At 39.7% G+C, this 253,669-nt stretch overlaps 13 protein-coding genes across 17 annotated transcripts; 6 read left to right on the top strand and 7 right to left on the bottom strand.

Moving 5' to 3' along the window:
• The first annotated feature begins 506 nt into the window (after nt 1-506).
• LOC141800888 (tetraspanin-13-like) lies at nt 507-7,334 on the top strand. The gene is made up of 6 exons (XM_074683733.1): nt 507-753; nt 3,664-3,831; nt 4,152-4,232; nt 5,732-5,845; nt 5,929-6,045; nt 6,133-7,334. The coding sequence occupies exons 1-6, from the start codon at nt 691-693 to the stop codon at nt 6,205-6,207; spliced, it is 618 nt and encodes a 205-aa protein (XP_074539834.1). The 5' UTR covers nt 507-690; the 3' UTR covers nt 6,208-7,334.
• A 4,157-nt stretch (nt 7,335-11,491) lies between these two features.
• Nucleotides 11,492-24,023, bottom strand: bag6 (BCL2 associated athanogene 6). 4 transcript variants are annotated; one of them, XM_074683508.1, is made up of 25 exons: nt 23,812-24,023; nt 21,437-21,546; nt 21,227-21,344; nt 20,905-21,119; nt 20,320-20,391; nt 20,119-20,241; nt 19,832-20,034; nt 19,565-19,697; nt 19,225-19,425; nt 18,924-19,146; nt 18,586-18,642; nt 18,044-18,387; nt 17,881-17,953; nt 17,428-17,762; nt 16,832-17,096; nt 16,557-16,726; nt 16,400-16,453; nt 14,951-15,059; nt 14,738-14,862; nt 13,975-14,109; nt 13,628-13,684; nt 13,300-13,524; nt 12,799-12,906; nt 12,566-12,712; nt 11,492-12,040 (listed from the first exon to the last, which is right to left on the bottom strand). In XM_074683508.1, exons 2-25 carry the CDS (start codon nt 21,515-21,517, stop codon nt 11,945-11,947), a joined length of 3,669 nt encoding a protein of 1,222 aa, XP_074539609.1. In that variant the 5' UTR covers nt 21,518-21,546; nt 23,812-24,023; the 3' UTR covers nt 11,492-11,944. The 4 variants fall into 4 exon arrangements, with proteins under 4 accessions (XP_074539609.1, XP_074539610.1, XP_074539608.1 ...); XM_074683509.1 differs by having other exon boundaries at nt 23,888-24,023; XM_074683507.1 differs by having other exon boundaries at nt 23,876-24,022.
• Nucleotides 24,024-24,807: 784 nt separating this feature from the next.
• Nucleotides 24,808-26,488, top strand: glrx3 (glutaredoxin 3). The gene has a single exon (XM_074682667.1). The coding sequence runs from the start codon at nt 24,873-24,875 to the stop codon at nt 25,848-25,850; it is 978 nt and encodes a 325-aa protein (XP_074538768.1). The 5' UTR covers nt 24,808-24,872; the 3' UTR covers nt 25,851-26,488.
• Nucleotides 26,489-28,469: 1,981 nt separating this feature from the next.
• LOC141801230 (uncharacterized) lies at nt 28,470-36,893 on the top strand. Its single transcript, XM_074684206.1, has 6 exons — nt 28,470-28,593; nt 29,031-29,170; nt 30,994-31,064; nt 32,255-32,389; nt 33,845-33,943; nt 36,850-36,893. The coding sequence occupies exons 1-6, from the start codon at nt 28,480-28,482 to the stop codon at nt 36,891-36,893; spliced, it is 603 nt and encodes a 200-aa protein (XP_074540307.1). The 5' UTR covers nt 28,470-28,479.
• Nucleotides 36,894-41,544: 4,651 nt separating this feature from the next.
• lta (lymphotoxin alpha (TNF superfamily, member 1)) lies at nt 41,545-51,785 on the top strand. Its single transcript, XM_074684205.1, has 6 exons — nt 41,545-41,653; nt 44,486-44,609; nt 45,234-45,276; nt 45,386-45,418; nt 45,522-45,552; nt 51,215-51,785. Exons 1-6 carry the CDS (start codon nt 41,565-41,567, stop codon nt 51,600-51,602), a joined length of 708 nt encoding a protein of 235 aa, XP_074540306.1. The 5' UTR covers nt 41,545-41,564; the 3' UTR covers nt 51,603-51,785.
• A 15,260-nt stretch (nt 51,786-67,045) lies between these two features.
• tnfb (tumor necrosis factor b (TNF superfamily, member 2)) lies at nt 67,046-69,224 on the top strand. The gene is made up of 4 exons (XM_074683560.1): nt 67,046-67,948; nt 68,050-68,104; nt 68,311-68,370; nt 68,594-69,224. The coding sequence occupies exons 1-4, from the start codon at nt 67,760-67,762 to the stop codon at nt 69,049-69,051; spliced, it is 762 nt and encodes a 253-aa protein (XP_074539661.1). The 5' UTR covers nt 67,046-67,759; the 3' UTR covers nt 69,052-69,224.
• Nucleotides 69,225-73,674: 4,450 nt separating this feature from the next.
• Nucleotides 73,675-209,043, bottom strand: gabbr1a (gamma-aminobutyric acid (GABA) B receptor, 1a). Its single transcript, XM_074682777.1, has 24 exons — nt 208,680-209,043; nt 202,823-202,909; nt 202,505-202,569; nt 196,697-196,835; nt 185,085-185,270; nt 181,726-181,743; nt 166,617-166,777; nt 155,336-155,470; nt 140,216-140,386; nt 136,933-137,034; nt 136,589-136,654; nt 136,169-136,360; nt 127,330-127,575; nt 123,221-123,284; nt 122,257-122,334; nt 105,566-105,716; nt 98,197-98,329; nt 94,562-94,678; nt 91,955-92,065; nt 86,354-86,447; nt 82,473-82,600; nt 80,294-80,422; nt 79,272-79,415; nt 73,675-75,727 (listed from the first exon to the last, which is right to left on the bottom strand). Exons 2-24 carry the CDS (start codon nt 202,899-202,901, stop codon nt 75,443-75,445), a joined length of 2,994 nt encoding a protein of 997 aa, XP_074538878.1. The 5' UTR covers nt 202,902-202,909; nt 208,680-209,043; the 3' UTR covers nt 73,675-75,442.
• A 599-nt stretch (nt 209,044-209,642) lies between these two features.
• On the bottom strand, nt 209,643-216,811 carry sh3bp5la (SH3-binding domain protein 5-like, a). The gene is made up of 6 exons (XM_074683910.1): nt 216,115-216,811; nt 215,640-215,702; nt 214,541-214,669; nt 213,560-213,724; nt 212,965-213,138; nt 209,643-211,819 (listed from the first exon to the last, which is right to left on the bottom strand). The coding sequence occupies exons 1-6, from the start codon at nt 216,343-216,345 to the stop codon at nt 211,274-211,276; spliced, it is 1,308 nt and encodes a 435-aa protein (XP_074540011.1). The 5' UTR covers nt 216,346-216,811; the 3' UTR covers nt 209,643-211,273.
• Nucleotides 216,812-217,966: 1,155 nt separating this feature from the next.
• On the bottom strand, nt 217,967-221,006 carry mgat1a (alpha-1,3-mannosyl-glycoprotein 2-beta-N-acetylglucosaminyltransferase a). The gene is made up of 3 exons (XM_074682653.1): nt 220,742-221,006; nt 219,444-220,372; nt 217,967-219,252 (listed from the first exon to the last, which is right to left on the bottom strand). Exons 2-3 carry the CDS (start codon nt 220,074-220,076, stop codon nt 218,554-218,556), a joined length of 1,332 nt encoding a protein of 443 aa, XP_074538754.1. The 5' UTR covers nt 220,077-220,372; nt 220,742-221,006; the 3' UTR covers nt 217,967-218,553.
• Nucleotides 221,007-222,821: 1,815 nt separating this feature from the next.
• Nucleotides 222,822-224,905, bottom strand: LOC141801071 (uncharacterized). Its single transcript, XM_074683969.1, has 2 exons — nt 223,988-224,905; nt 222,822-223,892 (listed from the first exon to the last, which is right to left on the bottom strand). The coding sequence occupies exons 1-2, from the start codon at nt 224,708-224,710 to the stop codon at nt 223,821-223,823; spliced, it is 795 nt and encodes a 264-aa protein (XP_074540070.1). The 5' UTR covers nt 224,711-224,905; the 3' UTR covers nt 222,822-223,820.
• Nucleotides 224,906-226,602: 1,697 nt separating this feature from the next.
• On the bottom strand, nt 226,603-228,918 carry rnf183 (ring finger protein 183). Its single transcript, XM_074684109.1, has 2 exons — nt 228,755-228,918; nt 226,603-228,029 (listed from the first exon to the last, which is right to left on the bottom strand). Exon 2 carries the CDS (start codon nt 227,985-227,987, stop codon nt 227,013-227,015), a length of 975 nt encoding a protein of 324 aa, XP_074540210.1. The 5' UTR covers nt 227,988-228,029; nt 228,755-228,918; the 3' UTR covers nt 226,603-227,012.
• A 1,016-nt stretch (nt 228,919-229,934) lies between these two features.
• On the bottom strand, nt 229,935-246,343 carry dhx16 (DEAH (Asp-Glu-Ala-His) box polypeptide 16). 2 transcript variants are annotated; one of them, XM_074683312.1, is made up of 21 exons: nt 246,074-246,343; nt 245,349-245,554; nt 245,023-245,261; nt 244,730-244,892; nt 244,585-244,641; nt 244,254-244,508; nt 243,933-244,166; nt 243,464-243,655; nt 243,123-243,233; nt 242,758-242,873; nt 242,287-242,497; nt 240,568-240,666; nt 240,137-240,289; nt 239,641-239,781; nt 239,272-239,434; nt 239,067-239,185; nt 236,643-236,710; nt 235,288-235,450; nt 234,484-234,645; nt 230,987-231,160; nt 229,935-230,702 (listed from the first exon to the last, which is right to left on the bottom strand). In XM_074683312.1, the coding sequence occupies exons 2-21, from the start codon at nt 245,544-245,546 to the stop codon at nt 230,574-230,576; spliced, it is 3,147 nt and encodes a 1,048-aa protein (XP_074539413.1). In that variant the 5' UTR covers nt 245,547-245,554; nt 246,074-246,343; the 3' UTR covers nt 229,935-230,573. The 2 variants fall into 2 exon arrangements, with proteins under 2 accessions (XP_074539413.1, XP_074539414.1); XM_074683313.1 differs by having other exon boundaries at nt 245,349-245,551.
• A 456-nt stretch (nt 246,344-246,799) lies between these two features.
• Nucleotides 246,800-252,473, top strand: LOC141800645 (lysosomal thioesterase PPT2-like). Its single transcript, XM_074683314.1, has 8 exons — nt 246,800-247,122; nt 248,195-248,348; nt 249,046-249,141; nt 250,828-250,935; nt 251,164-251,247; nt 251,340-251,424; nt 251,895-251,949; nt 252,089-252,473. Exons 1-8 carry the CDS (start codon nt 246,961-246,963, stop codon nt 252,230-252,232), a joined length of 888 nt encoding a protein of 295 aa, XP_074539415.1. The 5' UTR covers nt 246,800-246,960; the 3' UTR covers nt 252,233-252,473.
• The last annotated feature ends 1,196 nt before the right edge of the window (nt 252,474-253,669 follow it).

Below are 253,669 nucleotides of genomic sequence, written 5' to 3'. Positions count from 1 at the left end.
AAAAAAAAAAATTCCCACATAAAATAAAATAAAAAATCATAGTGCAAATACGAATGAGAAAATGTAAAAAAAAAAAAAAAAAAAGGTGAAAAAAAAAAAGTAAAATTACGGTACCTGGTTTGACAGGGGCGACTAAAATGAAACCTTTTCCTGTGGTTAAAAAGACTGGTATGTTTCATTAGCAATGAACCCTCAGAGCAAGAACGTATCTTTTTATGTTTGTGTATTTGTTTGTTTGTTTTTTGTGTGTGTTTTCCCTTTTGTAATCACAATTTTTTTGTTATCTTTATGATTTCTTTGACTTTGTTTTGCATTTTCTTACCTTTTTGTTGTGGTGATGTCTCTTTGGCTGTCACCCTGTTTGGGTTGTGTTTTGCATTTTGGGGCCACCGTATGGCTTGGAAGTTGAAGACATTTGCTCAACTTTTGACCTACAGTGACCCCGTGATCTGGTCTTATTCTTGTCTTACAATACAGAGGGATTTATTTGCATGGAGAACAGAGGCCTTAGTGTTTATCAGAGGCAGCCGACCAATCAGCGAGCAGGATGTGTGCAGGAAACTCTCCTGTTTCTCCACCTGCAGTCAAGAAGCCACACGGAGCAGGAGAGCGTCAGACGTGAACTCAGCCTCATTGAAACAGCTGGAGTGTTATATATTTCTGTTTGGAGGACAGTACCGGTGAACAACGATGGTTTGCGGAGGATTCGTCTGCACCAAGAACGCACTCTGCGCTCTCAATATACTCTATGTTGTAAGTTTGACTTCACTGCGTTTATCGCGACGGAAACATAACTAAAAGGTGTTACTGAAAATGCAGCACTAAGGAAATAAGTTTATCTGATTTTGTCTTGACTGTGACATGAAAATGTCTCACCCAGGGCTCGGAACGAGATAAAAACTAAAGATATTTTGCTCTGAGTTGTTTCCTTGCTGAGGAAATACACAGAGCAAGTGTCGTTGGCCAATATTCTGTGATGCATTCACGGGATGAAAGAATTGTCGGAAAATTTAGTTCTCGAGAACTTAGTCGATGGATAAGTCAGAAAGCTGTCGTTAAAAACTTGCTTAGTTGATGAAATGTTACACTTAGTCATGGCGTCAGATTAATGTAAAGTTCGGTTGATTGCTAGCTACTTTTTAAATAAAGGAAAATTTGAATAAAGACCTATTTAACCAAATTTCCACATATAGCCTAGTTTTCAATTATGTAGTAGGCTTCTATTTAGCCTAGTGTTCAACGTCCTCGAAAATTATGTAAGATTCACAAGAAAAATGCTAAGTAGCCTAATGAATTACTTTATGATAAGTAAGCATATTCAGTGTTTTTCGTCATTTGTTGAGATGTGCTTCGATTTACGTGCAAATTTGGGACCAGAAATATAAAGAGTTCCGCCCTTAACCTGTTGCTTAAACGCTTCAAGCTATAAATTACTCCACATTATCTGAACAGCGTCCAAACTGTGTTCAGATAAGGGTTAAAACGGTCATAAACTCCTGAGTTGGACTTTCTACTTGAGGAAATTAGGGCACGTCAACGCAGCATAAAGCCCAGTTGATTGTAGGCGTCTGCTTTCACAATTGTTGGTGTTATTGGTAGCTGGCATTACTCAGAAAAACAGGAGCAACCCCTCAGGCCCTACAATATCCGTTCAGAGACAAACCCAGTAGATATATCACCTGAGATTTGGTTTGTTAGATGACACAAACTATAAGTTTTACACGTATTGACATCATTCTTTTATGTCTTCTGTTATTATTAATATTTGAGTGTGTCAGCCTGGGCTGTGGAGATCCTTATCCTAAATGGGTCACTAATAAAAATATTCATTGGGTGCAGCCTAAGAGTCCGTGCAATTGTGCTGAAAAAAGACCCTCCCTCTTGTTTCTTATCTCTCCTTTATTATATTTCTACTATTATTCTTGTTACTTTTATTGATAGATTTAGAATCAATAAAAGCTAATTTTAACAAATTAAAAGTTTGGAAAACATGCACTTGGTGTTTTAAATACCATTTAGGTATAATGGGGAAATATAGAAGTCATTTAAAGCTCCTATGAGGAGTTTTTACGCTGGTTATGAAACAGACTGAATGAATATAGATGGCTTTTTATGACTGTAATGACTATTTTGACCTGATTATAGTCACTGTCTGGGTGCAAGAGTGAGGTGTTTCTGACATGCTTCCAATAGAGTCCAGTGTCCAACTTGAGGCTGTTGTTGAGTAATTTTGCCGTTTATTGCTATTGCTAAAGGGACATGCTTGGTGGAGGTAGCAGTGGTGTCTGTAGTATGCCTGTTTACCTAGAGTGCCCCTTGTGGTGATCGTGCAGGTAACAAGACAAAAAACAAAACAAAACAAACAAAAAACAAAAACAATAAAGGTAAAATGGCTCCTACTTTGACCAGTTAAAGCAAACAAGACTGACAGTTACGAGATTTAAGAATGCATATTGCACTTTTTAGTTCTTAAAATTGCCTTCAAGGTGAAAGAGGAAGGGGTCGGATAAACTGATAGATGACTTCAAAAATAGATATTTTACTTTTTCCACATCAAAGAATCATAAAAAATGATACATGTTCTTGTTGACTTCTTTTCTCTTTTTTTCTGTCTTAAAGTTTTTTGTTTCTTTTTTTGTTTTTTGTTTTGTGTTATTTTTTTTATTTTTTATTTTTTCCTTACCTTCTAAGTAAATTATGTTTACTTAAGGAGCATTCACAAGTGCATTTATTCTTGCTGTTATGCATCTGGAAAATCTTGATATAAAAAGTGCAGGATACAATTTGTCATTAAAAAAACAATTGTACAGTGTGAGGTTAACAGGAAGAGATTTTGTCCACAAGGGGCACCAAAGGTGATGTAAACAACCGTGTACCCTCCTGCTCTAGTTTTCAGCGTAATATGTCTTTGTGTCAGTTATATTATGTTTTCAACCAAGATTAATAAAGAGTCAAAATCTTAGCCTGTTATTCCATATTGAGCGGTAAATTTAAACCACCCGTCACTTATTGGTGTTATGAAAAGTAATGTACGACAGATAGATGTAACCGGGCGTGACATGCTCTCATAACAAAATGGCATAATTCATGGTGCAGGGAAACACCCCCAGGAGTGTCGAAAAAAGCTTTTTCTGATGAGCACATCCATTTATCTAAGACGTATAAATTCCTAAAGTGCAGAGAGTTGTGACTGAAAGGGAGTTTCACACACACGTTTTCTCTTTTGTTTTTGTTTTTGTGTCCTGGGTACAGTCTGCAATCGTCTATCAGGTTTCAGAGGGGTCAAATAACCTTCCTGAGTGTATTATTTCAGCTCTCTGGAAGAGCATTTAAGATTCATGTGCCCTGGATTCTGATTTGGAGCCAGAAAAGTGTCAACTGCATGAAGAATGAAAGACATCTATCCATTTATTTACATCTATCCTGAATTTCCCCTCGGGGATAAATAAAGTATTTTCTATCTATCTATCTATCTATTTAACTGGCTTACAGTGGTTAAGTATCTAAGTGTCAGAAAAACAGCATAGAATAAAAAACAAACACCATCCTCCTGCCAGTTCTGAGTTCCTGACTTCCCTGACGTGTAGAAACTTCCTCAGAAAGATAAAAACTGATTGCACTTCCCTCTTCTCATGCCAACGTTTTTTTCATCTTCCTCCTCAGATGGTGAGTCTGCTGCTGGTCGGCGTGGCTGCCTGGGGGAAATGGTTCGGCCTGGTCTCCAGCATCAGAGTGGTGGCGGGGGTCATTGGCGTGGGCATCTTCCTCTTCCTGGTCGCCTTTGTGGGTCTGTGCGGTGCTGTGAAGCACCACCAGGTCCTGCTCTTCTTTGTATCCTTTGGTTTTTCTGTGAGGTTTGTTTGTAGGATCAGAGAGAATCGCCTTCTGACAGCTGCTGGAAGCCAAAAGAGACAAAAAATAAACATGACAGAGCTCTATTTTTCTGAATTCCTGTTTATTCTTTTGCTGAAAGCTCTTATTTGCTTCAAAACAGAAATATTTGTATTTTTAATCTAAGTGAACCCATGCATGCTATTTGACCTGCAAAAATACCCTTTCAGTACTTGAATGTTTCACAACCGTCCTGCTTTCCTGTCTTATGAAATAGATGCAGATTGTGGATCTAACTTATCTACCTTAACTTGTTCCAGTACATGGTCATCCTGTTCATAGTTTTTGTGGTGCAGTTCTCTGTATCTTGTGCATGTCTGTCCCTGAATAAGGACCAACAGGTAGGTTCATTTTGTATTAGTTTTCCTCACATTAACAACAATAATCTGAGTTTTTCTTTGTGATTCCAGCTGTTTGGATTTTAACACCTTTATATTTTTCCCATATGAGTTATTTCTCGATGCCTCGGTTTAAGAAAAAGCTAGGGCTGTCACAATTAACGCGATTAACTCATACACTGCCAGCTATTTTCAACCCATTTTGAACAATCTTTTAAGACCCAAATAATACTGTTTTCAAAGACAATGTAAACAAAAAGTGGACTGTCTGCTTTTATGTCTCTCTTCCTGTTTTTGATCCAAAAAAACAGTCCAAACATACTTTTTTTTTATCCCATTCATCTCATGCACTCCATCCTTTGGTCCTCTCCATGATCTCTGTCGTCTTTTCTCACGATTGCGCCGCTATTTCTCTCTGAACTACCGCGACACATCCTCAGTTGTAGCGTGAGCTGCCTGAACTTTTCCGACTTTCAGCATCTCTCTATGCCTCCGTCATCTCACATCTTCTCCTCATATCCATGCTGATCTCTCATCCAAAGAGTGCATTGCTCTCACCCACAGTAGTTAACAAGCATGATTTTGATTGAGAAGCTCCACCAGACCCCGCTTCCCCCATCTGAAAAACATAATTTACTTCCATATAGACGCAATAATTGGTTGCTATTGAATTAAAAAAATATATGGATTTACAAATCTTCTCTTCTTCGTGTATTCATTTGATTAGTCATGCACTACAATTTTGTAAAGTCCTAGAATTCAAATTCTTTATTTGGGGACCTTAATCAGATATGAGATTATTTGTGATTAATTAGATTAATCAAATACAAATCCTGTAATTAATTAGATTAATTTTTTTTAATTTCCTGACAGCACTAAAAAACATAATGTGTCTCTGTCACCTAGTTCTTTATGATACTCTAAAATTTCTTTAGGGATATTAATCCGTAAAATTCAAACCATTTTTAAATAGTATTATATTAAACATATAAGAAGATTGTAACTGGTTCCCATCATAAAGAACACAACAAGGAGTAAGGAATTCTTGGTTGGTCAAGGGTAATACACTTGATCAAGGGTCTGTGAAAGTGTATGCATTTACAATATGACACCATGATCAATCATCAGATCATCATTCTCAAACAAAATGTGAACTCCACAAGTTTTTTTCATGTTACTGGTGCAAAGAAGGATCTATTTCTGAAATAAAAATCCCATCTATGAAATAACTGTAATATGCACATTAAATCAAATAAGTCTGTGAGCTCTGCTGTTGTTCAAGTCATTTTCAATCAACTGTCTGTCAGTCGCTGATCAATCAACAAGCAGTGAAATGTAAACAGTCTGTATGAGCTCTTAAAGTTTGAAGACTGTTGACCTGGAACATGATGTTATAGCTTTGCAGCAGAGTTTGGGCTTAGAGGGATGTCAGGAGGAAATGGCTCACATGTGAATTTAGTAAAGTCTGTCGTCATCAATTTTTAATAAATTCTTGATTACAGAACAACCTCCTGGAGATTGGATGGAACAAATCGGAGGACACTCAGAGAGACGTAGAGAAAACCCTCAACTGTTGCGGTTATTCCGCTTTCAACCCCAACAGCACATGTGCAGCTGTAAGTGTATCACCTGAAGTATCCGTCACTGTTTCATCTGTTGTGATTTAAATTACACACCTCTGGATTTCTCCTTTCTGTAGAGATGCCACGACGTCCCTTCACAGACCTGTGACACGTGCTCAAGCATCATCCAGCAGTACGCAGGAGAGGTGCTGCGGTTCGTGGGGGGGATCGGACTCTTCTTCAGTTTCACAGAGGTCAGGGAAAAGTCACAGCAGTAAAAACATGTTGTAAGGATGATGAATTTGTTTTGACTTAAAGCTGATGTATATCTTTTCTTCTAGATCCTCGGAGTGTGGCTCGCTCACCGATACAGAAACATCAAAGATCCCCGATCCAATCCAGGAGCCTTCCTATAACCACTAACTATTTAATAAACCAAAGACATGCACTGTTGTTAATTGTTTATCCTCCTTACTTTATAAATCAAACATCTCTGGATGTTTTTCCCTTTTGTTTTCAGCCAGGATAGCACTCGTGCTTATTTATTCCCCTTGTAGCCACACTGTTGTCATTATTGCGGTAATGTACAGATTGTACATTCTGTGTCTGCAACACAAATAAATACATTAATGAGTCATCACGAGTTTTAAAGTTAGCAAACGGACTCCATAAAGGGCAGCTGCACAGCACCTGTCTGAAGTTTGCTTAAAGCTAACATGAGCTCACATTAACAACTGGTTATACCTGATCATGTCTTGTTTAAGCTATAAATCCTAGAGTGTTTTTTTCTCCTGTAAACGTAAATTGTGTTATAGAGAACAGATGTAGTGTTATTCACTTTCTGTCTGAGAGTTTAATCAGAAGATTGACACCAAAGTTGTGTCTGTATTGTAGATGTTGGCAGTTGTTTTAGCTTAGCTTGGGCTGGGAACAGTTGGAAACCACTGTAAGGTAACAAAACTCACCTCTCAGTGCCACTAGAGCTTAATTTATTCATTTTATAGTCTTTCTTTTTCCAATGAGATGTTTTTTTTTAACCTTGGGTCAGTTTACAGACTGTTTCTTTCTTCAAGTCTTGATGCTGAGCTAAGCTAACAGCTAGCTGGTTGTTTTTTTAGTATTAAGTCCACAGACATGAGGTTGCTACCAATCCTTCCATCAAACTCTCGTCACAAAAAGCAAACGTTTGTCCTTTAAGACTTCTTTGTCTCATGGTGGATGTCAACAGGAGCTTTCTGTGCTCTCTGCACATACGCCCAACATGCAAATAAAGATCAGGTTAGCGCTGTGATGACTGTGCTCTCCTCTGTTCATGGCTGACCACACATCACATCACATCATGTGTGTTCAGGTGACAAAAGACTTTGGGTGTGGGAAGGTTAAATTAAACTCTTTAAGTATTGTGGTTGGAAGCCAGTTTTTGATGACGAAGTGCATATTTATTTCTTTTTTCTGCATGTAATGCAAACTTAACATTTTTGTGTAGTAAAAATTCCTGTCATCTGTAAAAATACTTTAGTTAACTAAAATAAACATGTAGAGAAGCTGAACGTGTGGAAAATGTCCTTTAATGCTGTGCCAGTCAGATTCAGTGCTGATAAAGTGTGTGTGTGTGTGTGTGTGTGTGTGTGTGAGTAACTTGGTGCCACATGACTCGTTCACATTCCTCAACCCAAACAGGACGCCATCCAGGAACTGCTCAGGCTGTTTAAATTCCTGTGTGTGGCCTGGGACTCCTCAGGCAGTCTAACCTGTTCACCAAGGTCACCGTGACCTCAGACAACTCAGTTACTCTGCCAACCTGCAAAATAAAGTCATTGTGTGCACACCATACAGACTAATTAAGATCTTTATTTAGCTGGATTCATTTTAAACAGATCATTTTGTACCAGCATGCATTAGCAGGATAAAGCCTTACATCAATTAACCTTAATCAGAAACTCTAACGTGTATGCTGCATTTTCCTTTCAGTGCCAATCCTTCAGCCATGAGGAAGTTGACATTCCAGTCTCTCGGTTTCAAGTAAAAGAAACTGAAGGTTAATGACTTTTAAAGACAGTAGCAATAAAATGTTTCTCAAAGTTTTTTTGGAGGAGGCTCTTGAAACAATATGCCAAATAAAACTGAGGTAGGGCTTTCTCTCTCTTGAACACCTGTGCACTGAAGCTAGGGGTGAGTCGACTACACTTGACTCACCGAGTCCAGCTCCACCCTGCTTCTGTAGATTGTTTCTTTGTTGTAAAAATGCTTCTTTGTAAAAAAATAAAAAATTCATACCTGTTAATCTGTCATTTAAAAGGTGCCTAGAGATTGGTACCTTTTCACATTTGATGTCAGGTACCTGGCAGTTGGTATCTGTATTCATCGATACCAATTTTTAGTACTTTTGTGTGTTTATGTGGAAAAAATACCTCTTAAAAAATAAGATGTAATTTTTTTTCAATTTAACATATTTATTCTTAGATATGTAAGATAGTGATGCTGTGTTTATGTCCAGCACGGAAAATTGCCCACTCTTCCACTCCCTCACAGTCACAAGGAATTCTGTCAAAAGTACCAGGTACCAATTCACATAAAATCAAAAGGTACCATGTTTAGGTACCTAAATGCATCCTTGTGACTCTGAGGGAGTGGAAGAGTAGGCAATTTTCCATGCTGGACATGAACACAGCATTGCAAGGATATATACTGAAGAATAGACATGTTAAGCTGAAAAAAATTGATATTTTATTATTAGCCAATTGATATTCTTCACCACACAGACACAAAAAAAGTACCAAAAGTTGGTACTGTTGAGTATCGGTGCCGATTGCCAGTTACTAGGCATTGGCGCTGTATCATTTCAAATGTGAAAGGTACCCATCCCCATTTAGATACCTAAATATGGTACCTTTTGATATTACGTGAATCGATCGGTACCTATAAAAGTAACTAATTCGGTACCCATCCCTGAAGGTGCCACATTTTTTAAAAAAATGCACATGCTCTTGTTTTGTTTCATTTGATGGATTGGATAATTAAAGTCTGAAGAAACAAGATAAATTGGAAATTTCACAGTTTATTCATTTTACAAACAACACCAAACAAGAGTCAATGGCATGTAGTAATAAGCTGTTTGGCATTGGCAAAGAAGATTTGGCAAATTTTTTATGCAACCCACATACTCAGCTCTGCTTCTCACCCTACAAATGCATGCTCCTTATAAATGTGGTTAAATAGGCTTTATAACAGGATAAGATTAATTACTAAGAAGCATTGCTACAACAAAGAAGTAATCTATCAAACACACTTTTCCTTACTGTGCTAAGTGTACTCATCAACATGTTTTGCTATATTATAAAAAGTGAAAGTTTCTGTGTATTTGGGGGAGATTTGTGTAAGTTTTTCATACTCAATATTGATGCGCATTAAACCCCAAAAATTAGGGGTGCTGGTTTAGCCTAGTGGCCCAAGTGCAGAAGCTTTAGTCCTTAAGTGAGTATCCTGGGGTTTCAATCTCCAACCTGTGGCCTCTTTTTGCACATCACTCTAAACTCTCCTGGACTCTCCTGGTTAATGTCCTGTCTTTGCTGAATAAAGGCATAAAAGCCTAAAAACATCACTTTAAGAGAACAAGATAAAGGTTTTTGTGGGGACAGGTCAAGGCATCTCAGATAGAACTCTATAACCTCTAATGACCTGAGCCTTGTGCAATTTTTAAATGACCTGGCTATTGGAAATAAATAAGACCTAATAAGTACAACAAAACTTGGTCATCGTACTGGAAATTTGATTATTTTTGTAATGAGTTCTCTATTAGTTGCTTGTTATTAGTGTTACTGAACTGAAATTTGTTTTTGTTTTGTTTTTTCACCAAAATGGGTGTAATGTTGTGATTTCACCAAAAGATGATGTGGGAAGTGTCCCTAAATATGACTAATAGGTCAAAGTTTAAAAAAAGAAATGGAGTATCATGGGTCAGAGAGGCAGAAATGTAATGTCCACATATGTGAATGCTGAGTCTTAAGAGGATAAATAGAAGTCCAAGTATATTGTGAAAAATTATATGACCTTTTTGGCCTTTGACTTGTCCTTTGGATGTTTATATTAACATGACAGTTTTGTTGAAATAAAACACAAATTAGAGTTTTTATTCATATCGTCCTTATAAAAACTTGTATCACGGGGATGTTAAGGAGAACTATATTTGATGATCTTTTAGTTTAACCTTGAAAAATATTTGAAGGTCATTAATGGATATTAACATTGCTGAGGTGTTGTAAGAAACTTCACCACAGAACAAAATATTTAAACTAAACAGCTGAAAATATGAGCACAGCATTTTTTTTTAAAAAGCCTGGAGGTTCCCAAGGGTCAAAGGTCATAGCGAAGGAAAGCAAACAGGGAGCACATGGTGAGTGTGCTGACGGTAAATTTTATGAGATCTGCCATGAAGCTGCAGGATCATTAAGTAAACAAGAACAGGTGGAAGATGACTGAGGAGTTGGTAGCAAACCATCTGGGTTTTATCACTTGAAAGAAAAAAAGGTGAGAAGTGTTTTTTGATTTTCTGTTCTGTCTTTTTCTACTCACACATCAAAGTAGTTTTTGATTTTCTCCCTCGTAGATTCAGACATCTTAAGTTAGAACTTTCCTCGGCTGAAAGTTGTAAAGCCAAATCTTGTGTGTGAATGCATGAGTTATGAACATGTGATTCCTCCGTGACTGTTTCAGGGAAATCTTGCACGGTATGTGTGAAGCAGTTCAACACTCTTTCGTTATTATTAGAGAAATATTTCAATGAGACAGTCTTTCTATGACTTTGCAAAGTTCTTTAAAACTTATTTTATCCTGTTTCCTGCATCCTGAAAAATCAATTTACTTAGAGACTCCTCTCTTTCTCCAAAAAGGGTCTTATTTTAAGTTTGTGTTAAGAAGCAAACCTAATACATTCAGGCCCAAAGGCAAGCTTCACTTTTCACCTTCAGGTCCTAGTGATGGGTAGCTGACTTCTCTGAGCGCTGTCAAATAAATAAAGGAAGCAGGACAGTAAAGGCTAGTCGACATCAACTGGTCAGAATGAAAAGTAGGCAATGTATGTTTTTTTTTTCTTTCTAAAAATAGTGATTTATTAGAAAAGATGTTTCAAATTGGTAAAACTGCTGAAAAATGCATCTAAAGAAGACATTCTCAGACTCAGAACTCCAGTGAAGAACTTTTAACTTATGGCGATTTTGGCGCCACCTGCTGACAAAGCGTTACCTCGAATTTCTTTAAGCACTTATCTGAAACATGCATAAGGAGAGTTTTCTGGTTATAAAAGTACTCCTGCTCTCTATCAACACTGTTCCTTTGTTTAGAATCTTTGCTCAGGAAAAAAGGGGAAAATGTGTTTGTTTTTGTCACTGTGGCTTTAATTTCAATTATACATTTTCACAGAAATTATGAGTTACTGACGGTCTTGTTTGCATATGAAACATTGATATTTGTTTGATGTATTGAAGATGTATTAGTTTCAAATACAAAAACAACACATTTTAATGAAGATCTCTTGGAGTTGTTTGATATTTGGAGCCAATGAATAGTTAAAAAAAAAAAAACTCAGTTTGCGTCCTCTGGTGGACAAACTGTAATAACAATGTATCTTAACTGACAGGCACCACTATAGTTTTAGTGTCATTTATCATCCTACAACATTGAGACACACAAAGAGAACATGTGTATTGTATCAAGATTTTTATTAAGCTTACTGTACATTCATGTACCAAACAGCATGTTCATTGCATGAAAGTATACTCTCCTGTTTCAGAGTACTAAGAGGAAGGCAGAGAAGTCGACTAAATGATACTGATTCAGGCTCCATATGAACAAAACAATGAGAGGATAAGAGCATTAAAAGAAGAGACGTACAGACAGAAGTGACCTGTTAGTTAAACTTGATTCTGGTGTTATTTAGCCTTTTAGCAAACTGAATTGTCTCAGCAAAGGTTGGACAAAAATCAACAGAAAAATAAATAGGCACTGGGGGGAGTACTCACATTAGCATGAGGCAATAATTCAAGAGAGCTGCTAAAGAGGCAAACTGACAGGTTAGGGTGTGAAGCTGCACAGATTTTTAGTCAAATCAAGAATAAAAGATGGAGAAGAAATGAAGAACGGTGCAGGATTTGGGGATTACGAGTCTGATGAGAAAGCTCTGTGTGAGTTGGGGAACTGCTGGGAGTTGAAATCCTGGTCTTCCCTCACTCGCTTCTTGATGTCAGATTTCACCTGAGAGGAGAAAGAAAACAAAGATTATCATGGTTATCAGTGCTCTGCTGGACGGAAGTTACCTGGTGGCTTGAGCAGTGGTTGTCTGCTAAATATTTGTCAACTCATGCCTTCCAATTTGTGAAACATATGGACTTACATCCAGCTTATAAAAAGAAAGACAACTTTTTCTGTACCTTCTCTAAAATATGTATTAGCACTGGTTTGTTTCTAATTGTTTATAATTAGTTTTCTGAAAAAAGACCTGACAAATTACTTTTTTAACAAGCTTCAAAACTGTATCAGAAAAAAAAATCAAGTTAAAGGAGCATCTTTTTACAAGCTTTTCTTTGGAACTGCTGTTTTTTATATGCCTGAAGAATAACTATTGTATCAATTCTACTAAAGTTGCAAAGGCTTCAACTTCTTATAGAAATTTGTGTAGTAACCATGATATAATTCTTCACTAAAACATCAAAACTGAAGGAGAAAACATGATCAATACTGCCACTACTCGGTTCAAATGTCGTTTTCAGATTCTTTCACCTGTTCTGCGTAGGCTTCCTTCAGCTCCTGCGTCTCCAGCTCATCCTGTAGCTCCTCAGCTGATGTGATTGGCTTCACCCCGGCCGTCCTGGCTGCCTGACTCACAGCGTCAGAGAGTGACAGGAGGCTTCCACCACCAAGTCCTGTCTGAAAACACATCCAAACACACTCTGAAGGATTTTGTGGACAACGAGTCATGTACTGCAGCTTAAGTTTACTTCTGAGCTTCTTACCTTCCTGCGTTTAGCCGGCATGCCGTGCAAATAAGCGTCAGATAGAGGAGGCTGGGCCTTCATCTTCCTCTGGGTCATCATGTCACACCTGATGATGGGCACCCACTCCTGCACACACACAGGCAAACACAGAGAGTAAAAAAAGTGTTGTAGTGTCACCTAACCACACAATTAATCCTGATACAAACGTCAAGTCTTATTTTAGGTTTGGCTGTTTACAATTAAGTGTTTAAACCAATTTTAAAAGAACTTCTTCTCAACACTGTTCACTGGAATGTTGTAAGGAAACAAGAGCCATGTTAATATACCCTCAAAGTCCTGATGAATTTTATCCTTTCAGAAATAAAGTCTCAATTAATCAGGAAAACCTACAACGTGCAGAGTGAGCAGGATGTAGGGACTGTGTCCTCTGAGGACAGAGTAATTGTGAAGCAGGACTGGATTAGAACAGAGCAAACAATGAAACAGAGAGGTTGAACGGTAAACAGAGTCAGCCCTCACAGGTGGAACAGCAGCTGCCCAGGCCTCTGACTCTCGAGCAGACTCCTCACTTCCTCCTTCAGCTCCTGCTGCTGCCATGTCGCCACCTAACGGTGCAGCTCCTCCAGAGGCGCCCAGGTCCCCAGGCAACACCCGAGTCTCCCGTGACGATGCCCTCGTGTCGTGTGACACTGACATGGCCTCCTCTGCTGTGGTGGCTGCAGCAGGAGAGTGGGTGTCCCCAATCTTTGGAAAAGGAGAAGAGGGGAAATGAAAAAAGCAAAATGTGAAGCATAACTAAAAAATGTTTGACTCAAAAAAAAAGGACAAGAAGACACCTCACGCTTACCGCAGCACTTTGTGCTCGTTCGGGCTCTTGTGTGCCAGCTGCAGAAGACTGATCTCTCTGTGAAAGAAGGTCATTTAATATTTATCAGCGGAGCTGTCTGAAGTAACAGGATATGTAACAGCCATCAGTTGAATAGGGGCTCCTTTCTCTGATTGCAACTTGTCATGAGTGCACTCTGTTCTGCCGAGGGATATGACAGAGTCAGAACAAAGAGTAACAGAAACAAAACTCTGGAGGAGAATACAATTAAATTCCACAGCCTCAGACCAGGGTGTCCACATCAGCTGTGGAACGTTCCCCCAAAGCTTAAAAAGGTCTGTAAGGAAAGCATGCAGCTGCTCTGTTACCTGTGTATGAACGATGTAGTTCTGAATCTGCTCCTGTGTGATGGGGATGTGCTCCAGGATGACCTGCAGCCTCATCGTCATCATGCTGGTCATCCAGTTGACCAAGCTGGGGCTGATGTCGCTCGACATCCTCCGCTGGAAGGGAAGAAGTTGAAGGTTCAAAACATACAACATGAACTTCATGTTTAGCTTTACATTTTTCTTTTTTCTTTCTTTCTGGATTGTAAAACTTGTAAATTTGTCTACTTATCTAAACTGTGACCAGTCAAGCTGAGACAAAGTTCAGCTCAATTATCCAAGATACTTTAAATGTTGTGTGCGAGTCTTTAAATTAAAACTACTGAGATGTTTGTAAGCTGTTCAGGTAAAATAATACTTTCCTACTGTCCCTTCAAAGTTCATTCAGTTGTTTGTGTTTGTCTTGTTTGTGTTTTTGTGTCTCCTTCTATACACCCCTTCTGGATTTGCACAAATCCCCAAACTGACCATTTACCTTAATTGCAATTTTTTTTGGTTATACCGTTTATTTGACAGGAGACAGACAGTAGATAGAGCAAGAAACAGGGCAAGAGTGGGAAGTGATATGCTGGGAAACAGACCACAAGCTGGATTCAAACCCGGGCTACCCGCGCAAGGGAACCTCATGGAGTGTGACCTAGACCACTACGCCATCTGTGCTCCCTGACTTGCAAATTTAGTTAAATTTTGTCCTTGAATGAAAAAGCACAAGCTCTATAGGAAAGAGAAGAGTGTGTTTACTCACTATTCTGTGGTTGATGACTGCAGTGAGGGCTCTCTGGTCTCCCCTCAAGCAATGGAGGTTGAGGGCGAGACACTCAAACAGGGCCTGGTTACACATCTGAAGCAGCTGGGGCCCAAACGAGTCATCTGGGAGAAAAGTTCACAATTAGCAACACTTAAGTCAGTTTGAGGCTAAACTGGACCAAACTGACACATGCATCATCTTTGAATTTACCGTTACATCGCAGAATATGGGTTGCGATGTGCGTCAGCTGCTGCCTGAAGAAGGACATGTTGGTCTGAGTGGCGTCAACGCCCTCCAGCACCGTGACTGAAGACTCTATCTGGGGGATTTGAAAAAGAGAGGGGCTGTTAATGCATTCTTAAACTGTAAAATTAACAACAGCTGCAAATACAACTGTTAACACAGAAACCAAAATGGATTTTTTAAAGTTATTTTTTGGGGCTTTTTATGCCTTTAATTGGAGAGGATAACAGTGGATAGAGACGGAAACAGGGTAAGAGTGGGGAATGACACGTGGGAAACAGGCTGCAGGCTCGAGGGCGCGACCAAGACCGCTGGGCCATCTGCGCCCCAACTGGATTGTAATTGAATGTTGAATGTTGAATTGAATTGTTGAATCCTATCATTTCCACAGGTCAAGTTAGCAAACTGCCATCAGTGATAAGAAAAAAAAGAACGAAAAACAATTATCAGTGTCCAATAGACATGCACCGATCAATTGGCCAATTTCCTTAATTTTGGGGGATTAGCGATCGGTGATTGGCCCATCCTTACATATGAAACTGATCTTGTATACCTCCAGGAAGGTCTGACAGCCAGTCATTGTTGCTTTTTGCTCTGATACTGAAAATTTAGGACACTTTATTGTTTGTTTTTTTTTAAGCTAAAACATACAATTTTACTGTTTCACAGGTATTGTTCAATAATTTTCAATAAAATAAGACTGGAACATTGAAGGTATATGCTGTTATAAAGAACAAAAAATAAAAAATTGGTATCGGCCCAAATTGGTATCGGCAGGTTGGGCTTTTTGAAGATCGGTGAGCGGCCAGAAAATTTTGAAACTGTTTCTAGTTTATTACAGCTGACAATTTTTCTTCTCAACATATCAACATATCTTTCAAGCTGGTTGTATACTTTCTCCTTATTGTGATATTTTATGTATTGATCAGATCTTGATTTGATTGTACTGATTTATTTTTACTTTTAATTATTTTAAATGACTCTTCCACCACATATTGCTGATATTTATTGACACCACTTTTCATTGTTTTTCCTTCTAATTTGGTCAAAGTCATAAATCTAATGAAACCTTTGATTAATTATAAAGTCATTGAATCTTGTGCAGTGTGAAGTTGGTTGAGAAGACTCCTAAATATGAGACAACAAGTGACCAGTAGAGGGGGCTGCAGCAAGTCTAAGCAAATTGGTCGCTGGTGGGCAGTGGGTGTGTCTGTATGTTACATTTGTCAGCTGTTTGTGAGCCTCCATGCAGCAAAACAGCTTCAACTATTTTGCCTCTCAGAGCCTCCCAAACACCTTATACATCCTGCAACATATCTTACAATAATACCTCTTTTATGGTGTCTAATACACAATACAACATTAAATATGATCTAATTAGAGTATGTGACTGAATTATCGAAATGAATGACTTACAAAGCTCTCTGTGATATACTCCTCTAGCTCGTTTACCAGGGTGTCAGCAGCTGCCTGGAAGAGAGGAACCAAGGATATGAAGTAAATAATGAGAAGATGAGAACTTTAATGATAAATGTGCTTTAGAATATCTCTTAGTATCGTAAGGGCTTCTTACGGCAATGTTTTCATCAGTGGGCTCTCTGCCGTTGAGGTAGTTCTGGGTGAAGAACTGGGACAGTTGAGGCTGGATGCGGCCGAGGGGCTGGTGCTGACCATGAAGCAGCATCACCAGGTCTGACATGGTGAAAGTCTGGCACACCAGCATAAGGAGCTCCCCGAAAAACCCTGAAAAGAAAAATTAGATTAAATTTGATGAATAACACTTCTCAAGCTAAATGATATTAGCATTTCTGGTGAGGTCATGGCATTATGATTTTTGTTGTTGTTTACCAGTAGGATCCTCAGGGCTGATGAAGATGTTTGTGGCCTGGGACAGCCTCTGCATGAACTGTGCGATGCTCTCTGTGTCGTTCTGGGCCTGTCCCAGCGAGCCCATCATGGTGCCCAGGACGCCACGGACGATGCCTGTGAAAAGCTCCGGGTTGAGCGCTTCAGCTGCTCCAGGTGGGTTGGGAGGAGGGTTAGGCCCTGCACCGGGAGCAGGGGCAGTGCCTGATGGAGGAGGCGGGGGTGGAGCGAAAATGGGTTGGGAAGCCTGGAAATAAAGTCAATGAGAGGAGAGAATTTTTCACACCATGTGGATACAAAGTTTTCCAGTTTTTTTTAAGAATGATTCAAGTATCATACACATCATCAAAAGCAAATAAGGGAGATGGCATCAAGCTCCAACACCCTGACCAAAATCTGACAAGTGAGCTCTCAGTTTTATTGTTGAATAACTTTCTTTGTATCACAATAAAATCTGGATCTTATAAGTTCTAGTGTCACTACTAAAACTTTCTAATAATTTAAATTTGAACTCCCCCCCAAATGTTTGCGGACATGTGCATATAAGCTGAGGTCTAGTCAAAGGCTGAGGCACTGACCTGCATGAATTCACTCACTCCCTGGATGAAGGCTGGGACCCCAGATGTGGTCACAGTAATTGAAGGAGCCCCTCCAGGTCCCATACCGGCCCCGCCAGCTACACCAAGGAGAGAGCCCAAGAGCTGGCCCAGGTCTGGAGGCATCTCCTGGGGCTGAGGCTCACCAGGGTTAGTATCAGGTTGACCAGTAGTGTTTGCGTTGGGGGGAGGTGTTGGACCCGAGGTGGAGAAAGAAAAGGAGGAAGAGGAGGAGGAGGAAGAGCTTTGGGAGGATGAGGAAAAGGAGGATGAAGAGGAGGTGGATGTGGATGAGGAGGATGTGGCTGTTTGACCCGCTGGGAAAAAAAAAAGAAGAAATAACCTCTTACTGATGGCAAGCTGTGATTGATCTACTCAACCTTTGTGCTTTTAAACTTTTAGAGGAAAAATATCCCTTACAAATTAAAAGCTTACCCATTTGTCCTGGTAGAAGAAGCTGCCCAACCAAACCACTGATCATCTGGTTAAGAGCAGCAGGGTTGAAAGCCTGTGGAGAAAGATTGTGCTTTTACTTTCAATTCATTTTCCCAATCAGCTTCAAACACAGGGAAAAAAAATCTGGAAACAGAATCCTCACCTGTCCTGGCTGCTGGCCTGGCATAGCAGCCCTCACATTGATGGTGGTCCCCCTGGGGCCAAAGGTGGGAGGGGCCATGTTGGGTGCAAAAGGTGGCCGGGTGAACACGACCCTGGCCTGTGGCTGGGGACCTGCATGAGGAGGAGGTGGAGGGGCAGTAGGGGTGGTGGTGGGTGTGTTGGGGCCTGTGGTTGTTGTAGAAGAGTTTGCTGTGGAGCTGTAACCAGGTGGTGTGGGCTGGGGTGGGACCGGGTGGCCGGCGGTGGCAGCGCTAGTGGCCACAGCAGCTGCGTACTGGCTGATCTGCTGCATGAGATTCCGCATGAAGTCAGGGGGGAGGGCGCCTGAAGGAGGGAACAGAGAAAAATACAAAATCAGCACAGAAAAAGTAATCAGATCGGTTTGACCTGACTTTTATATTTGTTTTAGCTTTGATTCAGTTTGAATTCTTTGGTGTTAAATGAAAGATGTGATGAGTTAATTCGTCATTAAACTTTAAAGAGTTTTATGTGCTGTATATACTGTATACTGAGTGTATTCACCTGGTTGTCCTGGTATTTGCGGCCCAGCTGCAGCAGGGTTTGCACCTGGGCCTGCACCTGCACACACAAAAAAATACAACAACCAATTAATTCTGTACTACAGGCGAATACCAGCATATGACGCTCAACAGCGCAATAACACAAATCATTTGTGAAACCAAGGGGCTTTTACCACATATTTAAGTCAGATACATTCAAATAAAATGCTTGCAGTGCTGAGAGTGAGCAGTTAGTTCGTGGTTAAATTCACTGCAGAGCACTGCTGCACAGAGATAGGACACACAAACAGCTGTGATGTAGCAGAGCATTCAATCAGTGGCGGGTAGGGGACAACACACCATCCGTGTTCATCTGCATCATGACCACCGGAACTGCCTGGTGGCTGATCCTGATGACTCGGGGGCCGGCCTGTCCCTGTCCAGCCTGCTGATTGGAGGGGGAGGTCTGTGAGGGGGAGGTCTGACCCTGACCTGCCTGCTCTGGCTGGTTGGCTGACTGGGTGGGTGGGGCTTGTCCTTCAGCACCGTTGGCCCCAACTGTCACTGTGGCACCCAAGTTCATCTGCATTGAAGAAGAACACACAGTCAGTGTAATCACACCTGAGCTTCACATGAAACACTTTCAGGTGTGTCCTCTGACCTGCACAGGGATGTGGTGGTGCACAGCTCCAGGCAGAGTGACTGGGGTGGCGTAGTGTGAAAATGGACGGACAACATGGAGGTGGCGAGGCACGGGGCTCATGAGGTTTAGTCGCAGGTCACTGAGGGCCACCAGGGCGTTACCAAGGAGACGGAGACACTCCCACGTCATTACAAGATTGCGCTGATCATCTTCTCTCTCCTATGAGAGGACGAAAAACAACTTTTTAAGGACAACTTTATCCAAGTAAGAATCTCAAGCAGAAAAAGAATAACTTCATCTCAGAAATCTTAAGACCACACATCAAATAATAAACAATACTGAGTTGTTTACATCCTACCGTGTTATTGTTGTATTCTGCGGTGGTGGCTGTCTCCAGGATGGTGTGAGCTCTCTGAATAAAGGGCTGCAGCCTCTCCTCCACTCTGCGTAACTCAGACAACATCTCGGCCAACTCGGCTGGGCTGGGGTGACTAGGGGCAGAAAGAAACTGATCAAAATCAAACACTAAAACTGTTCATGGAATGAGGTTGCTGACAGAGTTTGATGACTAAGTAACGAGCTGAATACTGAACAATTGTAGTCAGAGAGAAGGAGGGTGTCTCACTTGGGTCCAGGTTGGGGTGTTGGTCCCTCGGACTGTGCTGAAGAGGTGGGTGGGGGTGGAGGAGTTGTTGGAGGTGGGGACGTGTCCATGGGCTGGGCAGAGGGAGAAGGAGTGGAGCTGGTGGATGAGGATGAGGGAGGAGGAGGTGCAGAAGCAGCAGAGGTTGTCTCTGTTTGGGTGGAGGAAGATTCAGTCGGTCGACCCTGGAATAAAGGAATAAATATTAAAGATGAATATAGCATTGATTAAACATGCTGAAGAAGGGATCTGAAACACTGAGATCTCACCTCCATCCTGTGGATCACATCGTTGATGTCTCTCAGGAGGTTCTCAGCCAGCACCAGCCTCAGCCTCGGCTCGCTCTGCACTGGCTGGTCCATATCGATGTGAACATTCACAGACCCATTGCTCTGAAATGAGGAAACAAACAATCAGAAAGAGAGAAGAAAATCCTATGTTGGATTGAAATCTACTGTCAGCTATCTTACCCCAGTGCTGGTTGTGACTCTGGCATTCCTGGCATTCTCTCCCATTCCAGACACCATCTGCTGGACTGACATCTGAAGGCAGGAAAATGAGGGCACAGGAGTGATGAGATCAACTTTGGGAATAATTTATAACAAGCCTCACTGGGGTTGTAACACACGGGTGAGAACAAAAAAGAGAACACAAAAGCACTACATAAACATTATGAAACCATTTTAACAATGTGGTGAGGCAGATGGCTCTTTATAGTTCCTGTTTATTATACCAATCTGCATGAAAAGCTACAACACAAGCTTCCCTCTGGGTTCCCTTTATGTGCTCAGATATGCCTGAAATTGACTAGGAGCAATTTCAAACTGTTTTATTGTATAACAAATAAGGTAAATACACCCAAAATAAGAAATAAATGCAAAATAGCCCTGAACTAGTTAAATTTTGTAGCTTTGATTTAATGTTGGACTCTATTTACGGAACAATGGCTTTTAACTCCATGCATTTTTCTTATTTGTCCCCTTCCAATAAACACTATCCACTATCCAATTCAATCACTGACTGCTCCACTTGAACAGGTAACACAGTCACACTACCTGTATCTGCTGAGGGTCCATGATGTTGACGGGCAGGTTGAAGGTGCCGAGCATCACGTAGCTGTTAGCGTTACGATCATGTGGAGGCACTTGTGATGTTCCCTGTGAGGAGGAGGAAGGCCCGCTGTCAGCTGAAGTTCCTCCTGACCCTGAGCCGGGCTGAGAGGGTGGAGGAGGGGCCCTCTCCACGAGGTGTATCACTTTGCCACCCACATCTGGAACAACAAGAAGATGATGGTTAACATTAGTGTACGTGTGTGCGTGTGGGTTTCACTTTTGTTCTTGAAAGTCTAACTGTTTAATTGAACCTTCTACTACTCACTGTAGTCTGTCAGAGTCCTTTCATCCTGTAAGACTCTGCCCTGGTAGATCAGCCTCTGTTTGTCCACAGGTATTCCCACAGAAGGGGCAATGTGCTCTTTGAACTCTTTCACTGTCAACTAAGGGAAAAAATGGAAAACATGAGGTCAGACTGTCAGGAAGACGTATTGAAAATGAAAACACAGTGTGTTGAAGGAACTAATTATTTTACCTGAGCACCAACTGTGTAGGTTCTGCTTTGGGAGTCTAATGTTTTGACTGTCACTTCTATGTCGGTAGTTTGTTCCTCCATGATTCTCCAAGAAAGTCTGAAGAGAAAGTCTAAATCAGAAGAGAAGGTTTGTCAGTATTTATAGCCTGACATGCATTTGTTTCTTGGTGTGATTGTCAACATATGAGAGTTCAAACCCTTCTGTCTGCTAAAATTCAGCTCTGTGTACGATCCTTTTAGATAAGGATCCCTTTCATCGTGACATGGAATAACAGATAATATAGTTCTGAGAGAAATTCAGTTTTTACAATGACCAAAAGTCAGTATTTTTATAATCAATACCTATTTTAGAAAGGACGCATCAACATAGCATGCTACAGTAAAAAGCCAATACCAGAGAAGAAAAAAACATATTAAGTACCAAAACTAACTGCTTCTCCAGAACTAGAAACGCACTCAGAGGGTGCCGACCTTTTTCACGCAACACTGTAGTCCTACTTTAATGTTATACTCCCTTCAGCAGATCGTCTGCTACAACTTGGTGTTTGTTGCAAGTTTGTACAATAATTTGTTACCTGACAGTGCTGAAATGATGACCCATACATATTTCATATTCTGGATTTTAGTAACCAGAGTTTTGGTCTGTCTGGATTGTAATTTTACACGTGTTACGAATTATCGTGACTTTGCAAAGCAATCTGACCCTTTATCATGGAGTTAGATACACAAATGGTGAGAACTGCCCTATCTCACAATGATAAAGAATCCTTTAAAGAACGCCTGGATCCAGACAGTGATCTGGATCACCACCAAAATTTGATCACTACTTCCTTATCCCATTTTGAACATTTCCTGAAAATTTCATCAAGATTCCTTTGTTACTTTTTGAGTTATCCTGTTTACAGACAAACAAACGAAGAAACAGACAGACCAACTCTCCTAAAAACATAACCTCCTTGGCAGAGGTAATACAAACATGGATGCATACCAAGGTTTTATCACAAGGTTATGATGTTATAAGTTAAATCTGATCTTTTTATCATTGGCCCCAAATCACTCCCAAATCCCACTTAAAAAGCAACCTTTCTTTACAACGCCGTGTCACCCAGGTCAGGAAAACATTGGGCCACTTTAGTCTATTTATACTCCTCCATGTGTCAATCACATCCTGTCTTGACTGAAATAGCATCCTCTGTGGTACATCATTCAAAGTCATCAATAAAAAATGCAATACATCCAAAACTATGCTACAAGCCTCCTCCCCTGCACCTGCTCCCATGACCACATCACCTGTCCCCCACCTGTCCTCTCCCACATCTGGGTTAAAATCCTGCTCCTCATGCACCAAACCCTCCACCATCGGGCCTCTTACTCCTTCCACCGTCACACTCCTTCCTGAAACGCCAACTCTGTTTCCACCTCACAGAACCAAGCACCACACCCCACACCTGGGAGGACAGAGCAGTCTCGGAGCACTCCTCATATATATTCTAATTTGCTCTGACCAATCCACTTTCAAATCTCTTTAAAAATCTTTTGAAGTTAGCTTTTTAATGTGTGATTATAATGTCATTTTATTTTGATAGAGTTGTGCGTCATTTTGTCTTGTGTTCCTTGTTTGTTACTGCTTTTAATAACTTGTGTTTTTTTTAATTACAATAGTAATATTGATATTAGATCTCTGATCATGTCAACACAAAGTGAAACAACAGAAGCTTCATATTAGTTGAACTTAAGCAGGTGCTGTCGTAGGAGCTGAATTAGGATAAGACCGGTGGATTTACTGTTGTGGCTGACACGTTTGTTTTAAGAACAACTCAGACTTCTAATCTGATCAGTAAGTTCCATTTAGATAAAATAACCAATATGTCATATCACAAAAAGTACTCTAGACTTCAACTCTGATGATCAGTAAATGCTATAAATGTACATACAATTGTTGACTAATTCAGAAAATTTGCTTGCTATAGTATAATCAATATCAATTTTCACTTCATCATTCATTCAGAGTAAAGGATATGTGAGTTTTATTAAACCAAAACCGGGACGAAATCAAGAAAACGAGAGAAGCAAATCTGCTAATCAGTTAAGCTGCTTGTTCGGTGCTAACAGATTGTTAACGTAGCTAACGTCGCCGCACCAGAAACAGCTAATAAGTTAACGATAGCAGATGTAGATGGCGGGCCTTGGCTTGGGTAGAAGGAGGCATTAGTATTCACTCTTTCAACATCAGTTGAGTAAACTTGACATAAATTATACGCAAACGGTTTTAACGGAAAGCGTTCGCCAGCTACCGTTAGCAGCAGTTTTCTAGCAGGTACCTCCCTTACTAGCGGGGAGGCTAAGCTAATGCTAAATAAACAAAACTGGCTGACCTTATCAGAACAGTGAGATGTTTCGTTGAAATTAAAAAAAAACAGCAGGTTATTTGATGGTTACCTTAAAACTCACGCTAGCTTTTCAACTTATCCAGTGCATGCAGCTGTTTCTTATCATCAAATACCATGTAAATGACTTCCTAGGAAACGTTCTAGTACTTGCTAGCGATGTGCTAGATTCAAACGATTCGACTCTAAGAGCCGACTCTTTGACCGGCGAGAGTCGGATCCTGCATGGGGGTTTATTTTTAATTTTCTCTCCTTTTTTCTCTGATAGCCACACATGAATGGTCTAGATGTTTGGAGTCAACTCTGTCCAAACCATACAATCTATGGAGAGGGAGAGAGAGAGGGGGAACATGTCAGATCATCAATAACAGTGATGGAGACTGTTTATTAATGTAGCAGCATCACCTCAGAGAGGGTTTAGTCAAAAAGAGGACAGATGATAACAGAGTAGAAATAAGCTCAGCCTCTAAAAGCTGATGCATGTGTTTTTTTGTTTTGTTTTTTTCCTCAAGTCAATCTTTGCCGATGACTAGTTTAAAGGATCCTAATTTCTCTTTTCACATTTTTTATTTTATTTATTTTTTTAATGTGTGACTCACTTAGCTTGTCCATGTTGTTTTAATGTAAGTAATTAAAACTTTAAAAATAATTTATAATCAGAGACCTTAATGGCATATAAGATCTGCCTTTGTTTATGTACTTTATGATCTAACATTTACAGCTCTCTCCCCAATGTTTACAATAGAGAGTATTTTATAAAGAAAAATTGAAAAATAAACAGTAGTTTAAATGTATATTTTTTATATTACCAATCAACTATACAAATTCCGCGTTGTTTTTCTCGAGATTAATTAATTCATTTAGGAAATAAAAAGATATGAGTAGCTACTCAGTAACCGAAAGATGGGGCTCCTTAAAGTGAGCCGTCAAATTAAGCGACTCTCTTAAGAGAGCCAAAGTGCCCGTACTAGTACTTGCTAGAAGCAAACGGCCGGTTTAGCGGATGTGACGTCTACGATACACCGGAAGTGGTGCACAGTGAAAGAAAAATGGCGAATCTCGTGGAGGCAACGTCCCAGCAGCAGTTTGAAGATTTTTTAGCCAAAGCAGGGAAATGTCTGAGCGTAGTGCATTTCCAGGCGGCATGGGCTCCCCAGTGCGAGCAGATGAACGGAGTTATGGCGGAGCTGGCAAAGGAACACGCGCACACCACGTTTGTGAAGCTGGAAGCGGAAGCTGTGCCTGAGGTGTCAGAGAAGTATGAAATCACCTCCGTCCCTACTTTCATTTTTTTTAAGGGAGGAGAGAAAGTTGACCGCCTGGATGGAGCTAACGCTCCGGAGCTGACCAAGAAGGTAACCCGCTTAGCGGTCACTGGTATTCCGGGTGGATCCGATGACAATAGCGCCACAGACTTGAACCAACGGCTGAAGAAGCTTATCAACGCGGCCCCTTGTATGCTTTTTATGAAGGGCTCCCCGCAGGAGCCTCGCTGCGGCTTCAGCAGACAGATCGTGGCCTTGCTGAAGACACACAACATTCAGTTCAGCAGCTTTGACATCCTGTCCGATGAGGAGGTACGACAGGGGCTGAAGACCTACTCAAACTGGCCCACCTACCCTCAGCTGTACGCGAATGGAGAGCTCGTGGGAGGTCTGGATATAGTGAAGGAGCTGGCTGAGTCTGGAGAGCTGGAGAACACCTGCCCAAAAGCTGTCACCTTGGAACACCGTCTGAAGACCATTATCAACCGGAGCCCTGTCATGCTGTTCATGAAGGGCAACAAGGAGGCTGCAAGATGCGGCTTCAGCAGGCAGACTCTGGAGCTTATGAACGCCACCGGAGTGGATTATGACACATTTGATATCCTGCAGGATGAAGAGGTGCGTCAGGGCCTCAAGACTTATTCCAACTGGCCCACCTACCCCCAGCTGTACGTGAAAGGAGAGCTGATAGGAGGTTTGGACATACTAAAGGAGCTGAAGGAGAGTGGAGATCTAGTATCAGTGCTGAAGGGGGAGTCGTAGGATGTGCCATGTCACTGGAGAGGGGGAACAAGGAGCTGCCACACATGACCCGATCCGCTCTCTGACTCTGCTGTAACACTTGACCAAGGACCCGAAACTTCAAAAAGCAAATAATAATAATCAATGACTTGTAACAACCTGGAAATTCACTTAAAACCCACTATTGAAGCACTTAAATTGGTTCACTGTAATTTAAAACTTCAAGTGCTGTAGATGGGAATTGATTCTCACACTGCTCAGATGTCAGATTCATCCAAAAAAGTAAACAAAAAACACACAACACAATATTTGAAATGTCAGACTGTAAAGTTAACTATCCACATAAAAGACATCCCTTTGTAGATACTCCTTTGGCTTCAAGACAGTAAATAAAAACAGCCAACTTTTGCTCCTATGGTCTTGCCCCTGCATTCCCAGTTTCATTTTTCCATTTTATGCTAGATTAACCTTTATTTGCCAACTGGAGCAGCTTCTTTCTGCCATCCCAACACCTTCTTCTGTAAAAATGTTCATTGCTTATAGACAGAGAAACAGTATTTAGCTATATTGATAAGTAACTTGGGTTTACACCCTTAGAACAAACTGTGTGGCACTTAATGGCACTGTGTTGATCATTAACACGATTAAACAATGAAGAAAAGCTGAAGGTTTGGTTGTCGTTTTTAAATCTCCATTTTGTGTTACTATTCATGGCAAAATCACACTTTAAACTTCATCTAAACAAAGCAAAACCAGATGTAAGTTAAAGCAAAGAGGGAAAATTATTGAAACCCATCAATTTTGATATAAAATACATAATTATTTCGAGTTTACAACCAAAATATTCACAAGTTCAGTTTATTTAGGTGTGATTTTTTTTCTCATGGCCATTTATGGTTCAGTTGGTTTTATATAGAGACTTTAAAACAAGACTTAATGTCTGCAGACAGGCTCGTTATTTGGCACCACCCTGTGGATGTATGGTTAACCTGGCGTCAATGACTGAGTTCCCCTCATGATAACATCTGCCAAAGATGAAATAGCATGTTCATCATGATATTTAAAGATGGTGAGAAAAACATAATTAGTGGTTGACTGAAACTGCACTTGCATATTAAAAGTGAGTTTCCATGTTTATACAAGTAAAAAAAAAATTATTGGAGTTGAAATGTGAACAACCCTACAATCAAGGTTGTGGGGGAAAGGAAAGCACCATGAAGCAGTTGTGTGTTTTAAGTAAACTATTTTTAATACAGAGATGAAGCAAACTGATAAATGGCCAATGGGAGGTTTTTTAAGCAATAAACAAGGAAGAAAAAAAGAGGACTAAAAAGTATCCTGAACTTTTATTTCTAATTCAAGCAAATGAAACTGAGCTGATAAGAAAACAAGACCTAAAAGTAGTGTTTCTTAACCAAGATCCTGGTCGAATTGATGGGTCGAATGTGACTCAACACAGACAACTACCGACTGTGTTCACCAGGCCTCTAGAATAAATAACAGGGTGCTCTCTGCTCTGATTCATTCATCCTGTTTGTTGTTCTCTGTGCACATGGTTCATCCGGTGGTTGCAAAGACAGATTTCCTCAGAGTTAAATTGAAGCACTTTCAAAGTACCTTGACAGAATATTCATAACTACTCAAGCCTTGATTATCATATCAAGCTTCTTCATTTTGATGCCCATGTGGTAAGTCTAGTGTGTTGATGTGAGGCAGTTGATATTGAAATGAAGCCGAAACAAACCAGTGATAAATCTTAAAATATCCAGCCTTTCTCAGGAGAGCTTTAAAAAAGTTATGTTGTTTGAATACAACTTCCCCAAAGTTTGAAGAGTTTGTACAAACTGTGCCAAACAGAAAACACATAAAAAAGAGAAAAAGCTACCAGAAACCTTGAGCCTCCAACACTAACAAGAAAACTTCAACCAACCTCTCTGACCTGATCAGTCTCTGTTTGCACGTTACTACAAAAAACATACAAATTTTTTATTAGAAGCTAGTTTTCCTAGTTTTCTTTTACAGGTCAAGGGATTAGCTGTTCAGTGACAGAATCTTGTTGCCATGTTGGATTATGAATGTTCATCCTCAGACACAGAAAAACAGACAAGCACTCATCTTTAATCAGCCAGTTAATGATTCAGCGTGTGTGTACAGAGAGTGAGTGGGGCGGCTTTGGGACGCGCTGAACTTTAACAAAAGAGCAGTTAAAGTCACAGCTTGGTGTTTTGCTTGTAAATTGTGAGATGCTTTCTATAATTAACTGCTGCTGCTGTGCTGTAGTGGTTCAATAAAAACCACCACCACCACCTCCCACAGGATGATGATGACTCAGTGGAGCTCATAAAGAGCGCTTTTTAGTGAGTCTCCTCCTTAGCCGGTTTAGGAACATGAGTAAAGCTTGCTGTGTGAAAGGATGAGTCATTTGATTAGAAAAATGTGTCAATCCTGCAGCAGGTTTTCTGTTAAAGTACAAGAGCCCCACACATTGGAGCTGTTATTTGTCTCTTTTTTTCAGAAGCACAGGTATTGCAGCAATTCAATGTCAATAATTTACCCACGCCCACGCTTTTTTAAATAGACATGTTGGAAGTGTGTTCCAGTTCAGACTGTGTTTAGGTTTTTATTAAGTTTTATCTGTCAGGTTGCAGACATGTGGAACCAAACATTGGCTTATTTCTGTTCTTTCTATAGTTTCTTATACCATGTCTTTGTGCCTTGTCCTCTTCCTGAGTTGTTGCCGGCCAACACTGTCAACCGTCAGCAGGTGAGAAACAAATTCTTTTAACAAAATCAGCATGCAAATTCCCTCATTTAACAACTTTATTATTCAAAAAATTGGGAACTTTGTTATTGATTTTGTCTCTGGCACCTCTTTTTGGAGAACATTTGGATGTTTTATAGATTTTATGACCTCCGATTCATGCATTAAGGCTTATTTTAAGTTTCCATGTCTATCATTTGCTCAAGTGTGTCATGCATTTTTTAAAAGTATGCACCAGCATTACTCAGTTGTTGCATACGTGGAGACATTTGCAGAGATAAAGATAGAGTGTTGTGACACAGATAGACTTTCCACTCCCTCAGTTTCTTCCAGAAGTGGTCTCTGTTGCAAGCTGAGGGAAGATAACTGACAATAAATTCCAAGTACCGTTGACGTCGCTGTGATGTTCCACCTCTCTGTGCTTTTTCTGTCTCTTTCAGTATCTGGGGAAATGGTACTTTCAAGCAGCTGTCAGTCACAGAGAAGCTCATATTGAGGGGTTCAGAGCGCTGGACAGCAATTGGTTTACCATGGAGGAGACAGACAAAGACACACTGCTGCTGACTGGACACATGCGCATGTGAGGCAGAGATTATACACACAGGCACAAGAGAATCAGGTCTAGCTCAGAGGAAGAAAAGGAAAGTAAAAGACAGTTGAGTGTTTACTCAATACAAATTAGTAGGTCAAACGGTATTCTCCAAAAAGAGTATGAAAAAAATGTAAATCGAGACTTACTTCATACTTAGCAGTTGGTAACAGTCCCAATTAAAGCTGCTGTGTGGAACTTTAATCATATTCATATTCATATCAACTTCAACCTCATCCTGCTTCCTTCTAACAAAATATATCTCTACTGTGAATCTTTGGTGTTTAAAATGTAAAAGAAGGCTGTTTTCTCACCGTGCAATCCTGACACCTACCCCCTCACAGTACTTTCAGGGACAAAAAAATTACAAGATTGAAGTTGAAAAAAAGTTCAGTCTTTTTGCTGTTAGTTTTGTTTGCTCCTAATGAGTCATAAAGAGGCATGGGTTCAAATTTAAATGTGTTTTAGAGCCACCTAAACACTCCTCACAGGAGCTTTAAGTTGACCCCTGCCACTTTAATGGCTTGCACAGTAAAAGTTGTTTTATAGTTGTTTTAAAAGTTGTTTCTTACTGAATATCTGTCAAGTCAATGAAAAACTAGAAAAGCACTCAGCGCAGACCTCCCCCAAGCATATTGTGATTGTCACGCAACACTTCAGTCCTACTTTAATGTTATACTCCCTTTCAGCAGACTGTCTGCTACAATTTAGTGTTAGCTGCAGGTTTGTACGATAATTTGTTGCCTGACAGTGTTGAAAATTATGATGACCCACTACATATTTCATGTTCCAGATCTTATTACTCAGAGTATTGCCAGGATCTGGATCATACTTTAGCATCTGTCTGCTTGTTTTCTTTTGCAAAGCAATACCACCATTTATGGTGGAGTTATATATACACATATGGTGAAAATGGCCCTATCTCACAATGATAAAGAATACTTAAAAAAAATCCTGGATCCAGACAGTGATTGGTATCACCTCCAAAATTTAATCACTCCTTCCTAATCCCATTTTGAACATTTCCTGAAAATTTCATCAAGATCCGTTTGTTATATTTATGTTGTTCACAAACAAACAAACAAACTCTCCCAAAAACATAACCTTCTTGGCAGAGGTAACAATATATCTTATACGTTTTGGTCAAGAGTTGGTGGGTCAAGGAAAAATGTATTTAATATGTCTATATCTTTGTGATGTACTGTTTAGATTCTTGCATACTTGGGTAAAAAAAAATATGATCCTACTTGTCCATTGGGATTCCTGTAAAACCACGAGTCATTACTACATTGTGAAATCTGATGTGTCAGTATGCAAACAGCTAGGTAGGCAGGGCCTCTTCTTGTACACGTGCAAAGTCCGTGGTTTGACCTCGGGTCATCCCCATCCAATGGGGTCAAAAGATACAATTTACAGTTATGTGAGTTAAGATTGTTTCTGACTTTCTGATCCTTTTCCTCATAGCATGGTTGCCCAAAAATATTTGATGACAAGTTAGGAGAGAAATTTCGAGAGGATAATCTTTCTGATATTTAACAATGCAAAGAAACACTTAAGTAAAGTGAAACAAACCATGCAAGTGTAGAGATTGACCACCTTTTTTATTTTAGATGTTAAAAATTAAGTGTTAAAAATTACCCAAATCATAAATAGATCTCAGCATCAAGGGAAATAACATTTTGACAATTTAAAAGGTGTGACACTGTGCTCAGATTCTTAAAATTATGTTCATCTTGTGATGTTACTTTCTGATCACATGAAGGAAAGCACCTTCCAGCTAAATATGTGTGGATGTTTTCAAAACTGCTTTGCAGGGGACAGAACTGCATCAATCAGACGTGGACTTATCATATACACCCCGACAGAGATGATCTGGAACTAGAAGGTAACTGTTTGCATTTGCTCAAAACACCCTCACCCACAGGAGAGATGAAAAGGCTTTGTGCTCGCAGGGGGGAGTGGAAACTTTATTTTTAGGTTTGCAGACGGAAAGTTTGTACGCTAACTTTACATAAAAATTTTTGAGGGATCCAGTGACTTTCAAAGGATTTTATTCTTGGATGGGAAACCCCAAATGTGTCCTAGTTAGATCACCAATGGGTGTGACTCTAGGCTCCCCAGCAGAATCACCCTTTGGTATGTTTTCATCTTTAATGTGTATTTTTATTTAATTTAACATTTGTTTAACCTTTATTCAACCAGGTTGGTCCCATTGAGCTTAAAAAACTCTTTTTCAAGGGAGGCCTGATCAAGACAGGTAGCAGCAAAAAAACAAAGTTATAGACAGGAAGCGCAAAAGAGACAAAGCAGAGTTAATAAAACACAAGACAATGGATTAAAATCACATTCTGGGAAACAACAGAGCTAAAACACTGGCATCTTACAGAACCAACTTCCATGTCTTTCATTTTAGGCTTTAATACATTTAAGGACACCAGCTCCTTGAGCTTTAAGTCATTCTGCAGCTGTCTGCTCATAACTGTTTAAGAAAGTAAAGCTTTTTCATTGCAATTGTACAGAAAAAAGGGAATTTCAAAAGGTATATCCCAAGAGAGAAAAGAGGAAGCATCTCTTTCAGAAATAAAAATGAGAAATAAACCTCATCTTTATTTTTAGTGTTTCGTAACTAATGAAAATATGGTAAACATCAAATAAACAGTTACCTTTCGGTAAGTATGAGCTGTTGGCTTCACTCAGGTGATTTTTAAGGCTTTGCCAAAACCAGTAAGCTGTTTTCACTTTAGAGCTCAAGATAACCTCCAAACACTTAGGCCCAGAGTTTGTGTTTATATCAATCCTATAAGTATGTGTATTAAGTTGCATCGCTAACACCAGAAATGGAACAATAAACATGAAACTACAGCAAACAATTAAGAGCTCTAAGCAGAAGACCTTCATGCAACAGGATGCAGATTTACATTCTCATTGTATCTGTAAACATCAGCTCTGGGACCTTTAACAGACCCTCTCTTCAAATTCCTTTTTCCCTCCTGCCATTAAGGCTAAACAGTTGCATGTAAATCTTGGCCTGCGCTCACTTATCCCTTCTCCTCATGTCTTGATGTTTTGCTCCAGGTAGGGCACAGCGGAGGAGTCTACTGTGGAGCGGCAAGTGGGCCAACTGCCCTGATTGCATAATTTTACAGGAAATTGAACCACCCCTGAATGAGATGGGCTCAGAGGACTCACTGGGTCGACACATGCTGTACAGTAAGTCATTCAAAAACTTTTTTGACATTTGACATTTTGACAGAAAGCAGCGAGCAGAGACACTCTGAAATGCTGGCATGTAAAAAGATGTTTAGGTTGATTAAAACCTTTCTTAACTGCCATCAAATCCACTTCTAGCATGATGAAGATATGGCACTCAACATTTATGTGAGCAAAGGTTCTCAACTGAATAATTTTGGCAAATTGTTTTGGAACAAGTGTCAAAGTTTACTGAAAAGTGAAAAGATTAAAATGAAGGAGGGCTAGTTTAGTGTAGCGGTCATAGTTAGCACCCATATACAGAGGTTGTAATTCTTATCTCAGGGGACAGAGGTTGATGGTTTGACTCCTGGGCCTAACCTTTCGCTAAATCCCCCACTCTTTACTACCCTTGTTTCTGTCTACCAGAGGCATTCAAGTCCTCAAAAAACCCTACAATTTCACACGTCTCAGTCAGAGTACCTAGTGATTCATAAGCTGGTGGCTCACCGGATACATTATCTAACTTTGGCAGAAGTACAGTAATCAACCACCTTAGCAACTTTTGTGTCATACAACTCCAATTGTAGCACTCTACTTATCTCAATAGCACCTTAAAAGTTTGTTTTTACTTATCATAAAGGTGAAAGGTAACATACCGTGTCTCTTTTTTTATGCTATCAGGATGTTTTTATCTGTATTTGTATCTTTTTCTATTGCTATGAACTCTGCTCTGACCTGCCAGGAAATACAGATGAGAATTAGCCTTATGGCTAACTCGGGCATATTCACATGGGTGTTGTACTAAATGTTCATTAATGTGCACTGTTCCTTTTAATAAATAAATAATTTAGTAAAATAAACAAATAAATGAAGGTAGTACTGACACTACTGTCTATTCAATCAGATTTCAAAATACTCACCACTTTAAAAAGCTAGCCATGCCTAGTGTAGCAGGTTTCATACAAGCTAGCTGTACCGACTCAGCAATAGCACTACAGCTTTAGCTTGCCAAGTCCACCTGTCTTGGACAAATCATATGCTGTTAACACAGGAAATACTTATTCTAAGCCTAATAAGGCATAAAATGTTCAGGCTTTGTAATAAAGAAATGATTTAGAAACCAAGTTTTTGGTTTTATTGTCCACTAACAATTCAGATAACAGGTAGAGGTTGTCACTTTGTATTAAAACATTGGTAATTTCTTACTTTTGCAAGTTAAGTGAGTCAAACTGGAGCCAAAATGGTTCCTTTTAATTTCCTGGCTCAGCTAATAACCGTGTATGCCCGGAAAAAGGCTAGGTGACCTTTCTTATGAAAACTTGGAGTTTTTGATTGAGGTACTTGACCAATCCAGCTAAAAAAATCACTCTCTAGTCAACATTTATTCTTTAGAAGACACCCTTGAGGTCATCGTGTATACATAATATATGATATCAAACTTATTTTTGTCATTGTTGGGTGTCTTCTCTGCAGCTCGCCAGAAAAAAGTCGACCCTAAGGTGGTGACTACATTCCTGAAAAACGCCGCCTGCCACACTATGTCAGCTAGTGTCCAGCTACCTCAAGAGAAAGGTTTGTCTTCTGTGTTTTTTTTTAATTTTTTTTATTTATTTGCACCATAAGTTAGAACAATTACATTAGCGTTGAAAAGAAAACACAAGATAGTGCAGGAGAGGTAAAAAAAACCCAAAGTGGGCTTATCAAGGATACCTCCCCAAATAAAGTTAATAATAAAAACATAAAAAGAAAAAGAAATAAGATTTAATTCAATGAAATAAACTCAAAATAATTCAATAACAAACAGAAAACAAGCAAATTAATGAATTATGAATGAGAACAAAAAGAAGCTTTAGGATCTTGATGGATAATATACAACTTTAGTCTGCACTTAAAATTGGTCAGAGATGTAGATGTTTTTGTTAAATGATAATATGAATTCCAAATTAATGAAGCTCTGTAAGTAAAGGAAAACTGACATTGAGAAGTACGGCAAAAGGGAGTATGGAGTTTAATTCAGTTATGTGACAGGGAAGATCATACTGCTAAATACATATATATTACTTTTTTAACTCAACTTTTTTTTTCTAATTACAGAACTTTGCACCTAAATATAAAACAGGTAAATATAAATAGTACATCTGACAGCTGTTTTAAAATGATTTAAATGCCATTGCTGATTAAGTTATAGGCTCTTTGTTCTTATATCTTACAGGATGTGGCCTGAGCATCAAATTCTCTGCACGTTAAAAGATCATGCCGTGTTTTTCTAGTGTAATGATGAAACAAGTAAAGTATCCTAATCTCCAAACACAAAGACTAAGTATTGACGTCTCATCAAATACCTCATTTAATCTCATAAAAAGATATTTTATTGTGTGAGAAATACATGCTGTGAAGTGGATCTGATGTTGTTTGAACTGTTTGCTGAAACACCCACCTGTCACTAACGATCCAAACAATGAGGTTCATTAGCATGAGCCGAGAATAGAAAAACTTGCCTGCAGGGGAGGATCCACCTACAACCAGCCAGCAAAAACACGGGGAATTCCCATAATGCCACTGAAACACCTGTTTAGGTAAGTTAAATGAAGGCAGTATCAGCCCTGGGTGGTTTTAAGCTGGAAGTGAATTAAAAAATTAAACTGTTAGGGCAAACTTAATCATCTCGTTACAGGCTAAAATGCAGGATCAATCTGACAGATAAAATGCATCCTTAAAAACTTTAAGAGGTTTGAAGTTCTTGTACTTTTTTTAAACTCAGTCAGTTCCTGGAATGTTTCCTCACGCCAAAGGAAATTTCAAACTTTCATTTGCATGTAATTTCACATGTCCTGAGGGTTAAAACAAAGAGATGTGTGTTTGTGTTTATGCTGTTGTCAATTCCATGGTTACAAACTCTCCACAACCACTTTCACATTCTCCACCATGACCTCACCTGGAATCACCCTGGAGTAACTGGGTGTGGACAAACCTGATAATTAAGAAATAATTACTACCTTTGTGGGTATCACTCACATACCATGTATTCAGCAATACAGAAAGAAAAACAATCACTTACTGACACAGATTCCAGTAGAGATAAAGGAGCTGGAAATGTTCAGGGAGATTATAAAGTCAGAAGTAGACGAACACAAGTTAAATTCCTCTCGTCAACCTTTCTAATCTTGTTTCCCAGCATTGGTCTCTCTTGGTTAAACTTACCAAACGCACAGTGTATGTACTGTACACACTTATCAGCCATAACATCATGAACTCTGACAGATGAAGAACACAGATTATCTCTTTACAATGACACCTGTCAGAGAGTGAGACACCATGTGATGTAGGTAAACATTTTGTCTTTGAAGTTAACATGTTGAAAGCAAGAAAAGAGCAAGATCAGGGATGTGAGCATCTTAGGATAACTGTGATGATGATATGACTGGTTTAGAGTCCCAGGAGGGACGCTGTGAGCTGGCAACAGGGTCAAAACTCGGTGTGCACAGGTAATGAAAAAGCTGCAGGAAATCAAACTGCTGAAAAAAGATCTGATCTGGCAATATCTTCTATATACAATACGACTGAGCCAGTATAAGGAGATTTAGGTCTCTCCGTGTAAATTTTGACTCATCCAGGCCATATTCTCTTAGCGCTCAGTAACAATGCATCTGGACTGTTCAGAGTTTCAACAGCCCAGTTGCTTTATTTTTGAGCGTTCAGAGATTTAAGTTCTTTTCTCTATAAAAAACACAGAAAGTGAAAGCTGGCAAGTCATAAAACAGCTGAACAGACCTATTCAACATTCAAAGGTAAGCCTTTGGCTTTCATTGCAGAAGTCATGGGATAACATTAGTGTTCAAGTTCTAAGGAAATACAGTGACACTATGTCAGAGATGTGCTGCTGTAGTTGCTGCAAAAGGTGGACAAACCAGTTATTAAAGTTCAAAGCAGAAAAATAATAAAACCTAATCAAAGGTTACAACCCCAAAATGTTCATCATGATACATCAAAATCCAACAGTAGGAGAAGAGAACCCAGGCAGCACAAGAACCCAACAACACAGACTGAGACCACAAGGACCGGAGGAAGGCAGAAGTGAGTAAAAGAAAGATACAAAAGATAACAGCAATTCGTTAATAAAAGTAATGAATCAATAAAATAAGACAAATGTTTTGCTTATAATGATAATAGTTGATGGTTAGATAACAATTATATTTTTAAGTTTATATAACATTAAAAGCAAAACAAGTTCTGCACCATATGTAATACATGCCAGTGTAAAAACAACACAGAATAGAATAGAATGTGCTGTATTACATCCATCAATACATAAATAGAATAATATAATAATAAGTGTGAACTAGAAAAAAATGTCCATCAGGGACAACAGCTTGACCATCATTCGCCAGTCAGCCTCCACCTCCACAGGGTCCAGGACTGAGCCGGACTTCTTTACAAGTCTGTTCAATCTTGCTCTCCTATATCCTGTCTGCTCATAGCAGGCAACGCCTTTCAAGTCCAGTGTCCGGTGTCAGCCCTGTAAGCCATGTCTGGGAATAGCATGATGCTACTCGGCTCTCTAATATTCCCTCTGGTGACAGGTTAGTATGACTGGAGATAAATGGTAAATTCCCCCATAACGATGGACAGAAGGACAGGTCAATGTCGAGCGCAGCACCAGCACATTGTCCTCGTCTCCAGCTCACAGAGAACACCCGTCCCAGCACCAGTTAGCATCGACATGCTACAGGCTGCTAACAGGTGAACTCTTTTGTGTAAACAATGCAACCATGGTTACTAGTAGGATCTCCAGACACACATAGGAGCAAAAAAAGAAAGAGTAAAAACAACACTGAAATCGAACCAGTTTGGCCAAAAATGTGACATAAAAAGGAGTAGTCCTTTGTTTTACTTTTACTTCAGGTTTCATTTCAGAACTCATTGACCTTAAGGATACATGCTGTGTCATACCTTCATATGCTAGCATAGTTTGACCTTGTTAATTAGCTGGGAATTCATGTGGCGAGTTAAGATAAAAGAATGTAGTTGACCCTGCGTTGATGTTGGGTAATTTACACAGGGAAGATGTGCACAGAGTTTGTCCTCTTTGTCGCTTTGAGTGGGGACAGCACCTGAAAACCCACATCCAGCCTACCTGGCTTTCATGTTGCATGTGTAGGTGTGTGTTAGTGTGTTTGGCAGACATGAAGCCAGAGAAAGTTAATGACATTTGAAAATCCAGGAGAACACAAGACTGCTGGTTGGGGATGTCCCATGGAGCATGAAACAAAAAAAGTGAGAAATAGAAAGGACTTCTCTCCCTCTCTGTCTCACTCTCGGCATCCATTATAACTTCAGCTTTCACTACTGCTTTCACGCAAAGAATCCTCTTTTCTCACATGAAATACTGTAACTGTTCAGCTTACACTCAATGCATCATTCACTGAGGTTAGAACCATATTTGAGGGATAGTTTGACCAAAAGAAAAGTAAAAGACGAAAATAAAAATCTTCTTTCATTTTCTGCACTAACATCAGATTTACATCAAAGATTATCTTGATCATCAAAAGCGCAGTGTGTAGAAGCTGGCAGCATTTAGCAAAACAGAATCGGCTAAAATGTGATATAATGTTTACATAGGATTCTGAATTATCTTAAAATAAGTGTACAATAATCCCCATAAAACCTTTATTTATTAAGTTAGAAAAAGCTTTTTATATTCACAGTATTGCGGGCCCTGTTCATGGAGGCAGACTTAACAAACAGCGATGTTTGTCTACAAAAGATTTTGGAGGACAGAAAGAGTGATGCCTGGCTGCCGGTCCTGAAATCTACCTGGAAAGCACGCGGAGAAGACAAGAGGGAGCGGTTGTTGCTTTTACAGTAGAGGAAGAACACAGCGATTGTTGTTGAGGAAGAATAACAAAGTGTTTTTTGTTGTTTTGAGCAAAAGAGTATTTCATGATGAAGAATCACAAACATGCATCACATGAGTGTAAATCCAGAGAAATTAAGCGAAATCCGGACAGAAAACTAGGGATGGGTACCAAATTAGGTACTTTTATAGATAACAACCAAATCCCATCTGTAGTACCAAGCTCTGATTCATGTAAACTCAAAAGGCACCATGTTTAGTTACCTAAACACATCCTTGTGACTGTGAGGGAGTGAAAGAGTAGGCGATTTTCCATGCTGGACGTGAACACAGCATTGCAAGTTTGTATATTGAAGAATAAATATGTTAATTTAACCCGTCGTCATGGTCTTCGGTATCACTGCTATGCTGACGACATCCAACTTTACTTCTCCACCAACTCCAGCTGCCTCTCAGACATGAAATCCTGGATGCAAGCGAACTACTTCCAACTCAACTGCGATAAATCTAACCTCTTGATCATTGACCCAAAATCCCTCACCACTACCACAAAACACTTAAAACTCACATTTGACAATGTTTCCCTCGCTCCATCCTTACATGCCCTCAACCTTGGTATCTTCTTTGACTCTCATCTCACTCTGGATCACGACATCAATCAACTTACCAGAACTGCTTTCTTCCACTTAAAAAACATTGCCCGTCTTCGCCCGTCTCTCTACTTTTCCACCGCCAACACCCTCATCAACGCTTTTATCACCTCCAGACTCGACTACTGCAAAAGCGTTTTCTATGGCCTCCCCTTGGTCCCCTTGAAACAACTCAATAAACTGCAAAACATCCAAAACTCCGCCGCCCGCCTGCTCACTCGCACCTGCTCCCGAGATCACATCACTCCTGTCCTCCAGAACCTTCACTGGCTCCCCGTCAAACAGCGAATACACTTTAAAATCTTCCTCCTCACACACAAAGCCATCCATAACCAGGCCCCTTCCTACCTGCTCCACCACTACACCACCTCTCGTAGCCTTGAGTCATCTGAAGCCCACCACCTCGCCCTTCCACCTGACACCAAGCACCGAACCAGGGAGGACAGAGCTTTCTCTGTTGCCGCCCCCACCCTCTGGATATGCTCTACCATTAAACATCAGTACCTGTCCCAACCACTCCACTTTCAAAAAACTCAACAAAACCCACATTTTTAAAAATGCTTTCAATGTTTGACTGCCTCTGAATTTACTTGGTTGTTTTTGTCTTGCTTCTTCCCATTTTATTTTCTGTTATTTTACATGCTTTTTATTATTAACCTGTGTAAAGCTTCTTTGAGTATCTTGAAAAGCACTCTATAAATAAAATGTATTATTATTATTATTATTGTTATTATTATTATTATTATTATTATTCAATTGAAAAATTTTAGGATTTTATAATTACACTATTTTGCATTTACTACCACATAAACATACACCAAAGTACCGAAAATTAGTACTGTCGAGTACAGATAGGTACCAAATGCCAGGTACCGGGCATCAGTATCGTACCTTTTCAAATATGAAAAGTACCCATTCCTACAGACAACAATCCAAAGGAGAGTAAACATTAGTGTAGAGTTTTCAAGCTGGGAGTCATCAATGAAAAAGTTAGGTCTCAAGGATGACGCTGAAGTTGGCTGTTTTCTGCTCCACAGGTGAGGGTGCATGCACCGTTGCATGACATTTCCATAGCAATGCTTGTTTGCGCTAAACTGCATTGTTTGTTGTGTATCTCATAGTCTTACAAACATAACATGTAGCTTTCTTGCTGTTATTTCTTCAGCTATGAGCTGCACCATCACATAAAAATTATAAAAACAAATGATGCCATCTTTAGGATTGTGTTTGAGCCGCAAAGTCTTCCTTTGCTACGTGATGTTTTAGAAACAGATAGGCTCATTCTAAAGTCTGAACACTCCATGTCAGTAAACTTCTAATTTTATACACACTGCACCTTTAAATAACCTTGGACTTTGATGAATACCAGATGACTTTTACAAATCTGTTGTACTGATGAATATGATCTGTTAGGTTGTGGGAAAAGGTCATGGTCTCAGAGAAATGTTAACAAACCTGCAGAGGGCTGGACCACAATGAACTTTCCCCGATCATAACCCTGAACTCTGAGTGTGTCAACATGAGCGTGCGGAGATGAGATGTTTGTTCAACGTTTCAATTTACAGATGCATCACTGTGGTCAACCTGTGATCAGGTTGTCTCGAGTGCTGCCTTTATGATTTAAAATCAAGCAACCATTGTTAAGGGGTTTTGACCAATCAGGATCGAGTATCTACCACAGCTGAGTGACTTATAAATAATGATTGTGAAAACAGCTTGATGTGAAAGTTCCAGCTGCAAATAAAAATCACTCTTTGTATCTTTAACAAACACAAAATTCACCATGCATGTTAGCTGTAATAAAACAAATAAATGAATCAACACACACACAAACACACACAAACACACACAAACACACACACACACACACACACACACACAGACACACACACACACACACACACACACACAAACAGAGAGAGAGAGACAAACAAATAGAAAACTAAGAGGAAAAGAAAAGGGAAAGTTGTGTTAAAGTTTCAGCTTGTTCAGAGGACAGCCCCTCAGTGAGGCCTAGATCTGATAATCAGAGTAATCCAATTAGTGCTTTTAACTTAATTGTGATTCTTTAAATGTATTTTAACATTAAAACTTGAAAGCACTTCATGAAAGTGTGGGACATTACCGTTTTGTTGGTCTTTCAATCAGATACAGGCTGAAGGGAAACAGATGAGTGGGCATTGACATGAAGCTAAATAACAGATACCTTGATATCTTTATCTTTATCTTTATCCAGATTGAACACATGATAAGAGAAAGTCCCTGTCATGCTTGTTGGGTGTTAAACTCATCGACCTATACATGGGAAATCACAACCCACACACCACAAACACTTGTTTGTCAGTGAGGGGCAGCACCAACACACTGGCTTTAAACGTGGACCTTATTCACATGACATTAAACAGATTATAAGAATATAAGAGTGTGTTATAGGAATTTTACACTCTCTGTGTCTCTAGCAGTAAAAAAACAATTTGTTCACACCATAGATCTAAAAATTTTGGTTTCATTCATCTAATTCAGGTTTCAGACCGCTTCTCAGTTTCGCCGCACAGGCAACACACTTCACCATCAGTGCATAGAGCCACCTACACCACAAGCGCCTCCTTCCTCTTCTCTGTCTCACCACAGCTTTCCCTCTGCAGAGGAAAAAAAAAACTCCATCTCATCTCATCTCAACTACAAGCCCATGTCAAAGGGAAAGCCCTGTGAGCATGACATGCCTCTCTCAGAGAAGCAGCAGATGAATTTGGACACAGAGGGTGCAACACACGCCAGGTGAGTCAAGATTTGGTGAGTGAGTTCAGTTCCTCTCTTTGGGGTTGTGTGAAAATATTGATTTGCATTCCTGAAAAATCTCTGAGATCAGCCAGGCTTTCAGATAATTTAACCAGTGTTCTGTGATAAAAGTTTGTAGATGCTGAAATATGTTAAGATAGGGGAGATGTCTATAAGGGTGAGGTGTGTTTCTCAATTAGGCAATCATTTTTGCACTTTAACTGGGTTTATGGGTAATAGTTGCATAATTTGCCAAATTAAAAACAAGATAACACTAAATTAAGTCAGATATTTTACATATAAGCTGTTTGCATATCATCTGGGTAATTTACTTACTGGTAATAGTTTTGCATTTTGATGTAAGCACAGATAATTAAGAAAAAGAAAACACGTGAAAGATGCTACAGTTCTCTGTGATTTAAAACCCTTTATACTTTAATGTCAGAATTATTCAAATATCTCAAAAGGTGCAGCATTAACCAAAAAATGTATTGTTTTAGAACATATATCATATTACTAACAGTCATTTTTATCCTTAATGTCAGAATATATATAACCACATGGTACACTGAGTGAAAAGCTTGTAACTCATCTGGTTACTTCAAAGCACTGGAATGTAAAGCAGAGCAGTGTGCTCAGACCAGAATGTAAAGTATGTCACTGGAAATCACCTGCAGACCATAGTGAATATCTGATTTTAAAGGTCTGGCATTTGATTGAGGAACCACTTGAAAGACTCTTCAATGTGCGTGGTACGTTAGAAAACACTGATAGGTTTCACCTTTTCCTCACAAGTAAACAAACAGGACTGTACACTGACAGGCCGCTCTCATCTACAAGACCCCCAGCAAAAAAAAAAAAAAAGCACCCTCCTGTTCAGGTAAAACCCCAGGAAGGCAGCAGCATGGTGATGCAGCGAAATACCCACAATGCAATGCAGGCAAAAGACTCAATCTGGGTTACATAAGAAAGTGCACTGCCAGCAGTCAGACAGGTTTCTCTCAGTTTCCCGGATTTCATCCTCTATCTTATTTTTCAAGTATGCACTAAATAAATGCTTGATCCTGTCATCTCAAACTTGTTCTAACTAGTTTGGTTTGTGTGTCAAATACGATGTGAAGCGCTGAATTCTTTCATTAGAAGTTAAAGTAAAAAGAGTCAATGAAATATTTCAAGACAAACCAAGATTAGGGAACAAGGGCTTTCTCACAGTCATATTATCAGTGATGGATCTACAGAGGTGGCTCTCAGTAGTGACCAACTGTTTGAGAGTTGACTAAACCATATATCAATATCAAAAACTCTCAATAGTTTCCATAAACCTACACATTATAATCCTCCATGTGAGAAAAATGAGTCATTACTCAGTTCAGTTATTCAATACACCAAATAGGCTGAGTATTTAATCATGAACATGAGAGATATTCACAGCCACAGCAATGAAGACATTATTATACAGCACATACCACTGATGAGGTGCAGCTATTGTTTCTATTTAATATGAGGTTAGACAATTCAGAGCAGTGGGTGCTGATCCAGGGCAGGGGTGGCATTAAATGCAATGATTCACAGTGGGGAAGATTTTTCTCCCTTTTGTCTCCACTAACCACATTTCCTTCAAAAACTCATATGATATGTCAATAAGTTGAACTTGCAGCATTTGATTCCTCTCCTGTGCTTTTGTTTTATAAAAAAAGATCTGCATAGATTCAATCAGAGGCAAAATGTGGGTTTAATCGGTGTTTTTAAAACTGTGTGAGGCACAGAAGAGCAAAAGCTCACTTGATCTTGGTTTTCAGTATAAAACCAGGGCCTTAAAATCCTTCTGACTCTTTAGGTCTTAAGCAGGATGGTAACCACTGGGTAATTATTCGGTGTGTAATTCTGACACTGAACACCAGAGGGAGTCTTGGCAGCTGGTGTACATAAAGCAAAGGCTTCAGGTGGTCACATGCAGGTAGAATCAGATGCAATGTGGTATATATATATATATATATATATATATATATATATATATATATATATATATATATATATATATAAAAATTATACACACGTATCCTGTTTTATTGACATGTGGAATAGAACAGGAATTCAACAGGAACTCCAGTGATGCATGTGTTCAGTCAACACTGAGTGTTGTTGCCCTCACTAGTTGGCACCCGAATGACTAGTTGGTTAAATTAATGATCAACATTTTTATTGTTATGGGGCTTTGTCAGTATCTTGATCCAGAAGATGAAGTTGTTGTGGCTATTACAGTAAGCCCCACTCATCAGACAATGTCCCGATTGTTAACTCACAGACTGTAAATAAAACCTTGCACCATTTCGATTGCTACTCGGAATAAAAACGTCAGTCTAGCACACTTTACATCAAATCTTTTTTGTTTGTTTGTTTTTGTGGTAGCCACAGCTTTATAACAAAAGGTGAGAACATGTAAAGTCCCAGAGGCTCTAAGTGTTATTTAAAGGCAACCTGGAGAAACTCTTGGGTGCAAAAGTCTGGTCAGTTGTATAAATAACTCCTCAAATATTGGACAATGTGTGAAGGGAGTCCTCTGAGAATGATTTTTTATCAGTTAATTAAACCTTAAATTTTTATAAAAAGTCATTGTTCTATTGTAAAATCTGAACCTGATAATATCACAAGCACACCTTTGCTACATTTAGTAAACTGACTTTTCCATAGTCAGATTATTCCCCCTGACCATTTCACAGCATGTGTGTGTGTGTGTGTGTGTGTGTGTGTGTGTGTGTGTGTGTGTGTGTGTGTGTGTGTGTGTGTGTGTGTGTGTGTGTGTGTGTGTGTGTGTGTGTGTGTGTTTCACAGAATGGAGCCTCCGTCCAGGCCCTCTCAGAAGTACGTGCTGCTGCAGGTGTGGTGTGGTCTCCTCACTGTTGCATTAGTGGTCATGGCTGCTTTTCTCTCTTCGATGAAACCAAAATCAGCTGAGGTCAGTGCATGTGACACACAAACACAAACACACACCCTCACTTTGTGCCTCTAGATGGCAGCAGCATCCTGGCTGACTGATCCAACAGCTGGAAGGGAACATTGACACTTTAAATGTGCTGTTCATACACAAGTGGCCTGATTTAGGCTTTCTTTTTTGTAGCTGATACATGACTCTGATCTCTTTTCTTTTCATGTGTGAGAAGCAAAAATCTTAAAAGTCAGATTTGAATGAAGATTTTGACCTTTTATGGGGATTATTGTGACTATGAAGGGCGCACATCATAATTACAGCCTCACTGAACTGGAATATCCTGTACATTTTCTTAACACAGGTGCTCCATTGGCTGTATTGTGTGAAACAAGCAGTCCTTTTGTTAAAGTCTGACCCAGGACACTTCCATCCATTTCACTTGTGATTTGGGGATTTCCTAGTTAAATGATCATATAACATGTTTTTATATTTGCTTAGAAGAACCCACTGATGTTAACCTTTCTTTAAGAGAAAATCACCATCTAAAGACTGTAAATTCCACATCACATGAATAATTTCAATGAAATAAAAAATGAATAATGACAATAACTGTTGTGGCGATGACGATGGTTTGTTTACTCTCTGTTTCAGGGGGTAGTGGCTTCACAGGGGTCAGATTATGTCATTCCAGCAGGTACACAGATTGAATGTCAAAGCTGTATCTTTCTGAAGTGTTAAAAAAAAATAGCCTGGAACATTTCTATGAATGTAGTTTGATTAAACTTGATTTTTTTGTTTTTCAGTGGAAACATCCGTGACTCCTACAAATGTATCAGGTAAATAAGATATCTTATTTGCTATTGGAGGCAGTATCTCAAACCTCTCTAAGGCATTATAACAAAATAAAAGCTCCTCATGTGAGAAATCGTGTCTTTTCAGGATCCTCTGCCTCATTCATCCAGCTAATCAAGTGTGAGTACACTTCCTCTTGTGGTAAATGCCGTAACTCAGTTTCTTTTCCTCCTATGTCTGTGACTAATGTGTGTGTTTGAATCACGGTGCATTTATAAGAAGTGATATTCCGACACAAATGGAAAAGTAGAAAGCATCTGTCTGAAGCCCTTTACACATATGCCACCATGAAATTTTCAAGAGCAATTCAGGACGGTGTCAGCAGGTCAGACGAGATGAAACGCTGCCAGAAAGTCACAATATGTTGCCTTTACATCAGTCGGGCATGTGAAGTGACATTTTCACAGCAGGAGTGAGGAGTGAGGAGTGGAACAAGAACGTGCTGGAAAAGGAAAGGAATCCATATAATCAAATCCAATCCAGTCCAATTCAATCCAACCAAACCCAACCCTGTCCAGTCTAATCTAATCCAACAAAAGCTAGTCCAGCCCAACTGAACCCAACCAAGTCCAATCAAATCCAACTAGATCCAGTAAAACTAGAACAGGGGTCACCAGTCTTTCTGAGACCGAGGGCTGAATGGGTGGCGCGAAGGGCTACTTGTCTGAAACAGACGTCCTGAACAATCTTACACAGATCACTTTTAAATAACACTAATCATAGTAGAAGTGGTAATACTATGTGAAGAGACTACTCACAGGTCGATGTTAATTATTTCACAATTATCATTAATGAATTACACAACAACAATGGTAGGATATAGCTCCATCTTGACCAGTGCTATTATTTGGAACGTGTCTCGCGGGCATCATATCCTCCTGACTACCAGGAAAAAAAAATATTGTCCAATCACAAAGGTTTCAAGATTCCCCAATCTTTGTGAGGTTATTAGAATACTGAACACATTTTTTTTTTTTTGGAAAAAAAAAGTTTTTTATATTTCAGATATTATGTATATAACTAGTATAATAGAATGCTAAAATACAGTAAGAATTATTCAGACAATGTTCAAATGTGTTGTTAAGAGTCTCATATAAAATATGCCACCAAAATTTCAAGCGAAAATTTGCTTATTAAAAAGTTTTATACACTTACTTTTCCTCTTCCCATAAATTGCACTTCCACTGATGGATGCCATTTTCCTTAATGAAAAAGAGAAAGGTACCAAAGCCCCACCCCTTCACATTTGGTATCATTGAAAAGCCCTAAATGTCCTCTCTAGATGGCATGAGGAGTTTATTCAGTAGTGTGAAGTAAGTGGAAGATATTTAGGTTTACAAATGTCCTCCACAGAGAAATTTGAACTACTGGTAGTCAGGAGGCTATGTAGTTCTTGTGAGCGCCTAGGTGCCCACGGGCACAGCGTTGGTAACCCCTGAATTAGAACAATTAATCCATTCAAACCCTGTCTAATTCTATCCAGTCCAACTCAATTTACACCAGTCCAATCCAATCAAATTCAATCCAGTCAAACCCATTCAATCCCTATTCAAGCCAAGTCAATCAGGGCAACCCAGTCCAACCCAGTCACTCAAGGGGTGGGAGAAAAAAAATCAATATATCGGGAATCTTTGTCAAAAAATATTTTTTTTTAATTTCAATTTCTTCATTTTAGTCTTTGTTTATAAACTGGATTGGAAATAAGTTACCACTTTTCTCCAGCAGAGGGGGAAATGTTTGACTCTGACTTACATGATGTGCATTTAAATGTGGCTCCTGATATGGTCTTTAGACATCATCATCATTAAACTTTTTCACATGATCTGGTGTTCAAACAGCAAACTCAAAATCATTAACATTGAAGAATCGCAATTTAAATTGAATCACCACCCCAAAAATTGTATTGGAATTGCAAGAACAGCATTTGGTCCCAGCCCTAAATCAAATCCAATCTTATCTGAATGAATTCAATCCAAAAAAAGTCCAATCCAATCCATCTGACAAATCTGACAAAGATTTTGTACATCAGAATAAGCACAAAGCAACACTTTCAGACAAAAAAAACCCTATTTAATGATAAAATAGCAACAAAAAAAAAAAAGTGTAAAGGCCAACTGGAAAGGAAAAAAGGATTAAAGGATACTCTCATGCTGAGCCAGAAGCTAAGTGATAAAAGTTTGATTTGAAAGCAAGCAGTGAGGGACAGGCTGCCAGAAGCAGCTTATCAGAAGAAGACAATGGCGTTTTAAAAGGTCTGAGAGATTTAAAGACACAAGTGAATCAAGTTTTTTAAATGTCAACAATAAAATCTCAAGATCAAGCTGGTGGTCGGTGAAGGAAGCCAGAAATGTGATATGTGTTAACTTTGTGTTTATTGATTAAAAATCAAGAGGCAGCGGTCTGAAAAAGCTGCTGGTGAGAAAGAGAGGTTTGGTTAACACCAACGTAAAGTGCATCAGATAAACACAGACATGTGGTGATAGAAGCATGTTTAACCTTTTAAACTTCCTGAAAAGAAAAAACAGGATCTGACCTCAGATAAAAGCTGCAGTCTAGATGAAAAACTGTGGTAAAATGATGCTCATGCTACCATTTTTCTGCTTGTGTTTTCTGTAGGCTTTGTGTGAGCTGGAGGGAATATCTAAAATGTCATTTGATGGGAGCTTTGGTGATGTAAATTGGGCTTTTAGATCCTCAGTCCTCCAGTTTGCATGTCTTGATTTTTGCTGATACTTCATAGAAAAACTTCTCAAGCATAAATGATAACATGTCAAGTCAAGAGACATTTCCAGCGACAGCAGACACATTTTTATCTTTCTTAGACATCAACAGTCAGCGTCAGGTTCAGCTGCCAGCGCCTGGCACTTCAAAGGATGTCTTTCTAGAGCTGTCAATTTACCTTCAATCACACAGACAGAGACGCCATAAAAGAGACAGAGAAGTCTCAACTGACCAAAGTGTGAAATGTGATTTCAGCACAGGACCTGACTCTGCTTTGTACTGATGTCACTTTCTGTAATTATACTGCTAATGGACAGAAAACGCTGCTGCGTTTGACACCTACAGATGCTCTTTATGTAAATGGAGACAAGTCATTCTGAGACACGTGGGAAGTCTCAAAGTAAAGCATAGGGACACAGGGCAATGTGAGGAGAAGTGGGTGTGTAGGAGGATAAAAAACATTTTTGTTTACAAGATGGCTACTGCAGAAGTTAAACATCATGAAAACAAATTTGCATTGACAAAGCAACTAAATGTTTACCTTTTAATCATATGGGGAGTGTATAATCCAAGCCTGTCTGAAAACATTTCTGTATTGCATTTAAATTAACACTTTGTTATACAATTAGGACACAACTACAAGCTTAACAGCTCTAGCTTCCAATAAATCAATAGTAAATAAATAAATAAAGCTCCTTGAAACTGAAAACAGAGTGGCTTCTGGGAAATGAGCAATGTTTTATGCAACTAATTTCTGTTTCTAAGAAATGGAAATTTAAATGCAAAGGCTAAAACTAAGACACAAGGGGTTGGTTTGCAGAATTTAGCCCCACCAGCCTTCAGTCCTCCTCGCAGGTTGGTGCACACATCTGTGCTAGTTATGCATTGCTTTGGTCGAGTAGTTAAAAACCATTAGACACTGATTAAAGACAGTTCTACTTCAATTTTCGAGATCAAAAATTGGAAGAAAACAATAAATCCCACACACTGGCCAACTTCCAGAGAGAAAAAATGTATTGCAATGTTTCAGTCACAGACCTTTATCAAGCAAAGGAGCATCAAGCATTTGCAAGTTCTTGAGTTTTTGTTTATTGTTATCATGTGTTTTTTTGCTGAGGTGTTTTTTCTTAATCTCAAACTATGCCACCTGTTGGGGAATTGTCCTTTTTTTCCCCCTCTCTTCTCCCAGTGTTTTATTTCATATCTATTACAAAAGGGACGCTGGGCAAGCTAGCAGCTCCTAGGTTTATCCCATTCCTGTTTTCCCACATCACTGTCTGTTTTCTTATACGTCTTAGGAGGGATGTAACTGTAGGGATGGGTATTGATTAGATTTTATCGATACCAATGCTCGTATCAATTCTGCTTATCGATCCAATTCTTTATCAATTCCCTCATCAATTCCCCCCCTCTGTAAAAAAGTAGCTTTACAGGTTTTCTAGGTCAACAACAGTAAATTGAGTTTATAAGTGAATAAATATGTAATTGGTCACTAGATCTAGATGGCTCTGGACGTAAATGTACCGAAATAAGTAAAAATAGTTTGTCATGTGATGTCAATGTAGTGTTTTGTAATATATTATTGACTGAAGCGGGCCATCTAGTATCTCAAAGTGGTTAAAGCATTATTTTAAGTTGTTTGGAACCTTGCCATAGTTATGAAGCTAGCCATGAGCCTGCACCTAACTTTTCTTTTTTTTTCCTGTGAGTACTTTGACATTTGGGTTTTTTAGTATTTCTTACAAAGAGTAACTGATATGTCTGTGCTGAAAGTTGTAATTCTATTCTGAAGCCGAAGTTATACCGATGTATGCTAACTGCTAGCATATCAGAGCAGTTTTCCATATATGCTAGCATCAAGCTAGTGCCATTTTGTAAATTGGAGTCAAACATGTTGACTGTACTGAATAGGAATCTCCTGTGAGAGAGTAATGTACATTGTACAGTAATGTACAGTAATGTACAAAATCCTGAATCAGAGTTTTATTGGTAAAGTATTATCATCTGCTAAGCTAAGATAGCCGCGGCAGACTAGTGGACGTAAGGTCCTGCAGCTCTGCATAGTGTAAAGAATTGATAAGGGAATCGTTAAGTGCAAAGGCTTATGATATCGCTGGATTGAACCATTTCTTATCCATTCTCAACAGGAATTGATTTTCGATTCCCATCCCTATTTAACTGAAATGAAATTTCCTATCTGGTATCAATAAAGTATTCTGATTCTGATTCTGATGAGCAATGCAATAAAGTGTTATGACAGTAGTCAATAACTCAAGCTATAGCCCCAGCTAGTGACAGGTGGCTGCACTACAGCTTGGACACAAGATATAGCTGACCTACCATCATGTAAATATTGATAATCTCTTTAACCAGCCCCTTAATTTGGTGCCAGCAAGGATAATACCATGTAGTTGTTTGTCACTTGACTTGACATATATTCCTAATGCGTCATCCGGCGCCATGTTGTTGACTTATGTTGAGTTTATAACAGCCTTGGACAAGATTAGGTATTCCTTTTCAGTGTTTATCTAGAAATAAGTATGAAACAGTTAATAATAACCAGTAGAGTCATGGTTCAGTTATCTGTGTTCAAGTCTTAAGTTGACCTCGCAGCTATCGTACACTGTGTTGACACAGTTTATCTGCCTGCTCACACAGTCAGTAGAAACTGATGTGAGAGTCCCACAGTAAAGCTTTGTCATGTTTCCAGCCTCAGGCATTGTGTTCCTCCCACCACACTGCCTCTTTCCTCTGTGAAGTGGGCTCCTAAAACCTCAACAAACCTGAGCAGAGCTGTAATGTGGGCTGCATCGACGAGAGCTGTAATTACAGCCCACGGCTTAGACATCATACATTTGGCAGGGCAGGCTTTGTCTGCCAAATGGAAGGAAATTAGCCGTTAATTGTAAGATCAACTTTATTTAACTGATGTCTTTGTTCGACTTGAGATCAAAAATTAAGAGAATGTTTGAAAGGGAGTCTGGGGATTTTAGAATTTGATCTAAAGAGGTTTTATGAGTCAAAAGTTTCATAGCTAGGATGAAAATACTGTTCTGAAGCCGAGCGACTATAAGAGTGGTTTTCAAATTCCCCGCAGCTTCGAGCAGTGCCCCATGGGAGGCTGAACACAGAAGTGAGTCCTGTTCCCTCGACCTGCATGACAACTCCATCCACCTCACACAACCCGGCCTCTACTTCCTCTACGCCCAGGTCACCTTCAGCAGACTCTCCAGGAAAAACCAGACCAAATCCGTGATTCTGAAAAAAAATCCCTCATCCGGGACCAGTGTGAAGAAACTCGTTGAGGGGACATTCCCACGCTTGACAGACTGCTCCGTGTGGGTGGCAAAGATCGTCCGGCTCAGAGAGGGAGACAGCGTCAGCGTTGATATCTCAGATGATTTCCTGACAGAGATGACTTTCTGGGGAGCTTATCAGCTTCAATAACACTGCAGGTCAACAGGATGTGTGCTCATACAGGGAAGAATAACTTGGAGATGGACTGGTATTTGAAAACAAGCTGAATGTCATTTAGTTCCAATATGTGGTCCTGGATATTAAACTCAAAATCACAGAAATTCTGTGATTTCTGATTTTCAAGGTGTGGAGCTTTTAAATAATCTTTGAGGCCAACATGGACACTAAGATGTAAAAATCTAGGTCTTTACTTGCTTGGATATTCAAATGAATGTTCTTATGTCATTGATTTCAGATAAACCTATCTGCAGACATGCTCTCATATAGCATTTTATGCCCCTATTTTTCTGTTTTATGTATTATTTATAAAGATGTATGACTTCATTTGTTTTTGTTTTGTTTTTTGGAATGAAAGAGGAACAAAGATTTTATTATTTGAAAACCTTTGCATCTATCTGCTGACTTTTACTTGGCTTGCGAGCTTCTAGCTGACCACAGGGTGGTGCCAACTCCCTCCAAAGGACAGACAACGAGAGTCTGCCAGTGTGTGTTGAATCCGGTTTCCAAACCAGACGTCACTTTCACATCACACAGCCTGATGACACCCTAATCTTTAGTCATTTATAGAATGGAGAAGTAGCACACACCACACACACATTCCACAGATACCTGAAAAACCTTAGGAGTGTTGCACGAAACTGGTTTTCTCTTACTTTAGCGGAGGCTATTACTCCAATAACAGACATTACTCAACATGCTAATGAGTTATTGCGAGCAGGTGCAAAACAGGAAGCCGCAGGTTTGGAGCAATGACAGTCATACTGTCGAAAAACCAACCACAGACATACTGTAAATGAACTCCAAACAGTCTGGATTGATTCCTGTCTGCTTCTTCAAGTGAAATGGAGCTGAAACAGTTATTCGACATAATAATGATGCTTATAGCCCAGGAATATTGAGCTTGTTCTGATTTAGGCATCACCCTCCTTAACTCAACTCCAACAACTCCAGGTTCATATCTCTGTGACCATATCTCTCTAATCAGTCACATAGTATTAGCTAGAAAGTGTCTGAATGCTAACGTTTGTGAAACAGTAGGAGATCAAAATCAAATATGTTGTTTTACCTTGGAAGAATGGTAAATTTCTCTCACAATTTATCAGTATCCATTGTCCTCTCTCTTGATAATCTAATGGTAAGTGCACAAAAGATAATGTTTGTCAGTTTCCCTGTCATGACTCACTTGTAAATGTAAAAAATCAGTGTTTGACTTGCTCTTATAAGTTATACTATTGTGAATATGTAGAAGTTTATCACCTCCACCAAGGAGGTTATATTTTTGGGAGGGCTGTCTGTTTGTCTGTGAACAACATAACTCAAAGAGTTACAAATGGATCTTCATGAAATTTTCAGAAAATGTTCAAAATGGGACAAGAAAGAAGTGATTACATTTTGGAGGTGATCCAGATCACCGTCTGGATCCAGGACTTTTTGAAAGGATCCTTTATCATTGTGAGATAGGGCCATTTTTACCATATGTCTATGTAACTGCACAATAAATGGTCGGATTGCTTTGCAAAACAATACAAGACAAGGTCACCATCATCCCTGACAGATGTAAAAGTACGATCAGGATCCTGGCTATAATCCAATAATACCAAGATCTGGAATATGAAATATGTACTGGGCCATCATAATTTTCAACAGTCAGGCAACAAATTATCGTACAAACCTGCAACTAACACCAAATTGTAGCAGACAGTCTGCTGAAAGGGAGTATAACATTAAAGTAGGACTAGTGTTTCATCACAATTACAATATGCTTGGCGGAGGTCTGCCTTGGCGGAGGATATCAGACAACATACCAAAGAAATTTTGGAGTGGAGAGCAGAGGAAGGGATTAAAACAGCTACTGTATTGGAGGAGAACTAAAGCTTTGATGGGACATGCACTTTAACCACAGAGCTAAACTGCTGTTTCTGTTTGAGATCTGATTAAGTAAAACAAATGTGATTTGCCTGAGGACAGAGTAAAGCCAAATTTTCCTGTATTAGCATGCTAATATCTTTTAAATGCACTTTAAAGCTCCCACACAGAGTAGTTTACTGGTTATGAAACAGGCTTAAATTGATCGTGATGCTGCTACATGGTACCATCAGGAAGATAACTGAATATTACCGTGTCATTAAAATGATTATACACAAGACCGTTACAAAAACCAGAATGAGATCTGCCATTAAAATCACTTCTTAATCCACAAGGGGGCAACAAAATTGACATCAAAAGTTCTTCACCAGAGCTTTAACTTAAAAGACGAGCCACTGGATGTTTCATTATTTTTTCAGTCACATGATCATTAATTGAAGCAACAGCCCAAATTTGTTTTTGATTTAATAAAAGTGAAGGGATCGCCTTAGTTATTACTCTCAGGAGAACATGAGTACCACAAGAAAAAGTCCACACCACACTGACTTCACAAAAACATGGATAGCACAACAGCTTTCCCAAGGGAAGCAAGAACTCATCAAATTTATTGAAAAAAATTAGTTTTTTGATTTCACAAAAGTACCCTGAAGCTGAGTGAAATTCACAGGTTACTGTTTAACATTCCTTACTCTAATTTATGGCTGAACAAAAGCTCTTTAAATAGGTTTAACTTAGATTTATGTGAAGTTTCAAACATTCCTTTTGTATGAGGTGTTCACTTAAACCTCACTTGATCTTTGTCCACTCCACCTGTGGACATGCGGGCCTCTTATCAGGACTTAGTAAAGCATGACATCACCAGGCCGCCGACTCCCTCACACAGTCTCTGAAACACTTGAGTCTTTGTTCCTTTCATTTTTTTGTAGTTCTTTGTGGATAGTTTCTCTGCCCTGTTATTTCTCTTGGCCCTCCCTGATTCAGACCCTGGAACAATTAGGATCTCTTGTCTTTATTTACAAGTAAAAAGAAAAACTATTTGCCTGCAGCTGGAGTCTGGAGAAAAAAAAAATCATTAAGCAACATTAAAAAACCAAACAAACACTTATGGATCTGGGGAACAGGCAGCAGTTCAAGAAAACAGGATAAGGCTCTTGTGGTGTTAATTCAGGGGACATTAGCATTAAGAATTCAATAAGGTAATGATGTATGCTAAAACATTTCTTCATTTAATTCCTTGTTGCCCTATTAGCATCCAGCTACTTCACATTCTGGTGATAGTTCTCACTTCATTTAATGTTTTTTTTTTTACCATTACACTGAATAACCAGAATAAAGCAAACCCCCTCCTGTTTCTTTTGTTATATGAAAGTCATCACTTCTGGGTATTTTTCCAATAACTGCTCTTTCATTTTTTAACTGTGCCCAAAGTCTTCCAACCTGAAGCTGAAGTGATAAAAACCACAATCCTTCCAATTAAACATTTACATACCATCTCTTCATACAGCCATGTGCTGTTGCAAATATGTCACGAGAGCCTTCGTTTGGGTTATTGTGATCACTGATGTGATTTGCATGAGAATTTTTCAAGCAAGTAAAAGTAGTGCAAATGCTCACTTACAGTTTCCTGAGTGGTAAAACAGATGTCTCACCTTTTTCTACCACTTACAGTATGTGTTGCTCTGATAGCTGGCTATATTTGCCATTTCCTTGAATTCAACAGAGGGAAAGAGAAAATATACTTGAGGGGCGTTGGTGTATTTTATAAGTAACAGTAATGTGTTTTTGCCCTGTACTTTTTTTGCAGTTGGAGCTTTAAAATACTGTAACACCAATTAAAATCTGCCACAGGTGCCACCCTGGCTTCCTGTTGAAAAGGAAGTACAAAAATATGCAGAGTCAACAATATGCAGCTGTTTTATAGTAGCTTGGACATACTTGCTTATACATCAGACTTCTATGTAAGTGTATTTTTATGTTTACGTTAACTTATGGTATACACCTAGATGAAATTTCCTACATCAAATTTTAACCTTCCTTAGTTAGATAAAGTAGTTGACTGAAAATAGAGTTAAGTATTCTGTGAGGGGGGAAAAGCTTTGCAAGCCACCAGATGCACCTTGCCACTTAATGATGCATCAGGGCCTGTGTCCACTAACAGCTTCTTTTAGCAGTGGCAACATTGGTTGGCTTTTAAGCCCCGTTTCCACCAAGCAGTCCAGTTTAGATCAGTATGGTTTGGTATGGGTTGGCTTGGTAAAGCTTGGTCCTGTTTGTGTTTCCAAGCCGTATGCCAACAGCCGCATCAGTAACATAATAGTATGACGCCATAGCAGCGCGACACAGTGTACCCAGCTAATAAATCCAACGAAGAAGAGAAACACGACACAGTAAACAAAGAGCATCGATAAAAGACATCCAGCATTTTGTCCTCTTTGTGATTGGCATTTGGCTCTTTGATTCAAAGTGCAATCATGCTTTGTTTCAGAGAAGTCTGTGTGCCGCCAGGAGAAATGCAACCGCTGTCGCACGGTAAGTGAGAATTCTTTTGACCAATCAATGGTCTGCAGTGTTGTAGCTCCACCTTCTGAGATTGGATGGGTTCAGTCTTGCACCTCTACGGAAGGGTCCCAGAACATGGAACGGCTCGTCTTGGTTATTTGGGGATCTGTTCCGGGATTAGTCAGTGGAAACACCGTAAAATGCGTGCTGTGCCGAGACAAGCTGAACTTAAACACTTGGTCAAAACAGGGCTATAGATTCAGATGTTTTTGATTGTTGCACACAGCGCTCTCTTAGTTAAAAATAATATTCATCGTTTGGAATACCACCATTCTGTTACAAGTCACTACTTCATCACTGACCAATCAAATTAAAGAAGGAGTAAAATTTAAGAAAATTATCAGCTCTGTTGATAAAAACAAAAGTCTAAACAAACAAAATAGCCGTGTTTCTTTAACAGAGGTTCAGCTTCAAGATGTAGAACCACAGAGAGTGAGTGAGACTATCTTCAGTGATCGTGCTTTTCTAGAAAAAAAGACTTTGTATTCCATGAGTGCGACCACCCACTGTTGCAATTGACTGCGTTTGTCTTGGGGGCAAATGAGTGGAGAGCAGATCTTCTTTTTAAGACTACTTTTCTTTGTTCAAGACAAATTTTTGCGAGATGCAAAGCAACCAGGTAATGTATTTATTTCTTGTGTCGTGGCACTATTGTTTGAAATGTGTCAAATATCAATAATCAAACTTTATAAATTTAGTTTGTAGTTTAGTTTCCAGTAGGAGAGCAGACTATCTGTTTGGTCTTCTCCTTTGATGTCCTTTTTTCTGTTTATCAGTCCAGCTCCTGTGTCCACCGTTACTATAAAATAAATCCAAAGAATCATTTCCTTACGAAAAACGGACAGATGTTGCTTTACAATGCTAAACTTTGCCAGCCGACAAAGTGTCGAAAGTCAAAAGAACTCATAGTCTACATGGCATTAAAAGCTTCTGTGAAGATGGATGCAGAGGAAAAGCTTTTAGACATAACTGATTTGGGGGCGGATAATCTATTTTTAAATTGTGGATTTTGAACAGGCAAATATCTAAAAGTGAGACTTTTTTGAGATTCCGTATGAAGTCTTTACAAGGTTTCAAGAAGTATTCAGAGTAGGGTATGATAATTAAAATGAAAAATAATCAGAGCTTCCACAAAACATTTCCATTCTAACGGATGTATTTTCATCTCCATTGCTTCAATAAAAAACCCTTAGTTGCTCATCTGTGCAAGCTCATAACAGAAACTTGTTTCAAAATTACAGGGTTCAGAAGTTGAGATAATTGTGAATTAACCGTAACTGAGGTATACGGTTCAATTTAATATGATTTCGATTTTTGCCATTATCGCCCAGCCTTAATACAGAGTATTTAAAAAGAGACCAGTCACTACTACAGGAAGACGAGGAAGGTCAGTGGTACAACTTTTGTATCCAAGCAACAGTAAGTGTCAGTAAAATAAACTCTGAATATGAGGTCATGGGAACTGCCAACACTAAAAATGGCATTAGTGAATAGTGTCCTGAAGCCCTCCGCCTCCTCTCATCACAAATATTCAAATCAAAAAATATATCAGCATCTGTGTGAGTGAAAACACTAAATATTTCCACTTCCTCAAATGTCACCAGCACTTCCCTTTTTTGACACAGACACAAGAACCAATTACTGGTTATTCTAATGTGTTTCTATTCTTTATTTTATTATGTGGTGATGTCTTCCTCTGTTGTGTCTCTGATATCGTACTCAGATGTCATCATCTGACTTCAAGTCAGGCTGATGGGGTATACTTCCTGTATTTTTTCTGAATATTCTGGGTTTTGTAGCTTCGGTCACATGTCATGCTCATGTTGAACCATCTGTTCATCATGTGATGAACGTAACTGTCTGTGAGCTTATGCTTACAGACACAGAAGATATGGCTTTTTTTTTTGATCGGAAAAAAAGTGTCCTGGCTGATGAAGGAAGGGAAAAATAGGGGTAAAAATACTCCTTTTTCAGTCTTTGTTTTTTGCAAAAACAAATTCTACAAACTGTGACAGACTGCAACAAGGTCAAACTACGTGACTACAAACAACAACATGGAAACTAGAGTGGGAGGAATCTCCTGACAAGATTTAAATTTGTGAAATGCAGGAATTGATGGTCAGTGTATTGGAGAAGTAGGCCAGGGACTGAAATGAGAAAATGAAACCCTGAGAAAATTTAAACCTGACCACCATCCTTTCTACCTCTCTCAAAAAGTACACTCTGGACATCTTTTTTCAAGGTACCCTACCACAACTTCTGCAGTTTATGAAACTGAGGAAGAGCTTGCACTGTGAGTCTTTAAAGGTCACAGAGTGTGAACTCTACTGTAACAGTACTATCTGTCTGAGTCACTCTGAAATTGTCTTAGTCATAATAACTGCATCTGTTCAACCTCCAACTAGAACTGAGGAACTGAGTCACACAAACAGGATGGATTTTATCAGAAATGTTTTTTCGAGTTAGCTCAGGTGTGGGATCTGTTATTCAATTTGGAAGGCTGCACTGATTGACCTCTTTGTGAGAAGAATGAATATATCTTATATTTCTGTTGATTTCTGCTAAGTTCATGTCAAACAAGTCTTCTGAATTGCCTATCCAAAGATGTTTGTCCCTGCCTTTGAGACTGATAAATGGAATCTGGCTTTCGACAGGAAAACTGTCCCTTCTAAAACGTTACAAATCACTAACAAAAGATTCAGTTTTATGACCTGACAGTTCCATAGTTTGTCAGCCAGGTTGGGTTTGGGCACACATTATATCTTGGCATTCCAGCAGCAGTCAAGTAATCAGGATTTATCCACTTTGAACAATCAATATCTGTTGCAAATCTTAGAAAAATCCACCCTGCATTTGTTATGACTTGAAACACAAAACCACAAAATCAAAATACAGTTTGCCAGTTTAAGACAGGCCTAATTCTTGGAAACCATGCATGTGTGCGGATAAATAATCATCCACCATAGAGGTGTTTAATTTCCTGTTTGGGGATCATTTTTCTTACTTGCTATCAATAAAACTGTCATACTTCCTTTTTTCGATCTGTGTTCATACATGGTTGTATTCTGCGCAGAGAAACCACAAACATACAAGCCAAAAAAAAACATTTATCAGAGCAATGATAAATATATCTATAGCCTGGTTCAAAAAATAGCTTGGGACTAAATTACTTATGTCTGTATCAGCACACACTGTGCATGGGGGGATTTTTTTGTAATGTAACTTCTCAATTTAGAAGATATTAAGATCAGTAGTTTGTCCAACAGCCAACTTGACTGACTGGTGGGCACCCAACAGCATTTCCAGTATGGTTACTGACGACAACAGGCTTAAAACCTCTGTATTAGAAACAGATTGTTGATGTCATGGATACTACTTCTTTGTACTTAATAATGCCTCGAACCTGCACTTCCTGGGATGGCCAGCAGGAGCTGTCTCGAGTAGTGACACCAAAAGATTGCTTGTAAAGAAAATGACCCCACCCCTCACTTCATTAATAAATTAATCAGACACTTTTTTTTATACATGTATGGATTCCATCATTGCTTTCAGGGTCTCCATGCGTATGGAGATGTTTTTTAGCTTTTGAAGCATGGCAGACTTACAGTCCTGGATAAATATTCGTGCTAACCTGTGATAAACAGACAATTGCACAAGAAGCAATGTAGGTAAAAGTTGAAATAAGAAGTCTGTTTGCAACAGATGTTTGATGTGAGGTATTCAATAATTTAAAAAAAACAATGTTGTGGAAGTTAATTGATAAATCCAACAATTTAATGGCTGTTTTGGATGAAAAATAAAATTCCTGATATTTTCCAAATCTGGAGTATTTCTTTTCTCATAACACAAATGCTGTTTTATTCCACCTAGTCAAGTCCTCACTTAGTCCCTGGGTTTTAATTAGGGCTCATTTTGATCTGAAATTAGTATAAATTCTACCAATGAAAGCCCAAAAACACAACGGATGAGGAAGTTTAGCTCTAAAACAGCTAATTAGCCTCTGAGGACTGTGAGTTCGGGCCTCAGCAAGCTTCATTCTGTCTGTGCTATTTGTTTTGGAGGTCTGCCAACCACACATTCAAAACATTTAAAAACACACACACTCACACAAATTATGCACAGCCACGCTCTTATCTCCTTTTAATTTTAGATAATTATCCAAAGGCTTTTAAATAAAGCAAATTTATTTCTTATCTCTTTGTCTAATAGAGGTTTTGACCCTGAAAAATGACCTTCTGAGATTTAAATCAGCTTAGTTTTATCATTTTAACAGAAAGATTATGTAAATCTCCTGCACCTAGAATCTGAAGTGTTATTTAAAATGACCTGACACATACAGTAGGAATGTAAACTAGACTCTACAATCTCAGTGCACCGTAAGCCAACTCATATTTGAGGTTAAACCTCATCTGACACAGCTTTTTTTCCCCAACACATCAACACCTCCCTCCGTAACCACACAGGACTACAACAAAGATGGAATGATGAGACAGTGACCCGAAACGTTAAGAAGTGGATTTTTTGATGCTTTAAAACTTGCACCTGTGATTGTGTCACCAGAAACAGGAATGAGGCATCTTGTTTTTTTACAGGTTTCCTTCCCTCACCCCTCCCACCCTGTTTTCCTCCCTACCACGTCCTCACCCTAGTATCTATGCTCTACGGATAAATGATATAACCTGGCATAACACATGGCTCCTAAAGCCCCCCAGGCACAAAGGTAAATGAAGATAGATGAGCAGTGAGAGCATGCAAGTGGGTATCTCCCTCAAGCGAAAGGTTCCCTTTTCTGATAGGAAAAGCCTCAAGTGGTCACATGAGGGACTGCACTTTTTTGCCTTTCTACATTGCTTCAGTTTTTAACATCTAGGGTTCCCCTTTGTAAATCCCCACAAACATCCACACAAAATGTAATGCACGAACCCCAAAAAATCACATGAATGGGGCACTTTGTTTGCTTTCAACACCATCCCTTCATCCCCCTTGACTTCTTTACTGTCTCTTCCTTTTTTTGTCCTTCCCTACTTTCCTTTCTGGCCTGTAGTTCCTCAAACCGCCACTTGAGGCTGACCCAAGTAAATCCCCGAATACATTCATTTTAAGATGCCACACTTTGTGTGCAGCCCGGTACAGAAACTGCTTTGATCTCCGCATCTGTCTCCGTTTCTTTAATTATTGGGGTCAGATTTTGCACTCCACCCGTTTGAGCTCTATCACACCAGAAAAGAAACTTGAATGTATTTGTCTTGTTTATTAAATGAAACATTCCCACCTGTGATTGTGTCACCAGACAAATCTGGAATCTATACTCGGTACATAAATGAGGCATCTCGTTTGCTCACAATAGCTTCCTTCCTCCACTTCCTCTCTCCTTGGCCTACCACCCTCCTTCCCCTCCCTGCCTTCCCTTCCTCCCCTTCCTGCCCTGAGGTAATCTCTGTCGGCTGAGCTCCACTGCGCAATGATGACCACACAATCTGAAGATTTCATGATGCAATCCTAGAGCAAAATCAGTAAAGAACAAAAGGGGTCGTCTTCAGAGTGCGCTGGATATTTGAGGGGGAGTTACACGCGGGGAATATGTCACCATACGATCAGAAAAGGACTGATAATGATGCAGTCACAGAGAGGAATGGAAAGGAAAGGGCAGCCAGATATGAAGGCTGAAAATGGGAAGGTTTAGTTTCCAGTGTTAGATTTCCCATGAAAAGAGGTTTTTGTCTCCTAGTGGGAGTTGGTGACAAATGACCTCTGGCTGGGAAATTTGCAGTTTGACAGTTTGGAAAGGCTCAGCAGATTGTAAGGAATGATGCAAATTACAGAGTACGATGTGACGGGTAATAGCAGAGCACATCCAAACATAAATCAGAGTTGGGTTTATTTGTCACTTTTCATTCATAACAATTTTCTCTGTAATTCAGTAAAGAAAAAGAGAGGATGAAGCTTCGAATACATTTTTTGGTCTGGTGATTTTCTATAACATTGTCCTTTGAGTTATCTATTTCCCTAAATGGCACCATGAATAAGATCCATTTGTCATTTACTTCATAGGGGACATATCAGATTCCTCCTCTCATACAGTGTTTACATATTTTCTCTTTTTTAACTGAGTTTCCTCTGTTGTTAATCCAAGATGCAATGATTCCCTTTATATAACAATTTCACAGTTGAAATGATCATGCCAGCATCTGGGGCAAGAAAAGTACAATCTATGCAGTTCCCTCTAACTGCCACTTGAGGCAGCCCTCAAGAAAGCAAGACAGTCCTCATTAACCACCCCACTTCAACGCTTCAACTCTCTCATCAGAATTCAACACCTTCATAGCCTTTTTTCCAAATACATTTTTTTTCCTTATGGCTTATTTCCTCAATCATGAAACTGAAAAAGTCAATTCTTATTTATCAAGTGCAAATTAAAATCTCAGAACACTTTAAAAATACATCATTCTCCATAGGTTACTGTTAAAAAAACAAATACTTCACTAATGACGGACGTGGCAACAGCAGCAAAGAAACAGTCCTCTTTTTAATAGGAAGAAACCTTGATAGTTGTGTTGGTAGTTTTATCAATAGTATCTATGATTTCGCCAAGTTGCTCCTTGATCTGAAATTTCGTTGTTCTTTGTTGCAATGACAAAGTTATAATAAATAAAGCTCTATTCTATTCCATACAGAGTTTTGATGCATATCGTCATCATAGTTGTCCACAGCTATATTGGAAACGCTAAACTAAAGAGGCAGGCCTCCTCACTAACACCTGTAGGGTGCACCTCTGTCAGTCAGGTGAGCTGTGCCTCTGATTAGGCTTATTTGTCACCCAAATATCTTGTAAACTGACAAGCTTTAATATGGGAAATGAGCCACTCAGATCCAAGCCTTTCTTTGTAGCACACTGTAAAAATGTTTTACTTTTGCTGAAAAACCCAGTTTTGGCTTGTTATGAATGTTGTTTCCAGTTCTTTTTATCACTTCTGCATTTGCTACCTTGTTACCTCCAGCAGCACTACACATCTGATCATAGCCTGTAAGCTAAAGGCTTTATGCCCATATTCCTCTGCTGGCTAATTGGATTTTTTTTTTCATTCCATAAAATCATACTAAAATAAAAAATAAAATGTCACTTATTTTGGTAATTACTAAATAGGCAAGGTGTTATTTCAGTTCAGTGACCCCAATTTAATAGTAAACTCTAACAATACACATAACTACATATCAACAATTAAAAACTTCTTCATACAGGCCCTAAAAGACAAATTAAGTTATTTGCTAAACAAAAAGGTAATAGTGCATATCAAGTGGTTGAGCAACCCTAAATCACAGCAGGGGAAATTCCTTCATCACTTGGAAAATACACACCCTATTAGCAACTATAACAACGGTAATGCAAACAAAAGCATGACTAATCATGGTTGCAGAAATCTAAGTCAAACAGGTCTTACCTTAGCATTACCAGCATCTTTTTTGTCTTTTATTTCACTTTTTAACTGTGCTGGAGTTGATTTTTTAAAGTGTATCCCTTTAAATATTTGTTAGGACTTATAGTAATAAATGATAAACCAAGGGTGTGGATGAGTGGGGGAGTTGTTAGCTGTGTGCTCAGTGTCAGCTGATTTGAGTTACCAGACTTGACCTGTCCAGAAATGGTCACTTCCTGGTTATGGAAAAGTTGGTGTCACTGTGGCCAAAGATTGCAGTACATGGAATGACCACCAGAGGCTAGTCTGAAGTAAATCCACTTTCCTAAACTATCACGTTAAATGGTTAACTCTAATCAAAACATGGGCTGGTTCATCAGAGTGATTTAATCATTCCTAAGTCATGTAGTCTACTAAACAACTTTTTACCCTGTAAATATTTGACTTGCTGGGCTGAAACATGTGAACCCATTGTGGCAGATTTATTGGACCCAGTGGTTCATTGTTGAAACTACCCTAGTTTACTGTTTGTGACCAACTTTTTCTTTTATGTTATCCAGAAGAGATGACTTCTAACAGGAGGTCAAGTTCAGTGACTCAAATAAGCTGATGCTTAGCACAAAGTAACTCCCACACACATCCACTCCCCTGGTTATACGTAAATCACACATACACACGCAAGTATTAACAGCCAGAGTCACACTCTAGGTGTGAAAAGAAACGTTGAGGTCACTTCGGTCAAAACCTACAGTTCCTGAAAAGGCGCAAGTCAACCCCCATAAACCACAAAATGATTTACTTAAGAATAGGCATCACAAAATTTCAGCTTGTGGCGAAACACTTCAGTTGTCATGACATACACATTATAAGTCATGGTTGAGTTGCTGTTATGCAGACTAGCATACCAAAGTGATTTGACTTTTTTCTAATAGGATAGTCCATTAAAACACTTTTCTTTAAAGATAATCAAATAAAGTAATTTTATCCCACATTTTTTTGTGTTTTAGAGAAAATTAAATCCAAATTTAAAAGCCTATTGATGGGGAAATATGTACCCAAAGTTTCTGTTAAAATAAAAAAATCGTACATTTTTAAACTCAGTCATTTATTACTCGTAAGAGAGTTTAGGCAAACCCTGGTTTGGGTTGAATATTTAACCTGCAGGCCTAACCAGTTTTCGTGTGGTGAATTAACCAAGCCATTTTTTTCAAAGTAGAACCCAGGAGTGTACCTGAAAATGGTTTTTGTTTGTTTGTTTGTTTGTTTTTTTGGCAGGGGGCGTGTAAAATTGAAATAAAAATTATGATAAACCAGTACATATTTCATATTCCAGATCTTAGTATACAGATTATTGCCAGGATCTGGATCATACTTTTACATTTGTCAAGAATTATCGTGACCTTGTCTTGTATTCTTTTGCAAAGCAATCCGACCATTTATCGTGGAGTTATATGGTGAAAATGGCCCTATCTGACAATGATAAAGAATCCTTTAAAAAGATCCTGGATCTAGACGATGACCCGGATCACCTCCATATTTAAATGACTTCTTCCTTATCCCATTTTGAACATTTCTTGAAAATTTCATTAAGATCCCTTTGTTACTTTTTCAGTTATGTTGTTCATAGACAAACAGACAAACTCTCCCCAAAAAATTACCTCCTTTTTTTAAAATTACATTTTGGGTCATTGTTACATTTGGGTTGTTGTTATATTTTAGGCTGTAATGAGGCATGTATGACACTTATCTGTAACTGAGGGTGTGGGTCCATGTGAGAGCTGCTGGGTGTCTGCTGATTTGAGTCACTGGATCTGATCCGTTGACCACAAATGGTCACTTCTGTCTCGAAGGTGCGTGTCTGAAATCAAGGCTTAAAAAGAGCAGCTGAGTCACTGTGGCTACCCACACTTCCTTTGGTTAAAGATTTGAAGATGAATGAACTCAATTTGAAATTTGTAAATTTCTATTTATCATTTCACACAAAGAGAACATCAACTCAACCACTGTGAGACAATATGTGTTTTCTCAATACAGAGAAAAAAAAACTTTCTTTCTTTGAGTTATTATAAAAAAACAAAGTCAGTGCATGTATTGATCTTTAAACCATATTTAAAGCAATGGATGTACCCATATCTGACTTCAAGTACAGTCTGAGGTATCGATATCGTAATCTAGAGCATATCCGGTGAATCTTCTTATGAACAATCGAGAGGTGGCGGCTGAAAGAACAGGAGGTACTGCGGAGAGCTGGTGCGTATGTTTGTTTGTGTGTGTGTGTGTGTGTGTGTGTGTGTGTGTGTGTATGTGTGTGTATGTGGGTGCATACGGTGATGGTGGCGATGATGTCATGCTGCAACATCCTGTGGTTGGTTAGTGATAACAAGCTGGAATGAGTGACAGTCAACTCCAGAAGCGACATGACACAACCACCCACACCCGCACCTACACACACACTTTCACATGTACTTTAACCTGGAGTGTTAATATCAGCCACTTCAGGAAACATAGACAACACAGACACACACGCACTGTTCAAACATACCAAGCTTTTCGATCAGTCACAAGGGAAACTGAATTTGAAAGGGATCTGTGCATGTTGGAAATAATAAGAGGAAAGGAAAAGGTGAACTCTCTGTTTGATCAAAAAAAAAAATCCCCACTTTATGGATTTGTTGTGAGAGTCAGGTGAGAAAGTGAAACGGGGAAACAGCAAGGAGAAGTGTGAAAACCAGTTTGTCAGGTCTCTGTTGCATCACCTCAGATCTGAAACAGAAAAAGATGAGAGCTGCCAAGTTTGATACAAGGCAGTTTTCTCTTTTTAGACCGAGGTAATTTTCAGAAATAATTTGTGTTTTTTATGCTCTAAAGTTGTCAAAAGGAAACAGAAAATAGCAACAAAATCCACATTGTGGTGTTTTATGGACATTTAGAAAAAAATCACATGGTGAAGGTCAAGTTTTAACTTTATTAGCCTTTGTTTATCTCATCTTGTAGAGAGTGTTTTCCATTTTTCAAAGTGAGGAATCCTGGTTCAGCCTCGACGCAGAATCTATTTAATACGCCCCTGCATACAGTCAGCTTATTTTACGACAGTGCCACGCAATTTTGAAGTTGGTGTATATTTGGAAATGTTTGTCATTTTGCTCTGTTTGTGAATAAACAGCCTGCACTGCATTGAACCAAACCATCACTTTCATGTTTATCTTTAGTTAAGGCGTCTTACATCAAACTACATTGTTGTCATGCATAGTTTTTGCTGTGAGAATGACAAATTAAGTTTAGCAGCATGTATCCAGTAGCAGGGTGACTTCATGTGTTTGGCTCACTTATTTTGCTCATACTGAATGGTCACAAATTAAAACAAGAAACTATAAATCTGATCCGTATCAATCACTTTATACACTAAAATGCATTTATTAGCATTTAAAAATGTATTTTTTAGCTGCTACAGCCCTTCCCTTTAGCACCCATAGGTGTACAAACAGGTGATAAGTTATTTTATGGTATAACACAGCTACAACAATATCATATGTGATGCATTAAAGGCAGTAAAGAATATTTAAAACTGGCCTGACGTGTGTAAACAGTGTTATATGGTGTTGTTACCTGTTATTATATGTTTATGTAGGGCTAACAAACGCTAACTCAAGGTAGTCACAGTTAAGCATTGCAAAATAGGTGATTAACATGTGGCTTGTTTACACAATTTCACATTTTTGTGGTATTTGTAAACATCTGGTTGGATGTAACCTCAAAGTGTTGGTGAGTCGTGGATTTCTGTGGATTTATGAGTAAACCTCAGCCGACACACACTCTGATCCTTAGTCAGGAATGAGCTCAATGTGTGTTTGTTTGCGTTCATGACTTTGCAGGATATTGTGTGTGTGTGTATTTGTGTGTGTGTGTTAATGGCCCAGTGTACATATTCTTAAAACCCCACAGCAGCTACCAAACCACTTTCCCATCCTGAAACCGCAGCTCCCATCAAGTGAACACTCCACTGAAAATTTCTGTGACTTCTCTTTCCTTCTCCCCGGCTCGGCTGCTGCTGCTGCCTCCTGCACCCTGTCTCCACTTACAGAGTGACATCACTGGAGTTTCCCTTCTGCTGAACCAGCTGCCACAGCATAAATACTACAAGCTCTTTGGCAGACGTTCATTCTAACACAATAGCAAACACAAAAGAGAGAAGTAGCACAGAGCACAGAGTGTCCAGCTGCGGCTCTAGTTTGAAGTTAATTCTTAACTGTAAGCTTTGAAGACTTGACAATTAGAGCTGTGCAAAGGATGGTGGCCTACACAACCCCACCTGGTGATGTGGAGATGGCTCTGGAGGAGAGGACGGTGGTTTTGGTGGAGAAGAAATCCTCCACTGGATGGATGTGGAAGGTGTCTGGGGCCCTTCTCATTGTGGCCCTTTGTATTGGAGGCGTCCTGCTGTTTGCTTGGTACTCAAAAGGAAGACCTGAAATGGAGGTAAGGAGCAATTTTTAGTGTTTGAAACTCAAACAATTAAAAAAAGAAAGAGATGACTGTGTATTTTTTATGTTTCTTATGTAATTTCTTTCTCCTTACAGATGCAATCAGGCCAGAAAGAAGCACTAACCAAGACAGACACATCTGAGAAAACAGGTGATTTTATGCATAGGCACTCATTTGAAAAAAAGAAAAAGTACGTAGGGGTTTTCAGGGATCTGTTTGAGCTTTCTGAGGATTATTTAAATAGGTTCACATTCCCAGGTGATTATAAGCGTGGGTGCTCAATGAGAGGTTTTTAGAGATTTATTTGAGGATTTTTAATTTTTTTTTCAAAGCTCACATTTGTCCTCGCCTTTCAGATCACCACGACACCCTGAGGAGAATCGGCAGCAAAGCAAAGGCAGCAATCCACTTAGAGGGTGAGTCACAGCTTACCTCCAGCAAACAAAGGACTCATGATCTCAGCTCTGTTCTTGTGTGATATTTGCAGACAGAAGTGTGCCACAGCAGTGCACTGAAAGGAAGTAGTTGCATAAGTTATGCATTAGCCTCAGGCATTTGTTCCTTTCACTTTCCTGACTACACACCTGTTAATGTTTGACTCGTGTTTTAAAACTCGGCCTTCTCTTGGTGCGCTTGCAGGCAGCTACGATGAAGACAACAAGACAAGCCAGCTCGAGTGGAAGAATGGTCAAGGTCAGGCATTTGCTCAAGGTGGCTTCAGGCTGGAGAAGAACCAGATCATCATCCCACAGGACGGGCTCTTCTTCGTCTACAGCCAGGCGTCGTTCAGAGTCTCCTGCAGCGATGGCGATGAGGAGCATGGGGCAGGAAAACGACTCACGCCACTAAGCCACCGGATATGGCGCTACTCTGAATCCATTGGCAGCAACGTGTCGCTGATGAGCGCAGTGAGGTCGGCGTGCCAGAACACGGCTCTAGAAGAGGCATACAGCTCAGGACAGGGCTGGTACAACGCCATCTACCTGGGCGCTGTGTTTCAACTGAACAGTGGAGACAAAGTGTGGACAGAAACCAATCAGCCGTCAGAGCTGGAGACCGACGAGGGGAAGACCTTCTTTGGTGTGTTCGCACTTTGAAAAAACAGAAGACCAAAAACTCTTAATGCACCATAAATGTAGGCTTTGTTTCAATTTTATTCATCCACATAGTGATGGAGAAAGGTTTAAATCTCAATGGAGATAACGTTCATGGCCGAACAGGTTTTTTTTAAAGCCCTATAAACTGTAACAGTTTGCACCATTATTTTCTATTCTAGGCACTTTTTTTTCTTTACTTTATTTATGCTGACCTGAGATTGTAGTGAGCTGGACTTTCTCTGCCGTAACAGATGACGACACATCTCTTCACAAGAGAGTTTGAGGTACAACGTTTGTGTACAAAACTGCTTTTGAAAGCTGTACCTATTTATTTGTATTTATTTTTATTTAAACTGTCGGGATGTGGTGTTAAAGATTGTATTTATACACAATGTGTGCAATTAAACTCAATAAAAGGGCAAAAAGAGAACCAAAGGAGTCAGAATCTTCACTCCAAAGCAGGTTTTACATTTCAGAGCAGAAGTAAAGAAATAAATCTGGAGCTGAGTTAGCGAACAGCTCCAGCACACACTGCAGAGGGCTCGGTCCATTATTTGGCAAAAAAATCTCAGTGAAATTCCTCCACAGCCAGCAAATACTTCCTTTGTAAGATCAGACAAGCCGAGGGGAATTTCCTGCTTTTTTTGCGTCTTGCTGAATGCTGTGTCAGGTGGAGGCCCGCAGAAACCTCAGGCCAGAGCGGGTTTTCCCCAATAACACCCCCCCACCCTCACTCCACCACCACCTTTCTCTCCTACTTACACACACACACATTACCTCCTCCACACCACCAAACCCTTCCTTGTATTACCACATACCTCGTCTTCAGTCAGCTGGAAAGAGACATGACACGGGAGGATGTGTGTGACTGTGCGTGTGTGTGTGTGATTGCGCACACTGTGTTAAAGTGTGTATTGTGGGATCACTGGACTGCGGCACAGCTGGTTTCATCACATTGTCATCTTCTAAAAACACACACTGTACACATATTCCTGTACTTGGGAGCAATCAGCCTCCTTTAGTTTCTTTTGAACCTCAAACATCCACTTATTGTCTCAGAGGCGAGGTTCCCACCGGCCCTCACAGCTGCTCATTGTGCTGGAAAAGGGCGTCCTGCTTTCCTTTAATGATCTCTTCCTCTTGCTTTTTATCTGCTCTTTGACTCCAGGAGGCCAACTTGGGGAGAGATATAATGTATCACTGTCAAATATAATCAATCTGACAGCGTTAATGGCTCAGAAGGTGATAGAGAGTCTAAAGAGCGTCAAATAACTGCTGACATCTAGTGGATATTCATCAACATCAACAGGAAAGTCACTTCCTCCAGGATTTGAAAGGCTTTTTTTCTGCACTTGTTATGGCTTTATGCCTGATTTTGGGGCAGCTTTAAAAAAAAGTTTTTATGAAAATTGTGTTATTTTTGAGGTGTTTTTGTGGAAAGAGTTACAAATCTACCGTGGGTGATAAACACTCAAGTAGAGCCATCTGTTGGCAGAGCTATTTCTCTTCTCAACATCAATTTGGTGACAATATGCCAAACAGGGGCGTATTTAGTCGTTGGGGCCCAAGGCAAACCCAGTCAATGGGGCCCTCCATGTCCTTGTAACTCATCTTCCTCAGAGCTAGACTGGCCTTCCCTGGGTCCACTGTCTCTTTCCGAGAATCAAGGCATGAGACAGTGCTAATTTTGTACGTGGTAACTTAACGCAACTAAATGCATTTTCTCAAGTTCTGTACTTTAGTTTGATTTAGAAAAAAGTAAATACATAATTTAGTCCACTTTGTCCTGGATTTGAAATCTTTTAAGGTCAATTGACAGCTTATTTGTCCCACAGTGGGGAATTTACAGAGTAACAGTAACAAACAAGAAAGCATGAAGTGAAAAACATTACAATAGGTAAATATTGAAAAAAATAATTTAGTGAAGAGAAAAAATATGTAACTATCAAGCACAACATAAAACTGGAAAAAAATTCTACTGAAAGAGGTGATATTTAAAGTTACCATACTTTTTGGTACTATTATTTTAAAGTTAATGTATTTTTATTTGATCCCCTGTCCAGTGAGTTATGTATCCAAAAAAAGAGATTTTGGACGATAATGTTTATCACCAATTCAAAAAGTTTGATTTTGAGAAAATTATCCTATTTCCTGGGCTGGATAAAGTCCTTAAAATCCTAAAAGTCTTTCATGTTTATCTCATATCTCAGAGCAACATTGTTTTTATTTCCAGCTTAGTTGAAAATAAGAAAAAATGGGGGAAAAAAGTGTTTTTTACCACTTTCTTCCTGAATCAAATTGTCAGATGTGTTGTAACATGGAATAGCCCATTGAATAAGAAGAGAGGGGGAGTACCCAAAACAATCATTAAAGATTAAGCCTTTTAATGTATTTTGAAGCATGTGAAGTAAGATTTAGAAAAAATAAATGCTTTCAATTGAAGAGAACTTCATAAATCAGTTTTTAAGAGATGCTTTGGGGGCCCCTGGGAATCTTGGGGCCCCAGGCAACTGCCTATGTTTGCCTAATTGTAGCTACGCCCCTGATGCCAAACTGTGTAAAATCTAAATAAAACTAAAAAAGAAAGTTGTGATGGAATACAATTTTTCCCACTGTGTATGCCAGTTACATTGCTTTCCATATGTTAATACAATAAACCAAATGTTTTTATCACTTTTTGAACAGAAACACTCAAGAGATGGTATTTCAAGTAGAAGAGCTCCTGGTTCACATGGTAATGAATCGACTGAAGGTTTTCTTCTTTCATCCCTCTATCTCATCTCCTTGGCCTCTCTGGGCACAGCAGATGGATGTTCTGCAGGTGTCTACTTCTGTTCAAGGTTTCTGCATGTTAAAGTTTTTCCTCGCCACTAGTATCAAATGTGTGTTCCTGGCACACTGACTGCCTCAGTAATGTGGCTAACAAAAGGATCTACACGTTTGTTTTATGTAAAATGTCGTGAAACAACTTTTGCTATGATTTGGTTTCACAGAAATGAAATTTTACCTAATTTGTATGTATTTTGCCTGCTCTTTTGTGCAAATCGGTACGTAACATCTCATTGCTTATCCTCTCCTGTAATGTTTTATTGATATTTTTCTTTTGTTAAAAAGCCTTTAGAACTGATGATTGCTTAAGTGGTGAAAAAAAACTGTATTGAGTCTATAATGGTTGATTCATAACCACAGTCTTAGTAGAGTTACTCAATAAGAGGTGATACAGTACGAAGTCCGACAGAGAGCCAGAAACAAACAAGTCAATTATGCTAATTGGGGCATTGCTAACCTGCTAGCAACACAGATTGGCATCAAGTGACAGGCAAAGGCTTTAAACCTTACCAGATATCCCGATCTCCTCACTCGCTGTCCTCAGAGATAGCTTCTCTATATTCATGTTCCCATCGAAATAAAAAAGTAGTATTCCAGAGTTAATTGCAGGGTTAATTGCACAAAGATTCAAGGAGCTCCTGTTTGTATTTTCAAGACGAATCTACCGCTGCTGAGCGGTTGGTCATACGTCACCGGATGATCTCAATGCTGATTGGCTATCGAGGCGAGACGGATTCGCTGAATATCAGATTTTTCTAATCTTTCATATAAACGTATACAGAGAACACATGGAAGACCAAAAATGCCGAAATGAAAAATAAATAAAAAGTGAAAATAAAAAAATAAAAGATATATACATAAGTAGATAGATAAATACATAAATAAATACATGCAAAATAAATGTGGAAATAGAATAAAATATAAATAAATAAATAAATAAATAAAAGTGATCTGCTCTCATTTATATTTTTTCTATGTTGCACACACTGTCAGCATGACATACAGAAGGAAATGGTATTCAAGTGAGGGGACAGTCCTAAGTCCTGCTCTTCTACTTGTTGATCGTTATCAATGTGTTTATTTCCACTAATTTAGACAAGCTATGATTCTTTTCACACTACATTAAAACTGTAAACAGCATAAAAATGTCTGGTTGACTCATGGTTAATTATCAGAAATGCTACAACACAGTGGAGACAACGTCCATCAAATTCTGACAGGATTATGACCGTTACATAGAAACCAATGCTTAAGAGAGGTACCATGCTAACTGGCCGCTTTAGCCAAACATGTCTGCCATTGTCACATAGATTGAATGTGTACTGGATTTATCCAATATAAACTTCCATCCATTCAATATCCATCCACTTGCTGATGTTTTCAATCCACTCACTGGTTTGGCATAAAGCTGGAAGTAGTTTAACATCCATCAAATTGATGATATCTACGTAAAAGGTGTGTTTTCAGTGGTAAATTTCCTTGTATAGCTTTACAAACCCCTATTCTCCACGGTACTTTAGTTGCCTAAATGTGCACAGGTGTAACTGTTCACAAACTGTAAATGTGTCTAAAGAATAAGTCTCACACCGCAATGTGTACAGGTAAAGAAAATAGCTTTTATGCTGCAAGAACTGGCATTTTACCTGGGTGGTCATGGGGCAGCCTGGGCTTCTTGGGCAAACATTTAATGGATACCTGAGGAATTGCGGCTTTTGTACTCCTGCATTGTCTTTCAATTTTTAACACATGAGGTCATCTCAATTCTGCAACAAGTATCTCAAAAAGTCAAAAATACTCAATGAAAAACAATTATTTTATTTATGTCACCCATATATCTGCATACACATACTCTGAAATATATTAACATTTATGATGTTAGATATAGTGAATACAAATATCCCCAAATCCATGTATATTTTCATATATGTGCAAGATAATAGAACATTTCCTAAATGATTTCTGCATACATATGTTACACTATCTGATCCAGGTACTGCACAGTTAATAAATATGGCCTATTTCATTCATTACTGTCTTGTCACTGTCCTTTTCCAAACCCTGAGCAAACATTTATTAGGATAACTTAAAGTGGAATAACCATATTAGTTCAGTTTAAAGTGCACACTGAAGTATAGAGATTTAAAAATATCTGACAAAGTATTGTTTTTACCTGTTGTTAAAGCGCTTCTGGTATCATTGCTTTTATAAAATCTGGATATAGCTCATGAATGAAATAGTACATCCACATTAACTGCTGAATAAATACAGTATTTCACATTTCTGCACATATATATCCTTCTGATACATTTACAACCTATCCAAAAGGCAAAATGGGAAAGAAAAATACAAAAGCAAGAAAGAAACATCCATCCAGATTGTCTGTCATGGAGAAACATAAAAAAAGATCCCTTTAAAATAAAAAAAAGGCGAGTAACAGAGTCCCATGTATAAAATCCTAAGAAAAAACTGTGCTTTCTTTGAATATCTACAGAAATAGCCATCATAGTACCCTAACATCTCACCATTTAGCTGCAGTAGAAATATCAACTGGCACTCATTTCCAGGAGGCAGAAAGTGAAAATGAGAGTGGATTTTAAGACTCAGCTGCAGTGATGATGATATCTGGGAAAAGCATCAGGATCAGATGCAGGAAGAGGGATTTATTTGATGGTTACTTCTGTACGGTTCCAATAAAGAGATGCAACACAAATCTCAAAAAATACATTTTAAAACATCGTTTCAAATGGCAAAACTATCAAAAGTGTTCACTCAGCTTGGATCACCGTCTCCTTTTAAAAACATGTTTTGTCTGCAAAGGACTAGATTTTTTAAGATGCAGTGTTGTACTCGAACACAGTCCCTACAACAGGCATGCCCAGCTCAATGGCCTTTATAAATTATGGCTGTTTCATAATGCACATCATCGTTTGTGAGCTTCTGTTCAGAGGAAAAAACTGTACATTGCTGCGTCCCTTTGATTTTCAGTTTTCTTAAGTTTTCGACTCTCCTGAAAAAGTAAACAAATAATCCAACAACAACTCCATGACAAAACAGGTCATAAAATTACAGAACAATATAAATCACTACTGTATGTGCTTGTCTAGTCAACAAACTCCAGAGACCAAATGTGAAGAGCAAAAGACACAAACACAAACTTTTCAGATCCGACATCTCCACAACAGAACGAGAGAACGAATGAGGAAGAGGAATGATGAAGAGATCAATCCGTTCACTTGACCTCGAGAGCTGCGAGTCTGACATGTGCTTGTGGCGGCTGCTGTGGTCGTTGCTGGGTTGAACACAGTGAGATCAAGCTGTGAGGGCCGGCAGGTGTTACCTGTGTGATCTCCTCCACGAAGCTGCCGAGTGTAAAGCGCTCCTGTGAACTTTTTTTTTGTGCTTCCGCGTTGTATCTTTAAAAACAGTGTCACTCACAGCTGTGCTTCTCAGCCAAACAAGTGAAAGTCACAGTGTCTCTTAGTGTTTGTGTCCGACGTGTTCACTGTGCTGCTGATCCAGCCACAACCCTCCCCTCCCCTCCCCCACACCCGTGCCTCCTCGCCTACTTGTACAGCAGTGGGATCTGGCTGTTGTGACAGTGGTTGCGGCTCATCTTGCTGTCAGCCGGGTACAGGTTGGAAGAGTTGGAGAAGGAGGGTGGGAGGGAGTGATTGTCCGTGGTAGGGTTGGGGTAGCCAGGCGGGGGGAGTAGAGACTTGGGGTCAGGCTGGGAAGAGGGTGGCGGGGCGTTGTGGTTTTGGTTCTGTCCTGATGAGGGTCGGCGGCGGTTGCGTAGGGCTTGACGCTCAGCTAGCTGGTTACGAAGAGCTGATACCCGTTCTTCTTTCTACAGACACAGAAGAAACAGTAAAAGTAAGTAGTGTATAGTGTTTGCATCAGTGGCTACGTTTACGTGCAGATGATTATCAGCCAGGCCGATTATCGGGCCATTATTTGGCATATTGGCATTGGCCTTTCTTTTGATCCGACGGCTGATATGAAACTCATTCAAAACTGTGTTGTTTTGGCTCTGATGCTTCTCTGCACAGAATTTCTCCCTGTCTACACTATTTAGGCCATAGATGGTCAAAACTTAATCAAAATTTAGTCAAAATGTAAAACCAGTAATGTTAAACCAAACAGAAAATTAATTCAGCTTTATTACATGCCTGTTAAAGGCAGCACAAACTCAGTTCTGTCCAGTTTTATTGCAGTTACATAGAATTTTTGAAAACTTTATTTACTGTAGAAAACTTCAGCTATTTATTTTTCTTTTAGATTTCAGTTAACTTAAAAAACATGCTTCTAAGTCTAGGAGCTGTTTAATAAACATATGCTTGAAGGCATTTGAATGCAGTTAAGCGTTGGAGTTTGTATTGTTCAAAATTTGTCACGCCAACATTTTAACTTTGACTTCAAATTAATATTGGCTTCAAATATTGGTGATCTGCCTCCTTGACTACTAATAATCAGTATTGGTATCGCCCCCAAAAAATCCATATTGGTCTACCTCTAGCAATATGCGCCATTTTTGCATCGTCTTCCAGTATCCATAGCAACAGCTGCAACAACAACAACAACAGCAGCACGGCGGACTTCCTGTTCTCAAAAGACCAAGATTCCTTGCAAACAGAACATGTGCAGAGCACAATTAATGTTCCTTTGGATGGGGATATCCGGATAGGCATATAACCAAATATTGGGGTTTGAAAGGTGAAACTCAGGGTTAATTTTCAGGTTTTTTAAAGACCAGAGTATGAGCATAATCTGTTTTTTTAAAAAGGTTATTGGTGTTTACATGGCTGTGTATATTCTGAATACAAAAGGGCTAATGACTGCATGTAAACATAGCCAGTGCAACACTTAATAAATCAAACAATTAGCACATTCTGTTTCATATTCAGTTACTGATTTTCAGGGTTTCAGCCTCTTAAATATGATAGTTTGCTCCTTTTTCTGGTTAATTATTACAGTGAATCATGTATTTATGAAGTATCTCCTCAAGTTATCCCTCAGGAGTGACTATTATTCCCAAATTTCATAAAAAAGAAAACTAAGGATGCTCTGAAACGACTAATTTAAACAGAAATATAAATTCTGAGAGCTGACTAGTTTTGAAGAAGAAAAACAGAACAACTCATTGAACACATCAAAACACAGGATCACAGTCTGTGAAAATTATGTCAGATTGTGGGCTACTTAAGAGTGCTAGCAACACCAGTCTTAAAACCTCCTCACAGGTTAGCCTCAAGAAGACGGTGCTGTCTGATCCTTTGAAATGAAACAGTTTTGTTTATTTTCTATTTGTATTTTTATGGCTGCTATCTTATTTCTGGTTTTAGTTTTTTAATATTTTACCCATGGCCCTCTTTGTTTTTTTATGAAGCACTTTGAGCTGCATGCTTTGACGATATGAGAGAGAGCGCTTTATCTATAAAGTTGAGTTTGACTTTGAGGTAGTAGCAAAGAGTAAATCAAAAAAAAAAAGCAGGACAACAGAAATAAAGACAAAAATCAATCAATCAAAATTGATTATAATTTTGTCTTCAATCAAACAAAACATTACACTGAAAAGATCCCCCTTTGAGGTGTTATTGGTTTGGAGCAGACACCCTGATGTGAGGAGGCTTGAGTGCTAGTCCAAGGATTGATTCCTGATCTCAACGGTGTTAAGTGTGTGATATCCTTCACTGTCTTAACATGTCTTACCTGATAAAGGCAAAAAATCTTTTTAAACAGATACTTCATTTATCTAAAACTAATCTGCTCAATGATAACATGTTGCAAAGGGCAGCTTCAAAAACCCCAGAGCAAATACTTCATTACTTCAGTGTCAGAATTAAACTCCTTCCTTGGACAACCAGGTTTGTTATAAGCTACTGTATATAATCAATGAATACAAAAACATTTAGAAACTAGAAAAGCACTCAGAGAGCACAGACCTCTGCAAAGCATATTGTGATTCTCACGCAACACATTAGTCCAACTTTAATGTTATACTCCCTTTCAACAGACTGTCTGCTACAATTTGGTGTTAGTTGCATTTGTATGATAATTTGTTACCTAATAGTGTTAAAAATTATGATGACCCAGAACATATTTCATATTCTGGATCTTAGTATATATATTGCCAGGATCTGGATCATACTTTTACAGAAATCATGGAGACCTTGTCTTGTATTGTTTTGCAAAGCAATCCAATCGTTTATAGTGGAGTTAAACCGGCCCTATCTCACAATGATAAAGAATCCTTTAAAAAAGTCCTTGATCCAGACGGTGATCCTGATCACCTCCAAAATTTAATCACTTCGTCCTTATCTTATTTTGAGTATTTCCTTAAAATTTCATCAAGATCCATTCGTTACTTTTGAGACAGAAAAACTCTCCCAAAAACATTGGCGAAGGTAAAAATTCCGGTTAAAGAGTCGTCAGTACTCACAGCTTATCATGAAACTTTTAATAATGCAGATTTGAACATTAATACTCAATTAAAATGTATCTCTTAAGGTCTTTGCACACCAAGGGTGACGCAAATAAATGACACGAAACTGTAAAAAATTTGGAGGCGTTATATTCAATTTCTAGAGCTACTGTCCTCCAAACGATGTCTTTGAAATCGTTGTCTTTGTCGTTCTCATGTCTTTTGTTGTAAAGAACTGAATGCTGGTACACAAACGCAATCAATGTTGAATGTTTTGGTATGTGACTTGTCAACAACAAGTGTTTTGATGGGTTGGATATGCACTCATCGCAAGCGAAACTTTGGAAAAATTGACCTTGGTTTGAAAAAATAAAAGCCGCAATTTCACTCGGTGAAAGCTTGCAATGGAAAACCATAGGTTCCAAAAGAATTAAATAACATGCAAAATATTTGCATGAAAAATAGGCGTCTGGTGTGCAAAGGGCTTTGGTGTGTTTCAAACATTTTTATGATGGTTTCGATAATTGTCTCATAATTTATTGTCTCAGGATCTGTGACATCTGCAGGCCATTTGTGAGGAAGGAGTGTCAGAAACATTAAGACAACTGTGACAAATAGAATTGTCTCTCACTAAAATCATTTGGGTTTTAAGTTGAGTTTTCAAAAAACTCCTGACCTCATCTGCTTTCACAAGAAGAGTGTAGTATAAACCCACAGCTCAGTCTGTTTGTCACAGTGTTTTATATCATTAATGTTATTCTCTGCTTTAATATTATGCAGCTCTCAAACCACAAACATGTCCTACTGTCTATACACACATCCATAATAAGTGTATGATATATTGCCTATGGATTATTCACCATGCATACTAACCTTGCATTTTTGCATGTTAATAAACTGTAATGTATGTATGCATATGTATGCACATGTATTAAACGTGCATATAAGGTTATTCATATAATGTCCTCACCTCCTGGATGATCTTCTGCAGCTCCCTGTTCTCTCTCTCCAGCTGTCGTGATTTCTCCTCGTCGTTGTTGTTGGTGGACGAGCCAGTCTTCAGAGTGTCCTGCTGCTCAGACTGCCACTCCCCGCGGGTGATCAGACGCCGCATCTGAACCGCCACAGGAACAGGAAGTCAATAAGAGACAAAATCAGGCCTGAGAGTAGTTTCAATGAATAATGCATTTAGTGAGAGCTGGTTTTTAATGCATGCAGCCCTTTGAGTCAAGTCTCACTTGTCTCTAGACCTAAAAATACTCTAGAGTAAATTCCAAATTCTGAGGACTTTACTTTCTTTTATATTTTGGTGGAGACTTTGGTGCTGAACGTTTGATGCTGTGAACTTCCAGAACAAGACAAACAATCAAACAAATGTGACACGTTGCAGTGTTTCCTTTTTCCTCTTGTATTTTCAGTGAAGTTTGAGTTTCTGTAGGTGGCACTCTTTCATCTGTCTGCACAGTCTTCATCAGTGCTCATGTGCATTACGCAGCTCATTTCATTCCAAACAAATCACTGTAACTGCTGCCAGACATCCAAAATATCTCACTTTGTTTATGCCAGGAGATTTTTTTTTTTCCTTGACACGATATGTTGACAGCATTATGCTTCAAAAAGCCCCAGACTGCTAGAATGGTGAATGGGAAACAGATTAGAATCTTCATTTCTGATGTATTACTTTAATATTTGTCACTCAGCTCCTGTAAGAAGTTTTTTTTTCCCACAGTGTGGGATCAATAATCTTTTCCAAAGTCATCTTCTTTGATGTCACAGAGTAAGTTTTTTTTCACAAGTTTCAAAATGCTGAGTTTGACAATGATCAATAAAAAAAGTTTTAGAGCTTTATTTTCAGGCACCATGCAGGACAGACTGATCCTTCTTCTTTAACACTGAGACCAGAAAGTTTGACCTTTGCTTTTACTGCAATAAGAGTCTGCTCTTTATTGTGTGCAGTCGATTCTTAAAGGTGTCAGTAACGAGTCAGAGCACCTTGGGAACAAAAAGCACCACCAGGGTGATGTAGGCAGAGAAGACGATTGCTAGAGAGGCAAAGGCAAAGGAGGCGTCCTGCTGTGAAGACAGGATCATAGTCACTGGAGCCGTGATCAAGCACAGCACCTGCAGAGAGACAGAAAAAACGAGTTTTAACAAAGGGTGAGCCTGGTGGAAGAGAAAGAGGAGAGCAGGGTGAGGATGAGAGTGGGTTTTAGAGGAGAGGAGGGAGAGAATAAAGAAACATAAGAGGGCGAGAGGATGAGAGGGGAGGAAAATCACATCCATAAAAGCATTAGGCATCTGTTTATCATTCTGGGGAGGGCTCCCATGTGAAAACAGCATTAAAAAGTCATGAGTGAAGTGGCGACGGCACGCTGACAATCACTACGGTGTCATCTCATCACAGCCTCCAGCTCACAGCTTAGCAAAGAGGGAGGAGGTCCCTTTACAGAAACCATTAACTATTGACATCATCATAAAAATGAGATGTGTGTATCGTAAAATAAAATAATAACATTAGACTTGTGGCACTTTATGGGGGCGTGATGAAATGAGCACACGGGCTGCATTTAATGCCCTCATAAATAACCATGAGTGACGATGATCAATGATAAATCTCCTTTTTTATCTTCCACTGGAGCAAGATCAATCCATTTACTTAAAACTTTCTCGTCAACTACAAGCTGAAAAATGTTTTCATGCTAATGAAGATGCTTCCTTTTAATTTATTGATGGAAATTTCAGCAGAATGGCTGCCAGAAACCAACAACTTAAAAAAGGGAAAATGTTTGGTCGCTTTGGATCAAAACAGAAAAACTCTAGTAGCAATTAAAGTGACAGAAACCTTTTTTTTCCCCCAGACATTTTACAGCAATTACACAGTTACCCCGTGTCAAGAGTGTCAGGAAACAGCAGCGAGTATTTGTCTAAAGTGGCTGAAGTGAACATAATGGCAGCTATTTCAGTGTAAAGTGCATCCTAGGTGCGTCTGTTTAAGATGATTCACCTGCTATTAAGAGCCCAGAAAAAATGTTTGACAGACGGCAGGGTTAACCGCTGTACTTAGCGCCCAAATGGGAACATTTTTTTCACAGATTGGTTCTATCGGGCAAAGTAACAGCTTGATACGCTGTGAATCTTCAGGCTATTTCCATCCAATTCTATCCCAATCTAACAGATTTCTCCCTATACATACATGAGACGCTGAAATACACGCTGCGTGCCCAGGCTTCAATCCAAAGCACTGAGAGTACTGCAGCACAATCAAAGTTTGCAAGCACATTTTCATTTTTTATTGATTTCATTTAACATTTTCTTCACCGGGGATCCCTCAGAGAACAGGATCTCGTTTCATAAAGGAGACCTGAGATATGACTGTCGGTATCACCGCACCACAGGCACAATAAGCATCAAGTTTTATGATTCATACAAGACAGCAGCTTGTGCTGGCAGTATAATGATTTGGACAGAAATGCATCCGGGGATCAGCATTTTAGAGAACGAAATCTCCAGGCGTACTCGTGGAAAAGCTTGAATATTTAATACACAAGCCTGTCTTTGTGTCTCGTAATAGTAAAACTGATTATTATACCAACATGTACTTTTCAATTTTTTATTCCACCCCATCATTGTGTGATGTTCGGCACATCCCAGAGGTTGCTCTGTGGAGATAAAGTTGTCATTTATATTCTGCTGTTCTCACAATACACTTCTTGTTGTGTGTTTTTAAACTTTTTTTACTCTTTCAGCGCTCCACTACAACTATTTCAACACGATTCTCCGTCACATTTGGCCAGTTATCTGCACAAATAAAAGAAAGACACTTCAGAGGCCCTGGGGAAGCGTAAAGTTATCTATAAACTCCATTAACTTTTACTGCAAAAAGAAAAACCTTAAAAATGGAGCTTTTAGTATCTTGCAGTGGGAATGTCTTCACACTGGTCAGTTGCCTCTTAAAGCCAGAAATCACAGGAGTAGACAAAGCAATCATGAAGCTAGCTGCATTGATTGACCCCCAACGATATACTGCAGCCATTTCGTTCTAGAAAGCAATAAAATTTATACTTATTGCCACTTTAATGTTGGTCTGTGCTCAACAGAAAGCTCTTTGCAGAGAGAGCAGAGCAGCACCCAAAAACAGGCGTGATAGTGTTGTTTATTTTTTAGGACTCACAGCAACGTTGTAAATAGCCATCCCAACGGCCCGGTGGTCATTGATTTTCTCTGTGGAGACAGACTTGGTCTCGTAAGCCAGAAAAATTCCCAGCAGCAGCAGCAGGCCCTTGTAGCCGTAAACAACACCTACAGGAGGAAAGAAAGAGAAAGCAGGTTGACAATAAAGAGCAGCCATGTTTGATGCATAGTGTTTGTGGAGGCAAATGTTTGGTTGTTTTACAGGAATCAAAGACGAGAAGATAAAATTTGAGAGTGACGACTAAAAAAATAACCAGATACGCCTGTGTCTGCTTCTTTTGAATAAACTTTAAGGATCCAAAGTTTCACAGATGGTATTTATTTTGACACAAAAAGAAAACTAAGTTCTTTGTCAGGGGTGTCCAAACTATTTTCAAAGGGGACCATATTTGATTTGTTGAAATGACAGAGGGCCAGCAGCTCCTAGTGACATATTTGTCAACTACGAAACATGAAAGCTAGATAACTACCAGATGATTATTTCCTTTGGTGGTTTCTGAAAAAAAATCAGTCACTAAAGCCCCATTTCCACCAAGCAGTCTGGTTTAGATCAGTAGTACTGGTTGGCTCGGTTAAGCCTGGTTTCCTCAGCCAACCATGCCCCCTTGTGGTAGGCGGCGAGTAAGCCGGATGCTGATAGCTGCATCAGTTAAATAACAGCGTGACGCCATAGCAGCGCGACACACAGTGTACCCTGCTTATAAATCCCACCAAGAAGAAAAACATGACACACTAAATGAAGAGCATAGATGGAAGACATCCAGCACTTTGTCTTCTTAATGATTGGCATGTGGCTCTTTGTTACAAAGCGTACCACAGGGAGAAACACAGCCGCTGTGGCACGTTAAGTGACGATTCTTTTGACCAATCAATGGTCTCCAGTGTTGTAGCTCCACCTTCCGGGATCAGATCAGCTTAGTCTGGCCTACGGAAGGGTCCCAAAAAGTGGGACGGCTCACACCGGTTATTTGGGGATCTGTCCCAGGCTTAGTCAGTAGAAACACTGCTGTGTTGTGCTGAGATGAACCGCACTGAACAGCTTGGTAGAAACGGGGCTTATGTGTAGTCAAACAAACATGTGCTATCACTTCAGACTAATGAATTTAAACCTCAGTTGTCCTTTAGTTGTTTCTCGATACCAGATGATAAGTGGTCAGTTTTCTGTAGGGATGGGTACCTTTAACATTTGAAACCATACGGTACCGATTCCTGGTACCTTGCAGTTGGTATTGGTACTCAACAGTACTAATTTTTGGTACTTTTTTTCTGTTTATGTGGTAAAAAAATATAAATTTGTTTGATAATAAAATGTAATTTTTTATCAATTTAACATATTTATTCTTCAATATATAACCTTATTATGCTGTGTTCATGTCCAGCATGGAAAACTGCCTTCTCTTCCACTCCCTCACAGTCACAAGGATGCATTAAGGTACCTAAACATGGAACCTTTTGGTTTTACGTGAATCGGTACCCGGTACTTTTGGCAGAATTCGGTCAGTGCCTATAAAAGTACCTAATTCAGTACCCATCCCTAGTTTTCTGCAATATTACGTGCTGCGTAAACATCAGCAAACTCTGTGTCTTCTCAAGGAGAATGTACTCCATCAGGGGGCGATATGGGGGAAAGCAAATGGGATATTTTTTGGCAGAATCAGAATCTGGATTTTTTAAGGATTGTTTTTCAGGATGTTTTAAGGACTATTTTGACCTGCAAACAACATTTTTAGCCTTAAATGTTTCTTGTCATGCATTATTTCGTAATTCAGATCTAGTCTTGTGTCCTCCAATGTGTTCTTTGAACCCTCATATTTTGACATCATGATAAATATATTCATTTATAAGTACAAGTAGCAAGTAGCCTATGCACAGGAAAATCTAGTTTAGTTAAATGTGAAACTAAAAAGACTTAGATTTTGTTTGTGACCTTAACAGAAAACGTAAATGTTAACAGAATTTAAGATGAAAGCAGTTCGTCCAGTAGACATGCACCTTGAATCTGCATTCTCATCAGTAACCAGCAGGGGGCCTGTTAGCTCGCTGTAAGGATAAGTATGAACTTTTGCTTCCACTTGGTTCATTAATTATCTCAGTGATCTTTTTCTAAATGAGCTTATCTTCTCAATCACTACTTTTAAGTGACTATCACAACATAATGATGACTTTTCAAACTACACTCCCTGTAGATTTAATAAGCTGACAAAGCAGGGTTTGCTTGAGGTTAAAGTTGCCTGCAAATAAGTTTCAACCGGGGAAGCTATCATTGAGTAGAGAGTGTTAGTTGTCTGTGACACAGTCTGTTTTTGTTCATTGTTTCCAAAGAAAAGTTGGTATCATTTTATTTCAGAGGTCCGCAAATTTCATCACACTTAGGTAATAATTAGACAAAGATTTTTCTCATTTTTTTGAAATTAGCACATAACTCCTTTAAAACAACGTCCAAATTTATTGTTGCAAGTTACAATTTGTAGGTTACTGTTTTTTTCCAGTTTCTTTGAAATTTACTCCAAATTGCAAGGTAAGAAGGTAACAATTAGCAAAAAGTTTATTTAAAATTAAATCACGACCCACCACAAAATATTTTTAGAAGTATCCCAACGTTTCTGCTATTTTTAGAGGCAAGTGATAAAAAGCTGCTTAGGTCTTAAATCAAGAAGTTAAGTTCATTGTTTCCTCTGATAATTACCTTTGAAATGTTCAGTGAATAATTCAATCAACCAATAAGCAGTTGATAGTTTGCTACTTGTTATTTAATTTCACCAAGTTCTTTAGTGCCCAGTTTGTTGATGTGCGTAATTGAGATCACATGTAAAATGATAAACCTTTATTATTAGGCCTTTAATGTTTTACATGATACAACTGAAGGCTTCAGATGTAATATTCATCAAGAGTGGGGTTGTAAATCGTCCTTACCTGAACATGATAGACACTGTGAGTACAGGCGCACTGCAAAACAGAATCTGGCCAGAAGTTATGTGCTAATTTTTACCAAATTCTCATGAAATTTCAGGGGTAATTTCAAAGAAAAAAACAAAAAACTTTGTCTAATTATTACCTCAGTGTGATGACCTCTAAGCAAAGTGTTACTGAAAAGTTTCTCCAGGGCTCAACAGGTGAAAAACTCATTAGCTTGAATGCCCCCAAAAAGCTATGAAACAATCACATTAAAGGATTTACATAATCACAGGATCATACACACGGTGAACATGGCTTAAATTTGCCTCGAGTGAAGGAGACTCTGAACTGCTCGGTGCAGCCACTGAGAGGGAGTGTGAGTGTGTGAGTGCAGGGGTAGAAAACCAAATGTAGCTACAATAGATGGAGGAACATGTTGAAAGCCTGTCAGAGGCAGGCAGACTGACAGAATAAAGAGAATATATCAGTGACAGAGAGTGAAGCAGAGAAGAAAAGAGAAATCTGCCACTGAGTGAGTTGGACACTTCTTCAGACTGTCCATTGTTTCTTTATACCGCCTGATATTAAAGCACCATCTTTTCTTCTCTCTCAAAGGAAATGCTATGGGGCAATGGCCCAGTTTGTGACCCACATTATTTGAATTTCAGCACCATTATACTTTCATAAGAGCTGCCACGCTAAGAGAGAGAAGGACGGGGAGGGAGAGGGAGAGCGTGGGCCGACAAAAGAAGAAGCAAAGTGGGAGAAAAGAGGAATCAAACGTACGAGGGGCGGCAGGGGGGCTGAGGGAGGAGGCCGTGATATGAGACCTGTTTAATTCAGAGTGAATGAGAATGACGTGTGTGCGGGAGAGGGTGCGAACATGTGTATGCATCTGTGCATGTGTGGGAAAAAGACATTCAAAACCAGACAAGGGTTGAAATTCATCAGAGCTGAGACCAGTACCGAGCCATGTGTTCATCTTCTCCGAGCTGCAGTGCTCCAACAAGGGCTGAATCAGGACATCCTTATCTTCTTTAGGGGCCTCTTTAGTGAACTTCTACTCACACAGCAGACGGCAGGACGAGAAGTCAGAAAACAGAAGGATAAAGGGATGAAGGGAAGGAGAGGGGGAGAGAAAAGGGAGATAATGAGAAAAGATGAGAGTCAGAGGCAAGAATGCAGAGTAAGCATAAGACCCAGACGCTGCACGCTTGATCCTCTCGTGTAAATAGGTCCCTCCTGTAAGTCTGATAAAGATGGCTAAATGAAACGAGTAACATGAAATATGGCTCTCCAGAACTTAAAGTGAATGTTTCTCCTGTAGTTCCAGTCAATACTGCAGATAAGGGCGTATGAGGATGATGTATAGCTCTTGGTTACAGTCGAAACAGTTCAATGCATATTAATAACCTAGTCAAGGTTTCAGCCTCTTTAATAGAAACGTAAGTTTAGACGCTCGGCTGTGAAAAGCATCCATCATCGTCAGTCAGTCAGTAAGTGAATTCAAAGTATCTGGACAAAAATGTTAGGATCTGTTTTTTAACGATTTTCTTCAAGATGTTAAGACTATTTTGACTATTTCTGCTTTTTTTTTTCTTCGTTTTTTTATTCACTTTTTATTGACACTTGTAACAAACACGTATAAACATCACCTATTAACTTGAATCTCACATTATTTTTCCATTTTGTAACTTTAATGACACAAGAACAATAGATTGAACAAAGGAAACAAAAGGTGGGAAAAGATCATGCCTTTAACAAGAAAATCAAAAAATTAGAAAAAAATTATGAAGTCTGGCCTGAGAGGCTTTATACAGTTCACCCAGTTTTTCCAGATTGAATCAAATAGTTCCAATTTCTGATTAACACATGGTGTAATCTATCGTGATTTCCATCCATGTTTTCAAAGAAAGGCTCTCCTGGGATAGCCAGTTCTATGTTACAGCCTTTTTAGCCGCAACCGTCAGTATGTTCAGTAAATATTTATATTTTTTTGGCAGATCTTCAAGCATAAGGCAAAAAAACAAGGTCTTCCTTTCTAAAGACACATAATGGCTGAAAATGTCCTGTAAGGCACTGTGTAGTGATTCACATTTAAAGGTCCCATATTATGCAAAAATGACATTATTAAGTCTTTTAGTGAAATTTGTAGGTCTTTGGCTTTCCTCCCAGCCCACAAAATGTGATACTTAATGACAAAACCTGTACTTAGTCGTGCTTGTGAATGTAAAATCCTGACCTAAACTGAGCTGTTTGGGTTTTGGGGATTTGCTGATGTCAGCAATTCCCTTTTTTGACCAATCAGGAGCAAGTCTGACCTGATTGGTCCACCGGAGCAGATATCCCCGAATCCCCTCCCCAGCAACTCCCCTTCCCGCTGCTGAGCCATCACTGCCACCACTGCTCTGTTTTTGGCTGTAAACAGCCACATAGTTCCATGCACAAGCTTCCCATCTCGAACAAGAGTGGCTAGAGTTCATTTATCAAGGAAATGTGCCAGCTACACTCAGTAAAACTGTGCATGTGTGTTCTAGTCACTTCACAGCCGACTGCTTTTCCAACTTTAGACAGTACAACAGAGGGCTAGCGACGAGACTGGTCCTGAATCCAGGTGCATTACCAACCATACGCCAACAAACCTTGGACCCTGGAAATGTGAGTATTTTAAATTCTGTGTGCTGTGGAGCAGATGTAAGAGCTTTTCCTTAGTGTCCTCCCTGTCTCTGTGTTAGCTTCAGGATGCTAACTTTAGCTGCGATTAGCCTGTTGTTTTAGCCTGTAATGTTACAGTAAACGAGCTTTTCTGTTTTCTAAACATTGTGCACTCGGAGCTTGTGGCGCCGCTCTCAGTGACGCAGAAGAGCGGGGCGGTATCAGCGGTGGCTCATTTACATATGAAGGCCACGCCCACTAAATCAGAGCGTTTTGAACAGAGGGGCTATGAGAGCCTGGAAACAATGCTGCTGTGCTTGATTTATTGGCTTTTTGGACCAAAACATGTTACTACCATTTCATGTAGACATCAATGATCCATATTAAACTGCAAAAAAGGAGCAGAATATGGGACCTTCAAAAGGACCTTTACACATTTCCTCCAGCAGGTTGGAGAGTTGCTGAAATACTGAGATTGGTAGGGTGTAATGAAATACTTCATTAGACATTTCCAGCCAAACTACCTCTACATTTCCATTCTTCTTCTGATATGATAGTCACTCCTTCCTTCTCCCATTTTGATTTGACGTATGTAGTCAAGTGTGAGCCCCAAATATTCTGTATTCTTTATTCTGGACAATTTTTATGCACCAGTTTTTTTAATCTCCTGCACTTTACGTCATTTTTTAGCATCTTTCATCTAATTGTTTTGTTTTTTCAGTCCTGAACTTCACTCTTTGTTTGTTCTCTCTGGCTTCACAATTAAATTTTCAGTTGTTCCAGCTGTTGGCTCTTAAATTCACTGTTCTCTCATTACACAGCATCAAACAGCAGATGGACAAAGTTAGCAACTAGCTGACTGACCCAGAAACTTTGAGCAAAACCGAGTCAAATTAATGTCAGACGAGATTAAAGACGTACATTTTTTGAGAGTACTCCAAATTCTACAAGAACAAATCTGTCATTTTATCACTGTGCATCAACTACAGCCCACCTACATATAAAATAACATGAAGAACTAACAGAGAAGCAGCAGCAGTGGACTGAAAAGAGGGCTGTGAATCATCTTGTGCAGTTAAATCAACAGCTGTGGACAGACAGTAGTTACAGAAGCATGTACAGGCTGCCTTTTTGCCTCCTCTTCATCAGAATAGACTCTTACAGCTTATTCAGGATCCTTATATTTATGACAATTTATCGCTGATGAGCTCAAGGATTGAGTGTATAGTTATTGATGAAAGCCACACTTAAGTATAGTGTTCAAGAGCGGGCAAGCATCCTCTTCAAAACAACAAACAGGATAACTGCAGCCTATAATTATGACTTCATTCTTGTACATACATATCTTTATTCTTGAATCCTAGAATCATTAATAACTCAGCCATAGTACTCCATTGTACGAAGCAGAGATACTTGACTCCAAATCAAAAGCTCACATTACTCCACGTGTACGGGATGAGTAAACAGACGACTGTAATCTTATGCAGAGTTCATTTTGGCCTTTCGTTTGACAACAATGCCTGTTGGTTTTCATCGAATTGGCTCCGAACAAAATTAAAGTCACTACATATTAGTCGTAACTTTTAGTCAGAGGGTTTCCTCTCTTGAAGTTATTTGTGCAGCTGATCAGAGATTAGTTTCAGGGAAGTGATCCAAGGAAAATGATTTGCACACAAATAAAAGTGGTAATGAAGAAGAATGTTACCTATGGCTGTGTTTTGATTTTCTGGCTGTAACTGAAAGTGCTCTCAACGCACGACACAAAGGCTGTATTATATTTTTACAGCAGGCCTGAAATATACCTGCAGTGACAGGTGCACTGGTCAGAGAGTCAGTTCACAGCATGCGTGATTAGGAGTAGATCAAAACTTTGAAACGTCTAACTACGTGCTGCTAAAACCTGGATAAATTAAGCCTCAGACATGGAGCTAATATTGGTACTAGCAGGAGCTGGTTGTGGCTAAAATCATGAATGAAAATGCAAAAGAGATACTTTGAGCGACTAAGATCTTGTCAGGTTTTCTCTTTGTCAGATTTTTGCATTTTTGTTGGAAATAGGGACACAGGGATCCAACTTTTGTGGTTCCGATACCGATGCCTGGACTTTAGTATCAACAGATACTGATCCGATACCAGTGTTAAATAATAACCTGCACGCCCTACTGTGGAATAAGACTGGTAATGTTTTGGGTAAAAGGCAAAAAAAAGAGTATAGAGGGATTATCTGTTGATCAACAACGCTGGATGTGCGTGCAACTTGGGTGCAGAAGCACTGCGGAGTATTACGGTTTGTCAACTGACGTGGAGGAGTTAACCACTTAAAATGCATTTTTAAATTTAATATCATCACTTTTACTGATGGTAAATGGCTCCCAGGTTTGTGGAATAGCAGTGAGTGGACAGATATTAGGTGGACAGACGTTTTTAGCAGAGACACACAAGTGTTACTTGATGCTCATGACTGCATTATCCCTGGACACTTACCAGACTGTGACAGACCAGGATGTAAACATGTGTCAATAAATCAGAAACCCTCCCAAACCAAAAAGAGCACACAGACTGCCGAGTCTGAGACCCGGTTCATTCTAAAAGAACCAGAAAACTACGTCCAGAGTTAATTATTCACCTGCAGACGTTGCTGGTGTTTCAGTGTAAAGTGTGACCCTGTTAACTGGTGACTCTCAGCTGTTAGTCACTGAAACTGTCGGCTGAGAGTCACCAGTTAGCATGGTCGCTATTACCTCCAAAACACCGGTTGCTCTGTGACTGTCAAAACTTGATAGACGTTGCCTCTGTTGTATAGCATCATTTCTAAAAACTGACAGCAGAACAACCGTACATTTTGATGCTGATAACAGGTTGAATTTAGTGTTGAAAAAACGCAAGCTCGTCTGAATGAATGGAGCTAAACGCTGCTTCTGCGGTCAAGATGCTTGCACATCTTTATGATGATGTAGACTGATAATCCCTCTATATGGAATTAATGAAGTTAATATTTATTTAAACTAAGAAATATTGAAATGTTTACCATTAAAGTAATTCTTCAGAATGTACACAAGTTCTTTTTTAATGTAAATTTTTATACCCTGTTGACTGGTAATGCAGCAAAAAACAAAGCAAAGAGCATCAGAGGAAACATGGATCTCTTCCCACTGATACCGATCCAGCTTTGAAGGGCACCAATACACAGATATCACCGATCGGTATCTGTGCATCCCTAGTGGAAAATGTATTTTGGCTCGTCATGAAAAAAGGCATATTTTGTAATTATTTTCCCAGACTAACACTGATACAAAGTTTGTGCCTCTCTAATTGCATATCAAAGAGAATCGTCTTTCATTATCCAGGCTGAGCGAGAAGAAAATTTTTTTACTAACTCTAGCATATATCTTAGGTTGTACATTTTTAACCTTTAAGTTCTTTTTAACTGAAACGTCTGACTCTTAAAATGGGATGCTATGCTAACAAGCTACTCGATTCAAGTCAATGATACACCACAGAGCAACAGACTGTGTTGATAACCGTGTTTCTTCTCTGTAAATAAGTGATATTATTGATTAATGCAAGTTTAATGAAGTTAAAACAAAATAATGGGACCTTTGAATGATAAATGTTTTATGAGGCGGCGAGTTGATGTTTGTTGCCACAGTTAATGCCTCAGGGTTGCTTTAACGGTGCTCATAGTTCTTCGACAATCAAAAGCAAATAAATGCAATTATTCAAGTCATAAATGTTGCTTTAACAGCACTGCTGTTCAGCCTTTCTTTGTGAAACAACATGACTCTTATTTCTGTTTCAGACTGTGCTCTTTGATTATAAGATGAGACAAAATAAGGAATATTTTCACAAAGAAAGCCCAGTGTCTCGTTACTGCGTCACTGAGACATGACAAATGTTCTCATCCGTCTTTACCTCGACTGTAATGTGCAGAGGATCCACAATCTGCCAGATCATGAGTGACAGAAAATCGATAGCCAGCAGCACTCCAACTGTTGCGTAGAGTTTCCATGGCTCCAAGTGTTGCTGTGTGAGCAGAGACACACACATACACACACAGACACAATCACAACAGTCATCACTATCCAAGGGCATCATGAGCCGGTCTACAAACAAAGACAAACAACCAGGACAAATAATTCGACAGGCGTCCTTGTGATTTCTGGATGACTGGGCGCGAATTGTCTTCTAAGTGTGTGTCTCAGAGTGTGTGTGCAAGTATGTGTGTGTCCTAGTATATTTAAGGAGCAGTGGGAGTGTGTGTGTGTGTGTGTGAATGTCTGCAAGCTATATTTGTGCTGCAACCTGAAATCATCATTTACACACACTGTGATGACACTGCTTATGTGAGGACGTCTTCTGGAGCCACTGATATAAAATGTATTCTTCTTAAGTTAAGCTATAACCGCAGCAATGCAACCGTAACAGGAAACAAGCAGAGCAAAATGAGCTCTCCCGCTGCGTCTTCCACACTTCTGTTTTTTTATTCGACCACGCCGGCTTACTCCCAGCGCCCCAACATAGTAACAACCATTCAAGCGTGCAATGAGTAGGACAGAAATATAAAATAAAGAAGAAAACACATTACACAGTCCAAGCGCCTCTACACTTCAGTTGCATGAAAAACGATTTGAAGCATTCATTCTCTCCTCCATTTGTGGATTTTTTTTTAAATACTTGCAGGGAGACTTGCTCTCTGGGAAAATGCCCTTCTGTGGACATGAAGGGAGTTGAAAGTCAACCTGATTCGTTGTGCTGAGGCTCAAATAATAAACCCCCCGGAGGCTGGATTTCTGCATAGAACTTAAATACTCATCCATATTCATAAATATTCCATAATGGTTTCATCTCTCATTCTTCTGATTAGTTCTTAGGAATTTCCACAACAAATCACACACTTGAAGAATCTTGCTGTCTCCAGGATACACTATCTTCACAACAAAGCACAGACATACACAAATAAAAACACACACCCACTCATAAACACAATAGCACGCAAATAAATCTGATGACGTCAGTGTCACAGGGTTTGTTATCTACTTGTGCAGAAATGATGTGTTCTATATATAAAGTATCTATGTCAGTGTGTCCGACACTCTTATCTCAGCACCTTCACTGGAAAAAAATGAAATCTTATCAAGTGTTTTTGTCTTGTTTTCAGAAGAAAATGTCTCTTTAGACTTAATATGAGCCTCGTTCACCTAAACAGTCCAGAAAAATGTCTTTTTTCAAGTTATTTAAAGACGAAAATGAGGTCTGAATTGCTTGTAACAAGAAAAAAAATCTGCCAAAAGGACAAGAGAAAACTATCTCCTATTGAGACATTATTCTAGTGTTAGGCAAATTTTTTTGCAAATTTTTCTTGTTCAATTAGCAGATTTTTTTTACTTGTTTCAAGAAGGGCTGTCACTTTAACACGTTAACTAGATTGATTAATTAATTACACCGCAAATCAACACTTTATAAAACGTGATTAACTCATTCATTGCCAGCCGTTATCAGAGCTTTATGAATGGTCTTCCACAAACCAAATAATATTGTTTTTTATGACTATTTAAACACTAAAGCTACCAAAGAAGAGTGGATGTCCATGATCTCTGTCGTCTTTTCTCATGATGGCGCCGCTCTTTCTCTCTGAACTACCGCCACACATTCTCAGTTGGAGCGTGAGCTGCCTGAACTTTTCTGACTTGCAGCGACTTTCTATGCCTCTGTCATCCCATATTTTCTCCTCATATCCATGCTGACCTCTCATCCAAAGAGCGCAATGCTCTCACCCACAGTAGTTTACAAGCATGATTTTGATTGACAGGCTCCACCAGACCTGGCCTCCCCCACTAAAAAACATCATTTAGATCTACAGACGCAGTAAACCGTTCGATCGAATTGGCGTCTATAGACGTCAATGGCAGCGAACATGGACATTTTAATATTGGCCAGCTGAAAAACATGTGGATTTACAAAGCTTCTCTTCTTTGTGTATTCATTTGATTAGTCCTAGAACTAAATTCTTTATTTGAGGATATGAGATCAAAGATATGAGATTAAAATGCAATTAATTTGATTAATTCATTACAAATCCTGTAATTACTCGGATTATTTTTTTAATCGCAAGACAGCTCGAGTTACAAGCAATTCAGACCTCACTTTTGTCTTTAAATAACATCGAACAAGACATTTTCTGGACTGATCAGTTGAAAAAGTCTAAAATCAAGTATGTTAAGACAATTATTGCTGAAAATAAGACAAAAACACTTTATAAGATTTCAGTTTTTTGCAGTATTTTACTGTAACCTTGCTGCACTGAATGATGCTGCGCCGGCCTCTTGAGGCTTATATCACTGGACACCCTGTGAAGTTTTAAACTGAACTTTTTTTTATCAGCCAGTGCCACACACGCTGCACAGCCCAGCCTCCCTCTGTCTCCCTCTGCCTCCCTCCCTCCTGCCTTCCTTCTCCTCTCTGCTCCCCTGAGACTGCAGAGCAGCTTATCCCTCGTGCCCTCAACCTCATCCTCCATACCTTCTTCTTCTCCTTCTTCTCATCCTTCTTGGTGAAGAGGGTGTGGACCCACCAGATCTTGGTGAACATGCTGCCGTATGCCAGGCTGAAGCCGAGACCGAGGAGCCACAGGCGGAACTGGGGCGGCGGAGGAGATACGAGGAAGAAGGAGAAGAGAAAGAGAGGAGAATTTTAATTTAAAAATACCTTCATTCAAGGGCTAAGGTCAATCCAGTCAATTTTATTTATTAATGCAAAATCATAACAGAACTTATCTCGGGGCACTTTTCATATAAAGCAGGTCAAGAGCGCACTCTTTATATTATTATTAACAGAGACTCAACAATTCCATCCAGAGCAAGCACAGCTCTGCTGCAGCTGGGAGGGAAAACTTCATTTTGACGGACAGAGACTGAGCAGAGCCAGGCTGTGGGTGGCCCACTGTCAGACTCAAAGGGTGGGACTGCAGGAGTTCCAGTAAAGTTTGAGCTAAAGTACATACATCTACCAAAAACATTACATATACAAACTATCTTCCATCTAACATCATCTGACATAGAAGGTCATTAAACTCATTTCTTCAGCTGCTGAGTCACTTCACAATAAATCTATCTGTCACTTTACAAATAATGACACCACTGGTTGTTGTGTTTTCCACGATGTAAGAAAAGAAACATAAAGAATTCTCTCTGTCATCTCTGGTCTAATGTAGCAGAAACTCGTCTTAGAGCTGTGTTCATTTCTCCAGACTGGAATGATAGTGTTGCATCTTTACTACAAAGTTCTCTGCTTTACTGACTTTTTTTTGCAAGTGATGTTTTATTCAAGCACAGCTTGACGGAGAATATTTACGGCAAATAAAAATAGCACATAGGGAAAAAAATGGATGTATTTTTCTAAGCCTGAGAAACGTCTGCAGGTATTCCTTTTAATAAGCAAACATCCTAAACAGCTTGAAAACTGCTGGCTTCACCACTTGCTGCAGCCCCATAAGCTCTTTGCTTTGAGCCCATTGTGATAATACCTGAAGGTAACTCAGACAAAATGTCAATATTTTTACCAACTGCACCTTTTTTTAATAAGTTCAACACGAGAGGGGAGATCTCAGTTAGAAAATCAACTGGAAACAGGAGACATGAGGGGGACAGAAATAGGATTTTGAGAAGTTTCCTCAGGGGAAATTAAGACCTCCCTTTCATTAAACTACAAAAACTCTGAAAAAAAACTATTCTCTCATTCTCCCATTAAAACCAGAAAATTAAAGGAGGGTTTTATTTTCATTCAGAGCACATCCAATTTGGGAGGAGTGCTATGTAGATAACAAGGCTGATAGATAGATAGATAGATAGATAGATAGATAGATAGATAGATAGATAGATAGATAGATAGATAGATAGATAGATAGATAGATAGATAGATAGATAGATAGATAGATAGATAGATGGATGTATGAGTGGGTGAGTCAGTTGGAGGATTGATGTGTGGGTGAATATGGATGATGGATGGATAAAGGGACGAATTGATGGATGGATGGATGGATGGATGGATGGATGGATGGATGGATGGATGGATGGATGGATGGATGGATGGATGGATAGAGGGATATACTTAAAGCAGTGATAGATGGTTGGATGGATGGATGGACCAAAAGCAGTTAGGAATGGATGGATGGATGGATGGATGGATGGATGGATGGATGGATGGATGGATGGATGGTTGGGAGGATATACAAAAAGCAGTGATGGATGGTTGGATGGATGGATGGATGGATGGATGGATGGATGGATGGATGGATGGATGGAATGATGGATGGATAAATGGATGGATATATGGATGGATGGATGGATGGATGGATGGATGGATGGATGGATGGATGGAGGGATGGAGGGATGGATGGATAGAAGGATGGATGGATGGATGGATGGATGGATGGATGGATGGATGGATGGATAGAAGGATGGATGGATGGATAGATAGATAGATGGATGGATGGATGGATGGATGGATGGATGGATGGGTTAGTGGTTAGATAGAAGGATAGATAGAAGGATAGAAGGATAGATAGATAGATAGATAGATAGATAGATAGATAGATAGATAGATAGATAGATAGATAGATAGATAGATAGATAGATAGATAGATAGGAGGGTGAGGAGAAGGAGCAGAAACTGGAGAGAATAATCTAAAGCAAAGGGTCAGAGGCAGAAAGCTGGACACAGGCAGAAAAAAACATGAGAGAGAATAACTGGACAGGGACAAAGAGCAGAGAAGAGACAGAAATGGAAATCTCCCTCTCGCCTCCACAACAAAAAGACTCAACACGGGTGACAGAGAAGTACTCCCACTCCTCATTAGTGCAGGGATCCCACTGCCGTGCTATTCTAGCAACCAGCAAATCCTGTCTGTGCAGCTGAACACCAAATACATCTCATTTCTTTGTGAATAAATTCACTGTTTAAACTTTTATTACCTTACACATATGACTTATGCATGTTGAGAATAATGACATTACTGATTGCTGTGAAGGTGTGTTGGTTGTAGCTGAGAAATCTCAATTTGTTAAGCCAAAACAACCCCTAAGACAAGGAGTGCTTGAAGCAGGGAGTCAATTTAAGTGGCAGGTAGGATTTCATTTGAACTGACAGAAATACCTCCAAACTGCAACCCTGGAGAGAAAACATATTTTATACTTTCAGAAGCTTCTCCCTTAACTATGACTTAACCCTCACTGGCCTGTAGATGAACCGTTAAGAGTTAATACTGAGCAGTCAAACACTGTGGAAAGCTACGGAGCAAAGCTGAGATCCCAAACTTTTAAAAAATGTCAGTCTAACTTCAGAAACATCTGAAGGATTTATAAAAATGATGAACAGGACTTCCAGTTTAATTGAACTGAACAGAACAGCATAAAAATGACTTGGTTTTCTATTTACACGTTTCCCTCAGTGTAAATGTCACAGAGCTTTAATTAAGAGCTGGAACAAGATGAAACACCATATGTTAGTGATGTGACACCGGCAGACACCCTGGCAGAAGCTGATAACCCTTACCTTTCAGCTAATTACAAGAAAAACAAGAGGAACACAGAATATTAAAGTCCAACCGAAAAATAAATTACTTTTTCCTTCTGCAGCGCACAACTCTGCCCTGAGTAACACATCAAAACAAAAAGGAAACAATTACAGGTTGTAGTTTTTGGTTACCTTTAAAGTCTCCTTAGTTTTTCAAAAACAAGCACAACATCCTTCACAGGGAAAACAGCACGATTCAAGTCCAGCTGCTGGTTAAGGCATGCAATTGGTCTGCTAGGTAGCATCATAATTTCCTGCTTTAACAATGAGCAATAATGTACTATTTTTTTATTTAATTGTTTAGTTTTAAATTTTTCTTTATGTATTTTTCTTCAGTGTAGTTTTATGGTTGTTTTGCATGTTTCTTCTGCTCAGAAATTGCATTTTCTTGTCGACAACAAGAGGGGAAAGTAGCAAAACCGGGAACTGGTGATATGATACTGTCGTAAGAGTGCTTAGGCACAAATAGCAAAGCGACCCAGACACTCCATCTCAGAAGTATTCAGTGTTGTCTTGGTTATCTCTGCCCCTCTCTCTGTGTATCAGCCTTTCCTTCCCTCCGTTCCTCTTTCTTCTTTTGTTACCTGGCAGACGACAGGGAACTGTGAGCGGTGGACGTGGTGACCGTCAATCCCCAGCGGGAACACTGCAGCCAGAGCCATCATGCAGCCCACCGCTGTCATGTTGTTCAGGTACGGCTGGGAGTTCTGGATGTAGCTGAATTCACACAGGAAGGGACACACACACACACACACAGAGACAAAGAATAAACACATTTAGAAAAACACAGGTAATAAGTGGTCCCTGCTTAAAGGTACAATTTTTGAGTCTGTATGTAAAAAGGCTCTAATTGCATCAGTGGTCTTTCTGTCACCTTTTGGAAATGTCATCAATTGCAGTTAATTGCTCTCCTGTTGTGTTTTTAAATCAAATGTATCTTCTTTATTCCCCAGTTAAAACAGTCCGGCTGTGTTTCGTCACACTGCTGAGCAAAAGGTCCAAATATGGAACACTGTTCCTCCCAGGGGATCCCTTTAAATGTGTGACTGACAGTCCTTAGTTTAATAACTGTGAAGTCATTACACTAATGATTATCATGGAAAAAAAACACACTTTTTCAGCATTTTATGGGGAAGAGTTTCTGAGACAAAATGCCACACACATGCTAACTCCTGCCTCTAGAATAAAACTTTAAGATGCCATGAGAAGGATCTGTTTTAATTGGACTCCCTTACCACCTTATGACCCAGAGCCTCACACACACTGTCGTAAATTACTTTAAGTGAGTCGTGTGTTTGTTTTGGAATTAAATTGAGATTGGATCGAAACATAACTTCTTTGTTCAAGACGACTTTTTACTGGATACAACGCGCCAAGGTAAGGTATTTATCAGTACAGTTAGCAATACAGTTTGAAACGTGACATCAAGCAAACCTTGTAGCAGCAGGCCTTATGTAGTGCTATCGGCAGCCCGGTGCTCTGACATACCCGTAGGCCAATGTGATAACAAGTAAACTCTGACAGTTTGTAAGTAGTTTAGTACCTGTTAATATTCAGCACAGTTAGCAGCCCAGTGCTCAAAGACATGTCTGTAATGTATAACGTTAGTAAATCCTGGTTAGCTTCGTCCTGCCAGTCATCTACCAATCAGAGCTAACGTAACCTCACTCTTCATTTTATTGATAGACTCTCAAGTTTGAACAGACCACTGCAGAATAACTGCTGACTGTGGGTTGGAATGAACATTAGCACAAACAGCTTAGCTCCTGTGTTAGCCTTTAGCTCAGGCTGCATCACTCTCCCAGGATTCAACATTTACGTGTGTACACCTTTTAGGCTGGATGGCCATTTCAGACAGCTTCGTCATTTTCAAGACATGTGACTAATGAAATGAACTAATTTGTTGAGAAAATTGGTGTTAATTCTAATTTATTTTTAACAACCCGCTTATTGACCTCTGAGATGAATGACACCGTCTGACCTGTTGACCTACGCATTGCATACGGTCTTAAAGGAACAAATGTGCATATGTGGCGTCTGGCCTTAGAGGCTCGTAATCTTTAATCCAGTCTAAATGAGTTCAAAGACTCAGAGCTCCTGCAAGTAGTTTTAAGTTGGATACGAAACAGCCCAAAATCAAAACTGATGCCTCTTTATGACCTACACTAGCAGGTTATTTAAAATCCTTTATTTATATCTTTTAAGGCAAACTATCAGGGTGCGTAAATGTCAGATTGATCAGAAAAAGAAGATCTTTTAAGAGATAAATCATCTCCAGGTTGCTTCTGATGCCACATGGGGGCGTCAAAATCAACACAACCCCCCAAAAAATCCTCACAGGAGCTTTAACTGTGAAAATAATGTGATGATTAGATATTAGTTGTTTGCAGCCCTATGTGACATCTTTTTGGTATTTTTTTGCACCAGTCTTTAACTTAAATACTAGAGAAAAGTAAAAACAGAACCTGAGTCTCACTAGATTAAATATTGAGGAAGTTAATTTTTGGGTCATTTCTGGCTTTACTGGCAAGTACAGTTGAAAAGAGATAGAAAATATAGTGAGTAGAGAGAAGAGAAGGACATGCAGTGAGGGAAGATGGCTGGGAGGTAAATCACAGACTGCTGTGACAAAGATTGTAGTCTCAGCGCGTGGGTGCACCCTTAAACTGCAGGGCTTACTGACGCTCCAAGGGTTGCAAAATATATTAAAACTGTATGAAAATGTACTTTCCAGTAAAACAAAAAATTTCCTTCTTTTTCAGATAATCAGATCTTTGACAAAATGATCAATGTTTGATACTTCAGAAATCAAATATCAGGTACAAAAACCTTTTCTAAGCATGTAATTTCAAAGAATAAGAGACAGGCTGTCTTTGGTAATCACACACATTGAATTTACAGAGGAAATAAGTCAAGGCCTCTAGAGGGTCAAGAATAAGTCAATGCTGTGTGTAAATGCTACATTAGAGTGTAATACTATTACTGATAAAAGCTCTGGTTTGATTTGTATGTTTAATATAACCCTCATCCACCCACCTGAGCTCACTCTGCTGCAGTAGGTGTGTCTTTTTGTATCCTTTCATCTCGCTGACCTGCCTGTTATATCACCCTGAGGCCACACGGCTTATTTACTGTACAGCCACACACTCATGCAGCGTGCATACTAACACACATCAGTGTACACGCACATGCACACTGGCCTCTATCCAACCTCTGATACCCCTGAAAAACCTTTAATGCTGTTACGCACCATGAATATGTGATGTAGACTGCTCAGCGGGAAATGTTTTCTGATGCAGCTTTCTTTTCTTATCATGCACCATGTCTTTGAGTGCTTTGAGTTATGGGTGACTGGGGCTACTATGAGAGGAGATTTGAACCATTTTCTTTCATAATTGGATTTTTTTTTCCAGAATGTTTCTGATTGAATGTGGTTTGTTTGTGACTCCGATGTTTCTGATCACCTTAAGATATTCTATGATTAAAGGTTTCTGCGGCTCGTCTGAGGACATCAAAAGAGAACAAATCACGCTGGACTCGACATTAGTGAAACCTGCAAATGGACGATATGGCCACTCTCAGCAAACAAAAACACAAACTTGATTCCATTAATAACACTGGGAAACAATTTGATTTTCTTTTTTTTGTTGAGGTAGATTTTTTATGCCGATCAATATTGAAGCTGGCATGCTGATTCCAAAATTGCAGCTCGTTTTTTTTCTAGCACGTCAAGCTTTAGTAAGACTCTCCAGCTGATTATGATTGGAGTCATTTACAGCTACGTGGCAACTTGTTTGTGCCGTCACAGTTGAGACAGTGCGGTCAGAGGTGTGTGCAGCTCCCAATAGGTCAGTACCATCAATATCTGCAAACAGAAAGCTAGCAAAGTAGGAATTAGAAGGAGTTGTGCTGCTTTTCTCTTAACCTTGTAAACATGGGCATACCTTTGTCAGTTCTATTTCGCTTTATGCTGTTTTTAGTTTTCAAAGCTTGTAACTATTTCATCTTAGTGTTTCATTTACATAGGTACAAATTTTATTGGGCCATTCTGGAAAACCCTGTCAATCCTTTACACTCAGAGTTCCAGCTTCTCCCATCAGGGAGAAGGTACACTGTTATCCGCAAGACCAAATCAAACAGATATATTAAATCATTCGTCCCTGTGGCCATCTGTTTCTTAAACAGGTTGTAGGCAAGCCAGATTGGAAAAACACACTAGTATTGTGCTATACTTGTTTTTTTAAATACTTTTTCACTGTGTTTGAGTTGTATGAATGTATGTTTTTAATTCCTGTTGCAATTCAAACTGCCCCTTAGGGACATTAAAGATTTCCAATCAATCAATCAATCAATCAATCAATCAATCAATCAATCAATCAATCAATCAACCAACCAATCAATCAATCAATAAATCAATCAATCAATCAATCAATCAAATCTGTAGCTCCTTCAGTAGCCATAGCCTTTGTCAAAACATAATAATATTAAATACACAATCAGTTATGCCTGTTTGCTTCATATTTAGTTGTCAATACCGTCAATATTTAATTTTTTTTTAAACAAGCACATATCTATTAAGTAAACTATTTTTCATTTTTAGGGATGCACGATATTGGATTTTTGCCGATATCCGATATGCCGATATATCGAAACCCTTTTTGGCTGATACCAATAATCACAAGGTTGTTTGTTTTTTTTCACTGTAAAGAAAGCTAAGTCTATCCTGTACTGGCATTTATATGTTATTCTAATTGTGAAGGTCTTATTTGTTTAAGAAACACACATAAAACAAGACAAAAAACATTTGATTTTACCATAAATAAGAAATGTATTATTTTTTCAAACTCAAGACATTCAGTATTGAAATACAGAAAATAATTTCTTTAGATCTCATGAACTTTAAATGTACAATGCATTTTTAAACATAACCAAGTTGCATTTGATTATTTTAGAGCTACTGTAACAACCTGGTGACAGACACAGAGCTCTGCAGTGCAAGTAAATGAAGTGCTACATTTTATTTAAGGAGCTTATTTTTCAGATGGAAAATAATAATAATCCTAACTGAATAGCACCTTATCCGCTGTGCCTATCAGCAGAAATTTTCATATCTGCCAATACCGATAAACGTGTTCTTAAGCTTTTATCAGCCGATACCGATATTGTACCGATATCATCGTGCATCCCTACATATTTTTTAAGAAAACAGCATCCTCTGGTTCAAAAACTTGATGTGATAAGGAAAAACTAAGATCACTTTTGGATTCCGCTCCCAAAAATTAGTTAAAAACAGCTGCCAGTGTAATCAGATGCTGATTGAAACATCTAGCAGTCAAGCACCATCACTATCACTCATTTCAGGAGTCTTTGAAGGTGATAAGGCAGTTCAAAGCAATATATATATAGTAACTCCAGTAACCCAAGTTGCAGCAATTAATTGTGGTTCGTTGGCTGGCTTATTCTAGACTACTTTAAAAAAAAATCACTTAATAGCAGCACCTGCAGCTGAATAACTTGAGCACTGTTGTCACACTAGCTAGGTTTTCCTTCTGTCTAAATTCTTGCTTGTGTTGTACGTCGCGTTGGACAAAAGCGTCTGCTAAATGAAACTGTAAATTAAACTGAAACACAATCATTTCTGTCTGATTATATGTACCTATAACTTATTTAAGTTTGTGTATCAAACCAAAAATCAAATCCAGGCGGATATGACTCCATAATAAACTCTTTTATTGGTCTCCACCACTTTCAGAAGGAAATATCTATCATAAAGTTTGTTCGTTTTTTTGTTAGCTAAAGAGTGAGTTGTATGGCTCTGGGAGAAGGAAGCAGACATTTTTTAAAAGCACACTGGTTAGATGTCAAGGTAGACCAGGCTACACCAATTTAACACTTTCCCCCTGATTTGGCTTTAATCATGCATTTAAAGAAAATGATAGTTCACTAATGAGAGAATGTAAAAGAGCTGGAGTCCATTTGTTGCTGATAACAGATGGTACAAGAGCTGCACATCTGCACAGAAACTGCTTTTTACTGGACACAATGAAAGAGTTTTACAAAGTTAAAGACTGATGCATTTCACATTCAGCTGAATCTGAATGCTAGAGGCAGCAGGTGCCCCTCTCAGATAATTTTCACTTTGCTGTTCAAAAGTTTTGTGCTACTTGTCTTCACCTGTAAAGTGAGCTGGTTTTGTATTTTCTCTTAACAGGATACTTGCTAACAAACTTGTTTTGTAAAAACAACTGATACCATAGATTTCATTTGATTTGATCTGACTCAGAGTGCTTTGGCTGCTGAGAGCAGCCGTCGGTGAGACTGTGTTTGAAATACAATCAAAGCTGGAAGAGGGCCTGACTGGCACTCTGGAGCCAGCCTGAGAACCCCAAAGGAACAAACCTCTCCAGCTTCCCGAAAAACTCCTGATAAGCCCGTGGACTTATGGGACTTTAAATCACTTTGACTCAGGTCAAACATAAAAATACTACGTTTAAAGACTTCAGAGATACGCTACAGCTGGTTCACAGACATGTGTTAAGCTTGGAAATCCAAGATCAAAGTACATTTTTTAAAGGAAGCCCATTTGCATTTGGTTTGGGGCTATGCTTAAGCTGCGACAGTGGAAGCAGCTGCTGGATCCAGAAAAGCCACACCCAAACGGCTAACTTTGTAGTCCCAAAACTCAAAACCCAGCAGTGTTATTCAGCGTATGCACCAACCTCAAAAGAAGAAGAATCTGTGGTCAATATGGGAACTGTTTTAATCTCTCATAAACTAAAATCATAAGAATTCACACAAGAAAGCAGAAAGAAATGACCAGCTGGGCTGGAGCAGGTGGAGGTTGTTACAAGGAATCATTTCACCACTCAGAGCTAATGTAGCTCCTTAAACAGGTGACCTTCATGTAACAAAAGAATGTTTTCAACCTCTGACAGCCAATTTAATTCATCTATCAATTCTCATTATTTTTTAGCCTTTTCTAAAAATCCTTTCAACACTGACCTCCCTCTGCAGAGGACGACTTTATTTTGACAATTATCCAACATATCCTGCATCTATAATGGCTCTCAGAAGGACAAACATGACAAGAGCCAAAGCCAACAACAACAACAGTCCATCATCATACATTAACTTTGTAAACATCCACTTAAGGGCAGCGACAAATCAGGAGGAAGTTTGTGGATTTTTGAACTCAGCTGCTGAATAAACATCTCTCCTTTCGTTGCTCCCTCGGAGGCTGTGACCCCGAATTTTAAGGACACACACCTCAGGAAAACAACTTAAACAGGCAAGAGAAAACGACCCAGTTAGTCTCACTCGAGGAAGCACTTTTTTATTCACTGTAATGGAAGCTCTGCTCGTCTGGAGCGAGGACACAGAGGAGTGAGAGGTCAGATGGGCTTTCAAACGCCTCCTGTTGCTAATTGGCTGGAAACATGTTGTGTTGCTTGGCCCGAGTCACTTTGTTTATTTCCCATTTACCGAGTCGGGGCAAACACTAGAGCAGACAGCTAGCAGACCAGGAGAAGTCAGTCGCTGAATCTGAAAAAAACTCTGCCTGATTATAATTACATCTTTTAATGAATATAGAATATAAAACTAAAGCAACATTTGCCAAGAGTTATTCATTTTGATACATGACCCAAAAGTTGAACCTTTTGCAGTTAGGTGGAAAAATAATTATGAATTCAGCAGTTTTACTTAAAATGGAATGAAATTAGTTTTTGTGTTATTTAATGCAACCCTCACACAACCCTTCATGGAATAAAAACATGACAGCGAACCAGGGCTGTGTTTCATTCGTACAACAAGGTGTGCAAAATCTTTAGTAAATCACCTCCAGGATTACATAACTAGCTTTACCAATTGAGCTCTGAGTATTTCTGTTATCTTTAAGTTATAATCTGCTAATTAAATGTTATATTTATTCTCATTCAGAGTAAGAAAACTTACCGAACGTTGCCGTTGTAGATGTTAAAGGTCAGACAGACGATGCCGAGCAGGATGCCAAGGCCAGCGAAGACGGATACAGCTGCAAACAGCTTCTGAGACAGGTACCTGTACTCTTCGATCACCACGGTTCGATCAGCTGGAGGTCCAGCACCTGAAAGAAGACAGAGAGATAAAGTTTGTTGATGCTAAATTGAATATTGTGTGTGACCTTTTAATCTCAGTCTTGGTTTTGAATTATCTGATGTTCAAAAAAAGTGGACGGAAGGTTTAAAAAGTCTTTTAACTCACTGGCTGCCATATTGACCTCAATTTGATTACAACTATTGACTGCGTCTACAGACATCAGTTACGTTTTCCAGCAGGGGAAGGCGGGGTCTGGTGGAGCTTGTCTATCAATATCAGTCTTATAAACTACTGTAGGTGGCGGCGGCAGATGCAGCTCTTTGGATGAGAGATCAGCGCAGAGATGAGAAGAAGATGTGAGATTAAGGAAGCATGGCGAGACGTTGCAAGTTGAAAAAGTTCAGGAAGACTGTTGCATACGTGGGATGAGGTTCCAAGACGAGCGCAATCTAAAAAAGTGTGTTTTTGTTGAATTTTCTTTCCATAGGATAATGTATCGCTGCACCTCCCTTTTGTGTTCTTAGTTATCTATTTGTGGTGATGGAGTGTGTCACTTTCAACCCAAATGGCTTATTGGCTCCCCTTAAATTTTAGAACTGATTTCAAGATTTTATTGCTGACTTTAAGGACACACTCTGGTCTTACTCCAAGGTACATTTATGATCTCCTCAGTTCATATGTGCCCAGTCATAACTTTAAGTGCTCAGCCAAGGCTCTGCTTACTGTCCCAAAGTCAAAGCTGAGGACCAAAGGTGACCTCTCTGTCGAAGCTCCCTGTGGAGATCAGAATGGCAGACACTTTTAAATCTTTTAAAGACACATTTTCATAGATGTGCTTTTATTGGAGATTTTAGATGAGTGTGTTTTAATCAACAAAATGCAGCTCATTTTATTTTCTTTTGAATTATTCTCTTTGACAGTATCATGGGCAGGATCTTAAATCCTTTATCCTTTGTTTTAATCGTCTTAATCTTTGTACGGTTTTAATTTTACAGCTGTTTTTCTTTTCCTTTATTTGTTGATGGTTCTTAGCCTTTTATATATTTCTAAAAAATTTTCTCACATTTCTCTTTTACCTCTCTTTTACTTCTTTTATTTTATTTCTTTTTACTGTTTGTTTTTATGATGTAAAGCACTTTGTAACTCTGTTTTGAAAAGTGTTATATGAATTAAGTTTACTTTTATTATTATTATTATTATTATTATTATTATTATTATAGACTGTTCGCACTGTACTTCATTTGTCTAATGTGAGTTTTTATATAAATTTGTAAAGTTTGTAAAGTATTTTGTATTTTTCTTTAAATCTATTGTTATACATGTTGCTGTTGTGATTTTGTCTTTTTGTCTAATTTTTCTTGTCTGTCCTTTGGTATTAAGTGGTTTCCTCTTTGTTACTGTGGGTTGGGGGTGGGAGTCAGGGGAATCTCATAAATTGTTTTATTTTGTACAATTAAAATCATTAATAAACTGTTAAAAAAGAGTGTTTTCTCTGCTTTTTGGATCAAAAACTGAAAGAGAAATATAAAAGAGCAGAGTCCACTCCTTGTAGGTAGTTTTGGTGTTTAACACAATATTCTGCGGGTCTAAAAGGATTTGTCAAAATGCTTTAAATTTGGCAGCCAATAAGTTAAGGGAAAGAACTAGCAGCTTGAGGAGTTGGTCATTGTAAGAGATGTGTTGTTGTTTTTTTTTTATTCCTTGTTCAACTCTTAATTTTGTTTCTGGTGTTGTGACTGTGAGTCATATTTGTTTATTTATTTGTTGCACTGATGGAGGAGCTCTGTTGTTCTGTGTTTTGTTTCCTCTCTCTGTTCTCCTCCTCCTCCTCTTCTGCAGGTGGGGGCTGTGATTGGCTGGGAGCTGAAGACGTCGTTTTCAAAAAGGGCTGCAGCAGTTCGGACGTCGGACGTCCTGCTTCACTACCACCACTTTTCGTTAACCCTAAAATTCAAGCAGTCTCGGTGAGTAGGGGAGAGCATCGTTGGGAGGGGAGTTGTTTTCTCTTATTTATCTGCTCAGGGAGTCAGTTTTAGGGTTTGTATGTTTCTTTTGTTACAGATTTAGGTAAGGATTATGGTTTATCTGAGTGTTTTTGTTTGTTTCTAAATTCTTTTGCCATCTCTTTCTGAGGTAACCCTGTTACATTAAAACATTGAAAAAAATGGTGGTGAGACAGGAGAGGTCACTTTACGCATCCCCGGTACCCCCTGACTGGTTCGTGAAACTGGTGAAAGGAAAAGTTTATTGAGAATTTGAAAGACTGAATATAAAAGAGTTGAAATTTATAAACCTGTGACTTGGTCGCTCATTTTCAAGCAAACATTTGCTCGTTACAGTCTCTCTATGAAAAAGTTTGCTTTATTTTCATTTCCGTTGATACCTGTAACAAGCATTTGTGTTATTTTTCTGACATTTCAGAAACTAACGGACAAGATGTATTAGAAACAACATATCCAGCTTAACTGATAGCAGAAGTAAAAGTAACTTCCAGCCTCACCGTCTTTCCTTCTTCTATTTGTGGAACAAGAAGCCATGAGGGCAATCAATACTGGACAAGAGCGACTGAAAGTTTTGCAGCTGAAACAACAGAACTTCCATTAAAACAGGGAAGTATAGCTGAGAGGCAGACTACATTTACACCCACACAAGTTATACATGCTCACTCAGAGCTTTCTGCAGGCCACCGAGAAACTTTACCAGAGCAGTTTGGGGTGAAAGTGCCTTGCTCAAGGGCAGCTCTGCAGTGGAAAATGATAGAGAAAAAACTGCTGCAGTTTCACTTTCCTCACTGAAGTTCATCCTGCAAATTAACTATGAGCTCACTTTTCTAAAAACGACTGAATGAACGTCTCTAAAGAAAGGCGAAATCTGCCCAGAAGTGGAAAAAGTTTGATATAAAAAGTACAAATCACTGCAAATGAAGCGAGACTCATCATAACTCCTGATAACTTTTCCTGATGACTGGAGCCCTGTGAGAGCAAAGTCAATCTTATGAATCTGACTGATCCACGCTATATCTGGTCATCGCAGAGACTCAGACCTGCAGCCGGGGTACAAAACACACCGGGGCTTATCTGCAGAGTAACAGAGAATTACATTAGACAAAGTTTATTATCAGTATGTTTTTACCTTCTCTTACACACTGCACACATCTACTCTCTGCCTCTCTGCTTTTAACAACAGCTTAAAAGAGTCAGAGAGCAGATTAACAGCTGCCTGAGCGTCAATATCTGTAAATTAAACAACCATGAAAGAAATCCAGGCATTCAGCCAAGGTCAGGGGGAGGGTAGGCAAATCTTCATTTTCTTTTCACATCAATGTGTAGAAACTGTTTTACAGAGTCTGAAAAGTCTGACCAACAACTGGAATTAAACTACGACAGGAATGCTCATTAGATGACCAGATATCATGCAAAAACACCCCAACACCTCTCCAGTATGGGACCCCAAAAGATTCATAATAATAGGGATGGGAATTGATAAGATTTTGTCAACACCGATGCCCTTATCGATTCTTCTTATTGATCTGATTCTTTATCGATTCCCTTATCAATTCCTGTTGTGGATTTTATTGGTACAAAAAGTAGCTTTACAGGTTTTCTGTGTCAACAACATTTAATTGAGTTTACACTGTAAGTGAATAAAATGTAATTGGTCCCTGAGTCTGGATATTTCTGGGCATAATTATACAGAAACAGGTTAAAATTGCACACAATGTGACGTTGATGTACTGTGTTGTAATATGTTAATAATTCAAGTAGGCCATCTAGTGTCTCAAAGTGGTTATAGCAATAGTTTAAGTTGTTTGGAAGCTTTCCGTCAGCCATGAACCTTTCAATAGCCTGTTAGCTTTCGACATTTGAAATTCTCAGTATTTTTTACATAGAGTTGATGTGATGTGTTTAAGTGATAAAAGTTGAAATTCTATTCTGAAGCTGAAGTTATATTGATGTATGCTAACTGCTAGCATATCAATGCAGTTTCCCATATGCGTTAGCTTCAAGCTTGCACTTTTTTGTTATTTTGGTAAATTAGGTGATTTATACCATTTTCAAATGTACTGAATATGAATGTCCTGAGAGAGAGTAATATACGTTTCTTTATGAAGTCAGTTCTTCAGTAAAACTTCAAGCTGAAAATCCTGAATCAGAGTTTTCGTGGAAAACGTTATCGAACTGCTGAGCTAAGATGGCTGCAGGCCCGGCAGCTCCGGCACAATGTAAAGATTTGATAAGGGAATCGTTAAGCATAAAGGCTAACGATATCGATGGTTTGAAACATTTCTTATTGATTCTCAACAGGAACTGGTTTTCGATTCCCATTCCTATAAATACACAAATATATAATATGGTCATTAAGTTGTGAATTAAATTATGAAATATACTTAATTATTCTTTAATATCAAACTATCATAGTTTTTATTTTATAATGATTATTTTATCAATTTCAAATTTTAAAATAATGATTTTTTTATTTATTTTCCAAGCTTTTATTGAATAAAAAAAACTTTTTTACAAAGTCAGTTTTTATTCCATAATGTTCTTTTCCACAATGCCCTTTTTATTTCATAATGTTGTTTGTCGTTAGCTGCAGACCTCTGCTCTCAGCTGCTTGAGGAGCAACTCTGAAACTGACTTCTCTCCTGCAGCTATTCTGTCTCAAAAGTGTCATATGCTCCTAATTTCAGCCTTTTTAGTCTTTTCAGCATTAGTGATAAGTTCTCCTTGTTTGAATTGATCCTGCTAGTGCTCCTGCAATGTCTGTGTAAAGAATCAGCCAATCACTTAACTGGCTCCGCCTTATGTGCTTTGATTGACAGACCAAGTCATGCTGAAAAAGACATTATGAAATAAAAAGGCCATTTTGGAAAAGGACATCATGAAATACAATTTGACTTTGTAAAAATGTTTTTTTTTTTTACTTTATGAAAGCTTGGAAAAAATGTTAAAAGTCATTGTTTTAAAAAGTATGCAATTGTTAAATTAATCACTATGAAATATTTAACTATGACAATTTGATATTGATATAGTATATTTAATAATAACAGTCCCACATTTCACAATTTAATGGCCATATTACATTTTTTCTGTTATTAATTAAAATGGTATTTACTTCAAAATGTTGTATTTATTAATTTAATTATGACTCCTTCGGGGTTCCATACCCCAGCGATAGAAACCATTCCTGTTACTTCTTTTGAAGCCAGCTGTGCAGAGGTGAGACAGGAGCCAAGGATCCAACTTCTCTCCTTTTCTAGCACTATTTTTTTTATTCCTGTCAGAACTATTTCTGTGACTTTTCACAGGAACAACGTAGCACAAAACTGTGAATGTTTTCCAGGAGAGGCTGTCTGAAAATATAGGCTGCTATGCCTGTATTTTTAAATGTTGTCACGTCTCTCCCTCCCTGTGTTGAACAGATGTGTTTTTACACCATCTTCTCGTGTGGCTGCTTGTAATGATGCTTCAACTTAACAAAAAACAAAACACATGTGACTCAATGTAGCTTACTAATTATCTTTAAAAAAAAATCAAACTTTTAAACAAAGAAGACCTCTCTCAGATTGTGCAAACATCGATGCAGCAAAGTGTCTGAATATTCGTCTTCACAATCCATTTCCAGCCTCCTGCAGCTGTGAGTCTGGCTGTTGATGTAATGATTCAATAAAAATACTACTTTTTGGTGTTAGCAGTTGTTTTTTTCCCACACAGAATACACTGATAAGTACAAACAAACACATACCCTAAGGGTTTTGCACTTTGCAGCAGAGTTGGTTTTTAAACTACACACAGTACATAAAATATTTATGATGCTGAAGCACAAAGGAGTGAAATATACAACCATTAGCAGCTCAATTCACACGTGGATGTCAGGATCAGCAGTTACTAAAGTGTAATTTAATATATAAATGAACTGGACAACTTTGGTGTTAATGCAAAGTTGCAGCTTCAGGGTTTAAAAAGTGTGTGTTAACTACCCAATTATTCATGCTCATGCAGCTTTACAGGAGAGGAGTCCGCGGCGAGGAGGTTCAGAGAGGGGCAGATGGACAGGGAGACTCTTTTCACCCTGAACAGCTTCAGCCTATCTGTCCACTGAAAAGTGGGACTTCTCAGGGGTTTGTGTGAGTTTGTATGTGTATGTGTATGTGTATGTGTGTGTGTGTGTGTGTGTGTGTGTGTGTGTGTGTGTGTGTGTGTGTGTGTGTGTGTGTGTGTGTGTGTGTGTGGACTCCAGAGTATGCATATGCCAGAGTGGGCTGCCTATATGCTGTATGCATGAGAAGCACAAAAGAAAGACAGAAAATGCTCCAGAGAATTCCTCTGAGTGATAGGGAGTGCTCCTGTGAGCATACAGTATAAGCTTAGTGTGTGACTGTAGCAGAGTGTGTATGTGTGTGTGTGTGTTAGAAAGAAATACAGAGAGAGTGTGATTGTGTGTGTGTTTCTCAGAAAGGAAGCAGAGCAGGAGTGTCAGAGCTGCGTGAAGCTGATGTGTCAGATGTCAGAGGAAAGTGTCAGTGTCGCCCCCTCGAGGGTCGCAGGGTGTCAAAACGCCCATCATGCTCTGTTTAAAAACTTGTCATCGCCGTCACCAGAGCGATGTGTCTCTGGTGTCATCTGCCTGCAGTGCTCAGTGAGCACAAATCAAGCTTTTTTAAGATGATTTTACACCACTGAGAAGCAATTTCATGATCACGGCAGCCAAGGTCTTCAACTAGGACGGAAAAAACTGGAAGTGTGTTACTTTTTGAAGCAGTCACACAATTTCCACAACAATGATGAAGTATTCAGTTTACGTTTCATCACCCTATGAAATAATGGCCTAAGTCATTTTTTGACGAAAATGAGTTTTTTCCATAAATCATCTCTTGATCATGCTGGCCCTCTCTAGTAAAATCACTGAAACCTTTAGCTAAAAGGATCATGCTCTGTATGCCCAACAGGAAATGGCCTATGTCAAGAGGGTGACTTAAGCTATTTTATTTCTAGCCTAAGTCAAAACTTCAGATTATTTAGGATAAAATATGTGACTTGGGCAATTTAACAAGCTTTCATGATGGCGGCTCACTATCATAAAGGCTAGGGTAATGTTGTGGAGTAATTTAGTCTAAATTTCATAAGTTATAGCTTAATGACAAATTTAGCTACTTCTAGCTAGCTACCTATTCCTGGCTAGCCCACTTATTTCTGTAACCACTTGATGAATACAAGGCCATAATACCCGTCAAAGTTTTAAAATTAAAGAAATGTTTTTGCTTTTTGCTACTTCGCATATGACTGATCTGATATTCGTTTAATTTCGATTGGAGTTAATTACGTTTTGAGTTTGCTTTATGGAATTAGAGGAAAGTTATTGGTTAGGTTTCAAAAAGTTGTCCAAACTGGATGTTGGAAATGGGTTAAGTTCAACGAAAAACCCAGAAAAGAAGACCTGGAGAAGAGAGGAAAGGAATCAGTTTGATCTACCTGACATTTGTTTAATTTTTACTCAGGGTAATTTCAGTTTTGAGTTTGCTCTATGGGATGAAAGGTCAGTTTAAGCAGTGGCGATTGCTCTAAGACTGCAAGGGAAGCTCAGCTTCGCCTAAAATGTCCCCAAAAAAGTGGTGATATGTCCTGCTGTGTGTACATTTCATTGACAAAACATGGGCTAGACTTCCTTCACCATTTGTTCAGAATCAGCTGCCTATCACAGGTAACTGGCTCCACCTCCTTCTCATTCATCCCTGCAGAGTCTCAGCGTTTTAACACAATCGACGCTGAGCGTCTTCTGACTTCAGAGGGGAGGAGTAGAGTGGGTTGTTCCACTGTGGAAACTGGACGGTCATTGGATAAACGCTGGGCTTTGTCCTGCCCATCGGACGCTCAGCGTCTCTGGGGGTCTATGAGTCGGTGGGCTGGCCTGGACGCTGAGCTTCTGTCTCAGGCCAAATCCCTTTTTGATTGACAGTAAAATGAGCCAGTCAGCGATCTTGAAGTATAACCCTCCACCAGAGCATCTTCTGGAGAAAGGAGCTTCTCCTGTTTAAAGCAGCTCAAGTCTGACACCCGCAACACAATTGGCCAAGGTCGTTAAGCAGTCTAGCTCTGCTGGCCATTGAGAGGACATTGGTAAAATCCCTGGAAAAAACGCCTGGTTGGTACGACAGGGTCACAGATCATTTCTTGAAAAGGAACAGAGGGTAGAATTTACGTTTAAATAAATAAATTTATGATGTAGGCCAGAAAAAAATGAGCTTCCCCTCCTTGACTGACCAGCAGCCTCCACTGAGTTTAAGCCAGGTTTAAAGTTGCCTAAGTCAAACTAGACTGATAGAAAAATTGGCCTAAGTCACGTTATTCTTTAATGTTACATGATTGACACATTATAATCTTTGTATGTCAACAATCATCCACTGTCAATCAATCAATCAGTTGTTATTTGTATAGCGCCAAATCATAACAAATGCTATCTCAAGACACTTTCCAAAATTTCATTAACATCAGCAGGTCTAGACCTGTAAATGTTAATGAAATTTTATTAGCAAAAACCTAACATCAAGACAAGATAAGGAGTCTTATCTTATCTCAATCTACCTTGAGTACAGGACTTTGCAGCATTTAGCAAGTTACAAAGGCAAGGAAAAACTTTCCTCTAACGGGAAGAAACCTCAGACAGAACCAGACTCATGTTAGACATGCCTCCATTGTGAAGGCCTTTTTGAATGAAATGATTAATAAATATCATATGCTCTGTATTTGGTAAAGTTTTTTGTGTTTTCCCAAAAACTTAAAAACTTGTCTTAGGCCTTTATTTTAACAGGGTGACAATTTGTTTAAATATTAAGATAAATTTCTCTGAAATTTGCCCCCACACATTGTGAGACTAGGTTTCCTACCTATTGTAGCACGCTTCAATGAAAGTGTCTGTTACAGCTCAGATGCTGTCGACTGAAACTCCACAAAAACACAATGCTGTCACAACAATCCCAAAAACTTCTGGTTTTGCATGGCTCCCAGCAGCCTCCATCAAACACTGAAACCTCTCACCACCAGCAACTATTATACACAGGAAGGAGCTCTGGCATCAGCACAGATAGTGCCCTGTAATTCAAGCTCCAAACAGGGTCAGAGTGATCTCAACTCCAAGACCGAAGAATGGGGATGAAAATAAAAAGCAGACGTAAGAGGGAACCTAAAAGAAAAGCAGCGCTAAGAAAAATGGCGAAAAAGGACAGAGTGTCAGACCTTGTCATTCACACTCAGAATCCCAGAAGAAAGAAAGACAAAACTTTTTCCACTGTGATTTTGTTTTGAAGAAGACACAAAAACACAACTGGACAAGCAAACAACCAAATCTGCAACATCAGAGCCTCTGTCAAGACTGAGGAGGTGTAAACTACCTGGAGGAATGGAGAGGAACACAGCAGAGAAGGAAAATGATTTTAGGTGTTCTGCAAATTCATTCCAACATTTAATCTTGAATTTAACTTTAATTGAAAGAAGAACTCAGTGAAGAAAACAATCCCATCATCCCTCATACCAATCCTCTATCAGTAGGTTACACAGCCCACCAAATGGCCCCAGAAGGGAACAGATGGGCAGTGACAGCCAGAACATCAGTGGGGTTATCGAGTGGGCACCTGCCTTCACCTGTCTCGTTAGGAGAGACACAAGACATCACATCTCACCTCAGGGAGGCTTTACAGTTAGCTCAGGCATCTGAGAGTAAAGGTGTACAGTTTTCAGAGATAAAAACTCACCTTTATTGTTGTATGCGACTTTGAATATTTATCAAAAGCAATTAAAGTCTGTTTTTTAATGAATGATAGATTCAGGAAAAGTTACTTTCATGGCCTTTAAAAGTCTACACAACCCAAACTTGAAGGCTTACTCTCAAAGTCTTTTTATATGAATTATACTTTATGGCATATTTGTCTTTAAAGGCACAGTGAAATCAAACTCAGTGGTGTTCTTCAGGGATAGAGACTCGATTTCCCATAAGCACCATCACCCACTTTTGTAAACACATGACTCTTTGACAAAGATGTGTTTGTTTTGGAAGAAATTAATGGAGATCAGATCTGTTTTCTTGTTAAAGACAATTTTTCAAGATGCAAAGCAGTGAAATAATGCATTTATTAGTAGTTACGTAGTGCTATCGTTACAAACGTGATATCAAGCAAACTTTGTAAACTCAGTGTAGTTTAGTGTCCAGAAGGTAAGTGGACTATCTGTTTAGTCTTACTCCTAGCCCGGTTCTTCTTCTATCTACTTACTGTAAATAGACTGGTCAACGCAAACTCAGATACTGATAGCTTTCAGAAATACCAAATGTTGGCGCTGGTAATCTCACTCAGAGAGCGCAGACCTCCACCAAGCATATTGTGATACACACGCAACACGTTGGTCCTACTTTGATGTTATACTCCCTTTCAGCAGACTGTCTGCTACAATTTGGTGTTAGTTGCAGGTTTGTACGATAATTTGACAGTGGTGGAAACTCATGATGACCCAGTAAATATTTCAATATCGACAGGATCTTGATCGTACTTTTACATCTGTCAGAAATTATAGTGACCTTGTCTTGTATTGTTCTGCAAGGCAATCTGACTATTTATTGTGGATTTATATACACATATGGTCAAAACAGTCGTATCTCACAATGATAAAGAATCCTTTAAAAAATTCCTGGACCCAGACGGTGATCCAGATCACCTTCAAAATTTAATCGCTCCTTCTTTATCCCATTTTGAACATTTCCTGCAAATATCATTAAGATCCATTCTTTACTTTTTGAGTTATATTGTTCACAGACAAACAGACAAAGTCTCCCAAAAACATAACCTCCTTGGCGGAGTGTGGAGGCAATCATGGATCATGAACGGATAAATATATAAAAGTGAGACTATTTTAAGAACACTCATAAAGCTCTCGCAAGGCCTAAACAACATGAAAGTCTGGTTGCGAAACATAACACATACTGATGAGTTTACAGTTGTTGAATCGTGCATTGACCTGGACTTGTCACATATGGGTTATAAAAGTGTCACATCTGCCATATTTATCCTGCCTGAGCAAAAACAAGTGGAGCACATAAAGAGAAAGTTCTGTTATAAAACCTCTTTAAATTCTGTTACTGCTTGAAACAAAACTAATAAGTACAAATGAAGCCTTGTAGAAAAGCCTTCATTGACTTTACAGTGTGTGGCTCTCTTCTTGTGTTTGGATGAGAAGGATATATAATCTAAAGAGGGATGAAGAAACAAAAGAACGAAACCTAAAGTAGGAGAAGCTGTCGTCAGGGAGATCTGTCGCTTTTATCTAATCTGGCTTTAAATGCTCTTTTCCAATTTTAATCTCTTCTGTTGCACTGATAAATGAATTTTTATCTCTGAGTGTGTGTCTGCAGTTTGACATTAAGCAGTGTGAGACACAGTTTATATGAAAGGGTTCTTTCTAACTGCTGCATGTCAAAGAAACAATGTATGTGTGTATAATAGTAAGACACGAGACTTTGTGTGCATGTGTGTGTGTGTGTTTCAGCATCCAGTCGATGTGTGTGAACCATTTAAACCTCCGTCCTTGATCAAGGAATCAGGACAGGGTGTTGCCATGGAGACCCAGCTCTATAACAGTTGCCACAGCGATTAGAAGGAGAGCGGAGCTGAAGTGGTTGTTAGGGCGACCGCGGAGGGAGCGAGAAAGTGAGGCAGGGAGACGCCTGGTAAACACACAGGAAAACAAGCTGAGGGGTTAAGACGTACACCCCTGTGTGTGCTCCACCCTGCCGGAGTTAAAGCCCGCTCGACCCCCCTGTCAGAAAAAAAACACAAACTTTCCCGATCTGAGTCAGCCCAGAGAGCAGGAAACTACTCATTTCCTCTCAACGTGTACATGTCAGCGGGATGTGTCTTTTTATTTGGTAAACAGTAATGCTCACTCTAAAAATAGTATAAGTATCTGGAGGCGGTGGCCTAATATTTTTAAATAAGGAGTGTTCAAAGTGTCCCGATTTTGTACAAAAGAAGTCAGAGTCTTAGTGACCATCATATATTGAAAGCTCATAACATATACAGAAAAATCAGTTTGTGCTGAGAGCAAAAGAAGGAAGAATGCAATCCAGACCAGAGTAATGGCTCCCATTGGCAGAAATCTGACAATTATTTATCTGTAAAAGAAAATCTGCAACTATAGCTCCAATCTGGTTCAAAAAAGGAATTGAATTAAGAATTTAAAGACCGTGTTTCTTAAAATCCAATCAAAATCTAAATTTTGCTACTACCTGTAATGAAAGCTACAAAGTCAGAATTCTGGCTTTAAAGCTGGCTTAGAGCTGTTTTTATTTTTTGGTTTTCATACTACCCCTTTCGTACCTTCGTAGTAGCACACATAGAAATCTCTATTGTTCCTCACACACGTGTTAGAAAACCTTTTTTTAGTCTTTGTCTGAAACACTTCTATCTCTGTGTTTTTCTCTTTAAGGCCCTGTTTATACGACAACGCTAAAACGCAGAATAAAAAACTCTGCAATTACACGGAAGTGCTGAGGAACTGAAAACGCTGTAGTTGGCGCTATAACTGCCTTGTCCAGAAGTCGCTTTTGGTAGATCTCCACCAAAGTAGAGTTGGGCCGATCATCTGGTGTAGTGGGGAATACTAAGTAAGTAGAAGTCGAGCAACTGATGCTTATTTTGTCATAACAAAGGTGCTGTTGTATGCGCTTATGGAGTGTGGAGTGTGACGTCAGAGTTTCCACCGAAAACGCAGGCTTACTGTTTACACGGCAACGGTGTCGGCAGCAAAAATTCCACTATGGAGGCCATTGTCAAAAGTTTGCATCTTAGGTCGGCTAAAACACAGTTTCTATGTTAATGTGAGGCTGAAACGCAACAATACTTTTGTGTTTCACCCTAAAACCTTTGTTATGTAAACAGCCCCTAAGATGCTGTCTCTTTAAGACTCCCTGATCCACAGACCCCCTTCCCTCTGATTGGCTAGCCTTCTGGAGGCAGAGCTATGGGTAGATGTTGGGGTTTGTTTCTCTTAGTATGTGATCTCATCATTTTTTATGAAGTGGGAAAGGAAATATTTTACTGGTCTTACCGCCAAAAAACTTTTTGTGGCTTTTTTCCCCTTTTAAGAAGCCAGACCTGACAACGCTTTCTTTTACTTTGTTCAAATATTCATCAGGATACTGTTATTTAGGCAAATTTGAGCTCCAATAAGTACATCACAAGAAACTATTTTTAGAGGTTACCCTGCTGCTGTTTATCTTCCTATTTACAGTGAAACTGAGACTCATCAGTAACAAATGAACAGGTGTAACTGCAGAGCATGAAAACCTTTATTTTCCCAGACATATTCTTATCAGTGAATGTTACTTCACCTATGATCAAAACACACAGGAGCGTCTCAAGTTTCTAATCCCGTTTTAGGACATCTTGGATTCAAGTTAATAACCGCTGAATGCTGGCTACTTCATAAAAAAGTTGGTTGTTTTGCAAACACTGCTTTTCAAACTCTCAATGGGTCAGAGATTAGGTAAACACTAAAGCTGAAATCAAGCTTCAAAAGTGAAAGCAAGGCGAGCCGAAGTAAACAAAATTCACCTCTGACAATCTGGGGAGCAGGATTCATCTTTGTGTGTTTAAAGTGAGCGAACACAGAGACCCTCACATCTCAACCAACCAAACTAAAGAGCTGCCAGCTGGCCTGGTGAAGGACACGTTGCCTACATGCATACAGGTCAGCGGTCCCTTGCTACCAATGCTGACCTGGAATCACTACCTCCCCTCAGTTCAGTAACGCCTGGGCAACAAATCATCCCTTTAAAAGCCTAAAAAAGGCGTCTCTCCGTGGACCACTGAAGCATGCAGGATTGATTAGTGGCACACTCCGTCCAGGCACAAGTATGTCACCTCTCCAGGGAGGGCGGGCCAGTAAACAACCACTGAATTGGTCTTGGTGTCTGAGGCAAATCAGCAGTAATAGGTTTTCACAGCCAACCCTACTACGGACAGCAGGAGCTAGAGATGGTCGTGGTTTGTGTGACGTGAGCTGGAGCTCCTTCAAACAGCAGAGGGATGAAAATACACTCCTGGTTGGCGAGTCGAGTTGAACCAGAGGTTGTCAGACTGGAGCAGTTAAAGAGAGATAATGTGTATCAAAAGAAACACAAAGATCCTGTATTTTGCTTTCCACTTGTCAACAAGGTCAGTATTTGAAACTTTAGTGGAAGCTGTGGCACAACTTTTACTGAGATTATGAAGGAAGTGTTAAAACTTTTAGCACTTGATTGGTGTAGTTTGGTTAAAAACTGAAGCCACTTGACAGCAAAGTAGCATAGTAACATATTTGCCACAAAACCACAACATGTTGGGACACAGACATAAAAACTCAGATTTTATTTTTCATTTTCAACTGTTACTGGTTTGTTTTCTTTTTTTTTCTACCAAAATCTTGAAAATTTTAACAAATAAGGGTGACATTATGCATGTTTTTCATTATAAACAATTGATATTAAAGTTAAATAATATCATTCAGTTTACTTCTGATTGACTTCTCTGTCTCAGGTAAAAACAGGGTCTTGTGTCACCCTGCTGACATTTTAATTTTCATCACTTTTTGACTATACATATTCCCTGACATAACAACCTAATTTGAACCAGTAAATTGATTGATTAATTGATTTTAATGGGAGTGGGGCTTAAAAAATGGACTCAAATCAATGCACTGACTTTCTGTTAACCTATGAAACACTAGAGGAAGTATGAAAACACTCAAGTGAAAATGGCAAAGCAATTATATGTACCTCCGTACACATTTTCCTTTATCACCCAAAATCACACAGTCAACCTGTTTTTTTGTAACTTGGGCTTTAAAAGAGCCGGAAAGCATGGTCAAAAAGCTCATCTCTTCTTTCAGGATCTGTGTAAATTTTTTCACTTGCCCAAATAGTTTGAGAGTTACGGTCATTTGTTATTTGAGTGCCACTGCATATAGAATCCTATGCAGTACCGTAATACCCTGAATATCATCACAGGCTTTATTTTTTCTCCAAGTTGTTTGAATTTTCATGCTACTTTAAACGGTTGAGGAATTAATTTAGTTTTAAGAGGATTTTTAAAATGTGAGCACCGGGGCTCCCACAGGTTTTAAAGCATTAAAATTGACTGTGATTCTTTGTGGATATCAATATCCAATATCCATTACAAATAAATATCCTGACATCTAAATATAGTAATAAAAAAAGGCTCCTTATATCGCAGATCTTGCAGATCTTCATCAGATTTGAAAGTTTCCTTCATTCTCAGAGTAATCCAGTGCTTGTTAATCATTCATTTGCAAACATGAAGTATTCAGTGTGTTTTGGCAAACTTTTAAAAGCTCTTTATTGTTATATATATTTTTAATTATCAGTCTAATTTATTTTTTCATTTATCTGAATCTTTTCTTAATTTTCTTTTTTCTATTAATTTATTTTTATTTTTTTTGTTTGTTTTTACTTTATTTTTTGCTCTTTATGTCATTTTTATTATAAATCTGTATGTATGTATGAATGCAGGCATGTATGTATGTATGTAAATGTATTGATAAATGTCCATTTTTTTCCCCAAGATATGTATTCATGTGTATATATGTGTGTTTGTGCATATATATATATATATATATATATATATATATATATATATATAAATATATATATATATATATATATATATATATATATATATATATATATATATATATATATATATATATATATATGTATTTTTTTTCAACTTTTTATTTATTTTATTTTATTTATTAATTATTTGTAGGCATTTATCTTTACTTAATTTACATATCTTAATTTTCAGTATTAGAACATATTATTAATATTTATTATTATTATTATTATTATTATTATAATTATTAATGGTAAATTATTTGCTTGTTTTTCTCCATTTTATTTTGTTAGCTTTTCACTAATCCATTGCATTTATTCATTCATTCTTTTGAATGCCTTTTTAATTTTATCTATAAATATATATATATATGTATGCCCTTAAATTCAGAACCCAAAACTGAATAAAAGAAGTGTGGAAAACAAAGCACTTCATGTGAAAATGTAAATAAATGTGGGCTACAAAAGAAGTTTTAGCCCACAGGTGATTCCCCACGGAGCGAAGGGGATGTTGGGGAGGTGCAGTTGTCTTGATGTTCTCTGAAGAGAAGCTCTACAGATGATGAAACCTCACGTGTAAGCTCATCACACCTAGCTGCTGCCTTGTTTTGATTACTGTACATCTGCTGCGCCAACATTTCAACACGTGTTAGACATGGAGTGTGAAAGCAGCTCGTTGTGGGCAAAGCGTCAGCAGACAAATAACTAGCTTCACCAAAACAAGCGGTTAGAGAAAAATCCAGCTTAATTACATATCATCGAAAGAGTAGGAAGAGTTAAAAAAAGCAACACTGAGGAGGCCTGACGTCCTCCGTGCGAGGATGTGACCCGGTTGACTCATGACAGGCTCACAGACAGAGGACAAACACAGACACAGGAAGCTGGGTGAAAACAATGTCGTGAATCAGTCTTACCAATCCAAACATCGTTGTCAAACCAGGAGAGGTTCTTCTGCGAGCTGTCATAGTAACCAATCTTCTTGTAGCTTCCTCCTGTATGAGTGACAGAGAGAAACAAAAGAAAAAGATGAAGTTTAATTATCATTGCCTGTCTGATTCATTTCCTCTCCTGGTGTTTTTGATCAGAATCAACAAAACAAAACTTGACAGAACTGATTAAAATTCATTTTCATACATCCACCATTAAGCTACTTTTCTAGCGTTCTTGTGTTTTCATATTAATCGCATGAGTGGGCACAGAAATATAAACACAATAGAGGGATAAAAGAATCAAAGGATGAAAAGGTGCACAAAGAAGGACAAACAAAGAAGCACCAAGGGGAGAAGAAGGAGAAAAGGAGAGGGGGGAAAGGAGCTTATGTGGCAGCCTTGACCAGGAATACTGATGAGGTCCCACAGTGATTCAGGGATGCAAGTCAGGTCGCCTCATTGTGGATGTCAAATTACCTCGACACCACAACAGGAAATATGAGGCAGAACGTGAGGGGGAAAGGGGCAGGATTATAAATTCTCATCCTTTAGGACACCAAGGAGAACAGAGGTAGAAAATAATCCTCAACCTCATCCTGCGCGAGGGAAACTCATTAAGTCACCGGTGACAAATAGGATGCCGTTTGCAGAAACAGCTTTAAACGAAGGCTTGTGCCCAATTAGAGCCCAGCTTTGAGTCAACACATTCCTGCATTCAGCCCATTCACATGTGCCATTACAGGACTTTTAGAGCAGCCGCAGTAAAGGCCATGAGAGAAAAACAGAACGCCAATAGAAGAGGCGTCTGCTCTGAAATGAGCTGAGAGCAACAATCAATACATGAAAAATCCAGTCAGAGGTGATTATTTTGATGAATGGGCGACATTTACAGTTCAGACTAGATTCTGCGACACAACATCAGAGAGAGGACAGTGTGGGAGTGTTTTACCTTGCAGTTGCTCGATAAGAGTCATTGCCATCCTGGAGCCCTGAGCATCAAACACCACTTGGCCCTGAGACAAAGACAAGAGGAAGATTTTATTTTTTCAACAGCATCGTTTAGTCCTCCCTTAAAAGAAAAGTGGGGCATTATGATGCATACACTTATTGGCTTTTCTTGCTGGGAGTCATTCCAGATGATTTATACCACTGTCATGTGCGTACTGTAAATATGAAGCAGCAGTAGCTTAGCTTAGCTTTGTAGAGAGGAGACAAGGAGAAAAAGCTTGCCTGGCTGTACTTCAGATGTAGCAGTTTCAACAGATTGTTATTGATCCATGGATATTATCAGCCAAATGGGCCTATCACTGGTATATGGGTATTAGGATAGATACTTATACGGGGTATATGCTGAAATCCTTAGGTTAAAATCAATACCTTTTTAAGACTTTTTTAAAAACCTTTCAAAAAGTCTTGAGACCTTATCGCTACTTTAAGCTGCTGTAAGCAACCGATCTTTGACAGTTGCAGTTTGCATTTTAACATAAATTAGGTAAGCTGAGAAGGAATAAAGCGTGAAAGAATAAATGAAACTAAAGGCAGGTTAATTGAAACTCCCATTCCCACAAAAATGAACAGCTGTTATTCAAGGCCAACTTGCAGAGAAAAAAACAAGAATTTATTTCATCATTGTCATCGTCAAAATTTGTTCCAAAACAACTGAGATCAGGGGAAGCTTTCTCTAAATTGTAAGAATCCAAGATCCCAGGTCATCAAAAGTCTGAGAAATTTTCTCAGAAGGCTTGAGAAACTCTTACGATTGAGAGAAATATTTTGAGATGCTAAAGCTTTTTCTAGATCCTCACACTGGTCTGTGATGAGTATGACGAGCAGAATGAACGTCCAATCAACAGGTGTGGTTATTTTTGAAGGTTCAAACCCTGAAAACATTTACGAACCAGATGGACTATTCCAGTGGCGGATATATGGAACTGTCTGTCTGGCATGTCAGGTTAGTTCGTAACGGACGCGAGGAGGAAAATATTCATGGATACATCAGGAGTCAAAACTTACATAACAACAAAACTTAGTACCTCATAACATTATGATTATGACTTTTTAATACTTTTTAAGGGCCTTAATTTTCCCACAACTGATTTATCAACTTTTAATACTTCTTAAGACCCTGCGGACACCCTGTTATAGATACAAAGTAGTATGTCAAAGTTATTTTCAGGGCATAGCATGCAGAAAACATGGGGTTGCCACCTTTGCGACAGAAAAACAAGAGACACCCTCACAACAGTAGAGTGGGGCACCAGTTGTGGTAATTTATTACTTAAAGTTTCATATCAATATGAAAGAGGTTTAAAATATTTTTTTCAAAATGTGTTCAGTCCTGTCTGTTCTTTTGTTGTTGTTTTTTATAATCATGAATAATACTGGTTATCAATATTGTATTGAACTTTTTTCATGTTGTATGTATGTATGAAATGTCTGTATTCTTGATGTATTAGTAAGAAATAACCAATCTGAGAAAATATATTCAGTAAAACACTGCAGCAGCTCAAAAATGATTCATAACTTCTTAAAATCTGATTCTGTTGATTTTTTAATAGGACTGACTTTTCCTGATTAATCTTATTTTATTAGTTATTAATAAGATTCCTGTACCTGAAGATGCCTCAGGTATGAATAATTAATTAATTAAAATCAACCAACCAACAGCTGTTTCTAGTGGGCAGACGCCAACGCATGTTGAATTCAGGTGGAGTGATGCTGCGTTCAAGGAAAGATGAAAATACAGGACCAATTGCGTCCTGTATTGACTTAAAACAGGAAGCAACCTTTAAGTGCAAGTGCAAATAAAGGACGATTCCGTATTTTACGGGACGGGTGGCAACCCTAAGAAAACAGGACTTTATTCAAAACACCTGGGAAATATAATGCATGTACAAATAACTTTTGGCTTAACCAAGACAGTGTGAGGTCACTGATCATTTTTATTAAAATTGTAGATTGTCATAATTTCTCAAACCCAAACCACAACACAGAAATTGTACAACCTGAAATCATTGCTATAGCATAATGCACAGCTGGTGTTATTGTTGTTTTGATTCAGATTTACCTAAAATAGTGTGCTGTTAATTTTTGTTAATTAGTATTTATTGCACCAAAACTTATTATGTAGACTTTTTGTACTCCCTTTCAGTCATTTCTTGTTTCTTGTTTGTTTTGTGAATCACAAAAAGGCTTTATTTTTCTTCACCATTAATGTCGTATGAGGAAGCAGAGCCGGCAGATTAATGTCAACACACAGACACAAAAGAAGGCTTTTTTCACACATACAATACAAGAGTGTATGTTTAAAGGCGGTGTTTACATGCAGCAGTAAGGTATTATAAAAATGTACGCACATTTTGATCCACCTGCACTGATGATCATATCCTTACTCATCTCATTTCCATTAAAAACATTGTTTAATCTAACCACAGGTGGGCACAGCAGTGTTAATTATGGCAGTTAATTTAGATTTAGTCTTTCAACGAAAATACCTGATAGTTTTATTCTGTTTGAGTCGATGAAAAATTAAACACTTTAGATTAGTTTTAGTGAAAACTGTAACTTTGATAGTAGTCAAAACATTTTCTCTTTAAATTCATTCAAGTAGCAGTTCAAGGATTGGTATTAAGGCTGTAGGCAGTGTTTAAATCTGCAACACTTCTCTGTCTCCTCACACTTACACACAGTGTAAGAATTTGGCCTGGACTTTCCTCCCAATCTATAGAGTAAGTAAAGGTTGTTACACGAGGGTAAAAGTTGAAGAGAATTATTTTTACTCCAAGTAAAGCAAAAGAAAAAACTCTTTCTGGGGAAACTATGGCTCAATTTTTAACTTTGAGCTTCAAATAAAAGTGCTATGGAATGACTGTACTTAAAAGCATCTGTTTTAACATGGGTATGTTGCACAGACTGTCTAATTCAATGTGTTTGACAGTTTATCAAACACCTATTACACGAATGTCTGTATTTTTACAGATTTAGCAAAAAACTAAAATCTTATCAAGTGTTTTTGTCTTGTTTTAAGTAATTATTGTCTTGTTATACTTGATATGAGCCACATTCAACTTATCAGTCCAGAAAAATGTCTTGTTTCAAATTATTTAAAGACAAAAATGAGGTCTGAATTGCTTGGAACAAGTTGAAAAAAATATGCCAATCGAACAAAAGAAATTTGGTGGATAATTTGCTTAAAACTAGAGTAATGTTTTAATACAAGTAACTTTTTTTTTGTTCTATTGGCAGATTTTTTTAAACTTGTAACAACAAATTCAGACCTCATTTTTGTTTTCTAATAAGTTGAAATAAGACATTTTTCCAGACAATTCAGGTAATTCTGGCTCAAAAGTCTAAAAAGACATTTTCTACTCAAAATAAGACAAAAACACTTCATAGGACTTAATTGTTGAATTTTGTAAGGAAAAAATATCATGGATTTTTAGACTGTCTTTAACAAAAACAAAACCTATGCAGGTCAGACTTTTTGTCATCAGTGAATAATTTTAGCTCATCATCTTCATCATGGTAAAATGGGTCAGGACAAACCATGTAAAAGCAAAGTTTTTATCCATCTTCTTTCTCAGGTGAAAAAACCTCTCTCTTCATGCAACTAGTGACAGGAATTCTGTCTGTCTTAGAGATCTGGATATCAAATGGGATATTAAATCAGACATTTCATGCATGTTTTGACCTTTGATTTGAGTGCATGTATTTTACTTGCATGCCCTCAACCTTAGAGTCGATGCTGTCTGCTGCAACAGTGCTGCGTTCCTGCAGTGAAGCCAAGTAATGCAAAAATGACATCAAAAATGACTACATTTATGGGAGGTTAAATATTTGTATATTGATTTTTAAAAGGACTTTCCATGTTGAAACTTCATAAACAAATAATGCTGATAATAAATGATTTAAGGATGATGTGTGATGTGTCCTCTTTTGGCTAACTGTTGTAAGCAGCACTTTATTTAATTCTTTCATTAACGCAGATTCACATTTCATGTTTTTATCATCAATAAAGGATGATTGAGGTGAACGATCATCATTAGGAATAACACTTACCGAGACACCTTCAAAGGAGCTGGTGTTGAGTGCCCTGTAGATCTCAGAGGTGATATCCGGGTTGTTGTAGTTAAAATCCTCCAGTCGGCGACCCTTAGCCTTCAGTGGCGCGACGGTCTTATTTAGGGCCAAGGCCAGAGCCCAGACAGCATCAAAGGCAAGTGGGGCCTCCTGAAACCCACCGGTCTCTTCAGGGTTCATCCCTCCCAGACGAGACATCAAGGCTGCGATAAATTCCTGTGATGTCTGACAGAGACAGGACACAGAATATCAAGGAAATGAAAAGCAGTATTTCAAACGGGAAATGCATTTAAATACATCTATTATTAGACACTGATGCAGCTACCACTGAGGGGCAAAGAGGAGGAGAATGTAAAAGGAAAGCTGCAGCAGACCATTTGCAGGATTATTTGGATATATCTAAAGTTAACACGTTATTCTGCTAAAGCTCAAGCTTTAAGAGTTTCCATGTGAGGGATTTTTTACGTTCGGATTCAAAACTGTGTTTTTAAGACTAAGTAACTGTAAAAAGTTTCACAACTTCATCATGATTAAATATAGATCAAGAAGTATCAGTGAAAAATATAAATGAGTTTGCCGAGTATTAACCAGTGCTACGTCTGGATTCACAATAAGAGTTCAGTTTTCCCTCAAGGTCACATCGCATTAGCACTTGAGCTAACCATGTGGGGCATCTGGACGACAGGAGCTCTTGGGCTGGCTGGAGGGCATTTGGCATTCAGACTGGAGCCCGCCAAGAAAACTAGTGCAGAGTGACATTTAAACTCTTTTTTAAAAATGTCTTGAGATAACATTTGTTGTAAAGTGGAGCAACACCAATAGATTTACTGAAAGATTGTTGAAAAAGAAGACAGGACAATTTCCTGGTTTGCTTTTTGCAGGCTGTAAGAGGAGAAGATTTGCAACCATTAACCACCTGTACGTGAAACACAAAGACGAAGCTAGCAGATTAGCTTATGGTGCTTTGCCACCACATGAACTTCCCCCAGGAACAACCCTTGGTCCGGCCTGAGGGGAAGTACTTTCCAGATGTTTAGGAACCTTGGGAGGCAAGGCCTGCCAGCTAAATGTTTCTGAATCACAATAACACCACGAACAGCTATGATTGACTTGGTTTAATAACTTGTCTTCTTTGAGTCTGATAGTGTGAAAGTGTCCCTGCCAGCTCTCAACGTTCCAATTTAAAGAGTGACCCTATAAACTGAGACCTTCAGCTGAATCTGTCAGTGGATATCCAGTTTACAACAGCTGTTTGAACACAGAAGAAGTCCTTTGGGAATGCATCCTAGTAGATAAGCATAACATCCTCATCAGATAAGTATTTAATCATGATCTAAAACTATTTATGAAGGACGCATCCTGTTGACAGTTGTATACAAACAGGATGTTTTTTTTAAGCCATAACACCAGCCGATCTTCAGTGTCTTTGTGCTTTAACCTCTTAAGACCCAGCGTCCACATATGTAGTCATTACATTTCTGCCTCTCAGACCCATGATACTTCATTTTTTTAAAACTTTGACCAATTGGCCACATTTAGGAACACTGCCCACACCATCTTTTGGTGAAATCACAACATTACACCCATTTTGGTGAAGAAAAAATGTATTTAAGTACAATAACACTAATATCATAAACTAATAGAGAACTAATCACACAAATATTCAAATTTCCCGTACAATGACCAAGTTTGGTTATTATATTTGTTAGGTCTTACCAATCCCAAATAGCAAGGTGAATTAAAAATTGCACACCAGACAAAAGCTAGGGTCTAAAGATCATACGGATACGGATACGGATACGGATGGAGCCTTCTGTCCACGCTCTGCATTCATTTCATCAGTATTTCTGCACATTTCCATGAAGCCTACGGCTACCAACCAAATGGAGCAGTACCACTGGAAACCATGGGGGCAGTGCTACTGTTACTATCCAATACGAAGCTTAAGTGAGACACGAAGAAAAAAATAAAAATGGCGGAACTTTCGCGATGTATTTAACTGCTTCAACGACCACTGCCTGCTACAACACTGCCTCTGTTTTTGTCTTTTATGCAAGCAGTACATCATTAATACCTCATCCACAGTCACCGTGCTTGTTTTTGAGTTTTCTGGTCATAAACTTTTGACTCTGGGCTGCCCCCCCCCCGGTGGATGTATTGGTTAACTGCACTGCCGACGTAAAGTATGTATAGAAGTATGTGAGCAGAGATGGTGACATCGTTAGAAACTGGTGGATACATTTTGGTACGTAAAGAGAGTATAAATGAGCCTTTAGGTGGCAGACCAGGCTCAGGCTTTGAGCCAGCAACGACTTTGCCACTAGCCCTTTTCACCTTAAAGCGTCAACAAATCCATCTGCAGTGCAATAAAGTACAATTAAAATTAGCACAGGCTGGATGTGGTGCGATACATTACGACACCTGCCTGTCTTCACTTTTATTGGCGTCATATCTGCAAAATGGCCTTTGTTGTCGTCTAACTGCCCTCTATTGGTCTGGTGGTGTGTTGCAATTACCTTTTTTTTTTAACTAATATTTTGGTCTCTGGCCTGGTTTACATGATCTACTTGGATCTTCGGCCCGTGGTATAAATGCAGACAATTTGGTTCCTGGGAATGTTTTACCTGTAACTAAAAGTTCCTGGAACCTCCAGTCAAAATAACACCTTTTACATTAAACAGGAGTTAAAGCAAACTGTTTTTTGCCCCAACTTTTAGCTCTGTTTTATTCTGAATTTGAAAAAAACTGACGATACAAGATGAATGATAACAAAAAAGTAGCACAATGACACACAATGAGTCGCAGATTTACAGAATTCATGTTCTGAGCTACATTATGATCTGGAAAGGTAATTTCCTGAAAATCTCCTTCAAACTTAAATTGTGAAAATTATTGATTTACTTTTAACACAGTTTACTATAAGTAGTAAGTGAAATAGACACGAAACAAAAATGAGAGTTCAACTTGTTTCCTAAACAGATCTGGATTAGCTAAACCAACTCAGATTTGCCTCGATAAGCTAGGCTAACAGCCTGCTAGCTGGGTCTTTATATTCAGTGTATGGACATTAGAGTGGTTTTAATATTCTCTGCAAGATTGCACTTAGTGTTCCTTTTAACATGTGAACTTTTAAATATATCCTGCACAGACCAAAGAGTGGAGCCAAATCATTTTTTCACAGGTTTGTCACATACAGAGGCTGCAGTCCTCAAATATACACAGCCCCTTTTTGCAACTGTAAGAAAACAGCCAAGAGTGAGCAGAAGTGTGGTTTCTAAGTTGGCAACTATAATACAGATTTTGCTGGAAGATGTCTTTGGGGGGATTTTTCTCTTCTTTAGATAGCTCAGCTGACAAGAGACAGAAGATGTGAGGAGAACAGAGCGGGGTGAGACATGCAGCAAAGGCCAGGGCCAGGAGTTAAACCGGCCAGCGAAGCCTCTGTACATGAAGCATGATTTAACTGCCAACCAGCGCCATTAAAGAAGAGGTTCTTGTGATTTTACAGCTTTTAACTGACATTTAGAAGCAATTAAGAGATCCAGTCATTAAAACTGTCAGATTTTGACATATGGCTACAGAGGGGGAGAGAAGCTGTGTCATCTCTCCACCTCGCTTAAAGAATACAAAAAAAGAAGATATTCCTTCGATGTTTTTCTTTCCTCAGAAGTTTACATTTCAAGGGTTGGCAAATGTGCAAGAGTCAGCCGGATTGTGAAAGTATCTAACTGCATAAATGTGCATGATTATGCACTGCCAGGCTTTGGATGCACACGTTCCTTATCATTGTAAGTATTCAGATTATTTGTGAGGCTTTTTTTGATAAGGCTGCTTGAGAGACATGAAATGTGGGAGGAAGGAGGGGGAACGGCGTGCAACAAATCACATCAAGGTCAGGGATCAATTCTTTGCCCAGTGCGGCAACGACTGTAGCTTTTGACAACAAGTCTGTCAGTTTATGTAAATTGTAGCGCCCCATTTGGACAAAGATGTATCACATTTCTCTCTAAGGTGATCCCTTTGCAGCAGTTTCAGGCACACAAACAACAACATAAAAATCACTGATTGTGTTTTTGATGGTCCTGTGTGATCATAGGTCATAAAGGGATGTCTTTTTTAATTTCAAAACAAGAGAAAAATCGCTCAAGGGGCTTCTTTCGTATTTTATTTAGTTGCATAAAACCTGAATCTAACAGTTTCACTAAATACAAGAAAAAAGCTTATACCAAACATTGCTCTCCCTTTCTTTTAAAACTGTTTGGATTTGTTGTGAGGAAACCTCATAAACACTATCTCCCTCCTGAAAGCAGGGAAACATGTATGATGAGGGATCATTGCTCACAATCAGAGGGTCCCTGTGGATTCTCGGAGGCCAATTAAGCCTACACCCCCTGATTTAGTTAAGTCAAATTTACCTCATTCAAATTCCACCTTGGCGTTTGGCATTTAAATGTTCTACCTGCTGAAATCTCGCTGACAAAGTACAATTGCAGACCCTGCAGTACTGGCGCACAAGCTTCATTTGAGTGCTCTATCTAGACGAAATACGCCAATTTCCAACTTGGAAATTGAATTTGAATAGATTGACTAGGTCCTGGAGTTCTGGCTGTAATTCTTATTGCCCGTCTAGCAGCACGTCAACAACTAAATCAGCAGGTAGTGGCAGGTGCTGCATGAATATAAACAACAGCTGCTGATGAAGTGTGAGAGAGGGAAGGGTGGTGAGGGGAGGAGAGGTGGAGAAGGTGCAGAAAAGGAGGGTGAGGAAATGATAAGGAGAAGGGAAAAGGAGAGGTTGGTTAACAAGACGAATGGGAGAATGATAGCACCTCAGACCGGGAGAGTCAGAGAGGTGGAACAATGTGGGAGAAGGAGAGAGGAAGAGGCCGTTTAATGGGATTAGAGGAGGTGAAGAGAGGAGAGCCACGGCTGAATGAGAAGCAGAGAATGACTGCTACCTGAGAAGCGATACGTAGGTGAGGAAAATGATAAAGACGCTCAGGAGGAGTGTGACAGTGGGACACATCATTCCTGCTCCCATAAATCAGCGCTTTATGAAACACAATATTGATTCAGGTCAAACGCAGTTCATGAAGCCATGAAATTGTTGTTCTCAGTCTCTGATATTTCCTTGAAACGACTCTATTTCATGGGAATCGAGCCACTTTACATAAATGACAGAAGACATCCCAGTTAGTGAGGGAAGAGCTGAATGAGGACAAAAAACAGAGTTATCCAGAGTGTGTGAAGACAGAGTGCTGTATACTGACTGACTGACTGATTGACTGATTGACTGACGGCAAAAAGAGCAAAGTTCAGAAAAAAAATTCAGCTGAAGTAAAACTTAAAAAATGTTTTTTTTCCAGGAATCTTGAACTAAATATTGTAACTCTCTGTAGAACACACTTCAGTTGTTAACACACTGCAGGTTATATATTTATATATCTAATAATAAACACTCCCTTACGTAAGGAGCATCACATCTGCACTCTATCACCTTTTTTCTTTTCACCTTATGTGTGCATGGTGACACAAAATACAGGCGATAATTGGAGTTCAACTTGTTTCTTTTTTTAGTCCAACAGTTGCTTTTCATCAGTCAACGTCTTCTCTTGCAGATTTACTTGTATAAACTCATGGATTGTGTAATTAATACAAAGTCTTTATAGTTTTCTGTTATGGCTGTCTTAGAGTTTTAGTGGATTTCAAGCTCAAGTCAAGCCAGTTTGTGATGATTTTGGCGCCCCCTGTGGACAAAACATCTTGTGTAGCTAAGTTTTATAAAAGCACAAGTTCTTATTCTTGACAAAGAAGTCTCATCATACTAACTTGAAACCATCATTTCTTCAGCTTTTTCTGAGTCCAGCAGCAAACATCCTCCATTAGTCTCTAACAACGAGAAGTTGAGAGCAGTTATGAAAACTACTTTCAGCCAAGATCTATTTTATTCATGCTGCATTTATATCTGCAAAAGGAACTCTTTCATTTCTTGGTCCATTACATGAATACTGCCAGTTCAACTTCTTCTAATCGGTTTCAGTTCAACGAGTAGACACAAGGATGATTTTCTTGTGTGATTTACTCACAATTCATGGGTCTTTGGTTTGCTGAAATAACAAGACCATGATTAATATTTTCATAAACTTAAAATGAAAACTTTGTCTTCAAGAAGAGACAAAACAACTTCTTGAAACAGAAGTCTGATCGTTCATTTCAGATGGCCAAAATACACCAGATGCATCTCTGGTCCGTCTCTGCACCGGATCTTTCAGTCAGCCTTTGATACTGTTCAATCCCGCCTGACTCAGCTTAAATTAGTGCTGAATGCAGATAAATCAAAGATCATACTATTTTCAAATGGAGATCAGCTCCCACCCTACCTTCCTAGGTTTTCAACTTTTAATGGGGTTGAAATTGAAATGGTAATGTCTTATAAATATTTAGGCATTCTTCTTGATGACAATCTATCTTTTAAATTGCACATCAACAAACTTGTTGCTAAGCTGAAACTTAAATTGGGTTTCTTATTCAGAAAGAAGTTGTGTTTTTCTGTAAAAGTCAGAAAACATTTGATCACCACAACATTTTTACCCTTGTTGGACTATGGAGACCTGCTTTTTATGAATGCTTCTGATCAGTTTTTGAAGAAATTAGATACTGTATATTAATGTGCCCTGCGTTTTACTACTGATTGCAGCTATCAAGTTCATCACTGTTCCCTATATGCTATTGCACATTGTCCTTTTTCATTTATAAATCTATTCTTGGACCTCTTTCTACATACCTGCGTTTACACATGAATAGAAACCTTAGCTGCTATGGCCTGCGCTCTCAGAATCATATCATATCATACGGCTGCACGTCCCGAGAGTCACAACTGAACTGGGCAAAACTGCTTTTACATTTTCTGCCCCATCTGCCTAAAATGATGTGCAGAAGGACTTGAAATTGTTGTTTTTATGTAGTGTGTGTATCTGTGACTGTAATTTGTTTTATTCTCTGTTTTGTGCTGCCGTCTTGGCCAGTGAGTTTTTTACCTGGTTAAATAAAGGTTATCATTATCTGACAGGTCTCTATTCAAGTCAGTGAGTCAATGTGTTACGCCCTGGCTGCGTCACAGCTCCAGCAGGTCGGAGCCCCCCAGATCAGTCATGCATGCCCTTTATTTTCGCCAGATGCTTGAGCAGTGGGGTGTCAATTTACACAAGAGATCCAGTAGGACAGGAAGTTGTGCACCGAACACCTGTCAACTTTTGAAATGCAAACAAGATTGTATCTAACTTGATTATAACAACAAAGCAACATAAGGTTCGTTTGAGGTTTTACAGCCCAACATGAATGAGGTGAGGATCATTAATAGGGCTGGGACAATATGCCCAACTCATTGCCCAACTCCCTGCTTAAGCTGCTGCCCCCGCGACCCGACCCCGGATAAGCGGAAGAAGATGGATGGATGGATGGACAATATGCTATTCTTGCAATTCATTTCTATTATGATTTTTGGGGTGCTGATTTCAATTGCAGTTCTTTAATATTCATGATTTTTGCCATTTTCAGTTTGCTTTTTTGACACTAGACCATGTGAAAAAGTGAAATGATGATGATAATGTCTACAGACTATATCAGGGACCACATTTTCCCATATGACCCAAATGTTCCAAATGACCATCACGTGAGTCAGAGGGCAACATTTCACCCTCTACTGGAGAAAAGTGGTAACTTTTTTCCAACCCAGTTTACAAACAAAGACTAAAATGAAGAATTTGAATTTGAAAAAAAAAAAAAAAAATTTTATAAAGAATCCTGATTTTGATATTTCCTGACCAAAAATCCCGATACGCTTTACGATTTTTTCTTCCACCCTTAATTATCAATGGAGAGGGAAGAGCAGGAACTACTTGGTCTCAGAACTCTAGCTGTCTGGTGGTCCTGCTACATGCCGGACTAAACAAGCAGCTGGTGTGTGTTGACAGATAAGAGAGCACATTGTCGTCACGCAACAAAGTGGAGATGGAACTGACAGGGATCTGGTGTATTCCCCTGTGTGGTGCATTCCAGGAAGTCAGGAAATCTAACTGCTGATTAGCAGATTTGTTGCTCACGTTCTGACCTGGAACAGTTTGTTGGCTGATATGAAAAATCTGTTCAAGAAGATCAACAAATCCTTGTTGGATTACCGCCAGTGGGAGCTGGGATGTTAGTGCAGTGTTCAGCCTGCTTTTGCTCTCCATAAAAACACACCACAGCTGCTGATGCATGATTGGTCAGTCAACAAAAGCACTACAGATGAAGACCAGGATGCTTCCCATGCAGAAACTGCAGACCCCCATGAACAGGCTCTGCATTTCAATGACAAATCTGAAGAAAACTACTCACCCAGAATCTTATCAGGCATTATAAATCAATATGAAGAAATAAACTAACTACTTCCTTTTAGGATATGAGTAACTATTTCTGATATTTTTTCTACTTCTCTCTGTATTCTCAATCTTTATGTGTTGTGTGCTCCGTCTCCTCTGCTTTGGTACCACTGAAAACACAAGAGAGGACTCTATTTCCCACTTGTATGACAAAGCGCAGATGTGCTTTCTATGATGTGGTTATATGCTCATTAAACACTTGTATTGGACCTAAGTGCGTTCAGTGTTTTACATTATGTTGTATTAATTGTGAGATGGTTTAATTCATTCACTAGAGGACGTCATAAGTAGTCTAAGCTGTTTCTGCTCTCATTCATAACCACTGATGAATAACAAAGACAAATTGATTTTTCCACACTGTAATTATGCGGAGTGTTAACAGCGTTTTCTGTTCTTACCATGTTGGAGACGCCACGGACTGTCTCAGGGTTCAGCATGACGATCTCAGTGGTAACGTGTCCCTCCACGGCCTCCGTCATGTTCTCCACGGTGCAGTTGATGGCCGGGTCTTTAATCTTGAACCAGTTATCAGCGTACCAGCCGATCAGAAACCACACGTACTTCTTCCCATAGAGCTTCTCCTTAAACACCTGGCAGCAAGGCGGGAGAGAGGCAGAGGATTGGGTGGAGTGGGGTGGGGTGGGATGATAAATAACCATGAGCAGAATTATTCCCAGAGATGAGCCGAGCATGTTGTATCGCTGCCAAACGAGGAAATTCATTCAGACATTCAAAGAGCTCATTACAGAGCTCAATTTCTGCTAATAGCCAGTCAGGTTGGGTCTATTGGGAGCAATGGAGCAGGAAAAGGTACTAACCTCACAAAACACTTTCCTGGCTTCAGTCTCATAAAAGAGCCCCACAATGATCCGTGCATCTTGGCGCTGCATTAAAACATGAAAGCAAAACAACTTAGTTACATCAGAACAACAATAAAAGTTCTCTGTAGCACAGCTTGATGTTGCAGCGCAGTGAGCCAAAGTTCCTGCTGCTTCACAGGACGGCACGTACTGCTGTTCAGGAGCTGCTAATTAGCATGGCGCATTAATTTCCTCTATCGAGCCGGCTCTATGCTAATGGAACCGTGTGCAGCTGTGAGCCGGAGAAGGAAGCAGGGGAAGAGAGAGGACCAGCAGCTGAGGTGAATTTTTAATCAAAGCACCTTGAGGTTCTTGACAGCGACAGCCGGGTCGGTGAGGAAACTCTGACGAACGCTGATCTCAATGCCCGCCTCCTTCACCCTCTGCTCCAGATCGTCCAGAGTCTGAGAGATGAAAGGAAGGGACAGACAGGCAGGAGGGGAGAGAAGAGGAGAAGGGGGTTAGAGAGGTGGTTGAGCAGAGAGAATCTGAGAGGTGTTGAGTTGAGATTAAAGCAGAAGACAACAGAAAAACAGAAAGTCTGACGAGAAAAAGAAAAACACAAGAATGAAAAAATCTGAAGTGTATATGAGAAACGCCAAGAGGGGAACAGACAGTGTGGGCATGTATGATAAACAAGCGAAGGCAGCACGGCAGAGAATAGATTTTTAGACAAAGAGCACGAGTGGAAAGAAGAAAGGAAGGATGTGAGGAGGGAGAGGAAAGAATGTGAGCGCAGGATCATTAACTTCCATTACAAGCACCAGCCCAAGTGTCATGGTTATCGACCGCCATGCCCGAGAGAGATGTATTGCTTGATCAATATTTCTCACGACCAATACTCCAACAAATTACTTCAAAAATCCTCCATCAATCGCCAGGAGGGATTGCTGGAAGGTGCATCACACAACCTGAGACACAGCAGCTCTCATAAACAAACAGAGAGATATGAGGAGGGGGATCAGGTGAACAACAATTTGGTGAAATGATGGGGAAGAAGTAATAACACGGAGGAAGAGATAACAAAGAAAGGAACAAAAGAGAAGAAGGAGAGTTGGGAATAAAGTGCTTTGCATGAGTATTCACCTTCTTATAGAGATTTGCACATTTAAAGTGTGACCACCTGTCTGCTGGACACAAGTTAAAGCTCCTGTGAGAAACTTTCAAACTGAGTCATTTTTGGCGCCCGCTGTGGACAGGCTGGTATAAGCTGATGTTGTATTTTTATGGAAATAATTTAACATAAATTAAGGCTGTCACATGATTATTTCTTTTTCTATCAGTTTCATCTTTTTTTGCAAGATTCCATTATTTTCCATTTCAAGACAGTTTTTAAAGTCATGTTAAAAACTTAAAGGACACCTCCAAGGCCAGAGTCTTTCACAGCAATGACTGATCTGCAGTCACCAATTTAGCAAGCTCTGTAGTTATCGCTTCAGTTTCACTTCATGCACAGGTCTGCGAACACTCCCACACTCTAACATAGAGCTCTGCAGGTGTTTGTGATGAACTGAAATCGTCTGATCAGCGGCATCCTCCTGTTGGCTGAGATTTGTGCCACTAAGGCCTCGTGCAACAAAGCCACCATTTTCAAAAACTGATATCACCTGTTTAAAAATACTTTCGTCCACACGCAGCGGGACCATAAGTGCAGCTCGAGGCATTTCAGCCACATGTTAGGCAGCGTTTTTCGTTTGAGAACCAAAAACTCTGTTTCCCGGCGTCTACATGAACCCATGAAACTGGAGTTTTCCAAGCATGATCTCAAACTGAATTTCATGTTTTGAAAATGAATGTATTGCTTTTAAATTGCAGTTTCATTTCAGCGAGGCACAACCATTACGTCATCTAAATCTGTGAGGAAGAGCAATTAATCACAGATTCACAGAAATCTTCTTCATGATCCTGGAAACTTAAGTTTCAAGCAAACCTGATTATTCAGACATGTAAATATTCAATTTTTAAATGTAAAGAATACAGAGTTGAATTTTCAAATAGACTTTGAAATATACATCATAATAACATACAACATATAACATTAAATACTTTAATGTTGTACTTCCTTTCAGCAGACTGTCTACTATAATTTGGTGTTAGTTGCAGTTTTGTACGATAATTTGTTACTTGGCAGTGTTGAAAATTGTGATGACCCAGCACATATTTCATATTCCAGATCTTGGTATCCAGAATATTACCAAGATGTGGATCGTACTTTTGCATCTGTCAGAAATTATGGTGACTTTGTCTTGTATTGTTTTGCAAATCAATCTGACCATTTATCATGGAGTTATATACACATATGGTGAAAACATCCCTATCTCACAATGATAAAGAATCCTTAAAAAGAATCCTGGATCCAGATGGTGATCTGGATCACCTCCAAAATTTAATCACATCTCACTTAATCCATTTTGAACATTTCCTGAAAATTTCATCAAGATCTGTGTATTACTTTTTGAGTTATTTTGTTCAAAGACAAACAAACAAACTCCCAAAAACATAACCTCCTTGGCGGAGGCAAAACTTGAATTTGAGGTCATGCTTCGTGGCACAAATCTCAACTCATATTCTCCACTGTTTGCAGTGGCTCAAACTCACAGTTTTTTGGTGATTTCTAATAGTTTACTTCCATTCTAACAGAGCTAACTAGGAGTTTAATACAGTGAACAGCATTGAATGTAGTGCAGCGTTGTTATTTGTCATCACACAGGCAGCTGGAAGCAGGAAGACTATGCTGCGACTGAACTACTGTGTGCCAAAAGAGACAAACCGCATGCAATGAAAAATATATAAATTAAAAACACACAAAAACAGTTTATTCCAGACCTTAATCACAGTATAATTAACATGTTAATGCTAAAAGCCCTTAAAAGTAATCAATCTTCTCCAATTCGCCTCCTGAAGGATCAATTTTAATTTCCATCTGCTTCATCAGCAGCAAAAAAAACCACCGCTGAGGTTTAAAACCTTTAAGCCTGCTGTGAGGTGTTTTTATCAGGGTTTGAAGCAGACTGAAATTAATACTAGAGATTTTTTTAAGAGCTACAAAAGCAAACAAGACCATTAGGAGTAAGATTATTTCTATAATGTTCTGTCAATGCATAAAAGCTGCCACTTGTTGTTGTTGGGGAAAGCGATTTATATCACTCAAATTGTGAGCATCCCTTTTTTAGAGCTTATGCAGCACCCACTCAGAAAGTTTTGACTTTGATGAGTTTTTTGTGGGACAATACTGCGAAAATACAGTATGTACAGGACAGGATTAGCAGGATATGAGCTGTACTTGGTCCATAGGGGTCCATAAAATCAATGCAAACAGAGGCTTCCTCACACTATCTGAGACCTGGAGCAGTTGCTGGCACCTAATCTCAGTTCAGGGTTTTGCAGCACCTTAAGCTTTTAATACGTTTGTTTGTAACAGTTTTTCCATTTATTGCTCCTATTCCACTTCAGAAGTCTGGACCATTTCATCCCAAATAAATTCCAGTTTGATGTGCAGCAGAAAACGGGTGAGTTAAAGAGGGTGAAAAGCCACTGAGGGTAAAAGGAAGGTGTAAAATTGAAGGTGACATAAAAAGTACTGACTGAGGTGAAGACTTCGGTGGTCTGCTGGATGGTGGCAATGCGTGTCCACTTCCACTTCTGGAAAAGCTGCACCCTGGTGGGGTTGTGGAGGGTAGCTGACGGATGTGTGCGGAAGAAGGTTGGAAAGCGCTGGCGGTTGGAGAGCGCTGGCGAGCTGGAACCATAGGAGAGCTGGAAAAAGGGAGAAAAGAAAACGAAAGAGAAGAGTGAGAGGAAAGCAATGATGTAGAAGTTCAGAGGAGGGAAAAGGGAAACAGAAATATACTTCTAAAGGTCCTTCTAGGCATCAGTAAACAGACTTCAATCAAATTGCATTCACATCAGAAGTCTCTTGTTCTTCGCCTTTGATGGCGAATGGTTCAAACAAACAAACAGAGAGGAAAACCCAGCTTAAAAACAGAGCGCCAAAGAAACAGCCCTTTCTGTTTTTTCTGATTTTCATCCACAGTCCCTCCTGCCTTCTTTTCTTCTTTTAGCTCCCCTCAGGCTTATCAGGTGTGCTGATAAACTCAGTAATTTCCCTAAAAAATAACACACCTCACGCAGGATTTCCCATGCTTGCAGTACCATGAAATTGTGATGACACATCCAAGTATTACAAACAGAAGAAATTAAAAAAAGGAACTAATTATTGTTGTTGCAAACCCTAGAGATCATCCCTTTCTCTCATTTGGACCCACATAATTTGAATTCTCCGGCACAATTCCCACCAGAGGCAGGCAGTGTAAGATGTGTGTCCAAAACAGCAGGGAGGAGAGATGGTGGAAAACGCAGACAGGAACAGAGCTCCTCTTACAATTAGTTTCACAGTGACAACCGAAGATAAAACCCTCGACAGGTCTCCTTCAAAATGAGGAACCCGGCGTTTAGGGAACCATTACAGACACAGCCAGCCGATCCTCCACCACAGCTCTCATCTCAGCCCCATTACCTGCACAGCTCGGGGATGTTCACCACTGGGAGCAAAAAGGAGGCTTGATGAAAGATGTCAAATGTCATGTACAATGTGGACTCACCACAATAACATATCCCTGTGGGCACAGGCAGGTAGATGAAGGCATCGAAGTCAAGGATAGCGATCTATACAGGAAGTGACAGATGACCGGGGACAGGTGGAGGAATCTGCAGCAGCTTGTGGTTTACACACACGTAATAATAAATGTATGAAGGGTTCACAGTAAACATGAGGATATGACATGGTTGGAGGTGTGAATAATGCACACCTCTGACTGTGTCAGTGAAATCTGCTGAAAGTGAAGGCACAGACTAAACTTCTTTTTCCCGAACTAATGTGAAAAAGTAAAGGATGTTAAGGACATTTCTGTTTGGCTGGTTTGTGCAAAGATAACTCAACATCGCTTATAATTAGGGAGCCTGTACTGAAATCATTTTAACTCACATTAACACAGAAAAATATGTAAATTCACTTTTTCTAATCTTAAAGCATGTAAACAGATAACATTCATCTTAGTAAGGCCCTCGTTGCAGTGAGCGATTCAGCTCAACGTTGGCATTTTGTTGGCAACTTTTGATCATCAACTACAGTATCAAACCATAAGAGTGAAAATATACTTGGATTTTTTTTAGTAAATAATAAACATGAACTGGGGATACACTGATCTGATCCTGATATCGGGTATCACGCCGATCCAGCCCCTCAAAGCTGAATCGGGTATCGGTGGGAAAGGATCGGTCCAAACTCGACACTGAGGCTAAACTATGATTTAGTATACAAGGTAAAAAAATTCTATAATCAAAGAGTCATTTCTGTAAATTCTGAAGCATTTTTTTAACCAAACTGATGTTCAATATTTAAACACTTAAAGTTTACTAAATATCAACTTCAGTAATTCCATACATACTAATTTTCGTCTTTTACTCAAAACAATACCAGTCTTATCCCACAGTAAAGCATGCAGGTCATTATTGAACAGGATCTGTATCAATCAATACCCAAAGTCCAGGTATCAGTACTGGGAACAGAAAAGCTGGATCGGTGCATCCCTAACCGATATCTGGGCTTAAGGTATCGACCACAGACTGTATATAGAGTGGACTGTGTGGCTTCGCCATTTACCATCGAACGGTTTTAAAGCCAAAATACCCCCATCACAGGTTCAACCATTGGCAGCAGTTGTGCAGCCAGAGTCTGCTCAGTAGAGCCTGTGAGGGATTCTGGGGGAATCTGAGCAGAGCCAGGTGGAAAAAAATATATATACATTTTTTTTGAGAGTCTAATCACTTCTTGACTCTACCTCCCGACATATTTTACTATCCCTGAAAAAAATACACAAGAACGGCAGCTGTCATTCATCATTAAACATGACATGAAGCCTTGTTTTTAACCACTAATATCTAATGAAAACAAAATCTTCTCAGAGAAAAGAGGACCTGAATACAGGGCAGCCAAATAATATCTTCAGACCACTACAACAATCAGACGTGAGAAACATTTCTACGAGGAGTATTAATTTTTTAAAGTTTGACTACAGCCCATCTGGAATGGCTGGAGAGACAGATATTTTTACCTATACTGCAGCCAGCCACCAGGGGGGGCAGTTTTTGTGGCGACCTCACTTCGAGCCGAGCAAGATGACGTCCTTTTTTTTTTACGGTCACTGGTATTGACCGGTGTTAAATTATTACCCGGATGTCCTACTGTGGGATGAGACTAGTAATGTTTTGAGTAAAAGGCAAAAAATTAGTAGAGGGAATTAGTGAAGTTTAAACTTAATTTAACTATGAAATATTAACATGTTTACCAGTAAAATAACTGTTCAGAATTTACACAAGTTCTTTTCAATTGTAAACTTTTATACCCTGCAGACTGGTAATGCAGCAAAAACAAAGAAAGTGCATCAGAGGCAACATTTTAAATCAAGTAGCCAAAAGCGCAGGTAAAGAAAAAACATAGAGCCGGTTGCCTAGATCTGCACCCCTGATACACCAATACCCAATACCACCAATCAGTATCAGTGCATCCCTAAAATGAACCTCAAATAGAAAAATGTAAATACTTATGCCTGCTAGATTTGAAAAAAAATTAAATATAGGACACATTTCGAACAGCAGCTGTGAAGTCATGCTGCAGTTAAATAAACCGTGAGTGAGCAGCGCATCTCAAGGGTCGTGTCCAAGATCAACATCAGCTGAAGCACATTTAAAGTTACTTAACAAAAAGTCATGAGTCAAAGCAACTACAGCATGATGCACCCTCCTTCAATGTACTTTTCAAAGCATTTACAGAGACCAGCTCTTTCAGACCCAAATCCTCCTGCAGCAGATTCAAAGCTGCAGGAGCAGCGTACCTAAAATCCTTCTCCCCTATTTCAAGCCGCACTCTGGGGACAGAGAGCAAAAATAAGTCCTGTGACTGGGTCGCAGAGTGGAGACTGTAGCTTCCAGCATTTCTCAAATTAATAAAATTACACAGATAAGAAGGAGACAGTTGAGAATTACCTTAAAAATAAGAACGTGAGGGGGATTTAGTCTGAGGATGGATGATGCAGACCAGACAACTCGGGCACAGAGGGAGAATAGATGATTTAGTAAACTACACAATAAACTACACTGTGCTCAATAAATAAACACAAGTTTTTTTAACAAAGGGAAACCCTGTAAAACCCTCCCGTCCTTAAAGACTGATCCAGTTGAGAGCATAGAAATGTTGAGAAGTTGGTTTACAGTATCGCATGCGAAATAAGATTAATCTAAAATACACTGAAGGTAAAGTCATGAAGTCTGAAGTGACACCATACAGCCCTAGAGCAGTTTTGACTTAAAATGCTTTGTGTCGCAGCAGCTTGCCCCACAGAGGTCACAAGAGCTGAATTCTCAAACGTCAAAACCTCCCGAACACTTCCACGCATGTGTGAGCACAATCCAAAAATTTCTCCAGACTTTCCCCTGACTCTTTCCTGCTTATAAGAAGTCAGGATGACTGATGTGAGAAAGCAGCAGGAAGAACTTTCACACAAGTGAGCTGGAGGAGGTGAAAAGATTTCTATTATGTGACCGATGCAAAGCCAGACAAGCGACACATAAAAGTCTAAACGAAAACATCCAAGGCTGAGGAAGAAGAAGTATTTAAAAGACGAGAACAGTCTGCTTCTCTGTCCGTTTACACCAAGTACTGAGTGAAATGAAGACACGGTCAGGCTCATGTTGTGTTGTGTTTTTGTAGTTACGTCTTAACTTCAGAGACATTACAGAGAATCACAAAGAAAGAAGAGTTTAGGGCTGCAACTAACGATTATTTTTAGTGTCGACTAATCTATCAATAATTTTTTCGATTAGTCGATTAATCACGATTATTTTGAGTTTCAACCTAATTTGGCCTTTAAAATGTGCAGACCTTTATAATTCAACCTGTGTTTTGCATTTTCACTGCATTTACCCAGAGTTAGGTTCTCACCTCTGATTGGTCAGCCCTGTGTCACGTTTGTTTGTCTTTATTTCATTCATGATGACGTGAAAAAATATAAGTACTAGGCTATACAAAAAATAAATAGGCTAAATCTCAAACTGAATGAAGCAGGTGACAGGGAAATTAAGTTGTTGTACGCAGTGTTGGACAGACCGCTTATTAGTGACTTTGGGCTCGTTTTCTCATGTTTATTTGCTTGGGGCTTTGCTCTCTGTGTGATCCCGTCTGAATCTCTCCCAGCTCTCCATAACAACGCGTTAAGTTTCGTTTCTCTACATGCGCTACTTCCACTTCGCTCATGCGCACTCCGCACCTCCTCCTCCCCGCTGAGTGTTACCGCTGCAGTGTGAGCTTGAGAGTAATAAATGTCCTCTCTTTTCTAAAGTTAGGGGAGTTTTGACACTAGTTTGTCGCTTAGATCCTGAAAAACTGTCTGTAACAGAGAGTGAAGGAGACTCACTAGATCACGTTATCAGACGCTAAACTCCAGGAGCTGTCAGGCTCCGTCAGAGCCTCCATGAGCGCACAGCGCTCTCTGGGAGTGGAGATTTTTCCTCATCAATATTCCTCACGTATGAACTTAGTGATCTTTTCCCATAAAAGTATCCAATAACACAGCACCTCATGGTGTGAACTGAAGTTACAAATGAGTATTACCCCCTGGTATTTGATTTCACCATACGACAACAACAATAAAAACAATAATACGACGCGTCGACTATTAAAATTTGCGTCGATGAATTTTTTTCGTCGACGTAGTCGATTATGTCGACTAATCGTTGCAGCCCTAGAAGAGTTTGGTGTTAGTTGCAGGTTTGTACAATAATTGATTTCCTAACAGTGTTGAAAATTATGACAACCCAGTACATATTTCATATTCCAGATCCTAGTATCCAGAATATTGCCAGGGTCTGGATCGTACTTTTACATCCGTCAGAAATTATGGTGACCTTGTCTTGTATTGTTTAGCAAAGCAATCCAACCATTTATCGTAAAGTTATGTACAAAAATGGTGAAAACGGCCCTATCTCACAATGATAAAGAATCCTCTTAAAAAGTCCTGGATCAAGACGGTGATCTAGATCACCTCCAAAATTGAATCATTTCTTCCTTATCACATTTTGAACATTTCCTGAGAATTAAATGAAGATTCGTTTGTTGCTTTTTGAGTTATGTTGTTCACAGACAAACAGACAAACTCTCCCAAAAACATAACCTCCTTGGTGGAGGTAAAATCTGTCGGAGTATTACTCTGACTACACCCTGTGTTTAACTTCTTTTGAAGACTCGCTTTATACAACCAACAGAAGGTTTGACCCCTCTGTCCTGACAACCTCCCCTGAGTTAACAAAGCTTCATTTCCACAGCTGCCCTGTCTGTTCAGCACACAGCGATGTGCACTGACTTAGAGGCAGAGCAATTGAAGGCAATAAATTGTTTACTTGCTCACAGTTCTGAACACAGTTCTGCAACAGGTAATCTGTCAGCGAGGGCAAACTAGGTAGGCGGGAGAAACCTGGAACAGGTTGTGATTGAAGACATTCAGGCAAGAAACAGGACGAAGGCTTGAATGCTTAAACTGTGCTGCACGTCAGACCACTGCTGTTCAATCTGTTTCACATCAGGGACACCTGCACTGACAAAAAAGAGACCATTCTACAATGTTTATTAAGACCTCTGCTTTTGAATAGAAAGCGTTTGAATCTCATAACCTAAATAAGCATTAAATCTGTCGGTGCGTGAGCTGTGAACAGATTGACTGGAGAAACAAGTTCCTCTGGCACGTTAAGAAGAGCAGCATCAGGCTGGACAGACCTCAGACATCTGCATTAGATAATCCATAATGAGGTCAGGGGGAACAGGTGAGCTGTGTCTGACAGGTGTTCAATAAGGGCTCCTAGAGCAGGTATGAGCAGGGACGATACCGATTAGTCGGGCTGTGTAGAGTTAATACACACAAGTAGTCGATTGAAATGCACTTAGAAAGTCAATTCTCCAAACATCATCCAACAAATATTCACTGAAACCATCTATTTGTGTTGGATGATGGATCGAAGTAGACCCTTATGACCCATATGTAGAAAATACAGCCTAAATGAACCCTCGTGAATAAATCCCTTGAGAAAACAGAAAACTTGTCACAATTAAACACCAAGCCTAAGAGGAGTTCACTAAAGACCCCTTTATTGTTTATAGTTAGACCAAAAACTGTAAAAAAAAAAAAAAATGGATGTCATCTTGCTAGGCTCAATGCGAGGTCACCACAAAAAACTGCTCCCCCTGGTGGTTGATTGCAGTATGGGTCAAAAAATCCATCTCCCCAGCCATTCCAGATGGGCTGTGATCAAACTTTGAAAAATTAATACACCTTGCAGAAATGTTTCTCACATCTGATTGTTGTGGTGATTTGAAGATATTATTTGGATGCCTTGTATTCAAGTCCTCTTTTTTTCTGAAAAGTTTTGCTTTCATTAGTTATAAGAGGTTAAAAACAAGGCTTTACGTCATGATGATTGACAGCTGCCGTTCTTGTGTATATTTTTAGGGATTGTAAAATATGTCGGGAGGTAGAGTCAAGAAGTGATCAGACTCTTGACAGAAAGAAATAATTATAATATATTTGTCACCCGGCTCCACTTAGATTCTTTTATAGCCTCTACTGCGCAGACTCTGGCTGTATGGCTGCCAATGGCGGCACCCATGAAATAGATATTTTGCCTCAAAAATAGTACAATGGTAAATGGTGAAGCCACGCTGTTCACTTTATTACAGTTAAAGCTGTATGCACATTTTGGTAACAAAAGTACTGTTTGTTAGATATGCAGAGAAACACAATGATGTGTTTCTGCAAAAGTGATCAATTTCATCTTTAACTTTAGCTGGAGCTGTAGCTTTGGTTGATGATTGTTTTCTGGTTGTAAACAGGAGCAGATGACGGATAGCATCACGTAGGGCGGCGTAGTTTGGCAGTGTTTTGATTCAGGAAATAGAGATAACGTTAGATAACGTGTGTCTTTTAAACTTCATGACAGTGATGGTCATCAATAATGCTAACTCAAAACCTTACCTTTACATCGATCAGCGAGTTAGAAATTAAAATTTTCAGACAGAGTGATAGGGAAATCAGGGTTGCCAATTCGATTTAGATTGCAACTCTTTAACATTTATGATTTTTAGTTTACTTTTTAACACCAGACCATGTGAAAAAAGTTAAATGATGATGATAATGTCTACAGACTAGATCAGGAGCCACATTTTCCCATAAAATGCACATCACGTGAGTCAGAGAGAAATATAGCTCCCTCTGCTGGAGAAAAGTGGTAACTTTTTTCCAATCCAGTTTATAAACAAAGACTGAAATTAAGATTTGAATTAAAAAAAATAAAACCAAAGAATCCGGATTTTGATACTGTCAAACAAAATATCCAGATATATATTGTTTTTCAGTTTTTTCTCCCACCCCTAGAAATTAGTCACTTGGAAATAGAGCGTGGCCCAATACGAATATGGTGAACACTTAAAATATCTAACCTTATGATAGATTATCAATGCTCTTTCGTGGTGTACTCTTTGTTTTATCATTATTATTATTATTATTAAAATATGGCTGCCATTAATTTTTTTCAGCATTCCTCTTTAGAGAGTTGAGTCACCATTTATATGTCATCTTGGGGGAGTTCCTCATTGGCTGAAAATAGGGCAAAGACACAGAAGAAGAAAAAACAAGCAGCTGTGCTGATAAGACAGACTCGAGTAGAAACGTGAAACTGAAAAATGCACCAGCATCGTTTTAATCCAAAGTTTGGACTCACTTTGGCTTTTATAGTGTGGATGGAACAAAGCTAGAGAGGAAGTGTCTCATAAAAATACAACACACAGCGGTAAAACAAACATGCACAGCCACCTCAGTGAATGAGTGAGTGAATTCACCCTTTTAAGTCAATGAATCAAAAGTGAAGTGACATCCTGCTTATATGTTTCACTTTCAAACTGAATGACTTTATCTGGATGGAGATCGTTTTCTTTTCAGAACAGCAAATTGAAATGAAAACCCACAAAGATGTGAGCTTCTTTCAGCTCGGCCTTGACGCCTTTTGTGGTTGATTTTTTCGAAGAGTTTAATGGCACCATGTCTGACAAGGTGAAAATGAAAACCTGAAAATGGCTTAACTAGAGGCTGCAACGTTTTATAAAAACCATCTTAACAGTGACAAAACTCAGAGGAAGCAAAAAGCTGCTTTGGCAGTGAGACAGATGTAGCAGCGCTCTACGACAAACAGACAAAAGTTCCACATCAAAGCTTCCCCAAAAAACACGAAAAATATCTGATTCTCATTTCCTCGGTTCTTTTGTAGCCTTGTAGTCGAAGATCAATGCCCGTCTCTGGCTTTCTGTGTTTTTAGGAACGGAGAGGTTGTTGAAATTAACAGTGAGCCAAGAGCAGCCGATCTAGAGCCCCTCCTTGATCAGCGTCCAGAAATGGAGGTTTGCATTTGCCTCCCTGGTGCTCTGATGAGGCTGTTTGACATGCGGGGAGGCTTGTGCAGGCAGCCAGCGTACAGAAATAATTGAGTGTGGCGGTTTGGAGCTTGTGCCAGCGGTGGCGTGTAGTAAAGGGAGACAGATCCCTTTGTGTGTGGGGAGAATCGACTGCTCGAGCTGAGGGAGCGAGGCGGAAACGAAGAGTGGGAGAGAAAGACGGCAGAGATGGAAAAGGAGGAAGGAAGGAAGGAAGGCGAGAGAAAAAAAGGGGGTTGAAATAGAGAAGGCCAGCTCCAGGCAGAGTCAGCAGACACAGAAAAGAGGAAGGAGAGGAGTCGGGAAGTGTAAGGGGTTTAATGATGAAGACTGAAAGGGTGACAGAAAGAGAAAGACCAGAAACGGAAAAGAGGGGCACATGCCAACCACGAGAACCGATTGTTCTCGATGACTAATCTCTGGATGAAACTTCAATTACAGGACAAAGCCAAAAGCAGAGCAGTGTGAGTGACAGAGAGGCAGATCAAGAGATGACAAAGAGATTGAGATAAACAAAATAAACCGACTGATGAAGGCATAAAAGGCAGAAATGTTTTCAAGAAGCATCAGATCTGTAGCTGATTGAAAGATCTGGGATGTGTTTGTGCTTGTCATCGTGGTATTGTAATGCAGTTTGGGAAGTCAAACAATATGTTTTGTGCGGCACACAGTGTCGCTGTCAATGCAGGATTGTGGAACTGCCTTGTCTTGTGTCAGCGCTAATCAAAAGTGCTGTGTGAAGTGTTGAAGAAATCAATAAACAACTACGGCATTGATTGGAGGAAGAGAGTGTAATTACTACAACTACAAAAGATCATTATTTAAATGGACGTCAGCTTCAAACAGACTCTTCAACATGTTGTGGATTGTTTGCCTGCACTAAATAAAAGAGACGGTATCCCTTTAGCACAAACAAAGCGAAGGCTTTCAGTGTCATTGTTTGGGGTTCTTATCAGCTTATATCCCTCTTAATGCGATCCACTACAAAAGACCACCAGAGACAAGAGACCACGTCGTCCTCTCAGCTCTTTGTTTGGCTTCCTGCTCCTGTCCCCAACAAGGGATCAGAGCTGCTGCTTACAGCTTTGGACCAAAGGTTCAGAATCCAAGACTGTACAAATGAAGTGTTACAGCATCATTCAGTGGGATGAAAACTGTCATTTTCAGGCCTAGAATTTAGTGTTTGGCAATCCTGCAATGGTGGTTTCCTTGTCCTTATTTGGACACACTTTGCTAAATCCCTATCCCAACTGAGACACTGCCATGACGGTATGTAAGCTATAACTAAATAAACATCAATGACAAAATTAGTCACAGACAAATCTAACAGTCAGTGAGTCGTTGGTGTTCCCACTCATCGTTTGGGCAGGCATAAGATCCTTTTTCTGGAGTCATTTAAGAGTGACACATCTTGCATCCTTACTGACTATCTTATTTATTGCTAGGTACCGCCCTGTTGGTTGTGGCAGCTCTGTCTTCCTTGTCCATTTCTTGTCATTTTTTCATCTTTTTTTTGTCATTTTTGAATTTGGAGTGGATTATTACTTTGTATGGTTCATTTGTTGGTCATGAACACCAAACTGGTTTTGTCTTCAGTGATATTTTACTACTTTTTCTCCTGTGTTTGTCTGGAGATCCTAGATGTAACCATGGCCGCATTGTTTACATGTGAAATCAGCTGTTAGCAGCCTGTAGCATGTCAATGCTAACTGGTGCAAGGCCTGATGTTTCTCACAAGGTGAGGAGATGGAGGTGAGGATGACGTGCTGGTTCTCAGGTGTGAGCTAAGAAGTGACGACATGGACCTGTCCTTCCATTCATCGTTATTGGGAATATAGAATCTATCTCCAATAAGATGGACGAGCTAGCCGTGCTAACCCAGAAACAGAGGGAATATCACAAGGCAAAGTAGCATCATGCTATTCACAGACATAGCTAACGGAGCAAACGCTGGACACCAACGCTACATTGGAAGAGCTTCACCTGCTGTGAGCAGACAGGATCCAGGAGACAGAGACTGAACAGACTGCTGAAGAAGCTCAGTCCTGGACCCTGTGGAGGTGGAGGCTGGCTGAACTGGAGAATGATGGACAAGCTGTCAGCATCTATTTTCTTATGGACCTTTTTGCACTTTCTATACACTTTCTTGCTTTTATTTTCTTGATTGCTGCTGTGATTCCTCCTGAATTTCCCCTAAAAAGAAAGTATTTTCTATTCTACTCTATTCTATCTTTGGTACAAGGTACCAACCTTCAGCTATGGAACATGGAGCAAATGCACAAACTTAAACCTGCAGTCCCTCAACCATCCACTTAGCGTACACGCCCATTCAAAAAAAAAAAAATCTGTAGAGGAAAAATCAATGTGTTCACAGCCTGGTGCTAAACTGGTCTGTTTGGCTTATTTCTCTTTGACAACTATCAATCTTGCCATGGCTGATGCACTCAACTTGAAGTATCATTTAACCTAAATTCCCTGTACAATTTATCACCAAAGCAAGGCAGTTACTGTCAAGTTTTGAGCGTTCTGTCTTCACCTACAAACAGCAGAGGTGACCTTGCTGTGAAGAGTTTTCATTGAAACATTTTTTACTGAAGCAACAGTCACCATGAAGTGTTTTGAAGGTGCGCTCAGAGCATTTTGAAGAGGCTCTGGGTAACTGAGACAAGCTGTTGTTGAATTTTTTTATGTCTTCTTTAAGGCACTAAACACTTATAACAAAAACTAGCCCTGTAACTGAATACTGGATGAGGTGAGTTAGTGAAATGTGTTTTCTTTTATTCCAAAGTATTTGACTTTTAAAGCTGATGCATTGTCTGGCACAAAGCGAGAAAGGTTGCCTTGAATACTTAGACTTGGATTGTAAATAAAGCTTCTAACATTGTGATGACATTTGTAAAATTCAGTAGAATCAGTTTCATTTATCTCTTCTATCCATTATCTTTAAAGGCTGTGTGACGGGTTTAAAGGGAGACCTTAACCCTATATTGCTGAATGTATTATAACTGATAAATGAGTTTCAAAGACCTTTATCTCATTCACATGATAAATAATTTTCTTAAAAACCTGTTCAAATTAATTCACTACAAAATCTGGACCTTCTTAACTCCACGTAAGAGGCATTTGATGGGTTTAGCTCCGAATCCTTACTGCACATTCTGTAGTCAGGATGTTCTGGGTTCATTGATGCATGTCTTGTGGGAGTGACCAGATGAAAGTAGCACGGCAGCATCAACTTTGTCTTCATATGAGGATTTAGGGCCTAAAAGAGGAGCTACCTCAGTGATATGTAGGTGGTTTGGCTGACCAAAGATCAGACACCCAGCAAAACACATTAAATGCAAAATGTGCAGGAGAACTACTACCGCAAAGGGTGGCAACAACACAAACACGTTCCACCACCCAAAGCTGAAACGCACGGCTATGAGGACATGTGAGGAGGACACGAAAGCTATGTTATTATCAATGGAATTTTTTTTTATTTTTCACAAGAGAACCACATGTTCCTGCAGGAATCCCACCCATGACAACGCAGTTTCATGGTAAATAATTAGCATGTTAAGCTCATCTGGCCCTCCCAAAACTTCAGCACCTTCAGTCCATGCCTTCTCCTTTCTGTTGGTCTCCTTATATAAAGAATATGTTGCGTATTTTTCACCTGCAAGATTAACTTTTCCTCCTCCAAAACATCAGATTTCCTCTGGATCTGACCTGCTTACTACGTTTACATTTCAAGCTTGTGTTGTCGTAGTAAATTATTGGAAAAGTGGCTTCCACACTGTGTGTGCAATAAAAATGCTGTTATTCAGAAGCAACACCCACTAATAAAAGTTGTTTTTTTTTTTCCTATATCGTCATAAATATTGTCAAATTTCCTGGATAAGATGTCTGATCTGATAGGGAGGAAACTCCTCCTACATGACTCCAAGTCCATGGTCATAAAGGTAGAACATAAACTCTGGTTGGCTGGCATGACTGCAGCAAAAAAAAAAAATACAGATTTAAGGTGGCTCCCACCACATCAATCATCAACAAAACATTGGCTACAAGCTCTCCTTCAGGTAGTCTACCTGGAGCGGTCATCAGCCCGCGTTAATAATTCTGAGTCCTGTACACTGGAGATGTGGTAAAAAGCTGTAGAGGACTTTAAAACATTGATTTCATGACTTTTGACGCCCAGCTGTCGTAACATTGTATGTTTTCCCTGTAATTTTGTTTATTACTTTATCCTATCCAATTGCTTTGATTTTGATTTTGCAAAAAATTCTATGTTGTTCTGTGGGATGGGAAAGGCTGTGCTGTGTGTTCAGGGTTTCTGCTTTGAATTGTTGTTGTTATTATTGTTCGAAATCTAACTGATCAAAAGTTGATTACAAAAAAAACTGTCAAAAAATGTTAACAAAATGTGTTCAGTCCCCTTAAGGATTATCATTCCACTGCAGGCAGCTGAGGTTGTATTTTGCTCCACACACTTTTTTCAGGGAAATCATTTCTTATTTCAAGAAGTTGGGGTAAGAATAACATCAAAACTGTTACCCCTAAATTCCACCGCATGCGCCGCGCAACGCAGCGGAGCGCCGTGTTCTTGCTCCGATTGTCAAATCTCACTGGAAGCAGCACGCTGCGCAGCTCTGCTCCGCTCAGTCTGGAGGGGGAGGGCTGGTCCTCAGAGAGTCACAGGCTCTCGTATGAATAGCGATATCACACGATCACCATCCACTCCCATAACTTTTGATATGTCAGTCCACACCATGTCCTTTCTGCCTGTATCCTTATTAAAAGGATGTTTGGGATCATACAGAATGTTGAACTTATCCACTTCCAAGATCAGCTTCTCTTCATCCATGCCTTTGTGTTGCGTCTAGGACCCTCCGACCGACTGTTTACCTAATGCACGTGCCTTCAGATGTGGCATATGTTATAACATATGGGGGAAATTTACGTTTGAGAGTTCGTGTATTGTGTTTTATTTGGACTCGTCCGGGTACTTCACATCGTGACTTCCTGTCTAGTGCTTTCTTATCGACAGTGAATTTACGAGGTTTGGAAGTGGCCGCGCAGAAAATAGACCTGAAGCGTATTTCTCACGCCGGCGTGCGGGCCCTGGCGCGGGCAGTGGAATTTGCCTGATAGATTACAATGGAAGCTAAAGTGCTACGCAGTAGGTTTCAAGGGCGCGGCGCTTGCGGTGGAATTGAGGGGTTACTCTTTTGTTTTTAAATGGATATTTTCTGCACTTACAGAATGCAAATTAACTAAAAAAAGTTGCCAAAACCAGCCCAGTTTAACAAATGTGATACAAAAATCACAATATAAAAAAAGATATATCACATTTTTGTGGATTTTGTTAAAAGGGTTAATATGAAAATAAGATTTTCTAGCTATTTTTGGATGAATCAGGCTTTTCAGGGTTAAACTAGTCTCAGTTTTATATACTTGCCTGTTTAAAATCCACAATACAAAACAAGAGTCTCAGTGCCAAAATTGGTTATTTCTTATTCAAAATTACTATTTCTCAGTATTTGTGGACAACCCCATCATTTTTTTTACAGCAAGCAGACAAAAGTGCCTACGACAACACTACACCAGGCAGTAAAGTTTAGCAGTGAGAGGCAACATCTGTCCTTTTTCTTAAAGAAAACATTTTTCGGATTTATTTTGTAGTAATTGTGGACACTGGAGCTAGACTGGCAAAAATAAAAAAGGAGCTCAGAGCAGAAGAAAGCCAAACAGGAGAGTGATAGAGCACAGGCTAAAACGTGGGTTAAGCTGTTTGTGAGTCGTCTGCTCTGCTTGGTGAGGTTAGAGTCGACAGATGAGCACTGGTTGGACATAACCAGGATTTACTGAGAACAAAGTGTTAAAAAGAAGATCCACGTGGGTGATAGCACTCATAGGAAACTGAGTCTTTATCCTGGAAAGACACCACCGATTCCAGATAGCTCTCACGTTTCTTTAAAGGCAATTATTAGACCTGTTACAGAGATATCAGAATAATTTTTCTCTGACTGTTGTGCAGAAGTCAGAGTTTAGTGGATTGGGACTCAGAGAATGAGAGCAAAGTGAGATGCAAATAATGACTGCAGTGAAAATTTGTGTGCCTCTTGGGTTAATAAATGTTAATATAATCTTCCTGAAAGAGTGTGCCTTTGTTCAAAGAGTAAAAAGAAACCCACCACAATGAGGTTCCACATGCGAGCAGCTTCAGCCACGATGGTGGAGACGCCGCTGCAGCCCGGCATCAGGACGATCTTGATGGGCTCGGTGTACAGAAGGTCGTACAGCAACTTGGTGGATTCACCCGGGTCACACTGGAAGGACAGAGTGATAAAGCGTTATATGGATGAACAGATGAACAGATGGATGGGCGGATCAATAATAAGGCAGAGGAATGGATCGAGGTGATGGAAGGAGAGGAAAAGAGAGGCAGGGATATGGAGGACTCAGAGGGAGGAAAATGAGAACGATAAGGGAGAGGCGGACAGATGGAATGAGAACAGAGGGTGAGGGAGAGGAAGAAACAAATAAGCAATGAAGTGTGGTGGATGGAGGCGACTGTAAACAGAAACAGAAAGAGGAAAACAGACGGGAGTAGATAAAGTAAAGGGAAATGACAAAGAGAAGGCACAGAGCAGCACAAAAGGCCAAAACAAATTTGAAAAGAAAAGACATGTAGGAGAAATAAAAGGACAAGTCAGAGAAATAAAAAGAACAGGTCAGGATAAAATAAAGGAAAATGGCACAAAAGGAGCAGAAAGCGGGGGGAAGGATGTAAATGTGGAAAGAAATGACAAGCTGGAGGAAGAAATGAATACCAGAGTTCACGTCTCAACTATGTACGTATATATCATGGAGAGATAACACAGCGTTTACAGATTAAGACATAAAAACATAAACACAAGCAGAAACTGAACAAAACTGAGTCTGATGACCAAAGCAGCAGGCATCACAAGTCATTACAACCCTGCAATAAAGTCATTTACAGCATGTCGAGGTGGCGACAGTGCAGCTGGAATGATCCATCACCGCTCTGTCAGCCAGATTACCGACAGGCCGTCACCGCCGCACTGCTCATCAGAGTCGCACATAAACCGGCCTGACACGTCTAATGATTCAGCATAGGAAAGGAGATACGGCTCCCATACACAAACACAAACACACACATTCACATTAGGAAAGAAACACTCTCTAAGATGAGTGTCAGAAAGCATCACACCGCAGCAGATGATGGCGGCGACCAATACGGCTCCTAATTGGGGTGTTTGTCTCGGCTGCTGAATTGTCTCTCTGCAGCAGCCCCGTGATTTTTCTGAGGAGGTAATCACCACTCAAGACCCGGCACTGTGTAATATCTGGGCTTCTTATTGAGTGATGTGTTTTCCATTAACTCCAGATTGGGCAGAATCACAGAGGTGTCAAACCATTGCTGTAAAAGTCAGAGATAATAGATGATTCAATCTGAGTCTTATTAAAGCTTGGACTGCAGACTTTCTCAAACAATACTCAAGTTCTTCTGAAATCACAGACATTTGCGACCCGACTGATTTATTGGGTCATGTAGGTGGTGATCACTGACCGTAAAAAAAATCAAGGTCACAGCTTCTGAAGCGTCGTGTGTATCTGATTAAACACACGGGAGCTTCTGCAACAATAAACACTGTGAAACTGTGACCGCACAGGAGCTAAAGCTGTGACGTTTACATATGAGAAGAATAAAATACCCTCTTAAATGAAAACATGGAACCTGTGACAGTCATCCAATCATCTCATAATCTATTCACTCTGATTGGACAGGCACCTGCCGCTGTATCCAGACCAAGGGTGGGCAACCTTTTCCATGATCCAAGCCTTTAGACTGTGAAAAAAAATGGACGTCATCTTGCCCGGCTTGAAGTGGCTGCTGGTCAAACTTTAAAAAATTGATACACCTTGTAGAAATGTTTCTCACATCCCATTGTTGTGGTGATTTGAAGATATCATTTGGCTGCTTTGTAATAAAGTCCTCTTTCTTCTGACAAGTTTCATTTTTAATTAGTTATAAGAGGTTAAAAACAAGTCAGGTTTAAAGTGGACATATCATGCTTGTTTCTCCTTTTCACTATGCCAGACTAGGATGCCTGTAAAGCATTTCTGCCCTCAGTACAAGTCATTTAGTTCCTTCATTGCCCCACAATAGCGTTCTCAATATCCTCAGTTTAGGCCATTCTGAAGATCTCGTTGAAACGCTCCGTTTCGAGAATGACCTCCAGTAACCTCGCAACATCACAGCCCTTTGTGCTCTGATTGGTCAGTTCTATCAGAGGGGCGGAGGGGGCGGTTTTTGCAGCATGGCAATATTTACAAAATCACCATACTGGATGGGGCAGACCGAGCGAGTTTGCTGTTTGCCAAAACTTCACCGTAAGGCATTGATAGCACCAATAAAATGGCAGAGTGTAGGATACGTCCTTTTGTATTGGACCCCGAGTCAGACCCGGACGGTTCTGCAGCTCAGGAGGAAGAAAATCCACCTCGACACAGATCATCTCAGGACGCTTCAGTGTGGTGAGTCAAACCAGTACTGTAACATTTATAGTTTATACGTTTATACTCGGCTCTTGGTGGGTGTATCCCTCGGTGGCGGTTGTGTGACTAACTGACATCACAGAGGAGGAGCTGCTTTATCAGATTACTCCAATAAAAAGAAAGGATCCTCGTGTCGTCACGAAGGTCAAAATCTCGAAGCCAAATGTCAATGACCTATTTTCAGAGGCATCAAATCTCGTTCTAGGATATCAGAAAAAATACAATATCTCATTATTTGAAAATTCAGGGGGTGAAAGGTCTTGTTTTCAACTTTATTATTTTATATGCAAGTATTAAATCAAGGATTAGCATGATATGTCCCCTTTAACGATGATTGACAGCTGCCATTCTTGTGTATTTTTTTCAGGGGTTGTAAAATATGTCGGGAGGTAGAGCAAGAAGTGATAAGACTCTCAAAAGAAAAAAGATTATTATTTTTGTCACCTGGCTCCATTCAGATTCTCCCAGAATCGCTCACAGTCTCTACTGCGCAGACTCTGGCCGCACAACTGCTGACAATGGTGGCGCCTGTGACGGGGGAATTTTGCTTCAAAACCATACAATGATTACTGGCGGAGCCACGCTGTCCACTCTATATACAGCCTATGCTCAAGCAACTTTATATTTATAAAATAATCGAGAGTTGAAAGGAAAGTCTTCTTTAATGGTTTTCTATGCTTAGCTATGCGATGAGAAATGTTATAACTTCCTTGTCCCTGTTTCCTGGTTTTTAACGGTACAGGAAGTTTTGAATGTGTTGCTCTGTTTCACAAACTTTGCTAACACTGTTTTCTTGTTCGGTCTCAAAAAGGCGCTGCGCACTTGATGTCCTAACATACGACACTTTCACAGCAAAGGGTGCCCTTGAGGGTAGGGTGCCCATCTCCGGCAATAAATCCATGCTCCCTTCCAACTATGTTGGAAAGAATGACTGGAACTTGGTTTGTTTGCCTTGATAACACTGCCAAATAGATGTGAATACGAGCAAACACAATGACCTCCCAAGAGATTTGCGGTGGCGTACTTGCAGGGCTCATTAGCACACTTGTAACATCACGATGTAAGTTTATTATTTAATATTATTTGTTAAATTTTTATTCAATAACATTTTCAGTGTGCTCAGTTTCTTTTGAAGTGTTAAATAAAATACAATAGGAAAGTTGCCATATGTATTTATTTGTTTATTTTGTCCTCTGTCTCATTGTAACTTTTCTCCCCTTGCCAACATAAACAGCCTCACGCCCTAGGTTGCCTACCCCTGATCTAGACAGTTTTCCACAAGCTAACCCTCAAAAGTTAGTGACAAGAATGGCAGAGAAAGAAAGTCTGAGAGAGCTAGAGATGCCAGAAATGCTCAGTGTCCCTCTCCTAAACACAGCTGCTCAGCTGATCCTCCACCCTGAGGGAGGTTTAGACTGTGACTTCAGCCACCGGGTGCTGAGGAGCTCTGAAACCCACCAAAGGCTGGTGCCGAGTTAGAAACGGACTCAACCTTGAAGCAACCTAGATTCAGGCAAAGAGGTGGAGTAGAGTCCTCATAATCAGCTCAGCTGTGGCCTTTATAATGCAAATTATTAAACGTAAACCCTTGATGTAATGTAAACAAAAGCTGTGTAATACAGTTCTTCCACTTTCATGCAATGTGTGTGAATTACTAAGTAGGCAGCAGCTACAGCTGTTTTATGAACCAGGAAGTCAGCGTGTTTAACATCGCTGTAAAACAGACAATTGAAAATGAGACCTAATGGGTTTCCTGAGCTTTTGCAGCCTCAAGTGGAAACTCAAGTACTGCGTTTTTTATTTGTTTTTGTACTCTTACATTGGCTTCATTTTTGAACAGCAACCTTTGTTGCAAAGTTTTGACCCTTTTCTAAAGAGGAATGTTCCCATTTTCCTCTTTCAAAGGCTGTATCAAAGAGGTGGACGGAGCCATCTCAAAATAATACATCACTATTTTGATTTTTGAATCCTCATGTTTTAATTTTTGGATGTTGTCATCTTGTCTTCTGGATCCAAAGACAGGCAGACCACGCAATTATCACATCCTGCTTTATCAAGGAGGTTCTTCTTGATTGGGCCACATATGACCATATTAACAACATGCTGGGGGGAAGGAGATTTATAAGTAGCCATTGAGACCATAGACTGTAAATAGAGTGGACAGCGTGGCTCCGTCATTTATCATTGTACAGTTTTGAAGCCAAAATTCCCCCGTCATAGGCGCCGCCATTGGCAGCAGTCGTGCAGCTAGAGTCTGCGCAGTAGAGACTGTGAAGGATTCTGGGAGAATCTGAGTGGAGCCAGGTGACAAAAAATATATATATATTTTTTTGTCTTTAGCGGGTCTAATCACTTCTTGACTCTACCTCCCGACATATTTTACAATCCTCAAAAAAAATACACAAGAACAGCAGCTGTCAATCATCGTTAAACGTGACGTAAAGCCTTGTTTTTAACCTCTTATAACTAATGAAAACAAAACTTTTCAGAAAAAAAGAGAACTTGAATACAAGGCAGGCAAATGATATCTTCAAATCACCAAAACAATCGGACGTGAGAAACATTTCTGCAAGGTATATTGATTTTTTAAAGTTTGAGCACAGCCCATTTGGAATGACTGGAGGGCCAGATTATTTTACCTGTACTGCAGCCATCCACCAGGGGGAGCAGTTTTCGTGGCGACATCACTTCAAGCCGAACAAGATAACATCCATTTTTTTACAGTCTATGGTTGAGATCATAAACTAATGACAAAAACAAAAAAGTGGCATCATTTTCTCCCCTGGTTTTATACAACCAGGCTTTTTCTGCCCCTGGTGGCCATTAAAGAATGCAGGTTGTAGTTGCTCAGAGTCAGAGTGCACCATTACTTGGCAGCACTTTTTTTGATCAAATTAGCTTTGGAAAGTAAACAGTAACTTTCTACATCAGAGCTGCTGGGTCTTAAGTCTCTCACTCTCTCGTCTCTCAGGTTTTCTAGATTAAATCAGCTGCTACACCTGCAGCCTGTTTGTCATGTTTTCTCAGATTTTCACTTTCCTGAGAAAACATATTTCTGTTTTTTTCGACAAACTGACAGACTTTTAAATGTCTGTCTTTCTAAAAGGTTGTTTGTGTTCTCTGTCACGGTGGCTGTGGGCTGGTTTCACGCTGGGAAAAAGCTTGTCAGCCTTCTCTCCTGTTTTAACTTTACTCTGATAAGCTGTAATTCATCTCCTACCCTGATTATCTGTGAAATACTGAATCAATCCATGACTTCAGTCCAACACCACAGCTTTTGATAACAACTATTTTTCACACACTTCTTAATGAGTCACTGTTTATATGGTGTATAATTCAGAATACAAATGAAAATACAGGTTCTGATCTTGAAGAAGTGATTTAAATATTATCAAGACACAAAGCTTTGATCCCTTAACTTAACTGAGTCTTACTTTCTTTTCATCAGATTAGAAAGAGAGGGACACATTTTCAAATCATCAGAGCTTCAATTTTAATTGAAGAAATTTGGATGATAGCACGCTTCACTAAGGAAGAAACGGTTTTATCTGTTTTATCAACACCAAACCCAGTGAGTACTGGTGGACAAAACATCCTTCAAAAGCTTTCAAATCAGACACCATTGGATGTCTGAATGCTCCAGGGGAAAATGTCTTCTCAAGATTATTACTAAGCAGGTTATGGAGTAGAGACTTTTATTGTACACCTGTTAAAGCAAAGAAGATGATTAAATAGGAATTTTGAGTTTTTTTTTATTAACAGTTACCAACAATTTAGGCTTGAACATAATTAGAAAGCGGAGAAAGACTCCTGAGTTTGCCATTAAATTCATCAACCAGCAGTTTTAACAACAAATTAAACAGATTGCATAAAAAAATGAAACTGAGAAACTTGAGTCATATGAACTGATCAATTTACATCATTGTATTTGTTTTGGGACATTTATCATAACACTTTTTATTAAAACACACAATGCTGAAAAACACGAATGGTGTCATCGCAAAGCTTTTCAAGCATAGGCTCAAGTGACTACTCAGTTCAATGTTTTGACATCACTGCCCTCGCCAGTCAGCACCAATTACAAGTCAGTTCAATTCATTATTTAAATTTGTATTGTAGGCCTGAAGTGCTTGTCAGAGATATCTATGTGCCAGGGTTCAAACTCCAGTTAATGGATGCTGCAATAATACTCTACCACTCACGTGTAAACAAGCACAGATGACATACGTCTCAAGCGTGTGGTGGTTTTTCAGCATAAGATCTAGCTATTAGAGATAAAGGCATTTGTAGGCTGTTTTACTGGTGTTCAATTACTTAAAGATGCTATGAGGAGGATCTGTTTTAATTGCACTCCCTCACCACCTTATGGCCTGGAGTCTCTGCACACTGTCGTAAATTACTTTTAGTGAGGCGTGTGTTTGTTTTGGAGTTACATGGAGATCGGATCAAAACAAATTTTCTCTGTTTAAGACAACTTTTTACTGGATACAACGTGCCAGGGTAAGGTATTCAAAACGGTTTGAAATGGGACATCAAGCAGACGTAGCGGCCGGCTATATGTTAGTGACATCAGCAGCCTGGTGCTCCGATGTATCTGTAGGCTAACATGACAACAAGTAAACACTGTTAGTTTGTAAGTAGTTTAGTTAGTAGCTGTCTATATTGAGTGCAGCTAGCAGCCCGATGCTATAAGACATTTCTGTAATGTGTAACGCCAGTAAATCCTGGTTAGCTAAGTCCTGCCAGTCATCTACCAAGCAGAGCTAATGTAACCTCACTCAATGGACACTATCACTAACAGTTTAACCCCTGTGTTATAGAGTGATACAGCCCAAGCTAAAGGCTAATTATCCTTTAGCTCAGGCTGTATCACTCTCCTGTTAAGCTTTCTTCTGCTCTTCTGTCCTTTTTCTGTTTGACAGTTAGACTCAAGTTTCCAACAGCTCGACAAAATTAATCATAGAAATCTTTTTCAGCAGATAAAAACATAGATATCTGTGTTTTAACTCTTCTCTCTACTAAACTTTGTCAGCCGGTGTGGTGTTGTCATAGAGACCTGGACGTGGTGTAAATCAATCCTGTCCTGGTCAACCCGAACTGGACGCTAGGTAGCAATTTAAATTAGCCTGTGACCAGCAATATTAGTGCTGATAATCTCATTTTAAAGTGTGGGTTTCGATCAGGCATGTATCTAGAAGGGAGACTTTTTCAAGATCACTTTCAAACCTCTCACAGCCCCTTAAAATAAAAAATAGGTTTTTGGTTTTCTGCCAGCAAGGAGGGCTGATAGCTGGTGGTGCTAGCTCTGCTAACTTTAGCCACACTTTGCTATCTGTCACCAACATGAGGTGAGACTGTCACCTCATGTTAAAAGAAACTGTGCACAATTTTGAATGTTTGCTGAGAGTTTCTTACCTTAAAATAGTCAGGTTTTTCAAAGTTTAAATTATCACTTAAATGACACTGAAATAAGTAATCTTTAAACATCCCTACTTAACGCTGTCCACAGCACATGAAGCAGAGCATCACAGCTGGAGACAGCGATCCACATTCAAAATCATCAAAGATGTGTAATAAAGTTAAACATTTGTTAAAAAAAACCTTTGCAGAACATTCATACAAGGACAGATACTCCCTAGCATGCTAAAAGTGCTGGGGTCATTTTAATGTTAGGCTTGCGTCTTACCAGTACAACCTGCATCACTTCTTGACAGAACGAACTAAACAACTTTAATTTGACTTTGTATGTTCGTGGGTTTTTTTTTTTCCTCATAGTTACCTATTCTATGCTCATTCCACCTTATTCTTAAAAAGACAAGGTTAACACACACCAAAAGGGGAAAACAAAGAGAGTCTATTCTTACAAAATCTATTCTAACACAGCAGCAGCAGCAGACTTCACAGTAAAATCGTTCAATCATTCAAGTGTTTCTGCCAGCAAAAGAAATGAAACCTTTGATAACTAAACGAGAACACAGAACAGCAAGAGGTAAAACAAAAAGCACACAGTCTCCCTGATGGGAAACAAAAATGGAGAAAAACCAGAGGTGTTGGCAGGTACACGTAAAAGCTGAGGATTCTCCGCTATTCTTCGAGGTCTGTCTTGTACAACCTCCTGCGGGGTCATCAGCATTTCCACTCTCGTTCTCAGCCTCATGAGAGCGCTCAAGCTGGATGCCATTCACGTACCAAACCCCTCTTAAACACACACGGACATGAATGAATTCAAGTGTGTGGTCACTGTCATTAAGAAGCACTCACACAGCTGCACGTACATGACACAGGGTTCGCTTTGCTGTCCTTGGTGCTAAAATACAGCTGAAATAAACTGAAGGTTCCTCAGGCTGAGGACACAAATAGAAGACAGGACCTCTCTTATTACGCTCTCTAATCACACTCCACATTGAATAATACAGAAAGAGTGCAAAGAGGGGATAGGATAAGGGCCTTGGGGGGGAGGGAGGGGGACTCAAAGCATGCAGAGCTACATCTCATAATTTCTTCTTAATTACGTCTGGCAGCGCACTCAGGGCTCGTATGCCAAACGGACATGCATGAGGGCCGGTGATGAATACTGTTTATGCCACAGCGGACGGGAAATCGTGTCACGGCTGCCAATTAAAATAAAGGGCGGGAGTGAGGGAAGCACCTTGTTTCACTGTTTCTCTGTATCCTCACCGTCTCACTCCATCACAGTTAATAATTGATCAAAGTTTGCAGTCTCGGCTTTGATATATCCATGGCAACGGCCTGCGTGGAGAGTGTGTATTTGTGTGTGTGCGTGTGTTTTTTTTTGTGTATGTGTGGATCTCAGAAGGCTGTAAATAGTCTGATGCTGTCGCCAGGATAGCCAAAGAAACAAGCCGCTCTGCTTCCACAGGGTATCTGCATCCATTAAAGGGACAGGCTGGGATTAAGTGTTGAGCTTCATGAATATTGTATGATGTTGAACAAGATGAGGACATGGCTTGATACTACGAAACCCAGTGGTCATAAACTGGTGAGTGTGTGTGCGTATGTGTGTGTGTTCAGGCACCTGTTCGCCCACTTAACATCATGTCTTGTATTCAACACTCAGTGCTTTAATGATGCAATAAAAGTTCCCCGTGCTGATAAATTCAGGGCAAGACGACCTGCTGAATAATTACTCTCCTCCTGCCTTGATCTTGAGATGCAGGCAAACAAAAGGGGCCAGTGACGCCCTCGTCTTAATCTCACAGTTAAACAAAGAGATCACAAGATGGAGATTTGTTCCTTGACCAAACAGGAGCGAGAAGTGGGTTGTAATAACCAGATGTAAATACGACAGCTAATTAATCCCTCTCCTTTAATTGCCTCCCTGCTTCTCAGAGGGTAAGATCCTCATTACTATTCCAGCCAGGTGAAAAATGTTTGCAATCTGAAGGTGAGAAACTTCATTCAAAACCCAGCATACCCGGAGCATGAGCAATAAAATCCCCCCCTTGACTTAATTCAAGGAATTAGCCAGCGTCACTCACACAATGTTACAGCAGCTCTCTTTGAGCTGTTCTATTCAGAGGATCTGCATCTATTTCTCCAGCCCGAGGCAGCAGCTCCTCCTGAAGCACGAGGAGTGATGTTCTCCGATCCCTTCCAAATCTGTTCATGCTCCTGCTTTATCTTTATGTTTATGGCAGCTACATCTGCGTCTGCCTGCTTCACTACACTTGTAATCAGAGGACACACACACACACACACACACACACACACACACACACACATCTGATTCATTTGATGCAAAGAACAAGCTGTACACACAACAGAATGTGAAAAAGCATGCACTGCTCGGAGAGCTCTGCATACATCCAGCGTATGAATTTGCACACATATTTCCACAGAGCTGAAACCTTATTTGTTTCTGTGCTGTGTGCTTCAAGAGTAACTGTGTTGCCATGCCAACTCTTCCTCTCTCCCTCTATCTCTCTTACACACATACACACACACGCACTCACACACACACACACACACACGCTTGCTCCCTACATCTCCCTGCTATTCTGTTTAACAGGATTCCAATGCAGAGCCGTGTACACCAATCAGAATGAAGCTCGTAGCACATTTCTAACCAGCCCCGGCACAGTTAACCGTTTGGTGCCCCGGCTGCTCTCCAGGCATCCGTCCTGCAGAGTGATTGATAATCACCCTCCAGAGAGGAGACAGAGGAAGAGATCTGGTAATTGTTTTCATGTCACTCTTGGTGAGAAAAAATGGCTCCTTCTGGGGGGAAAAACTTTCGGAATAACAATTAGGACACACGGCAGCGAGGCCCAAAGAGGATGGGTTTCCACAAAGATAAATAACTTGATTTTTAATTAAAGTGTATGTCAGAGCGGTGGGTGGTAAACCGGAGGGGAAATGAAACCAGTCAGGGGGCGGATATTGGATTTATAGTGGTTGATAATGCTGACATTTTAAAATACCACCATGATAAATGATTGATGAGCAACTAGCAGCAGGTGTGTTTGGTCATGGAACAGAAACTTACACCTTAGAGGAAATGGGAGTCCCATTTGTTAAGGAGAAAGGACTCGGTGGTTAGTTATCGGCTGGGTGACCTTTAATGAAACTTCTCTTGGAGATGTGCGGCTTGGGAAGAGGCAGATAAGGCTGCAAAAGTAGCTTGTTTTGTTGTTCCACAAAGCACACTTGAAAAACTAAAAATACTTAAAGCTGGATAAAATCAGAAAATGTCAGATTGTAAGAAAATTAAAGAAGCGCAAATGACAGATGACATCCAGAATAGAAGAAAAGACACAACACAATCAGTGTCTCTCTGAAAGGCAGACCATTATTTACGTCCCTCACTGACTGACACCACACACCCCTTAAGTGCGCACCTCCTCTGACTCTCCTCCTCATGCACACACTCACCATGCTGTCGTAGTGGATCAGCTCCAGCTCGTAGTCAGGCAGGATGTCGCTCCTGTTGTTCACCAGGTCCAGGGCCATCTGAGCGGAGGGCATGCACGCCTGCCCACCCGGCCAGCCTCCACTCATGGGGAACAGAGCTCCGATGTACAGCTTCTTCTTTCCTGCGGACGGCCAAGGCCAGGAGAGGAGGAGAAGGACGATGAAAGAAGCCCGGAGATATATCGCACACTTGCGGGCAGAGCGAGCAACCCGCGGGGGATTTCTGCAAAGTGTCTGCATGGTTCAAGGTGAGCTGAGCTGGGGCCACTTTTGGCCCCTGGTGCTGCAGCGGAGTAAGAGGCAATTTAATACGCGAACTGAGATGCAAGTGAACGCAACACGTGTTTGAAAGCAGTTTGATTTTTGCGTCTGGCTTTGCAGGAATTGTGCAACAAAACAATCAATTCCCTAAAGCGTTATGAGAGGTGAGTACATAACTGAGTTGTCATGCTCTTTCGCATAATGCATCGTTTATAATGCATGACATGCTCGATATTTTGGACAAAAGTCAAAGACAGTTCAGCCAGCTTTTACTTTCAAGTGCTCGAGTGAGGACGCGGAGCTGCTTATCAGTCAAGTTTCAAACGATCCTCCGCGATCCTGCAGCCCAACACGTTTTCTACGCAATTCCACATATTAAAGCACACACAGCCGCCATCGCTTTTGTTTTCAATCAATGGTATCGTCGCACGCTGTAGTCCAAACTCGCTGCTTTTACGCGGAATAGAAAAAAAAAATACGCGCGAATCACACGCCGGACTCCGCGCAGTCTACGTCGACCCGCGTCAAAAACCGCGTGAGCTGGAGCTGCAGCTGATAAAAATAAGAATGTGTGAAGTGAGGGCTGCAGCAGCAGATATAGCAGGCTACATTTTCCCTCCAGTAACGCAGCCTTTATTCCAACAGATGAGACGATTTGCCGCGGAAAAAGCGAGCGCGCCAGAGCTCTGCGTCTGATCCACTGCAGCACCGGCAGGCTGAGTGTGTGTGTGCGTGTGTGTGCGTGAGTGTGTGTGTGTGTGTGTTTGAGAGAGAAAGAGAGAGAGGCAGAGAGAGGGAGAGCGCACGGGTAAGTGTGAAATGTATGCCGAGAGTGAGAGGGAGGGACAGAGAAAGAGGCATGGGGGTGGTTCGGAGGGGGAGTCAGTGCAAAATCTCCCCAAAAGGATTCCTAATGACTTACACACGTTGAGTTTTACTTCAGCAGTGCGTTTTTGACACATTTTGTTCTTTGCATGAAGCTTCACACTCTGCAGCTACTGACTGACATTGTTTTCTGATGCATCTTTGACACATTTATGGCCAATGCAGCACCGTTAGTGACCTGAGGCTAAAACAGGAAGCTGGCCAACTTTAACTGTGACATATGGAGAGGAAGAGGCAGGTTGGTTCGCTTCATATGGGCATTACATTGGGGTCATTTGAAGGAAAGGGAAGATCTGGGCTACACGGTGGTACAACCACAACATTAATAGGAAAGGTTTTGTGTGTGTTTTTATAATGACATCAACTTAATGTGAGAGGCATAATGTAATCTGCAGAGTTGAACAGGAAAAAGTTTCAAACTCTTTGTTTTGTTTTTAATTAAGATCACACAAAGTGAGCACAAATTTACGATCCAACAGAACAGAATTCAATTTGGCTCAGCTCGAGGACCAGACTTAATTGCTTGGATGTCAGCAAAATAAACAGTTTAAGAGGAAAAAATCAGACTTCACTTTCAGAAACCCAAACACATCATATTTAGATTGCACAAAGTCTAAAATCTAATAAATATATAAACATTTTGATTAATTTAAACAGCAGCTGTTCTCTGTCATCTTTAGGATCCCCTCATGGTCTTGTTTGACTAAACATAATAACTGTTTAACTTAAAGATGCTATGAAGAGGATCTGTTTTTATTGCACTCCCTCGCCAGCTTGTGGCCCAGAGTTTCAGCACACTGTCGTAATTTACATTTAGTGAGGCGCGTGTTTGTTTTGGAATTAAATTGAGATCAGATCCAAACAAAATTACTTTGTTCAAGGCAATTTTTTACTGGATATAACACGCCAAGCTAAGGTGTTAATCAGTACAGTAAGGTAGCGCTACAGTTTGAAATGTGTCAACAAGCAAAGGTTGTAGCAGCTGGCTATATGTAGTGCTATCAGCAGCCTGGTACTCCGACTTATCTGTAGGCTAACGTGACAACGAGTAAACACTGTCTGTTTGTGAGTAGTTTAGTAGCCGTTTATATTTAGCGATATGTCTGTAATGTGTAACGTCAGTAAATCCTGGTTAGCTATGTCCTGCCAGTCATCTACCAAGCAGAGCTAACGTAACCTCACTCTTCATTTTATTGTTAGACTCTCAAGTTTGAACAGACCACTGCAGAATAACTGCTGACTGTGGGTTAAAAGGCTAATTAGCCTTTAGCTCGGGCTATATCACTCTCCCCTTTAGCTTTCTCCTGTCCTTTTTCTGTCTGATAGTTAGGCTTTTGTGTCTACCATCACTACAAAATTAATCATAGAAATCTTTTTTAGTAGAGAAAAACACAGATCTCTGTGTTTTGTCTCTTCTCACTACTAAACTTCGTCAGCTGGCGTGGTGGAGATCAATCCGGTCCTGGACAACCCGAACTGCAAGCTAAGAAGAAGCAATTTAAAACAACCTGTAACCAGCAATATTGGTGCTGATAATCTCATTTTAAAGTGTGGATTACGATCAGGTATATCTCTAGAAGGAAGACTTTTTCAAGATCACTTTCAAACCTCTTACAGCCCCTTTAAAGTGATACTCCGGATGGAACCAGTTGGGTCCTATCACAAGGTTTAGGGCAGAAATTCCCCCTACAGCAGTGTTTTTGTGCAGCAGAAGCCCAGAGCGCTCGCACCAAACACCCCCTCCCTGCTCGTCAGCCGGTTTCCTATTCCCTCAGATGGGGCCAATTTTTATTTGACCAAAAACACAAATAAACAGACTCCCACAGAAAGAAATCTGATATCGGTCTGCATTCACGCTTTATTTAGAGAATTTTCGGCGCGTTACTTTCACACAAAAACACCGCTAAATAAGGCTCTAGTTCTCATTGTGTCTCGTCCTGGCAGACTACCTGCGTTTGTTTATATCTGGCACGCCACGCGCGCAGACTGATACACTAAGTGACGAGCGCCTCGTAGCCAGCTGTGGCTCGGCAGCGGAGGTAGCGCTGTTCTAAGACACGATGAGAACTAGAGCCTTATTTAGCGGTGTTTTTGTGTGAAAGTAACGGGCTGAAAATTCTCTGAATAGAGCGTGAATGCAGACCGATATCAGACTTTTTCGGTGGGAGTCAAGTAAAAATTGGCCCCGTCTGAGTGCAGAGGAAACCGGCAGAGGAGCAGGGAGGGGGTCTTTGGTGCTGCACAAAATCAGTGCTGTAGGGGTAATTTCTGCCCTAAACCTTGTGATAGGACCCAACTTGTTCCATCCCGGAGTATCACTTTAAGCACAGAAAAATGCTTCCCTGGTTGTAGATATTTGATATATATCCAGATAAATTACTGCACAGCATGTTCAATAAGCCACTAGGTCAGTGTAGTAAAAAGGGACGACGTTGCCTTGCATATAAATGAACAATGTACTTCTGCTAGTGAACACAGAAATGATTGAGGTAAATAATGCAAGAGAAGACATCGAGCTACATCGAGCTAATCTATTTTGTTATTTATAAAACCAAGCCAGCATGTAGGGTCTAATGTAGTTAAATACAGGTCGTAGAAGGAGCAAAGTGGAGCATAATGGAGCCTTACGACGCAACAAGAAGAGTGGAGAGTCATACCCAGTGCTGTGGGGCTGCAGTGATGCACAGCAGGGATTTAAGAATGGCGCTTACATACGCACGCTAACATGCTCACATTGACAGTGTTGCTGGAATAATGTTTTTATGTTTGGGTTTAGAGTGTTAGCATGCTAATATTTGTTGAATAGCATGAAAGAAAAGTGCAGGTTGCAGGTTTTGGCAGCGCTTTAAATTTGATGAATTGAAGACATAACAAAAGCTTTGTTTACCAATCATCTTGATTGGGCTTTAAATTCAGATTGAATATGGTTGCAGTCCATTTTTTGTTTTCCTTCATTACAAATGAATCTCATTGAGAACCTCAAAGAGGAAACGTCAGAAGGATCACAAAGTCAAGAGGAATCATCCTCAACATCTCACAAAACGCTCTGTTTCCATCAGATTTAGCCCGGTTTAAACCTCACCCTCCTAGCATCTCTTTGACCTGCAAATCAATAGCTCCACACTCTCCACACAAGCCGTGTGCAACTGTGCTCTGTAACCACCTCTGCTAATCCATAGACCGTTTCATATCTACCTCCCCTCCCCAGCCAAGTCTATAAAACGCTACAGAGTCTGCTGCTGAGAAACCGGCAGAAAAAGTGGCAGCAGAATCAATCACTGCTGATTTTATTTGCTTCCATTTCACCAGTGGAAACAGTGAATTAGTTACTTGTAATAAGAGCTTCGTCTGTTTGAAAACCTTCTGTTAGGATCAACTGCAGCATGTATTTTTAACTCTGGGACAAAGAGAGGCATGACTCTGCACACACACCTTCTGACTCACAGAAATGAGTGCAAACATACACACAGAAGCGATCGTAGAGGTCTTTTTTCAGCTTTCATTTGTGCCCTCCTTCAGTGTTATTACAACAAGTATTTCAAGTGGGCTTCATACTTGATGCCAAACAAATCTTTAGGAGGGAAGACTCGTATCGACTCAGTCCATCAGGGATATGGAGTGAGGTGTACTCATAGTGAAACCAAGAGTTTCTGGTAATTGTTTCTTCCTCTTTCCAAAGGGGCAGGGCGAAAGCATCACTTCTGTTTCTTTAGATTTCTGTTAGGGAGTCCAAGTCCTTTACACACCTTCCTTTAACACAGCCCATCTTATCCTTAATCAGCAATGGGATGTCATGGTATAGCTTATACACTTCACCTTTATTGATCCCTGAGTTGGAGGAATCAATAAAAGTTTGAACACTAGTAGGCGGCTCTCGAGAAGAAGTAGTCACAAGGCTGTTAAAAGGCAATCCTGGAGTAAACCCACTGTTTATATCTATCAACAATGGAGTAAAATCAGGATATAGCCTCTCTCTGGAGTTAGAAATGTTTCAGAGTGAACCTAAAAAATACATTTGTTCACTTAATTTGATATGGATTGATCCTACCAGGAATGTTTTAGCGAGACGTTTACAAAAACAACAAGAAATCGTGTCGCCGACTACTTTTTGCCTCTTTTGCTGCAGTTTCTCTGCATGATTAACGAAGCTTTTACTCTTTTTTTATCCGTGTGTTTTTGCAGTTCTTATGAGAGCACACTAATTGCGATGTAATGTTGGTGTTAAAACTCCCTTTTGAAATTACTTATTGCAGCAATTGAGAAGACGACCATTATTCCTCCCGTCTAAATTAAAAACCCTCAGTAGTTAGGCGATGGAATATGACTATTACATAACCCTGGTTCATTACCCAAATCTCATTATCTGGATATCTCCATGTAGCAGAGAGCTACTCAGATCAAGCCGCTAACAAGCCCTCACAGGCTGAGGTGAGTGTAGTGATCATCTGCTGGCATTTGCCTTCCACTTCCACCTCCTCATCCTCGCTGCCACCCCGTGACCCCTCCAACGCACGATCAATTATTCAGCCGTGAACTTTATCTGCTTTTTTTTCACTCCATAATCCTGCAGCCGACACAGGCAATCACACCACCACCGGGCATCGCAGTGCTAACAACCCCCGTGGAGGCAAAATGGCACATTCAGAGACGACATTAGCCGTGACACAGCCTGGGAGAGGATGCAATGGAGGCATGAGGGCTGTTACATGTTGCTGAGCTGCTTTAATGAGGGCCTTGTACTGTATATTTGTGTGTCTGGGCTTTGCACACTGGGCATCCTTCAGGATAATGGCCTGTTTCTCTCTTGGCAGATGTGTTAGTAGGGAAATACTGTTTTGAATGTTCCCTTTTTAACACATTCTCCAGATGACACTGTCCTCCCCCCGTGGAGCGCTTTTTATTCAGGAGAAACCCAAATTATTGTGAACATGTTGTTAAAAAGTATTGGGTGGAATAAATCAGAGTGTTTAATCCCTGGGGACGACGATATTGTGCATACATAAGGTTTTTCTGATTGTGCTGACACTTCAAATCCTGTGCTTTGAGCAGAGATCAGAGTTTGCTCATGAAAAGTAAACCAAGTCCAGCCTTTGTCTCTGCTTTACTGCGTTTTCAGTAACAGATGGGCCAGGTGAAAAATCAGGCCTTATTACTGCATCACAGGGCGCTGATTTGGGATTCAAAGGACGTAAAAGTTGAGCCAGAAAATATAGTTAATTCTGCAACTTTGAAAGAGTGTCATCATTACTTAATTTGTCCAGCAGCAGCCGCGCAGCACACCTTGTTTCCAATACTGCAGCCCTGCAGTTATTAGAGTAATACATCACGGCTGAGTAAGGGGGTGGAGGGGAGTTAAGAGGAATAGGTTCATTGTTCAACTTTCACAGGGGCAGAACTTCGTGGCAACGTTCAGTAACCTACAGTGAATTAATATAAAGAAGTTATTAAAAAGGTGCAGTGTCTGCTATATCTTTTATGTTTTGATGCCCTAAATGTTGTTATTCATCATATCCCAAGGCTGTTAGTGCAATGTTCAAGCCTCTGATTTACATTACCGCACATAGAGCAGCGCAGCATCTCAGGCTTAAACAGTATTTAACACTAACAGGGAACTAGTGCCAGATTCACCCTGCAAAGTTTGTGACTGTCCTCACTTTTGTTTGTTTTTGATGGATTTCCTCAAACACACACAGGACTTTCTGACAGCTGACGAAGTCTCTGCAGCTTTCCCTGAGCCCAAATCTCACAGCACCTGGTACTAAAGCTTTTTTTTCACAGCTCTCACACAGGCTACAGCCTCTATCTCATGGCTTTACTGCATTACAACCAGACCACAGTGGAAATAATGAAGATAATATATTGTTAAGAAGATACTCTTTTCTATTTTTTAGAAAAAATAAATAAACTATCTGAATACTTAAAAATCTCTGGTGAGAAATTCGACAGACACGCCCCGACTCAGTCCCAGTGTTTTGTGTATCAGCTAACACAGAATATTGATTTAGCGCCTGTTTTGTTTTGGTCATTGTCTTTATTAGTAGAAACTGTCAGAATATCATGTGACTGATACCTCCAAATAGTCCTAATATTCTCCATTCTTAAAACAAGCAAGTATTGCGTCATCGACAGAGGTATGTCTGTGAATTTTGCTTGGCAGAGCTAAAATAGCATGAAGGAAGATGAACATAAGAGCCAAGCAGTTTGAAGATATAATAACAGATTCTTTGCTAAAATATCTAATGGCAACTTACAGTATTATTGTTGGATGTGTATTACTCACTTAGACATTTATGATCCCATAGGACAGCGCTATTCAATTAGCGGCCCCCCAGGCCACATGTGGCCCAAAAGTGACCCTTGAGTGGCCTGAAAACAGCTGCCAAGTGATTAGGATTCAGGTCCGATGAGAAAAACATCTTTTACTGACACTGACTAGTTCTTAAAAAATTCCAAGATTATTAAAAACATTGACAGCAACATCTACTGTAACATAGCAACTAGCCCACCATGCATTGTGTCATTGAGCAGGAGCATTTGAAAAGTTAGCATTAGCAGCTCTACACAGATGAAAATAGCATGTCTCTTTCTATTCAAAACAAAATATCAGCAAAGATAATCATCAGTTTAATCCTGCGCAGACTTGAAAGCATTTATTTATTTATTTTACCACCAAGTTCAAAAACCAAACTAATGTGTTTGCTCTGCAACAAGTGAGCTGCAGTGCTGGAAGATTAAAATGTCCGAAGACACCACAGTGAAAAACATGCTGCATTTCGGACAAACTTTCCCGAGGGATCTAATGAGGGGGCGGTTGAAATTCAGAGTTTGACTGCGTCTTACAACCTCAGCTGTACTACAATAAAGCAGACTTGCATAGCTCAGGAGAAGCGACAGCAGCTCAACTATGCTGCTAAAGATGTGTGGCCCAGCTCATGTCATTAGTCTGTAAATCTGGCCTGGCCAAACTTCTAATTGAATAGCCCTTCCTGTCAGTTTAGATACATTTTTATTTAATTTTGGTTTACAAAGTTAGAAAATTTTTAAGTTCCAAAAACATTTTAATAAAGGACTAGCAAATTGTAAAGTAATAATGGTATTTGATCGGATCAGAACCTGCATCGGCAGCCCAGGTGTCAGTATGGGCACTGGTATCACGGCCTAAAAAGCTAAATCAGTGCATGCCTAATGCTAGCTGTCTGAGGTGCACACAGGGGTGAACATCCCTGAACAGAAAGGTTTGGCGTATTTATCAAAAAAATTTTATTCTGTCAGGACTTGATTGGTCAATAAAGGACACATAATGTCAATGATGTTTTAAAACTTCGAAGCTCCTATGAGGATCTTACTTTGTGTACAGATGTTGGCGCCCCTTGTGGACAAAGCCGTATGTCTTGAAAACATGTAGGAAGTGTTTTCTGACCTTATTTCTCACGCTGTTTTATAAGTTTTGCTCATTGCAACTCTTTGCTGTTAAATGTGAAACATGGAGCAGTTTTTGGCGTGCCGTAAACCACCTGCAGAGTTACTGCTGATGGTCCAATTTTAGGGATGGGTACCTTTCACATTTGAAACGATTCGGTACTGATGCCCGCTACCTGGCAATCAGTATCAGTGTTCAACAGTACCAAATTTCAGTACTTTTTTGTACAATTTGTTTAATACTAGAATCTCTATGTTGTTCAATTTAACATATTTATTCTTTAGTATATAAACTTGCAATGCTGTGTTCATGTCCAGCATGGAAAATCGCCTACTCTTCCTCTCCCTCACAGTCACAAGGATGCGTTTAGGTACCTGGTACTTCTGACAGAATTCGGTCAATCCCTATAAAAGTTCCTAATTCGGTACCCATCCCTACCTAATTTGCTTGCAAAACTCATACAGAGGCATCATTATTAATTTCTGTATGTTTTAATAATTCAGGTAACAAAGTTCCCTCTTTCTTTAGCACTTGCTGGAAAAGACCAAAACAAGCCAAATATTAACCAAATTTTACTTGTTTCTTTCTTTTTTTTTGCTGATTTATTGATTGTTTGTTCCTCCAGGTGTCCAAATCCATTAAAAAATACACGCAGAAGCTTTTATGTGCTTTGAAAATACCGAACATGGACACTAAAGTTCACAGGTAGTCAATTTCACATCCCCTTGCGACTGCATCAAATATGAAATCAGCCTCTAACAAATGCAGCTCCTGTCCCTGTTAGTGCAACATTTTATGATAACAGTTTCTCGTGAAAATAAAACTTCAAGGTGCATCTAAAACTGATGCTAGGGAATAATCATTGGGAAATAAACATAAAAAAATGAAAATTTGGTTTTTATTTTCGACAGATGAGATATTTTAATCACAAACGAGGGAGGACATAATGTGAAAAATGTGTAAGATAATGCCACTCTGTGGGTTTAATCCCTGCTAAGGCTTAAAATTCACAATAATATTAACAGAATCAGCTTGACAATGGCGTAGAACATCTCAAACTATGACATAGAGTATATTTGTACATATTTAAATGTGCATAGATGCAGAGTTTGTACAGAAACTGTGGGAGCTGTATGTACCCTCTCTTTCTGTGGTTTTGTTATACTGTACTTGGAGGAAACAGAAACTGGAGATGCACTCCTACTGCACGAACACACACACACACACACACACACACACACACACACACACACACACACACACACACACACACACACACACAGGGTTGAGCAGACACAGACAGGAGCAGGGTATTAACCTTTCTCCCGCTGAGGAGGCAGTAAGTGGGTGGTGATGGCACATGGAGTGGAGAGAAAGGGAGAGGAGCAGAGCCAGAAGGAGGTCAGTAATGTGACAGGAGATGGAAATTTCTATTTGTGGAAACACTGCTCTCCGCCGCTTTGTTAATTGTGTGTTTGTCAAGTCTGTCTGTGACATTTGGAAACTTTCTTTCAGTTTCTCAGTCGACTTCATGGGATAACTTACAGAAAACGATCAGGAGTCTAGGAGGAGGAGTTGCATGCTGTGTGTCTGTGTTCAGCTTGTAAAAGGCTACGTCGGGTCTGTGCCTAATTCATGAGAGTAACTGTGCAGTGTTTGAGCCTTTTGGAGATGGTAAGTGTGTGATTCAATATCCAGCCAGTTTCTAACGTGGTGACATAACTGCGCGAGAGGGTGAGCCATCCTGTAACAAAAACAAATGTATTCATCATCCCTGCCAGGGATCACATAAAAATGGAGGGACTGGTAGATGTTTTGACCCTTTATTTTTACAGGGAGGGCTGACTTTGTGCATTGAATCTTTTTAGAAGCTGCTCACAAACCCACTGCTACTCTTGTGTATGTGTGTGTATCCTGTTTATGTTAACAGTCTCCTATGTTTAAATCCTTGTTTTTCTGAGCAGGAAGAATACCTCTAACAAACAGAATCAAAATAAAGAATACATGTTTTTATTAAAGGCAGTGACACCTGTGGCCAGAATTGACAGTGTTTCTCTGGGATAAAGACCCACTGACTGAAAGATTTAACCATTTTCAACAGTATTTGGTATTATTTTGGAGAGAAAATCTTCTTTTTAACTCTACAGTTTGTCTGTGAACAACATAACTCAAAAAGTAATAAAAGGATCTTCATGAAATTTTCAGGAAATGTTCAAAATGTGATAAAAAAAGAAGTGTTTAAATTTTAGAGGTGATCCAGATCACCGTCTGAATCCAGGATATTTTCAAAGGATTCTTTATCTCTGTAAATAGGGCCCTGTTTACCACGTGCATATAACTCCTTGATAAATGGTCGGATTTCTTTGCAAAACAGTACAAGACAAGGTCACCATTATTTCTGACAGATGTAAAAGTACAATCCAGATCCTGACAATATTCTGGATTCTAAGATCTGTAATATGAAATATGTACTGGCTCATCATAATTTTCAACACTGTCAGGAAACAAATTATTGTACAAACCTGCAACTAACACCAAATTGTAGCAGACAGTCTGCTGAAAGGGAGTATAACATTAAAGAAGGACTAAAGTGTTGTGTGACAATCACAATATGCTTGGTGGAGGCCTGCGCTCTCTGAATGCTTTTCTAGTTTTATTTGTAGTTATGTGGCGCTATTGTTTGAAACATGACAATAATTTGTTATAGTGTCCAGAAAGTGAGGAGACTATCTGCTTAGTGTTACTCACAGTCAGCTTACAGTTACTCTACGACGTGCCCATAATGTGTATCATTAGTAGATCCTGGTAACGCCCTGTCAGTGCTCAACTACCAACTCCAACCTCACCAAGCAGAGCTAACGTAACCTCACTCTTCATTTTATTGATAAACTCTCAAGTTATAACAGGCCACTGCAGAAAAACTGCTGACTGTGCGTTGGAATGAACATTGTCCCTATCAGCTGAGCCTGCACTGCAAATAACTAAAATCTTATCAAGTGTTTTTGTCTTATTTCAAGTAAAAATGGACTTGTTAAATTCGATATGAGCCACATAGTCCAGAAAAAAAATTCTTGTTTTAAGTTAGTTAAAGGTAAAGATGAGGCCTGGGTTGCTTGTAACAAGTAAAAAAAAATCTGCTGATAAAGGAAGAAAAATTTGCTCGGAAATTTGCTAAAAACTAGAATAATGTCTTAATACAAGTAAGTTTTCTCTTGATCCATTTGCAGAATTTTTTTATGTGTTTTGAGCAATTCAGACCTCATTTTTCTGTAAATGATTTGAAATGAGACATTTTTTCTGGACTGCTCAGGTGAATGTGCCTCATATTAAGTCTAAAAAGACATTTTCTACTGATAATAAGACAAAAACACTTGATAAGATTTCATTTTTTGTAGTGTGTGCTTCAGCCCGTGCTTTCTCACTCTCCTGTTTAACTTTCTTTGCACAGACAGGACAGATCTTGCTTCTCACTGCTAATCTTTTTCAGCCAACGCAGTGTCATATAAGGGACTTTTGGTCCATAAATGGACTTGTGTTTTCCAGAGAAAGCAAGACCTGAACGCTGATACTGAGAAATAGCATTTTGAAACAACTAATTTTGTCGCTGATAATCTCATATTAAATTATGGATAATGAGCAGGCAAATGTGTAAAAAATAGATTATTTTAGGATCATTCATAAAGTTTAAAGTTTAAAGGGACTTTGAGTTTGCTTTTCAAATCAAGCAAAGACAGAGGTAGTTGGACTCATCATATCAGACATCAGTTACAACAGTGACCTGCTTACATCCAGAGAAATATCTGAATAAATTGTGACGTGATGGCATATAATCCACCGTGCTGGCTACATTAATCATTAAACAGAGCTGAATTAATCATTACAGACTAGTTGCATCCGAATGTATGTTGTTAAATATACATGGAGTCCAGCTTTTCTTTAATTAGCTATTGTTTTACTCGCTACCAGAGCTGGAACGTGATGATAACATGCAGCTGCGAGCAGCAAAAAAATGAGCAACAGGTCACTCAGATAGGGGAAAAATTACTCATAAATGTTTCTGAAGAATATGTAAGTCCTCTGGGAATCTGTGTCGCTCATATACAGCAGGACTCTTCATGAAGTTCAGTTGTGCAAAGTTACAAAGTTAAAGTTCGTCACGACCGATAGAGCAGCTGAAAGCCCCATAGGCTCTTTGACAAGCCACCTACATCATTGTCAAAGGGAAAGGTGCAAAGAAAATAGAGGTCACAGTAGAACATTTATCGTACTTTTTCAACCAAACTTGCCAAATTATTACCTCATAACTAGGGCTGTCATTTTAACACATTAATTAGATTAATTAATTACACCACAAATTGACGCGTTATAAAAATTTACGCAGATTAATCTGGATCCCAAACCCGCGGGGCGTTCAAAGACGCACGTATAATGTCTGGCATTTACAAACCGTTTGTCCTACTTGGGAAAAGTAGTGTTCTCGTCAGATTTTGACATTTCCGACGGTCCCTGAATGTATCACAAGTTACATCAGCAACCCCCGGAGGGGGGAAAGAGAGTGATTTTGGGGGGACTGCCATCCACATCTCATTTATTCACAAGTCCTTTTTGAAAATCTGCAGAAAATCAACCATTTGCTTTAGCTCTATTCTGTAAAAAACAGATAATTCTACACTCTTTACTGCATTAAACAAGCCCTGAATGATCGATATTTGTCCTGTATTTAAATCTAAAGAATTCTTTGAAAATTGGCTTCCATCTTCCAGATGTCATGTTTCAGCTTGGGGCTGCTCTGCACCAATGAGCAACAGTTAGTGTGTTCAGAGCATGAAAAACTGAAAATACTTCACTTTTTTTTTATCCAAGACTTGAATTAAGTGTTTTGTACATAGTTCCTCACAGTTTTTAGCCTTTATCCCTGGTTCTCCTGACCTCATAGAAGTATAGAAGTTCATAGTGCAGTGAAAATTGAGTCCACATCGAGTAAAAATGTGACAGAAGCAAAAAACGTCCTAAAAATCAAATCAGCTTATCTTAGGTGCAGGACTGTGTAGATTTTGTAAAGATAGAACCATAAAACTTTTTTAATGTGTTCCTTATGCCCCTAAAAATGTGTTGTAAATATTACCACCTTATTTTTAAATGTTTTTCAATGTCTTTTAATGTAATTTTAATGTCCTAGACTTCAAATTCTTTATTTTGGGACCGTAAGCAGATATGAGATTAAAATGCGATTGATTAGATTAATTAATTCCAAATCCTGTAATTAATTAGATTAATTTCTTAATCGCCTGACAGCACTACTCATAACCAAATAAAGATACGGGCAAGTTGATGCTAAGTTATGCTTTAAAGATATTTTATTAATTTAGATGTTTTTTGTCATGTAGCTTACTAAATTAGTCCCTCACGTTTGACGGTTGGTGATGCTTCCATGGTCCCATGCAGGTTGAGTAAACATTCACCTCAACATTTTCACTCAAAGGCCAAACTTTAGAGGTTTTTCTGTTGGCATTCTTCACAGGCACTGAAAATAACACCTAAGATAACTTTTCTGACAGCTGTTTCATAAACTTAATAAACATGTTGGACCCTTTTCTATGAACTGATTTGGTATGATGTGGATTCAGGCTTCCTTAGACCTAGCTGTTGCTATCTAGAATTAATTACCATAGTTACAGGGTTTTTGACCAATCAGAGTCAAGTATTTAACATGGCTGTGTGATTAGTCTTAATCTCCTCTATCACTGCACTTATTCATGAGATAAGGATTTACATGATAAGTAATGTCTCTCATGTAACTTGAAGGCAAAGAACTGTGTTGGAATGATGTCAGCTGTGTTATATGTGTGCTAAAATCAGCCCTGAAAACTAATTTATTTCACTCCTGAGTGCACAGCTTCGACTTCAAACTTTAATCTTGTTTCTCACAGGAAAAATAAACTGAATTATTCAAGGAAGGGACTTCCAATACCTCCACCCAAAAATGAGATTTTCCAGCTGGTGAGAGGATTTGCACCCTCTGCTGCAGAGGGATGGCTTTTTAACACTTTAGACCGCTGCTGCCCTCTTGTGGTGACAGCGTACATTACATTTCAGATCTGTGATTTCAGTCACGTTTTGGTATATAGCCAGTAGCTACACAAACAGGCAGGCTTAATGGTGTCTATGAATATAAAAGACCTTTTTTATAATGTGATGGGGTGAAAGATTTTGTATTATAATGAATAAATCAATAATGAACGATGAGGCACATTTTTGAGTGAAAGACCTTCATTTCAGATGAGTATATAATCCGGATGGGTCATACCTTTTAGCTTTTAACAGAAAGTAAGAAGTAGTTTTTTTTTGTCGGTTATGTGTGTAATGTGACGTAAGCAGTTCATGTCTGTTTTAGTGTCATATCACTCAACATGGGCCTGACACACATCCATAAAACACAAGATAACATAATTATCTTGAACAAAGTAATAAGATTTAAATAATAAGAATTAAATTAATTCTTACCTGTGTAGTTTCTGTCATCTTTGGCCAGCAAAAATAAAAAGCAGGAAAAAGAGAAATTGATTAGAAAGTTGAGAAAAAAAAGAGATTGGGTGAATTTGTCATGCAGATTTAGGATTTCAATCCCCTCCCTGAAACCCTGGTGTCTTTCCAGCTGAATTATTCACCTTTGTCATCTATAATTTGTAAAGATTTTGGTGCAGTAAGATCTAAAATTCAAATCATTTTCCTCCACCAGGTGGCAGTCACACCGCATTTAAGATGCACGGTGGGTTGGCTGCTGAGGAGCTCTGGCAGGAGGTTCCTCGCTGAGGAAGATGTTATGTAATCATTTGATATTTTACAGGAAAACCGTGAACGTAGAAAAGGAAACCTTTGAATGTGGAGTAGTGTTTTCAGCCTAGGTATCCTGAAACACCTTAAAGTATCAACACAGAGGGTGTGAACCTATCACAGAGCAGTGTGAGTGCTACTTAATCATGAGCCTTTTGGTGATTTAATTATTAGAGAATGAGTATCCTACCCACAGGCCAAGTGTGCTGATAATTCCCTCGTTTATCCTTTTAATATGACCATTCCCATAGCAACTTTATGGGTTGCCATGCCAACTCCTCTGAAAACCAGTTGGCGATGTCATTTCTTTCTGTTCTTTGTTTCATCTGTTTGTTTTTCTTCTGAAATCCTCGTTTGTTTGCACTAATATGAACAAATCTCCCCAGCCTGCAAACATGCCGCCTGTTGTAATGGAGAGCACTCGATGATATCTCCAACATCCACTCACTATCACTCACCGCGTTCACAGTCAGCTTTCACATCAGGTTAGTGTCCATCATTTGTTTTACCTGCCTAAGCCAGCCGTGAGGGCCCCCTCTGTGGATTACTCTCTGATTGGCTGGATCATTTATCTCCTAGCAACCGTGCTTAACTGTTGGGAGAGCAGGTGTTTGTAATTATCGTCGCCTGCAAAGCCTTATGTACCCATTTTTTGTGGGGGGAGGCTTTTAAACAAAGTGAGCTGTGTGTTGTTTGTTTAAATATGATGTTCATTTAGGGATTTAACACAGCTTAAGCCATCCATTTAAGATCTTCTCTAAACGCAACACCTGGGAATACTACCATAGGCTCAATTTATGACTAAAAAGAATGTTATCATGCAGTTTGAAATATTTCTGTCCACATTTTTTTTATCTGATTTTTTGTATTTAAAAAAAAATACAGTTTTAAAAAAGTGGTTTCTTGTTGTTGCTGAGGATTTTCAGTCACAGCTCTATTATGGGTTTTTTTTCTGTTAGGTGTGTAGGAAAATGAGATAAAATTAAGTGTTTTTGGTTTATATAACATTGTGATTGCATGATTTCAGATTTTAGCCTATTGCTGTGACTGAAAATCTGCGTCAACAACAAGCGTGTCCAGACGTGCATCACTTTTAAGTGTCCTCTGGAAACACTTCTTTTGTGTTAAGGTGTATTTGTTGTATCGTTTTTCTAATGCGTTGTGTTGTGGTCTTTGCAGCACGTCTCTAAATGCTGCACGAGTGTTGTAAAATTGAAGAAGAATTTCTTGATTTGCTCGTGTTTTTTCGTTTTGCATGTGTTTTCTTAAGTTGCATCGCTGTGAGCTCTCAGGGCCACCTCAATGATTAAAGGGATTTCAGCTCTCAAACTGACATTGACTCATGTGGGACAAACCTTTCCCTAAGATTCTCTGAAAATAATGTAACAAGGAATTTTCACACACAATGGGTGCTTTCAGACTAAAGCCAGGAACTTTTAGATGGTTCCTGTAGCTTATTGTTGTCTGAGGGCGTGGTCACACTGGCCATTCAAACCGTGACATGCTTAAGCACGATTGCCCCCCTGCAGAGCTGTTCCCCAGCTGAAGAGTACAGCCAGCGGTCACACCACCCAAATATGAACCAGACTTTAGCAGGTATCACACACGCGCATGGCCCGCCTACGTCATCATAAAGCACCTGTTTACATGAAGTGAGATCTCATCAGAGTCAGCACAATGAGACACAGAAAGCACTGCTACAACTTTAGAGACTTTTGGACTGATGGTCAGTCGTTTTCGCCCGACACAGCTCGCTAACACCCCTTCTTCGTTTGAAATGATTGTCGAGATATGCGCTTGTGGTGATCATACGACATGGATCACACGCGCCGTCCTCATGCTTGTGCTCGTGCATGAAGTAAACCGTGCCGAAGCCCACCTCTCTGAAGCGTGCCAAAGCAGAGAAGTGAATAGTGCTTAAGCACTGAAGTCTGGTGAACATTATTCAAATTAGGTGAGTGTCATATGTAGAAAACATGAAGGAAATTGCAGTACACTGCCGGTCCAGCAGAGAGGGCTATTTAATGAAGATAATGTAATAGAAGCTGAGAGATAGGCTGGTACAGTCACTTGCAATACTACAGTTAGCCTGTTGAGATGTTGCTTTGTGGCATTGTAGCTAGATTTATTAAATCAACACTTGAAAGGAGAAATGTTAAGCTTAAAGCGAGACTGATTTAAAAGCAAGATGTGAAACAAGAGCTAGTACATCCCTGGTGTTAACAAGTTTCCATTTGTTCAAATGTCAATTAATGTACATTGTCCCTTTTCAAATATTTTTTTTCTTTTAAAGTGGGCACCTTTTCTCATTGGTTTTTCATTTACTTAGGCCTGCGACACCTCAAAGAGTCTAAAAGTAAGCTCTAGAGCAACCACCCATCGTATCCACTGGCAAGTTCCTAAATTCATGTCCCAACCCCAAATAAAACCAGATTGTTTAGAGCCTGGTGCAAAAAACAGATAGCTTATATTGGGATAAACTCCACTTAACTGACTGATGAACACCCCGTAGCTGTCTGCAAAGAGACTAAATACCCACTTCTTTACCTCATACTGACTCAAACAAAGCGTTTGATTATTACCACTGAATACTTATACAAAGAGGATGGTATGAAATTTTAATAATAACTAAACTAACTCCTTCCATGTGAATATTCAGCTGAAATTCAACAGTTTACGGGATCGCACATTAAACTGTAACACCGGGAGCTAACAAAGACATGATCCAGCCATGAGGCTCAAAGCAGACAACCCTGGACAACCCTGGTTCCTGTTGTCAAAAACACACACAGTTCCTTAAAAAGTCCTAACACCTGTAGAAAATCACCCACAGATTCATTACTATCTATCTCAAAAAGATTTTCAGATACAACTAGCGTATGGTACTTGTTGTAATGCTAATGCAACCATTAATTACCACCTGTGCAGTCACTTCCCCAGAGACAGTAACAGGAGCTCAATCATAGAACATGATTGTTTTATAATTGATTTTAAAATCTTTTCTGTCACGGACTAGATGAGACACTCACAGAGACAGGTGGGTTTGGGGGCGTCCCATTTGCCCAGTTTGGTGCAGTGACTGATGTTTCTGCCCTCCAGGATGAAGCCGGCATGGCAGCTGTAGTGGAGGATCGTCCCTTCCACCGGAGGTCCAGGCGGCTTCACTGACACACGGCCGTTTTCCAGAGATGTCCACACCCGCGGACACAGCAGCACTGTGGACAGGCAGGTGCACAGGAGGGAGGGGGACAGGGACAAAGAGTTACATAAAGGTAACGAAAGAAAAACTGAGGTAGAATTTCTGCTACGTATCTCAGATGCTCGTTTGATCAACATCCAGTAGCCATATGGTAAATGTTGTGACCAACTAAGCAGCAGTGACGTCTTGTTTTTGGGTACCTGAAATCATCTTGTTTTAGCTCTTTTTGGTCTTTGCCAACTCCTCAGGGAAATATGTTGTTAAGATTATAAATAGCTCTGAGTCATAACCACATTCTTGTGAATATTGTCTAAAGGTGGTGGATCACAGAGAGTGTATCAGGAACTACAGTCAGGGTGTTACAGCCTGCAGCAGATGGCTCATTTGAGCAAACCTGAGACCAATACAAAGCTGAAGGACACAAACTGCAAACATGTCCTGCAGAGGCCCACTAAGTCTGTCATCCAAACACTATAAATGTAAAAACAGAGCTGATTCCTGCAGCTTGGCCAACCAAGATGTAAATGATAGGAAGAATCCAAAGTCTAAAGCAATTTCTCACTCACAAACCACATGTTATACATTAAATATTTGCTAATAGACCCAAAGCAGTGTCATCTTTTCTCTATTTGCTGTTTTCTTCTCTGTTTGTCATTTGTCACGTCTCCTCTGTGCTCTTACAGAATCTTTTGTCCTCTTGGTTTATCCTCCCTTTGACTAAGCCCTGTTTCACTGTCACTCATTTGGCTTCCCTCCCTGTTTCTGCTTCACTTTGTAACACACTTCTGAACTTTTTTAATGTGCTTTACAAATAAGAAGTTAGTAAAAAGAAATGTACTAAAGCGGTCTCCACAATAAGAAGCAGAGACTACCTGCTGTGAATGTTCAATACACTTCAGCATGAACATACCAACAAGGGGGTTTCAAACAACTGGCACAGAGAGATAATTTGTCAACTGCAAGGATGAATTACTGACAGTTTTCTTGCTTTGACCACAGCTTCCTGTTTTTAGGTTTAGCATGCAAATGGACTGAGACTGTCACGACTTCAGATTATGTTTTCTTTTGTAGGAGTGAGTATTAGCAAGAACCTTACTATATGATACGCATCACGATACTTGGGCCACGATATGATATCACGATATCACAAACTTGTGATATACTGGGATATTCTTCACAGTCAACTATTTGATTGAAAATATCTTTCTATTTCATTGTGTTTGAAATAATGAAAGTCAGATGCAATGTTTCATACAGACACTTAACTTGAAAACAAGAAGTGTGTCAAGTTTATCACTTAAACTAATGTGACGTTAAACTGCTACAAAAAATTATTGGTTGAAAGATGTGATCAGTTGGTGAAACTGATAAATGTCACTTGGTGTAACCAATGTTATTTATAAAAAATCTAATATTGCTCAAAACGTGACTATGATCATTACTTTGTCAATCTACCACACCGTAAAAAATAAAAAAATTTAGATTAATAAAATAACTGACCCAAGAATAGAGAGAAAACATTGATGTTTACAGCATCAAGTTTAGGAATAGAATATGTTGAATGTACTTTAAGATAATATCTATTATACAGTTTATGGGCAACAGTGGAGTAGCTCTTTGGCACCATCTACTGCAGTGGAGGTGTGGAAGACATATCGAACTTCTAACTCACCTACAATATGAATTTACAAAACAAAAATATCAATATTTAGTTACAGGTCAAACTATCATAAAATATTGCTGTATCTATAACTTTTTACATCTCTAATCTTTAGACCAGGGGTCACCCACGAGCACCTTGGCGCCTACATGAACCACATAAGGTGCCCGCAAGGCATGTCCAAAAAACAGCACTATTTACAATAACCCTCCTTCCAGAAATTTAAAGATGTTTTCTATCACTATTGTTGTGTAAATCGTTAATAACAATTGTGGAATTGCTAAAGTTGGCATGTGGACAGCATCTTCACAAAGTATTATTACTACTACTATTTTTATCATTATCAAAAAGTGATCCAAGCAATTTTGTTCTGGAAGTTTGTATCAGAGGAGTAGCCTTTTGTACCACTCATTTCCTCTGGGGTAGCCCTTAGTCTCAAAAAGGTTGGTGACCCCTGCTTTAGACCGTGTGTAGAAGGACTTGTTGGCAGTAAAAAAAAAAAAAGATCAAGTATTAAGTATTTTTCACTTTTTATTCTCTTATTGCTCTAGATCAGGGGTAGGCAACCTAGGGCACGGGTGCCAGAGCTGGCACGCAAGGCTGCTTATGTTGGCACTTAGAGAATAATTGCAATGAGACGGAGGACAAAATAAATAAATAAAGTAAATAAAAAATATTGTTTTGTAATCTATTTAATATTTAACAAGAAATTGAGCACACTATAAATGTCCTCAAGTAAAATTTTAACAAATAATTTTAAATAATAAATTCAAACCATTGATGCTACAAGTGTGCAAATGTATCTTGCAAGTGTGTCACTGCAACTCTCTTGGGACATCAGTCTGCTAGCTCGCAATCGCATTTATTTGGCGGCAAAACAGTGTTAGCAAAGTTCAATACAAAACTTTAAGTACTGTGAAAAACCAAGCAATAGAAGGAGGTTTTACCATTTCTCACTGCATAGCTAAGCATGGAAAACCATTCGAGGAGACTTTCGTTATCAACTGTCAATGATTTTATGAAAGAAATAAGTCTTGGCACTTTGGGCATGAGTGTATTTTGAAGTGGCACGAGGCATGGAAAAGGTTGCTTACCCCTGCTCTAGATTATAATTGTGTCAATTAAAACTCACAAAACTCACAAGTGCTTGAAAAATTAAGTTGAATTGGATTAGATTGGACTGGACATGACTCATTGAAACATGGAAATCTTCACACAAAAGGCACCATTTGTTTGCCATTGATAGCAGTGGCACATTAAGCCCGTAGTGTTCTTCTGAGACAGAAACCCTGTTTCCCATGAGCACCATCACCCACAGCCGCAAGGACGTGACTACCTCCAGTGTACATGTGTTTTGGAAGCAGATCTTTAAGTTTTATCATCTCTCAGGTATCGCAGGCTTAGAAGAACTATTTCTGCCCCTCGAGAAGCTTTCCCCTGAGAAATGTTTGCATGGCTGCATAACAATGTATCATTTTTGGTTACAATGCAGACACAACCTGGTACAAGGAGGAGGAAGTGAGAAAGTCTGTGAAATGGAACCAAAACTGCCCCAGGAACCGTTTTGACCCAGATACAGATGTTTGTGTTATTTACCAGAGAGAACTCCATTAAGGCCTTGGTTTGTGACGTTAGCTCGCTATGCTACAGCCTCCATATGATTCAACTTTGTTTCCTTGGTCGAATTTCCTGACAAAATGGCCCAGCTCTGAATATAATTGGTTGAGCTGTCGAGTTTGTTGAATCTTCCTTCCAGCATGCGAGCACATAATAAAACTGCAATCTGCACATTGCAGCTTGCGCTGTTACATAAGCCAGAGAAAACAAAAAATGTTCTCATGGGAAAAATAAATTCCACTGATGTTAAATGTGAACTGAAAGACTAAAAACAGAGATATCACAGGGATTTGATTGGATTGCTGGCCTTATTCTCCAAATCTCGGTGTTTGCAGAGGCACTGTGGATGTGGATGTGATGTGAGTGGAAATTACATTGGTTTGCAGGCACAGTTTGCTCAATGAGACCTCATATGAAGACGCAATGCAATTAAAGAAAAAAACTATCAGGATAAATACATAAAATATTTCTCATTAGATTTAAACATGTGGAAGCCATACAGGCCTGCATGTTTATTTCTTGAACAATTAAATGTAATCGGCTGAAAACAATAACAAGCAAGCATTAGCCAGAATTACTCTCTGTGGGGGTGTTGTAGATAAGTTCACATTTACATTTATTTATCTATTTAATTGTTGGGCTGTTTGTTATGCACAAACATACCTCAGACGAGCACAGGACAAACGGCTGATCAGCTGCACAAAGCAGAGTAACGAACACTTATACACCGATCAGAATTCAACAGAAACAACGTGTGATTATAAGCCCAGCTATGGGGACAAATTTCCTGAAGAGACACAAAAGACTCTGAGTGAAATCATTTCTGGCTATTCAACCAAAATACTTGACAAAAATACTCCAAGCTCAACAATCCACTTTTCTGGTTTTTGAATGTTTTAAATAGCATCTGACAGCCTCCCTCATCAAATGGATCAGGTGTCATTGTGTGAAAACAAGCCATCATAAAGACGGGAGATTCAAACCCTCATCACTATTCAGATGATGGTTGCTGGTGCCGGACGTGAACTGCGTGTGTAATCTGATTGGTCACTCAGACACTCCTGTGTGTTGTTGTTGTTGGCCTCGTATTCAGACTGCTGAACTTTCTGCTTGAGCTGTTTAAGATTTTAAATGATTTTTCGAGAAGACACATTTTTCCAAAGGTCAACATTTTTAAATTGAGCTAAATTATTGTAAAGACTTGTTGATGGTAACAAAATTGAAACCAGTGGTTGCTAATTTGAAGGTCATATAATTCCTATTTTTTTCCATTGCTGCAAAAACTTTCAATACTTAAATCACTGCTACGGTAATGGCTTCAGTTTGTAAAAGTATAGGGTGTTTTTATTCTGCGACAGGACTTTTTAAAATAACTTTAAAATAATTCTACTAATTTCTTAGTTTATTTGAAAAGGTTAAAAGAAAAAAAAGACATACAAAGTGTTAAGGCGAAAAAAAATCAAAACAATTAAAGAGACAACTCTGTAACAACATAGATAATCATACCTTGTTTGAAAGGGTGTAGGATGAAGTTAATAAAACTTATTTAGTCCTGATTGTTTGGATGTTGATGTTTTTGCGTTGTTTCAATCTCATTTTGTTATTTGGATTAGCTTTTTGATGCTTACTCGTATTTATAAGTAACACTGAGCCACCTCATAAGATGAGAGGAGATATTCCTTCATCCGTCCCACAACATGGAGATTTCCAGTGTCACAGCAGTGCAAAAATTACAACTATTACATATGAAAAACGTGACTATATCAGGTGTCACTTAAGTAAACCAATACTGAACTGAACCAATACTTGGGTGTGTCAAGGTAAACTTTGCTAAAGAGGTAAAATAATGGAGCTGCACACTCTCTTTTGCTTCTGGAAATTAACATATTGCACATATCTATGTGTGACTGTTGGACTGTTTTCACTTTTTGGTGGGAAATATACCTCCACACTGCTGACATTTGAGACACAGAGTTATTGCTGTAATGTGTCTGGTTTTGCTCTTGTCCTGTGTTCTGCAATAAAGCTAAGCATGGCTTGTGTTCCACATTAATTTATCATTTGTTATTTTATTATTTTCTAGACAGGTTGGAGGATCTCAGAGCAGTCAGTTATACTAACTCATTGAAATAACATTTGTTATGATTTGGCGCTATACAAATCAAGATTGATTGATTGATTGATTGATTGATTGATTGATTGATTGATTGATTGATTGATTGATTGACTGATTGATTGATTAGCATTCAGCGGTAAATCGCTCAGTGACAGCATTGTTCAATTAGAAAATGCCAAGATAGGCTTCAGTCTGAGACTTCATGCCAGAATCTGGAGGTCCCTGCAATTAACTCAAAGAAATATGCACTGAACCAATATATTGCAACTTGGATTTTATGCACAGACTAATAACAGAGGTAAGACAGCTGGGGGTCACCAGTCTCACATGTAACTGTTTTGGGGGCGAAAAGTTTGGGAACTCTTGCTCTAAATCCCCTGATTCAAAACTTTTTCCAACATCTTCAGTAAATGAACATTTTCAGACCTCCACATTCCTCAGCATGCAAAATAATAAAGGATATTCGATACCAGTTTTTTTCAGACCGATTCCAGTATGAGTACTTCTGAGTACCAATACTACTAGTACTTTTGATACATACACACATACACACAATTCAAATTAACAGTGACAGATCATTTTGATCGAGGACTTTTTTAATAAATATTGAAAAAAAGGATTTTAAAAGTGCACAATAAAACTAACAGCTGTCGGAGTTTAAGTATTTTTTTAAATAAACTGAAGTGAAAAATAAAACAGTTTAACTGTTAACTCTCCCAGGTTCATTTATGGTGTCTGAACAGGACCTGAGGGTATTAAACTGCAGCAAGTAGCGGCAATGACGGGCAAGGATGACTTGCTGAACGTAAGATTTTTTTGCCTAGAGTATCGGCTGCTGGTATTGGCAGCGTTCACGAGTACCGATACCTTGAAAAAAGGCTGGTATCGGCCCGATACCTGGTATCGGTACTTGCTCATCCCTAAAATGATACAACACATGCATCCATGTAACAGACACTCACTTTTCTCACAACCTTTTAGCATCTATAAAACATATTTCAAACCAAAAATCAAAGTTGCAATAATTTGTTACATTGATTTTAAAAAATCCTTTTGAGAAGGAAGTCATTTAAAGCAACAGTCCAGTATGTATTTTCTCGTTTTCAATGAGTGAATGTCCCACTAATGGTGGAGGTGAATTTAAGTGTAAGAGATAACTTATCATAGTTTGTTGCCTCTGAGTTATGGTTGTGATATGTATTGTCTGTCTTTAATTTTAATAGAAGCCCTGACTGATATATGTGTGCAATGTTTGTACTTAGCCATGTCATACCTGACATCCTGACATAACTTGGTCATTCCTAGGTGTCAACCTCTGGTATCATGAAGCCGAAAATGTCTACAGCTGCAGTTCACTGAGACAAACAAAATTCAAAACAGAAAATCTTTACAGCAAAATCAAACATGTTTATAGCCTGATTCAAAAAAAAGTATAAGTTTAATCTATCTAAGGGCCCAGCTGACCTGGGAACCACTCAATATAAGAGAGTTTTTAATTATCAGTGAGCTTGATAAGGTCTGTTATGTCCTTTTTCCTTATTTATCAGTTTTTTTTCCCATTGTGCGCAGATGTTTGTGTTGAATATCACATTAGTCACTCAGAACCGTTGGGCTGCTATCAAACATCAGATGTCTCTTACATTCCTCAGCATAACTCTGACAAAACTGAGCTTTGAATTATCGGCCCAAACTTCCCACAAACAACATTCTGCAGCATATTGATCCACTCTCCCTGTTTGTCAAATCCTCCTCCAGAAATCTTGGCAGCTTATTTGCTCATCAACTGAAATTTGATCATCATGTTAAATAAAATCCTGTTTCTATCAATTGAGAAACATCCCCTCTGGTTTTGAGCTAGTCATTCATGTGTTTATCTGTCTTCATTTGCCTTCTTCAAATTGTTAAAATAATGTAATATACATCACCCAGCCTCATGGCTACAACTAAGCAAAGATCTCAGATTACAGTCGCTAAAGACGCTCTGTGATGGTTAATTAAATTCAGAATTAATTTCACGATCCAGCTTTTCTCTTTTTAATTATTTTTGGGTCCTTTTGTCTTTATCAGATTGGACAACTGAAGGAAGAGAGCGTACGTAGGGACGAGAATAGAAAGCGGGGGTGAAATGCAGCAAATGGTCGTTACCGGGAGTCAAACTATCAACATCTGTGACACAAGCAAGTGATTTGTGTGTGCTGTCATCACGCTGGGCCAGAAATCTCTGTCTCATTCACGTTTTGTTAATTTTCCATTCATACATTTTTAAAATGTGTAAACAACCTTGCACCAGAAATATTCAGTCAGCTGGTGAATAAACAGAGTAGTGGAATAAGAACTAGAGGTGAAGTAAGTGGAAGCTGTTTGGCAGAAACATCCAGTCAATCATCCTGCTCAGTGAGAGGTATAAAACTATGGAATACATTACCACCTGAAATAAAGACAGTGACATGAAACGGCAGGTTTTCAACTCTTACACTGTCAAATAAGCAAATTGCAGAGCACATCCTGAGACAGATTTTTCTAAAGCTGAAGTGCTCAGAAATGCAACTTGGAGAAGTGGAAAAAAGAGACCTGAGGATTTATGCTCATTAAAGACCCATTAAGGACTGTCAGAAAGTGTTACTTTCCAGGATAAAGACTCTGTTTCCCATGAAACACCATCATCAGTTGTTGTATAGAGAGATTATCAGTCCACGTCATCATAAAGATGTGCACGCATCTTGACCGCAGAAGCAGCATTTAGCTTCATTCATTCAGACGAGTTAGCGTTTTTAAATACTAAATTCAAACTTTATCAGCATAAAAATGTATGATACTTTTAAAAACGATCCTATAAAACACAGGCAACAACGTCTATCAAGTTTTGACCACCACAGCGCAACTGGTGTTTTGGGGTTAATAGCGACCATGCTAACTGGTGACTCTCAGCCGACAGTATCAGTGATTAACGGCCGAGAGTCACCAGTTAACAGGGTCACACTTTAAATGAAACACCTGTGACATCTGCGGGTGAATAATTAAATAGAGAATACTTTATTTATCCCTGAGGGGAAATTTAGGAATGCCATCCTTATTTGATTTGGAGCCGTTCTCTGGACGTAGTTTTCTGGTTCTTTTATTATGAACCGGGTCTCAGAGTCAGCAGTCTGTGTGCTTTTTTTGGGTTTGGGAGGGTTTCTGATTTATTGACACATGTTAACATCCTGGTATGTCACAGTCTGGTAAGTGTCCATGGATAATGCAGTCATGAGCATCAAGTGACAGTTGTGTGTTTAAAATGCTTTCTGGGTACACGCTGCATTTCTCCGCTAAAAACGTCTGTCCACTTGCTGATCTCTTCTGTCCACTCAATGCTATTTCACAAACCTGGGATCCATTTACCATCCATATAAGTGACGATATTAAGTTAAAACGTGTTTTTTGGTGGTTAACTCCTCCACGTCAGTTGACTAACCATTATTCTCCGAAGTGCTTCTGCACCCAAGTTGCGCACGCATTTGGCATTGTTGATAAACAAATAATCCCTTAAAAGACAGTACTACAGTTCTACAGTGTAATTTAGCAGACACTTTTGTCCAAAGCATACAACACAAGCAAGAATTTAGTCAGAAGGAAAACCTAGTTTTTGAGACAAACTGCTATAAGTTATTTGGCTGCAAGTGCTGCCATTGAGTACAGGTTTTTTAACTTGGGAGCACTAGGGGGGCCTCTGACAACTGGAGGGAAGAAAAAAATAGAATCCATTTATTTATTTATTTATTTATTTTTCTTTATAATCATATATATAGTGTATTTTTTTATATTTGTCCTGAACATGCAACATGTAAAGTGCCGTAATTGTTGGGTTTACATGTTTCTGACTATACCTAACCACACACTCCCTGTGACAGCTGAAACATCAGCACGATGATGTCATGATCCGTGTCCACCTGGTGGTTTGCCCTGCTATTACGCTATCTAAAAAACTGAGCAGAACTATGAGGCTCTTCCCCTGTCTAACTACTGGCTACATGTAAGAAAGGAGTATCCCACCTCGGCTGGAAGAGCCCTGAATGCCTCCTTCCCTCTTCAGCAACAACCTACTTCCATGAGCATGGCTTTTATTTTTCAATAATTTCCTGTTCTAAAAAAATGTAATAATTATTTAAAAGAGAATAAAAAGTAGAAAATACTTTCTTAAAGTTAACATTTCTTCACATATTTTGAAGTCTGTTGGTGTCCAATGGAAGTCCCCAGCCAGAGGCAAACACTGTTTGGGGGCATTGTAAAGTTTAGGAATCCCTGATCTAGCCAACTAACCACAATCAATTGCTGCGACAATATACTTCAACCTTCAACAACATTCAGTAATTAGTGCTGAAAATTTACTAAGAGCTGAGTTTGAGACCTTCTAACTCATTCTACCCCCAAGGACAAAGAGGAGAAGGGTCAGATTAGTGCTCAAGTGTTCCATGAACAGATGAGTCTTCAGGCATCTCTCAAAGTAGAAAGGAACTCTGCAGATCGTATAGAGTTGGATAATTCGTATCGCCATTTGGGCACAACAGAGGAGCAGACAGAGTCTGGCTAGAGATTTGGAGCCACAATGGGCTGGGAGCACCAGGCGTCTTTCACAAGCAAAGCGTAGTGGGTGAGAAGGAGTGTAGACCTGGAAGAGGGACCCCAGGTAGGCAGGAGCTGTTCTTGTCAATGTTTTGTAAACCAGAAAGATGCTTGTATCTTGTATCGGTGTGCATTTGTTTTGGTTGCAAATGATTACAGAGCCAATTGTAGGACCATAGTTTAGTGTGAGCAGACTGTCTGTTTAGTCTTCCACATAGCCTGAGACATGTCCGTAACGTGTAACGTCATATTCTGCCAGTGCTCATCTACCAACTCCGATCTCACCAATCAGAGCTAACGTAACCTCACTCTTCATTTTATTGATAGACTCTCAAGTTTGAATAGACCACTGCAGAATAACTGCTGCATGTGGGTTGGAATGAACATTATCACAAACAGTTTAGTCTGTGTTTTAGCCCATGCTCTATCACTCTCTTGTTTAGAGTTTGTCCAGCTCCAGTGGCCACCATTGCTACAAAATAAATAAAAAAAACATTTTCTGGAAAAAATCACTGCTAAACTTTGTCAGCCAGCGTGGACTTTCGGTCTACGTGCTGAAATGGGTTTCTGTTCTCTTGGGAAAGTCCAACCTGACCGCAGATACTGAGAAATAGAGTTTAGAAATAACCAATTTTGGCTCTGATAATCTCATTTAAAGTTGTGGATTATGAACAGGCAAATAAATTAAAGTAAGGCTATTTTAGGATCACTTAAAGTCCTCACGGGCCTCGAAGCATATGAACAGCACTTAGGATAAACAAGACAAGGTCTTTCAGTCTTCCACATCAGCACCCTGAAACGAGCAAAAGATTCTGGATGATTCTGGCTTCCAGTTTAGCACAAACCCTCCCAAGAGCCTGCCTGTCTCCATCATGATGAAGAGCCTCGACTGACAGCAGCATTAATAGCAGATCATTTGCTGGGCGGCAAAAATCACGACCCAAAACTTTCTTACAAAACTGCTGGATGTGTTAATGGGCAACTGTTTGCTAACAAGTTAGTCATTTTGACTGAGAGGGTGATGATGTGTCAGCACTGTGTCAACATTTCCTGCTCTTACTGCCAGGGCTCAGTGCAGCTATTGCAGGTTTGAAATTAATGGGAGGTAATATAGGCTGTGCACTGGTTTCATGTAATCTGTGTTCAGGATGTAGATTTTTCACATTGTTGCAGCAGTTGATAAAAATTACTCCAATTTTAGTTCGTAAAAAAGTGAGAGCGAAGGTTGCTCAGTGTTTCACACTTCCCTCTGTGTGTAGAGTAAGCAGGGAAGGCGTAATGTGCTGTCAAAACTGTTTCGTTTATTACTATCTGATGGAGATGAAACAGGACATGTTAACACTGATCTTATATGCAGGAGTCCTCCAAGAGGAGGAGGGTCATTTGTGATAAGATAAGATAAGGACAGGAGGGAAAGAGGGTGGAATTACATCAAAACAAGACTTACAGCATCTGCTGTGCTGTGTCATGTCCGTCCATGTGCCGTTGGGTAAGCATTTCCTGACCTTGGGTCCCACAATCACCCGGTTTCCTCTGCAGATGTACTCGATCTCATAATCCACTGGCAGGATCTGTACACTGCGGATCTGTGAGAGAGACACAGACAGAGAGACAGTAATTAAAGCATGATTGATGCCTCCGAGTGTTTCTCCTCCTCACAGGAACCCCCTCATTCTGTCCCAGAGCAGCGGACTCTGCTGACATATGGCTGTGACAGTGAAGCTCTGCTAGGAGGAACATTTATTGCAATACTGTATGAATTGATGGGCTGTCACACTCTAAATTACACCAAGAGCAGAATCTGGCTCTGGCTTTATGTTCCCATTTCATGTTGCCTGGTGGTCGACTGGTGCCATCAGATATGAGTTGGTTCAGTAGACTTTAAAATAGCATCAATCTCTCATCTAATATCAATAGTAGGAGTCTTAAAGTTGCATCCAGCTTGAAATTGTTTTGCTCAGTTTCACTTCACTTCAGTCTTTGACCTTGGGCTCACAAAATAATGCAGAGGGGGAACTTTTCTCCTGTGCTCGTCTCAGACCTCAGTTTAACACATAAACATGTAAGCATGAATTTGGAACTTGGGATGTGGAAACTTCAAAGCCCCTTCAGCACACAAACACAGAGGGTGGATGTTGTACCCAGCGGTTAAACTTTTGAAATAAACAAAATTTACATATTCAAAGCTTCTGGAGTTTTCAACCAGGGAGAAGGAGAATTTTAAACAACTGCGAGTGTAAACAGAGCAAAAATCATTGGAGCCCATTGTGCTTTATTTTAATTTCTTATCACGACCACTCATTATTTAAAGACAAGAAAATTTCAGGGGAGAAATGTGAATAAAATCAAGATTGTGATACATCATGTCAATGTCTATATATATATATATATATATATATATATATATATATATATATATATATATATATATATATATATATATATATATATATATATATATATATATATATATATATATATATTTTTTTTTTTTTTTTTTTTTTGAATAAAAAAACTACAGTTCATTTCAATTTTGTGCCATTTAAAAAAGAGTTCAGACAGGGGCAACACTCTGTTAAAGGTCCCATATTATGCAAAATTCACTTTATTAAGTCTTTTAGTGAAATTTGTGGGACTTTGGCTTTCCTCCCAGCCCACAAAATGTGATATTTAATGACAAAACCTGTACTTAGTAGTGCTTGTGAATATAAAATCCTGACCTTAAACGAGCTGTTTGGATTCGGGGGATTTGCCGACATCAGCGATTCCCTTTTTTGACCAATCAGGAGCAAGTCTGACCTGATTGGTCCACCGGAGCAGATACCCCCAAACACCCTCCCCGCCCACTTCCCTCTCCAGCAGCGGGGAGGAGAATGCCAAAGTTGAAGAGCCATCACTGCTTTGTTTTTTTGCTGTAAACAGCCACATAGTTCCATGCACAAGCTTCCCATCTCGGAAGAAGAAAAGGCTAAGTGTCGAGAGTTCATTTATCAAGGAAATGTGCCAGCTACACTCAGTAAAACTGTGTATGTGTGTGCTAGTCACTTCACGGCTGATTGCTTTTCCAACTTTGGACAGTACGACAGAGGGCTAGAGAATAGACTGGTCCTGAATCCAGGCGCATTACCAACCAACCGCCAAAAAAGCTCTGACCCTGGAAATGTGAGTATTTTAAATGCTGTGTGCTGTGGAGCAGATGTAAGAGCTTTTCCTCAGTGTCCCCCCCTGTCTCTGTGTTAGCTTCAGGATGCTAACTTTAACTGCGGTTAGCCTGTTGTTTTAGCCTGTAATGTTACGGTAAACAAGCTTTGCTGTTTTCTAAACATTGTGCACTCGGAGCTTGTGGCGCCGCTCTCAGTGATGCGGAAGAGCGGGGCGGTATCAGCAGTGGCTCATTTACATATGAAGGTCATGCCCACTAAATCAGAGCGTTCTTGACAGAGGGGCATTGAGAGCCTGGAAACAATGCTGCTGTGCTTGATTTATTGGCATTTTGGACCAAAACATGTTACTACCATTTCATGAAGACATCAATGATCCATATTAAACTACAGGAAAAGGAGCAGAATATGGGACCTTTAATGTTTGGGAACAGAGGAGATCAGTTGCAAAATGTTGACCCACTCCTGCCTTTTGCGGGTTTGGGGTTTGCTTTGTCTCATTTTTGTGCCAAATCGTTTTAATAAAAGACAAATCAGCAGGCGGGCCAGTTCAGCACCAGGACTCTTCCATCAAAGAGCCATCCTGTTGCAGTACATGCAGAATGTGGTTTGGCACACCCATCCCTAAACATTTATAGTTTGCTCTGAAAAAGGCAATGTCTGGATGACAATCAAACTAAATTCAATCCGCAGAGCAAAGAGAAGAGCTCAAAACCAAATCTTTTAGTTGAACTTTCACGCACAGTTAACTGATGTTGAGCACCTTAAGAAAACATCATCAAAACAAAACATGCAAATCTGTCTTGCTTAATCTTACATTTCCCACCATTCCACTCTGTGAAACAGCAATCCACTGCTGCGTGCCTGATCTTTGATTTCAAACTCAGTATTCATGCTCGCACTTATCTGAGCCTCTTTGTCTCTCTGCTAATCCTCTTGTGTTTTAAGATTCAGTCTGACACACTGCTTTATCAAACAGTTCACAGAAGGGCGGGAAGACAGATCAGAGGGACAGCTGGATGTCATGTGACAAAGGTCAAAGGTTGCAGCTGATCCTGGGAGATGGCTTTGGTAAGCACATGAGCCAGCAGACCGGCAGATTGAATTGTAGGAACAGATCGTGTGTAACATGCAAGCAAATGTGAACCACCAGTGTCCGTCTGGATCAGTGTTTCTCAAACTGTTTTAGACCAAGGAACACAACAGCTCGACAACAGCCCTGCTAGCAAAGCGATGTATTATAACCTTGCATTAAACATGCTTGATGAAGACAAACTAGCACTAGCAACAAAGTTAGCTTCCACTGTGTCCACAATGCTCACTGTGGCCGAATAATTTGTCGTTGCACCTTCTCCTGGTCAGTGTCTAAGGTGTCCTCTTCCTCATTTGATTTTCTTTTTACTGCCCCTGTCTTAAGCCATGATGATTTTGCCTGTAGGCTCATTTTTGAAATACCTAGCTTGATCAATTTTTGTGAAATGTTCCATAAAAAGCCCTATTGACTCATGGCCACAGCAGACCATAATTTGGGAGCTGCTCTGTATAACACAACTGTCAAACATTTTGGGAGTAGATCACAAAAACAACAACACACTCAAGACTGCATTGCATATTGTTAGCTTAGCTTAGCACAAAGACCAGAAATGACAGAAAACTGATACAGACTCCACTGTCTGGTGGTAACAAAATCTGCAGAGCGGCATTTCAGGGGGAGATTATTCACAGGTTAATGTCTCTGAGGAAAAACTGAGGTGTAAACTGATCATCCATTCATTTTCATCCACTTATCTGGAATCAGGTCAGAGCAGCAGCCTGAGAAAGTCAACCCAGACTTTCTTCACCCAGGTAATATTTCCAAGCTCCAACTGGGGGATCCTAAGACGTTCTCAGGCTAGAAGAGACGTGAAATCCTCCATCCAGCTCCGGGTCTGCCACTGGGTCTCTGGGCCCAGTTGGACACTCCCAAAACACCTCCAGTGGGAGGCGACAGGGAGACACTTCATACCAACACCTCTAGTCTGAGCAACTTCTGATGTCCAAGTTCCTGATCCTTTCTCTAAACTCATCAAGGCTGCAGGTATCTGAGTTTTTATTCTTTTGGTTTGAACCCAGAGCTCATGGCCACAAATCAGGGTTGGAATGTAGACCGACTGCTACATAGCGAGCTTCATCAGGAGAGAGCTCCCTCTTCATCACGCTGGTCTGACACACAGTCCGCCTGTGGATCTCACTATTCATTTCTGATCAATTAAACACACATAGGTACGGAAGTGAATTTCATTGTATCTGCACATACATACATTATTTTTACCTCCACCAAGAAGGTTATGTTTTTGGGAGAGTTTGTCTGTTTGTCTGTGAACAACACAACTCAAAAAGTAACAAACAGATCTTCATGAAATTTTCAGGAACTGTTCAGAATGGGATAAGGAAGAAGTGATTAAATTTTGGAGGTGATCTGGATCACTGTCTGGATCCAGAATTTTTTTAAAGGATTCTTTATCATTGTGAGATAGGGCTGTTTTCATCATATGTGTATATAACTCCAGGATAAATTGTTGGATTGCTTTGCAAAACAATACAATATAAGGTCACCATAATTTCTGACAGATGTAAAAGTAAGATTCAGATCCTGCAAATATTCTGGATATTGAGATCTGGAATATGTAATATGTACTGGGTCATCATAATTTTCAACACTGTCAGGTAACAAATTATCGTACAAACCTACAACTAACACCAAATTGTAGCAGACAGTCTGCTGAAAGTGAGTATAACATTAAAGTAGGACTAAACGTTGCGTGACAATCACAATATGCTTGGTGGAGGTCTGCGCTCTCTGAGTACTTTTCTAGTCTAGTTTACTTTCAAACATACACATCATTTTGAGAAACAAGAAGAGACTCTGGGGGACTTTCTAAACCCTATTAAAATGCCTTTATTGTAACAGCATGGTCATGACAACCAGCAGACCCACGGGCAGATGATGTTATTCAGGCCAACAGGTGACAAGATCGACATCGGGGCTAGGTATTGCTAAGATCCTCACGATTTGATTTCGATTCTTTATGTTGCCATTCGATCCGATATGGATTCGATTCAATATTGATTTAAACGATTTGATTGGATTTTGATTCTTTATGTTGCCATTTGATTCGATTCGATATCGATTCGATTCAATATTGATTTAAACGATTTGATTGGATTTTGATTCTTTATGTTGTGATTGGATTTGATTCGATATCGATTCGATTCAATATTGATTTGAATGCTTTGATTATCGATTTTCATGCCCCATGTGAACATATGTGTGATGTCACCTCACCTTTTGGAGCAATAAAACAACCCAAACGTCAGACTTTAAAGCTGAAGGATCTGGCTTTATGCTGCTGCTGCTTTGGCTGCCATTTTTTTGTTGTTTGGTCTCTCGTGGCCCTTGTCCACACAACGGGAATAAAACACATACCCCCCCCAATATGCCAGGAGATGAACTGATTCAGAGGATTTGCTGAATCGATATTGAATTGGATGAGGCAATATTTTGATGTATCGAATTATCAATATTTTTACCCACCCCTAGTTGACATGACCATGCTGTTACAAGAAAGGCATTTTAATAGTGTTTAGAGAGTGCCTTGAAGTCTCTTTGTTGCTACGACTTTTTGAATCTCTTTCCAAAGAGCACCTCAAGCAAACTCTGTCGAGTCCACGTAGCACTCCTTTTCTTTTGTTTTCTGAATACACATAATTTTTTATCAGAACTGATTGGTGGATTTACTTTTGTTTGGACTGACACCACAAGCTGTTTAGCTTTCTTTCAAGTCTTTATCAACAAGAATTCAAACATGCAGATTTCTCAAAATGAAACTGCACAAAAGCAACCTTCATTTTATTGATAGTGTAATTATATCATCGGCTTATATTGTGACAATTTAATAACTATTGTCCCCATCTTATTTTCTCACTGACATGTTTTGTATTTTGAATTCAATGAGCAAGAAGTGACGTTAAAATTTCCACACACAGCCATAATCAAAGAACAACAAGCTTGACTTCAAATGTGTTAGATTTTGCAGTTAGCTCTGTGTTCATACCTGTTCTTGTGTCAGACCTCTGTAGCGGATCCCCCCATCCCTGGGAGGCCTTATAATTGCACAGCCTGAAAAAAGAGAAGAGAAGAGAGGATGGAGGACATTATCTGCTTCCAGATGATGTAGATATGTAACTGCTACATGATATATTGTTGGTGTAACTGATACCTTCCTTGGTACACAAATTACAGCCCTTCATTCAGGTCACTTAGCGTTTTCCGCGGAGCTACTTCTGTCTATTAATGTATACTCTTAACACACACTCACAGGAAACACGCCGAGAGATACACACACAGTCACAAACAGACGCACACAAATTACCTCCAGTTGATGAATTATGTATGGGCACAACAGGAGATGGAAGAGCGTAGAGAATAATCAGGAACAATAGCCGTGCCATCTCTGGATCTGTGGAGGAAGAAAAGGTGGAGTGAGGTAGAGTTTTCAAGGTAAATGGAAGGTTTTTGTAATTTTTTTTTCAAAGAAAGGCAGAATCAAAAGGACTGCTAAAGAAAATATTATCAAACTACACACTCAACCATTTTTGGTCTCCTCCTGCCTGTCCTAGTAAGGATGCATCCACTTTTTGGCACAAAAACTCCATTTTCAGCTTGCCTGAATGTGCACAGAAAGGACGAGCTGCAAGATGAGTCCACTTTTCTTCCTCAGCCTCTCTTTGTATTTACAGTGCAGACAGCCCATGCTCGGTCGATCGCCAGCTTGGCTTCATTTCAGAGACCCTGCATACAAGGTTCCAGGCACGGTTTTTGATGGCTGATACTGATTTTTTTTTTTGCAAAGTGGCTGTCCATGGAAACGGTTCACACCAAGCCACCACTCAATGGAGCTCTTTTCATGTCAGGGTAGAAAAAGCACCTGGTACAGCTTGAAGTCGGTGGTTGGAAAAAAACTCGTCTTTGCACATCAGAAAGGCTTTTTAAGTGCTTTGAAAGGCACAATGAACCACCCCACTTTTTCACTGGCAAGGAAACTCTTGGGCATTAAAATAGTAGCTTACAGATTTAGCAGTGCACTTCTTCAACCCTCAGAGGCGAGTGATGGGCAGCTTTATAAACAGTGTTCATGATTATTCTTTATTTTAGCCAGAATCTGCCTCGATGGCTGCTGACATATTAAACTGGTGTAGCCAAGGCATACGCAAAAGAGCTCTGGCTGGTGAGGCTGCTGGATTGACGTCACATCCCTTCTGATGACCAAAATACGCATTTAAATGTCCCATATTGTGCAGAAATCACTTTAAGTCTTTTAGTGAAATTTGTGGGTCTTTGGCTTTCCTCCCAGCCCACAAAATGTGACATGTAATGACAAAACCTGTACTTAGTAGTGCTTGTAAATGTAAAAGCCTGACCTGAAACGAGCTGTTTGGATTTTGGGGATTTGCTGACATCAGTGATTCCCTTTTTTGACCAATCAGGAGCAAGTCTGACCTGATTGGTCCAGCGGAGAAGATACCCCCGAACCCCCTCCCAGTCCACTCCTCTCCCCGCTGCGGGAGAGATTTCTCTCCAGCAGCAGGGAGTAGAATGCCAAAGTTAAAGAGCAATCACTGCTTTGTTTTTGGCTGTAAACAGCCACGTAGTTCCATGCTCAAGCTTCACATCTTAGAAGAAGACAAGATTAAGTGGCTAGAGTTCATTTATCGAGGAAATGTGCCAGCTTCACTCAGTAAAACTGTGCACGTGCGCACTAGTCACTTCACGGCCGACTACTTTTCCAACTTTGGACAGTGCAACACAGGACAAAAAGAAAAAAGACTGGTCCTGAATCCAGGTGCATTACCAACCATCCGCATACAAACCTCGGACCCTGGAAATGTGAGTATTTTAAATGCTGTGTGCTGTGGAGCAGATATAAGAGCTTTTCCTTAGTGCCCCCCCTGTCTCTGTGTTAGCTTCAGGATGCTAACTGTAGCTGCGGTTAGCCTCTTGTTTTAGCCTGTAATGTTATGGTACAGGAGCTTCGCTGTTTTCTAAACATTGTGCGCTCAGAGCTCGTGGCCCCGCTCTCAGTGACGTGGAAGAGCGGGGCGGTATCAGCAGTGGCTCGTTTACATATGAAGGCCACGCCCACTAAATCAGAGCGTTCTGAACAGAGGGGCTATGAGAGCCTGGAAACATTGCTGCTGTGCTTGATTTATTTGCTTTTTGGACCAAAACATGTTACTACCATTTCATGAAGACATCAATGATCCTTATTAAACTGCAGAAAATGGAGCAGAGTATGGGACCGTTAACTGACTGATAAAGCGCTAGAGATCCCTCACAATCCACGCCTTTCTTGGTTTTAAGCAGATAGTAATAGCTTTGGAAAGTTTAATGAGTCTTACTGTCAAGTTTGTTAGGTTTTCTGTCAGAGATTATGTGTATTAAAAATATGTTATTTTTATTTTGTTTTTCTAGTTTATTCAATCTGTAGTAATGGAGGAGGCAGGTTCGAGGACTCTAAGGCCCCATTAACATGACAATGTTTCATCTGAAAACGCTAAAACCCAGTGAAAAATCTGCGTTTACACAGAAACGCTGAGGAAAGGAAACGCTGCAGTAAGCATGCCAGGCCTGTAGTTGGCGCTATAACTGTCTTGTCCAGAAGCGACTTTTAATAGATCTCCACCGAAGTAGAGTTGATCATCTGGTGTATTAGTGAATGCTAAGTGCAGAAGTGGAGCAACAGATGCACATTTGTTGAAAGACAGTCAGAAGATTCAGCAACATTAGCACAACATTGTAGTCTGTGATGATTGTAACAACGGTACTATTGTACTCTGGTACTGTTGTATGTGGAGTGTGACATGAGCGTTTCCACTGAAAACACCCGCTTACCATTTACACAGCAACGGTGTTGGCAGCGTTTCAGAAAAAAATCCACTCTGGAGGCCTTGTTCAATAGTTAGCATTTCAGGTCAGCTAAAATGCTGTTTCCATGTAAACGTGAGGCTGAAACGCAACAATACTTTTGTGTTTTACCCTTAAACTGTTGTAACCGTGTAAACAGTCCCTAAAGTTACTCGGGGAGACATGAAAGTTTTGGCTTCACTTGGTGTAGCTGTTGTGCTGTCCTTGATTTCAAACAGTCTGGGGTTAAAAGCTGCTGCAGCAACCATTAACTATACCACAGCTGCCTACAGCTAGCTCAGAGCTTTAGGTGTGGTGTGTGTGTGTGTGTGTGTGTGTGTGTGTGTGTGTGTGTGTGTGTGTGTGTGTGTGTGTGTGTGTGTGTGTGTGTGTGTGTGTGCGTGTGTGCTGGTAGCGTTAATGACGCCTGAAGCTTTTATCCTGCAGCAGAGGAGTTTTCTTCAGCTCCTTCTGGACACAGAGTGTGTTAGAAGTAGATGTAGCCTCATGATTTTAAATGTCCCCTCTAGTCTTCTTTAATACAACATAATGTTATTTTTTAATCAACAGACTGTTTAAAAGGAGGGGGGGTTGTATGGCTTGGTGGTTAAATACTGCGATTCATGTATAGAGGCTACATTTCTCAAAGCAGGAAGCCGGGGTTCAATTCCAGCTTTTCAGCCTTTTCCTGCATGTTCTTCCCCACTCTCCCTTCCCAGTTTCTGACTCAATCCAGAGTCCACTCTTCGAAAAAAAAAAAAAGTGTTTTCTACTAGAAGCAGGTTATCCTTGAGGCTAATGACCTTAATGACCTGCCAATCAGGATAAAAACTGAGTTGTATACCAGGGTTGGGACAATGTGCTATTCTCGTGATTCCATTTTGTTGTGATTTTTGGGGTGCCAATTCAATTTAAATTGCGATTCTTCCATATTTACAATTTTTAGTTTACTTTTGTAGCAGCAGACCATGGGAAACAGTCAAATGATGATGATATTGAGCCAAACTTTCCAATAAATGCACATCATCTGTGTCAGAGAGAAACATTTCACTCTCTTGGAGAAAACTGGTAACTTTTTTACAGTCCAGTTTATAAAAAAAAGACTAAAATCAAGTACTTAAATTTGAAAAAAAAAAATCTTTGACAAAGTAGCTCAATTTTGATATTATCAAACAAAAAATCCCAATATATCATATTTCAGATTTTTCTCCTACCCTTATTGTATACCTAGTTACCCAAATAAAACTGCCTCTGGTAATAAAACGACTCAAATGAAAGTGCCAAAATATGGAATTTTAAGCTACACCTTCTTTGTTGACATAATAGGACAATGGGATAGTCATAAACAGCAAAGACAGAGAGGAGGATGATACGCTGCAATGGTCATGGGTGGGAGTCAATCCCAAGGCCACTGCTTCAAGGACTGCTGCCTCTGTATATTGAGCTTATGATTTAACTGCTGGGCAAAAACACTGCTCCTAGATCCAGTCTGGATGCATAAAAAGCTGTATAAAGGTCGTTTCCACATATTTACTCTGCCTGTGGAGAGACTTAGATGAACCAAATTGGAGCTGTGCCCTTTTCATAAGGGGAAATGAATTAAATTATATTCAAAACAATCCAACAGCTACAAATCTGGATTTTTATGAGGCCTTTAAAACAAGGGGCAAGAGGAAGAAGCATCAGGAGGAGCAGCACTCACAAGCTTGTGAGTCCTGACCCTACGTACAGATGCCATGCCAACAGAAATAGCGTGTGATGCTAGCCAGCGAGAAACTCTGAAGACCCTTGAGTCCAAGTGAGCCACAGAGCCTCGAGTACTTGCAGGAGGGAAACACAAACACACGGACAAGCACGACTCTCAGTATCAATGATAAACACCCTATATATAGAAGCTCATTTGCAGTTTTGAATAATAAATATGAGGCTTTCACACATGCAAAAACATAAACAGACTCATACACTCACACTTAACAAGGCTGATAAGGGGGGTGTGTGTTTGGTAAAGTGGGTGGGGGGATGGAGGGGTGGGGGTTGGAGGGGGCTGGAGGGCATTACAAAGCAAAGATCCACAGTGAGGAAGACAGATGGCAGCAAGGCTCGCTTGCGGAAGACAGACAAACTCTGCTGGATACTTCATTAGCATTATCCAGAGTATTTTTAGAGTTCACTGACAAGAAGCATGCAGGAGGTAGACACCACCAGAGAGTGTGTGTGAGTGTGTGCATGGGTGTAGGTGTGTGTGTTGGCAGTGTACAGTGTGTGCTTTTTGTCCTGCATGTGTAGGAAGGAGGGAGGGGAGAGAAAAGGGGAAGAAAGAAGGACGGCCCAGCAGGAGTCATTAATATCAGCGCTCTCACACTGAGCTGGATAAAAGCAAAGTATGTGAAAGAGTGTAGCTCAGATAAGGCAGCCTGACCAGCCAGGGAAAAAAAAAAACCTCTAACACCACCAGCTCTGTGGCTGCAGTAACACGAAGCCGACAGAGGGGAAGGGGATCTGTGGAGTAGCCTCAAGCTTTAAATGCAATTAAGGATTTCAGCACCACGGACAGCGCCTTCATGCCTCCACATCATCACCATCCTACAAAAAAAAAACACCTACAGCCCATCCAATTTCACTTAGACCTCTGATACCACTCCTGCACAGACACTGCCTACTTCCCTGTGTGTTTATAATACCGGAAGCTGCACAGGAAAAGAGTCCATTTCAACAGCAAAAAGACAGCTCACACACCACATTGAGATGCATGTAGTAGCTATTTTTAAGCACCATGCAGGTCCTCAGGAGGGGGGCTCCACACAGACTCAGATGCTGTATTTTGTGCATGGCTGAGCATGAACTATTGAGACGTGAGGGTCACAGTAAGGGTGCCACCAACCGTATGCTGCCGGTAGTTACTTGTCGGCTGTTGACAAGGGAATCCGTGATGGCCTGTAGTGGAAGGCCGACCATGTCCACAAGCCCGTGTGGACCAAATATGAATTAAAATCTGAATAGCGTCTAAATTAAAACGCCATCTCCAGGCATGTTGCTTCAAACAGGGTGTGAAATATACAGTATGCTATGTTAACCTCTTTTCCCAAGGCATGAACAGATTAATGCAGAGGATGGTGGTGGTTCCTTACAAGAGGGAACTCATAACTGGCCTGTGCTTATCGAAAATACATGGCCTTAGCATGCGAGATTAAGGCTTAATTAAGCACCTGTTTGGATCATCTGCATGGTAAATGGGACATTTTACGAGCATCTGTGGTCTAATATAGCGCCCTACAGTATCACTAGCATGTAGCCCCCTGAAGCAAAGCTGTAGCATGTGTACTTACTATCAGTTTCGGTGAGCTCAGTCAGGATAACAGTGCGTCCTCCCGATGGGAAAGCCCAGTGTCGGTTTATTTGGTAAAAATATGCATCTTTGCAACGATTTTTATGGCTGTAATTTTATGGCTATTAATGTGCAAGCTGCTCCGCTCGTAAACAGACTGTTAGAAAAACAAACCGTATCTTATTCGGGCTTCCTCCATGTATTGCAGTTACGCATGGCAAAGGTAAGAAATGGCAAAAATCCATACAAAAAAACATACATGCACTATATACAAACGCATCCCCATACACGACGAAACACCGATTCACCACACTCCCCTCCTTTTTTCCTCTCCCCCTCTACGATCTTGAGCTAATTCACGACGTCATGATGGAGACGCACCGTGCGTAACAGTCCCTCGCTTACGCATAATCTTTTTTTTTCCCCTCCCTCTGTCTTTCCTACCCCTCCTATCCAAGTTGAAACACGCCAAGATCAGGCCCACAGAAGCAAAATATCATAATGAATCTCATGAGGAGGATTTGGGTTTCTGATATGCTCACGGGTTTATCCCACAGTGTGTGATTGTATCACGGCGTGAGGACTAGACACGGATGGGGGTGCAGATATGGCGCTGTGGCATTAACACTGACTACTTTGTTAAGCCTTTTCTCCTAAGCTCTTTGGATAAGTCAACGAAGCAGCAGTCTGTTGTTTCTACAACACTAGTCATCTATAAAAACCAGAGCCTGTTGACTCCCTTCCTTCTCCTCCATCTCTGCTGCTCCTCTGCCATCTATTCTGAGATCAGCATCCTCCTTCATATTTATACATGTGCTGAATAATTAAAGAAAGGCAGGGGAAGACATAACCTCTCCCTCTGTCGCTCATCATCTCTGTATCTCTGAGGCATCCTGTCCTTCCTCTTGCAGCCATCTCTTCAAAGCAAGACTCAGATAACTAGAATTACGACTGAAATGCAAGATAAGTACGATCTGGTTTATTGATAATAGATAAGACAATGCAGAAGTTAGGAACAGCGAGAGATAACTCACAGATGCATTTGAAAGGGTGGAGGCTGTTGGATAAGACAGGAGTGATGTGGGAGTGTTTCAGACAAACTGCAACAATAAGAATGATGTCAATACACAACAATAACCTGTGGGTTTACAGAACATCTGTACAACAAACAAGTCAAATATTCAAATCAGCAAAACACATGTAACTGTACATGTCAATATTTTCCAGCTTTGTAATAATTACATACATTTACAAGTCATTTCTTGACTTTTCGCATCTCACACTTTGACAATCAAAGTACAATATCATAGAAGCAAGTACAGGAACCACAAGAAAAATAACTTCAAGTCTCGATTTGTATCTGTGCCTGGGTGTTCAGATTAGTTAATTACTTTTAAAATCATAAAAAAGGTGCTTGATTGTTCTTTAAATGGTTCCAAAAAGAACTACAGATGAGTTTACACAAAGAACTACTCATGCTAAATGTGTTGCTTGTTCAGTGTCAAGGCACACTTCAAATAACAACAAAGGTGGGCTTCAGTGAAGGCAAATAAAAGAAAGAAATGCTGCTGAGGAAATACACTCGTATAATTGTAAACAATATCCAACTCATTCAAATTTGGGAAAGGCGTTTACACCGCAAGACCACAGCATGATGACATAAAAAAGAAAGCATCACTGAGCTTATTTTTGCTTGTATAGTGTCAGTTTCTATCAGCATATAACCCTGAATACACGATTTCACTGTCTGTTTAAATAGCCGACTAGGAGCGCATGCTGTCTGAGTGGAAAGAGTCGAGCTGTGTCTTCATCATCTTCAGACTCTGCTCACTCTTTTCATAATTTCAGGAATTCTCAAAAAACGCATTCTCTTGTGCCAAAATCACAAAGCACCACTTGCAGCATGTTACTGGAAATAAATACATGAAATGTGAATTCAAACATGCTGTTAAGTCTGCACGGATAGAGACACGTCTTTGTCATTCTTCCCTTCAAACTACCTGGATGACAGTGGATAAAGAGGAGTGTGTTTCACTGTGTATGCAGAAATCCCCTCTCTACTTTGAAGCAGTTGCTGATAACTCAACAACTAGAGGTGGGGGGACAATGGGGGGGATTAGTTTTCTCCAGTCTCACCAAATTGGAGCAACAATTAGCCTGGGAGAGAAAGAAAGATAGATATGATGCCTTTTATAAATATTTCTGTTCGTGCAAGGGGTTTTGATCTTTCTTCGCTCTTTCTTCATGCTCTAGGAAAAAAATGCTACCCAGAAGCCCTCACAGGGGAGTGAATATGCAGTGTATTTGTCCTGTGGGGCTGAGAGCTGTTTGAATGCCAGAAGCAGTGTTCTTACTAAGCTGCAATGTTAACTATTGATCAGCTTTATAATGTCAGTCAACCTACATGAGCTTATCTACACTAAGTATCATACACCTACATCTGCAGCAGAACTCTAGTTTGAATTTTTTAGCTAATTTATTCTCTTATACTTTGGTTTGTACCTCTATGACAGGGATGTTAACCCTGATTTGTACTTTTTTAAACTCATATGTCATACTTGTGCAGCATTTCTAACTACTTAATGTTTTGCTGCTTCACAAACTGAAGCTTCGGTGGTGCTGTTTGTAGAACTGCTGCTGGCGTTCTTTGGCCGACGTTTCCATCAGCTTGTCTCGTCTATCAATCACACTGCCTCTCTCTCTGTCCCCCTCATCCCCAGTCACGCTTCCTACATCACTGAGATCCCCGAGGTGCTCTATGGAGTCATATTTCTCCAAGTCGGAAGCAATGGTCTGCAGGCTGAACACTGAAAGGGAATCCGACCCCGCCCGCTCCCTCTCTTTTTCATTCTCCTTCTCCTTGTATTTCTCCACCAGGTTGGCGGCTGCATCCACACGATCTGTTCCAGTTGCACCACCACTGGAGGCTCCAGCCTCTCGCTTGACTCTGACATCAGACTCTGCTCCGACAGGGGGACTCCGCCCGCCGCACACAGTGAGGCAGCCTCCCTCCGCCTGGTCTCTCCCCCTCTGAGCGTGGATCTGCTCACTGATTTGTTCCAGGTTCCTCAGGGCGATGGAGTAGCGGGTCTTCACTTTAGCGACCTGCTGCTCCAGCTGCAACACCTTGGTTTTGTTCTCCTGGAGTGACAGAGGACACAGCGACTTTCCTCATCAGTTTCAAGATTGATTTCACATCGTAACGTACCAATGACCCGGAGTTAATCCAAAAGTTACTCAATTTATTACTGCATTTTAAGCAACTCAGCAACATATTTACAAACCTAACACAGAGCTACCTATGTATTAAGGCTGAAACTACAAATTGACAAAATCAATAAAAAATGGTTAGTAAAGTCTCAACGTTTGTGTATAATCCATTACTGTATTAGTTCCTCTTCAGTTTATTTGTCTTCTTACTTTTTGTCAGATTACTTAGCAGTTGGCAACTAGCTGAAGGTGAAGGGAACAAGTAAACGCACAAACAATAGCAGAACCGGAGAAGCCATTTATCTAAAATACCCCACAGTTTGGGGGTATTTCACGCCAAGTAATTGCACACCGCGTGTTAATTGACAAAAATAACCTTAGATGGCACAGCATCACGACTGCAATGACCCAGCACTTAAAATGCAAACATATTGGGCTCATCGATGATGAGCCGGGGAGCTCAACAGCAAGGTGAGGAGCTACAAAATCTCACATGCACTCCTTTTAAATGTTGTAAATCTTATGGTTTGTCTGTTAGGACTTGTTTTGTCGTTTTATTAAACCGTCACCTCTTTGGAAACCTCAAGGAGTTCATTAAACTAATGTTAGCATTAGCGTTAGCTGCTACAGATAGTGGTAGGACAGAGAAGGTGATCTGTTTGACCTGCAGGTGAAAAGACTGAGGACACATTTTTATTCATTTGCCTTTTTGGCCCACTAAGATCTTATTCTGATGACACGTCAATATATTTTATTTCGCCCATACTACATTCATATCACTTTTTAAACCTCATAAATTTAGCATCTGGTCAGTTTAAATATGTTCAAACATGTTGTTTCTTTGTATATAAAGCATTAAGCAAACAAAAGTCATCAACTTAAATAACAAAGCATGTTTGGTTTGGCGAATTTTACTATTATACATTCTCATCCTTTTTTTTCCGAATCATTGATTAATTGTAAACACAATCGTCAGAGTAATCAATTACTGAAATAACCGTTGCAGCCCTACTGTGTATCAAAAAGAAAAACAGTTTGCATTTTCAGAATAGCTGAACCCTGAATGTCTGTCTTACCTCCAGTATGTGGTTGAACTGTGCCTTGAGTTCAAAGTAAGGTTTAGATTTCACAATAACTCTTTTCAGGGACTTTTGCAGCATCTGGACGCGAGCCTCAGCCTCCTGACAGGCTTTGGTGACACGCATGTGTTCCCTCTCGCTGCGGAGTCGCTCCTCTTCAGCTTCATTCACCTGAGAAAAATGCCAGGGTAGTGTTAAAAACAAATACTTGATGCAAAATAATTTGAATTTCTTCCCAATGTGCTGAAAGTAAACGACTACATAAAAATGTCTTATATGAAAGAGCAACAGTTTTTTAGAGCATATGCAAATTGACAGGAATACTCCTTCCAAACTAAACACTTGGTTTGTATATCATATGAGATTGCTATAAACAAGGATAAAGCCAAACGTGATCCCCTTACACTAATGAAGCTTCCTGTTTCTTCTTCTCTCATCTCCACCCATACTTTTTGACCCAATATAACAACTTAAATTTCTGTTTCCTGCAGTTTTACAAGTTAAACCCACCTTCACATGAACTGCCTACACATCATCTACAGCCATTTATAGCCTGTGTTTTGAAATATGGTTACCCCTTCTCCTCTTTTACCTTGGAGGTGGCATGGTTGAGCATCTCCTGCCAGGTTGGGTCTAGAGTGTTCTTGCCGTCTGCCATCAGGCCCTGCTCTGCCACATAGACCATCTCCCTGGCAGCTGTGTGCATAGAAACTGCCCTCTCGTAGCTCAGGGCGGCCTTTTGGGTCTCCTGCTGAGCCTGTAGAGAGCAGCGAGAAAGTTAACAGCCTAGATGAGTGGATTATGACAACAACTGACAACACAGCTTGGTTTCAATTAGATTTGGGGCAAATTATTAATGATACACCACATAAGCAACTTACTTATACTTCTAGCTAGAGTTACTTCATTGTAGCTTATCAGGCTGGTAAATTTGCAGACAGGTGAGGTAAGTTGAATAAAAATGCTCTCATATCAAGATTATGTGTAAGGCTTGAAATAAGCTGCAGTTTGCAGTTGTGATCAGAGTCCTAATCCCTGCTCAGACTTACTTTTGTTTGTTGAAAACAAAACTTAATTCCTTACAACATTGAGAAAATTCAATCTTTTAAATCTCACCAGTGTTGTTTGACAAGAGTGATTCTGGTGTGCGCAGAATTTGTTAGGATTAATCCATTCTCGAAACAACAGCGATCTTCAGTTTCAAAGAACATTTGCAGAACTGTGCTTGGATTGTGCTGATTAAATTCAGTGCTATATTGAATTTAATGTGAAATAAAAGCTGAGGGCATTACGACAATGAACCTCGGGTTATAATTGGCCCTCAGGCCTGACTTTGGACATGTTTGCTTAATGCCAAACCAGTCTGCTGCTCTGTTATCTCTATTTCCTATATGCCTGCTCACAAAACCCTTTTTTATTTTACACAAGAGAAGACAATATGATCCAGATAATAATGTCAAAAAAGTAAAAATTAATAAAAACAAAAGCTCTTCCATCTATTCATAATAAATACAATTCATAAGATATAGTACACATTTACACATTCGTCAAAATAGATTCTGTGTCTGAGTACCTCTTTAGCGAGACGACGAGCTTCATAATAGGGTCTCGCTTTCTCAATGCAGCCACCGAGTTGAGAGCTCTGAGCGTTAAGCTTCCTGGCAGACTCTGTTAGAATCTTCCGATACCCTGATCTTGCATCCTGGATGGTTGGTGTATGGGAAGGAGAAGATTAGATTTACCAGTTATGAAATGACTGAGCCATTAGGTTTCGTGCAGGACCAAGGCTCAAAGTGGGGTTTAAACCATAAGGAAAACACTCTTTCCCCTATAAGAGTTCAGTCTTTCTACATCCTTTGCATGGAAATAGACTTACTTAAACTTAGAGAAACTAAATGCCCTCCAAGATACATTTTTTTGGAAACACAGAAATATAAACAAATAACGGAAAAACAAAATATTTAAAAAACATAGCAGCAGCTATTTATATCTTTGCACTCAGGGTTAAATTTGTATGCATGGAAATATTAGTACACCTACAATTAGGATTTGAATAAATGAAATGGCACAAAGCTTACTGCACATCTTTATCTTACTCCCCTTAGTCCAGGTATTTCTTTGACTCCTTGTAGCTACCACATCTTGTTCAATTGAGTAATAGCCATGGGAGTAAGAGTCTGTTCAGATTGTTCTAAACTTGGGGTATTTATACCTCTGACAGAAAGAGGGTGGTTCGGACACCACTGAAAGTGAGCGATATATGTGTGTGTGTGTGTCTGTGCTGACTTTGTCCGCCTTTACTGTCAATCTGGTTATGAACAGATGGTAAAGGTAATTTTTCTTCTCCCTCAATATTTTCCTACAGGTCCTTGTTCTTATGATTGATTCAAGAATTTAAGTATGACCACACCAGAATAATATAACAAAGGATATCTCAATTACATGCTTGACAAAAGCAAAAGAGAAAACAAAGTTATAATGTTCAGTATCAAAGAATTTCCAAGGATGACATAAATGTTCTTTTCACATTTCTCAAGAGTATTGTTTTGTTAAAATGAAATAATATTCACAGTGTTTTGCATATTTTACAGTAATGTGTAGGAAGAATGATGAAATTCCCACAGCTGTGTAGTTGCGTAGGATGGTTTCTCGTACATTTTTTTTTAACTTACATCCAATTGTAGCTCCAGTCTGTTGATTTCTGCACTGGCTTCATTTAGATGCTCCAACTCTTCCTGTGTGAACAAAATGATAAATAATGTATCTGCATCAAGCCATTTTTAACTACAGGAAAAAGAAAGATGCCACACATGTACTTAAACATGGCTACATTTTAAAATGAGCAAAGTAAATTATTTAAAAAAGCTGGCTTGCTTTGGTGTAATAGATTTAATGGTTAATAAGTAGACTACTTGTACTACAAACGGGATTAACATGGATTTCAAAAACAAAACACAATACAATGGATTACGGTTGTGATTGATGACACATAGCTGCCTCTTCAAAAAGGCGTTTCCCAAAGCAATCCAGCGTTTCCCTCTCTGTGACCGTTAAACATAACAGTAGCCTGGCTGTTTCATGGTAGTGTAAACCTAGCTTGATGGAGGTAAAACTCCTACTTATAAATCGAACATCGGGGCCTCATACCTGGATTCTGGGGTCCAGCTCCTCCTCGTACGGACTGTGTAATTGTTCTCCCACGCATTTTTGTTTCTCACTTTCCTCGCAGGTGTCCCTGTGCACCGTGTCTTGAGGGTTTCCAGTAGTTTGATTAGCTTTGACTTCCTCATCTTCCTCCCCGGGAATAACCTCCCTCCAATCCCCAACATCTGACTCCCCTGACCCAGCAGGGCTCTCTCGCAAGTCGCCTGGCTCCATTCCAGGCCTGTCAGTCCGGCTAGCAGCACCGTTAGCTCAGTTTGTGATGACAGCGTAGTGACTTTTAAATCCACGAGTAGTAACAGCGAGATAATATCATCCAGTGAGGTTAGGTACTACAATAAATCCCGTGATCACGAGTGTTATAAAGTTTGCATTCTGCCATATCCAATGGCACCGAAACACGAACCCACCAAAGCTACTCGCAGCAGCCTAGCCTAGCAATGTGCCAGGCTAATGTCGTCAGTTAGAAGTTAACGGTTTGTTTGCAGCATATAGCTTGGAACAAAAAATCATCATGAGATGAAAAAGAGGAGGAACATTACAATGTTCCCCCATCACAAGAGTTCTCTCCATCTCTTACCGGCCAGTTGTCCATTACATTAGCTAGGCTAGCTAGCTAGCGTTGGTCTCACATCATCATCATTAGAAGTGAAGTAAACAGAGGAGCGTCCGCGCGTTTGGACCTGGGCAGCTTCCGTAGACACAACGTAGCACCCACAGCATCATTGAAAAACACATATATGACAAATTTCATACATATGTTCTAGAGTTGTGTTAGATTAAAGCAATACCGGGGTTCAGTACAATGGTTAGAGCACAAGGTTTGAGATCCCTGGTTGTCCTAAATTAGCACTACTTGGTGACACATCTGGCAACCTTGCTGACAAGAGAAACAAGATGCGGTTTGTTAAATTGCTCGTTATTGCAAGGAATAAATGCACGACTTTATTATGGAAAACACAGACTCTTAATCGTCGTCTATATGGCTTAAATAATTTTCCTCATATATGGTTTCTGAAATAATGTGTTTAGTCTTAAAAAAACACACATCTCTTTGATAATTGTTGTTCTGACTTAATAGGTTAACATAATACAGAATTAAATTTGTCATTTTCTTCTCCTTTTATTGTATTCAAGTCCAAGTCTGGGGGGTTTAACCTTCATACGTTGCCTATGTATGTTTGTGAGTATTTATACATGTACATGTATACATAAATGAAATAATTGATTTTTATGGTTACTGTCCCCAGTGGTATATGTTTTCATAACCTCAAATCTAAATTTAATTTTACTTCCTTTAATTTCTCCTTATTTGTCTTGTTTTATGCGAGTTCATATTTTCAGCAATTAAAATAAAAATGCAAAGGAACTTCTGAATAAAGCACAGGAGTTCAATATAAAGAAAAGCCCTGCCTATTCTCACTGTTTATTTTGTTTAATATGATTTCAGCTGTATCATTCTGAATTTGCAATTATTCAAATTACTTAGTGCTTAGTTTTTGTAAACACATATTCCATTAATAAAATGACCAAATGACCGAGTGACACATCATTTTAAACAAAGATCATCTCTCTGTTCTACACAACTGCTATTATGCAAAGCTTCAAAAACTTATCTGAATAAAACTCACCTGATTAATCAATTTTGTTTACACACTTTTGTCCAATTTTATACAACTACACAGATGAAAAATGTAACTTGTTGGGACTGGCATAATTAGTTTTAACCTCATTTCGCTCAAAAGAAAAAAAAAACCTTGGTATGAAGAAAACTTGTGTATTGTCTTTTTATTCCAAAAATATACAAACACACAAATTTTACAGCTTGCATGGTAAATAACCAGCTAGCAGTACTGCCATTAAAGAATCATTGGACAAAACTAGTTGACATAATGTAAGCAGGAAGAACTGATTCTCATAGTAGACATAAACACCAATAATCAAATGATTATACTGCACTTATAACCAGTCACCACTGCCATGAGCAACCATACCACAGATTGTTTTCATATGTGTTAAGGACACAAACAGTTTCACACAGGCTACCAGAGATTTAAAATAATTTAAACAACAGCGGAAAATCAGTCATTGCATTGAATGCAGAGATGAACATCATGTGCACAATTAGCATATTATAAAAAATAGATCTTTGTTGAATAACAGCAGTTTGTCACACAAACCATTCAGGCAGTATCCTACATTGTAAAAAAGGTTTTTGAATCATGAAAAAAGACCTGAGCGGCATTGGCAATAGCCCCAACACCATACAGAGGGACAATCCATTCTGTATTACCAAGAACAATTAATGAGAGAACATACTGTTCAAATCAAGATAAAGTTAAGGACATCAGTCTTTGGTCTGGAATGCTTTCCCAAATCGATTATTATAAAAAGACAACTACACATTGGCTTTATTCTGGATAATCAGCTCCAGGTAGTATCATACTTGGTCCATCCTGGGGGAGGGGCCAAGTAGATTCTTCGACCTCTTGACATGAAACTGACAACCCCCCTGTATCCCCCCCTAGGCACTCCAGACTTCAAGTCATCCATAATTCCTAAGTTTTTGGCCAGCATTTTGAAACTCTCTTTACTCGAGTATTGAAGACGGTAGGGCCCTTGTCCTTTCAGCTGGCCCTGCTTCACATCTTCATATGTAACCACAGGAGCACTGTAAACTTCCTTTTCAAAAATTTCTTTGTACGTCTCCTCCTTCAAGTGACTCAGGTCCATCTTGGTGAAAGGCACAAATTCATTATTAAGTTTAATGTAACGCAGGTACTTGTCATAAAACTGACCCAGACTAACGCCTTGCCGGCCAAATGTCAGGGTTCTTGAAATCTCTGGACGTATACAGGCACGGTCGCGGCGCTGCTCAGGCTGACGCATCCAATCATCCCAGAATGAAGCGGGCCACTTAGGCTCCAGCTCCTCCCACACATCCTTGAGGACCATCCACCCCAGACCAGGAAAGAAGTCTGTCCTGTAAAGCAGGCTTGCCTTGCCTGGGTCCACGTAGCCTTCTCTGCCATTGTCATTCCAGGCTGATATACACCACAGGCTGGGGTCGGATTGCAGCAGTGGCAGTAGGGCTCTGAAGTACTCAAAGAAATCTGGCGCCACCTAGAGTGGGAAATTAAAAATTCAAATACAGGTTAAGGAATGTTAAACTAACATCCATAGGGCCTCTGAATGGTTTGTTATTCTTACACTTATAGAAATGAACATTTAAACATTTACATAAGCCTGAAATTCTATGTTATAAAAACAGTAACCCAAAGGCTTTAAATAGTGCTTATGAAAGAAATGTTTACCTCCAGATCATCCTCTACAATCACAACAGAGGAATGGGAGAGGGTTTTGAACACCTGGTTAAGAGCCCAGCGGTAATGCCTGGAAATTTTGTAGTAACCCTGAAACTTCTTGTGCCCTGGTTGCACAGGGATGTCCGACAGGTCCGGCTGTTTCAGATGAGTTACTTTATTTCCATACGATCGAATCACTTCTGTAGTCTCCGCGTGTCCACAGTCCTGACTGACAATGATTGGGTAAAGCTCTGCTGAGGGACGGTACTCCAGGAGTTTGTCCAAGCAGCGCCTCACAGTGACCCTGTTACAGGCAATAACCAGGATAGGAATGACAGGCTGAATGGGGAGGACAACTTTTGGTCTGTCTTTGTTGGACAAATCCCACAGTGACTGGTGACTCTGGATCTCTAGCAGGATGTTTTTCTGCCTTTCAAGCTCAGCCTCAAATGTGTCTGCCATTCGGAGCACATCTCCCACCAGGTCACTGGTTGGCCTTTCAGCCACCTCTCTCTGATCTCGGCCAGACTCATCTGGCTGCCCAGTCGGGGGTCTGCCCCACAGCAGGAGCACGAGTATGGCATTCCAGGTAATAAACAGGAAGGTACCACAAAGAATGACAGACCCTCTCTTGCGGAGCATGGCCCAGAAACTTAAAGGGAAGAAGGTTGGATCAGGGGGACAGGATCTGAATAGAAAGAGGTGTCTTTTTCACAGACAATAGGAACGGGATATGGGAAGGGCAGCCTGTGGATCATCACAAGTACATGTTGAGAGATGTTGGGCCGCACCTTACTGTTGTGCAGTTATTCAAGTTTAAAGGACACGATTCAGTGTCGCTGAAGGCAGAGGAGGTTAGATCATGACGTGGGACACAATGCATCTTGGAGCAAAGATGGGATTCTGGTAGATCCTCAACTTTCACTGCCGTCTGACATCTGAAAATATGAGAACACAATGTACTGAGAAGACTGAAATAACAGGAAATTAGATATGTTTGATAGAATATGAAAAGAGAAAAGGGGAATAAGCGAAAACAGGAAATCGAGGCAGATTTTCGTTGACATCTGTTTGATGGGAAGCTGCCTTATGTGAACTGTAGTGATGATTCACCCAACTGTGCCGATCGATTTTTTCTTATCACCTGTGGCTGCCTCGCCAAATAAGCTTAACTATGTCTCATATATGCTGTAATAAAATCACATTAACTGAATTTTAACATAGATAAGCTTCTTGGCAATCAGGTTTGACTTCACAGACTGTAAATACTGTAGCTTGAGGAGGAGCGTGTCGAAATTAGCTCTTACCCTGACAGTGTGAGGACTTCTCCGTCTCGTGGACATTATTCCGCCGTTTCTTCGATGACAACCGTTAAAGTTTAACGACAGAAGCAGCGAAGCCGGATACATCCGACGTCAAACTGTTCCCCTGTTAGTTTCCGGACTAGAAATGCAACTTAAGCCTTCTAGTTTGTCTGGTTTCTCGCAAGACTGGAGAGGAGGAGGAAAAAGTAACACGACGACTTCCTGGGTAGCGCGCAGGCACAGGAAGTCCCGCCCTAGCTGTCACCTTGAGAAATTACACAACACACCGACGACTGAGCAGAAGAATATGGAGGCCTTTTTATGCCAGGTAAAAAAAAAAAAAGAAGAAAAAAAAAAATAGAAGAAGAAAAGCAAAAAAAAAAAAAAAAGGAAAAAAAAGGGTTTTTTTCCTCAATTAAAAGATTTTTTAAAAAAGTTTTTAAAAGTGTCCCAAAATTCTACTGCAGCTAAAAAAATATAAGTAAATGACTGAATTGAAATAATAATAACAATGAGACAAGTTTGTCATTATTATCTTAGTAAAAAATAATAATAATAAGGCAAGAATCCCTTTATTTATTTATTTATTTATTTATTTATTTATTTATTTATTTAAGTATTTATGTATTTACTTATTTTTTTCACAGGCAAGTTTCCCTGTTTTTCTTTACCTGGTGCAAATGTGCCTCAGTATTACAAAACAATAAAAAAGAATAAGGGCGAATGTGCCTCAATGAAAAAAAAAAAATCACAAAAGGGAAACTTTTCTTATTAACAAAAAAGGGGAAACAACCCCAATTAAAAATTTGTATTTTCTAAAAAAATCCTTCTTTAATTATAAATTATAATAATTAGAAATTAGGAAAGTTGCCTCATTATGAAAAATAGAGAAACATGACAAATTAAAAAATGAATAATGAGAAAATTGCCTTGAAATATAAATATTGTCCTAATTTAAATTAAAAAAGAAATTGAACAAAAATTAGGTACATTTTTGAAAAACTGAAACATGTGCTAAAAATGAAATTTTTGATTTTTTTTTCTGCACCACATGGTAAAAAAAAAACACTTTACATTAAAAATTGTGAAATAATTAATAAATACTTTATCATTTGTGACTGTTTGAGTGGTCCTTTTCATTCTGATTCTAACAGCTGTTTATCAGATCAACTAGATTAGGACAAGTGAGCAAACATTTGCAGAGGCTTCCTGGGCTTTCAGTTCTTGTTTGAACAATTTCAAAACATTTCCTTTCCTATGAGCTGAAAATCTTGTTATGTGTGTCATGAAAGACAGCCCACACAATTTAGCAATCTCTTTGGTGATAAAACTAGATAATAATATCTTATGATCAGTTGACATTAATTTTCATCATTTTTCACGAGGATCTTTGCAATTATCTTTGAAACAAAGTCCATTTAAAGAGATTTCAGTGTGTTACAGATGGTAAGAAAAAGATGTTTATCTCATATCCTTTATTTTTCTGCTCTGTATTGGCTTATGTCTTCTAACACCTTTTAATTTTTGTTGAATAAAGTAACGGTTGTTTCTTGTCTGTTGTCATTGAAAGGATTTCATACTTCAGTCTGTACATTGTCAATCAAGCTGTTATAAGGTCTTAGTGTTGTTCTAAAATGTCAAAACTAGTTTAAATAAAGTTAAGCTGGCAGGGGGTTCTGCATCTAAGATATCCCAGTGGAGCTAATTAGCACATGCAATATCTTTGTAAAGATTTATCATAAATTTAATATCTGCTCTCTAATGTGATGGCTTTGAACCAAGGTGATGAAAGACAGGGAAGCTAAAACGGGAAATAACAGAGACCTGGTTTCGGAAACATGCTCCGAGAATGGCCTAATTTGCATTGGTTAAGGAAATAAAGGCAAATTCTTTTTGCTCATTGAATGAACATTAGACACCTAAAAAAAAGAGAAACAGTGCAGCAGATTAAAATCAGAGTGTATTCAACCCTGCCTGCTCTGTGGAATATAAAGCAATAAATAGCATGATTTTTTTTCTTTCATTTAGTATTCATGCCAAACTGTATTATGTGTGCAAGAATAACTAATCTTTCTCCTAAAGGCATCAGTGTGAGAGTGAGTGTATGAATATGAAGTTCACCAGGTGCTTCTGCTGTCATTGTCAGCGAACTGTAAAGGATACTCCCAGTTTCAAATCATGGTTTCAGAACCTAAAGTGAAGTCAGAGTTCATAAGAAAAAGTTTCACAGACTTTTAATGCAAAAATGCTCCAGTGGGACAAGTTTAAACAGTAGATTATTGTAACTGATGCATGCATGTGTAATAGTTGTAGTTGTTGTAAGGATGAGCTCCTGTTACAGCCAGTAGAAATTGCATATTCTGCAAATGTACAGTATGTAATGATAAATCTTATTCTTTAAAGGGACTTCAACTTTGCAATAAATATATTACTGGAAACAGGTTACAACCTGATCTATCCAAGTTTTTGAATGCAAAACAGAACATTTTGAGCTGTAACATCCCAACTTTTGTATTTGAACAGTTTCATCTAATTTCAGTTCTGGTCATGACTTTTATACTTGATGGAAAATCTTGAAACTCTGGGTGTTATCAAACAGTTAAAGCAGTTATACAACACATACCGACTTTTATAGGTTTTTGCATATGTCAGGGTGCAGAGTTCTACATTTTCAGAGCAGAGGAGGCAACAAAAAGGAAAACATTTCGAGTATAGCCTTATCATTGAGACTTATTTAAAGAGTTTTTATGTAATTTTGTTTCTTCACTTTTTTCAGTTTTGAGATGTAATCCAAAGTACTCCTGTGTGTTGTGCCAAACACTCAAATTGAGCCCAGAAATGAAACTGCTCTGTAATTATTTGATCCAGCAGGAGGCCTGGAGGATTTAAGGTCTGAGTGTTTTTATTCTGACAGTATTGCAAACTTTCCTGGAACAGAAAATGCAGAGAAACAACCACTTGTTGTTCTTGTTTTACAGCAGGGGCGGGGTGAAGTCCAAATGTTGCATGTGTGTTTTTTTGCAAAAGTCAATAAATAAGGCTAGAACACAGTGTGTGTTTTGATAGCTGAGGCCTTGGACTCTCAGTCAGGTCTGTCCTCTGTGATCCTCTGTGCTGAGCCTCTCTCGGTGGGGCTGGGGGTCTGTCCATTTGCCTGAAAGAGAATTCATAGAATAACCATAAAGTGACTGGACATTACCACAAATGTTGTGCTCTCATTGTAAAGATGAGTTGTCTTTTGACACTCACTTGTGGGTCTTTGTTTCTGATGATTTGATCCTCCTGTTGGTTCAGGAGAAGCTGAGGAGCATCCTCATGGTTGCTGCTTGACCAACAAACCAGTTTTGTAGACATGAACTCTGACACCATAGCAGTCAGAGACAAGCACGTGCTCTTCAGTGTTGCCCAGCCAGCTGACATGAAAGACGGTATCTGTCCTGTGTTTTCCATCACACACGGAGATAAAATGGACACTTTGAAAACTCCAGCTGGTACTTCAGTGCCTTCTCCAGCAAAGACTGTCTTACAGAAGTGTGCAGCATTAGTTTCATACTTTATCGACTGAATAATCTTAGAGTATTTATCTATTCCGGGCAGGCTGAGTGACAGTGCGCGTGTCAGCTGACGCACCGGCGCGTGTTGGACACCAGGCACAGCTGAGCGCGCGCGCCCTGATGATTGTGAAAGTCTTGGATGGCATATGTCCTCTGGATCTTTCCCCCTCCGCACTTTACCACCAAGCCGGGGACACTCATATGCCACGGCCAGTCTCCTTCCCACAAAAACACGCTCTCCACGGAGAAACGCGTCCCACGTTGACTCTGCAGCAGGAGAGTCGCGCACCACGCCGCCGGCCAGTCCGAGGCTGTACGCCGAGGCTGCAGGCCGCTTGGTCGGCGGATTCCTGGCCCAGATATTCCCGCGACACCGGAGAACAGCAGACAAGGCAGACGCAGAAGGGGTGGAAGCCATAGCGGCCGAATATATCCACAGCAGAATAGCGTCCCAGTTCTTCTCCTCTCAGCTTTTTTAATGTTCCACTTCTGCCCAAGCGGTCACATAGCGCATAAAGTTTGTCTGCGGGAGAAGTGGATTAGAGGAGGGGGGCTCCTGACTGCTCTGGTCCAACTGACCATATTTGCCTCGATGGTCCAGGAAGGGGGCTCAGGAGGGTGTGTCTTTAAGCAACAGGGGGGAAAGTCAAAGTCCTCCATTAAAATAAAGAAGTATCATCAGCCAAGTGTGTCTAGGTGTCACATATAAGCCCCCCTTTTTAAAGCTACAGTGAGGAGTTTTTCAAGCTGTGACTTGTGGCCTCTGTGGTTGTGGGGTAAACTTTGGGGACATGAAAAATGCTATAGCAGACCCTGATATGGTGGCTTGATACTGGCCTTTTGTTACCATGACAGAACATTTTCACATGGAACAGGCTTTTCTTTTATGACCATATAAGAGGCTTTAAAAGCTTAATTGGAGGACAGACAAAGCAACTAGAAAAGCACTCAGAGAGCACAGACCTCCACCAAGCATACTGTGATTGTCTCCAACACTTTAGTCCTACTTTAATGTTATACTCCCTTTCAGCAGACTGTCTGCTACAATTTGGTGTTAGTTGCAGGTTTGTATGATAATTTGTTACCTGACAGTGTTGAAAATCATGATGACCTAGTACATATTTCATATTCTGGATCTTAGTATCTAGAATATTGTCAGGATCTGGATCATACTTTTACATCTGTCAGAAATTACGATCTTGTCTTGTATTGTTTTGCAAAGCAATCTGACTATTTATGGTGGAGTTATATACACATATGGTGAAAACGGCCCTATCCCACAATGATAAAGGATCCTTTAAAAAAGTCCTGGATCCAGACGGTGATCTGGATCACCTCCAAAATTTAATCACTTCTTTCTTATCCCATTTTGAACATTTCCTGAAAGTTTCACCAAGATCTGTTTATTACTTTTTGAGTTATGTTGTTCACAGACAAACAGACAAACTCTCCCAAAACATAACCTCCTTGGTGTTATAATAACAATAATAATGATAATAATAATAAGAAGAAGAAGAATTATTATTATTATTATTATTATTAACTTGATTTATATTGCACCCTTAAAAATGTTTTACAAAGTGCTCTGATGAATAAAAACATGTGATCGACTAAGGTAGGGTAATAAAAAAATAAAGGACATAGCCAGGTAAAAATAGAAATGGTTAAAAAGATGCAGAACAATGATTTATTTCCAACTTTCAGGTAAATGTCTTAAAATTCAAAGGAAGAAACGCGCCTTTGAATGTTGTGAAGGTCAAAGTAAAAAGTTATATCAAACACTTTCAAGACATATTTTATCCTTACATGTACTCTGAAACATTTGTCCTGCAGTTTAATTTCAGAAGCAGCAATCGAGTGAGCCCACAAACTGAAAGACGACAAGAATGCTGGACTATAAATCTCAGCACCTTGTCCCTCGTGCCGTCCAGTGAGGAACAATCAGATCTCTCGTCTCATTGTCAGAGCTCAGAGCTGAACTCTTATCAGCTGGGAAAAAAAAAGCAGTGAAGCCATGAACACACTAATGCTGTCCAACAGGTTTAACTGCATTAAGAAACATCCAGCACACAAGCCCCAAGTAACCGGTCTGTTTACACCACTAGAGGGTATCAGGTGTCTGGAGAAGACATGAAAGTTTCTGACTCAGTAGAGGACACACGTTGGGAAAAATGTGCAGGAAGTTTGCAATGTAGTGTAAACAGGTTGGAAGGACAAGGGCAGAAAGAAGAGAAGCGGGTCATTGTCATGTTTTAAAGAATATATTTTTAAAAACCCAGATTAGATTTATACAGAGCTTCAAGTGTACAAAAAGCGCTTTATTTGAGAAAAAAGGAGACATATAAATCATCTCTGTATATGTACAAGAGTTAATCCTTTAACATAAAATCAGCCCATTTACTCCAGTCTTTATTTCACAGAGTTAGTGCATCTTCAAATGTACAGCCTATTTCTGAGTTTATTTACAGATGTGTTGTTTTTGCTTTTCACAGTAATCACAAACATGCTCTCGTTCCTTCATGTGCCGCTCTGAGTTTGTGTGACCTTAGCTTGAAAAAATGTTGTTGTCCTTGTTTTCCTTCATTTCATTCCAGTTTAAATGCGTCTCAGTGCTTTGTTTTCACTTCACCATTACTCATCAAGGATGACCGAGAATCAAAACATCACGTTCATAATCTCCCCGTCTGCTTCAATGTCCCATTTCTCTGCTCGTGTTGCATTCAGGGTCGGTCTCCTGGATTGAACACGCCTTGAGTTACTGTATGGTTCCCTGCGTGGGCCCCGGGCCTTCGGTGAATGATCACGTTAGGTATGATCACAAAGGCCAGGATCCCCACCAGCATGAGCGCCACAGTGATGGTGATGATGGACGCCACTACGGCGTAGTAGCACTGGTCTGAGCGGAACAACCTGCGCAGGCGACCTCTGACCCTGTTTGGAGGCCTGCCTACATCCACCACAGTGGTTGGGACTATCCCCTGCTCCATCGCATTCAAGTTGAGCTCCCCACCCGCTGTCACCTGACCGTCATGGCTCTTCTTGGGCAGGCTGAGGATGCTAGGCTTGGTGGGGCTGCTGGGAGGGTTCTTCAGCAGGAGTTTCCCCTTACTGCGCTTGAATCTGATGGATAACGCCCTCTGCATGTCTGGCGGCAGTTTGCCGATGATGTCCTGGTTGTTTCCCAGGCGAGGCAGGTCCTGGCCGTGGGGGAGCTCGGTGACCTCTCGACAAACGGGGCAGGAGAGGGTCTTAAGCTCGGGCGAGGTGACGTTGATGCGAGCCAGGCACTCCAGGCAGAAGGTGTGCCCGCACGCCAGCAGCTTTGGGGTCTTGAAGACGTTATCGTACGTGCAGAAACACACAGCACACTCGGTGTCCTCCACGTCATCCTGAGGGGGCTTCACCTTTCTTCTGTCACTCTCCCCCTCTTTTCTGTCTCTTTGTCGGGCCTCCTCACTCCTCCCTCTCTGCCTCCTCTCCCCTTGGTGCCTGTCGCGTTCTCTCCTCCTGCCTCTTTCTGCCCTCTCAGAGTCAGTGCTCCTGGACCTCCTCACTCTGACGGGCTTCTCCTTCCTCCAGTAGTCCTCTTTGCTGATCCTCTCACTCTGGTTGGGTTTGGGTTTGACGTTTTGGGCCTGTCTGGGTGCTTGGCCGTGGCTGCGGCTCCTTTCGGGCCTGTGCCTGTCATCGCTCATGATGGAGGTGTGACGATGGATCTCAAGGATTCCTGACAGGAGCTGAGGAAAATAAAACTTTGGATGAGTTCATTTTTGGACATGTGGCTGTAAATCTATTCATATTCAGCACAAAATTCAGATAATGAACTTCACAGTAAAGATGCATGTTGTTGTTGACTATTTAAATGCATGGCTGAAAGTTTTCCAGAAACTTGAACAAACTGAGGGGACAGTCTCTAAAACTAGCAGAGCAGGAAACAGGCAGTAGGAAATTTACCTACACAGCTGCCATGGCTGTTTCACAATGTTAAAACAACCACTGTTATCTTACATCTCTGCTGTATGACGATAGCATCTGTTGACAGTTTCCCGTTCATTAGCTATGCGTGCTGTCTTATTGTCTAGCTGAGGCCTTGCTGTATTCATGTAGAGCTGGATTTGCTGCGGAAAGGTTTGAGTTAGCGGAAATATTTAGGTTTCTAGAACCTGCCAAGGAAAACTGAAGCACAGGGTGACAGCGGCATGTGACAGGGCCTCATTGTTTCTGAAATGTCACAGCAAACATTCCCCTATGAACATCCATGTTACAGTCAGTCAGTAACTCATTTTAACCTGTAAGAAGCAAACAGCCTACGTAAGAGCGGCTGTTTTTTAGTGAAATTATGAAAAAATGCATTTTAATTTGTAAAAGTTTGACTCTTTCTTCTGTAAGAGTTTGCAAACTTAGAGCAGCAGAAAAACTCAGAAGAAGTAAATAATTGAACAGGATTTGTAGACTCACTGACCTGTGGAGGTAGATGAATGACGGATCACGTCGTCAACGATGATCTGACCAGTAAAATAATCCTTTTGTGCGTCAGTGCAATAAAACCTTGCACATCACTCAACTTCATTACTGAAAAGCAGAACTCAGACCTCACTGCATGAGTTCTGGTCCGTCTGCAGTCCCTGTTTCTCCTCCTCTGTATCCCTCCTCTGTATCCCTCCTCTCATATCTTGTGCTTTTTTTTAATTGTTACATAGCACTGCCTCCTTCACCTCCTCCTTCTCCTCCTCCCCTTTTTCCCTCCTCTGGTCAGACCAGTTGGACCAGCTGTGGTTAGCCAGCGTTTTTCTCCACTGTGTGTGTGAAATATGTAGATAATCAGGTCATTTACCTAGATAACACTCATGCACTCGTTCAGCAGAGCGTACTTCTCACTGGAGTAATGGTTAAATCTGAGGTGACTGCGGCTGAAATCTCTGATTTTCATGTGAAATATCAGCCACAATGTCTGTGAAAGAGTTTTACTTTAATGCAACACTTCATGTGTGAATCAGGAGAAATAAAAGTGACTGATGGGAAATTCCAGTCGCTGCATTAAAAGACAAGGGTAAGGTCGACTGTCAACACCGCACTTATCGACACCTCATACCTGTCATACCTCCACTGCTCTCTTGGCACGGTTTGTTAGTTTACCACCCAAACAAGAACAGCTACGTATCTTAACCTTTCCTCACCACACAGTCACAGTGCCTCCCTTTTTCACCTGAGGATTTGACATTACACTAAGACTGAAACGACAACGTGAGAGCTAAAGCTGAGAGGCGTTCTGAATTTCTGAAGGAGCCTGTGTTTTGGATAAGTGTCACTCTTTATGTAACAAAAGCATGCGGCTGGATGAGGGCCCCTGAAGGTGCTACCTGTCTTATGAAGGAGGTGTGCAGTAGAAAATGTGTGCTGATAGAATTCAAAATGAGCAAACTGATATCCCTTAAACGACAGAAAGAGTGGTTTTTTGAAGTATTTGTCCAGACTGCTCAAATTGGAAAATCTTTATAACCCTGGTGGCGGGATGTCGGAAGCCATTAAAATACTGCGTCTAAATTATTTTACTAAACTTCCTGGTGCAATCAAATCAAAACAAACCTGATCCTGGAAAAGGCTGCATATCTCGACAATGACTCATCATCTAACAGCAAACCAACAGACCAAAACAAGTGACTGTAAAACTTTATTGCTCTGCTAAAAATGAAAGAAGTGAAGATAATGAGTCTGGCACGTGAGTGAAACTCATCTTTTCTGAATTAGTCATTACCAGCCAGGCGGAGGCTCCGTTTACAAACTTTAACAGCGCATTTCTTTTACAAATTTGTAAAAGGTTTTTGACGGAGCTCCTTTATTCAAGAAAAGTCAACAAAGAGTCCCATGGGCGTTCAACGGCACGCGAGAAACAAACAGGAAGTCTCACGCTCATTAATGTGCTGAAAAAATGCAGGAAACTCAACTTCAAGTGTGTGATTGCTTCCCCATTGTGGGCATGGGAGTTAATCATTAAACCTGTGAGTGAGTTAGTGACCCACTTCTCTGCATCCATTTGTTCATGTTCAGAATACTTTCCAGAGAAATTTGGATCCAGATTTAATAGTGTCCTCGACTCACTCAAGGATTCACACCACGTAGCCTTACACCAAACAGCTGCACCTTCCACAAGGTTCCTCTGTGTTTTATATGCAGTATCCGACCTGTCACAGTCATTTCTCTGTTTTCACTCGGCCCTGAGAGAGGTGGGTTCGGTTTGTTCAGCCATGTGTTGCAGGGGAACCTGGTTTTTGTTCTTCTCTTCACCCCAGCTCCTCTTTCGTCTTCCCCTGCTTGCGGGGCATCTTCTTGCTGCTGCTGTCCTCCAGCTCTTTGCTCTTGTAGTAGTGGGGGGCCACTTCCAGTAACCAGCCGCTATCGATCTCGATCACCTGTGTGGGAAGAAGGAAATTAAATCAGTGTCTGTTACAGCCTCATAAGGTAAACAGTTAAATGATGACTGGTAATATTTATCACACTTCCTTATTATTGAGCTCTAACTCTCATAAAGTCTTTTTTTCAGAAGCTTTCCTCTTAGACATATGAAGAGTGTGAAACCTGTATGTGCTTCAGATTTCCTTCTGAATAACAAACTAAGAAAACTAAGTCTGCAAATATTTGAGAGAGGTTTCAAGAGCTCTGAAGGTACATATAGTCATTGTGCAAACAAGCAGACCTGTCTCATGAACTCCTTCGTGGTGAAGACGAGCTCGTGGTAGATGAGCCAGCGAGGCTGCTCCTCGAACAGAGAGCTGTTTGGATGGACGTACACCGTCTGCTGGTGCTTCACCGTCTTGTAACCGCCTTTGCTCAGCCGCGCCGTGTGGTAGAAATATCCTGCCGTCACCGCCTGAGAGGGGGGAGAAAACCATCAGAGGAAGAAGTGCAATACATATAGGGATGGGTACCGAATTAGGTACTTTTATAGGTACCGACCAAATTCTGTCAAAAGTCCCGGGTACAGATTCATGAAAAATCAAAAGGTACCATGTTTAGGCATGGCAAGGCAAGTTTATTTATATAGCACACTTCAGCAAGGCAATTCAAAGTGCTTTACAGACAGAACAAATTAAAAGAAAACAATTAAAATTCAATTCAAAAGCAGATTAAAATTAACAAGTTACAATTAAACAAAATAAGATTAAACGAAAGAAAAAAAAGTTAAAATAGATTTTAAAACAGGTTTTAAGATAAGAGTTTTTTCTTTTTCTTTTTTTTTTTAAAGTAAAGATATTAAAATATATTGTTAAAATGCTCTAATAAAAGGCAGCTGTAAAAAGGTAAGTCTTTAAACTGGATTTAAAGGAGCTCAGAGTTTCAGTAGACCTGATATTTTCTGGCAGTTTGTTCCAGATATTTGGAGCATAGAAGCTGAATGCTGCCTCTCCATGTTTGCTTCTGACTCTATGTTTAGGTACCTAAATGCATCCTTGTGACTATGAGAGAGTGGAAGAGTAGGCGATTTTCCATACCGGACATGAACACAGCATTATTAGGTTATATATTGAGGAATAAATATGTAAAATTGAAAAAAAAAAAAAATTTTATTGAAAAAATTGAGATTTTCACCACATAAACAAAAAAGAGTACCAAAAATTGGTACCGTTCAGAATTGATATCTATTGCCAGGTAGCAGGCATCGGTACCATATTCTTTCAATTGTGAAAGGCACCAATCCCTGATTACAGAAAAAAAAATTGTGAGAGAGTATTTAAAAACAAAATCATTTATGCGTTAAATTCCCAAAGTGTGGTGCGTGAGCTGCCACTAGGGGGTGTGTGACGTAAGCGTAATGGCAGCTGAGCACCATTATTCATTCATATTGTATCAATAAATAAATACATGAATAACTAAATAAATAATTTAAACATTTTTAATGAGGATTAACAGTTTAATCATTTCATCGTTGAATTTTAGTTACACAGAAACAACTGTTATTTATCTCTCTGTGACCATACTTGACTTTCAAATCTTATTATGGTCATTATTATATTGTTACCTGCTGTTATTCTCCCCACCGTTTCTAATATGAGAGATTATTAGGCCCATTATTGCACATTCTGTTCTGTGTTGACAGTATAGCCTATTTCATTAACTTTATTGCGTATATGTGGCTTTAATGACTGCGCTTTTTCTTTTTTTATGTTTTGAGCATTGGGGGAGCGTCAGCTAAGTTGGGAGGTAAAAGGGAGCGCGTGACCTGAAAAGTTTGAGAAGCGCTGCGTTAAATAAAAACAAGTAATTCAAACAGATAGTTCTCTAAATTTGTCAGAGGATAGGGAGTGAAAGATAATTATCTTTGCTTTCTAATCATGATGAATCCGAGTCTTTATCCTGTACAATGTTACAGATTAATGATACAGTACAAATCAGACCATAAAAGTTCAATTTTATTGTCATGGGCCAGGGTTTGTATTTCGAGTATGCTTGTCTTCTAACACTCACAGGTGAAGCACAAAGATGAGAAGTTTTCAGCTTTGAAAATTTTAATTTTCCTCCAAAGACACAAATGATATAACGTAGAAAACCTTCAAGTAACACATGTATTAAATGTTGCTTTAAAAGCATCTGTTGCATTGTTTCATTTTACTTTGTTGCTCTGCAGCGTCGTCTGTATATTTGTCGGTACTCTGAAGCCTCTGCCTGCGAAGGAGTGGGACTAAAAAAGCTTTTGACTTTATTCTACACCCTTTTCAAACAGCAACTGGTTTGTAAATTGTGTCTTTACAAACAATATGTTGCTCTTACTTCTTATTTTGTTTGCATTAGTTTTATTTTTTTTGACATGCTGGAAATGAAGAACACCCAAACTGGCTCCGATAATAATCAGATACTTGCTGAAGGAAACTGAAAAACTGCATCAGAAAACAGCAGATAATTCTCATGGTTTCTGATGTGTTAGTGTTCATTTCTTATTACAACAAGCTACTCACCCAAACCCCACCTCACCCTACTTTTTCAAATTGTTTTCATAGATACACACCTCCTGTTCACACCTGCTGTAAACTAGGTTAGGCGCTAAGACGAGTGTTCACAAAATGTGATGCTTTAAAGGACAGAAGACGCTGAAATTCAGCTGATAGATCACATCTGTCATAGAGCCAACATGCAGTTATAAAAACAAGCCTTCATTAGTCAGCATGTCTCAAACTGAAGACACATTTCAGATGACAAGCTCTCTCTGTTTTAAATCCAGCACAGGGACGTCAGTGCCCCCTGGCTTTAACACAACACAACATACACACACAATGGTGTAGGAGCCACACAGAGGATCAAACTACAGACCTCACATAAAGTAAAAACAACACAGATAATTATCACGATCGCTTTGTTTAAAAACCTAAATATTTCTGTCTGCTAAGCTGCAGCCAGTGATGAAAAAAAGGTGTAACCTGGCTAGTTTCACAAACACTCTTTCTTATCTAAAGTAGCTAAGGGGTGCGTTCACAACGCAAACACCGACCCTGATAGAACAGGGCAATACTCACCGCCTCTGTTCAAACCCATATTGGTAGATTTTTTCAGAACTTTACCCTTTTTTAACAGCCTGCTATAATAAAAGTCACCACATGAAAACTAGCTTCACGTGTCCCGAGGAACTGTAACTGTGATTATTTTGACTTGTGTGAAGTCTACGGTTGAGACCTGGTGTGCAATTTTTCATTTACCTAATAAGAAGTTTGATTATTTGTGTTATGAATTCTCTATCAGTTGCTTGTTAGTAGTGTTATTATACTTAAATATGTCAGATTTTTTCACTAAAATGGGTGTAATGTTGTGATTTCACCAAAAGATGGTGTCGGCAGTGTCCCTATATGTGGCTCATAGGTCAAAGTTTAAAAAAAAATGAAGCATCATGGGTCAGAGAGGCAGAAATGTCAGGTTTATTTCATCCTAAAGGCCCATAACCTCAGCCTGACACAGGAGCTAATCATTTTCAAGGAGTTTTAGGTTATTTTATTGACACCTGCTAAAATAGTTTGATGCAGTTAAATAGACAAAACTCCTGTGCATGGTCTACATGCATATCTCTATTAAAATCCCGTATTAAAAACAGGCAAATATCTAAAAGTGAGATTATTTAAAGATCACTTCTTAACTCCTGATAGAACTTTGAATGATTGTTGCATCTGTGCATTGTTGCTACATCTAGCCACCCTTAGTATCACCGACCTTGCGTATTGGTAAGCTGTCATCCTTGGAGCTGACCACCTCCACCTCGATACGATCCATCAGACCCTCCAGCTGGTCCCGAACGTCCCGGGCTCGTCTCATGGAGCGGAACTGGATGAAGTTCTCGTAGCACCACTGAGTGGAGTAACCGCTCTCCACCCACTGAGAGAGAAGGACAGCATGACAGCAGTCAACAACAACAACAGGGTTACTGTAAATTAACATATCAGGGCTAGAGGTTCACCGATCCGATCCTGGCATTGGGTATCGGCCCCAATACAGACCCTTAAAGCTGGATCAGGTATCGGTGGGAAAGGATCGGTCCAAACTTGACACTAAGGCTAAACTATGATTTAGTCTACAGGGCACAAAATTTACAATTGAATTGTCATTTCTTTAAGTTCTAAAGCTTTGTTTTCACCAAACTGCTATTAAACATTTAAACACTTCTAGTTTAAATAAATATCCCGTGTACCCATTCCAGGTCTGTTGATCAAAACATTACCAGTCTTATCCCGAGGTAGGGCATGCAGCTTATTATCTAACACTTGTATCGGATTAGTATCTGTATTGGTTGATACCCAAAGCCCGGGTATCAGTATCTGTATCGGGACCAGAAAAGTTGGATCGGTGCATTCCCAATCAGGACTGATAAGTTCTTTATCATGTGGGTATGATCCCATCGCAGGTTGTAGTACAAGGGAGCACTGCAGACAAACATCTTTAATCTTATCTTATCTTTAGATATTTGGCGTCTTAAAAATCCTCTCCTCTTATTACAGTACAGCAGCTGTGTGTTTGCACCTGAGTGTAGACGTTGAGCAGCACCATGTGGTCTCCACCTGGAACCACAAAGTTCATTCTGGCGTTGTCGGCATGCACCACCTTGTCTTTGGGCCGGTAGAAGATGGAGTTGTTTACAGACAGCATGGCAGCTATCGTCAGAACCTCCTCTGAACACTTGTACCTGAAGACAGAGACAAAAACAGATAGAGATAAATAAAGTAACAGAGTTTATTAACTATCCATCTTTCTGTATTTCCATCACCCTGGCTTTTCAAACAAATTTAAAAAATGAGCAACTCACTGATCCCCAAATAACTTTCATCCTTTGGATCATTTCACAAGAGATTAAAAACTTAACGATACAAAGAGCAGTCAGGAAAAATATGCATGTCTGTTTCTTCCAGATTACAAATCAAACAAATCCAACAAACATCTTTCAAAGGTGCCGGCTAGATCCAAAAAGCATTATGGAAAACAATATCACACTGTTGTTTTTAACATGGGTTGGTTCTTCAGAAAAGAAAAAAAATATCATTTTCTTGTCGTCATATCACAAAAATATTTTGAACAAAAAAGCAAAGTTTTTTGGGGGATAACAGCAGAAATGAGCAAAAACACAAATGCAAAAAGCAACAACACAACAGAAGTTAAAAGAGGTTAGTCATCCCAAAAGACACATAAAAGTTGCAAAGTAAATGAACGATTATCTTTTTTAACTTCATCTATGATAAATAAAGCTTCTTAGGGGTCTCACCTGGTAATATCCTTCATATTAGTTATATTTTTTTATTTGAAAATATGTTATCTTATATTTAGCTTTATGATTCAATAACATTAGCATCAAAGCTAAATTTATCATAGCTGAAGGTAAAAAAGAAAACTGCTATTTCCTTACTTTCAAAACTTTTCTGCGTCTGTTAGAATAACTGTCCACTTAACTTCCATTGTTGCGTTAGCATTTGTGTTTTGGCAAATTGACTGACTTCATATGGATGAACCTGCAGGATCACTTTAAGCTGGATCAACTTATAAGTTTTAATGATTAAAAAAAAGAGTTAAGGCTCACTTCACTGCTGTTGGAAGTGATTTGGTGATTGATTGTCTGACTTCAGTCTTATTTTTCATTGACTGTGCTGTTGTTTTGGCCAGGACTCCCTCGTAAGAGTTTTTATCTTTTGGCATTATTTCTGGTAAAATTAAGTTTTTTTTTAAATTAAATGTTCAACTTTATAGCTCTGTACTTTAAATATTTTTTTGCTTCTGCTTTTGTGTCCAATATGAACTTCCATAACCTGAAAATAAAGCTCTACCAAGTCAATCCTTCATTTAATTGCTTGATGGAGACTGTTTCTCACATGAGACTTTAGACTTACTGCTCAGAAGCCAGGATCATCTTGCTCAGCATGGGGTCCACGGGGAGCTCAGCCATCCTGCGACCCAGCTGCACCATGACACAGAAAAAGAAAAACAGATTAATGCAGGACTGGGCTCATTCATTGAAGCCAGTTTATTTGTTTTAAACTGTTTATGTTCCCAACTCTAAAGCTGTGTGCCCTGGAACCTGTATAAAAATCAGCAGTGTTTGTACCTGCATAGCTTTGGCTCCAGTATGTTCATGGATCAGCACAGAGTGTACAGTTTGGTTACGCATATGAGCATAATTTACTCCCGCTAATGTTGCACAAGTCTAAGTCCAAAAATCAGAGGAATAGTAGTAAGCCTTTAGTAAAGTGAAAATAAACTATTAAGCTGTAAAAAATGCGAATGTTACTGATTTTAGGTGTTAATGTTAAAACTGTGAAAAAACATATTTTGGGTCGATTCATTTAGACTCCTTACAGAACTCGATGTTGTCTACCTAACTTAATAACCCGTGCTACAGCCAAGCGCCCTTAAAAACATCCTCACACACACGTGATGACCACTGATTAACAATATTAGCACAGGAAACAAAGCCTGAGCTGTAAAAACACAGAGTCATTGCTCCATTTGTCAGCACTCTGGATCAAGGAAGTGAATCCGGAGGTTATGACACAGCATGACAAGCATCAAGTATGTACAGTGTTTTTTAACAATGCACACAATCACAGTGCAGATGGACATAGATAATACACGTCTGACAAGAAGGTTATGTATTTCTACTATGTAATTTTACGTAAGGAAAGTTTATCCTGAGCTACTGACCTCATTTACTGAATGACGTACCCAGAGTGGCCTGTATCAAACTTTTACCCTTTGATTGGTAATCACTCAATTAACCAATACATTCCAACTTGATTTAACCTTTGAATCAACTTAAAAACAGCCAAAGAAGTTTGTACAACTCTTTCCTTTGATATTATATTAACAGATGCATTATAAAACAACAGCCACTGCATCAGCAACACCTTTTTAACTGCTAATTAACGCATTTATCTAATCAGCCAATCACAAGGCAGCAGCTTAATGCACTCAGGAATGTAGACATGTTGAAGACGAGCTGCTGAAGCTCAAACTGAGCATCAGAATGGAGAAGGTGAAAGGAGAAAGGTGATTGAGGCCTTGTACACATGTAGCCAGGCATTTTCAGAAACTAATACCCCCCATTTGTTTTGAAAAATCTGGGCTTTCATCCACACACAGGAGGAAAATCAGCTGATAAGTGTGGCTCGAAGCATTCCAAACCCATATTTGGCAGTGTTTTCTAGACGTGAAACCTGTGCCAGTCAATCAGAAAGAGCCCCCGTAATTCAGCTGTAGGGTTTGAGAATTGAAAACACAATTTACCTGCATCTACACGAAACCATGAAATCAGAGTTTTCAAAAAAAACCATTGTTTTTAATGACCTAAAGCTGCAGTTTCATGTGGATGACAGGCGTTAACATATTGAAATATATAGAGGGATATTTGTTTAATAACAACGCTGGATGCGCGCGCAACTTCGGTGCAGAAGCAATGCGGAGTATAATGGTTTGTCAACTGACGTGGAGGAGCTAACCACAATTTTAAACTTAATAACAGCACGTCTAAGGATGGTTAATGGCTCCTAGGTTTGTGAAATAGCAGTGAGTGGACAGAAGAGATCAGGAAGTGGACAGATATTTTTAGCTGAGAAATCCGGCGTGTACCCAGAGAGCAAGTTAAACACACACAACTGTGACTCGATGCTCATGACTGCATTATCCGTGGACACACCAGACTGTAACAGACCAGGACGTAAACATGTGTCAATAAATCAGAAACCCTCCCAAACCAAAAAATGCACACAAACTGCTGAATCTGATACCAGGTTCATAATAAAAGAACCAGACAACTACGTCCAGAGTTAATTATTTACCCGCAGACGTTGCTGGTGTTTCAGTGTAAAGTGTGACCCTGTTAACTGGTGACTCGCGGCCATAAATCACTGATACTGTCCATGGATGCTGTTGGCTGAGAGTCACCAGTTAGCATGGTCACTATTAACTCCAAAACACCAGTTGCTCTGTGACGGTCAAAACTTGACAGAAGTTGCCTCTGTTGTATAGTATAGTTTTTAAAAACTGACCACAGAACAACCGTACATTTTTATGCTGATAACAGGTTGAATTTAGTGTTTAAAAACACTAATTCATCTGAATGAATGGAGCTCTTTATGATGACGTAGACTAATAATCCATATATACGGCTTCCCAATTATCCAGTTACGTGTGGACATGGCCTTAAATAACACTGAGAAAGTAGAGTAGAGTAACAGGCATAACCATCAAAATATCACTGAGTGACTTTGAACATTTATATCTGAGTCACTTTTGGTGTACAGGTCTTATATTTGTACCTTTGTGAGTTCTCCGAGGTGATTGAGTGCTCCTAAAGCGTAGAGCTGCTCCAACGCTAAGACCAGAGTCTCATGTGGAGGCGGGTCCATGAAGTCAAAGTGGATGAGGTCATTAATTCCTATAGAGACAACATCTTAGTTTACTGCAAAAACAGTTTACACTTCAATGCTCACTTTACCCCACTTCAATTCCTTCTTTCCTCACCTAGACTCTTTAGCAGCAGGACTACATTTCCCAGGTTGGTCCTTTGGATCTCAGGCACAGTCGTTTCCTCCATCTCATGCTTGAAGGCCCAGGCTGTGTACAGCCTGAAGCATTTCCCAGCAGCCACTCTGCCTGCACGGCCAGCCCTCTGGTTGGCTGAAGCCTGAGAGGGAGACACAAACATACGAGTAGATATAAAGAAGAACAGCTGCCTCACTGTACACATCTGTAAGGTTTATCCTCAGAGAAAAGGTTTTACTTATGAGACATAACGCTGCCGTTTGAAAACATGAGCGTTCACTACACCCCTGGGTAAAATTTAACATCCCTTTACTTCAACACTGATGTTAAACAAGGGAGAGCAGTCACCCGTGAGCAGGGCGTGACGATGAGTGACTCCATGCCGGTGCGAGCATTGTAACTCTTCTGTTTGCAGAAGCCCGGGTCGATGACGTAGATGATGCCGTCTATGGTCAGCGAGGTTTCTGCAATGTTTGTAGCAACAACCACCTGAGGAGATAGAACACAGAGATACAGATGAAGAGAGAAGCACTACTCAAACAAAAGAGACTGAAGCTTAATCCCTCTGTTATGTAACAGGAACTAAGAGCTGATAAATACTTCAAAAACAAACCAGACCAAACAGTGTTAAAAAAAACAACGAAACCCTGTCTAACCACCTTTATTTTGCCACAGCTGCCTCTGTTGGTGGTAAATAGCACTCTTAAAAGCACACTGGGTAAATTAGAGAAGGCTGCTGCCTTTTACACAGCTGTGGGAGTAACAAAACAACGCACATCCACAGATTCAAATATCTAAAAACAAGTTTTCTGTGTATTCTGGCAGATATAAGATACCGTCTCACCTTCCGGGCTCCAGGAGGAGTCGGGTTGAAGATCTTGGCCTGCATGTCTGATGGCAGGTTGGCGTAGATGGGAAGCACCAGCAGCTCTGCTATCTTAGAGCCGAGCCGCCTGCATCTCTCCTGGAGCATCTCACAGCAAGCTTCGATCTCCTCCTGAAACACAAAGGAAGAAAGCAAAAGGTAAAAAACTTGAGACTGTTAAAAAATGGACCTTTAAAGCACCAGGAAAAAAGTTATAAGAGGTTTTATCAATAAATTTAATTATACAAAACTTATCTTAATTTACACAGTTTTGTCTCAAGATCTACTATTCTTATAACTCACACAGTCTTGCACCCAAAACCAGACGAAGAGTCCCCTGGGCTTCTATTTCAAACTGCATCCAAAACATTTAACCTCTTAACCAATTCACTACTTGATCTGAACTCTACCTGTCCAGTGAGGAACACCAGAACGTCTCCAGGAGCCTGAGTGACGTGGATCTGTAGCACTGACACCACGCAGGCCTCCAGGTAGTCCGCCTCAGGAGCCTTAACAAAAACCAGACAGATACATTAAAAGAAGAATTAGGGAACCCAAAAACCATTGGACGTTTAGTTCGAAAGTTTTCCTTACATTATACACCATACATCTGCTTCAACCAATAAACGCTGAGTTTTGGAAATAGGAGTACTGGAGGTCCTCGACTTATGTGGTTCTCAAATTACGTCGTTTCAACTTTACAACGCCAATAAATATATGCACGTAAGAAAATAGAGAAGGTTTCGAAGTTACACCGCTCTGTTTGTAAGCCCCTACGACACGTACTAGTTTTTGATGCATGTGAATTAGAGCCCAACCGATATGGGATTTTTGGGGCCGATGCCAATACTGACACTGGGGGCAAAAAAAAAGCAGATATCCGATATATCAGCTGATATGTACAATAAATTCATTGATATACACAGGCTATATACTTTATATGAACACAAATTATTATAATACCCATATGGTTCAAGACAGAGACAGAACACTATTAAATTAGCAACATAAGAACTGTAGAATAAACCAATGATAAATAAGAACAAGCTGTAAACACAATGATAAATAAAGAAGTCAAACTTTAAACACAGTAAGTAGAAAAAAAGTCCAACTGTAAACACACAATAAGCAACTAACACGACATTAAAACGCCGTATGAGAGTCTTACATTAGATAATGGTGGACGTGTGAAATAACAGTACCGTTTATCTCTTAAAAAAGCAACTAACACGTCATTAAAACGCCGTTCCATAGTCTTACATTAGATAATGGTGGACTGAGGGGGCGGGCACTCGAACAGTGTGCAGCCCAATACATGGACACACAGGAGCAGGAGCGACAGAATCTCTGCAGAGCAAAAATTTTTTAATCGGCTACAATTTGGCCAATGTTGATTAATCGGTGACAGGCATAATCAGCCCAATTAATCGGTCAGGCTCTAATATGAATACACAGCTACACTTTGCTACGTGGTCATCAGCATTGTCCACTTTGTCTCAGGTGGCGTCACAATGTAGATTGTCTGTGTACTCTGAAATTTTCTCAGGAAAGCAGGATTTGTTTTCCCATTAATATGAAGTATAATACATGCATTTGGATAGTTATTTAGGGGGTATTAAGGGTAAAAATCCGACTTAGCGGAATATCAGGTTACAACACGTCGTAGGATCAAATCTCGTCCGTAACTCGAGTACCACTTGCAACTGTAAGTGACTTGGAGAGTTGGCCCAAAGGCTGCACAGTTCACCCAAATTGGCAAATAAACAAATCATCACAGACGTCCAGAGTATACCACTTTACCAAACCCAGTAAAAATAAAAAAAGAGCGGTACTGAAATGAAAACTCTTAACGCGGTTGCTTTGATTGTAAACTCGTGTTTCTCTCTTTGATCGGATAGAGGTGTCTTAGTGAAGCTGTGGAGTCTGTCAAATAAAAATGTGTGCATTTTTCTCTTCAGTTCTCCACCAAACTTTCCTTTCTTTTTATAATTCAGAAATATAATTCACTGATGAAGAAACAGACGAAGATGGGGAAATTTCTGTAGAAGTTAAAAATCTCTACATTTCTTTTAGTGTGTATTTATTGGTGTTTTTCTCGTAAAATCTGTAAGTTGTACTTGTGTTCTTACTTTAGTGTAGAAGATATCTACAGGGAACCTCCTGCCAGGGATCCTGAAGACTGGTGCATCATCAAAGAAGCAGGAGAAGCGCTCGGTGTCCAGTGTGGCGCTGGCTACCAGCACCTTCAGGTCCTGTCTGAACCTGGCGATGTCTTTAATCAGACCGAAGAGGATGTCTGTGTGGAGTGTGCGCTCGTGGGCCTCATCTATGATGATCACACTGGGGGAAGTGAAAGAGAGATGAGATGTCAGGTAGTCAGATTGTAGAAATTTGTGTTGGTTCAACAAATACAGGAGCTAATGAAAAAAAGACTGAGGTTTAAATTTGCAAAATGTGATGAAGCTTGTGAGTTTACAAGAAAAGTCTGCAAAACCTGATGCTGAAATGAAAACATGGAGTGATGTAAGAGCAGGGGATTCACGGTGAAATGGCTGTTTCTGAGCAGACTAAAGTTACAGTGGGGCACATCTTTGTATTACCTGTAGCTGGCCAGATCAGGCTCAGTGAGAAACTCTCTCAGCAGCATGCCGTCCGTCATGTACTTGAGCACTGTTCTCTCTGATGTGCAGTCCTCAAAACGAATGCTGTACCCCACCTGGATGAAACCATGATGCAGTGAAATTAAAAAACTAGCTATGAAATGTATTTTTTATTAAACCTTTTCTTGCCTCAAGAGACAGTCAACAATGCTTTTATTACTTTTTTAATAAAATCAGGAAAAATGTCAAAGATTGAAAACAAGAGTAGAAGTTTGATAAAGAATTCAAATATCTAACTTCACATTTTAAATCAAACTGTATTACTTATAAAACAAATTCAAAAAGGGATATAAAGACGCACACACCTCGTTTCCAAGCTTGACGCTCATTTCCTGAGCCACTCTGGCTGCCACCGACATGGCTGCCACTCTTCGAGGCTGGGTGCATCCGATCTTCATGCCTCCTTTAGTGTACCCCTGAAGGATAAACAGGAAATTATTTTTTCCAGTGTTTTTTTTATTCTTTGGAATATGGTGCTTTTGTTTGCACAAATTTTAAGTGTAATTAACAGCAAACAGCAGGTGTGAGAGTGTCTCTTCTAACTGGTTGTTTTTTTCTCTAAATTGCACCCTTAAGATCCCTTAAGATGTCATGATTTAAAGAAAATCAAGAGTTGATGAAGCTTTTATTGACATTCTGCACTTACATCTTCAAGAAGGTACTGAGGGATCTGAGTGGTCTTCCCAGACCCAGTCTCCCCCTCAATGACCAGGATCTGGTGCTCATGGATGGCAGCCAGCAGGTCCTCTCTGTATGGGTAGATTGGCAGGCTGCGTCGAACCTCCTGCATGGACTGTTTGTTCAGCTCTGCCTGTGACAGAGCTGGAGCCTCCTGATCCTGGATGCCACAGAAAAGAAAAGAGATGTCAGCCAGTTTAAAGAATATTAAGATATTTACATTTCCGTAATGGTTTTAAGCATAAAAGGTCTCAATGTCAGATGATTTACTTCCTTCAGAGTTTATATCAAAGTCAAGTAGACTCAGGATCATATTTCTACCGTGCACACAGAGGCACATTGCTGATTGAAAACTTTGACAGTGTTTATTATTATAGGTAAAGTAAAACAGAAATAAGCTAAAAATAAAGATGCAGGAAGTATTTAACAAACCAAACCTTTTCTGACCGAGTCCCCTTCATGGTCATGGCAGTGCTGACAAAGTCGATCATTTCGTCCTCCTCCAGGACCAGCTGGTACTTATCCTGCTCCTGCTTCATCCCCTGCTCTCGCTCCTTCTTAGCCCCAAACCTGAGGGAAGCCGTCTTCAGCCTCTCCTCCTCCCAGCGGCCCTGCTCTCCTCCCAGCTCCATGGGAGTCTCCTCTAGCTCCAGGTCTCTCTGTGGCACCTCCTGGTCAGCAGACGAAGACAGAGTTGAACAGTTAAATCAACGCACACTTTGTGAATACTTGCCACATGTGACATCCATGCTTCATACCTTGCTCCTCTTCTCCTCTGGCATGTAGTATCTGTTCTTCCTCTCCTCCTGCTCTTTTGCTCCAGCCTTTTTGTAATCTTTGGCCAAGTCACGGAGGGTGCGTTTGTATTCTAACTCTTTTTTCTCCCGCTCAGTCAGCTCGTCTGTAGAGAACAGATACTCGTCATCTCTGATCTCAGCGTCCAGGTCCTCCAGCTTCTCTGCCTCTCTCTTCTTCAGGTATTCCCAACGAGAGCGCTTTCTCAGCTCCGGCAACTGGGGAGAGAAGGAAGAACCGTTTTTACTCTGTCACAGCTTTCTTTGCACCTGAAAACACCAGGTTACAATTTACCATGTTATTTTGACCTTCTTCAGCCATCTTCAGCCTCTTTTGAGCTTCTTCATAAGCCTGAAAGAAGACAAATGGGAATTAAAGGTGTTGATTGGCACAACAAACTGTTTTAAAGGAAATGAACATGAAGACTTTAAAATCACACCTTTTTGTCAGTCCTCTCTGCGATGTTGCGTGTCCTCTCTTTGTCTTTAAGCTTCACTCTTTCAGCAAACGCATCCCTCTCTTCGATGTCCTGCTGCCGCTCCCTCTCTTCCTTCTCCCACTCCTCCTCTTCTTCATCGTCCTTCTTGATATTCCTGTTCTCTCTGTGGCCAGAAATTCCCCAATATTAGAAATAAAATACATCAAACTACAGGCAACAAATGTAGATCCATGCAGTTGAAGAAGGAACAATCATCCACACTACAGTATTAGAACATAACAATCCATGATTACCTTTTCGGTGCCTCATCCTCACTTGAAGACTCACTCTCTTTTTTCTGTCTGATGTGTTTTCTCTTGTTTCCTCTGTCTTTGTCTTTGCTTTTCTTTTTGCCTTTCTGCTTCTCTTTCACAGCTTCTCCATCACTGTCACTGTCCTCCAGTAACGTGTACGTTCGATTCTTTCTGTCCATTTCTATAGCTTCCCGCTCCATTGCCCGGGATGCTTTTTCAACTACCTCCTTGCGAGGAATCTAAAACATACAGTAGCAAAAAGTTGTTAGATGAAAAGTATGCACTTTGATTGTCTGATTTAAATCTGGAGTAATATTTAAATTTACCTTGTCATAGAGCTCTTGAGCAAAGGAAATCACACTTTGGTCGATGTCAATTGTTCCCGTCTGCTCAAGACGACTCACAAAGTCCTGATGACTCGATGCTTTACGCGCAGTGCCGATCATGAACTGAGAAACATATCTGTCACTCAACCCGAGGATGTCATGGAGACGGTCACTCACCCACTGCTCCAGATTCGCCATGGTGCCTGCTGAGGAAAACACAAAAACATGAACATCCATGTGGTGCTGTGAGTCCTGTAGTTACATAAACTGATGGGCACCACCAAAAAAACAGAGGTGTTTTTATTGCAACTTCAACTTTTTTTGCATTTTCACCTCAGCCCAAATAAAAAGAAGCAAGGGTCAAAAGGTGAACAGTTTGTCAGAAATAACTTGCCATGTACTGAGATCCCATTCCTACTGTTTGACATTTAATGAATGCTTATAATAATAACAATCAGTGCTGTCTAACAACAGTTGTCCAGATCTGACAGCTATAGACCAAAGACAATGATAGGAAAAACATACGTGATGCCTGATATTGCTGGCAGGCAAATCTGAAGTGTACAGCTGATATTAAAACAGAATATTAACTTCATAAAACCGACATATTTAAAAACCTATTTAAAATTTCTAAATTGTTTTCAGCTATTCTTTTTAAATATTGGTATGTTTTTTAAGGAAAGATCCTTTTTCTTTCAATAAAAATTATATATATATAAACTTACCGCTCTTTAAAACGCTCAAACAACGATGTTGTTGTGGTTGTACGTTAGCTCACTCGGCTAACACCATGTAATAATAAGCTTGATTTATCACGAAAAACCACCAGAAAGTGATATCTAATGAAGCAATCATTTATCCACTGAAATATCAAACATTTCGAGTGGTTTCTTTCCGGTAATAACTACTTTTTATTAAATGCTGAGGGCATGTTTTGCTAACTTCCAGTTAGCTTGACGCACGCTGAAGTCGAAAGCGGAACACGTCATGACGAAACAGCCGAAGAAGAGCACAGCTTCACTGGAGACTGCAGAACTTACCGCCCCCGTGCGGTGAACACAAAAACCACTGTAGGACGTAACAATTATACGTGCTTCATTATTTATTTTTTAAATAATATTATAATTGTGAATTTGCCAGTTTCACCTCCTTTAAAAAGGGGCACAAGAAAATAAATCGCCTATAAAAATTGTCAAAAAAATATATTCAGGTTGTGTTATGCACATCAAAGTGACTACATTATTGTAACTAAATTACTTGACCAGCAAAGCAGACTTTTACACTGTTTTCTGCTCATTTTGGATTTCACATGAATCAGAACATTTTTTAACTTCGACTTTTAAGATGGGTTTTGTAACAGATGGATGAGCTTCTGGAGGGATGGTACCTGAACTGAGTGGATTTTATAAAAGGGATGTGATTGACTCTTCTTCATTGGGGCTAATCAGGAAGCGCGCGCGCACTTTCAAAGTCAGCCGAAGTTAAACCACGAGTGGAAGGAAATCAATAACCATTCATCAGTCCTGTTCTCATATCTCAGTCTCCTTCGTCTATCGATTCTCCATCCAGCTCCTCTGGAGGTCTCACCTGCTGCAAGCGACCGGGAAGAGAGATGAGGAGTCCGGTGACTATCCGAGCGGGATCACCGCTGTCTCTGCTGCTGCTGCTGCTGCTCACAAGGGTTCACATCGACGGGTACAAGCCTGTCATCATCGTGCATGGGCTATTTGATGGACCGAAGGAGCTCAAAACACTGTCTCAATACATTACAAAGGTAGGACATCTCAAAAGAGCTGATGTGTACGTTGTCAAATTGAATTTTCTGTCTGTCAAAGTATTTACAAAGATGATTGTAATCTGTAGAGAAGAGTTGGGAGTCAACAAAACTGGTGATGTGTCGAGTGAAAATTCAACTTTTAAAAGTATTTCTTGAGAAAAAAAAAGAAGAATGTTATACATAATGTTATATAAAGTAACAGACTGACTGGAATAATACAGGCAACATGAAATTACTAGTTTCCATAGTGATCACACTAATGCCCATAAAATTGGAATCAAATATTTTCTGCCTCTTCTCATGAAATAATTCTATTTGCAAAAGTGAATTATGGTTTAATTCTCTCTGATATGTTTAATGGAGATACAGTATCAAGAAGATATACACTTAATCTATGAAGACTAAACCACATGTCACAATCATTTCATCACAAGAGGTAGAAGACTTATGTATGGCATGTTTTAGCATACTTAAAAGGGTCTAATTGTTATTTGTATAATTGGATTTAAAAGTTGAATGAACTATTATTTTGATAATTTGGATTGGCAAGTTAAATAAAATGATCAAGATGATGAAAACACTAGAATAAAATAAGTGTGTCTTCCTTTAAAGTTATATTTCAACTTTTTTTCCATTTATGCTTGAAATATATTTTAGTAATACCAATTGATTCAACTCTACATAAATCTGTTTTTTGCACTCTTATTTGATGTATTTTGTACTCACTTCCTGTCACGCTCATTGTGCGTGGTCGTCAAATATCTCATTCAAACACCAAGTAGCATTTGTAAATAACAACACTGATAATAGGTTAGATATTAAAAAGTCTCCTGAAGGCAGCGAGAGGAGAAGAGAAGTGAAAATAATTAGTTTCAAGGTGACATTTTCAGTTCCTCGATCACTTTTTATTCCTCAGTGTCAGTTGTACTTTCACATAACTTTTGTAAATCATCTCATGCCTGACTGAGTTGTCTGATAGTGTTAAGTGAAGTCATCAGGGTGATCATGATTCAATCAGTGATTGCTGTGTGTGGTTCCTGCTTTACTCACTTTCTCTTTGTTTTGCGAGGTACATCCCGGCACTGAGGTGAAGTTGATCAGTTTGTACGACAACCTGGCCAGTCTGAAGCCGCTGTGGAGGCAGGTCCACGCTTTTAAGAAAGCCATCGAGTCCATCATGAACGAAGCTCCTGATGGGGTTCATCTTCTGTGCTACTCACAAGGTCCTTTCTCACACGCCTACCTCACACTTTAAAACTGTGATTTTTAATTTTCCAAACAGGCTTTTTAAAACACGTACAGGAGTTTGAAAGTGGAGTCTCTTTAATTGTTTCTCACCCTCCTATCACATCTACCTGCTTGTTTTCCAGAGCTGGGCGCCTACTTGTGTGCATAGCTTGATGTGAGATTGGGGCTATTTCTTAATCTACAATCATAGGGTGCAGGAAAGAAACCCCACATTCACTGACACCTCAAGAACTGGATGCATTATTATGGGACTATTAAGTCCTTCAGTTTCAGTTTGATGTGACAAAGTTTACAGCCTCTGTCAGACTTAGATAAAAATGTGGTGACAAGAAGGGAAGCGTCAGTCAGTCTATCGGAGACAGAGATAACTTCTCCCTGTCAGATAATGTTAGACCAAATTTTAAGGGGAATAATTGAAACATGTTGAGAACAAGGACATCAAGAGATCACAAAGAGGGAAGGCAGACAGAGTATCTGCTTCATGAAGGTCAGTTTCACAGTCACAGTGAATGTAGGGAGACACACTGAACGATGCATGTTGACTATTAAAAACACAAATAAAGACTTTAGAGAGAAACCGCACCATAGAGAGGGAAGGAAACAGAGGCATGTATTAATTGATGAGTATTACACTCTAACCCCTCTTTTGTCTGTTTTTTCTTTTCCTATAAGGTGGTCTAATTTGTCGGGCAGTTCTCTCCATGACTCCACATCACAACGTGCACACCTTCATTTCATTGTCAGCCCCACAAGCCGGACAGTACGGAGGTCAGGAAGCTTTGTTTACAATTTCTAGCATGTCTTAAACTGTCTCACTCTCCAGGGAACAATTTCATCTTCAGACTCTGTGGGCTTAAATCATTTCTTTAATTAACTGACATTGTTGATCTCAATACAACTCCAATTTCATACAAGGTGGGCCAGAAAGATTTACCAAAGGTCTATCTCTAATTTGTTTGCTTAGCTTTTGTCACATAAACTTAAAATTTTGGATAGTTCCTCTTAAAAGGCATAGCTTTTGATGTACCTGAGTTCATTTGTTTACTCCAAATGATTGTTGAGTTTGGCACCAAAGGGTAAGCGCGACCAGATTGTGTCCTTGAAGGAGGCTGGACTGACAACAATGCAAATCATGAAAAAGATGAATGTTTGTCGTAAGAATGTCGAATGAAACGATACAAGGAGACTGGCAATACCACCAGCAAGCCAATCCCTGGAAGAAAACGTTCAGACCAGACCAAAAGGGTTGTTGAGATGGTGAGGAAGAGAATCCAAAGGAATCCTCGCAGGAGAATGAGGGCAACAGCAAAGGAAGTGAACATCTCAAGAACTTTACTAAGAAGAATCGTCAAACAGGATCTGGGACTGAAAGCACAGACAACTGATTTCAGTGGCTTCTAAGAAAAAACAGCTTGACAGGGGGGAATTGATGCTGCAGGAGATCCAGAGTGTCGCAGACAAAGTCCTGATTTGCCAGAAGCCAACTGGAGTCTTGGTGTGGGCTGCTGTTGCATCTGATGGCTCAAAGTCTCCTTTGGTCTTCATTCAGGAGGGTGTGACAGTGAACATCCAGGTGTACCTTCAAACGCTTGAAGAAAAAGTGTTGCCTTGGTGTACCCATGTGTTTGGAAACCAGTATGTCTTCACACAAGATAGTGCACCAGCTCACACATCCAATGTCACACAGGCCTGGTGCAAGAAGCACTTTCCTGGCCTCCGTGGCGTCAGTCAAAACCAGACATCAATCTAGTGGACTTTGCGATCTGGTCTTTCCTGGAGAGGAAGGTCTCAGGAGTATCTCACATGGTCAAACTTGATGCCAGGTTGTCTCCAGGCTATGATAAAGGCAAAGGGTGGCCATATTAAGATGTAAATCTTTTTGGTGACAGAGAATAAAGTATAGAAACTGTGTTCAATGTTTGTTATGTTTGTCTGCAAGCATTTTTGGATAGTGCGGAAAAATGATGGGTAAATCTTTCTGGCCCACCCTGTACAAGCCAGAATGCTGTGTCAAACAGTTCGCTAACCATTGAAGCCTATATTTAATGTAAACATTGCACGGACAACACATCAAATGTTGAAACTGATCTTTGTTGTTGTTGCATAAGTGCTCACAGCAACAAGTTTCAACATGTCTGGGTATAAAAAGAGCAAGCTGAGAAGCAACGATGAGAAGTGGTTCACCACTTTGTGAGAAAATAGTCCAACAGTTTCAGACTAATGTCCCTTAGATGGGGCTGCATGCTGCCTCACAGGTGCCCTTCTGGGTAGATTTTGCATGCTCTTCCTCCTGTTTCCTCCAACTTCCTCTCACAGTCCCAAATCGTTGGTCACTCTACATTGCTGTGTGAGAAGGGTTGTCTGTCTCTACATGTTAGGATGGATGTTTCTTTATTTGAACACACTCAGTGCAGCGTCTTACCTTTTTTTTCTTCTCTCTGTCTTTCTCCACAGACACAGATTACCTGAAATGGGTTTTCCCAGAATGCATGAAGAAGTCAGTGTTTCGTTTGTGCTACAACAGATTCGGACAGAAAGTGTCTATTTGCGACTACTGGAATGGTGAGAACGTGGGAGGGGGTTGTCAATGACTTCACATTCATAACCTGACGATGTTAGGCTGTTTCGGCAAATGAACATCAGTGTTGGTTAGTCTGGTCCAACAGCCATTCAGTCATCACTGATTCAACAGTACACTTAGAGCCATCAGCATCACTACATACAGGGATACAACAACAGGCAAAGTGTGTTTAGTTTGCCGTATAATGTCTGGATACCTTCTCTCCACAGACCCACATCACAGATCTCGCTACCTGCAGTATAACAGCTTCCTGGCCATGATTAATGGAGACAGACCAAACAAAGAAATGGCAGGTAACAGGGAATTTTCATTCACATGTCATAAAGTTTGATGAATGGTGTACAGCTGAAAAGTAAAGAAGTGATTTTTTTTTTCTTATCTTCAGCATGGAGGAAAAACTTCCTGCGCATCAAGAAGCTTGTTCTGATCGGGGGACCGGATGATGGCGTCATCACACCATGGCAGTCCAGGTTTTACTCCCATTTAAGTTTCACACTTAGAATGAAAAAAACTGCTGTTCCTAATACTTTCAATGTGCAGTGGGTGGATGTTTAAGTGTGTTTGTTATCGCAGAGTTTAGGAAATCTAAGAAATTTAATATGATGGGATCGAAATCATGAGTTTTATGAGGGCCACTTGTAACACTGAATTCTACGTACTCATCCTTTAACAGAACGCTTCTACCACTCTTCATTTTCTTTCAGTTTTGGCAGCTTGACAGTCAGAAGTTTCTTTCTTGAAAATATATGCTGACCAAATCATAATGATTTTTTAAAGTGCCGTAGATCAAGTTTAAATAAAATCCTCATAAAAAACTGTATTTGTACAAAAAAGAAGACACTTCTGAAAAAGACTCATTTAGTGAAATGTTTCATGCCACAAGACCAACAGGTTTCATGTTCTCTTCACCTGGATTAACCGTTTCCTCTTTCCCGCTCAGCCACTTTGGATTCTTTGACAGCAATGAAAACATCATAGAAATGAGGAACCAGATGGTGAGTTGCAAACACTCACTGCTGTTTTTCACACCATACGCCCTGTCACTTCTAAAACCAGTCTGGGCATGGCAGACTTCTCTTCATTGTTTTGTAATTAACTCTTGTGTTGGATAACATGTTTCTGTCCCTTCTCCAGTTTTACAAGAATGACACGTTCGGGCTGAAGACGCTGGATGCTCATGGGAACGTGACGGCGTGTGTTTACTCTGGAGTAAAACACGTTAACTGGCACTCAAACTTCACAGTGTTCAGTGGCTGCATGGAGAAGTGGCTAACATGAAAACATCACAGCGTCAGAGTGTAAGAGATGTTGAAAAAAAGGGGTCATCTGACTAAAATAGGCTTTGTGATGAAGACTTACAAAGACAGACTAGCACAAGCTGATACTATGGAAAACTTATTGCTTGTGCAAAAATGTAAATATGATAGTTATTTAGGAAACAGAAGCAAAAGAAGCAACAGTTAATGCGCAAAACTGTGCAAAGTGCTGCATGAAAATATGAGACAGAATTTGCAGGAAAAGGTGCAGCTTGTGTATTTATAATGTCAAGATATAATATTTCATTACTTTTTTCTTTAAAACTAACTTTATTTCTTTTTTTTACAATAAGATTTGAAATATTGATTAAAAATTAATGAGTATTTGTTTAATTATCTTTTTTGTGTTCACATTGTATGTTGTTTGGAATAGCTTTAAGCTTAATGCTTTTATACTTTCCCTTTTTTTAACTACCATTATGTTGTAAATTTGTATTCAGACACGTCCTTCTGGTTTCATATTAATGACACGTTTGTTCTTGTAACGCATGAACAATTAAAAAAATAAAACCTCACTGCTGCCCTCTGGTGGAAATTTTAGGCGTACTGCAGGCTGTATAGCTTATGGTCTGAAAATGATGTTTAGTTTGAACCACCAGAGAGCAGAACAAGCCTTTCTGGTGAGTTTCTGATGTGTCATTTTGAAAAAGAATCCTGAGTAAACACCTAAACTGTTGTTATTTTGTATCTTCATAAAAGTCTTTTGCAGTAAAATCTCTTAATCTTTTTTTTATAAATAAAAAAATGTCAAGTGAAGCCTTTGAATTCATTTTCTACACTTCTTTTTCTTAAACAAAATAACTTAAAATACAACTTTCACCTTGCTGGCCATCTATAGCTTAAACACATATTAACACATAAACAATTTGTTTCATGACACTGGCTGTAAGCTAAACATGTCCACACTTTCGCCCTTTACACATAGTTATCACAAACCAGTACAGTGGCAGTGTTCAATCAATGAAAGGCATTGATTTTCCTTATTGAACTGATGGAAAGAGACTCGGTTATGGATTATGGGGTAACAGAAAGTTACAGGATTAATCTAGACAGAAAAGAGGGCAAACACTGTAATTATCTGAGGTCTTTCAAAAGCTCTTTTTCCACACAGCAGATCATGAAAAACACAGAAAGAAATAAACTGTTCATTAGTCAAGTATGTCATTTCGACATTTATGTTATAACTGCTAGTGATAACTAATAGAAAGCCTGAACCATATTAAGTTGTTATCAAGACATATTAATTAAGTGGGACAAATTGTGGAAAATTCTGAGCAGGATTAAGCTTAAATTGTCATATACAAATACATCTATTTCAGCTTAAATTATACAACCAATGTATTTATCGGTTTGTATCTATTTAGTATTAAATTGAAAAGACAGTAAAAATGGGAGTGGA

The sequence above is a fragment of the Halichoeres trimaculatus genome, unplaced genomic scaffold (genome assembly GCF_033239565.1).
Source record: "Halichoeres trimaculatus isolate MK-OKI-2021-1 unplaced genomic scaffold, fHalTri1.1 fHalTri1_scaffold_12, whole genome shotgun sequence".
Lineage (NCBI taxonomy): Eukaryota > Metazoa > Chordata > Actinopteri > Labriformes > Labridae > Halichoeres > Halichoeres trimaculatus.
The sequence above is the reverse complement of the archived record's forward strand: the minus strand, read 5'-3'. Positions and strand labels throughout refer to the sequence as shown.

Excerpts from the sequence above, each read along its gene's own strand:
- LOC141800888 (XM_074683733.1), top strand. The coding sequence starts at position 691 with ATGGTTTGCGGAGGATTCGTCTGCACCAAGAACGCACTCTGCGCTCTC. Across the intron at positions 4,233-5,731 it reads CCCTGAATAAGGACCAACAG|AACAACCTCCTGGAGATTGG; the intron begins GTAGGTTCATTT and ends TCTTGATTACAG. Across the intron at positions 6,046-6,132 it reads TCTTCTTCAGTTTCACAGAG|ATCCTCGGAGTGTGGCTCGC; the intron begins GTCAGGGAAAAG and ends CTTTTCTTCTAG.
- glrx3 (XM_074682667.1), top strand. The coding sequence starts at position 24,873 with ATGGCGAATCTCGTGGAGGCAACGTCCCAGCAGCAGTTTGAAGATTTT.
- gabbr1a (XM_074682777.1), bottom strand. The coding sequence starts at position 202,901 with ATGGCACGGCTATTGTTCCTGATTATTCTCTACGCTCTTCCATCTCCT. Across the intron at positions 140,387-155,335 it reads GCATGTGGAACCTCATTGTG|CTCTCCTATGGTTCCAGCTC; the intron begins GTGGGTTTCTTT and ends CCCTTTTTCCAG. Across the intron at positions 122,335-123,220 it reads TCTTATCGAGCAACTGCAAG|GAGGAAGCTACAAGAAGATT; the intron begins GTAAAACACTCC and ends TCACTCATACAG.
- rnf183 (XM_074684109.1), bottom strand. The coding sequence starts at position 227,987 with ATGAGCGATGACAGGCACAGGCCCGAAAGGAGCCGCAGCCACGGCCAA.
- sh3bp5la (XM_074683910.1), bottom strand. The coding sequence starts at position 216,345 with ATGGAGCCAGGCGACTTGCGAGAGAGCCCTGCTGGGTCAGGGGAGTCA. Across the intron at positions 215,703-216,114 it reads AGCTGGACCCCAGAATCCAG|GAAGAGTTGGAGCATCTAAA; the intron begins GTATGAGGCCCC and ends TTGTTCACACAG. Across the intron at positions 214,670-215,639 it reads GACTGGAGCTACAATTGGAT|GATGCAAGATCAGGGTATCG; the intron begins GTAAGTTAAAAA and ends CCAACCATCCAG.
- dhx16 (XM_074683312.1), bottom strand. The coding sequence starts at position 245,546 with ATGGCGAATCTGGAGCAGTGGGTGAGTGACCGTCTCCATGACATCCTC. Across the intron at positions 239,782-240,136 it reads CTCCTCCTGGAGCCCGGAAG|GTGGTTGTTGCTACAAACAT; the intron begins GTGAGACGGTAT and ends CTATCTCCTCAG. Across the intron at positions 239,186-239,271 it reads CCTGCTGCTAAAGAGTCTAG|GAATTAATGACCTCATCCAC; the intron begins GTGAGGAAAGAA and ends TTGTCTCTATAG.
- LOC141800645 (XM_074683314.1), top strand. The coding sequence starts at position 246,961 with ATGAGGAGTCCGGTGACTATCCGAGCGGGATCACCGCTGTCTCTGCTG. Across the intron at positions 247,123-248,194 it reads TGTCTCAATACATTACAAAG|GTACATCCCGGCACTGAGGT; the intron begins GTAGGACATCTC and ends TTGTTTTGCGAG. Across the intron at positions 251,425-251,894 it reads ATCACACCATGGCAGTCCAG|CCACTTTGGATTCTTTGACA; the intron begins GTTTTACTCCCA and ends TTTCCCGCTCAG.
- bag6 (XM_074683508.1), bottom strand. The coding sequence starts at position 21,517 with ATGGAGGAACAAACTACCGACATAGAAGTGACAGTCAAAACATTAGAC. Across the intron at positions 18,643-18,923 it reads GATGCAGATGAACACGGATG|GTGCAGGCCCAGGTGCAAAC; the intron begins GTGTGTTGTCCC and ends TTGTGTGTGCAG. Across the intron at positions 17,954-18,043 it reads CAGGCCAGCAGCCAGGACAG|GCTTTCAACCCTGCTGCTCT; the intron begins GTGAGGATTCTG and ends CTTTCTCCACAG.
- mgat1a (XM_074682653.1), bottom strand. The coding sequence starts at position 220,076 with ATGCTCCGCAAGAGAGGGTCTGTCATTCTTTGTGGTACCTTCCTGTTT. Across the intron at positions 219,253-219,443 it reads TTGTAGAGGATGATCTGGAG|GTGGCGCCAGATTTCTTTGA; the intron begins GTAAACATTTCT and ends TTCCCACTCTAG.
- LOC141801071 (XM_074683969.1), bottom strand. The coding sequence starts at position 224,710 with ATGGCTTCCACCCCTTCTGCGTCTGCCTTGTCTGCTGTTCTCCGGTGT. Across the intron at positions 223,893-223,987 it reads TCAGAAACAAAGACCCACAA|GCAAATGGACAGACCCCCAG; the intron begins GTGAGTGTCAAA and ends ATTCTCTTTCAG.
- lta (XM_074684205.1), top strand. The coding sequence starts at position 41,565 with ATGTCAAAGGGAAAGCCCTGTGAGCATGACATGCCTCTCTCAGAGAAG. Across the intron at positions 45,419-45,521 it reads GACTCCTACAAATGTATCAG|GATCCTCTGCCTCATTCATC; the intron begins GTAAATAAGATA and ends GTGTCTTTTCAG. Across the intron at positions 45,553-51,214 it reads TCATTCATCCAGCTAATCAA|CCGAGCGACTATAAGAGTGG; the intron begins GTGTGAGTACAC and ends ACTGTTCTGAAG.
- LOC141801230 (XM_074684206.1), top strand. The coding sequence starts at position 28,480 with ATGTGGAACCAAACATTGGCTTATTTCTGTTCTTTCTATAGTTTCTTA. Across the intron at positions 28,594-29,030 it reads ACACTGTCAACCGTCAGCAG|TATCTGGGGAAATGGTACTT; the intron begins GTGAGAAACAAA and ends TGTCTCTTTCAG. Across the intron at positions 32,390-33,844 it reads GGGTCGACACATGCTGTACA|CTCGCCAGAAAAAAGTCGAC; the intron begins GTAAGTCATTCA and ends TCTTCTCTGCAG.
- tnfb (XM_074683560.1), top strand. The coding sequence starts at position 67,760 with ATGGTGGCCTACACAACCCCACCTGGTGATGTGGAGATGGCTCTGGAG. Across the intron at positions 67,949-68,049 it reads AAGGAAGACCTGAAATGGAG|ATGCAATCAGGCCAGAAAGA; the intron begins GTAAGGAGCAAT and ends TTCTCCTTACAG. Across the intron at positions 68,371-68,593 it reads GGCAGCAATCCACTTAGAGG|GCAGCTACGATGAAGACAAC; the intron begins GTGAGTCACAGC and ends GTGCGCTTGCAG.